Raw genomic sequence first — 282,870 nt, forward strand, 5'->3', positions numbered from 1 at the left:
ATATTGAGGAAGATCTAGCTAAAGACTGAGAAGCAGGTAGAAAAGCAGATGAGTGTGATATCCTGGAAACCAAGAGAAAAAAAAGTGTTTCTAAGAGTTCTCTTCCTTAATCTTCTGGGTTCTCAGACCTTGAACAAAATCAGTGTAATGATTCTATGACAATTCAAAGATTCTATTTTACAAGAATTTCTATTTCTCCCAAGAAAACTCTAAACTAGATCTGAGACTAACTCCTTATAATCTTCCTCTGCCTCTGACATGGCCCAAACATCAGTGGAATTAGGAGTCAGAAGACCTGAATTCTCATGACACCTCCACCTATTGCCAGTGGTGTGACCCAGGACAATTGCTTAACCTCCCTGTCAAGGGTTGAAGCCGTAGGTCCCTTCCCCAGCTGGAAGCTAATGAAGGATCCAAGGAGCTAAGGAATGGAGCAAGTACTCTGTAGGCTGCTGAAGCAGTATACCAAGGAAGCCATCCATCACTGTGATGAAGGGTGGGAAGAATCAAGCTTGTCTGCTCTGAAGGCTCAGGGGAGCCAAGCCTCTTTGCAGAGGCTGAGAGAATCATAAGACACCATTCTGGCTGATGAATCTTTTCAAATGCTACTTCCCAATAGGATATCTATTCTTTTTAGAAATACTCTTTTAAAATACTCTTTAAAATATTATTTAAAAAAATACTAACCCCAGGCTGGGCATGGTGGCTCATGCCTGTAATCCCAGCACTTTGGGAGGCCGAGGCGGGAGGATCACAAGGTCATGAGTTTGAGACCAGTCTGGCCAACATGGTGAAACCCTGTCTCTACTAAAAATACAAAAATTAGCCGGGCATGGTGGCACGTGCCTGTAGTCCTAGCTACCCGGGAGGCTGAGGCAAGAGAATCGCTTGAACCCGGGAGGCAGAGGTTGTGGTGAGCCGAGATCGTGCCGCTGCATTCCAGCCTGGGCAATAGAGTGAGACTCCATCTCAAAATAAATAAATAAATAAGTAAATAAATAAATAAATAAATCCTAACTCCTAGGATTTTTAAATGCCAATACCTAGAATTTTATAACTAATGTGGCTCCTTCTAGTTCAAGAAATTCTTCACTATGCTGGCTATAAAACGTGATACATTTATAGAATGTTTTCCCAAATTAACACCATTGAGTCATTATATCTACACACATTATATCCCTGTCACTGTTTTTAAACCCTTTAATGTATTGTGGGGAAAAAATTGCAAGAATGAGGCTGCATTGTCAGTGAAGATTTTGAATGCATGATGTTCAATGCATTTTTATTTATTTCAATTTTTTTCAATTTCCAAGAAAAATAAATAAAAATTAATAATATATTGTAAATTATCTATTTTCTCCTTCAATATCTTAAGGTACACAATTATCAAAGCTGATATTGAACACAAACAAATTGATACAATTCAGTACTCCGATAACATTCATAGTCAAATAAGCTACTTTAAATTGCATGCAATACAACTTTATGTTCCATAGCATCTTTAATAAAAACCGTTTACCAAAATGGCTCTTCAAACTTAAAAAGTGCAATTACAGAGTGCAAAATAAAAAGAAAATACATTATATTACATTTAACATCATCAAATTTGAATAACAGATATTTAAATGAAATTACTCTTTTTAAAAACATTAAAATATACACCAGAAATACTGTTTGTACAAGTCGTTACTCCCCCTTCTCCCATATGAACAAGAATTTTTTAACAGTCAGAATGTATTGGGCATCAAATTAAAAACTTTTTTTTCAAAAGTCTACAGAATGGATATTGGAGCAAAAATTACAAAGTGGGTCAGATACAGGTTTTTAAAAACTGCATTACTGAATTTAACAAAAATCAGACACTAGAATTATATTTTGCTGCATAAAAGTTGATTTGATACCTGGTGGTGATTGAATTTAGTCTCAAAGACTCATAAATAAAAATCTGACTTAAGACGTAGTCATACCAGTATACCAATTCTCCCATCACTTTGACTTTCGGCAGAGAGATTAGAGCAAAAAATATTCAGGAGAACAGTGGAGTTACATTGTATTATGTATGTTTAATATAATATCAATTTTAAGGTTAAGGTTAAGGAAATCTCAATTTTAAGGTTAAACCTTGAGTACCAGTTATAGAACTTAATATTCCTGGTTAAAGAGTAAGTTAACTGGGTTATTATGTGGCCTTGGTTGAAGACCATAAATTATGCATTTATGCATTTGTGGTTGCTTTGGTTCTCAATACATTGAATATGCATAGCCCCTTCTAGAAATATATATAATGAGAAATCTGTAAAATGGGGAAGTTAGACTAAGTGTGAACTAAAATCTTTCCACTGTGTACAGGACACATCAGCTGAGAGCAAATCAGTTTTTATGTTTACTCAGCACCATCCTCACTAAAACTATTATTTTTGTCTTATTTTCACCCATAAAAAGGAATGTGGGTCATACTTTATTATTTAATATGCATTTACAAAGATCTAACTATTTTAGGGATTAGCTTTTTTAAGCATTCTTAAAGATGAAAAATACAAAAATGACTTGTTTTTATGAATTGACATGCTTAAGATAAACTGACAAACCAAGATTGAGATGCTTACAATTAATCTTTTGTAAATGAAATAAATGGATTGCAGCTGATTTATTGAAGAGTCAATAGATTTTCTTTGAAACAGCCAAGATCACTGAAAATATTCAGACTCTCTTCACATCTAGTAAGCATTAATAAATACAGTTGTACCTTGGTATCCACAGGGGACTGATTCCCAGATCGCCCCCCTGCACATACTAAAATCGGGCACAGATGTTCAAGTCACTTACATAAAAGGGCATAGTGCTTGCATATAACCTATTCACATCCTCCTGTATACTTAAATCATCTTTACATTACTTATAATACCTAATGTAAATGCTACGTGCGGTGGCTCATGCCTGTAATCCCAGCAGTTTGGGAGGCTGTGGAGGGTGGATCTCAAGGTTAGGAGATTGAGACCATCCTGGCCAACATGGTGAAACCCCACCTCTACTAAAAATACAAAAATTAGCCGGGCATGGTGGCATGCGCCTGTAGTCCCAGCTGCTCAGGAGGCTGAGGCAGGAGGATCTCTTGAACCCGGGAGGTGAGGTTGCAGTGAGCCGAGATCATGCCACTGCACTCCAACATGGGCAACAGAGCGAGACTCCGTCTCAAAAAAAAAAAAAAAAAGTAAATAGTTGTTATAATGTATTTTGTTGTTGTTGTTGTATTATTTTTTAAGTATTTTCCATCCTTGGTTGGTTGAATCCACAGATGTGGAACTAACCACAGAGGGCCAACTGTAAGTAGAGTATTTAAAATGTGTTCTTACATATTTTGACTTCAGCTATATTAAATAGGAAACAGAAATAACTCTTTAGATCTAATTGATTTTTCTTTTCTCTTGTTTTTACATTTTATATAAATGGTTAGTAGAGCACCAAATGACTGCAATTCTATGATCCATTAAGGTCATGTATACATACATGTTTGTATATGAATATATATATACAATATGTATATGACTACATATACAATATGTATATGACTACATATACAATATGTATATGACTACATATACAATATGTATATGAACATATATATTTACTTGTTTTTGTCTGTTTAGTTTCCTAATAGTAAGGGCCAGGGCCAGGACTTTAGATGACAGTCGTGTGATTGCACCAGGGTATATAATGCATGGATACACATGGAGACAAGTCCTGGCACCTGGTGCTCCAGAGGTCAGCCATGGCTTATTATGTCTTCGTTGTCCTAGCACATGCCAGAATAAACGTAGAGGAAGAACAGATCCTCCCTGACCTGGTATGTGATCCAGGGAGACTCTGCTCAAAGGTTTAGCATTCGATGAAGCAGCCTCCCATAAAATCCAAAGGTGGTGGCAGCAGTGGCTCCTTATGCAATAGCCCAAAAATACTCCCATTAACTCTCTGAGACCTATGGGCTCAGAGTGCAGAAGAAATCTTTGTCTCTTCCAAAAAATAAACAAATGTCAGAAAAATGAGCCCTAGTTTTCATCTCAGCCTCCACAGGAAGGTGTGTTTAAGTTTCTACATTTTAAAAGCTTTCAATTGAGATTTTTCATTTGGAAAAATACACCATATTAATTTTTAAGTTTTTTCCCATTTCCTGTGTCAAGATACAACTTTAAATACATAACTTTACATTCTAGAAGAAGCCATTTACTGAGCTGTGTTAAAGTTAAAACTTCCTTGAATAAAAGATGAAGTAACTGTATTTCCATCTTAAGACAACATGTAGAATTATTGTCTTCATATATTTTAAAATAATAATTAGTCCATCAAATTACGGGCTGTGATTTAATGTTAGAATTCAGCAAAGCCCCCATAAAAAGAAATAGTCTAAAAATATTCTTAAAAAGCACAAATTTAGGCTTCAAGTGTGGACTTTTTTCTAATTGTCTGTTGAGCAGTAATTACCTCACATAAATGTTGTAATATACAAAAAAGGAACATTGTGAAGCTATGAAATGCCCACTACTTAAATAAAAGATTACAGAAAATTGTTTTTCCATTCATTTTACATAGGCAGAATCTGGCAGATGAGTGACTAGTACCTGTAGGAGTCGTGAGTTGGCATAGGGAACTGTCCACTGCCCCTCATATAACAGAATTATAGCTGAGACCTGAGTGAAGAGACCATAGACTCCCCAGGGTTAGCTTGTTTCAAATGTGTAGTGTTTAACACAGGACCTATATTTGCTTCTCCCAAATTCTAATTGCATTATTGTTTTAATATATGATACCATGGTGCCAACTACATATCAAACCATGGTACAGTCAAACCAATTATCACCGATTTGAGGAACAGAAAAAAAATACTTACTAAATCGATTTGACTATATATATAGGCTTACAGAAATCTGTCATTTGCTAACAATTCTTGAGCTATGACCTGGGAATTGCTTACTTCTAAGCACTGTGCACCAGACATATAAACTTTGAAGCTTTCAATGAAGCATTTAGCTCAGGAAATTACTTGTATAAAAATATCAATTTTCTTTTGATATTAAATATTTTCTGCACATTATACATTAGCAAATAGTCTGTCAAAAATAAAACAAAAATAAAAACATTTTTCAAGTATATTAAAATACAGTGTTATTGACCTAACACTTGACCCAACATAAATATTATTAATAAAATGGGAATATTAATATTAACCAGGCACACTGTTATCCCTGCCCATAAGTTTGATGGCGCCATTCAGACTTGCGGCAACTCTGGATCCCCTGAGGTAACTCTCTCATATTCCTTCTTTGGTTCTTTACTTTTTTGATTTCTGTACCTGGAAATATTCACAAACGAAACTGTTAGCACTGCAGTTAATAGCAAAGGAACAAGTGTGTTATATATGGACTCCAAAGGCACATTAGCATAGTGTTTCCAAAATGACAAAGTTGAACAGATTTAGGTTGGACAATGTTAAAAAAAAAAAGAGGGATGAAGAGGTGGTGTGCTGTAGTCAAACAATTTTGGAATGAAATGATAAAATACACTTAACGAGTTTCTCAAAGTCTTTAACGTGATCATGAATATTGTGAAATTCCAAGAGGCGTGTGGCCACATTTAAGTCTGAGTTTTAGGTTTTCTTTTCCTGTCTCTCTTTCTTTTTCCTTCCTCCCTTCTAAGGAATGAATATTTACAAATCATGCTACATTAATACACTCTTCCCATCACACAGATATAATGCTATCACTAATTAAAATAAAAATAATATTTATCAGGCACTAATTTGGTGACCTACAATTTTCTAAGTGCTATACATGCATTATTTATTTTACCCTCACATTTGCTGTTACCATCCTCATCTTACAGATGAAGAAAGTGAAATACAAATGGGTTGTATATAATGTGCCCAAGGTCCAAGGTCTCATAGCTAGGATTCATAGATTTATCATAATTTAGAATCTTCTTTCATTTATTCATTAAGCTATTTTCCTAATATTTTTGAGTTTATTTTGTCCCTATTTTGGAAATAAGACATGTAGCTTTGAGGAAACCACATCATGTCTATGTTTACTGGAAGAATATGAATTAGAAAGAATTTGTTCTTCACTCTGGCATTTGTCAACTATATGAGCTGGGATATTTGAATGAACCTCTCTAAACCTCAGTGCCCCATCTATAAAGGAAAGGATTGTGGTCAAAGATTTGCAGGCATATTTCAGTTTTAATAATATTTAGTTCTGTCATGGCAACTTATTAGGAAGGCATTATTATTTGATGGATACTTAGAGTCAAATGTGGACAAAATAAATTTAATATTATGAAAGTAGCACACTTTCAGACCTTCAAAATTGGAAGTGCACTACTTTCACAGAAAAATAAAAACGTAAATTCACCTTAAGTAATTTGTACCTGTTTCAAAATATGTTTCATGGAGACATTTTAAAGGGAACTGTTATTAATTAATTCACACTGTTCCCATCCTTTGCTCCTAACCCTTAAAAAAAATGCCAAACTATACTTTCAATGTTCACTTTCTATTTTTCTGTTTTCCAGCTTGTGACAATAATGCACATGAGGATGAGGTACGACTGTTTTGGGGGACTGACACAAACTATTTTTTAACAACCATTTTTTATAATTGTCTAGAAATAGTTCCACCAGTCTGCCTTAAACTGTAAGATAACCCAAGCTTCTAAGCTTATTAATTTACAAGGTTGTTTTTTATAAAATAAAAAATGTGACTTGAGGAATTAAATTCAGGTGGTTAACTATAACAGTAGCACCTTTCCTATGATTTACTTTCACATGAAATATCATATTACATACTAAAAGCAACCACCCTATAACTAATGTAAGATAAGAATTTCTGTCCATATTTTATAAAGAAGGGAATTGATACTCTCAATTTGACTTATGTAAGGTCACATAGGTAATAAGTATCAGAGCTGATAATAAAGTTCAATCCAGATGTTCTGCAGCAAAAACATATTTTTAAAAAATAATTTCAAGTTATTTCAGATTCGGGGGTACATATGCAGGTTTCTTAACAGGATATATTGTATGATGCTGAGATTTGGGGTACAACTGATCCCATCACTCAGGTATTGGGCATAATACTTAATAGTTTCTCAACTCTCGTAAATATCATTTGTACAGGTTTGATCTTATCTCTCTAATACTTTATCCATATTTTTACCCAGTTTATAGGTCTGCATTATGTAAAAGTAATTTATAAAAGCAGAGTATAAAACCACACTGACTTACCATCTGCAGAAATAATATGTGGAACCGACGACTGTGATAAGAAACAAAATAATAAGAATCACGGTCAAAGCCACATATTCTTTGCTTAAAGGTTGGTGGACGGTTAAAAAGAAGTGTTCACATCGGACACCAGTATAACCCACTTCACACCTGAAGGAAAATACGGAAGAAAGAAAGATCAGTTATTTAAAAAGGAAATCATGGTTATGAATTAGTTTTATAAGGACTAACATCACACTGTAATGCAAGAAATCAACAAAATTTGCTAAAGATTGTAAAGAGGATTTCAAAGATTGAGTTAGACCAGTAATGATAAAAGGGCTCCACGTAGCTCTTGGACTAAATTGTAGTATTAAAATGACGGTTGTGTTCAGCTGTCATGGTGGCTGACAGTCCACAGTGGTGGGCGAGTAATGACAAAAGGGCTCCACATAGCTCTTGGGCTAAATTGTGGTATTAAATGATGGATGTGTTCAGCTGTCATGGTGGCTGACAGTCTACAGTGGTGTTTTGTAAGTTGTACAGGTTTGAGATTCCTTTTGTCTAAATCAGTGGAATCAATTCTTTTTTTGTTTGTTTGTCTGTTTGGTTTTTTTGAGATGGAGTCTCGCTCTGTCGCCCAGGCTGGATAGCAGTGGCGTGATCTCTCGGCTCACTGCAACCTCCGCCTCCCAGGTTCAAGCAATTCTCCTATCTCAGCCTCCTGAGTAGGCTACAGTCGTGCGCCACCACGCCTGGCTAATTTTTGTATTTTTAGTAGAGGCGGGGTTTCACCATGTTGGCCAGGCTGCTGGTCAGGAACCCCTGACCTCAAGTGGTCTGCCCGCCTCAGCCTCCCAAAGTGCTGGGGTTACAGGGTTGAGCCACTGCGCCTGGCCTGGAATCAATTCTTTTTTTTTTTTTTTTTGAGACGGAGTCTCGCTGTGTTGCCCAGGCTGGAGTACAGTGGCATGATCTCCGCTCACTGCAAGCTCCACCCCCCGGGTTCATGCCATTCTCCTGCCTCAGCCTCCCGAGTAGCTGGGACTACAGGCGCCCGCCACTACCCCTGGCTAATTTTTTTTTTTTTTTTTTTTTTTTTTTTTTTTGTATTTTTAGTAGAGACGGGGTTTCACCGTGTTCGCCAGGATGGTCTTGATCTCCTGACCCCGTGATCCGCCCGCCTCGGCCTCCCAAAGTGCTGGGATCACAGGCATGAGCCAACGCGCCCGGCCTGGAATCAATTCTTAAAACAATACCTGATATAGAAATTGAAGGAAAAGATCCAAAGCAGAGAGACACCATCTTGGCAAGTGTGAGAAGCATCAGAAGCCCTCCCTGCTCTGCACCTCTGACATATGTGTGCAATTTAAAAGCTACTATTTACTACCTAATTTTTAAAAACTCAGAAAAGTTTCTAATAATATATATACTGCATTTAACAGCCCATGGAAATATAGGGTAATTTCAAAATATAAAAATAGAAATACAAAGAGTAAAACTGCATTTGTTTATCACATGTTCTCACAAGTGGGAGCTAAATAATGTGTACACATGGTCATAGAGAGTGGAGTAATAGACTCTGGAGACTTCAAAAGGTAGAAGAGTTTTGGGGGGGTTAAGGGATGAAAAATTACCTAATGGGTTCCATGCACACTATTTGAGGGGTAGGTACTCTAAAAGCTCAGACTTCACCACTACTGAATTTATCCACTAGCAAATCTGCACTTGTACCCCTAAATCTATAAAACAAAATTTTACAAACTGTGTTTGTTTATTTCTGACATATTACCTGCAGTAGTTTTGACTCATGTCCACCAGGTAGATGCACTGTCCATGCAAACAGTAGCCATTCATGTCAGAGCTACACTTTGTTATTGACACTTGAGCCACACGTGGATTGTCTTCTGTCTGAACTGTAAAAGAAGTGGAAAGTTGAATATATTCTGCAGCCTTCATGGAAGAATTTCTCACTCTTTCATAACAGTAACCACTGAGCTACTTCTACAAAACAGGTCAGATGCCAATCAGTCGAGGAGAATTTTGAGAAGTAGGAAGTCACTCTAGTTGTCACACCCCCTAGACCGATCAATAAACACTTGAATCCAAAGGAAAATATCCAACATACTAAACCAAAGAAGATAACATGAAAGGATTTCAGTCTCAAAAGACAACCTGTAAGGGTAGAGAAGGCAAATTTAACACACACATGTCATTATCCTCCAAGTGGGTGTTACTCACTTCTTCAAGAAAAATTTGTCTAATTTTTCTCAAGTCCCAAAACATTTCTGAAATCTATTACTCCCCAAAGCAGTTGCAAGCTCATACCATTAATTAATTCAAAGGAGCTTAATTCTACAGTGGATTTTTAATCAGTAAGGCTGGCTTTGGTGTATGTTCTCAAGTTGTTGAGGTTACCATTAATGAAATTAACCAGTCTCCCAATATCTCTAATAATGAGGCCTGAATCCAAACTAGACAAACCCTGAGTGAGAAAGGCCTCTGGTAGACAAATAACAGCAATGAAAATAGGAGCCTCTGTGTAAAATTCACTTTAGAAAACTTTAGATACCAAAATGTGAAAGATGCTTATAAAATTACTTTTAAAATAGCAATTTGATTGTAATACTCTTGCCCAAATAACCAAAGAAGGAAAAAAAAAAAGGTGATGCGGAGGAGGCTGACCAAACCTCCAGAGAACCTGATGGTGAGGGACAAAAGATAAAGTTGTTATGGAAAATATCCTGCTTCCTCAAAATAACTCAGTTATCTTGATTCAATAACTCAGAATGAAGATAAAGCTGATCCCCCTTGGACCATATCTGGAGTCCACAGTCCTCGAGGGGAAAAAAACTGTATTACTTATCTTTGTATCTGTATGCCTTAGCACAGTGTTTGGTGCATACTACATACTCGATAAATGTTTTCTGAATGAACACTGTGCCTAGAAAGAAAGGACTATCATTTGTTCTTCTTACAAAGGGAGAGAGAGGGGTAGAAAGAGAGAGACAGAGAACCTACTCTGTACAAAGTTTTCCTGTTTTGCTGTTTTGCCTGGAATCCAGTCAGTGTGGTCTCTGAGGATGTGTCGCAGTAAAGTGCCAGGAGACGGCCAAAGGGAATGCAATTTTTTGTTGTTGTTGTTCCCTATCTCTTCACAATCAAATCTGTGTATATAATTTATCCGGTCCCTCTCCTACCAGTTATTCCTTTATATAATTTTTTCAGAACATTAGTTTATATGGTGGTTTAAAAAGTAATATAGCAGCTATTCTTACCCTTTTTTAAAATTATCACATACTTATAGTCTGAGTTTATATTTCTGTTTAAAAATATGTAGTCTCTTGATGCCACATTGACAAAGTTGGGCTTACCTAAAGCTGTACAGTTATCACTGGACTCTCCTGGGATACATGATGGAATCACAGTTGTACTGAGGACTGCCTGTAGAAGATGGAAACCTATTTATGAAGAAAAATCGAATATATAATTAATGTGTTAAGGAAAGAAATCTTGATCAAATTTCTACATAACTGCAGTACTTATAGAGTTGTTTTGTTTCACAGATTTGGTCCATCAAAACCATAAAACAAAATAATTCACCGAAACAGGCATGTAACAGAAAATACAAACTCCCCCAGCTATTCTATGGAAGGATAAAAGCCTTGGCATTACATTCACGGTTACAGATTTGACCTGCTCTAAATATTTCACAGTAACATTGTCAAAGATTTGATTTTGAAGTTTGATTTGTTAAGACTCACATCGGTTGGAGAATTTCCACTGTTTTATTCCATCATGTGTTCAGAGAAATTCTCCTAATTAGACCCCATCACAAAAAAAGGCTCTAAATAAAAAATCGGTTTCCACTTACGGTAACAACAAGAAACTCAACCTAAGAAACATTCATTATTGATTTATGTACCTAAGTTACTCTTTGCATTGCATTACACGTGAGTCTAGATTTTAATTAATACAGTGAAAGCTAGGTAAAATCAGAATATATCTTGTCTAATATGAGGAGGAACAGGCATCCCAAATGAACCATACTGAGCCCTAGAATCCAGTTTCTATTAGCATAGGAAGAGTCTGAATCAGCTGTTTCATCATGTGTATTCAGTGAAAAGATAAAATTTTGGAACATAGATATCAAGAATGACTCAAGTACTTTCTGAATTGTGTAGGAATCATCATAAGAAGAACCCTTGTAATTTCACAGATGTTTACTTAAGAGCTTTAGCTGCTTCTGTTTAAGCTTTAGGTATTTGCACTTCAAACACTCTTTCCAATTTGTTTGAGTAACTGTTATATAGTAAATACTAATGGTGGTGGTAGTAGTAGTAGTAGTAGCAGCAATTAAGCTCCACTAAATTAATTAATGGCTTCAGCTTGCAATTGCTTTGGGGAATAACGAATTTCAGAACTGAGATTTGAAAAAAATTAGACATATTTTGTTTGAAGAAATGAATAATACCTACTGTGGGGGATAATGACATGTGTGTTAAGCTTGCTTTTTCTACACCCTAAAGGTTGTCTTTTGAGAATAAATACCTCCTATGTTATTTTGTTTAGTCGGTTGGACATTTTCGTTTGGATTCCGGTGCTTATTGGCCTAGGGTGCGTGATAACTAGAATGACTTCCTACTCCTGAAAATTCTCCTTGACTGATTGGCAGCTAGGTAAATGTAATCTAGGTAAAATCAGAATATATCCTATCTAATATGAGAAGGAATAGGCATGCCAGATGAACCACACTGAGAATCCAGTTTCTGTAAGCACAGGAAGAGTTTGAATCAACCTGTTTCGTTGAAGTAGCTAAGTAAGTGGTAACTGTTATGAAAGGATGATTAATGCCTCCATAAAGGCAACAAAATATATTCAACTTTCCATTTCTTTCACAGTTCAGACAGAGGACGATCCATCTCTCGAACATGTACTATGTACCAGTGATACAGTTTGGCTCTGTGTCCCCACCCACATCTCATCTGGAATTGCAATCCCCATGTGTTGAGAGAGGGACCTGTAATCCCCATGTGTCGAAGGAGGGAGGTGATTGAATCAATGGGGGTGGTTTCCTGCATGCTGTTCTCAGGATAGTGAGTGAGTTCTCATGAGATCTGATGGTTTTATAAGTGTTTGGAAGTTCCTACTTCCCGCCTCTCTCTCCTGCCACCTTGTGAAAAAGGGGCTTGCTTCCCCTTCGCCTTCGGCCATGATAAGTTTCCTGAGACTTCCCCAGCCATACAGAACTGTGAGTCAATTAAAGTTCTTTCCTTTATAAATTACCCAGTCTCAGGGAAGTCCTTTATAGTAGTGTGAAAACAAACTAATACAACCAGGTATGGTCCTATTCACCTTATCTGTACTATATTATTTAGTCCTCTCAGTGCCAATTTGAGGAAGATACTATTATTATCCCCATTAGAGAAAACTAAGGCATAAAGAGTTTAAATAACTTTTCCCAAGGATACATATTGTTAAATGGGCCACTTTATAGAATTTGGAAATAGGCAATAATACTAGAGTATAATGGACATCACAGAGAACAAATTATGGTAGCTGTAATTGAAGTAGAGTACTTAACCCAACATAGAGGCCACAAAGTATGGTGGAAAGGCAGTCTTGTGAGGAAAACTTGAGCTACGTGATCTTGAAAAAAAATTAATTTACTTTTCTGGGTGTTAATTTTTCCTATCTTATAGATTTTGGGGGAGAATACAGTGAAATAAACTAATTTTTTTTTTTTTTTTTTTTCCTGAAATGGCTGACACATCCCATAAATGTTCCTTGACTCTCAGCTTCTAGCCTCTGGTTTTCGCAGTGTATGTGGACAGTGCCCTCTACTGGTTTATAACAAGTTTGTATATCTCTGTAATTTGGTACTGTAAAGAAAGATTTAATTCGTGTAATACAAGAATTTTATTTTTTCTCAGTTAGCGAAGGCTTGTATCTGTTAAGCCGATTGTATATTTTTGGGTTCTGAAAAGTAAATTACACATCGGCATCAGCATCATAATGTATAACTTCATATATCAAATTTCACACTTAATTCTGTGAAGTAGTTATTAGTCTCAAATACCCTCAGTGTATTTAAATTAAATGTCTTGTCTAAGATCACTTGTGACCACAGAAGAGAAGAGTTACAAATTTATCTTTTGACATCAAGTCTCCTATTCTTCAACGATTTGAAAATTCTGTTGTCTTTAAAGTTCAGAATTATCCCCTCCCCACTCCATGCTTTTTCTACAATATAAATGCTGCTTCAATTGCTCTTGTGGAACCACAAAAAAGTATATTTTTGTTGAATGGCAAAGAAATAGCTAAAGCCTAGATTTCATTGTCAGTTGAACAGAGTTGAAAACTATTTCACTAAGCTTTTTATGGAGGATAAGCTAGATTCTCATTCAAGTCAATTTTATTTTATATCCCAATAATAATTTCACCATACTTTTACTACTGAAGAATTAAATCCTTTAACTAATACAGTTTCCTCAATACAAATTGGAGTTTTAGTTGCACGTGCTTACATCCTTGACATTCCTATTCCTACATATTTCTTCAACTGAGGAAAGCTTTGGAGGAGACATTACCAATTCTCCCTCCAGGAAAATGCTAGCCAGGGGAAAAAAATGCACATTTGAAGCTAGTTTCTCTGTCCTTTGCATAAACTAAAGCCTAACCTTTCCTGTTTGGAATTGCCTCCAATTGCAACCTGCAACTCTTATAGAATCCAACTGACTTTGGAGTGTTGCTGTTAGTCTTCTTTTTTAAAGGTTTTTAGTAGTTGTTAGTTTTTCCACCGTTGGAAACTTTGTTCCAGTTGTTCAGGCCACAGGTGAAATATTTGTCTTTGTTAATTAAAGAATGTTCAGCCCAGGGTGTGCCTCCACAAAAACTGGGCTTTCCTTACTTGTGACGCTCCCTTGGACACAGTCCATCGCTCAGGATAGTTTCTGTGAGACTTGCTGCATTAATCCTACAGCAGGATATTTTACAGGTGGAATCGTATATAATTTTAAATGTTCCTTTCAAATTAAAGTGTATAACTGCAATTCCATCATGGATGGATGTGGCCAAGAAAACAGCAAAATTAATTCTAAGTCATGTCCATCTGCACAGCACTATTGCTTTAAAATAGTGGTTCTCAAATGTTCCTGCAATATGCGTCTGCTCCCAAACACTTGCAAACTAGGGTAGAAGAGTGAATGCGATCCAATGAATAAAAAATCTATCTCCAGAGAAATATTACATCCACTATCCTGTTAACCTTAAGAATCGCTGGTCATGCCGGGCGCGGTGGCTCACGCCTGTAATCCCAGCACCTTGGGAGGCCGAGGCGTGCGGATCACGAGGTCAGAATATCGAGACCATCCTGGCTAACACGGTAAAACCCCGTCTCTACTAAAAATACAAAAAAAAAAAAAAAAAAAAAAAAAATTAGCCAGGTATGGTGGCGGGCGCCTGTAGCCCCAGCTACTCAGGCGGCTGAGGCAGGAGAATGGCTTGAACCCAGGAGGCGGAGCTTGCAGTGAGCGGAGATCGATCGCGCCACTGCACTCCAGCCTGGGCGACAGAGGAAGACTCCCTCTCAAAAAAAAAAAAAAAAAAAAAAAAAGAATCGCTAGTCATTACTTTAATGAGTCATACAGGGAGGGAATAAATGCTAAAGCATGCATATATTTCCTTAATGTCAGGCTTTTCATGACCTTAGTGTTGTTTGAACATAATTTCTGTATGATTGGACCTCAAATACTATATTTGGCTTTTTCATTCTTGACAGTAGATTCTTCCTAAGCAAATAATTCACTACGATACTAAATATTTTAGATAGTATCTGTGTCAAAAAAAACAGATCTGGTGGCATTTCTTGTCTGGTGGCATTGGTAACTAAGATACAGAGGAATTTCTTGCCAGGTGATATAACACAGATGATCTGTAAACTCAAAATTGGCAGTTGGCGCTTCTTTTACAATACAGCTACAAAAATGGAAATGCATTCAGAGGTCATTGTTTCTATCAAATTTCCAAATGGGTTTTAGGAATGTGAACCTCACCTATATATCTCTCTGCCTTCATTTTTCAGATTATGTTTCAGTGAAATCTCAGATGTGCCAGCAGGAAGTGGTGCCAGTGACTCAGAGGATACAAATCGCCTCTTCCCTGTGAGTCAGGACCGAGCCCACACCCTTACACAATATTGGGGACCGCGCGTGGGAGAGGTTGAGTGCCATCACAGGAATGGCAATAGCAGTAAATGTCGTGGGCCCTGGAGCACTAAGAAGTGGTTGCCCAACAGTCAGACAAAATGCCAGATGTAGAAAATGTACTTCCTATTGCATACGGTTGCTTTTGACCTTGCTTCATTTTTATTTATATTTATTTTGTTTTTGGGGGCTCTTACTCATTTGCCCAGACTGGAGTGCAGTGGTGCAATCACAGCTCACTGCAGCCTCGAATTCCTGGGCTCAACGATCCTCCCATGTTGGCCTCCAAAAATGCTAGGATTACAGGCTTGAGCCATTGTGCCTGGATTGACCTTGCTTCCTAAGGATCACACTGAGGGCTCATCCAGAAGGAGGCCAGTACAGAGGAGGCTAGGATTTGGTGACTGGATGACCAAGCCAAGTCAGCAAAATAATTGCAAATCTTACGGTAAAATGACTGTTCTGGAAAACAATCAAGAAAATAAAAATGATCCAAATTAAAATCAGATAGATTACAGAATAAAAGAAATGCATCTCATTTTCCCAGTTTAACCTTTTAGGCTATTTAGACCAGAAAAGCAAACTTGTGCAGAATCATAGCATTTGTCCAGCCCAAACACATAGCAAAATCCTCTTTGTTCACACTTTTGCTGTGGTCACACGCCAACCTACTCAGACTGTTCATTTTCTACCATCTTCCATGGCAGTCTGTGATTTTAGAATTTGTCTATAACATAATAGGCTTGTTGGATCTTGTGTGCTTTTAAGGAGTGAATATGCCTTCACTGTTTTTGGATGTCTTTTTTTTTAAATTAAATTCCACTATTTGATAAGCTCTTGCTACACCTTGGTCAAAATAACTCTAAAACTCATTATCACATCAGATATTGAAAAGACTGTCAGCACCTTCTAGTAGCAACCTACTTTTCAGAGAGTATATATATATGTATGTGTGTGTGTGTATAGATATATATATGCACACGTATATACTTATATATACACACATATACTTATAAATATTACTTATATATAAATATATATGAACACATATATACACACATATATACATATATTACTTATAAATATATATATACACTCACATATATACACACATATATATATAAATCTATAGAAAACTAACCTTGCCTTCTGCCAGTAATAATTCTATTCCTATATATTTTTAATGTTAGCTTTATAACTGCACTTCATTAAGACCTAAGTGTAAAAACGGTCTATAGCAATTTGAGATAAAACATATGAAACCCAAGGTTAATATAACAGGTTAAAAATAAGTAATTATTTTAATTTTGAGTTTTGAAAAATAGCCATAGAATCTTCCTTGTCAAGTAGCAAAAATATTAATATGCCATGTGTTTCTAGTCATAAGCAGTAAGTTATACTCTCCAATTTAGGTAGTCATTTCTAAATCATACTTCAAATGCTAATATATTTCGCTTACATATTATCATACAATGCTATACTTAAAGCTAGTCAAATAAAGAATCAGTGAGTCAAAATATAAGGGAATTATCTATTTTGCACTAAATATGAATTTAAAGATGTATATCTTGTTCATAACGGAAGTATTTCCAGAATGCAGGAGAATACATACCAACTCTTGTGTAAAGAGTACAACCCAGCACTTTGGGAGGCCGAGGCTGGTGGATCATGAGGTCAAGAGATCGAGACCGTCCTGGCCAACATGGTGAAACCAAAATACCAAAAAAAAAAAAAAAAAAATTAGCCAGATGTGGTGGTGGGCACCTGTGGTCCCAGCTACTCGGTAGGCTGAGGCAGGAGAATGGCGTGAACCTGGGAAGCAGAGGTTGCAGTGAGCCGAGATCACCCCACTGCACTCCAGCCTGGTGACAGAGCAAGACTCTGTTTCAAAAAAAAAAAAAAAAAAAGTACAATTTAAATTAATCTGAGTGTTTGGAACTCTGTGACTAAAATCTCTAAAGGTGGGACTTGCCTCCCCTAAAAGCCAAAGCTTCATTTATAGAGTATTGTTTCAAATTTTCTGTTGGAAACATATTTTTTTCTCAAGACAATCTTACATAAGAAGAGCTTTTTTATAACCTTTTCTACCTTGACTCCCTTCCATTGGGCTTCTCACTTCTATAAATCCAACTTAAATTATTCTTACATTATTATTCCAAAAGAAAAATCTCCTGAAGGAGCAACAGTTTGGAATATAAGTGTCTGCAATTTGCCTTCTTTTCATTATGGCCACATTGTGGCACGAAGCCTGGATATTTAATGGCATTTTGAGAAGCATATTGACTATATTGTATTCTCTGTAGATGCCTATGGCCAAACATGAATCTGCAAGGATAAAAGTTTTAATCAGTGAGCGCACACAAAACAAGAGAAAGGGAATACATTAAAGATGATTTCAAAAGACTCGAAGTTAATTACTTTTTATTCAGAGAACCCACATAATACAACTCACACACTGCAGGCTGCTAAGGAATTCTACTTTCAGATAATATAGTTTATGAAAATATAGTTTGAGTTGACATTGGCGACCTTGACTTCAGTGAGAGCCACATATGCCTCCATAGCATGATAGCTGGTGGGATGGGCTTAGTTACAATCCAATCATCAAAAAGGAGGGCAGCTTACCCCATCCTTGCTTTTAGTAACTACATTTGTCAAATAATATTTACTCAATAAATATCTATTGAGAGTTGTCTACATGCAAGATATTGAACAAAACACTGGAAAGAAAACTGGTACAAAAGACATTGTTCCTGCCCTAAATAGACTTAAAGAAGTTGGACCCCTAAGGGTGGTAAGGAAAGGAGAGAATTTATAGATGATGACAAGTTTCTAGTCAGAAAAAAAAAACAGAGAATGCTGCCATTAAAAAAAGAGGAGACATAGGCAGGACAGCAGGCTTCTGGTGGCATTTGGGCATGAAGGCATGAAGGGAGTGAACATATTTGAGTTTAATGTTTATCTATAGGTATTACCTATTTATATTTTTGAGGCTGTTGGGAATACAGCAAAGGAATAAGAATTTATTTGGAGATTAGGAGAAGTCTATTTGAAAGTCATATGAGGAGATACTACCTTTAAAGGAATGGAAGTCATTTATATGTTCCAAGGAAAATAGTATGAAATGGAAAATAACAGAACTTTGAGAAACAAGTGGTAGAGAGCAGACAGAAGTGGCAAAGAAAAGAGAAAAAGAAATTAGAGAAAAAAGAAAATTAAGTTTGCTGAGAGCTAAGAGAGTAGAGTTGTAAAAGGAAGTAGAGGGTGGTTATCAAAGGAATAATCAGAGACAGTATTCATGATTCCATCGTAAATAAGACTCATCATTATTAGATGTGAATGGTGCTAAAATCAGCAATAAATATTGCCAAGCTGATTTTTTAAACATGAGAATGGGCTTTATATTTGTATCCAGATTACCATTAAAATTAATTTTGTCTTGGTAACTCAAGCACTAATTTTCCAAACTGTGAAGTATGAGTGGCAATGTGTAACAGCAATTTTAAAAAAGTATATTTTATGTTATTGGATTTAAACCGGGAGCAAAATTGCCAACCAAGGTTGGCAAAATTGTATCCCTCGTTGGCAAAATTGCTCCTGGGGACCATTGCTACCACATGGTAATGTCTGGAGACTATGTTGGTGGTCACAACTGGGGATGCTACTGACATCTAGTGGGTAGAGACCAGGGTTGCTGCTAAACACCCTGCAATGCATAGGACAGCCCCCCTGCAACAAAGAATTATTTAGTCCCTAATGTCAACTGAGACAAGGTTGAAAAACCCTGCATTAGACTCATGAGAAATGGAATCCAGTTCTAGCTCACATACTTATTTTGTTTCCCTGCAACTGAGTTGCCTTGTCTCTGAAAACAGAGAACAAGGAGTGAGGTGGGGTAGAGGGTGAAATGAAGTTTGGATTAGATTTCTCTAAGGTTTCTTTAATTTCTAAAACAATGCTTCTCTTTCTGCCACTGGCAGTCATATCACTGCCACTTTATTCAGTCATATCATAGCTCAGTAACCCCTCTCTCTTCCTCTCTTCCTCTCTTTCTGTCTCTCTCTCTCTCTCTATCTCTCTCTCTCTCTCTCACACACACACACACAAATATCTTCAGTTAATACTGAATAATATAATAATATAATAAGATATAAAAATGTGAAAGAGAGGGAAGAAAACTTATTAGACTTCATCAGAAACAACAACAGAATTGAATTTTCCAAAACTGTTACTTAACCTCAAGGCATTTTGCTTCTTAAAATATCTTTTCTAATATTTTTAAATACATTTTTAAAGTGCAGCTAATTGAGTCTATAACATAGTGGTGATAACTCCAAATAAAGTATCAATGAGATCATCCATCTAGCAAACATTAATTGTGTTTAATATAAGCCTATCACAATAGAAATGATAAAAGATGACTATAGCACCAGCAAGGAGGGATAGAGTTATACACACACTTACAGTGTAGTGTGTGGTATGACAGGGGCCATAGGACAAAAGGAATGGGAAAGGTGCAATGGAGGAGGGTCAGGGCTTATCAGAGAAGTGCCTAAGGAAGTGGCTCCTTTTTCAGTCTTAAAGGATGAGTACTTTCACCAAAAGTAAACAGTGACTTGAGGGCATTGACAGTAAAGGATACAAGCGTATTCAAACCCAAAGCCTTACATGCTGTGTACTCCTGTTTCCTCATTTGTAAAACGGGAACAATAATAACTTTCTGGGCTAAAAAGGCATCCTGAGGACTAAATGAGGCTTTTTTTTTTTTTGTAAGAAACCATTTTGATGATGACAGCTCTAATTTTAAAAGTGCTTTCTATGAATTCATGTATCATCTTATCCATTAAATCTACATACAATTACCTGACAAGGTTATTGTGGACAACCTTTTTTTTTTCGGATGAGAAAACTGAGGCTCAGAGATAAATCACTCTCTCTGAAAGTATGAAAGAAAAAACTGGTGCATGAAATCTGTGTTTTATACACTATACACTATGCCTCTTAGTTCAAGACTATAAAACTTACATATATAAAGATGTGTGTGTGTGCACGTATCAATCACTTACATGCCTCAAATTTAAAATTGAGAATATTTAACATAAGAGATTAATGTTTAATACTTTTCTGTCTGAATATTACATATATCTCCATGGAATACATCCATATATCCATGGAATACTACTCAGCCATTAAAAGGAATGAAATAATGTCTTTTGCAGCAAATTGGATGGAGCTGGAGGCCATTATTCCAAGTGAAGTAACACAGGAGTGGAAAACCAAAAACCATATGTTCTCACTTATACATGTACTATGTGTACTATGAGTACTGTGTACTATAAGTACTATGTACTATGTACTATGAGTACACAAAGGCATACAGAGTGATATAATGGACTTTAGAGACTCAGAAGGGGAAGGGTGGAAGGTGGGCTAGGGATTGAAAAAAAACTACACATTAGGTACAATATACACTACTCAGGTGATAGGCGCACTAAAATCTCACAATTCACCACTATAGAATTCACCCACATAACAAAAAACCAATTGTACCCCAAATGCTACTGAAATTTTTAAAAAAGGAGATGGAGGATAAACCTATATATTAAGAGTCTTATGAGATATATTAAAATATCCATTTTTTTTCTGGACAATTATCAAATCATCCTGAGTATTATAAATAGTATCCTAGTAAGTTAAATCATTACTTTAACCTAGAAGGCCACTCAACCTTTATGTGCCCTATAACTAAACACCCAGTCTTACGTAAACTGCATCTCCAGAAGACGCTGAGTATGTGGCATTACTTCATTTTTTCAAAGGTTCCAGAATTGCCATGTCAAGGCAATGGCTGTCAGACTACTCCTCCCTAAGGATCTCTTCTATTACACCATTGGGAAGCGTTCTCATTGTCTCCCGATGGAATGTTCGCAGCAGCAGTTACAGCCATATTAATTAGACGATTTGTACAGGCCTACACTCAAAGTAAAAATTGACAGATGAGGGAACCCCACCTTAATTTACATTCTCTTTGAAGAGGATTTCTTACTTGACATTTGCATCTTTCACGTGAACATTAACCAGGAAATGGGAGATTCTTTTGCAAAAATAGACAGAAAACATTCAAATTCAGTTTCTCCAAAGTGATTATATGAGTGTTGTTATTTTTTTAAAACCAAGGAAATACATTTACGTTCTCACAGTTAACAGGAATGGGCTATAGATCCCAAGTTGATCCCTTATCGATGCTATATCCAATTCTCAATAATATACAAAGAATACAAGGAATAGAACAGACATAAGTTACCCTCTTTATTGCTTTACTTAATGTAAACCTTGGAAAATATAAAAATAAGGGCCCCAGTCAACTGACTTCAATGACTGCTTCATAATAAAAATCATATCTTAGGGGAACTCTGTTGATTAGAAATTATGAACATTAAGTAAAAATTCAACATATTTTAGCACAGCTTAAGAGAATAGTCACGTTTTATTTGCCTGATTTTGCACAGAGTCAGAAAGTCCATTTGTACATGTGCTGTGCCTATGAGAGGGTCTGAACCCTGGAGCAGCCCCAGGCTACTCTGGAACTTCTCTATTAGAATCTGCTATGTTTATTATGCTCCTGCTAACCCTGAATCTCATTGGCTCTTTCCTCATTATCACAGAGTGACCTGGCCTTTTACTATCTCTGAGTCTTTGTAAGGTACTTGACTTCACTGGGCTAATCAAATCTACCTCACACAGTTATTTTAAGAAGTAGAGGTGATGATGTATTTAAAGCACCTAATACACAACATGGCTGCCACACAGTAGGCATTTAGTAACTGTTAGTTTTCTTCTCAACTCCTGGATTTGGGTCTTAGTGCTGAATCAGACACCCCAATTACCCAAGCTGCTCACATGGCAAGACTGTGCAGAAGGTGGTGAGGGTACCTGGTCAAAATCCAGACAGGAAAGGCCTGTCATCATGTTTTCTGACAAGATTTGTCATCTCAGGTTGTGCCAAGACTCAGGTAACTCATAAACTCTCAGGGTCAACAGAAATGATCAAAGACAAGCCTATTGTCTCATTGAGATTTATGCTTCTTATATTTTCAAAAAAGAATATTTTTTCTGCTTAATTCTCTCTCATTGATGAAGTACGACTAAATTGTCTTGGAGATGTCATTCAGGAACATATTCAAAAACCCATGTAGGCATGAATAAAAATGTTTGATGTTAAATAGAAAGCCCCTGAACATAACTGCAGAATTCAAGATAAAAATTTATCCTCCTCTCTTTAGAAAAATCACAAGATTAAAAAAGACAAAATTCTGCTCTAAAATTATAGATTATTTTAAAAAATGTTATCCAGTATTTCAACTCTTCTACTTAATGTTCAGTAGGCCAAATATGCTAGTAGCCCAAGTGTGGACTCTCTCACTTTGTCACTACTTTTCTATGTGAACTTGGGCCACAGTTCCCCAATTTATAAAACAAGAACCTCAATATTAAACACGTGTAAAATTTAAAAGTAACCAAATGATTGTGCATAGCAATTTAAATCTGTATGTGTTAAGGGTGGAGGCTGGAACTTTATTCCCTAGTCATAACTACATAAAGCAGTTATAATATGTATGCTAAAATTTAAAATAAATGTCTCGCTCTTTTTTGCAGGGGGAAGGACAAGATTTGGGAAAAGTATTTTTAGGAAATATTTTGTTTGGGGGAAAGAAGGCAATTTCAGAAATAACAGGTGGTCTTGCCAAAATAAGGCTATGAGCTCTGCATAACTGAATAGAGTTTAGAGATATAATACAGAACTTGAAACAGGAACTTTCCTAGTGGCAGAGAAATATCCAAACAAACTGGGAAAACAGAAACTGACCTAACTCATTTGGAAATGGGCTTGGCAGCTGACGAAATAGATGAACTATAATTAAGTAATGCAATGAAGGAGGTAAGCACTTTCATGACAACAAAAACACACACAACACACACACTAGTGGGTAGTAACCAGTTTATTCACAGGCTCTTGCTGTCTCAAATTAGAATATTCGATGAAACACCCAGAACAGACATGTGCATTGTTCAGATGCAACCTTACATGTGGGGAAAATAATAAGTGCTAAGTTATTCTGACCTCGAGGTTAATTTCTAACTCTAGGAAGACTGTCACCTTTCTAATTTAATTCTTTTCAAAACAAAGACAGCAAAGCCACATTGTTTACTGAGAATCTTCTAGCAAGTCTTTCTTAGCTCAGTTTTGGCAGAAACCACATATCTAGTTTCCACTTGTGTTCCTGGACTTAGACTTGTAAGTTTCAATTATGCATAGTATGCATTTCATTAGGTCTCTCAACCCCTGAGATAAGGTGTGTCAAAATAACAATTTAACAGTCACATCCTTCACAGGTAGAGTTAGAATGTCTGGGGAATCAGCCTCATTCCAAATCCAGGGAGAATATGAGACTGGTGGTAACTTTTATGTTTTTATTAAGATATTCATATACGACTTCAAACTCTTTCAAATTCCTTAAACTGAAGTTTAAGGAATTGGAAAGAAGTAATTTTTTTTTTAACAGAAAGGCTATTTAGGAAATTTCTCCCCTTGAACTAAATCATCTCAAATAGGAAGACTGGCATTAAAATACCCTCAGCGATCACAGGCTATGGAGTGCAATTAGCAGCAAGTGCAGAACGCTTGCTCCAGAGGCTGCTTGGGAGGCTGCAGGGGAAAACGGAAGCAGCAGGTGTAGGGGCGAAGGGCGGTGGGGAGCGCCAGGACCTGCCCAGGGCCCTTCTGCTCCAGATACCCTCGACCAGTGTTTTATTTCTCTTGTGTCTGGAGCTCAGCCAACTGGCACTGGCGCATACCAGCTCCTCCGGGAAAGCTAAACCAGGCTAGGTTTTAGAAAACTGAGCGCCAAGACAGAGGAGGAAAGCTTCCCCCCCGACCCCCCCCAAAAAATTTCTTACGCTAGCTTCTATTCCCCACTTTCCAACAAAAAGGAACAAGACATGAAATGTTAACAGTGCGTTCCAGGCCTTTAGATTTCTAGGACTGGCAACTTTTCAAAAAAAAAAAGCTTTTTCAACAACTTTTTATTTTGTTTAACAAGGAGATATTTCAATCCATGCATAACATATATGCCAATAATTAATTCACCAATAAAAGGCATTTTAACATCGATCCCCAGTCCCCACCCCCAGTCCCACCATAGCGGAAGACAGACTCACAAAACAAGACGTAATTTTAAATAGAGCACACTTGAACCTGGAGACATCTCCGTACTTGTCGAATGACAAATGCACAGGAGCCTTCCTTATTTGTCTCCTCTTTGGGGCGGCCGGAAGCCAGAGGGGGAGAACTTACCCAGGCAGAGCAGCAGCGCAGGGACCCTGCCGGCACAGAGCATCTCCATCCTCCTCCCCGCGGTCATCGGCGATGGGAGCGGGCGCTGGGGCTCGGCGGAGGGCGGCTGCGGAGAGTGCACGGGCAGGGCGGGAGCAGACGGGCTCCCGGCAGTGGCTGGAGAGCGGCTGTCAGCCTAGAAGGGACCCCACGTTGGCCGTGTCCCTCTGACACTGGAAATATCAGGCAAGTGAGCTCAACTGTCTGGTGCTGCGAACTTTATACTAGGGAGCCCCTCCCGGGCCCTAACGGGGTGAGGTCAAGAGTGCCCAGAGTTTCATAATTGGCCCGAGGGAGGAGCGGCAGGAGGACCGTCAGGAAGTCATCCTCCCTCCCTGGAGCACCTGAGAGTAGTGGTTGAGGAATGAAAAAATGTCTTTCCGATTGGCCGGGGACTACTCCCGAAACTTTTCCATCTCCCTCCCGGAGGTGGGGAGCGTGGACCAGATGGCTTGGTTTGCTTTGTGGGGTCACCTGCCCTGCAGTGGGTGGTTTTGGTTGCTCAGGGTGACGGACATAACTTGAATCAGTCTTTTAGCCAAGGCTGGCGTTCCCCATACATGCCTTTGGAGAGCTGTGCGTGTGACTTACTAACCTCAGCCACGAAAACTCCCTTAACTTGAAGTCTGTCAGTGATTCAAGCGCCCTCCTTGCATTGAAACGCCACCGCCCAGAAAAGCCTTTCCCATCTGCGCCTTCCTTCTGAGACCCCTGCTTCCAATGTGGCTCAGGCATTTATTACCTCAAAGTCGAGTCACTGTGAAGAAAATTCCTTTTATTTTTTTTTCCTTCTGTCGTATTTGCCATTTATCAGGTTGCTGCTTTTGATATGACTTCCTACTAAGTAGTGCCTTAATCCTGTCGCTCCCCTGCACAAAACCTTTCAACGACTTCCTATTGCTTTTTGGACAAGGCCTGCCACAAACGTGAAGCCAATCGGTCTTTTCAACCTCAGCTCCCACTATTTCCCCAGGCAAATTGTCTGACCCCAGCCAGGCTGGAAAACTCTTTAAGCCTTTCCTCACTCCCACTGTCCTGCCTATGCTGATGGAGTCGTACTTTGAGGCAATGGCTACTTTTTAAAGGAATTAGTGAAATCCTGCTCAAATTCATGGTTCTCCTCAAGGGCCTGGGCTTCTTAGGCTTGTGGATCTCTTTTCATTCTGATCTCTTATAGCTTTTGTCGTTTATCTTCTCCCTAGCCTCATAGAATTCTAGACCCGGTACTTTACACCTAGGGAAGCTACTTTGTATTCCTTGACGGTTTTTTTGTTTGTAAGTCCTATGTTCAGCTCTGTACTGTGTAAATTGTCTTCCTTTTCACTGCACTCCTCTATAGGACCTAAGAACTGTGAGTCAATTCAGCAGTACTGTATGTAAATATACATATTTGAATAGAAAATGGAATCTAATGGATGTTAACTCCTTACCTTTTTATTTCTACTTTTTAAAAAATTATTATTACTATTCCTTTTTTTTTTCTGGCTTTTTTCTCTCATACTCTAAGGCCCTTTAATGTCCAGAATGCTCTTGTTAGAAACAAATACTTCATCATGTTATCAAGGGTTAAGATTTAAACTGTCTGTATGTGAATTCCTGGACAAGTTATTTAATCTGTTTCAATTTCCTCATACGTAAAACAGGGATAATAATAGTATCCAGCGCATAGGAAAATAATGAAAGTGCTTAGTAGAGTGCCTAGTACCAAGTTAGTGCTCACTAAAATTGCCTACCATTATATGCAAACGTTGATGCTTAAGATGGTGGTACTTGGTACTTGGTCAATATTTGTAAGTTAAATGAATCAATGAACAGTAGGATACAGGTAGTCTGGGTTCCTAAGTCTAGCTTCCAAATCTATCAAGAAAGAAGGCAGTGAGTGACTTCTCACTTAATAGCTTATTTTGGAAAAGAAGAAATGGAACCAAGGAAGATGATATTAGAAATGGGTTATAGTTTTATGGAGCATTGGTAGGGATCACAAGTTTCATAAATTAGAAAGAGGAAAAGTGACTTTTATGGTTATATAATGGTTTTTGTCCTACAAAGTGGATCTGAAAAAAAAATAGTCCCAGTGTTTTTGAGGAATGAAAGCAGAATTCAAATGAATGGAATGTCAACTGGGAGCATTTTCTATCAGGTACTTGCAAAGAGTGAGAGGAAGAGTTTTTAATCCTGATTAATGGCTTGTTTCTTTAAATATAGTGTGTTTTATGCTGAAAAGAAAGATGGTGGGGATGTGATGGGGAGAATGGGGTCATGCTGACAATAATTGACAACAGTCACTTCTATGGTATTGATATGTGAAGAGGAATTTTTTAACTTTGTAACTAATGCCTGCAAGCATGAGATATCATCACTGTGAAAAAAATCCTTGTGCTTGTCTCAAAATCTTCCACAGCAAGGTGCTCTTTTGTAGGCTGATTTTATATGATGTGAAGAAATCTTTTCTTTATTAGTTCTATGTTTACTCAATTTTCTAGCCATTAGATTTTGAGAATGACTCCACCATGACACATCAGAGGATTTGCACGCACTGCCTCCGCAAAATAGTATTCTTCTTCTTCTTTTTTTTTAAATAATTGGGAACAATTTTCATTAATTGTTCATTTAAATATATATACATAGTATGCGGTATAATCATAATTCCTCTTAAAGGCACAAAGCTTATTTAAAGATAGAATGGTTTGGGAAGAAAATAAGCGGGTCATATAGAATTTTCCAATTAAGAAGTCACTTTAATACATCAGCAATGTCAGCAATTCCCAGTTTGAGATGTACTGGGATTCCTTTCCAAGGGGTTGGTAAATCGAATTATCTATAGACTAAAGCACACACACACACACACACACACACACACACATATATATACTATTTTAAACATACATTAAGTCTCTATTGTAATTAGTAACATGTATTCATTTTAAATTGATACTGAATTCATAAATGCTTTGTGGCATGTGTTTTTTCATTGATATATAACAAACATATAAGCACCGTTAAATGGGGAAGAAGAGTCTTGCGAAAAATAATCCTTTTAAATTAAAAGGGAGTCCTCTCATGAGAAGAATTAGGAAATCCTAGACTGGGAACATACACACACAGGCCCCAAACTGATATCAGTATTAAACCTATTGTAGACTGCACTCAGATGAAGCCCTGGGCCCTACCCATAGAACCAGCATTTAGCAACAGACAAGGACATAGAACACGTTATAATTCTTCCATCTCTTCCTTTTTCCCTCAGGTTATTGTTTCTTCTGACTATAACTGGCACTTATTTATTATGAAATTACTGCTTTTCTAACTAAAAAAAATGAGCATAGCTACTTGAGTGAATTAGTTTTTACATAACACAAAATGTTTTAAGTTGTTTTTCAGTCCTTAGCAAAAACCACTGAGATAAAATGGTATTGGGTTGCCATTTTACAATTAAGAACTTGAAAAATTTAGGAACGTGTTCAAGATCAAATTGTTACATTTAATATAAAAAAGACCTTAAATATGAATTCTGTTCTAGCAGATGCTAATTTTTAATTAACATTATAAATTTAATTGCATGTTAATCATACAGGATATTTTTAGCAAGCTCCATGTAAATGAAAAATTTATGCCTTTTATGATATATCTATATTTTTTCGAGATGGAGTTTCATTCTTGTTGCCCAGGTTGGAGTGCAATGGCACGATCTTGGCTCACTGCAACCTCCACCTCCTGGGTTCAAGTGATTCTCCTGCCTGGGCCTCTAGGGTAGCTGGGATTACAGGTATGCACCCCGATACCCAGCTAATTTTGTATTTTTAGTAGAGGCAGGATTTCACCATGTAAGTCAGGCTGGTCTCAAACTCCTGACCTCAGGTGATCCACCTGCCTCAGCCTCCCAAAGTGCTGGGATCACAGGTGTGAGCCACCATGCCCGGCCTGTAATAGCATTTCTATAGAGATATACGTAGATATAGAGAAAGTTGCAATTCTGAACCCCAAAAACAATCCAGTTAGAGACAAAATAGAGAAAAGGAAGAAACATATATTGAATGTAGTAATACTCTATTTTACTTAAATAGCTTTTATCATAGATTTTTAAAAAAATATTTTTCCTGTGGACTAATCCATTCTTGAATTGGTTTAAGAACTCATAAAGTAAATTCTCTTGTTTTTCTTTCAATAGAAAATTAGATGTAGAAGAAAACAAGAACTAAGAAAGTTTTAAAGTTTACTGAAATCTAAATTACATTTTCTTATTAACTTGATAATTTGAGAGTTTTTCTGAAATGAAAAATGACTCCAACGCATTTAAAAATTTACATACCATTTGAGTATTGAGTGACTGATATGGATGGCTGATTAGCCAATAGCTGATTAGATGAGAGGATTCATTAAAATACAATTTATTCTATTTATTCAAAACTATAGGTGGAAAGGAACATGAAAGTAATGGATACTTGTTCTTAAATCTAAATGAGATATAACAAATAATAAGAATAATAGCAGCAAATATTTCTACATGATACTTATAACTCACTAAGTGGTTCAAAATATATTTGGTGGCCAGCCACTGTGGCTCGTGACTGTAATCTCAGCAATTTGGGAGGCTGAGGCAGGAGGATTACTTGAGCTCAGGAGTTTGATACTAGCCTGGGAAACAGTGAGACTTTGTCTCTACAAAAAATGAAAATAAAAAAAATTAGCCAGGCAAAGTAGCACATGCCTGTAGTCCCAGCTACTCCGAGGCTGAGGTGGGAAGATCACTTGAGCCCAGGAGGTCAAGGCTACAGTGAGCCATGATTACACTACTACACTCTAGCCTGGACAACAGAGTAAGACCCTGTCTCAAAAAAGTAAAATAAAATAAAATATAAATATATCTGCTTATTTATTCCTCAAAATAGCCCTATGAAGTCAGTACTCTTTTATTTCATTTTTTAGATTAAAGCAAAAAGGATTAAGAAATTCACCCAAGGTTCTTTAGCTCATAAATCGCAGAGATGGGATTCAAACCAGGCAGCCTGACTACAGCATCTATACTCTTTGCTATCATATTATATTGCTTTAGCGTGTAGCATTAAGTGCACCTAAAGTTCAGAGTTTGTTACACATATGATCCTCTCATTTTTTAAGTTAAAATCTGTGTTTCTGGAGTTTTTTAGTCTCAGATTACTTGCAAAGAACATTCATATTCCTTTGCAGATAGTTTTTACTTTTTTCTGAAAAAGAAATTTATATGTTGTCTTTTTATCAAGAAGAAAATCATGTTTGCCAATCTTTCAGTTTCCATCGCTAAAGCATTTGTTAATTACACTTTTTTATTGCTCATTGTTTATGAAAACCATTTTATTCTAAAAATGTCACAGCAAAAATGACATCCCTGAATTTCATCAACATAATTCTCTGGAAAATTACCCAGTAATCACAAAATATTAAAAGGCCAGATAGTATTTGATTTTAGGAACCTAGATGATTCTGAAGCTGCTGCTTGTTATACTTGCCATGAGTTGCACCCTAATAATAGAAGAACCTCCCCTTCAGCCAGTTATGCAAACCCACACAGCAGTAATTTATACACATAGTGATGATGAATTAGGAATGCAGCTATACCTACTTAAAGGACTGCTTTTTCATGTTTTATGTTTAGCTAACACCTAGTTGCATATAATTGTATGTTTCCTACTCCTTAAGCAACATTTAACAGTTAAAATGCTAACTTTCAAAAAGCCATTCATTCAACATTTTATGTCTCATGCAACCACAAGACAGCCATTTAAATGCATATATTCAATTCGAGGAACTTTGCATTTTACTTGTCAATCATTTACATGATTATTTCATAATCATATGTGGATTTATGTGGTTTTTACAAATATTAATGTTAATGTTCTTCTCAGATGTAGAAAAAGGATAAAACATACATAGTAGATATTTAAACTTGAAATCTTCTTGTCTTTCAATCTCCTTAAAGATATCTGAATTACTTCCTATATCTAAGATTCAATAAGCAGTACCTAATTTATGCAGACTCTGGAGGTAAAATACGCAGACGACTGAGTGCAATGCCAAAAAAGCTCCAAGAATTTTTTCATGATTAGTATGTTTTTCTCTGTTTATCACTACCACCAACAGACAGTAAAACATTGCTAGTGAATGCAATAAAACAATAGCCATTAAAGTCTTTATTACTTGTAATATATATTTGAACTTAAATAGCCCCCAATAAAATTACACTTAAATAAGATTATATCTTCTAGGGCATCTTACTCTGTAAGGGATTATTTGTGTAAATTATTAAAATTTTATTGTAAGATTTATTGGACTCTGGTTCTCACCTGTGGATACATTTTTAAATCATTTGGTCAGCTTCAAAAATATATAATTATATCTGGGCCTTACCTTTCCAGGATTCTAATTCATTTGGTCCAGAAAGAATCCCAAATCAATGCAGCTTTACAAGCAAACAGCTTTAGTCTTAACTAAAACACGGAAAGAGAAAGAATATTGAACTATACATTCTAGATTCAAGCTCTCGTCCTGACTCTGAAAATAAATTGTTACCTGATCTTGTGTGGGTTATTTAACCTCTCTGAATCAGACATTTCTCATCCTTAAAATGTAGGCTTGAACTACATGATCTCTAATCACATAGCTTACTTGGTACCACATTAAGAATATAGAACCACAACTTCATTATCTCTTGACCTGTATGTGCCTTTAAACATTAGGCAACCTTAGGCAAGTGTGCAAAGGTATTGGCTAAAATATTCTAGAGTGATAGCACAGATAATGTCCTCAGGATATGGAAAAATTATACATCTTATAAACAGGTTTCTCCAGTTTTCTAAAATCTTGACTTCATCTCTCCTAAGATTTTTGCTTAGGCTTTTTTTTTTTCCTTTTTTTATGTTCCTCCCTTTGCTTAAAACATATGAATCATGAACTCCACAGAACACAATATGAGGATTTAGGAGCTAGAAAATCCAGATCCTGCTGAGGATTAAGAAGTCAATCTTGTTGTATGACCCAAACCACATTCATAAAGAAAGTTTCAATTTTTCTGATGGGAGAAAAGTATATAAATTGAATATTCTAAATACCAGAAAAGAAAATAATCAGTCAAGCCAAAAAGACACCAAATTAATAGTCAGAAGTCCTAGGTTTGAATACTGTTTCTCACCATTTCTGAGTCCCTTGGCCTTATGACATTGAAACTATATTAGCCTTATCTCTACACCTTGCAGATAGTTACTTCTGTCATTCATGGCACTCAAAAAAGATTCTGTTTAATGAAAGAGTGAGACAAAACTATAAGATATAATCATTGACAATAATACACATCAGATATTTGTTTAGGGCCAGGAGATACAAAAGAGTTAAAAATGGTAAGAGTAGTCATGATAGCGCTGGATTCTCAAAGGAGAAGGAGGTGGGTGTTCCCAAGAGGAAGCATAGGCACCAATAGCAGGTGGAACAATGACGTCAAAACAATAGGAATGGAGGAAAAGATGTGGCAGTAATGAGATCACCGGTAACCTTTCAGGAGAAAGTTCAGAAGCATAGAGAGGATATAAGTCAAATTACAGACGTATAAAATCATGTATTTCTTCTAATTCCAAATAATCCATAAGTGAGGATGGATATGAGTGAGCTTCAGAATGAGGACATTTACGGCCTGGGCCTCTTGTAAGTTGTCAAAGTGTAAGTGTAAAACTCAGGTAGTAGAGATAAATCATTCTTCCATGTGGGCCTTTGTCTAACCTACGATATATTCAAATGAATGGGATAGAAAAGCTACTTATGGTAAATCTTACTATGACATGCATACTTATATTTTTCTATTTAATTTGAAAGAAACATCAAAAATAATTTTCTCTAATACTACATAGCAATTGTAAACATTATTCCTACTTAAGAAAAGTATTCTTGCACATTGCAATAATGAGATTAGGAACAAAGTGATTCTCTGATATTCTATACTTAATATTACATTCAATCCTTATTTAAATTTATTGGTCTCTCTTCTTATTCCTTTCCAATCTACCTCAATTTTGGGGGAAAAACTTTTATCTTCAGTGAGGGCTAAAAGCTGAGACTGAGAAACAAATATGAGTCAACGTGCTCAGTGTTAACATGGTGCTATGGAACTTGAACTGATTTGAACCTCAGAATGGCATATCAGAAAAATGATGAAATGAAAGAAAATCATTCTTAAGGCTTCTAGACTCTACTTTCAAGTGACTATGTCTCTCTCAGACTATAAATCCAGCCTCAGAATCCCTCAAAATGCTTGTCATCTCACCAGTCAACCCCACAAACTTCCTGGAACACCATTAATTTTCCTTCCTCTAAAGATATCTTCCAAAACACACTTACATATAACATCCAGTTAACTTTCCACCTTTGTACCAGAAGAAATAATACTGTAGATCTGTTCTTTCTGACTCAGTGCAACTGTGTTCTTAAGAGTATATGAAAAAAATGAAGTTAAACGAAACTCCAAATCTCACCAACAGAATATCTAAGTTTTATGTAAAGTTTGAGCCAATACCCTAGAGGCCATCAGTGTCCTACCTAGATGACAAGGTGTGTCTTTGGACTTGGAAAACATATATCCCATGTACCATGGGTCTCCAAAACAAATGGTTGTTCATTTATAGCTACCCTTCTCTTTATAGCTACCTGTAATGCCAGTCTCGTGAACATTAGAGCACTCAAAGATGAAACTTTCTGCTCTTTATTAACACATCTGCTGTACCTAGGTCTCTGGAAGCTCTGAGAAACCCTGACCCTCCAAAATCACAGGTCAATAAAATATATTTAGAAGGAAAAAACTAAATCAAACTCAATAGTACAACAACAAGGTAGGAATTTTTTTTATGTTAGAGGGTAAATTTGAGGGTTGAAGCCTTGGGGTTATATAACATTTCCACTTTTGTGACTTTTGAATTAAAAATATTTTATATGACACTTGAGATCAAGTTAATTGGTACTTTTGCTTATTTCTTGTCCTGGTCAACTCTCAAATTAGTCTCTACTTAAACACCACTTCCTTCAGAAGTCTTCCCTGATCTTCCTGGACCATGTTAGGTTACTTGAGTGATAACCTTGCATTACATTTTGGACTTATTCTATCATAAAACTTATCACTTCTTCATATATGTGTTTCTTTGCTTCTCCCATTAAAAGGAAAGCTCTAGAAGAAAGAGATAATTCTCTTTTTTATTTATTTTATATTCTTGGTACTTAACATGGTTTCTGACACACAATACATGCTCAGTAAATATTTGGTAAATAAATTAATTGGTAAATGTCTATTGACCTCACTGATCATTTTGCGCCATAAAATAAATATATAAATAAAAAACAGGCCAGGCACGGTGGCTCACGCCGTGATCCCAGCACTTTGGGAGGCTGAGGCAGGCAGATCACCTGAGGTTGGGAGTTTGAGACTAGCCTGACCAACATGAAGAAACCCCCATCTCCATTTAAAAAAATACAGAATTAGCTAGGCATGGTGACACATGCCTGTAATCCCAGCTACTCGAGAGGCTGAGGCAGAAGAATCGCTTGAACCTGGGAGGCGGAGGTTGTGGTGAGCCAAGATCGCACCATTGCACTCCAGCCTGGGCAACAAGAGTGAAACTCCATCTCAAAAAAATAAATAAATAAACGTAATTTTGGAGGCATTAAAGTACCATGTAAAGAAAGTAAGCTGAGAAATATCTTTTATGAGTACTTTTTGTTCTTAAATCAGAACTTAAGATGTTGTTAAATATAGTAGCTTTTTTCTACATCCTCTGACTTTTTATATTAACTCATTTACCACATTGTTCTTCATTGCCATTTCTTAAAAAGAAGACTCCTTCTTCCTGGCCCCTCTTCATGTATTCTTTATTGACTTGCTTCTTACCTCCTTCTGAGTCTTGTCTGGTTATTATTCTCCCTTAAATCTTTACCAGTCTCTTATCCTACTACTTTCTTTTCTTTCTCACCATACTTAAGTCCCATCTTCCCCGAGCCTTCACAAAGTCCTCCACTTTATCACAACCTTTAACAGTTTCACCTTTTCTTCATTGTTAAATATGTCAAAAGACAGGTTATAACTGACTTTCTAAAAATCATAGCAAAAACATTTTCTCCACTCTAACTGTTGACTTCCAGATTTTGTTCCCCTTCTCATTCTAAACTGGTTACCATCATCCCTGTGTTTAGATGTTAAAATCTCAATTATAGTTCAACTTTTATTTGCAAAACCATCCCATTTAAGAAGTCATGATTTTGCAGTTGGGTGTGTATTTTTACATCTTTAAAAATCCCCATAATGTTTTACATATATCGTTTGTTTTGTATCAGAAAGGCTGCATGGCACACTAGAAGTGGGTGACGGTTCTTAGATGTCCGCCTTTGAATACAGGCTCCACTGCTAAGTAATTGTGTGATATTGAGCAAGTTTCTCATATATAAAATTAGATGATAAGACAGTTGTGAAAATGAAAGTACTAAAGTAAAAAATTTTAGAACATTGCCTGGCACATATAAGTTACTCAATAAGTACTAGCTATTGCTCTTCTTAGTGCTGATTTAAAAGTTGTGTCCTCTTCAATGCCAGGTTTGATTATTCTTGAAGCCACAGTGACGCCTTCCTTGTGTTTGGATACCCTGCTGTCTCTAGTGTATTTTTTTTGCATGTAGTAGACAGTAAATATATGGTTGTTGAATGAATTTTTTGATTACCAAAGCTGAATTCCATTTGATAGATTTGTAAAAGGAAAATAAATCTCCAGACCCCAAATTCACTATGCCAAAAGAGAAAAGTTAAGTGTGGAAGCTGAATCACACACACACACACACACACACGCACACAAAACTGCCTTTCCTTTTGTTGCTTAACTGATAGATATACATGTAGAATGCCACATGTCTTTGCGGTGGCCTCCCTCACCCTGACTATGTATTCATATATAAACTACTTATCTTCAGGGTACAGGACAAGAAAAACCAGAAATTGTCCCCTGCACCCTGCCCATCCTGAGCCAAATGTATACTTGACTTCTTCCTCTACTCGATGTTGATTTATGTAAATTGCAGGTGTACTGAGCACGAGATAAATATATAATTGTTTCCTCCACCCCTTCTTTTTACGTGCAACATGTGGATTCAGTAAGGCTAATCAAACTGTCATAACAATGTGATCATACCCTCCATCTTTTTTTTCTCTCCCCTTTCCCCTCCTGCCCACTTTTTCCCCTTTAAATATCAAAGCCCTCAAAATCCTCTTTGAAGAAAGTGCAGGCTACAGATTCTGCTCTGGCTTGTGTTTCTTTATCCGGGGCATATCCTCAACCTTGGCAAAAAGGAAAAAGAAAACTTTCTAAATTGATTGGAATGCACCTCAGTCATTTTATTTGGTTTTACAGGTTATAGGAAGAGATGAAAATTAGATTGGAACTAGGTCATTCTATATCTGATAGTAATCAAACACTACAATATTAATTATTATTGCAACTGTGATTCCTGTTACATTAATGACGTGTATGTTATCTCAACTAGCTCCCAGACCAGTTTTGTTAGAGACCTACGATTCAAATTTAGGGCCAATGGTAAGGAACGGTTGCCCATTAACCAGTCCACATAAGATTACTTCTCAACATTGATCAGTATCACTCACAAGTCACAATGTCATATAATGGGTTTGGTGGAGCCTGTTGAGCAGAAGAAATACTTTAAGAAATCTTCAGAATATGCTGCTTTTTGAAGACTTTATGACATCTCGAATCATGTTAAGAAAAGCTGGTCAGAAATTAGATGCATCATTTTGAAAAAAATACTGTGTAGCTTAAGGAGCCAAGGGACTGCTATTGGCAACTCAGCAATTGGAGTCTAACCAACACAATATCTTTGTGCTCCACATAAAAAGAAACTGATCTCTTTTGGATGTTTATTTGAAAATTAATACAGGAATGATGCTGGAACCTAAAAGACAAATACATCTGCAGTGCTATGAGGAGAAGACACATCACCCAATTCCACGGATTTACTAAGTTATTTGCTATGCCCACTTTTTGCACTTAAAGCATTTGAAATATTTTCACATATGTTTCTCTATAAAGGACTTAGAGTGTAAGAGACAGGCCAAGTTATTCAATAATCTTAGGTTTGAAACCAAAGCACTTTTTAGATAGATACAAAAATAGCATGGAACTTATAATGTTATAAATAAATAAACTGCTAAAAATATCCAGCTACTTTTTTTATTGCTAACAAAATTCTTGCTTCCAACTTCTTCATTGATTGGTCTATACATGTGTTTAGTTATAACTTTTCTTCTAAATATGCTTTCATTATATTTTATTAGAGTTGGAAGTTTGTCATTTAAAAATCACCTTACCAAAATGTTACCATTTTTATGAGGTTTTCTCAACCTCATGAAGTAGTATGTGGTCTTCTAGACCTAAAATCCTTTTTAAATTATGATGCAACATACCCAGGAATATATATTCATTTATATCTGAAATAAATATTTAAAAAGAAATTATTGAGAAGCCACTTTAATCTTTTTAAATTTCATTTGAAAGCTAAAATATAGCTGAGATTTATTAAAATTTATTTAATGACACATTAATTGGTTACAATAAGCAATTTAGAAAAAAAAGTGGTTTGATGGTGCTTTAGAACAGTGACTATCTTGTGGATCCTGAAGCCTTAGGAGCTTTCTGAGGGAGCTGGGGGCTAAGAGTCTCTGTAGCGGTCAGACATTGGAGAGAGAATATGTGTTTCTGAAGAAGATAAATTCCAGGTTCTCACTCTCACTATTGCTATTTTTTATTATGTATATAGGTCTTCCACATAACATTTCATTTAAAGAAACATATTATTGGTTTAAAAAGTTTGACAGTTACCTCTGTACATTATAATTTCCCTAACTTATAGGTTAAATCCTGTATGACAAAAACTACTACATCTAAAATTACTGTAAAAAAAGATTTCTCATATGATTTTTTCATTTCAGGGAATACTCTAGGTACAAGTACAGTAAAACTTGTCTGGGCCCTTAGAGTTTCTAATAATGCAATTTCCCTTACATTTTTTAAATATAGCATCATTAATTTTGGAATTAATATTACAGGCTTGTGTGAATTTGTTTAAATAATTTGCTTGTATTTTAATCATGAATTCAATGTTAAGTTTTGCTCAGAATTTGCTCAGAATTTAATGCTAAGTTTTGAGTGCTCATTGTTTTGTTTCTGGTAAGGGAATAAATTTTACCTTCTTAAGGCCAAGATACTTTATTTATTGCTTTACTCTTCATGGCTTTTTGGATAAAGAACATTTCACTTTAGTCGAAAGGAAAACTAGACTTTATCAGTTCGTCAGAATGGGCCAGATTGTTCCTAGAGAAATGTGTGATATTTCAAGCACAAAGGTAGCATTCCACAGTTTTAAACTAATTAGAAAGAATTGAAAACGGTTATCAGAACTTCCTAAAATCACTCAGTTTAAGACAGGTAAACAAAACCAGTTTATAAAGATGAATCAAGATTATGGTGCAGTTAGGGGAGGGGTAGAAGACTAGGAAGCAAAGAAAGAGAAAATTTGTATTTATTGAATGTTCAGATTGTGTGAAAAATTAAGCTAGGTACATTAGACATGTTCCTTCTTTTAATCTTCAAAACGATTCATGGACTTGGTATAATAATCGCCAATTTATTAATGAAAACCTGAAAGTTAAATAACACATTCAATATCAGGCAGTGATGAAGCTGGGATTTGAAACTAGGATTATTAGATTTCAAATCCCTGGCCTTTCTGGTGTTCCATTTACATCGCAAGACTGGTCTACTTCTGCCATAGAGTTGACCTCCTAACTACTGCCCAAGCACCAGGTTTTCTCACTGATCATGGTCTGAATATTACACACTGTTCTCCATCAATTCAGTCCTCTAGTCACCAATCCCCTTGTGGCTCTTCCTCCTCCTTTGGAGACTGTCTCACCCTTCAGACTGTCAGCACTCTTCAACTCACTTTTAGCTTAGTTTCTGCTTGATCCCAGTTTGGCTTTAACTTTTGACTACACAGCATCAAACTACGTTGGGTTAATAAGCCTCTTAGTTTAAAGCCATATCACAAGCCAACTTTATAAAACCCCTCCTCCAAGAAAGTCACATCTCCTTAGCTTAAACGGGACTCCAAAAGTAGAGAACACGTGCAGACACTTCATCTCACAGTAACCCATGCTCTGGTGAGGAAGCATTAGGTCCAGGATTTGAGGATCATTTGCATGAGAATTACAGGAGCTGGCTGAGAAGTCCAAACAAGTAGACTATTTGAGGCTGACAATTGGCCTCCACTCTCAGAGGCCTGCAGAGCCAAAAATAACATCTTTTCCTAACCTAAATCGTCTATCAGATAGAGAGGAGGGTCACCCAAATGGGAGGATGGTTGGGCAGTATTAGCTTGAAGTGAGCATCACCAGTTGGGGCTGAGTCGATACTGGGCTGAGTGGATACATGAAAGGCAAACAACTCAGAATGTTTCCTAGCCAGAGGATGAACAGAAAAGGCCAGAATGTTGAGTAAACCAATTGACAACCTGTAGTGTCTGGTTCTATAGAAAACTGAGGATGTAGGGGCACAGTTTCTTTGTGATATGACAACAGAATATAATGCTGTTGAGTAAAAAGGGATTTCTCCTTGTTTTTAAAACCATATGAAAGAAAACAATCAAGAATTTTTTTTTCAAGGGAAATATAGATCAAAGGCACAAGAAAGCAAGCCCATCTATGGAGGTCTGTTGTACCTGGGATCCTACTGATAACCTGGAGAATTCTGGTGTGTGGAGTTTCCCAAAAGACTCTTCTCTCTTCTAGATTAAATAAAGACTTGGGGAGGGAAGATGGATTTCTCTAGGCCATGCTAGAATGGCCTGAGGAACACTTTTTAAATTCTTTCCTTTTCTGGATGGCAAACCATGCCCTATGTCTTGCACTTTTTTGCATATTCTCCAGTGCCTGGCTCTGTACATGGAACATTATTGTGCTCTATTAATATTCTTTAAATAAATGAGCGAAGTGATGTTAAATGGAATGATATATGGGAAAGCATTGAAGGGGGTGGGAACTAAAGACATGAACTTGGTGCCAGCTGGGTTCAAATCCTGACTACCCCATTTACTAGTTGTGTGACTTTGGGCAAGTCATTTAATATTTCTGTGCCTAATTTTCTTCCCTTGTATAGCAGAAATAATAGGATCACTATCTCCTAAAATGTTGTGGGTCTTAAATAGGCACAAAATATTTAAAACTGTGCCTGGCCCATGGTAAGAGTTCAGTAAAGTTTAGCCATTTTGAACTTTGAAACTGTAAACTAACTTGGAAACTATAAATCATACAAGGTTTTTACTGTTTTTAAAATGACCAAGATTGGATTAAAGACTAATGCAATACAGTAAACTCATGACATTCAAGAGTTTAATACTAAAATTTGACTTTTTATTGTCATTTCTAAAGATTTTATTTTATTTTTTTTCTATTTATTTTTTTTATTATTATACTTTAAGTTTTAGGGTACATGTGCACATTGTGCAGGTTAGTTACATACGTATACATGTGCCATGCTGGTGTGCTGCACCCACTAACTCGTCATCTAGCATTAGGTATGTCTCCCAATGCTATCCCTCCCCCCTCCCCCACCCCACAACAGTCCCCAGAGTGTGATGTTCCCCTTCCCGTGTCCATGTGATCTCATTGTTCAATTCCCACCTATGAGTGAGAATATGCAGTGTTTGGTTTTTTGTTCTTGCGATAGTTTACTGAGAATGATGGTTTCCAATTTCATCTATGTCCCTACAAAGGACATGAACTCATCATTTTTTAATTTGGAATATTTGTAATTTTACTTAGGCTTGAACTTGAATTGCCAGTACTTTTAGGCTTGTATGCAAGATCAGTCTTCATTCTGGAGAAAGTTCCCAAATATTGCCCACAACACCTGGCATTTCTTATCTTTACATATGCAACATCTGTTTTACTAATAAGCACTACGAGGACAAGAAGTATGCGTGTTTTATTTCCAGAGGCTAATAAAGTAATAGAAATGGCTAAAAATGGTGGTGCTTTTACTATGTGCCAACTACTATGCTGAATTTACATAAATACATAACTTAATATCTTAATTCAATACTTACAATAACCATTTGAAGTTGGCAATATTATTGTAATAGATTATTATTCTGAGATATTCACTCTTTTAGCCCCACTTCCATCCATGTGTGGAAGGTACTTCCCTACTTCTTGATTCTGGTTTTGGCCATATGATTTGCTTGAGCCAATGAGTTGTAGGCAGATATGATGCAAGCAAGAGGCTTGAGAAGTACTTGCATGGATGGGCTTGCTTTCTCGCACCTTTGACAGCACTGGCAAAACTAATGCCTGGGATAGTCACAGGTCTCAGGGGAAGGAGAGAGTCCTGTAGAGCAGAGCTAAGCCCCCAGATAAAACCAGTCTAGATTAGCCTACCTCCAGCCAAATCCCAGACTCATGGGGAAACCCACCTAAAACCAGCAGAACTTCCCAGCTCTGCATTGACACTGCTTTGTCCGTATCCTGCAAATTTTGGTAAGTTGTATTTTTATTTTCATTTAGTCTAAAATATGTTTAAATTTCACTTGTGACTTCCTTAACTCATGTAGTATTTAGAAGTGTGTTGTTTCATTACAAAATATTTGGGAATTTTCCAGCTATCTTTCTGTTGTTGACTTCAAGTTTAATTCCAATATTGATTTTGAGTGCTTTAAAATCTTATTGTATAATTGTTATTCTTTTAAACTTGAGGTTGTGTTGAGATGTGTTATAAGGGCCAGAATGTACACTATCTTGATGAATGTTCCATGTGAGCTTCAAAAGAACGTGTTTTTTGCTGTTGTTGGACATATTCTATAAATGTCAATTAGATCATATTGATTGATAGTGCTCTTCAGGTCATTTATATCCTTACTGATTTTCTGCCTGCTTGATATATTAACTACTTAATAAGGGGTGTTAAAGTCTCCAAATATTATGGCAGTTTGTCGGTTTCTCCTTTCACATCTACCAATTTTGCCTCACATTGCTTGTCTCTATGTTACTAGGTGTATACAAACTTAGGATTGCTCTATCTTCTTAGAATTAACCCCTTTATCATTATGTATCAGTTATCTTCCAGATCAAAAATGAAAGGTTTTATTTACCTTCACACATTCTTTCTTTGATGTTCTTCCTTCTTTATGTAGATTCAAGTTTTATTTTTATTCTCCCTGAAGAGCTATCTTTAACATTTCTCACAGTGCAAGTCTGCTGGTAATGACTTCCACCAGTTTTTGTCTCAGAAAGTCTTTATTTCTCCTTCACATGTGAAGGGTGATGCCGCTGCATATTGGATTCTAGGTGGTTGTTTTCTGTCTTTCTTTCTTTCTTTTAATTATGTCACTTCACTTTGTTATTGTTTGCATGGTTTCTGATTGGAAGTTTATTACAGTTCTTATTCTTAGCTCTCTATGGGAATGTTCTGCTCTAGTTTATTTCAATATTCTTCTTTTGTCTTTGGTTATCTGCAGTTTGAATATGATATGCCTAGTCCTAGTTTGTTTTGTTATTTACCTTGCTTTGTATTCTCTGAGCTTCCTGAATCTGAATTTTGTTGTCTGTCATAAATTTGGGAAAATTCTTAACCACTATTACTTTACATACTCCTTCTGCCCTGTTTTCTCTTTCCTTTCCTTATAATATTCCCATTATGTAAATGCTACACTTTTGAAATTTTTCCATATGCTTGGATGCTTTGTTCTGTTTTTGTGTATTCTATTTTTTTAATTGAATTTCAGTTTTTAGCAGTTTCTATTGATTTATCTTCAAGTCCACTGATTTGCTTATCACTTGTCCTGACTTATGTCCTGTCTACTCTTGGAGCCCATCAAAAGTAATCTTCAAGTCTGCTATAGTATTATGGTTTCTAGTGTTTCCTTTTAGATATTTCTTAGAGTTTCCATCTGTATGTTTATGTTTACCATCAAGTCTTTCATATTGTCTGCTTTTCCTATTAGAATCTTTAACATAATAATCAGTTATTTTTAATTCCTTATCTCATAATTCCAATATCTTTGTCATATCTGAGTTCTTATGCTTGTTTTATCTCTTCATATAGTGCTCTTTCTTGCCTGTAGGCATGCCTTGTAATTTTTTTGTTGAAAGTAGGAAGGCATGATATATCAGGTAACAGAAAGTTGGGTATATAGGCTTTTAAATTCCTCTAGAGTTTTTTTTGGGGGGGTTGTTTGTTTGTTTTGCATTTTTGTTTCTCATCATTACTTTGGACTTTCCTAAGTACTCCTCCGTGGAGACAGTCTGTCCACTTTTCAGCTGCTCTTTTAGCTGTATTCCACTGTTACCATACTGGAGAACCACTGGTGTACCAGTGAGGGATATAAAAAGGGAAATGTCCTATATTCTGTAAAACAAAAAATAAAATTTTAAGCCACCCCAACCCACTAAAGAGATCCTCTGTGGGCCTAGGGGATCCCAGAGAAAACTGAAAAACTAAATTCCTGGCCATGTTGGGAAGGGAGGTCAGATGTGCCTCATTAAACCCCATCCCTTTGGGAATTTAGGCACAACTGACCAGCATTAACATTAAAACAGAGATCATGAGATTGACAGACTCTATGTGGCAATAAGATATCAAATTCTAATCTGACTCAGGTATAGCATCACATGAAAGATAGCAGACCCTGAAGGAAATAAAAATATTTTATCCTAAAATATATTTTTTACATATTTTGAAGTAGCCCTGCAAAGCAATCTTTTATGGGGAAAATTTGCATCAGTAGAGAATCTCAATTAATGCAGCCAGTTCTTTCTCTGATCTAGGAGAGATAAATTGAGTCTCATATATTTTAATGTCCAAAAGGAGATATTTGCTATCTATTATCTCTGAAGACTGCTACCTATTAGGTTTCATCTCACAGCAAGAACCTCGGTCTCCACAAGCCCCCTTATCTTACTCAAGCATTTTTTTCTACTCCAAGTCCTTAGACAAAATTTAACTCTTTCAACCAATTGCCAATCAGAAAATATTTGAATCCACTTATGACCTTGATATAGTTTAAATAAATGTTCCTGACAAATCTCATGCTGAGTTGTCATCCCCAGGGTTGGAGATGGGACCTGGTAAGAATTGTTTGGGTCATAGGGGCAGATCCCTCATGGCTTAGTGCTGTGCACACAATAGAGAATGAGTTCTCAGGAGATACGTTTTTTAAAAAAAAATGTGTGACACCTCCTACCCCACTCTCTCATTCCCATTCCTGCCATGTAATGTGACTGCTGCTGGTTTGCCTTCCACTATGAGTCAAACCTCCCTGAGGCCTTCTCAGAAGCTAAGCAGATGTTGGCACCATGCTTTCTGTACAGCCTGCAGAGTTGTGAGCCAGTTAAAATTATTTTCTTCATTAATTACCCAGTCTCAGATATTCCTTTATAGCAGGGCAAGAATGACCTAACACAGAAAACTGGTACCAAGGATTGGGGATATTGCTATAAAGATATCTGAAAATGTGGAAGCAGCTGTGAAACTGGGTAACAGATAGAGATTGGAAGAGTTTGGAGGGCTCAGAAGAAGAGAAGAAGATGAGGGAAAGTTTGGAACTTCTCAGAGACTGGTTAAATTGTTGTGACCAAAATGCTAATAGTGATATGGACAATGAAGTCCATGCTGATGAGGTATGAGATGGAAATTAAGAATTTATTAGAAACTGAAGCAAAGTTCAACCTTGTTATGCCCTAGCAAATAACTTGGCTACATTCTGTTCATGTCCTATGGATCTGTGAAAGTCTGAACTTGAGAGACATGACCTAGGGTATTTGGAGGAAGACCTTTCTTTTTTTTTTTTTTTGAGATGGAGTCTTGCTGTTGTTGCCAAGGCTGGAGTGCAATGGTGTGATCTTGGCTCACTGCAACCTCCATCTCCTGGGTTTAAGTAATTCTCCTGCCTCAGCCTCCCAAGTGGCTGGGAATACAGGCACCCGCCACCACGCCCAGCTAATTTTTTGTATTTTTGATAAAGACAGGGTTTCACATGTTGGCCAGGCTGGTCTTGAACTCCTGACTTTGTAATCCGCCAGCCTCAGCCTCCCAAAGTGCTGGGATTACAGGCATGAGCTACTGTGCCCAGCCTGGAGGAAGAACTTTCTAAGCAGTAACATATTTAAGATGTAACCTGGCTGCTTCTAACAACCTATGCTAAGATGCAAGAGCAAAGAAATGAGTTGAAGTTGGAAGTTGTATTTAAAAGGAACGTAGAGCATAAACGTTTGAAAAATGTGTGGCCTGATCATGTGGCAGAGAAAGAAAAAGTTCTTTTGGTAGAGGAATTCAAGGAGGCTTTGGAGCAACCACTTGCTAAAAAGATTTGCATAACTAAAAGAGAATCGAATGATAATGTCCAAGACAATGAGTAAAAGCCCTTGAAGGCATTTTAAAGATCTCTGAGGTAGCTAGCCCCTTGCAACAGAAACCCAGGAGGACTGAATGTTTTCAGGGCTAATCCAGGGGCACCACTGCCTTGCAACACCTTAGGAAGCTGCTCCTCACATCATGGCCACTCCACCTCTGGTTCCAGTCTCTGTTCAAAGGGGTCCAGCTAAATCAGGCTACTGTTCTAGAGGGAACAAGCTGTAAGCCTTACTGGCATCCATGTGGGTTAAGCCTGTAAGTTCACAGAGTGCATGAGTAAAGGAGGCGTGGCATCCTCCACCTAGATTTCAGAGGATACATAAGAAGGCCTGGGCATCCAGGCAGAAGACTGCTGCCAGGGTGAAGCCCTCACAGAGAACCTCTACTAGGACAATGCAGAAGAGAAATGTAGAGTTGGAGGCCCCAAACAGAGTCCCTACTGGGGCGCTGCCTAGTGGAGCTATAAGAAGAGAGCTACCATCCTCCATATCCCAGAATGGTAGACCCACCAGCAGCTTGCACCCTGTGCCTGGAAAAGTCACAGGCACTCAACTCCAAGCTGGGAGAGAAGCCATGAGAATTGAACCATGCAAAGCCACAGGGGGTGGAGCTGCCCAAGGCCTTGGGAGCCCACCCCTTGCAACAGTGTGCCCTGAATGTGGGACATGGAGTCAAAAAAGATTATTTTGGAGCTGCACTGATGGGTTTTGAACTTGCATGGGGCCTGTAGCCCCTTTCTTTTGGCTGATTTCTCCCTTTTAGAACAGGAATGTTTACCCAATGCCTACACCCCCATTGTATCTTGGAAGTACATAACTTGTTTTTGATTTCATAGGCTCAGAAGTGGAAGGGAATTGCCTTGTCTCAGATGAGACTTTGGACTTTTGAGTTAACACTGGATTGAGTTAAGAATAAATTTCAGGGACTATTGGGAAAGCATGATTGTTTTTGCAATGTGAGAAGGACATGAGATTTGGAGGGCCAGGGGAAGAATAATATAGTTTGAATATACATCCCTGCCAAACCACATGTTGAATTGTAATCCCCAGTGTTGGAAGTGGGGCCTGGTGGGAGGTGTTTGGGTCACTGGGGGGTGGATCCCTCATGGCTTGGTGCTGTCCTTGCAATAGTGGGTGAGTTCTCAGGATATCTGTTTTTCAAAATGTATGTGGCACCTCTCCTGACACTCTTTCTTGTTCTCATTCTCACCATGTGATATGCCTGCTCCCACTTTATCTTCTATCATGAGTAAAAGCTCCTTCAGGCCTCCCCAGAATTTGAGCAGATGGTGGAACCATGCTTCCTGTATAGCCTGCAGAGTTGTGAGCCAATTAAACCTCTTTTCTTTATAAATTACCCTGTCTCAGATCTTTCTTTACAGCTATGCAAGAATGACCTAACATCGACCTGTAAGTGCTCCTCCCAATCCCCCTCCTCACTTCAAGATACCCCTCCTCTTTAGGCTGAACAAATGTATACCTTCCATATGCTGATTTGTGGTTTTATCTATGATTCCTGTCTCCCTAAAATATATAAACTCAAACTGTAACTGAATTGCCTTGGACACAGTTTCTCATAAGACCATTCCCTGGGCCATGGTCACTAATACTGGCTCAGAATAAACTTCTTTAAATATTTCACAGAATTCTTTTTGTCAAAAATCTTATGCATAATGTCTTTTAGTAAGTCTGTGTTCCTAGGCTGCAAACTTCACAGGTATTTCTTAGCTTTTTTTCTCCTTCTAATGAGTAAAGAGGACTAGAGGGAGCTGGAGTAGGATAACATCCTTCCATCAGGTGGGATAAGGCTCTGGTAAAGTATTTCTTGTGGAGAGGAGGCCTTTGTTTTGGAGAATGCTCTGTGCATGTTTCAAAGGCTATGCTTTCCCTCCTCCTGCCAGGGCCAGGAGGGGCTGCTTCTCACATCTTCATCATGAGAACCTGATGGATTTTCTAGAGATCAATCCCATTAAAGTGTGTTCTTCAAGACTTCTGTCAACAGTTGTCTGTTTCTTATTCTTATACTACTGCATGCTCAGCCTCCCAATTTACCAATTTACCATTTTTTTCTACCAGTTTTTGACTTCAGCTGCTACTGCTTCAGATAAACATATTTCAGCAGTGACTCTCAAGATTCACTCATCTGCTGGATTTTGGGGTGGTAGTTCGCCCTGTGGCCTCAGTTTTCTGAGAGATCTAAGAAAATTTGTTTATTTTTAGCTTGTTCAGTTTTTTCTTATTGTAAGGATAAGAGTAATAACTTCTAAGATCTTTACATATTGGAGCTGAAACCAAATATTTATCAAATCATACATGTGCAGAACATGCAGGTTTGTTACATAGGTATACGCGTGCCATGGTGGTTTACTGCACCCATCAACCTGTCATCTACATTAGGTATTTCTCCTAATGCTATCCCTCCCCTAGCCCCCAACCCCCTGACAGGCCCTGGTGTGTGATATTCCCCTCCCTGTGTAGTGAACTCCCATTCATAATTGCTACAAAGAGAATAAAATACCTAGGGATACAACTTACAAGGGATGTGAAGGACTTCTTCAAGGAGAACTACAAACAACTGCTCAAGGAAATAAGAGAGGACACAAACAAGTGGAAGAATATTCCATCCTCAGGAATAGGAAGAATAAATATCATGAAAATTGACATATTGCCCAAAGGAATTTATAGGTTTAATGCTATCCCCATCAAGCTACCATTGACTTCACAGTATTAGAATTCACAGAATTAGAAAAAAACTACTTTAAATTTCATATGGAACCAAAAAAAATCCTGTATAACCAAGACAATCCTAAGCAAAAAGAGCAAAGCTGGAGGCATGACGCTACCTGACTTCAAACTATACTACAAGGCTATAGTAACCAAAACAGCATGGTACTGATACCAAAACAGATATATAGACCAATGGAACAGAACAGAGGCCTCAGAAATAATGCCACACATCTACAACCATCTGATCTTTGACAAACCTGACAAAAACAAGCAATGAGGAAAGGATTCCCTATTTAATAAATGGTGTTGGGAAAACTGGCTAGCCATAGGCAGAAAACTGAAACTGTACCCCTTCCTTACAACTTGTACAAAAATTAACTCAAGATGGATTAAAGACTTAAACATAAGACCTAAAATCATAAAAACCCTAGAAGAAAACCTAGGCAATACCATTCAGGACGTAGGCATGGGCAAAGACTTCATGACTAAAAAAACACCAAAAGCAAGGGCAACAAAATCCAAAATAGACAAATGAGATGTAATTAAACCAAAGAGCTTCTGCACAGCAAAAGCAACTATTATCAGAGTGAACAGGCAACCTACAGAATGGGAGAAAATTTTTGTAATCTGTCCATCTGACAAAGGGCTGATCTCCAGAATCTACAAGGAACTTAAACAAATTTACAAGAAAAAAATAAAACAACCCCATCAAAAAGTGGGTGAAGGATATGAACAGACACTTCTCAAAAGAAGACATTTGTGCAGACAACAAACATATGGAAAAAAGCTCATCATCCCTGGTCATTAGAGAAATGCAAATCAAAACCACAAAGAGATACCATTTCACACCAGCTAGAATGGCGATCATTAAAAAGTCAGGAAAAAACAGATGCTGGAGAGGATGTGGAGAAATAGGAAAAATTTTATACTGTTAGTAGGAGTGTAAATTAGTCTAACCATTGTGGAAGACAGTGTGGTGATTCCTCAAGGATCTAGAACAAGAAATACCATTTGACCCAGCAATCCCATTACTGGGTATATACCCAAAGTATTATAAATTACTCTACTACAAAGACACATGCACACATATGTTTATTGCAGCACTATTCACAATAGCAAACACTTGAAACCAACCCAAATGCTCATCAATGATAGACTGGATAAAGAACATGTGATACATATACACCATGGAATACTATGGAGCCATAAAAAAGGATGAGTTCATGTCCTTTCCAGAGACATGGATGAAGCTAGAAACCATCATTCTCAGCCAACTGACACAGGAACAGAAAACCAAACACTGCATGTTCAATCTCATTCTTAACAGCATTCCCCAAATGATCTTGACTCATGTATTTTCCAATTTGCAAAAAAATCCATCAAAAATCATTGTAATATTTAACAACTTCATCATTGACAATCAGAAGTTTGCATTTATTCAACCTCTGTCTGTGAACTCACCTTCTCTTTGGAGCCTCTCCCATACTTAAAATAGACATGTAAGAATGTGACTGGCTGATAGATTTATACAGTAAAACCAGAGATCTGAAAAAGAAAATACCCAGTGACTAAGTGTCTTGGATCTAATGTCTGTAACTAGAAACAAAGACAATATTAGATATGCAAAGAAGCTATATAATAACTATTATTATAATCACCTAAGCACTTAAGAACGAACACTAATTATGTCATAGATATAGTCATAGGAATGTAGTGGTAAAAATATAGTTGTTGGATGTTTTAGTATAAATGTGCTGGTAAAATAAATACAAACCTCATAGATTTCTTTCACTTATCTATTTTGAAAAATTTTGAGATATTTAAACTTACCCCATTGTTCCTCTTTACCTCCTTGTTGAATTCTCAGTTATGCTGATATGTAAGATAGCTTGGGTAAGCATGAAGAGATCTAGTCCAACTCAGAGTCATTCCTATTTGAAATACAAACATGGAAGTATTTGATTAATGTTGACAGATCTGCTGTTCCAGGAGTTTACTTTATGTTCTGATTTGGTGGCAGGATTGTCCTGGGAACCCCTGGAGAAACCTGAGATGAGAACAGGTTCAGATCAGTGTCCCTGCCAGAATCTCTGGGCTGAGCAGACAACTAAGAACAGAAAAAGGAATAGGTGCTTTCAGTACAAAGAGAATTTTCAATTATGAGTGGTGGTGAAAAGACTCTCTCTTTCAGCTAAGACAGGACAAAACAGGGTGTTCTTAAGGGGTTAAGGGCTTCCAGGATGTACTCTGGCAGTTAAGAATGGATACTGAAATAGATCACAAATAATTGGTATAGTGTCATTCTTGAATATTTTGGAGGGTGGAGGGAGGATAGACTGATATCTATGTTTCGGTGACATTTTATGTAAAGACTAGGTAACTTCTTGGGGTCTTGACTCTGCTAATGCACATACATAACTCTGCCAATGTGCATACGTAACAGTGCTTCTCACTGTTTTTAAACTTCATTTGTGAAGTTTAAAGATCCCACACTTATTAAGTTGGAGTTGTTTAACAGGCTTGAGTGATAGTTTTATCTATAGAATGGAGCTAACAGAACATATACCATGAAATACTTCTGAGATTGAAATAATTTCACATATTCAAAGTGCTGAAGATAATGCCTGGTGAATAGAAGGTACTCAGGACATAATACGTCATTTCTCCCTAAACACAGACACAGGCACATACACACACACATACTCACACTGACTAAGAAACAATCCTTGTCCATGACAAAGATTTCAGATAAACAGCATATCACTAAATGTTAGAAAGGGTCCTTTATATTATTGCAAAATAAATAAAAGTTTACTGGATATGAATTTCCTCATTTGTAAAGAGTGTTGCAATGTCATGACGGCTAAGCAATGTTTTCACGTATGCACAGTTGTTGGGTAATCACGAAGATACTTAATTATAAACACCAACTCTTCAAAATTTAATGTGGGGAAGATCTTTGTTTTTACAAAAGAGAATTGAGCAATAAGACATAGTATTTTTTAAATGTCTAAACTTCTTTGTCTGGGGGATAGGTAATAAATAAAAAAAGAAGATATTTATTTGTGTTAAAAGCCATCAGGTATAATATGGGAATTAATTTCACTTTTAACTGTTTATAGTTTACTACGTATCCAAGCTGGAAAACAGAAATAAATAATTTGATTATTTCTTTATCTGGTTTTTGTTTATTGATAAGCATAACATCTTTTTTCATTTTGGTTCTTGAGTTGATATCAATTGTATATTGTAAATGCTGTAAAATAAACTTTATAAGCCTGAGCTTAAGTTTTTCTTTAGAATTTTTTTCAGAAACTATAAATATTACAACATTTTTGGAATGGCTGCATATCTGAAGTCTTATTTTTTCAAGGACACAGCTAAGTTATTAAATGGATTAAATAAAGTCCCAAGAAGACCCTTGAAAGCACACATAATAATAATCTGAGAAAACGTCTGAAAGATTCAGTAATTTGGTAGTTACCTATAAAACTACAAGTCAACTAGTATTTGCTTTAAATACTCATAAAATTATTTATTCACTTAAACCTTAGTCACAGAGTGTATGATATTATTAGTGGCATTGAAATATAACAAATTTCACAAACAAATCCTTCCATTCACAGAGCCGTTATTTTTTTCATTATTTTAGCATTCCTACTAGCTAAACTAATTCCATTGATTCCACTGATTTGAGTGAGGGTAATTTTGCAGTAGCAGGATAAAAACATTATTGTTTGAAACAGAATGGACAGTGATCTCTTATTAGCTAAATGGTGTTTCTCCAAAATTCATACGTTAAAGTCCTAGTGCTTAGTAGCTCAGAATGTGATTGTATTTTGAGATAAAGCCTTCAAAAAAGTGATTAAGTTTAAAGGAGGTGGTTAGGGTAGGCCAGAATCCAATCTGAATGGTGTCATAAGAAAAAGAAATTTGGGCCTACAAAGAGATACCAGAAACATTAGAACACTCAGAGGAAAGAACAGAGCTAGAAGGCGGCTGTCCACAAGCCAGAAAGAAAAGCCTCAGGAGAAACCAAACTGTCTGACACCTTGATCTTAGCCCTCTAGTCTGCAAAGCTGAGAAAATAACCTTTTGTTTTTCAAGCCACCTAATCTGTAGTATTTTGTTATGGCAGCTCAAACAACCTAATATAGATTTGATCTTTACAACCCCTTAGGAGGAAAGTAAGACTATTATTCCTTTCTTTTTTTTGAAACAGTCTTGCTCTGTTGCCCAGGCTGTGAGTGCAGTGGCAAAATCTTGGCTCGGTGCAACCTCCACCTCCTGGACTCAAGAGATTCTCCTGCCTCAGCCACCTGAGTAGCTGGGATTAGAGGCATGCACCACCACACCTGGGTAATTTTTTGTATTTTTAGTAGAGATGGAGTTTCACCATGTTGGCCAAGCTGTTCTCAAACTCTTGGGGTCAAGTGATCCTCTTGCCTTGGACTCCCAAAGTGCTGGGATTATAGGCATGAGCCACCATGTCCAGCCGACTATGTGTATCATGTTGAAGATATGAAAGCATATTTTATAAGGATAAGTTCCTAGAACCAAGGTTGCTGGCTCAAAGATGTATTGCTTCTTATATTTAAAATGTGATAATGTTTCCATTTCTTTATCAACCCGAGGGCTACACCATTAAACAGAAATAAAACATCATTTATATAAAGAAAATTGGTCCTTTGCTTTAGGGATGTCTTGCCAGTATTTTGTTTGGACTTTGATTTTCTTATGATACTTTTTTGACACCTCTAACGTGTTGTGTGGTTGAATTTATATGTCTTTTATTTTACAATTTCTGTTTCCTTGTCCACACTCAAGAAGGCTTTCACTTAAATATTATTTAAAAAATTCCCTTGCCTTCTTTAGTACTTTCATAGCTTCATTTTTATGTTTAAATACTTGATTCATCTAAAATTTGTTTTAGTGCAAAGAGTAAGTAAACAGCTTATTTTTTATATGTCTATCTCAATTTCTCAACATCATTTATGGAATAATCTATGTTCTTATGCACTGATCTGTAATGTTATCTTAGTGTTAAGACTCTACTCTATTGCTTCCTATCTTTTGATTCTGTTTTGCTTTATTGATGCAGCCAGTCTGTTTCACAAATTGACCAGTTGTTGTTTTGTTATTGTTGTATAAAATCTCAAGGCCTTCCTTAGAGAGAATTTACATTATCATGATGCTGACTGTTTTTATGCAAGAGTGGGTATATTTTCCAATAGATTCAGATGCTCTTTTATCTCCCATAATAGCATTTTAATATTTTGTTCATAGGGCTTTTACACATTTCTTATTAAATTTATTGAAAGATATTAAAAATCATTCTGTGATTACTGTTTTCCATTTTATATTCTAATTGGTTATTGATTCTATATAGGAATGCCATTAAATTGTATATATAAATTTTTTTCAGCCATCTTACTGAAATATCTTCTGATTGTAATAGTAAGAATAGTAGGAATTGTCTTATTTGTTCTGACAGGAGACTTGAGGCAATGTTAATATCCATGAACTAAATACTGGTTAATCAACGTGGTGCATCAAACAAGGCAGTACTCTACAACTCTGGAATAAATGACACAGCCTTGAATACACTGGCACTGAAAAATCTACAAATACATAATATTAGGTTAAAAAAGCCCAAAACTAATGTTTCCAGTATGGTATGACAGCCCCTTGTTCAAAGCAGCTGTCACCTAGGGGGTCTCAAAGGCACTAGGCATGCAATATCATTTTCATTGTGCTTGGAGACCACAATCCTCAGGAATCGTAGAAAAGACAAATGATATTATCAAAAGGCACCTCAGAAAACTGCCTAAAGAGATTCATCTCCCCTGGATTACTCTTCTTTCCATGGCACTAGTATGTGTGAGAAACAACTTTCGAAGCTGGGTTTAAGTTCCTTCAAAACGATGTATAGATGGCCTTTTCTCACCAGTGGTTTCTTGCTAAACCAACAAACCCCTGATGTGATTAGACATGTAACTTCTTTGGCCCATTTCCAATAGGAACTGAAACAACTGTCGGAGGACCAATCCTGTGAAGTAGAACCACCTCTATTCAACCCAGGGGACCTAGTACTGGTAAAGGCTCTTCCTTCCTTTTCTCTCTCTGTGGCCTAGATTGGGAGGGGCCTTCCACCGTAATTCTTTCTACTCCTACGTCAGTAAAGTTCACTGGAATAGATTCTTGGATTAATTATACTCGAGTAAAGTCTGGGAAACTGATGGAATTACCTCTGTTGACCCAGAAGAGCACCCGAAGCAACAGTGTGAAGAAACAAAACTTAAGTGTCAATAATTAACCTTCAATGGATATCCTCTTTATAATCTCACCTATGCTTGCTGTACTCACCTTTGTTCTGTTCCTCACCATAAGGCATCTTTGCCAAGGACTCCTTATTACTGAATGTCCCTGGGATTATCTACTCTCCTAAACAGCTATCTCTCTTCTAAAGTTTAATTGCCTTCCCCCATACAAGATTTAATTTCCTTCACTGGGGTGAAATATCTGTGGCCACAACATTGTTTTCAGAATGATTAGTCTATTTTACTTCTTATTTCTGTTATCGTTGGCAATAGAGATTTTCCTTTTAGCTCCTCTTTGTATACTACACATATTTGGTCCACGGATATTTAACCTCCTTGTAAAATTTGTTTATTCTCACCTAGAGACCATCAAACTCCAAATGGTCATGCAAATGGAGCCACGGGCAATGGGTCCCATTACCTGGTCCCATTACCCGGGAAACACTTCGATAGGCCTCTGAGAGATCTGACTGCCGTTTTCCCAAAACAGTGCACCCTGTCAGCATGAAGCAGTTAAGAGCGGTTACTGTCTGTATCCTAACAGCAGTTAGATGTACCTCTTCAGAGGAGGGATTGATAGCAAAAGGAGGCAGACAGATTCCTAGGCAGATAGGGACAGGTCCCCGGTGAAAGCCGACCTTCAAGCCAAAGACAGCCTGAAGCCTGAAAACCCAGCAGACAGTTCTGGATAGCGTCCAAGACCAGAGTGAGAATACCCTCAACGCATTTTAGCCAGTCAAATGGTGCTTTTTCCACGCCTCCCCATGGACCAGTCAGAATGCACTCTCCTCTTCTGAGCCAATGAAAACCCTGAACTGAGCCATACATTGGATTACTCACTTTCTGGGCCCCCTCTCACGCAGATGACTTCCCTCCCTTGGGTCCATTCTCCACTGACAGCTTTCCTTCTGTTGCTCAATAAAATTCTTCTCCACGCTGCTTACTCTCCACTGTCTGCGTACCTAATTCCTCTTGGTTGCAGGACAAAAACCCAGAACTCGCCCTGTGGGCAGCGGGAACAAACGACATATAACACAAATGAACTGTAAAACGAATGATCTGTAACACACCCCCGTTTGCCATGTTGCAGGCGGCAGGAACGCGAGGGAGCTATAACATCTCTTGGTGGCTCAGACCTCAGGACTCCTTGGGTGAGAGCCATAACACCACTTGGAGCTCCGCAGTTGCTTGCCACTCCGAGTTTTTGGGCACCACTACATCCCCCTCATCCAGACACCAGTGCCCAAGGTGGAAGCCAGTTGCGACATGCCTGGACCAATAGCAAGCTGAGTGCAGAGCTGCAGTGGGAGCAGGTTCTGGGCTGGTAGCGCGAGCTGAGTGTAGCCCACTGGGTTGATTGGGCAGAGCAAACCCTGTGGTCATGAGCGAAGCTGGGGCAGAGACGCCACTGGCTATGAGATTTCCGGCTGGCTAAGTACCCCCAAAAAACTCCTGTAACACAGTAACCGCTCCCTCCTGCTGGTGGAGCCACAGGGAAGAAAAGAAGCTGCTTGGGTGCCATTCCCTCTGCATGCTGAACAACAGAATCCTGTGTCACTAGTTTATGCTTAGAAAATATGTGAAGTGATACAAAATAATTTTTATCTCTGAAAAGTATAACTAGTGGTTAGGAAACAATAATGGAAGGAAGTACTACCATTATCTGAATACCCTTTTTATTATCCTTTATATCATGTTCATATACGATCTACTACAAGGGAACTGTTTTTTCCTTTTTGAGACAGTCTCACTCTGTCACCCAGGTTGGAGTGCAGTGACAAGATCTCAGCCCACTGCAACCTCCAACTTCCGGATTCAAGTGATTGTTGTGCCTCAGCCTCTCAAGTAGCCAGGATTGCAGATATGCACCACCACACCTGGCTAATTTTCATATTTTTAGTAGAGATGAGCTCTTGCCGTGTTGACCAGGCTCGTCTCAAACTCCTAGGCTCAAGTGATCTACCTGCCTCAGCCTCCAAAGTGCTGGGATTACAGATGTAAGCCACTGTGCCTGGCTCTGTTTTCTCAGAAGCTTAACAGGCATACAATTTTGAAAATTAAGCTTGATAATAATATTCAACTTTACCTGAACTCCAAGCATTTTATATAGATGTACTTATTAAATATATGTATTGGACTGGTTCTAAAAGAGGAAGAGTGAGCAATAAAATAGAATTTAATCTTGGAAATATGAATACAAAGTAAATATATATAGTATACATTTTTTGCCTTACTATATATAATAAATAGATACGTGACAAACGAGTCATGATAAATTTAAAAAGAACTAAAATTTTCATCTTGCTATACATAGAATCTTTAAAAAATAAAATAAGTCAACTTTTTGTGTGTGAATGGAAAACCTTCTAAAGCAAAAATAACTTGTGGTAAAGATCTTTCTATGTGAAAATATCACTTTTAAAATTATGTATTTCAAAGAGAAATATAGACTAAATAAAAATGGGGAAATGACTTGGAATAAGCATTTGCAACACAAATGTTAAAGGGTTAATATTTGAAGTGTTTTAAATTTTTTATATCTAAATTAAAAAATCGTTCAACCTAATAGATAAATAAGCTATGAAGATGAACCAACATTTTACTAAACTAGAATGACAAATGTCCAATAAACAAAGGAAAATATTCAATCTTACTTGAAACAGAAGATGCAGCTAATTTTCTTCCATTCTGAGATGAGTTTTACCTGTCTTTGTTCATTATGTAACCTTGCAGCACAGATATAAGAAATAATTTTCATAAATGTTTCAATTTTATGATCAATATTTTTCATGAGTTTTAAGAGACAGGCAGCTATACTTGGGTATTTCTAGGTAAGTGTCCTCCATTTTTCAACATTCTCCTTAAAATCATTACAGTACTTGGTTATGTTAATATGTTTCTGTTTAATCCAAGTGTAATCTGCATTTTATAGGCCTTAACAACTTTTGGGTCACAATAACAGAAATATCTCCTGTCTTTTGCTCTTTACTGAGTAGTCACCTGAAGTTTTTCTTCCCCTTTTTCCTCCCAGCTTTCTCTCTCCCTCCCTTTCTTTCTTTACTCCTGCCTTTTTTTTTTTGGATAAATTTTAAAAATGTAGTCCAAAGATTTATCTACTCAATATTTATATACCCACCTTGTAAATTGTAAATTTTTAATATTTGCTTCCAGTTCTTTTTAACATATGAAATTAGATAATATAGATAAAATACCTAAATTTATATAGTATTTTTTTCTTGCTATACTCTGTTCAATGTGCTTTCCATATATTTAAGTCATAACTGCATATGTAACTAGTATATTAAATCACCTATTAGCTAATCCTTATAACAATTTTATGAGTTAGCTTCTACTATTATCCCCATTTTATGAATGAAGAAACTGAGGTGAAGAGAGCTTACATAGCTTTCCCAAGGTTTATGTATTGTAAATGGTAGCACCAAGAAACACAAGCTTTGTAGCACTGGAGTCCCTGCTTTTAGTTTCTCTCCTATTTTAAAAGTGATACATAGTACTTCTCCTTAAGACATAAATATTTAATGATATTAATAGTTAACTATATCTTTTACAGTCATTCTTAGCTTTTATAATTTTGTAACATGGTCTCTTTTTAGTCAATATCTTTGTTCTTTATTTGAACAAGACAAGAATTTAGCACACCGGAACTCCTTTCTAAATTCTCCCTCCAATCTTCCTTTATTATTGTTGTCTGGTGTTTAAGTTTCACATTGTTAATTTGTAAATGTTGTCACAAATTAATTTTAATTTCTACTCAATATTTATTTTGGGTAATTGACAAACACATATCTCTGACTTCCTTGCTCATCACTGATACTTGCATGGTATTTTTTTCTCCTGGGTTCTTGTTTCATCTTGTTGAAATACATTCATTGGCAGTCTTTTCAGTATTGTTTAGAGGTGATATGGTTTGTCTCTGTCTCCCTACCCAAATCTCATGTTGAATTGCAGTTCTCAATGTTGGGGGAAGGACATGGTGGCAGGTAATTGGATCATGGGGGTGCACGTTCCCCTTGCTGTTCTCATGATAGTGAGTGAATTCTCGTGGGATCTGGTGGTTTAAAAGTGTGTGGCACTCCCACTTCTCTCTCTCTCTCATGCCACCATGTAAAGACATGCTTGCTTCCCCTTCACCCTTCCACCATGATTGTAACTTTCCTGAGGCCTCCCCAGGCATGCCTCTTGTACAGCCTGTGGAACTGTGAGTTGATTAAATCTCTTTTTATAAGTTACCCAGTTTCAGGTAATTCTTTACACCAGTGTGAGAATGAACCAATACAAGAGATATTAAACTCTTAGTCTTTTGTAGATACAGAATATTATAAGCTCTACGTTCTTCAACGTAGACTTTGCTGGGAAGGACAATAGGAGTTTATAAGCCCTAAGGATGAGCTTAATGGGGAAACTTGAAAAAAATTAGAAGACAACTACCATTAGTCTTTGGAAAGGTAAACCTCTGATTATAACATAGATTATATAGAAAAAAGAAAGTAAGCAAACATTAACTGGTGAATTACTACAAAATTACATTAAATTTATTGTTTGTTTTCTTAGGATCTCATTGTGTCACTGCAGTGGGATAATTTAGGAATCAGAGAGACTGAGGGGCCAGAGAGGATATATATTATTTATTATTTAGGTGCACTGGCCTAGTCAGATTAGCATCCAAAAAGACTGAGCCCCAAACAAAGAGTGAGGTTACCTTTTAAGCATTTCATGGGGCAGGGGGAGATCTTTGCAGGGGGAAGCATATTACAGAAGTGAGAAACAAAGACTGTTATTCAATTGAGACACTCATTACATTATTTCTAACTTTTCAAGGAAAAACATAGTTTACGACTTGAGTTTATCTGCCTAGTAACCTTGCAACTGCACAGCTAGAGAAACAGGATCTTTGCAATGCCTGGGAAAGAGAGAGATAAGACTCACTAGCCACAGAGAGAAAAACAGGCGTTAATTTTTAAAGGACTCCACCTCTTTTTCTTTCTCAGGGGGAATTGGATTTTTTTACATACAACTGAGTTTTCGCTTACACGTTATTTAATTTCTTTTAATTCCTGTTTCATCACCAGGCTGGAATGTAGTGGTGCAATAACAGCTCACTGTAGCCTCGACCTCCTGGGCTCAAGCCATCCCTGACCTCACCCTCCCGAGTAGCTGGGACCACAGGCGTGTGCCACCACACTCAGCTAATTTATTTAAAACAATTTTTTTTTAGAGATGAGTTCTCCCTTTGTTGCCCAGCTGGTCTGAAATTCCTGGTTTCAAGTGACCCTCACACGTCAGCCTCCTAAAGAGCTGAAGTTATAAGCATGAACCATTGTGGTAAGTCTTTGTTTGTTTTTTATATTATCATCATAAAGTTGAGTTTCTCTTTCCATATGTTTGCTAAGAAGAATAAAATAATTTATAAATTTGGTTGATTTATAATCCTGAGTCACAAAATGTTTGTTTAAAAAACTATATCTGTTAAAATATTTGTCCTAGAAAACTTTTCATTTAAACTTTGTCTGTCCTTGAAAAAAATGTGAAATTAACTTGTTGTATAGGCCATGGTTGAATTTTTGTAGCTTCAATTATACATAAGTGGTTTGAGTTTACTTGTTAGAAATACCAAGATCCTTTGTGGCTGTGGGTGAATGTCTATTTTTTTGTTCTTACTATCAAAGGTGGTAGAATTCTATGTTAACAGAGATTTCCCCTGAGTATTTTGAATACTTTATTCCATTGTATTATGGCATCTACTTTCACTGATGAGAAATCTACTGCCATTATAATTAACTAGTTTTCTTTTTTAGTAATATTTCTTTTTGTGTGTATGGCTTTGAAGTTTTTAAACTATGTTTTTTAAACTAAGTTTTAAGACTATGAATACAACTTCAATTTAAAGATTTATATCCTGCTTTCATTCTGAAGGTTCTCAGCCATTAACTCTTAGATATTTCCTCTAACCTAGCCTTTCCTTCTGGAACTCATGTTGGGCTTTTTTTTTCCTGAAATTTTCATGCTTTACATGTCTTTACTTTGTGATGCATTCTAGCTGATTTCTTCAGATCGTCTTCCATATTTCTAATCTTCTCTTCAGCTGTGCCTACTGTAGTACTTATTCTACTTACAAGATATGTTTTTAAATACTGAAGACTGTGTTTTTAACTGTAGGATTTTTACTTGTCTATTTTATCCATATAATGCTCTTATCTTACGGGGGCGATTCCTTTCTTGTCTCTGAACATTTTAAGCTCCACTTTTCAAAAGGCCAGTTAGATCATAATTTCTCTAATTACGTTGGTATGAATTCCACGCTAGCTGGGTCTATGGACACCCTCTCCTCTGAAATTATCTGTGTGTTTTATAATTTTTATTCATGAGGTCATCTTAAGTTGGAATTTGTTCTCTGGAAGGTCATCACATACCATTTGCTATAGAACTTCTCCATAAGACTGTCTATGTATAACTCTGCTTAGGTGCAGTGAGGGCCACTAGTTCTGAATCTTTTATTTTACACTGCCATACACACTTCTTTTACACTGTATTTTACACTGCCATACACACTTCTTTTATTTTACTATGCCATATGAGTAATGTGATTTCAGGCCCCTGCTTCTTCTTGATATATATTCAAGTTCTGATTTTTTGGAGTTGACTCTGTTTCTACCCACAGCCTGTGCAATTTTTTCACATTTATTGAAATCTTGACTGTCTGGTGCAGATTTTATGGTCTTTGATCATAAATAGAATAGAAATTTCCTAGCTCAGGGCTCCATCTTCTCATGAGATCATAACCATCCTAAGGCATCTTAAGGCTAACCATGCCCTGAGGCATCTATCTAATACAATCCCAACCACAATTCCTTTCTCCACATGATGCTTCAACTTCAGCTCTATGACCCCAGAAATCATTCTCTTTTTGACACTTAGAGATTTCTGTCTTTTGAGTTCAGTCACGTAGTAGCAACTTCTGACACTCAAATAGTTTTCCAGGTTAAAATGTATGCAGGAAAATGTTATAACTATGATGATATCAAAAGCCATAGAAAAAGAACTTTACACAATTATGTTATGAATCCCAATGATGGCATCAGCTACTATTGCTCTGCTAACTAAACAAAAAAATACAGGAAATCTGTAATACATCGTTTTGTTGTAACAGAGTTGTGTTAGTGTTAAATGAACATTCCTGCTGAAGTGATATGGTTGAGGTTCAAGCTGTCTCATTTTGTACTCCAAGGTTTTCAATAGAGCTGATATTTGAATAGCCATCTGTAATTTTGAAAAGATGCTGTTAGAATCACATAATAGGCAGTGAACAGCAAATTATCAAAATGAGTATGCTGAAGAGAAAGAAAGGATAGCACTTTACTAGTGCCAGCACAGAAAGAGGAGTTGGCATTAATTGACATTTCAGAACATTTTCAGACATATCCTCACAGGGAACTTTTTCTTTCTCATACATTTTGGTAAGAATGACTCTCATTTTTGTGTGGCAGTCTCTCATTAATAAAAACTCGCATATAAAGAACTTTACATGGATGACACACAGGAAAAGCCATGACACATAACTTTAGCTGGAATAATTTTTTGTGCTTCCTGTTTTATTCACGCTGCTCTTCAACAAGCTATAACAAATTTCCTACGTAAGTTTGAAGCCAAAAAATTTTTATGGCTAAATTTTACATCAACAGTCTATCCACATACTTTGAATAGGATATTTTGAAAGCAATCTGTTAGAAAATCTCTGGTGCTCAATATTTCAGATTTTTCGCCATCTTTTGAAAGCATAAAGTTTTAAAATGGCAGAGTTAGGAGTAATAGTCTCTTTGCGAAGAAAATGGTTATTTTGTTTGCTTTTCATTTCTACCTTCAAAGATCTTCAACAGGGCGTGCCTATGACTAATTGGGATAGGAAAGATATATATTATTTTTGAAAATATAGACTCCTAGGCACTGCTTACTGGAATTCTGATTTTCTTTATTTCTGTTAAAGCCTGGAAATTTTTATTTTATTAAACACCAACTTTACATGATTACTTTTCACATTAAATATTTAGAGCCATTGATATGAGGCGGCATGAAAGAGCATGGCAGTCAACGCACCAAGAAAGGTATCCAGAGTATGGAGATTTCTGCGTAGGCTCGTCATTCCTTTATTTCAAGGCCACACTCATTTGTAGAACAACTGATACTTAGAATTCAGTGAACAGTTTTATTCTTGCTACACATAGTGAAGGCAAGTGGAATTTAACATATGTCATGTGGCTGGGGGTGGTAGCTCACACCTCTAATCCCAGCATTTTATGAGGCCAAGGTGGGAGAATCACATGAGCCCAGAAGTTCAAGACCAGTGTGGGCAACATAGGGAGACCCCATGCCTACAGAAAATTTAAAAAGTTACCAGGCTTGGTGACACAAGCCTGTGCTCCCAGCTACATGGGAGGTTGAGGCAGGAAAATTGCTTGAACCCAAGAGGTCAAGGCTGCAGTGAATGATGATCATGCCACTGCACTCCAGACTGGGTAACAGAGCGAGATCCTGTCTCTTAAAAAATAAAAAAGTGTGTAAGTGTGTGTATACACATTTTATGAGAGAGATATATATACACACACACAGACACGTATCTTTATATATATATATCATGGAATTTGAAATTTATAAACTGGATCTATAGAATTTAATTAAGAAAAGTCCAGGAATGCAGGCAGTTTTTCAAGGAGAGATGGCAACATAGAGGTGATTTAAATATAAATTAATTTAAAGAGTTTAGGACTAATGAGGGGTTTCATTATAAAGTAACCCTAAAATATCTGATGAGAATTGCTTACAATTTTCTCATGAATTGGCTAAGAAGTACAAAAATTACTAGAATTTATAATTTAAGTAATGTGATTACTAGTATATCATTGGTAGAAGTAATCCTAAAATGAATGGCCAAAAGTACACACAGTTAAATTCATCATTTACAAAAGTATTCACATTAGTTCACTGAGCATTGTCTTAAACATATTGCTTGTTTTAGCCAACTTTTAAGCACAATTTTAAAATAAGCCATGGATTTACTGTCATTTTGTAGTTTTATTGTTTAAATTTTTTGTTGTGATGCTGCTACTTTTTAATTATTGTTGTTCATATAGAAAATAATTATTCAATTTTTGATTTGAAGACTGATGAGTACCTCCTATGCTCTTCTATACCAGCATATAAGTACAAATTTTCAAAATCTGATTTTATTACATCTTAATTTATTCTTATTTTATTACAGATTTCTCTAAAATAGAACATTCGAACTACTGTAATTTTTGATTTGCTTATTTTAATTTTAACATTTATGCCAATCCATTAGACACGTTGAGAAAATTATCAAGCAAAATCTTTGAAGTGGGGCTTAGAGTCCAATTACAACACACAATAGCTTTGATGTGGGCTATCCCATCAGAAACCTTTGTGCCATAAATTTTACCTATACGTCTAAACACTGTATCATTTCTTCAATCAGTTCCAAGTATGCCAAAAACTCACTTGTCTGCTTTAAAATGTCTTCAGTTGTTTTACATAAAATGGTTAACAAATCTAGGTCATCACAGAAACCATCCTTATAAAAAAGGCAAATTTAAAAACTACATAAAAGGCAATAACTAAATTATTGGCTCCCATTCAATTTTAAGGTTAAACAAATTTAGATTAAACTCAATCTTCCAATTATTCATTTAATATTCAAATGAGAGTTTTATAAAGTCACCTTTTTCAGCTTGGTTTCAGCTTGTGGTCGTATGATAAAGGTGGGGTCTCATAAAATATTCTCCAGTTAGATCCACTTTGCTATCCAAGGTGATTCTGACATTGACATTGAAGGAGGCTTTAAGCCATTTTCAGTTTGGTCCTCTAATTGGATTCTCCATTCTACCTAGTTATTTCTCTTTTTGAAGTTGCAAAATGGACATGATTTTCTTTCCAATGTGGCTGGTAGTTTTTAAATGCACAGTGAGACTGATGATTTTTATGAATTTATTTCTTGGGATATTCTCACTAAAGAAACATCAAGATTTTGGGTCATTTGCTTCAAAGCAATAAACTGATCTTTAATTAATTATCTCACTATTTTTTTAAAATTTATAAATCTGCTGTTGCTTGCCACTACTGGTTCACCAACTGTGGTTAAAAGCCCGCCTTAACTGCTTCATTTTCAAGTTCAGTGCAGTAATGGGCAATTACTTTTTTTCAACATGCCTCATGATTTCAAGTTTTTCTGAATTTTTCTCATCGTAAATACTCTGTATAAGATTATAAACCAAATTTCTTGTTTTAAGTAAGTTAAGAAGGATGTTCTAGAAAAACAGAATTTTCAGTTTATTTGTTATCTGGAGACTTATTGCAGAACGCTGGAACTCTTTTTGCCATGTATTTAATACACAAAGTAGGAAAATATTTGTTATTTACACAAGTCTGGAATATGGTAAAACTGATTTATAGGAGCCAGTGGTTTTATGTAATCAAAAATTAAAAATTGCTACTGATTTAGAAGGTTACAAACTAATGTTCAAAAAAGCCTTTCTGTAAAGGACTCATGGATGCATCTAGAAAGCATACTTTATAAACAGCATAACCATGTGGGTTACTAACAGCAATGTTAATATCCAGATCCTCTAACGTGAAAAAAAAGTGCCATATTTTTGTTTTTCACTGTATGTGCAAATTTTTTAGTCTTTGAGCTTTTCATTTAAAAAATGAGTTGGGCTTATATGAAAATGTGAGACTGTATATATGTATTAAAGAAGCTCTAAGGAGCACAAATTTCAGAACTTTCTACTTTAATCTTTGAGTAAACATGATCGCCTAGGAAGATGGTTAATGTTTAAGATAATGATGAACCCTAATGGCTAATTTATCTAAAGAAATCCGAAGGCAAACCTGGAAATTCAAAACATGGCTCAAATCAGGGGCTCAAACAATGTTGTTAGGAACCTGATTATCTTCCCTGCTTCTCTCTGTGGTAGTTTCATTCTCAGGTAGCCTATTGTTCTCTAGTAGCACTGATCAGCTTTAGAAAATCTAAGATGTGATTCTGCTGATTTAACAATGCAATCTGAAAGAGAGAACTCCCCATCACCTCCCAGAGAGGGTATCAATAAAAATCCCAGCAGTGATTTTCACTGAACTAGCTTAGGTGGAATGCATGCCACTCAGTCAATGCTAGTAATACCTGCGGGCTGGGGGAAGTTCCCAAATGTTGGTGGGAACTGGAACCCAGCCGGTGCCCAGGTTCTTGACACCTTCACAAGAAAATGTTCAAGGATGAGTCAGAAAATAGGGGAAGTGTGGAGATTTATTTCAAAATGAAAAGTACACACTCAAGAAAGGAGAGTGTGGGTGTACTCAGAGTTGTATAGTGGAGTTTGAGACTTCTACCTTTATGGGTTTCTTTAACCAAGGAACAGAATATTCATGAGTGTTCCTTGAAAAAGGTGAAGATTTCTCTAACTTCGGTGCCACCCATTTTTACACCAAATAGGTGTGTTCCTGGAACTGTCGTGGCACCTGTGGGTGTGTGATTTAGTGTGTTAATGAGCATATAATGAGGTCCTAGGTAACAGCAAGGTCAAATCCACCATGTTGTGTCCAGTTTTTCTTAGGCAGCTTGGTCCACACCCTGTTTTTCAGGGTCTTATCAGCCCCTAGCCTCTGCAGCTATTTCAACAGTTTCTTTTTGCTAGTTATGTAAAACTGCTGCCTGGAATTTTCTATTCTCTTGCGACCACTCTGTATTGTTCCTGTCTCTATAGCAGTAATACTGGGGGTAATGGAATGCTTTGATTACTTCTGGAATGAGAATTGAGGGATGCACAACTAAACCAGGCGCAATGAAGGTGAAGGAGAATGGTACTCCACAGCAAAATTGGTGTGGTTTTTGGAAGGGGCATGGATGCTGGGAAGGCACAAAAACAAACAAAAAACTTAATTTTTACAACATGCAAATACAAACCACTGGAAGATAAATCAATTCTAATCAGGTTTAAGGAGCAGCTGAAGGTATGTTCACCTATCGGAAGCTCTCTAGTTCCTCAAGCAAATGGACTTCAGTCTACCCAAAGCACCAGTATGCAGATGCACCTGTTTGCTTAGCCTACCTAGGCAGACCTAAACCCTGACAGTAACATGTGTTAGACTCAAAAGGGGGACCCTAATACCTGTATATACCAAGTTTGACTCTCTTATTTCTTATAGATTCCTTTAATTGTTCCTTTTTTTAATCAAATGTTTCATCAATTCTTAAGCAATTTCTTACTGTAAGATCTGCAGTTTGGGCTAATATACTGCCTAATATAGACTGCTGAAGGAAGCAAAACCGTTTTTCTTCCATGCCATTTAAAGACTTTTGAATAAAAGTAACAGTTTGCTCAGAGGGTAAAACAGAGGGGAATAAGTCTCAAGGAAAAGAAGAAGAATTGGAGCTATTCCTATTAATACAGTAAGTTGATAATGTTAGGATGAAAACCATCTTTGAATGTTAGTTGATTTAAGAAGGAAAATATAGTCATAAAGGTTTCTAATCATTTATAACTTGAAAAAAAGTACAAATAATATGATGATAACTTGAATCCACAGTAATATGGGGCTTTGGAATTTTGTCCTTGACACTTGTAAATTTAGGTGGAGAAATGAGGGTTATGATAACCCCCAGGTCCCAAGGTCCTGAGTGCCTAATATCAGAATATTTCAAATGTTTAATAATTATCATGAAGGTTGAGACTGAGATACAAGGGTTGTGATAATTTCAAGGTACAGTCAGTTCTGTTTTAATGCTTGTTTTGAAAGCGTGAGTTTATTCCAACATAAAGAATAATCTGTACATAATAGGAACTTTGTGTTTGCTTAGGTATAATTTCACCTGAGAGAAATGCTAGATGAGGAGAAAACTGTTGAGCAGAGCAGCATAGGAGAGAGCATACATGTGTGCGATTCTCAAATATCTACCAGCGATCTTGGCTCATGTTTGAGTTATAAACCACACTCAACCACATCTGCTGTTATAACTTTCCACCCAATTTTAAAAACCCCTCTTCCATCACTTGATAATAATTCACAAGCTAAACCCTGCCAATACCCACTTCCACAAGCAAACTGCAGGTCTTTTTAAAGACAACGTACCATGTTTATTGTACTGTTTATGTATATTTTAACCACCTAAAATGTATAAAATTGTGTTACCATTTTTAGAGTTTTTTTGGTGTTTTTAATGTGTTACTGACAAAGTTTTTTGAATATTGTTTCTCAAACCCCCATTTTTGAATGAGTCCTGTAGGATATCCTGCTCAATGTTTTAGTGTAATGATTTTTAGGAATACATGTCACCTTGTAACAAAACTTACTGTGTTGAGTGTCATTAAGAGTTTCAATGGGAGTTTTAGATGATTTATAAGTATAATAAGTAATATTTATTGAATGAGTGCTATGTTCTATGAATTTTACCTGTATTAGCTATCTGATTTAACTTAACCCTAAAATGATCCTGTGGGTGTGATTATTTTCCCCATTTTATAATGGAGGCAACTATGATTTAGAGGGATAAAATAATTTATTCTCAACCACAAAGCTGATAAACAGCTGGAGTTCAAAACCCAGCTCTCTGAGAATGCAGATCCCACTTCAAAAAACACTGGGAAAACTCAACCATGGCCAAACTGTGCTAAGTGCAGCAGGACTTGTATTCAGAGAGACCAGCAGCCATGTGCTCACCTGCCTGTCACTAATTAAGACCACAAAGCCTGGGGACTGGACAGCCTTGCAGCCAAATCCAGGTTCCACCACTTACTGGGTGCATATCATTGAACGAGTTGCTTAAACTTTCTGAATTTCATTGTCCTAATGTGAAAAATGGAATTCAATTGTAATAAAATAGCTAACATTCATTGAGCACTGATTATTAACCTCAAAACAATCTATGATATAAATGTTGTCCCATTTCTACAAATGACAAAACTTGGGCTTAGAAAAGTAAAAAAAAAAAAAAACTTGATTAAGGTAGCACAGCTAGTAGGAGTGAAGCCGGATTTCAACCTGTCTGTTAAACTCCAGACAATTGTCTTCTTAACCACTGTTGAACACAACCCCTAATAAAACCTTTCACCTGGATGTCTCTGAGGATTGAGGGAGATACTATCTGTAAATTATTTTGCACTGTGCCCAGTCTATGATGTGAATTTAATAAATGAAGTTCATTGTTATTATTACCATTGGAACTTAGCTAAGAACATAAGTAATTATAATACAAGGCAGAATGTAAGTGTTTGAAAAGTACAAAAAAAGAGAAAGATGTCAAGGAAATTCAAAAGAAGGAGAAATGACATTTGTAAATAACACCATTCTTTAAGGAGGGGGCAGCATTTGAAAAAAATTATGTGATCTTGGCAGAGGTGAGGGAGGGTAATACATGTAGCAGGAACAGTAGAGACGGTAAAACACAGAAATGGATTGTGTGGCCCATTTGCAGAGCATAGAGCAGTGGTTGGCCACAGCTGATGATATGCATAGGGCGAGGGGGGATGAGAAAGACAGACCACCTGAGCCTCCCTGGAGAGGGCTTCACAATGCAGGCTGAACAGTCCTTGCTAAACATGGTGCACAATGGGGAGTCAGTGTCAGTTTTCAAGCTGGGAGGCAACATAAGCAAGCATGTGCACTGAAAAGACAGATCTGGCAAGGATTATAGCAGAGAGTGACTGAAGGCGTGGGCAGGGCAGTGCCTGAGTCACCAGATGCCACCCCTGCCGGTTTTCAGGTGAGTGTGGGTTCTCCTAATAAGCACATTCTTGGGCGACTCTTTGATCTGAGACTCCTTTATAATTTATGAGGTTTGCAGTACAATGGGGCCCTCTACAGGCATCTTGATGATTAGACTCAGGAGAATTTAGATGAGGAAAGATTAAAATGAAACCAAAGAAGCGAGTTTGCAGACTTAAAGGCCCATAGGACCCTGTACTGGCAGCCTAAGCAGCAGCAGCAGTTGGGTATTGAGGCATGCTCCTTCTAACCAAAGTTACAAAAGATATAGAGCGCTGGCACAAACAAAATAGGACCAGAGCTCTATATTTTTTATTTTTCAAAAGAGGCTAGATTTTTAAAAATAGTAAAAGAGCTTAGTTTTTAAATGTGGGCTTGATTTAAAACAAACACCACGAAAGCTAAAGGGAATATGTCCGTGGACTAGATCTGCTTATCGGCATCACATTTCCAATGTACAACTTCCAACCAGGAAGGGAATGTGGAGGTCATCTTCAGAGTCTAACTTCTCCACTTCACAGGCAAGGATATCATATCCAAAGAGTCCCAGTAAAGTTCAGATCACACAGCTGAACTAGAAGACCGGTCATTTTAGTGCCAAACTATTGCACAGATTTTTTAAAATGTTATTTTCCAATTTTTTTCCTAAGCTGGACCACCGCTACTTACTGCTTTTCTGCAAGGTGCATGTGGGGCTGGGGTAGGATTGAGGATAATGTGGAGAGAAGGGGGTTGATGAGATTTTACTGTAGACATGACAACCACTTGGATTCCTCACCCCTCATCTCAAAAACAACCTGAGTCAGGTATGTCTCAATAAAGCTAAAAAAATGTTGGGAAATAGTTGTAGCCAAGGGTTACAGGCTAGATTAGAATATTTCCAGTATTCTCTAGGAATACTGGCTACAGGTTAGAGTAGAATATTCCCAATATTCCAAGAGAGTGCTCTAAGAGAATACTCCTCATTCCTTGAGTCATGAGGATAAGCCAGAATTCCTTTACAGTATACAGTCTCTCCCCAGACTGTGCACTCAACTGTCAGCAGGCACTTGACGTTGATCTGACCTCACCCTGAGGGTGTTATACATATCTTAATAATTTGCAGACGACAGCAGGGGAATTTTGTGGTTGATCCATGACAAATATTATCATTTTGTGGCCAGGTGTGGTGGCTCACGCCAGTAATCCAGCACTTTGGGAGGCTGAGACGGGTGGATCACAAGGTCAAGAGATTGAGACCATCCTGGCCAACATGGTGAAACCCCATCTCTACTAAAAATACAAAAATTAGCTGGGTGTGGTGGCGGGCGCCTGTAGTCCCAGCTGCTTGGGAGGCTGAGGCAGAAGAATCGCTTGAACCTGGGAGGTGGAGGTTGCAGTGAGCTGAGATCACACCACTGCACTCCAGCCTGGCGACAGAGCGAGACTCCATCTCAAAAAAAAAAATTATTATTTTCTATATTTTAAGAAAATAACTTTTTTCAATTGCATACTAATTACTTGGGCATAGTTTTAAGTTCACTAAGAAATTATCCCTCAACAGTAATATTTTTCATAAAATATTGGGAAGCATTATTATATAGAGCTTAGATGTTAGATGAAGAACTCTGACATCAGATGCATCTGGTTCAGGCTGAGGCCCTGTGACCTTGAACAAGTGATTCCCTTCTCTAAGCCTCAATTACACACAAGCATGGATTAATTAAAATAATGCAATTGATGCTTTCAAACATTGCAAGTGCTTATAAATGGTTACTGTATTACATTATTGCTTTAACTTGATTTGTTAAGGAACTTAATATTGAATGAATTTTTAGTGTGATTTTAAAGATCTAGAGATGCCACTTTTTTTCTTTTCAGAAAGATGTGAATCCTAATTAATACCATCTTAGGAGATCCAGACTATCCTGGCCAACGTGGTGAAACCTCGTCTCTACTAAAAATACAAAAATTAGCTGGGTGTGGTGGCACACACCTGTAGTCCCAGCTACTCAGGAGGCTGAGGCAGAAGAATCACTTGAACCAGGGAGGCGGGGGTTGCAGTGAGCTGAGATTGTGCTACTGCACTTCAGCCTGGTGACAGAGTGAGACTACGTCTCAAAAAAAAAACAAAAAAAAGAAGAATACCCTCTTAAAGATCAGTAATACTGCTAGTTTGACAGCTGGTTGACTGTAGACTTAACCAAATTTTAATCTAGATGACGTATGCCCCAATAATATCTGAGACATAAAAAATGACAAAGAAAGGCCATGAGGTGGTTAGATAAGACCTGACTGAACAATTCAGTTCTTCTTGTTAACACATAATCACATTTCTAATCTTTATGAGATGTTTCTTTGGAAGCTGTGGGTATTGTCGACAATCTGGAACATCCATCATGTTTAGTTTTGGAAGAGAAGTAAAATATAATGCTATTTTACTTGTATTCACATGGATATTCTCAAGGGGCCTAGACTTAAAATTCTTAGAAAACTAACTGCTTAAGCTCTTATACTCTAAGCTGGGCACTGATTGATTAAATAATTAATAAAAACTGAATACTTAATAAAAATGCAGAATTTAGAAAAGACATTTCTGAATGTGCTACTGAATAGGTCTGAGCCAAAGATTTGGACAAAAATGTGGGCTCACCCAGATTAGCAGTGCTAGACACTGGCAAATTAAGTTTCAACATTTATAGTTCATCTTGGCAGCTACTCATGTCCTGATGTCATGCAGCCATGATGTAAGCGAGAAAGAGTGATGTTTTGCAATAGACAGATTTTGGTAACCCTTCCCATGAGTGTAGGTAGTAGGATACCAATATTTATATCACTTCACAGAAAGCATGTTACATTTTGTAATGCAGAGACATTAAATGGCTTCCTCATGGTCCTCTGCATAGATGAATTGTCCTCATGTTTAACATCAAAAGCTTAAATTGCTGATGTTTGTTATTTTCTTATGACTTTTTTCTCAATTAGATATAATGAATGGAAATCTTGACATCACCAAAACGAACATGTTAAAATTAAAGGATTAGATTTGTATTGTGCCAGGAAAGACTAAAAGATAAACTATGTTATAATTTCATCCTTTTCAAACTTTATGAAAACACAACTATACAAAAAGCTACCTTGGGGAAAGAGAATATAATGACAAGCATTTTTAATTACTTTTTTTGCAAATTTACTGGCTCCAGGATGGCTGACATTATATTCTGTGCCCCATCCTCATTATACTCTGAAATGCTAAATAATAAAGCACTCATGAATACTGATGACTTAAGGATGTGTTCTCAAATAATTGGAGGATAGACGAAGGGAAGTGACAAAATGGGGAATGAAAGAAATTGATGAACCTCTTGGCTGGTGTAATGTAGTCAAAGATGCCAGAAACATGTTGGCATTTGTTTCCTAAATAATCCACCCTCAATTAATGACACAACTGATTGATAGCTGAAAGTGTAGTTCTGAAGCACAAACTTTACTGAAAGGCTCTTTTTAGGGTCTTCTTACATATAGAAAAAAATGAAACAATTTCCAAATATATTTATGCATTTTCCTCTTAAGTTCTGCTTAGGTACTTAAACATTGACAGATGTGGTTCTAGCTCCATAGGAATGTCAGAGATTCCTTCCTACAAAATTAATGGTAGGAACTACAAGGATCACAAGATTGTTTTATATGAAATATCATAAACAGATGGTTATCATAAGCCACACTGTGAGTTTCCATACAATCTCACAGGGTAGACTTTATGTTGTTAATAAGTACTATTCTATAGGTGAACAAAGTTGAATCTCATGAGTATTTGTTTTGGTTAACATTTTGGTTTTGCAACCTGAGGATTTTAATTCTTTTCCTGATGTTCTAATTTTAATTATATTGTGTTTATAATTTATAAGTATTTATAGACAACAAATATTTATAATCTTTAAGGTTATCACCCCTCCATACTCCAGCATTAATTTCTTTTTCCTTTTATCAGGAGGCAATTCTTAATTAATTAAAGGCAATCCTGTATTGTTTCTTCCCATACTCTCCCCAGCTCTTTTACATCTTTTTGAAATACTCAGGAAGAGAAACGCTTTCTAGGTGTGGTCTGTCGCTGGAGTCACTGGGAGGAAACTTCAACTCTCCACTCCTTGGTATGATGTAAGCTTTGCATACTGTGTGAAAACATTCAGAAAGTGCTGACTGCAATCCGTTTGCATTAAATTCCTTCTGAAGGAAAAACAAAACAAGTTAAATACCTTCTACTCAAAGGAAAGCAGAATTTTAAGTTTGGTTTAGGAATGAATGAAAAGTTATAATTTAATGTAAATGAAAGGCTTGTTGCTGGACTGCCATTGCAAGAATAGTCAAGTTTGATCCTCTTTTCACCACTCATGATCAAAATTGTCTTGCTTATCTACATCACAAATGGAAAAAAATAGAGTCCATTGTTTTAGACTGAATCTTAAAAAATGATAGCTATTATTACTCTCTAATATTTTATATTTCCTTCAAAAATAAATTATTATTTTACAAACTAAACCCTAAAACATACCTAAGATAATATCGAGTAGTGTTTCAGGGTTAGAGGTGGGGTTGAGGTCCATCTCAACATGCTGATGTTGAGGATCTCACCGGCAATGCAGATTTGGAAAAACATTTCCTTATTCCACTGTCAAGTTTTAGAGCTAAGAGGGCCTTGTAGAAGATGAAACAAAAGCACAAATAAATTAAGCGACCTGCATATGACTGTTTGAATTAAGTGGCAGAAATATAACTAAGAGGAAGGATACTGATTTTTTTTTTTTTTTTTTTTTTTTTTGAGATGGAGTTTCGCTCTTGTCACCCAGGTTGGAGTGCAGGGTTGCCATCTCGGCTCACTACAACCTCTGCCTCCTGGGTTCAAGTGATTGTCCTGTGTCAGCCTCTGGAGTAGCTGGGATTACAGGCATGCACCACCACGCCCAGCTAATTTTTGTATTTTTAGTAGAGACAGGGTTTCACCATGTTGGCCAGGCTGGTCTCAAACTCCTGACCTCAGGTGCTCCATCCGCCTCGGCCTCCCAAAGTGCTAGGATTACAGGCGTGAACCACCGCGCCTGGCCTGGATACTGATTATTATTATTTTGACTGTTACTCCATTTTTTTCTCTCCCTCTATGTGCAAATCTGTTAACAAGTGTTCAAAAATGATAAAGTTTCCACATGCTGTCGTCTGGTGAAAAAATTCTATGTCCTGTTTTTCAGTTTCTATTTTAGGGCCAATTGTAGACTTTTATTCAGTAGGAGACTTCCAGGATTTCGGTCCAAATGAATGGTCACCAGGTAATTCCACTGATAACTGGAAGAAGTGATGAACAAAAGCATTAGGGACCAATGAGTCCAACACAAAGTTTTATAATCCATGTAGAAATGGAAATGCTTTGCCTACTCCAGACTTGATATCCAGATAGCTTCAGTCTTCAGAAACTCTTTAGTTTATTCCATTATTTCACATAGAAAGGCTGTATGTTGTTACAAGCTGTGTATGATTTGTATTTGCCTTGGACATTCCCTTCTGTTTTCAGTGGCTTAGATTTAAGACACATGTTTGGTTCACTGGAGGTACCTTAACATTGATTTCATTCTAAAAGCTGACATCACATTCTTTTAGACACCATGAAAACAACAAGTTTGGGATAAGGTTCATTGAGCAAATAGACTTAGAGAGGCCCATCTAGGTGGTAAAAAACGCTGGGTAGTAAGAACATGAAGAACCCAAGCGAGGCATTGCTTTGGCTTGCTGCAAGGTTGATTATTATTCCCATGAAAATTCACATCTGACACAGCCAGGAGCATGAAACTCAGTCCTTCTGTGGTGAGAATAATAACCACACAACAACAAAAAACCCAGAGTGAAACTATGAATTTGACTTGTGTCACTGCAGCTTGTTCACTTGGCTTCCATCACTCCTTAAGGATGGCAAAGTCTAAAGGCCAATGCTGAATTTTATCTTCTCATTTCATTGTGATCCCAACTTTCATTATTTTCGAGTCTAGTCAGGTTGACAAGTTTTGTTGTTTCATCTGAAAACTTTAATTTTGGGCTCACTGATCTCTACAGATGCCTTGATGAAAATTCTTCACAAAGGCCTCACAGTGGTCGTCTTTCTCCAGAACAGACATTGTAAGGTGATTTCAATTTTAGACACCTGAAACAGAGCATTGGTTTCCATATGAATTCGACTGTGGTTCATATAGGTCATTGAAGCTTACATAAATGCACCCTGCAGCAGTTGCTCTTGGTGTCCCATCCAGATCCCCTTTACCCATTGGTCAACCCATCCCTCAGCAGCTGTGGGCATTAACAGGCTCACGGCAGCAGTCTTCTCCCAAGGTCTGCCCATGGCCAACTGAGTGCCCTGCCAGGAAATTGCTGGGAGATTACAAGCCCCTGTTCTTTACCCCACATGAATCCATGATTGAATAATTTGGGATATTGAAATCCAGATGCCTCATCTCCTTGGGAGAGGTCTACACTGCTATTCACATTCTAGATCTCCCTGTGGAATCAGGTTGGGGCTACACTTCAGTTAAAGCCACATCTTTGCTTAGCTTCTTCTTGTGCTCCATCTGCTTTCCTTACTTTATTACAGGTTTCACCTAAAATAAAGGTAGAGTACTCCCTCAACCAATCACATGCACAGCAATCTCTATCTGAAGGCTCCGCTTCTAGGAAATCTGACCTCAGAGAGCCACCTTAGTAATGTGGAAAAGTCTTACCCTCTCCTCCTCCCCCTTATTATTATTATATTTCTTGGTCTCTTAGGCAAATCTACAACTGATATAATATAGATTTGATTCTCTCTAAAATGCATTTGTTAAGCAAAACAAACTTTTCTAATTTTGAACAGGCAATTTTGGTCATTTAGAAATGACAACTTATTAGAGTACAGCAAGGGAAATAATGTATTTATATTTTTTGTTAGGGTATCTCACTTTACTTCTTGACTTTATCCTAGTTACATGGATTTAAGGAAAAATTACTCATGTGAAAAAAACAAGAAATAAGAATGAATATGTAAATAATTACAATTATTTGTGATTATCTTCTTAGGTTTTTAGCAGAAGACAGTATCTTCTGAAGATACCCCCAGTTGACGCCTGGGAAGAAATGGCCAATGTTTGTCACACATTTTTATTCAGTTTTTACTTGTTTCTTGATTTTATTTCACTCAACAAATATTTACTCAGTGTGTGTTGTGTGCTAGGCATAGTGTAAGGCACTGAATATACAATTTTGAACAAGACATACTTAGTCCCTACTTTCTTGGGGCCTGCTGTCCTCCTCATTTATAATTTTGATATGGGCAGACAGAGATAGGATGAAGGGAGACTGTATGTTTAAACTCTCCTATTACAACTGAAGGCAAATTTTTACCACTCGTCTGGGTTTATGAGAAAAGGCATGAAAAATATTACATAGAAACGTTTTGCCAGATTACAGCTCTTTTTTAATTAAAAAAATTTTACATGTCAGTGCCTGACACATTATAGGGCCTGAATAAATATTTGTCAAACGATTGCATATGAAGTGACTTCATATTTTGTCTTTTTCATACCTCTTTCTTATATAGCAGTAAAAAATAACAAGAAAACCACTTAATAGTAATCCAACACCAATCCCAATTGCAATGTATTTTTCATAAGAATCCACAGCATATGAAGTTAAAGTCAAGTGCTCACACCTTTCTCCAGTATAACCAGTAAAACACCTTTAAAAAAAGAAAAAAAGTTTAATTTTAAACCTACGGTGGTAGAAATACAAATAACCTGTTTCAATAAATTTAAAAAAATAAATGGAAATAAGGAATTTAAATTAAAGAGGCAAATACCAAATGAAAGCCAATCTGTTACGGGCAATGAAGCAGCTATGAATTTTCCAATAATCATTAAGGCCCCATATTTTCCCTTCATTAGTAGAGGGAAAAGGTAGTATGCTTGCATAATTTACTCTAGAAAAATCATTAGCCTATTCTTCCATAGGCAAATACTGAGCAAATCATGATCATAAAAATAGTATCTTAGTTGCTCTAGAACTTCATATTCCTGTAATGTTTTTGCCTTAGTTTGCTTCATTTCATCCTGAAAACAACCCCAAAACTTAAAATCACCTTTGCATGTTGTTAAAAATGCAGGTTCTGATTCAATAGTTCTGGGGTAGAGCATAGATCCTGCATTTCTAACAAGCACCCAGGTTCAAGAGATGCTGCTAATCTGGGAACCATGTTTTTAATTAATGAGAATTAAATAGTTTAGACAAAAGATTCCTTAGATATTCAAATATGTAGAGGCCTGTCAAGTCATGTTCAGATTATGCACCCTTTTAAACTAAAGAGAGAAAAGTGTGGAAATGTACTATATGAAACAACAGAGACATAAACTCATCTCCTGTCTCTAGGACTTGGATATTTCTTTGCATTTACCTGCAGATGGCTTTCTCTAGCTCATGGTGGAATGCACAAGCACCGTTGATGCAGTAACTGTTATGATCTTCCAGGCAAAGGTGTGAGAACTTCAAGGCTATGGGTCCTTCTATGTTGTCAGCTAGGAAAAGGAGATACAATGTTAGCAAATGAAATGTGTCTTACTTTTATGGTAAATTTTTAATACATATGTAAATAAATTTTTAATTTTAAGGATATTTGGGGGTGGTGCTGTGTCCTTTAAACTATTGATTCTCTTAGCAGGTTGTATTCACAAGGGCTGGGTTAATATCATCTAGACATATGACACATTATTAATTAATTAGGGGATGGAGGTGGATTGATGATTGTTTCACTTTTTAGAAGCAATGCAGTAAGACAGAAAAGGCAACAAATTCACCAAAAGGTGGCAGCATTGGTTCTAGTCTTAGCAGGTTATTTTGAGCGATGCTTCCCAGACTTGTGTCTGAATACTAATTAACATAGAAGATCTCACATAATATTTCGATTTTCTTCCTTTACACCTGAGAAGTCAGCACTTGCGAAGATTTGAATTTACACTTGTGAGATAATAAACAAGATTCTTATTCCTGATTCTCTGATGTACAAAAGACAGACCTATGCCATTCTTGGTGTTTATGCAGTGGGAGTGACCCTTAGGTAAAATTGCCTAATTGAGTCCTTTGGGGCATACTTTATTGATTCTTAAATTTTTCTCAAACAGAATTAATGGCATTTTACTTGTCATTTTTATAAATAAACATATTTCCTCATCATTATGATAAAGGTATACCATATTTGCCTTGCTAAGATTAAGAGAATCTTACTTGTTTGTAGGGAAAAAACAGTTTTAAAAGGCATTCTTTTTTATATTAAAAATGCTAAATCTTTAGATGTTAAGATTACAAACAAAATACTATGTTGTATTACTTTATTTTGGTGAGAACACACATTATCTTCTAATTCACGTTCATTTTGTTGAATAGGATGAATATAATTTATCATTTTAATAATTAATTCTCAGGCAGTGAGAATTTTCCATTATAAACTGTGCTGGGTGCTTTCTATTTCAAGACTAAACAAGTTCGATTAAGCCTGAAACTAGATTTGGTAGAAAAATGTGAGAATTAAGCCATTTCTAAAGAAAAGTTATACCAGAGAGACTCATCTTTCCCCTAAGAATGAGAATGATCATAACTTTATAAAAATTTTTCTAAGATACTAGATTGATATTTTTAAGTTAGATAAAAAACAAAAGGAAAAATTAAAGTTCTCCATCAAGAAAGCAAAGGAAAAATACAGAAATGATATACAGTTGTACCTCCGTATTCGTAGGTTCCACATCTGTGGATTCAACCAACCTCATAGGGAAAATATTTGAAAAAAAAGCATCTGTACATAACATGTACTGACTTCTTTTCTTGTCATTATTCCCTAAACAATGCAGTATAACAACTATTTGCATAGCGTTTACAATGTTTTAGGCATAACTAATCAAGGGATGATTTAAAGTACATGGGTGTGTGTCTATAGGTTATATGCAAATATTTCACTATTTTATATAAGGGATTTGAGCATCTGTGGATTTTGGTACCCTCTGGGCAGGAGGAGGAGGTCTTGGAACCAATGTTCAACCAATAACGGAGGATGACTGTATTGGATTCCTTTTTACCATTATTATTACTTGTAACTCAAAATATTTTATTTGCTGTTCACCATTAAGGAAGAAAAAAAATTTAGTACTGAGCATGCTATTACGAAGTCAGTCATTGAGAGAAAACTATGCTTCTTTAATTTTCTGCAGTATATTATCTTCTTTTTTTTTTTTTTTTTTTTTTTTTTGAGACGGACTCTCACTCTGTCACCCTGGCCGGAGTGCAATGGCCCCATCTCAGCTCACTGCAGCCTCCACCTCCTGGGTTCAAGCAATTCTCCTTCATCAGCCTCCTGAGTAGCTGGGATTACAGGCATGCGCCACCATGTCCAGCTAATTTTTGTATTTTTAGTAGAGACAGGGTTTCACCATGTTGCCCAGGCTGGTCTCAAACTCCTGACCTCAGGTGATCTGCCCGCCTTGGCCTCCTAAAGTGCTGGGATTACAGGCATTAGCCACTGTGCCAGGCCAGTATAATATAGTACTGAATATAATAATTCTAATAAGGTGTTTCCTCTTTGTTTGAAGGCTTAGAAGACAAATAGTTGGCTAAAAGTTATTCTATAACCCACATTGATTTCGTTTTGCAAATCAACAGATATTCAAAAAATCAAATGGGTAAAATATTTCGAGACAATCATTTAAAATTTTAAATTATTGGTGACATGAAGAACACTGAGATATGACAATCTTCCTTTATTTGCCTGACTCTGAGTGTAAGACATTGTTTCCTCTGTCCTAAATCAAATTGCCAGCCTTCACATAGCAATCAGGATGTGATTTGCAGAAGAATCATAACCACTCAGTCACAGGTCTTGGTAAGCAACAAGCTTTCCAAGTTTCACCTCTAAGAGTTTAAACAGATTAGAGAAAGAACGCTGATCCTCAAGAGCATCCAGAAGCCACTGTGATAATAATTAAGTGCAAAAGAAAATATATCATTACCATCAACAACAAAAATTGGGTACAAGTGGTTAGGAAATACAGCATATACTAAAATAACAACAAAAACTCCAAAGCAAACAAGAAAAAAAGGTCATTCCAAAGATGAGGGAAAGTGCTGTTCATCTTGTAGCCATAATGTCTTTGGCATCAAAGCTTATAATCACAGATCAAAATATAATGCCGCTCATCAAGAATGCCAAAATGGGGACAAACTGTCTCTGTACACACAGGGGTTATTGGGAACCAAGCAGAAATGAAGCAGAAAATGTGGCCTGTTTCACATTCAAGACAGTAACTGAAGACAGCTTTTGTCTCATTTGCTTAACTTCCTCCTTTTAAAAAGGCAATTATTTCCTGGCACATTTATCTGTCACTTCAATTTAACAGCATCCTGCTAAAAGAGCTGATTATCTAATAATAAAATATATATTAAAAATGGCCAATATTGCTTTTATCACAATCCAAATTTCTCTCCCAAGTTTTAGAAAAGTCTTGTGAAATATGAAAATGGGAAGAAAATACCTTCTGTTTTGTTAACTGTCCAGTTACCTTGCTGGGCTGTGATTGGAGGTGTTACAGTCACGGCTGCCTCTTCAGTCAGTGCTGTCATTGCTGTATTAAAGGGGCAAAAGCATCTTTAACAGAGAGCCTCCTTCTATGTACAAGCAACAGATGGAAAGTATTCTTATTCTGTTTATTCCAATTTCTATTTTTTTAATTTATTACAGTTGAAATCCATAACGTGACTAGGGCAACATACTTACAGTTTCTCATCCATTCCATTGACTATATTAGGATTAAAGCAAATAAAAACCCAATATTTAAGACCATTGATACATTTACATATTAATTAAAAAATAAGAACACTATAGTATAGTAGCTAAATGTATCAATTACTCTTCAATTGTATAAAGCAAACATTCTGGAGGTCTCAAAAAAGGTGTCAAAATATATTAGGAAAGGAACATACAGGACATAAGAAACTAAATTAATCCACAGATTCATTACTCTGATCTTTGTCATAAAGAACAACTGTTAGAAGCCAACTTCTCTCTAATGCAGAGAAAATAAATTCTATTCACATTTTACACTGATATAAAGTTAACAAAACAAAAGGAAATTACCTACCGTTGAATAAAAGATAGACTGATATTGGAACTCCCAAAGCCATTTCCTGTAGTTGCTTAACTTTCTTTCTCTTATCCTTCTAGACTGACGGGTGGAAGGTTTTTATTGAGCTCTCTGAGTCTTTGTTGCATTTATATTTCATGAAGCGTCATCTGGCAGTTCTTACCAATCAAAAAAATATGTACTTCTGGCAGCAGCAGAAAGCCTCTGGGCGCTCACGCACTTGGTTAGAATACCTGTATTATCTAGCAATGTGATCAAGTTTTCTTTTGAAACACTGGTTTCCTGTTACCTGTGGGCATAATCATGTATGTAAAAGTACTTAAAACAACAAGAACAAAATGTAATTTCAGGAAAGGCTACCATTGGTGTGAAGAGAACTATACCAGCTCAAACTATGCTAGAAACCTATACGGGAGTTCAACAAACATAACTGCAAATTAGGAAGCAGCATAACCTGTTTCTAAAAGAAATATACCTGAAACTATAGTTGGTTATACCACCTTTTATTACAGACTATAAGTTCCATTTCAAATCAAGATAATTTGTTAATTTAGTTGCAGAGAACAGTTAAATTTGTGAAAACACAGAGGTTTCATATTCCATTTTAGTGTTTGTTTCTTAGTTTTACTATGACAAGTGCTGTAAATAAAATTATTTTTAATAGTATAATATTCACCTTTCTGTCATCCTGCTATTTAACATTTTTCTGAGTAAATGAAATGGGCTGCCATATTCCAGGAAAAACAATGCTTAAATCTGCATCCCAATGATTAAGCTACAGAGAACCAGTAAAGTACCAACATAATGATAATAGCAATAATAATAATATTAAAATTCTCCATTAAGAGAAAATTAAGATGACATTTAGTTTGGATACATCCAATGAATAGAAAGTTTCTAAGTTAATACAACATTCAAATTATTTCTCAAGTTCATCTAGTTGTAATTATTAAAGTGGCACTTTAAAGGCCAAAATATTTTACAACTATATTTTACAACTACAGAAATTTTCACTTGCCCCAAATTAATATAAATGGTTTATAAATATATCTTCCTGAGGCATTGAGTCTTTCTGTCTGGAATTTCAATTCCTTGTATTTTCTTGAAACTTGAAACCTCAAAACCCTAAAAACATATTCAAGTCAAGATAGGTTATCTTTTGCATCATGTCCACTCAGCAAATTAGATTTACCAGAAAGGAGCCCTTTCACTATTCAAATATAAATGTGGTGTTAGAAATCACACAAGAACAAGCTTGTTGAACTCATTATAACTTGGGCAATCACTTGCCACAGGAGTCATCATTTTAAAGTTAAAATAATATAATAGTACTTGGCTCACTTTAAATGTGTCTACATTTTGCATTTCTACTTTTGTAGGTTTTTAAAAAACTGTTGATTACTAAGTCAATTTCTAGATAATATATTTCCCAGGCAAATAACATTTGAATTATAAATTGAACAATCGTCTTTGCACCATTGCTGAGAATTTAAAAAGAAATCATTTACAAAAGATTAAATAAACCATCACAATTCTTTTTGTAGTTTCTGGAGGGAGATGTTAGGACTCATATTAAATACTTTTTTTTTTTTTTTGAGATGTTTTCTCGCTCTGTCACTCAGGCTGGAGTGCAGTGGTGCGATCTCAGCTCACTGCAAACTCCTCCTCCTGAGTTCATGCCATTCTCCTGCCTCAGCCTCCCGAGTAGCTGGGACTGCAGGTGTCTGCCACTAGGCGCTGCTAAGTTTTTGTATTTTTAGTAGAGACGGGGTTTCACTGTGTTAGCCAGGATGGTCTCGATCTCCTGACCTCGTGATCCACCCACCTTGGCCTCCCAAAGTGCTGGGATTAAATAGTTTATTTCTAAGACTGAGACATCAAAGTACAAAGATTATCTTTGTAAAAACTCTTAACTGTAGCTAGTGCAGTCCTTTGCACTTTACAGGTTTCCCTACACATCTCAATTCTTTCTCCAGTAACCCTGGCCCAAACAAATCCAGTGCCTAACATCTAGTAAATACTCAATGAATCTGTCTTCAGAGAATAAGGAAATAAATAGGCATTATTTCTATTCTCACATGACAAATGACAAATTGAGGCCCAAAAGAATTAAGTGACTTGCCAAAGGACATGCCTAGAGTCAGCACTTCAATCCTGGCCAGGTGCAGTGGCTCATACCTGTAATCTCAGCACTTTCAGAGGCTGAGGGAGGAGGATTGCTCGAACCCAGGAGTTTGAGACCAGCCTGGGCAACAGAGCAAGACCCCGACTCTACAAAAAATAAATTAGCTGGGCATGAGTTACTTGAGAGGCAGAGGTAGGAGGATCACTTGAGCCTGGCAGGTCAAGGCTGCAATGAGCCATGATTACACCATTGCACCCCAGCCTGGGCTACAGACCCTGTCTCAAACATCAAAACAAAACAAAACGAACAAAAAAAAGGACTTCAATTCTATATTTACAGATTCTAAATCGTATGCTCTTTCCATTTACCTAGCTGTGTTCTCTTGTAGTAGTTGTTGTACTGATCTCAAAAGAATTCCCTCAATTATCTCCTAAAATCAAGCTTTAAATAAATTACCTTTATTAGAAAAAAAACTAAATATTTAATTAACTGTGATTTTCACTCACATCTGTGCTGAGAGATGGAACTGAAGCCTCTCTGGTAAACTGGGCCACTTAATATAGAAACCCATCTTCTGCTTTAGCTTATGGAGTATACCAGAAAGTAACTTTAAGTCATCAAACATGTTGCCTTTCCTCTGGGGCCCATACTCATGGCTCCCACTTAACAATCTTTACAGGAAAGTCCACTCCCTTCACATCTTCAATCCTCTCACCCAAAAGTCCTTTCTCCAAATCCTAAAGAATGGGGGGCAGATGGATACTGTAAGGTGGTTTTTCTGATATCTTTATTCATTCTTAATATGCATTAAAGCAGGTTAGGGTGAGAAAGGAGAAGGAAATGAGAGGCTAAGAGCTCCACTACTACTTTTCTCTCATGCCATGTTTCCAGTCTTTTCAATTTACTTATCTCTCTTCTTCTAGAAGTTTATGCTAGAAGAGAGAATCTCTGAAAGTTTATTCTTCCCTCCTCTTTCTATCTTTTTTTCCTGGCTGTTTCACTAACTTAACCAAAATTTATTACTGGTCATTGGCAGAGAATGGTGATCAGTTCATTGATTCTCTCTCTAAGTTTATTCTATCACTTTCATGGATTCAGTTGCATTCATTCATAAAATATTGAATGACTACTATATCCATGGCACTAGGCTGTGTGAGATGATATTTGTAAGACAAATAGAGAAATCATGCATGGATTCTGACTTCAAGGAACTAAAGGGTTCTAGGCAAAGTACATACATAACTGCAGTACTGGGTAGGGAGTGACAACTGCCATGAATGTGTGCATAAAAGCTCTGAGAGCTGAGGACTGACATTTTTCATGGACAAGTTTCATTTGAAGTGAATCTTAAATAGCAAGTAGGATTTAGACACCTAGTAATAAGAGAAAGGACTTCGGGGTGAGGGCAGGACTTGAGGGAAGGCAGAGTGTAGTAGTAAAAGGAGTGGCTTCTGACTCACATCATCCCTACAGACTTTGTTGTGAATTCAGATTCCACCTTTTCTATCTATTTGGCCTTGGCTGAGGCTTTTTAATAACCAGGAGGGTCAATAATTTTCTCATCTATCAAATGGAGATTGTCAATAATGAGCAAAGACAAAAAAAAAAGGCATTTTGGGAGGCCAAGTCAGAAGAATTGCTTGATCCCAGGAGTTTGAGACCAGTTTAAGCAATATAGTGAGACCCTTCTCTACAAAAAATTAAAAACTTAGCTGGGCATGGTGGCACTCGCCTGCAGTCCCAGCTACTCCAGAGGCTGAGGTGGGAGGATTGCTTGAGCCTTGGAGGTAGAGGCTGCAGTGAGCAGTGATCACACCACTGTACTCCAGACTGGGAAACAGTGAGACCCTGTCTCAAAAAAAAAAAAAGAAAGAAAGAAAGAAAAGAACAAAAGAGGAAAGTATTTAGCACATGCTAGGTGCTCAGTTAAGGATAGTTGTTACTATTGAACAAGTGTAGAAAGACACAGAGTGTGTATAATGGTTACCAAGGCCAGGAATTTAGTGTGTCAGTATATGCTGACGAGTCCTAAATTCTTATCAGTAACTATGAATTCTTATCCTCTTCCTAGACTGATATTACTTCAGAATTCTTATCTATGTATTATGTCATCACCTCAAACTTAACATATTTTAATCTGAACATATTATCTCTACTCCAAAGTCAGCTCCCTTTTACAATTTCCTCATGTTAGTCAATGATAACATCTTCTGACCTCTAACTACAATTCTGGTAACTTGCTAAATACTGCCAAATTCTGATTTATCCACTCCTCTAATTTATTTTTGCATACTTATCCAGCTGTACCACTTTCCAAAACAAACCTTTCATTTTCGTCTAATTGCAACTCTTGCTTTCATACATATATGGTAAGCTCATAATCATTTCTGTAACTTTATTATGTTCTTTAGGGCGCTCTTTACAGATACTTTACAGATACAGATATGATAGGAGAAGAAAACCATCTCTATGCTCCTCCACAAGACCAACATGTCTATCTTTTAAGGACTTCAAATACTTGTAAAGTTATGGTTCCAATAAATTGACTTTACCTCTGTACTATGTTGACTCTTTCACCGAATCTTAGTCAGGCTCCTCTGAGCTCTCTCCCTGATCAGGTCTTGATCTAGACCCATGGAGCCCAGTTTTAGCAAAGAATCCTGTTAAGTCAGTTTATGGAGGGTCCCTCACCATTGCTATTTTATCTAGTTTCTAATCCTCTTCCCTTGATATCTAAGTCTTTGGCCTGCTGTTATCAAGCATCCTGACAAGCCAGTTTAGCAAGAATCCCCCTACCCTGAATATCTAAAGTTCCTCTTAGTAATTTTCCATCCACCAACCCCCTAGCTCTGCTCATTGGCTATAAATCTCTTGCTGTCTATGTTGTATTCATAGTTAGTTCAATCTCCTTCGTCCACTGCAATAGTGTTAACATCTTCTTGACTGTTTTAAACAAGTGTCAGAGTAATTTTTCTTCTACAGCATTTTAATTAGTTTATGGGAAGTCTAAATTCTGAATGATATTCCAAAGGTACCCTTCCTGTACCTCTATTGAGGTAGAGCTCAAAATTACACTCTTCACATTTTCCACATACATGTATTTTAGTCACTTTGTTTTGGGAGTCAGGAACCCTTAAAAATTAAAGAGGCCCTTTCTGAATGTTTGCTTGGAAACTTTAAATTTAAACTTCCATCAGGTTTATCAGACAACAATTGATCTGAACTGACTGTGGAATATGCTATATAAACTTTTCTTTCACATTTTAGAAACTTGTACATTTCTCCAGGATGTAGTAAGGAAATGGGTAAGAAATTTGTATCTACAGAAAAAAAGAATACAGCTTTGCTTCAAATTGCTTTTATTATACAGTTGCAATGGTATTAATTATAAACATCAAGTCTATTTTCACACAAATCGTCACGAGTACACACTGATAAAGACATGCGCTGGGTAAGAGTCATTACTGGTACATAAACATACTGGGATTTGGGCATAAAAACACAGTATCAATTAATAGCTTTAGCAGTCTCAAAGCAGACTTCAATGACATTCATATATATTTCCTAATTTAAATTGTGTTAGAAACGTTGCATCTACTTTGAGGAACAAATTCTATAACAGCAGAGGGAAGACGGGTAGGCAAGAAGGCAGGAGATTTTTAGCTGTATACTAAGGTTTAGTTTTGGCACATTGAAAGTATCATGTTTTCCTATTAGATTTCTGAATTTGTGAACAAACATTAACAGTTGCTGTTCTTTAATATGACCTCATTCATACTATATTTGTGGGAAAATACAACTTTAGTTTTTTCTGTTTACTTATTTTTTGATTTTTCCACTATTGCTCAGTGAAGGTACTATCCAAATATTTTTTAGAAGAAAGAAACGAAGTTTAAACCTAACACATTCTTCATGTATTTTTACTGTGGCAAGTAGTCATTCACAATGTGATATAATCATTACTCTTAGTAGTCATTCACAATGTGATAAAATCATTACACTTCCAAACAGCATTGCATTTTCTGCCTTCCCGGAATATTTTCCTTTCCTTAAATAGAACATCATTTCTCATTAGGATGGACTTATAGGATGCATTTGGGGGATAGTTGAAATCAAGATTTTATTTTCAATAATAATATTTTCAATATTTTCAATATTTCAATATTTTTCTTGTAGTAAGCAAGCTCTTTTTTAGCATATGACATAGATCATAAAATATATTAAAAATGTTAGCATGCAAGTAGCAAAACCTAAGTTACATTTTATACGGGTAACCATTTGGCTGACAGGATATTTGTTGTAAACATACTCTATGTAATATTTAATTGTGTCAAAAATATATTTATTTATTATGAGCCCTTTATTGTTTTAATGTTATGAACAAATACCCTCAAAATAAACAATCGTTACTAAAATTTTCATTGGAATTGTTTTGGTTGTTTTCTTAAAACTCAAAATAAATTAGCAGGAAATGCATAAAATTATGTGAATCATTTGATTCACAATGATTTCACCCATGAAAAAATAAATACCATGTAGAAATAAATAACTTTGTAGTAAAATATAAAGGTTTTACCCTTTGTCAAATAAACAAATAGCATGACTTCAGTTTGCTTTATCCTTTCATGTGATCTAGTAAATGATTTTTTTAGCTGCCAGAAGGGTGTTCTTCAGAAGCATTGCCACTGTCATGGGTCCCACACCTCCTGGAACTGGAGTGATAAAGCCAGCTTTCTTTTTAACAGCTGATGAGGAAAAAAAACAAACAGATATTCTTTATTTGAAAATATCTGAGATTTTAATATTTTTAAACATGCTGAATATAGTGATTCTTTCTTCATTATATATACAAATCATTTTTAGAATCAAGTAGGCTGTAATAAACAGACACACACACACACACACACGCTCACACTCACTTAGACGAATACTTCTGTGGATGATATCTAAGGTGGACAGAAAGACCAAAATGGACCAACACCTAGGTTCAAGCTCCATGCAGCTCAGTTTGTTTTACATAATGAAACCCATGATTGACCCAGTTACCTGTAATTCTAGTTAACTAATTCTAAAATACATGATACTGGTCACAAAAGGGACACAGGGACATAGAATATAGAAAGTTGAGCACATACCATTTATTAAATAGAATTATTCCTGTTATAACAATATCACAATGTATGTGTGGATAATACATTTCAATTCAAGTCTAATAAGTATCACTAAATATACTTGAATTATGAACACATACATAGTCCTGTTCAGAGGTATGGAAACTTATTCAGTGAATACAGATGGTCCCCAGCTTGCAATGGTTTCACTTATAATTTTTTGATTTTTCAACTGTGTAAAAGCCATACAGATTCAGTGGGAACTATACTTCAAATCTTGAATTTTGACCTTTCTCCCAGCTAGTGATATGTGATACGATACTTCTCAAGATGCTGAGTAGTGGTAATAAGCCAAAGCTCCCAGTCAGCCATGAGATCACAAAGGTGAACAACCATGATCAACCAATACTCTACAATGTACTGCATTATGAGATTATTTGTCCAAATATAGGCTAATGTAAGTGTTCTGAGCATGTTTATGGTAGCCTAGACTAAGGTATGATCTTTGGTGTATTAAATGCATTTCTGACCTAATGATATTTTCAACTTAGGATTACCGGGATGTAACCCCATCATAAGTCATGGAGAATCTGTATACTTAAAGAAAATGGCAGATAACTCTCAGCAAGTTTTATTTAAGAATGTTTTCACACCCACAGTATGAAAGGTGAATGACTTACTGCATTCATTTACTTGATGGTATGGTGGTTTACTGTGTGAATAAGAGCAATGAAGTTTTTCCAAACAACATTTAGTAAAAAGTTAGCATAGACAATATTTCTTTAATGCATAATCTGACATTATTAACCACATGCTATTTAGATGTATTGCCTTTTACAATTAGCTCATATAGACTTCTGCATGAATCAAAATCAATAGATGTTGTCTATATCTTTAGTATTATTTTTGCACAACTTACGTTGCCCTTTTGAAGGATGATTTGTGGAATTTACCTTTACTTTATTTGAAGTGAATAGTACATTGGAATAATTTTTTAAATCTGAGGAAAAGCAAAGGAATAACATTGTTTTACTTGAAGAAAGGTCCAGTAAGCTTAAATCACATCACAAAATATATATAGTTAACATGTGTTATGAATTTTCTGATGGGATGCTATAAAGAAAATATAAGAATACTATGATTTGGAAGGTAATATTTCAGTTTTCCAAACAGCATCTCTATACAGAAAGCACAACCTTTCCATTGCCACATTTCCATCTAATGCATTCTATTCTATAGAAACATTAGAATGGGTCAATAGCCATTCAATAAACAGCTATGAATTTTTAGTCCTTTCTTCCTTTGCTCTAACTGTTCCTTCTACCTGGATCATTATTCCATCTTATCCAAACAAGAAACCCATTATTTCCTGAAAGCCAATGAAATGTCACCTGTCTACAATTTTCCTGAAAAACTCATTCCTCCAGTGTTGAATTGAAAGCCCCACCATCTATATTTCCAATAATTTTATACCCACCTCCATTATGGAACTTAAGACACTGTGCACTGTCTGTTCCCTTAACCAGACACCAGCATCTAGAAGGCAGAAGCCAAGTCATTGTGGTGGTTGTTTTTAATCTTAGAATATCTCCATACACAGGTTAGGCACTCAGATTTTGAGAAAGTGAACTTAAATTGCCCTTACTTAAAATCTAAAATCAATTTGCAGAAATGTGTCAGTGCTTTTCACTGGATGTAAACAATATCAATTTAGTTTAAGCTAATTTACTGAAAAACTTGAGCTACTCATTTTGCTTTAGGGTGATAAACTGCATTTTCCACTTTTCAATAAGCTGACTTAATGGCCTGAGAAATGCCTTCCAGGACCTTTTCTCAAGCACTGGAGAAGCAATGCGTTTAAAACTTGGCAGGTCTTTAGAAGTAACATTTATGCTACTGCTACTGCTACTGCTGCTGCTGCTGCTGCTGCTGCTACTACTACTTACAGTACTACTACTATTTACACTACTACTACCATTTATACTAATAGAACACAAAGTCATATATTTGTAAAGCACTGACTTTGAAATATTAATATATAAAAATAAAATTCTGCTAAATAATATGGGAAAGTAAAAATCAAGTGCAAATTGAATCTTCAATGGAAAACAAAATGATTTATTTCAAAATTTAAAAGTGGCATACAATTTGTTATATCAGAAAACCTATTGTGGGTATAAAATTATTTTTATATAGTTTGGTTTCTAACTTTGAAAGATAAAGCAGCTTTGATATTATTTGTCTATGAAAAAATAGTAAAAACCATAGCTACTATCAATTGAGTACTTATTAATTACTTGCCAAGAATTATACTGTTTTAATAATTAATATTTAATTATTTCATTTTAATAGATGAGGAAACTGTGGCTCAGTGAAGTTACAATGACTTATCACTCTCCTATATGTACAGACATTATTCACAGCCAGGTTTGAAATGCTCTATAATCCCATAATTTCACCCCATTCCAATGCAACTGTATTATCATGACCTGAACGAGTAGAAAAGTCCAAAGAATGGCTCAAGTGCCAAAAATTAACTCAGTTTTCTCAAAGTGTTAGCAGGATATTCTGGAAAAAAGAAATGAAGAGGAAAAGATTCTAATATATTAATTTTCCAACATTTTGACTATAAGTTCTCATAGTTCATCATCTCTGAACTACATATTACACTTCAAATTACACAGCTGGCTTAGCAGTCTGAGTTGCTTTATTTCTGGTGTCAGATCAGATAAACCACTGGTCTGCTCAGGTATCATTATCTTCCTCTTCCAAATTATGTTTTTCAGACAACATGCTTACTATTGCATTCTTTTGCTCAAAAAGTGAGGTTTGGGTGGAGGAGGAGGGAATGGGAATGAGATACTACATGAAATAATATCCGCCTGAAATTTTCTAGCTCAGTGTCTGCATTTTTGCATACTTCGCTGGTGGAAACCAACACATAGTCACCCTGTCCTGCCTATCAGTTTTCATAGAATCAGACTATGTAAGGGGTAATAGGTCTTCACCTGATCTGGGCTAGGGCTTCTCTGAACATTAATAAACATTTAGTAGCAGCAATAGAGACCTGAAAATTATTCACGAGGCAGAAGATTATAATATCATTGTAAACACACCTGGTTATTAAAATACTTGCTTAAATCTTTTTTGTTTTTGAAATAAAGTATATGGATATGAAGATAAACCCTGTACATGGTCATGAGAGACAGAGTGATTAATTTGACTTTGGAAAACACATATTAGGTTTCTATTCCTTTTGATTTGATTTTCATGAGTATCTGTGTCTGAGAAAGAAATAATAAGCTTATCTGCTGCTGGCTAGTGTTAATATATTCTTTGCCTATTTACGTAAGGATCAGGATACAGAAGTAAGTGATCTCTCAAGAAAGGTGGGGAGTTATTGGCAAGTGCCAGTGGATACAGATGTCAATGCTTAACAAAAATTCTCTACTCTAATGATTTTGCATAACTATTTCAGGGCGATCTTAAGCAACACATTTATGAAATACTGCAGGTGGCTTATGTGCTAAAATTAGTCACGTGAGAAAGAGTTAAATTCTATTCATGTTTGATGTTCTGAAAAGCATCTTCCCCAATCATGCCTGAAAGAGAGCAAGGTAACAAGCATTACATCACCAGAATAACCTCTCATTGGCTAGTCTTTCCCTGAGGGCAGACAAAGGTTTGCACTTGGCTGAAGATGATGCTTTTAAATATTAATCCTATTATGTGTAGGGAAAAGGTGTTCTACATGCTCCATTAAAGAGAAATACAGAAGCATTATATGATAGTAATTTCCTTCAGCGACTTAATTTTCTGTGGGTGTAGGTGTGAGGGCATATTTGTGTCTGTTTAAGGGAATACCAGAAGTTTGGTATATATGGGAATGAGGTACGAGATCTTGATTGATATCAGCCCTTTCATATGAGATTAATGAAGACGTAGGGCAAAACCAGGGTTAGATTCAATTTCACAAAGTCAATTTCACAAAGTCAACATGATTTTAGACCTACTGAAACTATTTGACAATTGAGACAAATAAACAATCACCAAATCTTATTGTCCGCATTAAACTTGCTCTGGAGAATGAGACTTAGATGAAAATGACATGGAAATGTTTAAAGTAAGTTCCTGAAAATAAGAATGTTTTGAGGAAAGTTAATAATTATCATAATAATTTATTTGGATGACCTCTCTGCAAACTTTAGACTCTGCAAAGTAATTCCATATATTTCCTTGAAAGTGCTATAGCTTTGTCAGCATAATTAAGAATGTTAGGGTGTGTGTTCAGTTGTACAAAAATAAAAGATTTAAAAACAGTCATTTTGGATGTAAGATTTGCCTTTGTACATACTATTCTCTTTGTCTAATGTGCCCTTCTCTCACTTCTCCAGCTGATGAATATTTATTCTTCCTTCTCAGGTCCAGCATAAATGTCACTTTCTTTGTGGAGCCTGTTAACTCCCCAGGCTAAGTTAACTGTTCATTCATTTATCAGTGAGACTTAGTAGAGTGACTTTCAATTAGCATTCATAGAGCATAGTGGAATCTCTCATGAGATTAAGTCATACTGCATATGCCTCCTCCTATCCCAATATTGCACATTGTCAGTACGCACCACTGAGAATTAATGTTTGAAGTGAGAGATATTTCTAATGGTGGGAAAGGAATGTTATACATATAAACGGAATGGAGAAAATTTAAAATCTGGTTGGAATTCACTGCTGTAGTATGGCTACTTTACATGATGGCCTCAGGTTCCCAGGCAAGTACCAGGCAAACCCCAATGTACAAACGGTTTTCACACTTCTGCTTACATAAGAGTTGCTAATGTGCCATTGACCAAAGGAAGGCACATGATCAAGTTGAAATTCAAAGACTTGGAGTAAGAGGAGTGGCCAAGTCACCTTGCAAAGGGGATGTACACATGGGGACAAAATAAATGTGTGGCCATTTTTTATAATCTACTATGGTAGCCTCTTGGCTCCCAGTCCACCATGTCAGCCATATAATTTGCTGCCAGAGTTATTCTTTAAAACACAGATTTGATTATCTCAGCTTATAAACATTTGATGGATCTTCATTGTCTCTAGGATAAAATATAAATTCTTTGTTATGGCAATCAAGGTCTTTTATCTTCTGGCCCAACATCTTTATTTTGCATCATGTTCTAGCCCTATATTCAATTAGTCACTGTTCCCACACATGCCATAAACTGGACCAGATAGATTCGTAACAATTATTCCTTGAGCAAGACAGACATAGTTACTGCCTCGTGGAGCTTTTAGTCTAGTTGGGAAGATGGACATTAAAAAGACAATTGCCTAAATAATAATTGAGCCACAGCAGTGATATGTGCTACACATGAAATGTGTGCTGTACTGTGAAGGTGTCAAGAGGATCTGGGCCTGAACAGCACTGTGTATTAATGTGGCATATCCATGCCAAGTTTTTCCATGTGGAATAGAGAGGTGTAGAATAGACAGTGTAGGGGAGACAATGTGATAAAGGTGGCAAGAAGCTTCCCTCAGGTAGAAAGAAGCCTGAACTCTTGGAAACACAGGAAGAAGGCCAGTATGGCTGAGATGTAGGAGGAAAGACAGAGTTGAAGCAGATGACATGGAAGAGGTAGGCAGTGTCTAGTTATGTAGAGACTCATAGAAAATATCAAGTATTTTGTATATTAATTTAAAAGAAATGATTAAAGTATTTTTAACATTTGGGAAAACATTTCAGGCAGCATAAAATCAAATGAAGAAACTGTTCTGTGTTTGCACATTTCTCTAATGAAGTGAGTTTAATATATGGGGTGAAAGGAAAGGAAATAAACACAAAAATTACAAAGTAAATTGAGATTCACTAAGGTGGGAATGAATTCAGGCTCTTATGGGAGTACCTCAAGAGAAAACATAAATCCGATATGGGGATCAGAGAAAGATTTGTAAAGCTGCAGAAAAGCTGCAAGATTGATGGACACCTGAGCAGGGAAGAAAGGGAGAGAGAAAGCAATGCAGACACAGGGAAGAGTAAAAGCAAAGGTGGGTTGGATCTGACATTAAATCTAATATAATGGAGGAGGTGAAATGACTTCATTATGACCAAAGCACATGATGAAAACAGCGAGAAGAAAGAGAGGAGGCCGGGGAGGTGATCATGGGCTATATGGGGTCAAGAAACTTAGGTTGGGTGATGGTAGCTGTAGTTACTGTGTTCAGGGTGAATAAGCTTTTAAAAGAGTCTTTCATGAATAAACTTGGCTATTTACATATTTAGGAGTGATCATTTTTGTCATATGAAAAACTTGTGAGAAAAATGTATACTACTAAATAATTTTAGAAGAAAGTAGTGAAGGATAAATTCATCTTGCATTTTCATAAAGTTTCAGGCTATTGCATCCCAGTAAATCATTACTCAAGAAATTCTTTTTCAGCCTGCCATGCATGTCTAATCTTCCGTGTTCTCTCTTCTCCCCTATGTGGCTGATGACTTTCCCCCCTATGTTATTGGCTTCAGATTTCTAAAAGGAAGAACTAAAACTTGGCTTGGCATCATTTACTTGATTCTAACTTGAACACAACCATCTTTCAATGTCAGTATAAGAACAATAGGTACAGTGCAGAGGTTCTTTCATATTTAAAATTTGAGGTGATGATAGAGATGATGGAAGAAACTAATCATCCAGTTTATATGGACGCCTCCAAAAAAATCCAAGGGTGGCATAGATGACAGGATGCATAAAATGTACTCATGAAGGATACTAATAGCAACATAAAGGACACTAAAATGCCCTTTAAAAACTTAAGAATAAAATAGAAAGTACGTGGTCATGAATCTTTTGGCACCATCAATCCATCCTTCATGACAGGGTGTCTCCAGCTGGTGTGTTCTGTCATTGCTTCATTTGGAAACTTTATGTTCCCAGGTTCCCAGGGCCAAGAATTGAACAATTCAGATTCTTATTTAAGATACTTTGTTGGAATACTCTCTAATTCCTTGGCAAATAGTAAATTTCTACTTCAGTACATTATATATACTCCAAAGGTCCCAAATAATGGCATTTCCAGATGTATCTAAGCAGAATTTTGCTAGTATATTTTGGAAATTGTATATTCTGGCAAAGTTAAAGAATATATTTGTTCTCTATAAATTTATTTTTGGAGTGGAGAAAGAACTGATGTTTCACGTTCCTATAGTATTGTTTTGTCTTTCTATTTTGTCTGTTTCACTGTCTCTTTTAAAGAAGTACTCTATGGCCCATGTCAGTTCTCCACAATGCTATAATTATTTTTTAAAGTCAACTCCCTCCCCCAAAAAGAAGAAGGATGATTCCTTATCTGTGGCAAGGCAGCAGAACAAAAATTTCTTGCTTCTCTCATGTGAATTTCATCCTCCTGGTATACATATGTAATTGTCTAAATTAAATGCTTGAAGAATTTTCCCATGCTTCTAAATGCAAGCCACTTAAGCGTGGCCTCTCAAACATCCACTCTAATGAAGGGGAGACAAGCTTCAGGAAAATGAAGTACAGGAATAACAACCAGAAAAACCTGAATGACATAGGACTGTAGAAATAGTATGACTCAGGAGATAATACAGAAAACACTCCACTTTCTCATATGGTTGATAGAAAAATGACACTTAAGAGCATGGTGAACCAGAGAGCAGAGGGCTCCTCAACAAGTCAGTAGCTTGCCATTGAACTTGGAAGGCAACCAGGAATCAAGTGCTCCAGAGGGAATTTACTATATTTCTTCTTACATTCATCTGGTTGCTGAATCTTGAGGTTTCCACAAGTTTTCTAAATATATTGAGATGTTCATTATCGTGGCATCCTGTGGTCAGTAATGAAATAGAGAGGATTATTGTCCTAATGTGGTAGAAATGTATTTACTTTGCAATTTGTATTTGTAGGGTGGCTAAGTTTTATTTTCCTTTACATTAAATTAAATCTGTATATATCTGGTCATCTGTATTATAGATGTAAACCATCATTCTCAGCAAACTAACACAAGAACAGAAAACCAAACACCGCATGCTCTCACTCATAAGTGGGAGTTGAACAATGAGAACACATGGACACAGGGAGGGGAACATCACACACTGGGGCCTGTCGGGGGTAGAGGGCAAGGGGAGGAATAGCATTAGGAGAAATACTTAATGTAGACAATGGGTTGATGGGTGCAGCCAACCACCATGACACTTGTATACCTATGTAACAAACCTGGACGTTCTGCACATGTACCCTAGAGCTTAAAGTATAATAATTTAAAAACCTATTCAAAAAACCATAAAAAACAAAATAAATACCACTCATACCACTTAGAAAAAAATACCACTCATACCACTTAGAAGACAATTAGTGGGACCAAATAGCACGTCAGTCACCTGGAGAAAGTTTGAGATTGCTTTCTGAAACCTGCACATTGTGCACATGTACCCTAAAACTTAAAGTATAATAATAATAAAATAAAATAAAAAAAGATATTTCTACTAAAAAAAAATTGCTTTCTGTGAACTCTAGCTATAACCTATCAGTGAAACCTTCTTTCTGACCATGGATGCTGTCAGCTGTCATTGCCAGATTCCATTTTAGTAGGCAGGAGTAACAATACTGCTATGATATTTCTGGTAGTTCTATTAAGAGCTGGGAAAATTACTAAAAATATCTCCCTTTCATGATGTCTTTAAAAATACAAGATCATCATACACTCTTGTCATTGTCTCCAATCCTTTCCCTCCTCACCCCCAATCCCTTTTGCCTGAAGTCACTGAATATTTGTATCAGAGTGGCAAATCTGTAAACTAGATAAAGCTTTCTGGAGTATCCTCCAAATCTCTTGGCAGGGCCTTAATCTCTGTAGTCTGAGATAGGAGCAGATAAAATCTCCCTTCCATAGGTATTTGTGTTTTAATATGGATCACTGAGAAACAACTATAAAAAAAAATTCATCACAGTTCAAGCAAAGAAGAAAAACTTGCAGAGGCATTAGTCACTTCTCTTGTTCCTGTGAATGTATTTTTTGTTTCAACTTTAACTCTTCTCTATAAAGGTAGATGATCCAATGTCAAAGACATCTACTAAATAGAAGTCTCTAGAAGTTGATTTGATTTCAAAGGCCTAGACTTCACAGTAACCATTCTGTCCATGTTGTAAGCCACAATGGAGGCAGTTGCTTACTAATGATAGGAATCTCATAGTGACCATCAGTGGTTCTACCTGTTTCGTGAAATGCTCAGTGTGGGTTCTGTGATCACAGTGTTAATAACAGTCTCACAGAGGGGCTTTTACAATGTTCATCAACTTTTCTAAAGGATTGGAACAAGTTACCTCTGGGTTAAAGTATAAGATCTTCTCTTATAGTAAAAGCTGGAGCTTTGAACTACTTTATAATTATCTAATGCAAAATGTAGATATTTTGAGTCAGACTGATTAGCCATATCATCAAATTAAATGATTGACACTGAAGTGGTTGGGAGTCACTTTAATTTGATTCTTTGTAATCACAGATTAATAGTTTTGTAAAAATGATACAGTTAAAAACCATCCCTGTTTACTTAGAAACTGATTATATACACTTACTTTCCCATGTTGTAGAACACACACTTGGGAGTAAGCAGTGCGAAACTACTTTCCATATAAGCTTACTTTGCATAATCTGGAAAACATAAATTCCAGGCACTTTATTTATCATGTGCACAGATATACCCAGGACCTCAAATAGTGCCTAGTATGAAGCAGCACTCACAAAATATGTGCTGAGTAAATAAACGAAGAATCAATGAATGTATCATTAATGAATATGTGTTGTTGAATTAATGACATAGTTGCTATTACTCTGCATGAAAGCTTTTGTTCCCATTAAGTTAACTTGAGGGGAGTATTTCTGTAATGTAAGAATGATACCACCGGTTTTTAAATACAGAGAATGTTCATACAAATAACCAGTGGTCTGAATAAGAAGACTGAAATTTGGTGTGGGACAGAGATATAAAAGAAATGGGCCAGGCACGAAGGCTCATGCCTGTAATCCCAGCACTTTGGGAGGCCGAGCTGGGCAAATCACGAGGTCAGGAGATCAAGACCATCCTGGTCAACATGGTGAAACCCTGTCTCTACTAAAATGCAAAAATTACCTGGGTGTGGCACGTGTGTCTGTAGTCCCAGCTACTCAGGAGGCTGAGGCAGGAGAATTGCTTGAACCCAGGAGGTGGAGGCTGCAGTGAGCCAAGATCGCACCACTGCACTCCAGCCTGGGCGACAGAGCAAGACTCCATCTCAAAAAAAAAAAAAGGAAAAGGAAAAATAAATGTAAGACAGGAAGCTAACCTTACAGAGGCATCCAATCTAGTTAGGAACAACTAAGTAAAAGTGCAACGCAGTATAGCATTAAGAGCAAAATGAGTAAGGCAAATTAAACATGTAAGGAGAGTCAGGAGAAGATGGGAATAAGCATGAGTGCTTTAAAGTTGATTCATATGAGAGTTGGGCAAAGAGAACAGACTACACTGGAAGAGAGTTTAGGCCAGAAAAGTAATGAGGAGGATGGTGGTAACTGAAGTGTGAAGTTGTATACTTCTGGGTTAATACTTTCGTAGGAATGGAGAGAAAACGTGAGCAATGTACCCTCGCGCATACACACACACACACACACACACACACACACACACACACACACTGTCTTTCACCAGGCATTATGCTTGGCAATTCACCTACATTAACTAGCTTATGTAAGGTGATTATTTCATTTAATCTTCACAACAACTTTATAAGATGGAAATTATTATCACAATCTTTCAGATGATATAATTGAGTCTCAGAGTGGTGAAATGATTTACCTAAGATCATAATTGTTTTAAGCAGTAGAGTTGGGATTCAAACCCAAGTTAGCTTGACTCCAAAGCATAGTCTTTTATGAAAGGTTGGACATAATACAAAAAGAGCAGGGAGTGAAAGATGAATCCAAACTTTCAAATACAAAGCGTTAAAAGAAAACATAGATAGAAAGCTGCTTACAAAGCACTCCAGGGGTTTTCACCTCATCTCTAGTAGTTTCTTAGGATAATGATACTGAGCTTCTATGTAATTCCAAACCCTTTCCTGACCTTATGCTTGACTATTCGGTTGGAATTTTGAGGAATGGTTTGGCCAGATGGAGTCTCAAATTAAAAGGTCCCTTTATAGGGGAGATTTCCTGCCCGGTGGAGATTCTTTTGAAAAATTCAAAATAAGGCAACAGATATTTGGGGAAAATTCACAATTGTATACAATATCATACTTCCTTCTTTCAACAGCCCATGTTGGGTCTGCTATTGAGTGCATAAAGCCTTTTGTAATGTTTCCTCCTTTCCTTTGATTCTCTGTTCCCTCTACCAGGAAAGAGCCCCGTCCTCTCTTTTGCCCATTATCTACCCTAAATACACATACTTGAGTAAAATTCATTGAACCTTTAAGATTCATCTCAAGAGGATTCCAGAACTGGCACCTCCACTCTTGCTTATTCCAAAATCCTTTGAGTCACACTTGATTGATTCTTCTCTTTCCCTCATATCTAATTGTTTAACCAATCATTCCAACTCTCCTTTAAAATTATATCTACCGTCTAACCACCTCTTAACATCTTCACCCATTACAACCTGGTCCACGCCCCATCATTTCTTACTTGGATAATTACAATAGCCTCTTAACAGGTATCCCTATTTACACCTTTACCTCTATACGGCCTATGTGTCATTCAGTAGCCAGAGTGACACTGTTAAAATACAAGTCAAATGTGATTTCTTTGCCCCACATCCTCCAATGGATTTCCACTGCCTTAGAGTATAATCCAAATATCCTTCCTTGGTCTATAAGATGGGATTGCTGCTACCTCTTTGACTTTATTCTCTATCACTCACTTCCTTACTTACTGTTTCAGTTACAATGGCCCCCTTGCCGCTCACAAAAACCGCCAACCAGGCCCCCCTCAAGGTCTTGCATTTGCTGCTCCACTTGCCTGGAATGCTGCTCCCTCATCTGTCCACGACTCCCTTCTTCATTTATTCAGGTTAGTATGAGCCTTCCCTGACCACCTTTTCTAAGAAACTCCACACCACCATTCTCTAGCCCTCTTATCTTGTTTTATTTTTGTATCACTAAGACACTGCCTTGTTATATAGATATGTATGTATTTGTTTATTATCTGTCTCCTATAACCAAAACGGAAGCTACTGGTGAGTAAGTACTTTGTCTCTTTAGGTCACTGTTGTATCCCAAGTGACTATAAAAATGCCTGACACATAGCAGATGCTCAATAGCATTGAACAACTAAATGAATGAACCTAATTTGAAGAATCTGAAGGGCTATACTAAAAACAGTAATAATCAAGAGACTGAAAATAAGCCAGTGAAGATAGAGATATAAAAAATGAAAGTCACAAAAGGGACCTGACACAATTTTCAAAATTGTATAACATGGTCAAAACGTATCAAATCTATATCAATGACTGAATAATAAACAGTTTAGTTAGAATTAAAGACATTTAGGTGAGGTTGTATTACCTGCACAAATGTTATTGCAAATCTGTGTATCTAAGATCCATGGAAAGCTCAGGGTAAGATCTGAGCCAAGATATGTCTTCAGTGACACTAGGATTTCACTAAAACCTCAGAAAAAAGTTAGTAAGTGGAGCATGCTTTGAAACCAATTAGAAAGCAATCAGACAATGACGAGATTGTCCCCTGAGGTTTTTCAGAACCAAATGAATTCTGGATAGGTAAGCTGAATGATATGTGGATGTTAGATAAATAAATATCTTTCTTTTCTACCCTAAGTAAGAGATTAGTCTTCAAGCTCTTATGTAAAGGGTAGATTATTATTTACCAAAGTGTAGCCTCCCATTCAGAGACTATGGATTCCACATCCCTTGTACTCCACACATGACTATATTCAGGTCAGTAGAAAGCTAGCAGATGTGATGCATGCACCTTCTAGTTCAATTTTATTAAAGATGGATTTTATTGTTCTGGGCTCTCTCTTTCACTTTTCCTTAGAAGAGAACATAAATGAGGAGGCAATTCAACTTCAACCATGTGGATAAGGACAACACTCAGGTGGAACGGTGTTATGGGATGAATTGTGTCCCCTCTAAATTCAGATGTTGAAGTCTTAACCCCAGTACCTCAGAATGACTGTTTCAGGAGACATAGTCTTTAAAAATAAAATTAAGTTAAAATGAGGTTATTAGCATAGGGTCTAATCCAACCTTCTAAGAAGAGGAAATTTGGACATGGACACATACAGAGGTAAGACAATGAGAAGACACAGGGAGAAAATGGCCATCTACCTGACAAGGTTGACTCAGCAGAAACATCCTTATCAATCCCCTGATCCTGGACTTCCAGCCTCCAGAATTGTAAGAAGTAAATTTCTGTTTAAACCATTCTGTCTGTGGTACTTTGTTATGGCATTTCTGGAAAACTAATATAAACAGTGGGATAGGAGAAAACAGTATCCCTGAATGAAGCATAGCTGCCTAACTCCATTGACTGCCTCCCTAATTCCAGACTTTTATGGGAAAGAGCCAAATTATCTTTTTTTTTGAGACAGAGTCTCACTGTGTTGCCTAGGCTGGAGTGCAGTGGCACGATCTCGGCTCACTGCAACCTCTGCCTCCCAGGTTCAAGCAATTCTCCTTCATCAGCCTCCTGAGTAGCTGGGATTACAGGAATGCATCACCACACCTAGCGAATTTTTGTATTTTTAGTAGAGACGGGGTTTCACCACATTGGCCAGACTGGTCCTGAACTCCTGACCTCAAGTGATCCACACTCCTCGGTCTCCCAACGTGCTGAGATTACAGGTGTGAGCCACCACGCCTGGCTAGCCAAATTATCTTGAGTCAATGCATTTTGGTTCCCCTTTGTTACAGCCCTTCACCTATACTCAAGTATAATACTTAAAAGGAAAAAATGGAAACAACCTAAGAGTTTAACAATAGAAAAAGGATGAACCAAATAATGATATATGCACTGAACATAACCACAAACCAGAACTTCAGCATGGCAAATCAGTAAAACAAGTTTAAGTGCATAAGTCACATATATTCCTCAAACTATATAGTTGATGCATACATAAAATATCTGGAAGCAACTCTAGTACAAAATACAATGATAATGTCAGTTGCGCTAGAGGAGTAGACATTCTTTTCCATAAAGTGTGACTTCTTTATTTTTGTAATTTAAACCAGTTTCATCAACAATATAATGTACCTTTACATTAGACTTATCACCTTTACAAAGACTTACCAGTTTAAATTTTACTATCCAATTATGTTAAGACAGTAGAGAAAGTCACTCTTAAACATTAACCTCATTTATTTTTATTTTAACAAAAATGCCTACACATCATTTCTCTTTCCTGTCTCTTTGATTTCTTTACAACACCAATTCTTTCCTGTCTGTTTCATTCCTTGTTTTAGTATAAACCAATAAGTGGAAAGGCATTGTCAGAGTTGGAATACAGGGAGGAGAGATGGCAGGCAACAGGGAATAGACACTCCAGTTCTTATTCCACCTCAATCCCTGCAGGAAGCATCATAAAATTGAAGCAAAGCTACTAAAGCTTCAAAAGGGTAGAGAAATGTCTTTGCGTTAGCTATGAGAAGTAAATGAGGCCCAATAATTCACCCATAAGAGCATGGTTAATTGAATTAACAGCATGGAAGTCATTAATTAGACTGTTTAGCTGATCAAATCCATTTGATGAATTAAGAACAGTATAATTAAGAGTTTTTGAGTCTAGGACTACATACGGTTTTCCGATGTGTTATTCATAAGAAGCTATTTACTACTCATGGCACATAATCTCATTTCTATCTTTTGAGAATAAAGCCTTCTTTGTCAGAAATGTATGAAGTTTATTTCTAAGCTACAATAGAAAATGGTTTAAAAAAATTGCCTGTGAAAGTAGGTATACCTAAGTGTAAAAAAGTAATAATCTATATAGCAAACATAAACTTATAAATGAATAATTATTCGCTGCATGATTATTAGTAATGAAAAATAATTCTTAGACATGCAAAATAATGTTATCACAGATGCTTTTAAATACTCTTTCTTCTTTTAATGACATAAGTTAGGAGGGAGGAAGTATGTTCAAGTAATAGAAGAGGAATGTTAAGCATTTGTCAGAAGCTGGACATATTGATGAACTGTCAAGTTCTGTAACTGGAAATCAATACAAAACAAAATAGCACTTCAATTTAGTAACAACTTTAAGGTCCTATTTATTTCCCAAAACATCCAGAGAGGCATGGCATTGCAGGAAAGGCCTAACTTGGATGTATGTTGAGGAAAAGAACATAATGGTTGGCAAGGTGCTTAGCAAACATTACCTTCCACAGTGAACAACCTACCTAGACAGTAATAGTAACAGTAAGAAACTGTAACCAAACAACTGAATCATCATGTAGAAGTGATTATGGCATTGGATATGAATTTGAACTATATGATCACTAATTTCGTGAGATTTAATTAGACACAGAGAAAAATACAAGCAGTGCTCAGTTTTCACAGTAGTGTAAGACCACAAAGATGACTGCTGAAACAGTGCAAAGCAATTTTAATAGTCAATGGGAGAAATTATATTTGTTTAGTGACCTTTAAAGATTTTTTGTCAAAACATTAAAAGTTCTCTTACTGTGGTCTATAAATGTATAGGGGATTAAAAATAGTAGTAAAATTAATATTACTGATAATAGTAAAACAAATATTACTATTTACTAGTAGTAAAACTACTACTACTAGCAAAATTAAACTAATATTTAAAAAAACGAATGCAATTTAAAATGTTGGAAACATTGAGAACTGAAGTGTTTTATTTCTCTGTAAACATTTTGCAAAGCATAGTTTGAATGGTGCTTGCCTTCTTTTGGTCATACAACTGATGATTAGGAGCAAACATCTTTTTTTAAGTCTTTTTTTTAATTACACTTTAAGTTTTAGGGTACATGTGCACAATGTGCAGGTTTGTTACATATGTATACATGTGCCATGTGGGTGTGCTGCACCCATTAACTCGTCATTTACAGTAGGTATATCTCGTAATGCTATCCCTCCCCCATCCCCCCACCCCACAACAGGCCCCAGTGTGTGATGTTTCCCTTCCTGTCTCCAAGTGTTCTCATTGTTCAGTTCCCACCTATGAATGAGAACATGCGGTGTTTGGTTTTTTGTCCTTGCGATAGTTTGCTGAGAATGATGGTTTCCAGATTCATCCATGTCTCTACAAAGGACATGAAGTCATCCTTTTTTATGGCTGCATAGTATTCAATGGTGTATATGTGCCACATTTTCTTAATCCAGTCTAATACTGATGGACATTTGGGTTGGTTCCAAGTCTTTGCTATTGTGAATAGTACTGAAATAAACATACGTGTGCATGTGTCTTTATAGCAGCATGATTTATAATCCTTTGGGTATATACCCAGCAATGGCATGGCTGGGTCAATTGGTATTTCTAGTTCTAGATCCCTGAGGAATCGCCACACTGACTTCCACAATGGTTGAACTAGTTTACAGTCCCACTGTGTAAAAGTGTTCCTATTTCTCCATATCCTCTCCAGCACCTGTTGTTTCCTGATTTTTAGAGCTTCTGCACAGCAAAAGAAACTCCCATCAGAGTGAACAGGCAACGTACAGAACAGGAGAAAATTTTTGCAATCTACTTATATGATAAAGGGCTAATATCCAGAATCTACAAATAACTCAAACAAATTTACAAGAAAAAAAACAAACAACCCCATCAACAAGTGGGCGAAGGATATGAACGGACACTTCTCAAAAGAAGACATTTATGCAGCCAAAAGACACATGAATAAATGCTCATCATCACTGGCCATCAGAGAAATGCAAATCAAAACCACAATGAGATACCATCTCACACCAGTTAGAAGGAGCAAGCATCTTTTCTATGCCTTGGTGAACTGGCAGATTCCTTTCTAAGTATGAATCAGCTTCCAACATTTTATCCTTTGCCCTTTGAATGGCATGAAATATCACTGCAGATTCCTTTAATGTGAAGTTTTTTACATCCTCTGGGACATTGTCATCCTTTCTGTCACAGCCATTTTGTTTATTTATGTGGATAATTCATTCCCATCAATGTTACCTACTTTTAACTGGGTCACCCAGTTTTCTTTACTAATGAAACAAAGATTTCTGCAAGGACGATTTACTTCAACGATTGATTTTATCTACATCTGTTTTGTTTATCTTGGCTATAGTTATAGTGAAACTTTTCACCGATACTCACAAAGCAGCCACCACACTTTCCCTGTGGCAATTTGAAGCCAAATGTTACTTACGAGTTTTGTGGCATAACCGATCTTAAAGTTCCTCCCTCTCAGTTGGGGGATCATCCCTCACCTCAGGTTAAGTCCTGATGAACAACTTGAAGAGCAACATGTCAAAACCTATCACTTGCCTGCTCCTATGGGTGGCTGAGTCATGGCCTCACTGGCAAGGCCTTCTTTACCAAGTCCAGGTCCTCATTAGTACTCTTGCTCCATGAACCAGCAGGCTGGCAAGCTAGATACAACTAATCATATGGGTGTCTTTTATGAGAGGATTAGAAAAGCTCGACCTTCCAGGTGAAAGTTTCTGTGCTTTTACACGATCGTTTGGTAATGCTCTGTTGGATGTCCAAGATACGCCAAACAGTACAGCTGAATGGAGCCACTAATATAATTGCTATCGTTTAACTGATAACACTGACAGCTAGTGAGGTGGCAAAGCTATAGGGCAACAGGCTAGGTCTCCCAGCCCTGTTCATCTCATATCTTTGTCTCTTTTCCATCTCCTTTTAAAATTTTTATATATACTTAGATACACAGAACTACAATTTGATTTAATAGTCATTAACAAGTTAGACTTCATGTGACATGAAGTGAGTATATGTGCTCCTAAGCATATACACCCACCAAAAATGCTCATGTAAAAATTGCTTTCAGAATACTTTTTACTTTCAGTAAAAAACATTCTTACTTAAAAAAGAAGAAAGCATGGAAGTGACATGAGACCAAAAAAATACTCTATGAGAGAAGAGTCTTGTAAAATGCACTGGACTGAACTGCTGGGTAAGCTTGCCTTACCGGCAGTCAAGGCTGTGAACTGCAAACATCCCTGCTTTTCTTGCCTCAAGCTGGTTATCTCATGTTGTCAATGCCATCTGGGTGCATCACAAATGTGGTAATTTTGCAATGAATGCATAACTATAATGTTATCAAGAAACAGAATGACAGTAAAGAAAATAAGTAAGGCCAGGTTTTAAAATAAAATGCACTTTACTCTTTCAAGTTGAGAAATTCAAATAAGTTACTCATATCTGGCCTAAGTGATTGAACATGGAAGATTAAATAAATAAATGAGGTCATTCCCTAGTGATTTCAGCATGTACACAACACACACACAGACATATGTATATACATACAGATAGACATGTTCATGTCAAGAGCCATCCTTGCTAGAATAGAGTTCCAACCATGTCAGAGACCCTATGTATTAGAGTCAATGAGGGCAGCAGTGTTTTCTTTGGTAAGGTACATCTGTACTTTGCTCTTATTTACACCATTTTGTCTCTAGAACGCATTGTTGCACATATGTGTCCTTATGGTTTTCTTTTTCTTTTAGGCTCAAATGGCTTACTTGGATCTGGTCCCTGATGTATCTTAAAATCTCACATATATAGGGCCAGTACCCTAGGACACTTCTAACTATCTGCATTTTCTATTTTATTCAACAATATGCTAGAACTTGGGTAAACCATCACCTGATGACCAGGTTCTAAGTGAAAAATCAAAATCTAAATTATTTTTAAAATGGCATCACCTATTCTTTTCAGTTTCTCTGTAAGAAGGACACACCTATAACTAACAAAGTTCTTGATGTGGCACTGTATTTTTTGGCCAGAATAATCACTCTTATACAAAAAATATTTCTAACATAAAAATGTCACCACTTAACTTTACTATATTCATGCCTTCATAGACATCTAAGACTCCTAGGCACACTGAAAATCTGAATGCAGGTAAATATATGACAAAGATGACGGAAGTAAATTCAGATTAGAAGGTCAGGCATCTAGAAGTACTGGGGCCCAGTTTCCCCTTTTGTAAAGAGAAGACTGGGTTAGAATTTTTTTTTTTACTACTACATATTTGTTGCCTTGTATCTTTCATTGACCACAAAAACTTTAGCTTAGTTCCTTTTCTTTATTCTCTCTAAAACACAAGTGAAAAACACTGACTTCAACTATCTAGATAACTACCTAGATCTGAAATGTAGTTAGGGTTGGCAGACACACCCTAAGGTGCCTTCTGGCTCTAAGAGTGAATGGCTGAGCATAGAGCATATTTGACTAAGCGTAGAGTAAGATGTCAACTCCCAGAATTCAAAACTATGCCCAGGTCTATAAAAGGCCAGCTGTATTCTATCAATAAAAACTGTACTACAAGAAATTTGATCCCTAAACCAAATATTAATGAAACAATTAGAAGAGAGGGAGAAAAGGAAGAAAGGAAGGATGAAAGGGAGGGAAAGAGAGAGGGAGGGAGAAAGTAAATATTTAAGTCTGATTAAAATCTTTTCCCTCAGAAGAAAGAGGTGATGATTAATAAGTTAATAATTCCTCCATAAATGAAACTTCTCTATTTTTAAAATATGTAAGGTGGAATTTTTTAATCTTCTTCACCTATTAAAAGATATTGGTTTATTACCTTCAAAGTCCACATCTCCAACTAATTTTGTCTTTCCTGTCACTGGATCGTGGACATAGTTGATACCCACATCAATTACAGCAGCACCTTCTTTAACCATATCAGACGTAATCAACTTTGGAATACCTGAAAACAAAAAGAGTTGTTTGTCCTTCAGCATAACAAAGGTGTACATATCTGTTTTGGTAGGCTTTAAAAATACACACACACACACACACACATATGTATGTGTAATACATTGTTCCTTAAAAAACACGCCATTGATGATTTCTGATCCGAGAGAAGAACAAAGATGATTAAGGCAGCACATAAGGACTTCTGAGGATGAAATCCTGCAGGAGCTAGCCTCTCACTTCAGAGATGGCTCACCTGACATCACAGGGATACCTGCTTGAGCAGCATCCTTTTGTATGTCACATACTATGAATGGCATGGGGAGATTGCGGACATGAGACAGGCTCCTGCTGAGGTGTGGTGGAGTGGAGCACAGTGAAAGCAACTTGGAAATCGGAAGGAGGGAAAGAAAAAAGGGAGGAAGGGAGGGAGGAAGGGAGAGAGATAGAAAGGAAGGGAGGGGGAAAGAAAGAATGAAGATAATAATAATTCATATTCCCCAGGGTTGTCATAAACAGTAAAGTGCCATACTCATAATGGCATCTCATCAACTCCAAATGTGCAGTGCTAAGTGCTACCTTGAGCTTTCTTTTTATTTTTTCTTGGTTTCTTTGAATCACGATGTCCGTATATGATTCTGAAAGGTGTCATGTATAGTAAGCTCTCCTCACTATTGGTCTTATGCAACATTATACAGAGATCTTATGCAACCATCTATTTCCTGCAATTATTTTCAAATTTTGTTTCAAATACAACAGTACCAGCTAACAATGGTTAATGTTCCAGTTTTTTTAAAAAAAAACATTGAACAATCCAATCACAAATTTAATAGATTAAAGCAACAATTTATTATTATGTCTTATGGTTCTGTGGGTTGACTGAGTTCATCTGGATGCATCTGGCTTAGGATCTTTCATGTAATTGGAGTCAGATAGTGTCTGAAGCTAGAGTCATCTAAAGACATGACCAGGCTAAAAGGACTCACTCACATGGTTGCAGTGGATGCTTGTGATTGGCTGGGAGCATAGCTAAGGCTGTCAACTGGAACACATATGCATGAACTCTTCATGGGGCTTGGTTTCTCACAGCTTGGCAGCTGGCTTCCAAGAGTGAGTGTTCCAGGAGACAAGAAGTATTAGTTACCAGCCTCTTAATGCTTGGACTGGGAAACCAGCATAATGTCACTTCTGTCATATACTATTGGTCAAGAAGTAACACAGTCCACTCAGATCAGGAGGAGGAACAGAGACTCCACTTCTCAATGGGAGGAGAATCAAAGACTCTGTGATCATCTTTATTATTCTATCACAATGCTTCTAGTGGACATGGTGTCAGTAGGTGATGTTCTCACATTCGTATTCTAGATCTCCTGCAGGAAAAGCCTACCCACTGCATTGTTAGAGACATTCTAGCACCTGTACTATCCATTTAAGCATTACGGGTGGCTTAAATGTCACCTTGTAACATGATTTTTACTGCTAGCAAGAGTTTAAAGGCTATAAACAAATGGTCAGTGTCAACATAGATATAGCTGTAGGATAGCTTCCTTAGTCTCATAATGATGTAACGGAAGAGTCACCAGTGTTTGAGATATATTTTTCCCTTGCTTTCCTATCCTGTGATATAGAACTTATCTTTTTTATTGGTTCTGACATAGGTACTATGCATTGCTCCAGATAGTCATAAAATCCTGTTTCTTCTTGGCATCCAATAGAAAAAGAAGACATATGTTGAGTATAGCTGCAGAAAAAAGTTCAAGATAAAAATATTCATAAAATAGTTATTACAGTCCAGCTACTATGCTAATGGCAAAGATCCCAATCTCCCTCTGATTATTATAACATCTCAGAGAATATTAAATGGCAATGAACAAATGGCAAAATTTTCAAAATAGAGGAAAGTGTGAGCTTGATTTTAATTCCCAGGAAAATTACAAAATGGAAAAAAACTTTAAATATTTGTCTGTTTTGGATAATGATGCTTTATATATCCACTGTAGAAAATTTGGAAAATATATAAAAATTTAACATGAAAATAAAAATCACTGTTATCTTACTATCCAAAGAAAATAAGTATTAGTATTTTTAGTGTATTCCTTTCTAGGATTTCAAAATATTTATATATTAAATATAAAATATGAAACCTGTATTTCCTTAATGTTGTGTCTCACTATGTATCTTACCACTCTGTCATTAAATTAAAATGTGAGCATTTTCCCATTTCATTTGAAAATTAGGAGCCATATGAACTAATTAATTGTATGGATTACCATAAAAATGTATTCATTCCTGCAGTGTTTCTAATATTTTGCTATTATAAATAATACAGTGATGGTCATTTGTGTTCAGAAAACGATAGGTAATTTCTTAATTACAGCATCAAATTTTAGAAAACTTTTCACTGAACTCTTATGAATGGAAAAATGTAGGTTAGATGAAAGCATCTATTGGTAGAGTCATAGGTAGCTAAATAACATATTACAAAACTGTTGATCAATGCATTTGTAAGGTCTATTGAGGTCTTCTGTGAAAAGCATTTGTCAATACCATGTTCAAATTATAATAAATAATTTGGAAGAACACATTGGCATTGTGATGGTTTTATCTTTGTTCTCCTCCAGATGCATTTTCACCTTTTTTCTGCTTTACTCTAGGCCAGCGGTGGGACTGATCCTTACAAAGGTCTTGTGTGCTTCTTATCTCTCTTGGAACCACGTCATGGCCATGAAAACAAGCCCAAGCTAGCCTACTGAAGGATACAAGAACCATAGAGGAAAGCTGAGTCACTTTAGCTGAGGCCATAATAGACTGATCAGCCCCCTGCCAACAACCAGTGATGGCAGATGCTTGATCGGGCCCCAGAAAGATCATCAGAAATGAGTGAGTCAAGGTCACAATAACTGATCAGCTGAACCATGGACTCAGGAAAAATTTTTTTTAAAGGTAGTTGTTTGTTTTGTTTTTTAACATACCAGTAGCTACATAGCCCATATTTGCAAATGACATCAAATTGGACAGAATGGTTACTGGGTTGTAATTTTGGAATGACGGATTGTAAGTATCAAGAAGAATCTGAATGGGAACAAATGTATAATTCTCATGAAGTGCTCTACTTGATTAAAAACTCAATACAAAACTAAGATGGTCTCCAGATACAAGGATGTAATATTTTCCAATATATTTTTAGCAAACTCTCTGGAATAGTTGGTTGTACTTCGGAGGCTGGTCTAGGGAAGAATGGTTAGAATCAGTCTAGAAATCATGTCAAATTCTTATCACTTGCTATCAAACTAGCTGGTTCAATTCCTTATTAGTGATCTGCAATAAGATAAAATCTTGTGCTACAACATAAAGCAACTATCTCAATAAACACAGTTTAATTCAGCTAACTTTATTTTTTTTTTGTAGCAAGAATTTTTCAGTGAAATAAGTGGTGTGTTGATTTATAGTTTGGTGCAAGCTCCCTATCTTCTTGCAGACCTATAACATATGTGCAGAGGGTAAGAAATAGTCACAGACCATCAACAGTGCACTGACCACACAGTGAAACCCTCTGCACTAGAGGAATGGTTAAATGAACTTAGGCTACCTATCTCAGAAACAAACAAACAAACAAACAAATGCATACACCTAAAAACAAAACGAGAAAACCCCAATAACTATAGTAGTTTCTTCAATATGTTAAACTGCAAATCAGGAAGATTTTACTCTATATGGTTTTGGAGAGAAGAAAGGAAAAAACACAAAGGGAGGGAGTATCTTTTAGCTCAGTATAAAGAATATTCTAAGGATAATATAATATACCACAAAGAGAAACTGTATATTGTCCTTATTCCTTATTAGCAATATTCAAAATAAAGAAGGGATTGAACTGGGAAGGTTAGTTGGAGGAGGACAAATCCCCAGATGACCTTGGCTGCCCCAGCTCTTTCCCCTGCCACTTAAAAGTGACTTTCTGTTTATCCCATTCTAGTTCTAGAATGGGGCATCCTAGTAACTACAATGGGGCATCTTGAGATAAAGAGAAAGTGTTGGGTACAACCTAGGCTATGTCCTCCTCCCTCTTAGAACGGGATGTTCCTCAGTGCTTCAGCTCAGCAATTCAAGTGGTATCTAGGGTGTATTGAGTTCCCTCAGCTGTGTCACAATGGGGCAAGCACAGATAAGACCCCATTCGCCCTCGGCAGTTTCCTGAGCCTTGGGAAGCTGGCTCACCAAGGATTCTAGGCTTCTGTTTATTCTTGCTGCATATCTGTGAAAAAAAAAATCTGCTTTGGCTGATTTGTGTGAGTGTTCTGTCTCACCATTCTTATGCAAGCGATAGAGGTACTGGGACCCATTTTGCTCCTCCATGCTGTCCTCATGGTGTTTGGACTGCAGAAGCATCTAGGTCTTCTCTAAGCTTCTGCCAGACTTACAAACTTCTGTATTCGTTATGCCTTTCAATTCTATGATTTAAACATTCTCCTTTGTCCTTTCGAACTAAAAAAAAACTCCTCTTTCTTTTCCCAAGTAATTCATTTCTGAAGTTGTGTTGACCTTTGACTCTATCATTCATTCTACTTAAGAAGATAATTATATAAATTATATTTAATGGTTGGAATTATGACAGACATACAAAATCTCTATTTTAGTTATGTTAAATACACTAAGTAGTCTACTTACATTGCTGTCTCGTAGAGGCAAATGATCGGAAGCATATAGTTGCTCAATCAGTGTATTTTTATAGATATTGGAAAGAAAGTTCTTAGACTTGATGTGTTTAATTCCCCAAGTATACAAATGCAATATAAATTCTTGTCATTGGATAAAACAGAATCAAAATCGATTTAAATATTAGATAAATAAAAGACATATACCATTAGGATGCACAATCCGGATATTTTTCTTTTTGTTAGAGTTGAAAATGAATGATTTCAAGTGAATTATTCCTATGAGCTTTACTTTTTCTGTTGTTGCTATCATAATTCCATAGAACCAATCCTTAATTTTTATACATAATTTGAGGGCTCAAGCGTTATATGTGAGAACCAAAACCATCTATGCTCACATAGCTTATATATTAAAAGCTGTAATATTAACATTATTTTATTATTCAGCTGTCCTCATCTACATAACTTTCTTACTCAAGGAAACTCTTGCTCAGAAAGATGAAAGATGAAAGTGATTTTGTCGCAGGAACTTAAGAAAAACTCATTTAATGAATATCAAATCTTTTGATGTTTCAGTAGGTAGCATCAAACAGATGATTCTGTAGAATGTTTTGAAACCCTTGCTTCAAAACCCTCTCTTTGTATCCACCAATCCTAAACTTTCATATTATAATCATCCAATTCTAAGCAAGCTTCCATAAGGCATGTTAAAAGACTTGCTTTGCAATACCACTCAGGACATAGGCATGGACAAAGACTTATAATGAAATCACCAAAAGCAATTGCAACAAAAGCTAAAATCGACAAATGGGATGTAAATAAACTAAAGTGCTTCTGCACAGCAAAAGAAGCTATCATCAGAGTGAACAGGCAACATACAGAATAGGAGAAAAATTTTGCAATCTACCATATGACAAAGGTCTAATATCCAGAATTTACAAGGAATTTTAAAAAATTTACAAGAAAAGAACAAACAACCCCATCAAAAAGTGGGCAAAGGATATGAACAGGTGCTCCTCAAAAGAAGACATTTATGTGGCCAACATACACATAAAAAAAAAGCTCAACATCACTGATCATTAGAGAAACGCAAATCAAAAGCAGAATGAGATACCATCTCACACCAGTCAGAAAGGCAATTACTAAAAAGCCAAGAAGTAACATGCTGGTGAGGCAGTGGAGAAATAGGAACCCTTTTATATTATTAGTGGGAATATAAATTAGTTCAACCATTGTGGAAGACAGTGTGGTGATTCCTCAAGGATCTAAAATCAGAAATACCATTTGACCCAGCAATCCCATTACTGGGTATATATCCAAGGGATTATAAATCATTCTATCATAAAGACACATGCACACATATATTTATCGCAGCACTATTTACAATAACAAAGACTTGGAACCAACTCAAATGCCCATCAATGATGGACTGGATAAAGAAAATGTGGTAAATATACACTGTGGAATACTATGCAGCCACAAAAGGGAACGAGATCATGTCCTTTGCAGGGACATGGATGAAGCTGGAAGCCATCATCCTCAGCAAACTAGCACAGGAACAGAAAACCAAACACCGCATGTTCTCATTCATAAGTGGGAGTTGAACAATGAGAACACATGGACACAGGAAAGGCAACAACAGACATTGGGGCCTGTTGGGGGTGGGGTGAGCATCAGGACAAATAGCTAACCTATGCAGGGCTTAAAACCTAGGTGATGCGTTGATAGGTGCAGCAAACCACCATGGCATACGGATACCTATGTAATAAACCTGCACATTCTGCACATGTATCCTGGAACTTAAAGTAGAAAAATTAAAAAATAAAGACTTGCTTTGAAACAAACTCTAACATCTTATAAATATTTCAACTTTGCCCCCACACCCTAACATGTTACTAAGTTTAACTGGCTCTCCAGGAGAAAAACTATCTCTGATGTGTAGAATTTGATGATTTCTACAACATAAATAGTCCTACCATGGCTGACTTCAAGCTACGAATGTGACCTCACTGAACATGGATTGCGGAAGAGATGCTCAGAATCAATCTCACAGGCTGGTGGAGCAAGCTTCAGCATACCACTGCTACTAAGGCTCTGTCAATGCAGTTCTCACCCATGCTACAGTAACCATAAACTAAGATTTGTCATATCATTGAATTGTTTCGGTGATTTTTTTGGGGAACCAGCATTCAATAATCTTAAAGATCCACAAAGATCTAGTCAAGAACTTCTGTTGTAAATGATCCAAGACTTGAGTCAAAAAGCAGGAGTGCCTTGTGGCATTTTGAACTTCCTGCTAGGATAAGGAGTTGTTGGTCTCTCCTACTGTTATGATGAGGTATGGCTCACATTGAGTCTGACCTCTTATACATTTTGTTATTTAAAGTTCCCCATGAACTGCATTTATTTTGTCTTCTATGAATAAGAAGCCCTTTTTAAGGAATCCTCTGATTGACCAGATTTGAATAACTTTTATCCTTGGTAGAAATCAGTTTTATTATTAACTACACTATATATCTCTATCCCTATCATTTTTTTGTATCTCTATGAAAGCAAAGTTCACAGAAAGGGAATGGGTGTAAACCAGATAAATCCATCCTCAAACTGATTTTGACAGGCTGGGTATAGTGGCTTATGCCTGTAATCCCAGCACTTTGGGAGGCTGAAGGAGGTGTATCACTTGAGGTCAGGAGTTTGAGACCAGCCTGGCCAACATGGTGAAACCCCATCTCTACTTGAAAAAAGAAAAAAAAAATCAAACTGTTCTTGAGGACTGAGAAATTCAGAAAGTTCCTCTGAACTATGGAAAACTCTGGAAAAATTTTGCCTGAGGCCACTTACCAAAATCTTATGAGTGCTTTTCCCAGTCTGTCTCGTGAAATCTCTCCAAACCTTACTATCTGTGAAAACTGCACGTGTGAGGTTTGCACCTGGAGAAGGCCCAGCCATCAGGCCATGGGGGGCTGAGGCAGGAGGTACACAGCAGTACTTTCACCTGATGGTTCCTAGACTCTGCTGGACTTGGCTCAGTTTAAACCGAAGACCATTCCCCCTCTGACAGACTCTTTCTTTGTACATGTATTTGTACCATAACACAAATTCTTATATTTATTATCTTTCTAAATGGCTTAGTTTCACTAAAGATAATTTAGAATTATAATAGACATTTTCAAGGCGTTTTGATATGAACAAAAGTGTACATTTGAGAGGTGCCTTAGAACATAAAGGAATAAAACTTCAAACATCCAATGATCTGCATTGTTAATGTGTTTGAGGAAGTATTCAAAATTATTCAGACTTCAAAATGATTCCCTTAAAAGATTCCTTTGTTGAGGCAAAAAAATAAAAGTGAAATACTTAATCTCTTTTAGATTCCTTCAAACTTCAACACAAACTTAATGGCCTTTATCCTATTATTCTTCTTCTCCCAGAGTGTTTCTCCATCTCCTTCTGACTTGTTCCCCCTTTCTTCTGGCTGTCCAGAAACTCCTAAAGTGCATTATTTTATAAAGTTAAGCCCCTGTCAGAACAGAAAAAAACTCTTATTGTTAATTTTAAGACTTCATCTCATTCTGAGCTAAAAGCCATTATTAAAATGTACCCAAAGCCTCACCACGATAAAATTTGCAGAGACATCAGGAATAGTTTTAGGAATGTAAAACCCATACTCCTCAAATCGATATCTATTACTTCATATGCCCAGATACAAAAGAACTGGATAAAAAGGCATAATACAAAGATTCCTAATTGCATAAGAAATCAGAGGGATTTTGCAAGCTGTAGATTTTGAATGTCTTTTGGAAGCTATCCCCCAAATCATTCCTGTGAACATAGATTGGACTCTGATTCAGTCCTATAAGCAAAGAAAGAATCAGTTCATTAGGGAGTTCAAGGATAGGTTATTTGACACCTTTTGACAGAATTCAGAAGTAAACACTGATTCAGATGAAGCCTCACTTTCTGCTCATTTTCTTGTGAATGACCTTAAGCCAGAAATAAAAGAGTTAAAACACAAGAAAAAGCAGAAACGGGAAACAGTCTATTGCCAGACCTCTAGCACCCTGTTGAACATTTTGAAAGGGACTTGGCACAAAAATCAAATAAGTCTTAAATCAAATTCAGGCCCCTACAGATAAAACAATCCGGTATTACCAATCATTAAACACTCCCTGAACAGGGAGTTACTCGGTAAAGCCAGTTGCAGATACTGTAAACAGAAAGAACACTGACAAAAAAGTTAATATATTAAAAATAAAGGGAAAAAATGAAGGATGTAAAAATGGAAGTGCTTTAAAGGAAATCAAATGCCCAGTTTCTCATTTTACCCTTAAATTCACAAGGAGAAATTTCTTATAATGTTAAAAGAACAACCTTTTGATTGATATAGGTATGACCATATTAGCCTTAAACTCTTCTATTCTTATTCAACAGTCCCCTTGGAATAAACATACTATGCAGGTGGTGGGCATTTCCAATAACTCCTAAACATTCCTTATGTCCAGGCTTAGAACAGAAATACAGTCTTTCCTCCTCCGTGATCCCACACCTGTTAATTTGATACTCTGAAAGGGGAGTTGCCAGATTAAATGATGTCCTGATTTATCTCTTTCTTAAAATCCCTTAGGATGCCCTATTCATAGCTAGTTTCGATAGCGACGTAGACTTACCAATACCTTTGTATCCAAATCAAGCCCAAATTGAAGATATCAAAGCGATGCCAGAATTTTTGTGGGTAAAACTTTGGTATTATCATCAACATTATTGGGGCTACATCTATCCAGCTTCAGACTGACCTCTATCTGAACTTACATAATACCCTCTTAAAACTACTAGCTATACTTCAAAGAGAATAAAATACCTAGAAATCCAACTTACAAGGGATGTGAAAGACCTCTTCAAGGAGAACTACAAACCACTGCTCAATGAAATAAAAGAGGATACAAACAAATGAAAGAACATTCCATGCTCATGGATAGGAAGAATCAATATTGTGAAAATGGCCATACTGCCCAAGGTAATTTATAGATTCAATGCCATCCCCATCAAGCTACCAATGACTTTCTTCACAGAATTGGAAAAAACTACTTTAAAGTTCATATGGAACCAAAAAAGAGCCCGCACTGCCAAGACAATCCTAAGCCAAAAGAACAAGCTGGAGGCATCATGCTACCTGACTTCAAACTATACTACAAGGCTACAGTAACCAAAACAGCATGGTACTGGTACCAAAATAGAGATATAGACCAATGGAACAGAACAGAGCCCTCAGAAATAATACCACACATCTACAACCATCAGATCTTTGACAAACCTGACAAAAACAAGAAATGGGGAAAGGATTCCCTATTTAATAAATGGTGCTGGGAAAACTGGCTAGCCATATGTAGAAAGCTGAAACTGGATCCCTTCCTTACACCTTATACAAAAATTAATTCAAGATGGATTAAAGACTTAAATATTAGACCTAAAACCATAAAAACTCTAGAAGAAAACCTAGGTAATACCATTCAAGGCATAGGCATGGGCAAGGACTTCATGTCTAAAACACCAAAAGCAATGGCAATAAAAGCCAAACTGACAAATGGAATCTAATTAAACTAAAGAGCTTCTGCACAGCAAAAGAAACTACCATCAGAGTGAACAGGCAACCTACAGAATGGGAGAATATTTTTGCAGTCTACTCATCTGACAAAGGGCTAATATCCAGAATCTACAAATAACTCAAACAAATTTACAAGAAAAAAACAAACAACCCCATCAACAAGTGGGTGAAGGATATGAACAGACACTTCTCAAAAGAAGACATTTATGCAGCCAACAGACACATGAAAAAATGCTCATCATCACTGGTCTTCAGAGAAATGCAAATCAAAACCACAATGAGATACCATCTCATGCCAGTTAGAATGGCAATCATTAAAAAGTCAGGAAACAACAGGTGCTGGAGAGGATGTGGAGAAATAGGAACACTTTTACACTGTTGGTGGGACTGTAAACTAGTTCAACCATTGTGGAAGACAGTGTGGCTATTCCTCAGGGATCTAGAACTAGAAATACCATTTGACCCAGCCATCCCATTCCTGGGTATATACCCAAAGGATTATAAATCATGCTGCTATAAAGACACATGCAGATGTATGTTTATTGCGGCACTACTCACAATAGCAAAGACTTGGTACCAACCCAAATGTCCATTAATGATAGACTGGATTAAGAAAATGTGGCACATATACACCATGGAATACTATGCAGCCATAAAAATGATGAATTCATGTCCTTTGTAGGGACATGGATGAAGCTGGAAACCATCATTCTCAGCAAACTGTTGCAAGAACAAAAAACCAAACACTGCATGTTCTCACTCATAGGTGGGAATTGAACAATGAGAACACTTGGACACAGGAAGGGGAACATCGCACACCGGGGCCTGTTGTGGGGTGAGGGAAGGGGGGAGGGAAAACATTATGAGATATACCTAATGTTAAATGACGAGTTAATGGGTGCAGCACACCAACATTCCACATGTATACATATGTAACAAACCTGCACGTTGTGCACATGTACTCTAGAAGTTAAAGTATAATAATAATAATAATAATAAAAAGAAAAAAATAAAATGAATTTTGGACAAAAAGGAAACCACTAGCTAATGACTAAAACTAACATTTATCTTTCTATTTAAAAAAAGAATACCTAAAAACCCCATTGTGTAGGGATACAGATTCATTCAGGACCTTAGGTCCGTAAGTAGAATATTCATTCTCCATGGTAGCAAATTTGAATTCTATTTTATCTTTGTGCATCCTAAGGCTACATGTTTTACAGTTTTAGATCTGTATTTTGTTTTCTTTAGTGTCTCCTTGGATCAAAATAATCTATACTTATCTGCCTTCTTCTGGAAATATCAAACAATACACCTCTGCTATTATGCCTTAGAGTTTACTAAGGCACTATCACACTTTTCACAAGTCTTCTGCCTGGACCTAAATAATTTCAAATTTCTGTGTAATTCTTCTCATATCATACTGGTGAGGATTTAAGGCAGAAAATATATTTCAGAAGATACAAAATCAGACTCTGAATTTGAAGTTTCAAACAGTTCAAAGTGCTTTTATGTTATGCTGGTCCATCAGCAGACATATCCCTGAAGTACATAGGTAATAAAAGTAGACATAATTTATTCATACATTATTTATACATTATTTATTATTATATATAATGTATTTATTATGCATTACAAGTATAAAAAACAAGCTACTAGATTTTATAGAAACATTTCCTGCTGTAAACTCCCATTATGATATTTAGTAGTTTTCAAAACTCCCATATTAGTTATCTGAGTTTCCAATAAACTATATTAACTCCAAATTCTGAGTAATTCAGTAGCATACGAAATTGAATTGTTACATACCTATAATATTATCATTTAGAAAATTCTATCTAACAAAGATAATTATACACTAACGCACAAAGAAGGCTTATGGAGAAAAACTTGTGTTTTTTCCCCCCAAGCTAATTAATCCTTTTATCAACTTATTTCTGGCAAAAGAAAGGGTTTCTTACTAATGCAGAATTTCAAAAGTAATTGAGATGATAATATTAGAGTAAAACAGTCTCCTTGGGAAACTTAGTAAGAAGATTTCTGATTTATCTAAGATTTTTCTGTTTCAGGTGAAAATCTCTTTGATAAGTAAATGAACCAATGGATCATCTATATAGATTCACACTACTTTAAAGTTTATGTCTTTCTCATCAAGGGATTGTAAATATGCTATTTTGTGACTCATTATATGACAAATATAAAATAAATCACCAATGTTGCCTAGGCAAAAATATACCGAATAAAGGTAACATAGAAAAAAAATGATAGCAATACCTAAAGCAAACAGAGCACTAGTCTACACCCTAGGAGCTAAGCTTTCCCTAATGTGAAGGTGTGACCATTAGCTCTTCAGCTAGTGGGAGGCTATATCCTTATTCTCACTAATTACAGCCGCAACTGGATATTTTCATATGTGTATTTGATAATCTCAGAATTGAGTTTACATGAATTAAAAAAAATTAATCACTTCCCTATGGATACTCCTATCATAGTCATCTGTAACTCTTCATGAAATGGCTCAGTCAAGCCATCCTGATAAAAGGAAGCACCATATTTACACATCACTTTAATTAGTAGAGTTCAAAGGACTGTGTAAACATTATCTAATTAAACTTCACAACAATTCAGTGAAGCAAGAAAAGGTTTACCCATTATCCTCATTCACAGAAGAAAGATTTTGAGGTGCTGAGAGGCTAAATGATTTCTTGGTTTCACAATGATGAGTCAGAGGTAAGGCTGGGAACAAAACCAGAACTCTAACTCAGATATAAAAGGAACACCATGGAAATGCTTACTCAGGTGGATCACTTCTTCAGCTGGAAATTGTCCTACTACATAAATAAAGATAATAATTAGAGTGGAATTTGTGTGAATGTATGCTTCTTTCTAGATTAGAAAAACTCTTCAGCATTATTTGCTTTGCAGACAGTAATATAATGGCTAAATGCATCCTAGATAAATAGAGCCTATATTAGTAATACAAAAACCTCAGTGTCTTCTCCCAGGTATCCTCCTGTTATTTCTAGAAATCCTCAAAAAGTGTTTACAACCCAGTGAGTCAGTGGCAGTGACCACAGAACATTTCCTGTTCTTTTTCTTTTCTCTGGCTTCTTTGGTTCCTATCTGAACAGATATGCCTATGATGCCTGTCATGAGAATAATATTCATGCCAAGGACAATATCTGAATGCCCCCAAATCTTCTATTCCTTGTGGTACCAGGATGGTGCTAGGTTCCTTACAGAGCTCAGGGCCAGTAGGGCTCTGCTCTGTGCCATATTGGATCGTCTAGGGCTTTGGAATCCTCTTATATTCAGAAATTCATAGGATCATTCAAGTAGTTCCATCACCTTCTGCCTTGGACCATATTTCTGCAAAGTCAATGGACCTGTGGGGTCCAAATGTGTGCTTCTCTTTTCTTCCTCCCATCAATCAAACCTTATTCTCTGAGGGCACCTGTAATCCCAGCACTTTAAGAGGCCAAGGTGGGAGGATCGCCAGAGCCCAGGAGTTCAAAACCAGCCTGGGCAACATAGGGAAACCTTGTCACTACAAACAACAACAAACAAACAAGCAAACAAACAAAGCTGGACATGGTGGTGCATGGCTGTGGTCCCAGCTACTTGGGAGGGTGAGGTGGGAAGATTGCTTAAGCCAGGGTGGGCAGGGGTGGGCAGTGGATTGAGGCTACAGTGAGCCATGATGGCGCCACCAGCCTAGGCAACAAAGTGATACGCTGTCAAAGAAAGAAGAAAGAAAGAAAAGAAAGAAAGAAAAGAAAGAAAAGAAAGAAAGAAAGAAAGAGAAAGAAAGAAAGAGGAGAAAGAAAAAGAAAGAAAGAGGAGAAAGGAAGAAAGAAAGGAGAAAGAAAGGAAGAAAGAAAGAGAAAGAAAGAAAGAAAGAAAAAGAAAGAAAGAAAAGAAAAGAATAGAATAGAATAGAAAAAAGAAATGTATTTCCTGCAAACAGACACCCGTGCACTTGGGGAATGAGGAGAGACTGCAGGCCAGTAGGGACAATAGGCAAGGGTCTATATTACCAACTGCCATGTTATTCACAGAGTATTAAAGTCGAATGGAATGGGTTTCAAACATTTTAGAAACATTTATTTAAAGGAAAATTGTTTACCAAGGTCAGTATGTAAAAGGATCAAAGCAAGGAGAGGTATATTAGTTGAAAAGAGGTAGAGGGGAGCTCTGCTACCAGCCAAATCCCTTTAGGTTCCCCAGAGCTCAACTTGAAAAACCAATTAGTCCAATTTCTTTCTTTCAACGATGTACCTCCTGAAGGCCAGATAGTCTAGATAATACAAAGAAATGAGGCCTGATATTTAGAAAACAAATTACTTTTTTACAATCCCTAGTATTCCCCTCTTATGCAGTCTTAGATTTTCCCTTCTCCTACAACCTTTAAGCATTCTAGCAGCAGCTAAGGCATTCAGTGCTGATTGACTCAGAAAAGTGATAGACAGGAGAGAAGTGGAGACCTTACTTCTTAGCTTCAAGATTTCAAAAGTCTAGCGCTTTAGAAGAACAGAGACTCAAACAAGAAAATGGAAGGGTTGAGTTCGAAAAGTCAGGAGAGTTGGAGAAGTGGTGAGAGCTTAGACTTCAGAGGTTCCCAGGGAGATGTTGCTAGTCAATGCTCCCTGGGCTGTGTCTTGGAGAACTGGCAAAATCCCTAGTTTTGGTTTTGGAAATCCAAAAACAAAAATATATTTTTCCTATAGCCTGTGTAGTGGTTGGAAAGGTGGTATGGTCCCAAATAATTAAATAGATGGAAGGATGGCTAAAGCAGATGCCTTAGACACTGTCTTAGCATTTCCTGTGTACCTAAGGATGACAGGGTAATAGAGAGATTAAAGCAATTGGGCAAAAAGGGGCACTTCTGCAAGTGCATGTGTAGGCAGTTGGACAAGGACCAAATCAGATGATGACTAGCTCATTTGATGGGAGTTTAGAAACATAATAGTGAAAACTAAATGCCCCTACCATGTCTTGATACTTATATGAAACCTCTGGAACAACATAAGAGTCCACATAGATGAAGCTTGAGTTTCTGCTATGTTCCAGTAACTTTCAAAGGTTGTGATGAAAAAGTCAATAAAGTTTGAGAAAGGAGTGTTTAATGGATGTGTACAGATACAATGGTCTGAATCATTGATTACCAAATTACTGAACTGTTCTAAAAATTAAATCAGATATACAAATATCAGAATCTAACACATAAATAATTGACTTCAACATATTTAAAGCACTTTGAAAGAAAAATTAAATGGTGCTTTGTTTGTTAAAAGAAAAAAAGTAATGACGTCTCCACATCTGCAAATTAGGCAAACTGCATTTCTTCTTCACCCATCATACAAAGTATTGCTCTCGAAATCTTGCTGGACAAATGTTGATATAGAGAATATTAAGCTTAGCAAATCATATGATATACCAAAGTACTATTATACAATGTATTTTAATATTATTCATGACAAAAATAGTATCCATGACAAAAATATTAGCCATGGCAATTTTAAGTGCTTGTCTAGGTACCTTTGTTCCTTGGCTAAAATCTAAGGCTCAAGTTCAGATTTCAGGTTTTCCAGCTTAATAACTCAATAACCTTGGACAAGTGTCCATGTAATCCTGTTTCCTTCCCTGTATAATTGCGATAATAGCAGTCCTTTATAAGACTGGATAGAGAAGTAAATGAATAATGTATATAAAGTGTGTAGCACATTGCCTGGCACATCAAAAATATCACAGCCAATCCACACTGAGAGTATGCCACAGTTATTCACACATTATTAAGAGGTCTTGCACGTTTCCACTTACCCTCTGCCATTTCTGCCATGGCCATGAGAAGGTCATATCTGGGCCTGTATGCTGGTCTCTGGATAAGGATGAGACACGTGTGGAACAGCTACAGTGCATCACACAAACCCACATTAGAGCAGAGCCCTGGCAGACTTGCAGACACATAAATAAGCCAGTTGAATTACAAACAAATGAATGAATCAATCTGAGATTAGCTGAGCTCAGCCTAGTGTGTCAATCCCCCACCAAACCATAGACGTGTGGGTTAGAATAATGATGACTATTGTTTTAAGCCACTGAGTTTTGACATGATTTCTTCCACAGCAATAGCATGAAGTAAAAAAAAAAGTTCTTACTCTCAGTTATAACTAAAATACTTGAAATACGGGTTATAAATTGATATATACTCATCAATTAAAATGTGTTACACATGTACAGTGAATTTATTTTCCAATAGATCTTAATATCTCCACATGTGATAATATGGAAGGTTTCTTATTACTCCTTCAAATCACTGTACACAAGAACTTCTCATTCATAATCCCAAATAAATCAATTTACTTTTTGTTTCTAGAAAATTAAATAACATATTAAGGTATAGAAACAAATAACAAAGTAGTAAAAAAAAAAAGAAATCCATTAATATTAACGCTGCTGAAACTCAACCAATAATAAGCACTTTGGAATATTTACCTCAAGTCTTTTTTTTTAAGTTTGTACTTAAAAATATTAAAACAATTGAACTATAAATTCATTGCCCTTAAAAATATTAGAATAACAGATATAGATAAAGCATCTCTCAAACTTAATCCTCATTCTTATCTCTTACTAAGTGGATATATATTCTAACACTCTAATTTTTTCTCATTCCTTTATCTATATTATGCATCCATGAAATATAATATATATATGAAATACTGAAATGTTTTTAAAGCATGGTAATCGAATAAGGGAGAAGCACACACTAGACGTAAGTTACTTGGAATAGTCTAGTTCTTGGGTTGGAGGGGTTGAGTACATAGGTATTCATAATTATGTCATTATGTTGACCATATATTCTGTAAGCTTGCTAATTTATAATTTTAGTAGGTTTTTCATAGATTACATTAGATTTTCTACATAGATAATCATGTCTGAAAACAAAGACAGTTTTGCTTCCTCCTTCCTAGTCTGTATACATTATATTACTTTTCTTTACCTGATGGTATAGAATAGGACTGCCAATACAATGCTGATAGATGTGGTGGGAAGGAAAATCTTTGTTTTATTCCTGATCTTAGGGGGAAGCATTCATTCTTTCACCATTAAGTATGAAAACTGTAAGGTTTTCACAGATGTTCTTCATCAGGTTGGGAAGTCCCCTTCTATTCCCAGTTTGCTGATAATTTTTTTTTTTATCAGGAATGGATGATAGATCTTGTCAAATGTGATTTCTGAGATTATTAAGGTATTTTTATTTTTGTTTGTTTTAGTTTGCTAATATGGTAAATTACATGGACAGATTTTCAAAGTTAGACTAATCTGAGATTTCTGGGATAAACCTTATTTGGTCATGATGCATTGCCCTTTTAATATACTGAATTATGCAGGCAAGAGAAAGAAATAAAGGCATCTAAATAGGAAGTCAAACTATCCCTGTTTGCAGATGACATGATCCTATATTTAGAAAACCCCACAGTCTCAGCCAGAAAGCTTATTAAGCTGAAAAACAACTTCCTCAAAGTCTCAAAATACAAAATTAATATGCAAAAATCACTAGCATTCCTATATAACAACACCAGTCAAGAGCCAAATCAGGAATGAACTCCCATTCACAATTACCACAAAAAGAGTAAAATATAATACCTCAGAATACAGCTAATTAGGGAGGTGAAAGATCTCTATAAGGAGAACTACTCACCATTGCTCAAAGAAATCAGAGATGACACAAAAAAATGGAAAAACATTCCATGTTCATGGATAGAAAGAATCAATATCATTAAAATGGCCATACTGCCCAAAGCAATTTATAGATTCAATTTATAGATTTGAGAATGTTGACATTCTTCACAGAACTAGAGAGAACAATTGTAAAATTCATATGGAACCAAAAAAGAGCTCAAATAGCCAAGGCAATCCTAAGCAAAAAGAACAAAACCGGAGGCATCATGCTACCCGACTTCAAATTATATTTACAGGGTTACATTAACCAAAACAACATGGTACTGGTACAAAAACAGACACACAGACCAATGGAACAGAATAGAGAACGTAGAAATAAGACAGCACACACACACACATAAATATACATATATATGTATACATATATATACACATATATATAGGATTACATTTGGATTAAAATTTTGAAACTACTAAGGTGTAACTGACATACAGAAAGCTGTCCATATTTAATGTAAACAACTTGGTGAGTTGAGAGATAAGTACACACTCTATTCCTCTATTGGTGAACGTTTTAGCTGCTTTCAATTATTTACTATTACCAACGAGCTGTAATACACATTTCTGAATATACAGGTCAGGTATTTTTAGATATCTGGAAAAATAATGGAATCTCTAGGTCATATGAAGTGCACATTTTCAGATTTCATAACATTGTCAAATTACCTTCTAGAGGGACTATAATAAACCATAACTTCATCAGCAGCATATGCAAGTATGTGCTTCCCTGGATCCTTGCCAACATTTGATATCATCAAGCTTTTCATTTTTTGCCAATCTGATGTGTGCAAACAGTGTCTTGTTTTGCTTTAATTTGCAATTGTCTGATTATCAGTGACATTGAGCAATTTTTATATGTGTATTAGCCATTTAAATATCCTTTCCTATAAATTGTTCTTTTAAAAGTTAGGGTTTTGTATTTTCAACCATATTTTTAAAAACATATTTATATATGCTGCATACTAATTCTTTGTTATGTATAATGCAAATATTTTCTCCCAATAAAATGCTAAAATTTTAACTCTAAGAGACACTTGTTCCATAGATTTTAGGAATTATATATATATATGTCCAGCTTTTCTGTTTATTTTTACTCGCATATTTGTCTGTATATTTGTGTGTATCTTTTCTAAGAAAATCCTACCTGCTCTAAATTTATGACCAAGTTCTATTAAGTTCTCCAATAATTTTTATTTTTGTTGTTTTTAATTTATGTTCTTTATCTTGTCTGAAATAGATTTGTATGTATGGGGTGAGTAGGAGTTTAACTAGATTTTTTTCCTAAATGGGAAGTCAAATGTTTTAATACTATTGATTGAAGTATTTAGTTTTTCCCCAGCGTTTAATGACACTACCCTATTTACATAGATTCACACATACGAATGTGTGTTTCTGTTTTTTTCATCCTTCCCCATTAATATATTTGTCTTTTCTTATGCCTATGCTTTAATTTTAATTACCAGTTCTTTATAATATGATTTGAGACAGAATAAAATACTACTCTGTTCATAATAATTAACATTTGTTGAGTCAGTCAGCATTCTAAGTGCTTTACACGTATTATCTCTATTTGACCTTAGAACAATATATGATGTAGATGTTATTATCCCTACTTCGGAGGTAAGGAAACTGAGGAACAGAGAGCTTGAGTAACTTATAACTTAGGTAGCAAGCTCACACAACTTGCAAGTGGGAAAGCTAAGAAGCAGAAGGAAAAAGTCTTCTTACGCTTTTTCTTCCAATTAATCTTTATTCTTATAAATATGTGGATGCTAATAATAATTACAAGTTGCTAGGCATAATTTTGAACTATTTCAAATAAATCATGACATATGGTCACATTATTTATAAGAGAATGCTTTTGTGGAATAAATCTTTCCACTCCTGTGCAAAATCATGAGCCTTTGGATGGTATGGAATTTATTGCTTTATTTGGCAATAATAGCATTCTTACGTGAATAAATTCTCCCATGCAAAAACATGGGTTAGAGCTCTACTTGCTCAGACTTTTCCCTTTGATTATATATTTGAAAAGTTCTTTCTATATTCTTGTTTCTGTTTAGTTTTATTCCAATGAATTTTATAGTTTTATTACTACTGTGAGTGGAATATATTTTCTATTACATTTTCTAATTATATGTTATTGATATCTGTAGATACTACCTATATTTACGTTGTTATTGTATTCAGCAACCTTGCTGAACTTTCTCATTAGTTCTAATATTTTATCAGTTGATTATCTTGAGCTTTATGGATAAACTATCATACCTTCAAAGAACACCACCTCGTCTCCTCTTAGAAGTCTTTGTCTCCTAACTCATGTCTGTCAACTTGTTGCATTAGCCAGGAACACCAACAATACAATGCTGGAAAATATAAGTAATAGTTGTTATCTTTGTCCCACCTTTATATAAATGGGAATAATTCTAGTGTTTTACAACAGAGTATATATATATTTTTTTCTATTTATTTTCAGTTGATACCCTTCATTAGATTTTTTTAAAGCACCAAATATTGATAGCTTGAAATGAGATTTTTAATTTTTTTTGTTGTTTTTTTTTAAAAAAAACACAAATGGGTATACACTTTTAATAACTGCTTTTTTCTGCATTTATAGAAGGTTATGAGTAATATTTTTAAAATTTTGAATTCTTGTTTTGTATTCTTTTCATACACTATGGTTTAAATTTGCTAATATTTGTAATAAGACTAGAACAAAGGTTTTTAAATTCTCCTGATGTCCTTGTCTTGTTTTGATATGACTATCGTAGTTTTATAAATTGAATGAAATAATGTTTCTGCCCCTCCTCCTCCTTCTTCACTTCTCATGAATCACACTTCACAAGACACAAATGATTTATTGTTTGAAGACTCAATAGAAATGATCTTGAAACTATCTAGTATTTATGTCGTTAACATAAAGTATTCTGCTTACTATTTTAATTCATTCTATAGTGAGTGCCTTAATAGCTTTTGTACTGTTTGGGCCAAATTTGGTAATATTTTCTAGGCTTTAATATTTAACCTAGAGATCAGAGAGCCCAGGCGGCTGACTAGACAGACAGGAAGAGCTTCTTGCACCAAGAGAGACAAGACCATCAAGTAGGTCAGCATACTCCAAACAGATCTTCAGAAAGAAGGCATTGAGAGTGGATACAGGGAGGATTCACAGCCGAGGGCTGACAGTGTAGAAAACTGGGAACTCCCAATCAAGTTGCCTAACACCAAGACTCATTCCTGGCCCCAACTGGCTCCAAGAGAATTGGTGAGTAAAACAGACATAGAGTGGCCCACTCTTGCCACAGACCTTTGGGATCCTAGCTATAGGAGGCCCCACAATCTCCACAGGCAATTGAGTTGCCACAGAGAACTTCCAGGAGAGTTGGCAGAGCCAGAACTACAGTCTGCCTAGAGCCCAGAGGGTTTGGCATGGGAATGGCTGTAGTGGAGCATGATCATAAGTGCCCATTCCCCAAGGCTCATCATACTCCTCTAGGTGGCTTTATCTTTTCCCTGTCTCTCTGTAAGATGCTACTCTACCTCTATTGGTATCACACCTAATTTTAGGCTCCATTGTCAATTGATTGCTCTACTGTTTCAACAATACCTTAGGGGATTAATGACTCCAATGTCTAATCAATTATATTCAAGCCTCCTTGTAGCGCAATCTTTGAGGCCAGTATTTTGTTCTAACCCAAAGAGAGTTTTTCTAGGCTTTTTCATTCCCTACTTATCTCTGTTAAACATATAGCTGATCTATGGTTTAGCTTGTTGTGTTCATGGACTACCAGTCTCCTGCAAATTATCTTATATCAAAATTGTCATTGTTTTTGACAGGGTCCTCAGGTTTGAATGTACCTATGGTCTGTTTCAAATAAACTTCTCTTAGGAAGAACTATGGGGCTCTCTGTTTTTGCAGACTACCTGTTTTTCAAAGCAAAACTCTTAGACATTTCTCCAGATCTGTGCCTCAGGGGCAGGTGCAGTGGCCCAGTGCTGCTAGAATGATAATCCTGTTACTAGTTCATGCTGGTGGTGGGGAGGAGTGGAGTGAGGATGAATGGTGGTATCCCCTGGTCTTCCCAGCTTCTGTCTTCTGGAACAAAACCTTTACCCTGTGCTGAGATGAGGATGAATTAGACCCAACATTATTGACTTGCAACATGTAATGTATAACTTCTACCCTATGAGTGGGTGCTGGGTGGGAAAATGGAGCGCTACATTTAGCTGCTTTGTTTAAATAGGAACTTCTGCAATATAGGCTTGGGGAGATAAAAAGTTCTGGCAGCCTGCTCCTTCTGGAGAGATGCCAGACTGGGATCTGAGAGAGAGCCTTGTGTTCTTAGCTGCAACTGCCTGGAATAAAGTTTTTGTCATACTGTGCTGGTAGAGGATAGGTGGAAAAAAGTAGTGGGTCATGGCTCAAATGCCACAGACTTGCATTTCTCTTACAGAGATTTAGTAGATTTTCTTGAGTAAATGTTTATGCATTTGCTATATGACCATGATGAATTTCTAAAGTTTTAAAATGATTTTAAAATATTTTTCACAAGTTATTTATTTATTTTTTTTACTGGGGACTGGGTTCACAGACTGGTTACACCACCATTCTGGAAGTATCTCCCTGTCCATAGTTTTCCTGACTTAATAAAAAATATTGTTCTGCACTGATACTTATGTTCATATTGTCACCATAGAACTAATTATTTCATTTTTAATGATGAATGTTTAAATCGAATTTGCTATAATCTATATGATGTTAGATGTTTCATACTTTATAAATAAAATTCTAAAAACTTTGTATCGATTCCATAAATTTTATGTGTGTGTATATACAGTCATCCCTTGAAATACATCTGATATTTGTTCTAGAACTCCCTACATATACCAAAATCCTCATATACTCAAGTCCTGCAGTTAGTCCTGAAAAACTCATATATATATAAAGTCAGCCCTTGTTGGTTTCACATCCAAGAATACCGTATTTTCAATCTTCATTTGGTTAAAAAAAATCTGTGTATAAATGGACCTGTGCAGTTCAAAACCATGTTGTTTAAGGATCAACTGTGTGTTTGTGTGTGTCTGTGTGTGTGTTATGTGTCTATCTTCTAGCTATCTCATATTTTCTTTATACATTCATCCATCAATGAATGCCTAAGTTGATTCCATATCTTGGCTATTGTGAATCATGCTGCAAGTTATCAGGACTGCAGTTATCTCTTCAAGATACTGATTTCAATTCCATAGGCTACATACTTAGAAGGGTGATTACTAGTTAATATGGTAGTTCTATTTTTAATTTTTTTAGGAACCTCCATACTGTTTTCCATGATGGCTTAACCAATTTACATTTAAACTAACAGAACAAGGACTTCTTTTCTCCACATCCTTGCTAACATTTGTAACCTTTGTTTTTTTCCAGCATAGCCAACCTAACAGTTGTGAGGTAATATCTCATTACAGTTTTGATCTGCATTTCCTTGATTACTAATGTCGAGCTTTTTCATATACCCAATGGCCATTTGTATGCCTTTTTTAGAGAAATGTCTAGTCAAGTCTTTCGCTCACTAAGAAAATCACATCATGTATGTGTGTGTGTATGTGGACTTTTTGCTAATGAGTTGTATGACTTACTTATATATTTTGGATATTAACCTCTTATCAGATATGTGATTTGAAAATCTCTCATTCTGAGTGTCTTCTTTGCTGTGAAGAAGCTTTTCAAGTTGATAAAATCCCATTTGTCTATTTTTACTTTTGTTGCCTGTGCTTTGGCAGTCATATCCCAAAAACTAATGCCCAAACCAAAGTCCAGAAGCTTTTTCCCAAAGTATATTTCTCCATTCAGTTCTGTTAATATTTGCTTTATATTACATATTTAGGTTTGCTAAAGTTTGATACACACATAGTTATAACTGTTATATCCTCTAATTAATGGAATCCTAATTCTTGATATAATTAACTTAAGTTTTTGACTTAAAGTCTATTTTGTCTGTTCTTTTCCCTTTTGGGTACAATTTTCATGAAATATCTTTCTTCGTCACTTCATTTTCAGCCTCTGTGTGTCCTTAAAGATAAAGTGAGTCACCTGTAGACAGAATATAGTTGAACTTTTTTTTTATTTTTTCATCCGCCTTATGTCTTTTGATTGGATTAAGTCATTTATATTTAAAGTAATTTTTATAGGTAAAAACTTACTATTACATTCAAGCTGAGAACCAAGTCAAGAATGCAATCCCATTTACAATAGCCAAGCACATACAAAATACCTAGAAATACATATAAACAAGAGGTGAAAGAGGTCTACAAAGAGAATTACAAAATACTGCTGAAAGAAATCAGAGGTGACACAAACAAATGGGAAAAAGTTCTGTGCTCATGGATTGGAAATATCATTATCATTAAAAGGGCCATACTGCCTAAAACAATCTACAGATTCATTGCTATTCCTATGAAACTACCAATGTCATCTTTTCACATAATTAGAAAAAAAAAAAATTCTAAAATCCATGTGGAACCAATAAAGAGCCCAAATAGCCAAATAAATCCTAAGCAAAAAGAACAAAGCTGGAAGCATCACATTATCTGATTTCAAACTCTACATTACCCAACTTCAACCTATACAGCCATAGTAACCCAAACAGCATGATGCTGGTACAAAAACAGAGACCAATGGAACAGAATAGAGAACCCAGAAATAAAACTGCACACATATAACTATTTGATTATAGCAAATAGTTATACGTTTCCCCACTGACAATCATTTGATTACGACAAATGGTTATAGGTGTCCCCATTGACAAAAATAGCAATGGGGAAAGGACTTTCTATTCCATAAATGGTGCCGAGATAGCTGGCTAGCCATATGCAGAAGGATGAAATTGGCTACCTTTTGCCATATTCAAAATTAACTCAAGATGGATTGAAGATTTAAATATAAGGCCTCAAACTATAAAAATCGTAGAAGAAAATCTAGGAAACACCATTCTGAACATCAGCCTTGGGAAGGAATTTATGACTAAGTCCTCAAAAGCAATTGCAACAAAAATAAACATTGAGGCTGGGCATGGTGGCTCACACCTGTAATCCCAGCACTTTGGGAGGTACCGAGACAGGCAGATCACTTGAGGTCAGGAGTTCAAGACCAGCCTGGCCAACATGATGAAACCCCATCTCTATTAAAAATATATAAAAATAGCTGGGTGTGGTGGCATGCGCCTGTAGTCCCAGCTACTCAGGAGGCTAAGAGAGGAAAGAGATACCATCTTATACCAGACAGAATGGCTATTATGAAAAAATCAAGACAACAGATGCTGGTGAGGCTGGGGGAAAAAAGAATACTTATATACTGTTGGTGGGAATGTAAATTAGTTTAGCCACTGTGGAAAGCAGCTTGGAGATTTCTCAAATAACTTAAAACAGAAACAGAACTACAATTTGACCCAGCAGTCCCATTACTGGGTATTATCCAAAAGGAAACAAATCATTCTAGTAAAAAGACATATACTCATATGTCCACTGCAGCACTCTTTATAGTAGCAGACATAGAATCAACCTAGATGTCCATAAAGAATGGACTGGATAAAGAAAACATACTACATATACACCATGGAATGGTACACAGCCACAAAAAAAGGATGAAACTATGTCCTTTGCAGCAACATGGATAGAGCTTTAGGCCATTATCTTAAGCGAATTAACTCAAGAACAGGAAAGCAAATACCACATGTTCTTATTTATTAATAAAAGGGGGAGCTAAACATTAGGTAATCATGAACATAAAGATGGCAACAGTAGACACTGGAGACTACTAGAAGTGGAAGAGAAGGGGGAAACAAGGCCTGAAAAAATAACTATTGGTACTATGCTCACTAGCTGACCAATGGAATCATTTCATACCCCAAACCTCAGCAGCATACAATATACCCTTGTAAAAAACCTGGACATGTATCACCTGAATCTAAAAGTTAAAATTATTGATAAAAGAACTTACTATTTAAAAAAATATTTTCTTACTGTTTTCTAGTTCCTTTCTTCTTTCTCCATTTTCCTCTGTGACTAATGATATTTGTAGTATTATGCTTTGATTCCTTTAACTTTTATATATCTACTTACTACATGTTTTTTTCTTTGTGGTTACCATGAAGCTCACATAAAATATCTTAGAGTTAACAACTGTATTCAAGCTGATAACAGCTTAACTTTAGCTGTATACAAAACCTCTACACTTTAACTTCTCCTTCCCCCACAAATTATGTTACTGATGTCACAATTTACATTTTTTTATACTGTATACCCATTAACTAATTCTTTTTTTTTTTTTTTTTGGAGATGGAGTCTCGCTCTTTTTGCCTAGGGTAGAGTGCAATGACATGATCTCAGCTCACTGCAACCTCCGCCTCCCTGGTTCAAGCGATTCTCCTGCCTCAGCCTCCCGAGTAGCTGGGATTACAGGCACCTGCCACCATGCTTGGCTAATTTTTGTATTCTTAATAGAGATGGGGTTTTACCACATTGGCCAGGCTGGTCTCGAACTCCTGCCCTCAGGTGATCCACCCGCCTCGGCCTCCCAAAGTGCTAGGATTACAGGCAGGAGCCACTGCACCCAGCCAAATAACTAATTCTTGTAGGTATAATTAGTTTTACTTTTTTTATACCGTTCTCTTTTAATCTTCATACTAAAGTTAAAAGTGATTTACACACCACTGTTAGAGTATTAGAGTATGTTGAACTTGACTATATTCTTACCTTTACAATGAGTTTTATACCTGTTTTTATGTTCTTAGTATACTTTCATTTCAACTTGAAGAACTCAATTTAGCATTTCTTTTAAGGCATGTCCAGTGGTGATAAACTCCCTCAGCATTTTTTTTTTTGGAGGTGGGGGAGTTTTTTCTTTCTTTTATTGTTTAAGGACAGTTTTGATGATATATTATACTTAGTTGATAGTTCTGTTTGTTTGTTTTTATTTAGCACTTTGAATATAGCATGACACTCTCTTGGCCTTCAAGGTTTGCTGAGAAATCCACTGCTGAGAAATCTTATGCGGGTTCTCTTGTTTAAGATGATTCACTTTTCTTTTGTGGCTTTCAAGATTTTCTTTTTTGCATTTGACATTTGAAATTTTTATTTTAATGCGTTTTGGTATATAACTCTTTTGGTTCAATCTATTTGGAGTTTTTTAGGGCTTCATGAAGCTGAATGCCCATTTCCCTCTGCAGATTTGAAAATTTTTCAGCCAATATTTATGTTTAATTTATTTGGGGCTCTTTGGGATTCATGGATCTTGATATTCATTTCCCTCTGCAGATTTTAGAAGTTGTCTGTTAATATTTCTTTAAATAAGCTTTCTGCCCACATTTTGTTCTCTGTTTCTTCTAGACGTCCCCAAATGCATTTATTGGTTTTCCGTAAGGCAGTCCTGGTGCCTGGATCTGAAGGCATGGACCTCATCCTGAGTCCATGGACCCTGTCCTGGTACTGGGGTCCACTGAGGAAGTCTTGGCATTTGGGTTCACAAGGCAGATCTGGTGCCTGTCACTATGGGGACAGGCCTAGAGTCTGGATATATAGAGGTAAGCAAGGGGCTTGGGTCCATGGAGCCAGCCTGGTGGTGAGGTAGACCTGGGGCCTAAGTCTGCATGGGCAGGCCTGGGTCCTGGTCTTCTGGTGCTGGCCTCCAGCCCAGAGCCATGCGGTAGTTTGAAGCCTAGGTCGACAGGAGCTAGCCTGGTTCTGCGGTGGGCATGAAACCTGTATCAGCATGAACAAGCCTGGGTTATGGTCCTCTGGTGCTTGCCTGGAGCCTGGGGCCATGGTGGTGGCCTGAAGCCTGATGCTTGTGGGAGGTGGCCTAGCTTTGGGATTCACTGGGGTGAGGTTGGTGCTGCGATTTGCAGCGAAGTTGAGGGTTCACTTCACTCTCCTTCTTCCATAGAGCAGGAGGCTTGAGGAAGGTGTGATGTGGGAAATGTAAAAATGTCCTTCCTATACTCTCTAATTTGTCTTTTCTTATTTGTATGTTCCACTGATGTGCTATAACATCTTACCCACATTCCTTAGCTCTTATAAAGATATTTTCTTGCAATGGATGTTTGTTCAAATTCATGTTTCTGTGAGGAAGCAAGTGCTAGAAACTCCTATCTTGCAATCTTGCAGATGTCACCCCAAATATAATTATTAATGTTATTTTACAAGTCAGCACTCAGATGAACATATATATTTTGGTGGGGGAGTGGCTCACTTTTGCATCTTCTCTTCTACTACTGCTTACTAGAATCATTGTAAAGGAAATCAGATTTCTGGTTCCTTATATAGCTGGAAATTTCTTCATTGCACCATTCTACTGAGTGACAGTTTAGCTGGGTGTAAAATTCTAAATTAATTTTTTTTCCTCAAAAATTTGAAACTATTACTCTATCATCTTCTAACATCTAAAACCATCAATAAGTAAGTAATTAGGTATCACTTAGATCTTAGTTTATTTGTAGGTATTCTCCTTACCCCTTATAAATTCTAGGATTGTTAATGTTCTGAAATTTTAAGATATGTATCTAAAAATAATTATTTTAATATTTCTCAGAAATAGGTAAATTTTTTAAACTCAAGACTCACATCTTTTAGCTTTGTGAAGTTATCAGTGATTTCCCTTAAAATGTTATGTCTATAATCATCTTAATAATCTCTAGTATCACCTTCTGAAACTCTTAAGTCAGAATTTCTTATGTTCCATATCACAAGCCATGTTTTCTAGATACTTATTTCTCTGTGCTGAATTCTGGGATGAGTTCAGTTTATTACTCCAGAAGATTTATTTTCTGTTGTGTTCATATTGCTATTTAGTGTTAAAGTTTTATTTTTTAACTTCAATAACTATATTTTTCATTTTAAATATTTATAATTAATTCATTTTCATAATTATCAATTTTATATAACCCCATATTCTTGTTTTATAAACTGTTATTCTCTCATTGCTATAATCCCTTTTTTATCTTCATAATGCCATAAAAATACTTAAAATCCATTTTGTTTGCACTTGTATGCCTATTTTCCTCACCCTCAGGTTTTCTGTTTGTCAAGTCTGTTGTTTGTCCTTGTCTTTGTTAAGTGCCTATGTTGTTATGACCCCCGAGATATCTCATCCTACAGGATCCTGGTCTCTTGCCGTAAGTTTGCAGTGGCCTTAGCCAAGGCTCCAATAATAGTCTGGTACAGAACAGGCCTTGCAGTCACGGCTGCCAGTCTTCAAAGATTCATTTCTAGACTTGTTCTTGCTTAGCTTTAGACTCCCATAACTGTACAAAATTTGCTGCAGGAGCTGCAAGCTATATGGCAGAAGGTGCTGCTATTCCAAGTAGCCAAGAGTAGAGAAAGAGGTGGCATCTTTCCCAGCACCCAGCACCATACAAGTTGTGCAGACAGGGCTCTCAGCTATATGCCCAACTTGTGTGGGCATAAAGAATGCTTTTTCCAAGCATTCACCTGGGTCCCATCACCCACCTTGCCTGTGGACTAGCTTCACAGCTTCAGGGTGTTCTGAACTCATTTGTTCCCCACTGCTTTTTATTAAGGTGACATCCTTATTCTAGTCTACAGAGACCTCTCTTTCTTGTTTTCTAGAACAAGTATGCTGATTAATTTTAAAAATAGTTTTGTTTGCTACTGGAAATTCAGAAATTGAGAAAATTACATGGTCTGTTTAGGAGCGCATTGTCACAAAAGAGAGTCAGATAGCTATAATAGAATATGGCACTATGATATAGGAATGCCCAGGGTGTGAAGGAAATCAAGCACAATGGGGTTTAGGGAGGGGGATACCTAGCCTGGCTTGTGGCAGTGAGGGCATGTTTTTCAGGCATATTTGTGGAAGTGAGGGCATGAGCTGATTGTTGAGAGCTATAAGTACATCAGGTGAATGAGGTGAAAAAACTACTCTGAACAGAAGAATCTGACTACACAAAAAAGCAGGGATTTCCAATAAACTTGGAAAGATTTAGGAAGCTAAAAAGAGTTTGGGATAATTAGAGTATAGGATGTATGTTGAAGACAATGGTTGGTGATGAAGCTGGAGTACAATCACAACCACCAAATGATAGAAAACATTTCATTCTCATCATGTACTTAGGAGAAGAGAAAGGCTGATTCATGTGCAAATGACCACATTACAGTTCAGGTACATCCTCTATTTACAAGAGACTTGGTTTATCCATTGAAAATGTCAAGAACCGCAAGTTTTGCATTACACTGAATTCTTGTAAAAAACCATGACTGAATGTATCTAATGATTTTGGAGAAATGAACATGACAGAAATCCACATGATAGGCTTAACCCAGCATACTATTTATTGTTAGAGGAGAGATGAGTCTGAGTTCATCTTAGATCTTAGAGTTCATCACTCAGATTGGACTCTATTCCGGGCTCCTAGGGAGTCAATCTGAAGTTGTGGAGAAGGAGAAGCCATAAATAAAAAATACAAGGGATATTTCCCTAAAATTCTGTAATATGCTGGTGCAACTCTGAGAGGGAATAACATAAGGGAGAGGCATTTTTCCCATTTTGCCACAGAACTCCAGGCAGCTCCACTTAAAGGGCTTCAGCATATCTAAAATGGAGTGCGCAGTTGGGAGACTGCGTCTGCTGGGCAGCTGTTCTTGGCAAGAATAATAGAACCTCATCTTAACACACACATACAGATGTGTGTTGTAGGGAAATAGTTATGAAGGGGTTGAAGCAAGAGAAGAGAACACCATGTAATAACTGACTGGATTTGCTAGGGAGTATAACAACCTATTAGAAGCTCTCAAAAATATCATTAGCAAAGATGCAAGGCATAATTAAGAGGAACTGCACACAGAACCTTTAAAGTTTTAGCACTATCCAGGAAATAGTAGAACAATATCCAGATAGAAAAATATTTCCAATATTTCAATAGAAATTTGCTGAATAGCTACTATGTGCTAGGTGGTATAGTAGGTGTGAGGGATAAAACCATGAACAAGGCAGCCAAAAATTCCTTCCCTAATGGAGTCTACATTTTCATAGGGAAGATGGCCAGTAATCATACAAATAAATAGATACATAATAAAATGTTGGGTAATGATAAGTGTTAGAAAAAAAAGACTGCTATTTTTAAATAGGCCTCTCTACACATATACCATTTAAACAGAGACATGAATTAAATTAGAGAGTGTGATTATGCAAGTTAGTGATTTTCAAACTTTTTTGTTTCAGAACTCCTTTATGTTCTTAAAAATTATTGAAAATCCGAAGCGAGAAGGGAAGTTTAGAGAAAAAAGAATATAAAGAAATGAACAAAGCCTCCAAGAAATATGGGACTATGTGAAAAGACCAAATCTGCGTCTGATTGGTGTACCTGAAAGTGACGGGGAGAATGGAACCAAGTTGGAAAACACTCTGCAGGATATTATCCAGGAGAACTTCCCCAATCTAGCAAGGCAGGCCAACATTCAGATTCAGGAAATACACAGAACGCTGCAAAGATACTCCTCAAGAAGAGCAACTCCAAGACACATAATTGTCAGATTCACCAAAGTTGAAATGAAGGAAAAATGTTAAGGGCAGCCAGAGAGAAAGGTCGGGTTACCCACAAAGGGAAGCCCATCAGACTAACAGTGGATCTCTCAGCAGAAACTCTACAAGCCAGAAGAGAGTGGGGGCCAATATTCAACATTCTTAAAGAAAAGAATTTTCAACCCAGAATTTCATATCCAGTCAAACTAAGCTTCATAAGTGAAGGAGAAATAAAATACTTTATAGACAAGCAAGTGCTGAGAGATTTTGTCACCACCAGGCCTGCCCTAAAAGAGCTCCTGAAGGAAGCACTAAACATGGAAAGGCACAACAGGTACCAACTGCTGCAAAATCATGCCAAAATGTAAAGACCATCGAGATTAGGAAGAAACTGCATCAACTAACGAGCAAAATAACCAGCTAACATCATAATGACAGGATCAAATTCACACATAACAATATTAACTTTAAATGTAAATGGACTAAATGCTCCAACTAAAAGACACAGACTGGTAATTGGATAAAGAGTCAAGACCCATCAGTGTGCTGTATTCAGGAAACCCATTTCATGTGCAGAGACACACATAGGCTCAAAATAAAAGGATGGAGAAAGATCTACCAAGCAAATGGAAAACTAAAAAAGTCAGGGGTTGCAATCCTAGTCTCTGATAAAACAGACTTTAAACCAACAAAGATCAAAAGAGACAAAGAAGGCCATTACATAATGGGAAAGGGATCAATTCAACAAGAAGAGCTAACTATCTTAAATATATATGCACCCAATACAGGAGCACCCAGATTCATAAAGCAAGTCCTGAGTGACCTACAAAGAGACTTAGACTCCCACACAATAATAATGGGAGACTTTAACACCCCACTGTCTACATTAGACAGATCAACGAGACAGAAAGTCAACAAGGATACCCAGGAATTGAACTCAGCTCTGCACCAAGCAGACCTAATATACATCTACAGAACTCTCCACCCCAAATCAACAGAACATACATTTTTTTCAGCACCACACCACACCTATTCCAAAATTGACCACATACTTGGAAGTAAAGCTCTCCTCAGCAAATGTAAAAGAAGAGAAATTATAACAAACTGTCTCTCAGACCACAGTGCAATCAAACTAGAACTCAGGATTAAGAAACTCACTCAAAACCACTCAACTACATGGAAACTGAACAACCTGCTCCTGAATGACTACTGGGTACATAACGAAATGAAGGCAGAAATAAAGATGTTCTTTGAAACCAATGAGAACAAAGACACAACATACCAGAATCCTGGGACACACTCAAAGCAGTGTGTAGAGGGAAATTTATAGCACTAAATGCCCACAAGAGAAAGCAGGAAAGATCCAAAATTGACACCCTAACATCACAATTAAAAGAACTAGAAAAGCAAGAGCAAACACATTCAAAAGCTAGCAGAAGGCAAGAAATAACTAAAATCAGAGCAGAACTGAAGGAAATAGAGACACAAAAAACCCTTCAAAAAATTAATGAATCTGGGAGCTGGTTTTTTGAAAGGATCAACAAAATTGACAGACTGCTAGCAAGACTAATAAAGAATAAAAGAGAGAAGAATCAAATAGATGCAATAAAAAATGATAAAGGGGATATCACCACTGATCGCACAGAAATACAAACTACGATCAGAGAATACTACAAACACCTCTATGCAAATAAACTAGAAAATCTAGAAGAAATGCATAAATTCCTCGACACATACACTCTCCCAAGACTAAACCAGGAAGAAGTTGAATCTCTGAATAGACCAGTAACAGGATCTGAAATTGTGGCAATAATCAATAGCTTACCAACCAAAAAGAGTCCAGGACCAGATGGATTCACAGCCAAATTCTACCAGAGGTACAAGGAGGAAGTGGTACCATTCCTTCTGAAACTATTCCAATCAATAGAAAAAGAGGGAATCCTCCCTAACTCATTTTATGAGGCCAGCATCATCCTGACACCAAAGCTGGGCAGAGACACAACCAAAAAAGAGAATTTTAGACCAATATCCTTGATGAACATTGATGCAAAAATCCTCAATAAAATACTGGCAAACCGAATCCAGCAGCACATCAAAAAGCTTATCCACCATGATCAAGTGGGCTTCATCCCTGGGATGCAAGGCTGGTTCAATATACGCAAATCAATAAATGTAATCCAGCATATAAACAGAACCAAAGACAAAAACCACATGATTATCTCAATAGATGAAGAAAAGACCTTTGACAAAATTCAACATCCCTTCATGCTAAAAACTCTCAATAAATTAGGTATTGATGGGACGTATCTCAAAATAATAAGAGCTATCTATGACAAACCCACAGCCAATATCATACTGAATGGGCAAAACCTGGAAGCATTCCCTTTGAAAACTGGCACAAGACAGGGATACCCTCTCTCACCACTCCTATTCAACATAGTGTTGGAAGTTCTGGCCAGGGCAATTAGGCAGGAGAAGGAAATAAAGGGCATTCAATTAGGAAAAGAGGAAGTCAAATTGTCCCTGTTTGCAGATGACATGATTGTATGTCTAGAAAACCCCATTGTCTCAGCCCAAAATCTCCTTCAGCTGATAAGCAACTTCAGCAAAGTCTCAGGATACAAAATCAATGTACAAAAATCACAAGCATTCTTATAAACCAATAACAGACAAACAGAGAGCCAAATCATGAGTGAACTCCCAGTCACAATTGCTTCAAAGAGAATAAAATACCTAGGAATCCAACTTACAAGGGACATGAAGGACCCCTTCAAGGAGAACTACAAACCACTGCTCAATGAAATGAAAGAGGATACAAACAAATGGAAGAACATTCCATGCTCATGGGTAGGAAGAATCAATATCGTGAAAATGGCCATACTGCCCAAGGTAATTTATAGATTCAATGCCATCCCCATCAAGCTACCAATGACTTTCTTCACAGAATTGGAAAAAACTACTTTAAAGTTCATATGGAACCAAAAAAGAGCCCGCATTGCCAAGTCAATCCTAAGCCAAAACAACAAAGCTGGAGACATCATGCTACCTGACTTCAAACTATACTACAAGGCTACAGTAACCAAAACAGCATCGTACTGGTACCAATACAGAGATATAGATCAATGGAACAGAGCAGAGCCCTCAGAAATAATGCCGCATATCTACACCTATCTGATCTTTGACAAACCTGAGAAAAACAAGCAATGGGGAAAGGATTCCCTATTTAATAAATGGTGCTGGGAAAACTGGCTAGCCATATGTAGAAAGCTGAAACTGGATCCCTTCCTTACACCTTATACAAAAATCAATTCAAGATGGATTAAAGATTTAAACGTTAGACCTAAAACCATAAAAACCCTAGAAGAAAACCTAGGCATTACCATTCAGGACATAGGCGTGGGCAAGGACTTCATATCCAAAACACCAAAAGCATTGGCAACAAAAGCTAAAATTGACAAATTGGATCTAATTAAACTAAAGAGCTTCTGCACAGCAAAAGAAACTACCATCAGAGTGAACAGGCAACCTACAGAATGGGAGAAAATTTTCGCAACCTACTCATCTGACAAAGTGCCAATATCCAGAATCTACAATGAACTCAAACAAATTTACAAGAAAAAAACAAACAACCCCATCAAAAAATGGGCAAAGGACATGAACAGACACTTCTCAAAAGAAGACATTTATGCAGCCAAAAGACACATGAAAAAATGCTCATCATCACTGGCCATCAGAGAAATGCAAATCAAAACCACAATGAGATATCATCTCACACCAGTTAGAATGGCAATCATTAAAAAGTCAGGAAACAACAGGTGCTGGAGAGGATGTGGAGAAATAGGAACACTTTTACACTGTTGGTGGGACTGTAAACTAGTTCAACCATTGTGGAAGTCAGTGTGGCGATTCCTCAGGGATCTAGAACTAGAAATACCATTTGACCCAGCCATCCCATTACTGGGTATATACCCAAAGGACTAGAAATCATGCTGCTATAAAGACACATGCACACGTATGTTTATTGCGGCATTATTCACAATAGCAAAGACTTGGAACCAACCCAAATGTCCAACAATGATAGACTGGATTAAGAAAATGTGGCACATATACACACCATGGAATACTATGTAGCCATAAAAAATGATGAGTTCATGTCCTTTGTACGGACATGGATGAAACTGGAAATCATCATTCTCGGTAAACTATCACAAGGACAAAAAACCAAACACTGCGTGTTCTCACTCATAGATGGGAACTGAACAATGAGAACACATGGACACAGGAAGGGGAATATCACACTCTGGGGACTGTTGTGGGGTAGGGGGAGGAGGGAGGGATAGCATTAGGAGATATACCTAATGCTAAATGAGGAGTTAATGGGTGCAGCACACCAGCATGGCACATGTATACATATGTAGCTAACCTGCACATTGTGAATATGTACCCTAAAACTTAAAGTATAATAAAAAAAATTATTGAAAATCCAATAATTATATCTAATGATATTAACATATACTTAATGACTTATATTTAATGATATTATATAAGCAATTAAAATTGATGAGTTAAATATTTATTTTGAAAAACAATATGTCTATTACATGTTAAAATAAATATTTCAACTAACTATATATTCCAAAATTTTTAAAAAATAAGAAGAAAAGGCACTTTCTCACAATTTTGAAAATCTTTAAGGTCCAACCTAACAGAAACACAGCTGGATTCTTTTTTTTTTTTTTTTTTTGAGACTGAGTCTCGCTCAGTTGCCCGGGCTAAAGTGCAGTGGTGCGATCTCAGCTCACTGCAAGCTCTGCCTCCCGGGTTCATGCCATTCTCCTGCCTCAGCCTCCAGAGTAGCTGGGACTACAGGCGCCCGCCACGACGCCTGGCTAATTTTTTTGTATTTTTAGTAGAGACGGGGTTTCACTGTGTTAGGCAGGATGGTCTCGAGCTCTTGACCTTGTGATCAGCCCGCCTCGGCCTCCCAAAGTGCTGGGATTATAGGCGCGAGCCACTGCACCCGGCCAACAGCTAGATTCTTAAATCTTCTTCTGTATTCAGCTTCATATGTATATGTAGTTGGAAAAGGCAGGAGTGTTTTACTAGCCTTTTATGATAATTGTGGATATCTTTCTTTGATTCTATACCAAAACTTGACAAGTGATAGTTTCTTAAACGTTAATTGCAATGTAGAATTTGAAGCCACTTCAATGAACTCTGTAATATTCATACTCCATAATCTGTAATGCTAAAATCCACTGGTCTGTCTTGCATTTTGAATGGATTCCATGACATTATGTATTGCTTATTTGGAAAATAGCATTTCATTGAGTTTTGTGGATATTCCACATTGCCACATATCATTATACAATATAAAAATTACATTCATTAGTAGCACTATTGATCTCATGAGAAAAAAACATTAAGTATTAGAAAGCTGTCAAGCTCACAGTGGGGATACTGCTTTTGCTTGAAATCAAACTATGGCTTAGTACAGAGGGCTAGTATAAATTCACTAAAACTCACCTGGGTGCCTTTGGAACCTATTACTAGACTTTGCTTTTATATCTTCCTTCCCATTGACAAAAGCAGATGATTCAGCACTCTGACCCATTTCCTGCAAAGCCAATAGATGGTTCTATCTCTACCCCCAAGTGAAGACTACCCACTCATCTATCTTTCTGATCTGAGGATTATACCACTTCCCAGAAGACTGGAAAGATTGTGGTGATGAATGTAACAAATAAATAGATGGTTCTATCTCTACCACCAAGCAAAGACTACCCACTCATCTATCTTTCTGATCGGAAGACTGGAAAGATCGTGGTCATGAATGTAACAAATGACTTCACTCGTCATTTGAGAACCCACCCCCAACAAACAGGGAGTGGCATTTTCTCCCACAGGCCCAACCTTAAACATATGATAATCACATAACAACAGTAGGAACAAATAGTAACAAGAGATTGTTCTGTCACACCTACCAACAGATTGAGCAGTGTTATTTATAATTTTGATCCTCCACAAAGCATAAAAACAACAGTGTTTTGGGCCAAATTTCACAGAGCCCACTATAATAGGTGAGGTCTGTGTACAAGCCAAAGTCAAGAAAGAACGGGTGCTTTGAGAGAATAAAAATGCTCTCTTTACTCCTAGGGATTTAATGCGTGGCTCTGTTACCTTGCCTACAAGCTTTGTTTTGGGAGAATTTATAGGTGCTTATGATATACTTGTGATGTAAGGACCAAACAAAAAATAAAACAACATATTCATATTCATTTAGCAACATGAAAAACATGCAGAGAAAGAAACTCTGAACAGGTCTGAGGTGGAATCTTGTAAATCAAAGGAATAATTTTTTAAATTAAAAAAAGTTTATTAAAATCAAACAAGTAAAACAACAAAATATCAAAATAAACCAAATATTTGTTTTTAAAAATCAGCAAAGTCCAGAAATGTGGATTTAAGAAAGCTTCAAGACTTTGCCTCAAATAGGTCAAAGGTCTTCATGGCAGAGTTTTTATGCTACCATAACAATCCCATCCCATTTAGCCAAATAGGAATGTGATGAGACAGTATCCTCACATTTGGGAGTACAAAGATAACCTGCAGAGTTCCTGTACTCAGGGAGCTTGAAACATACTATTTGGAAGATGACTGGCATAACTGAAATGCGCTGTGATAAAAATATATCCGATTTATGCATAGTTAAAACAGGTAAAAGAAAACTACAAAAGTCTTTCTTGGCTACTAATCATAAACCCTTAAAAAGCATATGGCAGCTGAGAGGCCACATCCTTTGGGAGGCCTTCTGTGCCACAGCAATCCTAACACTTGACCAAGTCCCCTTCTATAGGTACCTATAGCATCCTGCACCTCTCTCTCTCATCAGTTTTCAAATTTTGCTGTTACATTTGTATGTTGTCATTTGATTAGTGTCTATTAGAGTAGACTATAAGCTCCATTTAAAAATATGAATGTGAAATGTTATACATTAGGAGAGAGTTATAGAATTGTAGTTAGAACTTTGCAAACTTTTTGTAAATTTAAACACATGTTGGTTTTTTGTTTTCTTTAAATATGCCCTTTCAGTTCTATCAAAAAGTACTGCCAAGGAAAAGAGACATGTGACCAACATAACTATAAATTCCTGAGCAACAGCTATCTAAGACTGATGCCCACTCTTTCAAATATGTTAACACTTACACTTGATATAAAGCAAATAAACAAGAAAAATTAAAAGCACATCCCACTGTCCAAAATCGTGGCAGCCATAGCCAAAAACAGAATAAAGAATCAATATCAGGAGCTTTAGAGTAAGACAGACTTGGTTTCCAATCCTAATTCAGCTAGTTTATTGTATGATCATAAGCAAATCAATTCACTTTAAGCCTCAACTTTTTGCATCTATAATATAGAAATAATAACCTTACTGACCTCATAAGAATGTTGGAAGATTTAAATAAGATGATGTTTCAGAAATGCTCAAAAAATATTAGTTATTATAATAAACATTGTAAACACTGATATTTAAATAAAGAAATGATAAGCCTATACTAAAACTCTATACTGAAAGATTACATTAAGATCTGTTTGCTACCAACCACTAAGTTTTTAAAAATAATGTACCATGATACTCAGAAATATGAGAATATTTTAATTATTTAATCATACAGAAAAGATTAAATGTCCCTATACATGCTTTTTTGACCATTTTTGTAGTCTGTTTTTATTTTATTATTTTACTTATTTACTATATGCTTTAATTAAATTGTCATTTTTTGATAATTATAGATTCACATCCATTGTAAGAAATAATACAAGATACTATACAATGATAATATCTTGCCAAACTACAGGACAATATTATACCCAGGATATTGACATTGATACAGTTAAGATATAGAACATTTCCATTATCAAAAGGGTCCCTCATGTTGCCTTATTACAGCCACACCCAGTTCCCTCCCACATCATCCTGTCCTTAACTCCCAGAAACCGCTAATTTTGTCACTTTCAAGAATGCTATATAAATGGAATCATATATTCTGTGATTGAACAAAGAACATGTGAGATTGCCTTTTTTACTTCATAATTTGCTGGAAATTCATTCAGGTTGCTGTATCAATAGTTCATCCCTTTTCACTGCTGAGGAATATTGCATGAATGGATATACATGCTTCTTTTTTTAGCAATGTCAAGAAAATTAAGACAAATTTAAAACTAGATAGGTTTTTCTAAGGTCTAAAATACTTATATAGTGCCGGGTGTGGTGGCTCATGCCTGTAATCTCAGCACTTTGGGAAGCTGAGGCAGGTGGATCACTTGAGTTCAGGAGTTGGAGAGGTCCTGGGCAAAATGGTGAAATCTCTCTACAAAAAATACAAAAATTAGCTAGGCATGGTGGTGTGCACCTTGTAGTCCCAGCTACTTAGGAGGCTGAGGTGGGAGGATCACTTGGGCCCAGGAGGTCAAGGCTACAGTGAGCCATGATTGCGCCACTGAACTCCAGCATGGGAAATAGAGAGAGACCCTATAAATAAAACAAAAAATTAAAAATTAAATAATGATATTGGGGAAAAATGGATCTGCACCTATTTATTACAAAACATGCTTCAGTTAAAATATAGATTTATCTTTGGCAGACCATAATATTATAGAACAAGTTATTAATGTCATCTGGATAATTCTATGGGCTTGAGGAAAGAGCTCAGCAATAAGGAATGTTCAAGACAGAATAGAAAAAATCATTTGATAATGGTAAAATAAGGAACTCAATTGAGAGCAGGTAGAGGGGTTTCTTTTCTATCTCTTTCCCTCATATTCTTGCCCCACTCCTTCCTCTTGGCGCTAATTAAGAACTAGATGACTTCTTTCTACTACATATATGGAAATGAATTTGAAAGCCGAAATTATCCTCTATTTTAGTATCCCTAGGGCTTCCAGTCTCCCCTGTCTTTTTTAAAAAGCTTTATTGAGGAATAATTCACATACTACATGATTTATCCATTTAATTCACATTACTTTGTCACAAGAAAAGCCAAATAATTAAAGGTGTTTGGTAGTTTGCAGGAGACAAGCAATTTCAGTTTACTACATTGTTTCCATGCTCCTCTATATTAAAAAGTAACAGCTGCAGAAAACAACATGACAGCAGGCAGGATCTTGCCAGTGATTGGAAATGGGTCATCTAAATATTCTTTATTTTGCTTTATAATATGAAATCAATACATTTTAGAAAATTCATTTAGAGAATTCAGAAAATGATAAAAAGGAATATATATTTATCTACCAGAGATAACGTCTCAAGTTGTATTTTTTAATTCTATCTTTGTTTTCTGTTTGTGAGTGTGTATGCATGACTGTGTGTGGTCATATCTCTTTCTGTAATGAATATAATCGAATACAAATGTTTTTTAAAATATAATTTCATTGCATCTATAGAATTCCTATAGATATACACCATCATCCATTAAATGTTCCAACATTGTTGAATGTTTAGAGTGTTTCCACTTTTTGCTATCATAAATAAATTTATAACAGATACCTTTGTATGTTATCTCTGTACGCCTCAATATGATTCTTTAGGATAAATTTCTAAAGGTAGTATTTTGGGAACCGAGATAATGTTAGTTAACAAGCTTGTCTCCCAAAAAAGTTTTAAAAAATATTTATTTGTATTTGCAGAAATGTACTTATGTTTACTATCTAATTCTGTAGCTAGGCTGCAGTAAAACTAACGCCATTTCCCGAGTTCTTTCCAAACTGCCCAAAACCCTTTGCAGAGCTTCCACTATAACGTCATAAAACTTATCATTAAGTAGAGGAGGGGGAACCCCTTCAAATGTTTTTTTATTCAAGAGAAGTAAATTTGGGGGTGGTATCTTAGTGACCTACAAGAATGTATGTTACTCTTAGTACACATGGAGGGATTCTCACTCCTTTTGATATGGTGCACCACATTATTTTTAAGTATATCCTGACCAACTACCCTGGGAAGGATGTATATGGTAATGTGGATTTGGGAGTGTATGTGTCTGTGTATTTTACAGAGACAAGGAATCTTTCTGATTTTTGTTAAAATAAATATAAGCAGGAATTATGAAACACATAATATAAACTCAACAAAAACATTACTGCAATGCACTTGCCCCTTTTTACAATGTAATATCTGATTCTTATATTGATTATTATCTTCATCTGAAAGGCACATATTAATAAAATTCTAAGTGAATTGCCTGCAATCTGCACACTCAGAGAAAAACTATGAGTTATTTGAATTTGTTCCAACCACAATCATAAAGCCCACACTTCTGCACAGTACTCGTTAATTCTCACATTTTGTAACAGAGGTAAGTCATTTTTAAAATGAGCAATTATGAATTAAACAAAAATAAATGTGGGGGAAATGTGCTTCAGTAAAAGATCCAGAAGGCTTTTTTTTTTTTTAATTATAGTTTAACTTCTAGGGTACATGTGCACAATATGCAGGTTTGTTACAAAGGTATACATGGGCCATGTTGGTTTGCTGCACCCATTAACTCGTCATTTATATTAGGTATATCTCCTAATGCTATCTCTCCCTCTGCCCCCCCAAACCACGACAGGCCTGGGGGTGTGATGTTCCCCACCCTGTGTCCAAGTGTTCTCATTGTTCAGTTCCCACCTATGAGTGAGAACATGCAGTGTTTGGTTTTCTGTCCTTGTGATAGTTTGCTCAGAATGACGGTTTCCAGCTGCATCCATGTCCTTGCAAAGGACATGAACTCATCCTTTTCTATGGCTGCATAGTATTCCATGGTGTATATGTGCCACATTTTCTTAATCCAGTCTATCACTGATGGACATTGGGGTTGGTTCCAAGTTTTTGCTATTGTGAATACTGCCACAATGAACATACATGTGCGTGTGTCTTTATAGTAGCATGATTTATAAGCCTTTGGGTATATACCCAGTAATGGGATCGCTGGGTCAAATGGTATTTCTAGTTCTAGATCCTTGAGGAACCACCATACTGTCTTCCACAATGGTTGAACTAGTTTACACTCCCACCAACAATGTAAACGTGTTCCTATTTCTCCACATCCTCTCCAGCATCTGTTGTTTCCTGACTTTTTAACGATCGCCATTCTAACTGGCGTGAGATGGTATCTCATTGTGGTTTTGATTTGCACTTCTCTGATGACCAGTGACGATGAGCATTTTTTCTTGTGTTTGTTGGCTGCATAAATGTCTTCTTTTGAGAAGTGTCTGTTCATATCCTTTGCCCACTTTTTGATGGGGTTGTTTTTTTCTTGTAACTTTGTTTAAGTTTCTTGTAGATTCTGGATATTAGCCCTTTGTCAGATGGGTAGATTGCAAAAATTTTCTCCCATTCTGTAGGTTGCCTGTTCATTCTGATGACAGTGTCTTTCGCTGTGCAGAAGCTCTTTAATTAGATCCCATTTGTCTCTTTTGGCTTTTGTTGCCATTGCTTTTGATGTTTTAGTCATGAAGTCCTTGCCCATGCCTATGTCCTGAATGGTATTGCCTAGGTTTTCTTCTAGGGTTTTTATGGTTTCAGTCTAACATTTATGTCTTTAACTACATAAATGAGTAAAAAGAAAGGACTTTCATAGAAAGTTGCCTTAGAACGCACCACAGATATATACCAATACACATTCCTTCCTTCTCAGAACTGCTCTACTTCAGAACCAAAGCCACACCTAAAGCAGGTAGCCAGGTGCTCCGTCAGAGTCTCCATAGTACATTTCAAACACCACCTCTGTATGGATTATTACATAAGCACTGACATGTAACATTTTGATCACTACATTTTTTAAATATCAATTTTCCTAGGTATTAATTAGATATGCTGATGCTATTAAAATGACACAATTAATAATGACTATAGATCTAATAAAATTGTTTCACTTTCTGATAGTCAACACATTGTCTGCAACAGACATTCAGTAACACCATGCTCTGAATACACCATTGGAATGATGACTTCACCTACAGAAAGGCTTATATTCCTACCCACAGTAGAAAGTAAAGCAATGGTATTTTCTAGTTTTTTCACTGAAGACAGTAATTTCTCAGTTAATTCTTTGCCTCTCCCCTACCTTTTATTGAACTCTGCAGGTGCAAGCTCTGAGTCAGTGGTGCTGATGCAATGCCATATTAAGCTTTCATGAAGTGGAACAGTCCCAAACAAGGTATGAAAGAGAATCTAAGGCTGAATGAGTCCTGAAAGGATCATCTTCCCCTATGAAGAGCTTCCTTACCTTCTAGGAAAAAAGTTTAAACCAAGACCAAGATAAGCACTTGACTTCTTCTTTTTTTTCAGACAGAGTCTGTCTCTGTCACCCAGGCAGGAGTGCAGTGACGCGATCTCAGCTCACTGCCACAGCCTCTAAAGTAGCTGAGATTACAGGTGTGCACCACCACGCCCAGCTAATTTTTGTATTTTTAGTGAAGACTGGGTTTTACCATGTTGGTCAGGCTGGTCTTGAACTCCTGACCTCAAATGATCTGCCCACCTTGGCCTCCCAAAGTGTTGGGATTATAGGCTTGAGCCACCGTGCCTAACCGGTTAAGCACTTGACTTCTAAAGAAAGGAATTCATTCATTGAACAGGGAGTTTTCTAGTCCTAAAAGCAAGGTTCTTCACCAGGTACAAGAAACACAAATATAAATAAGACATGGTCCTGGCTGCTGGAGGTCACAGAACAGTGGATTTCACTCCAGTGCTGTCCCACTATAATTCTTACTATTCCCTACTCATCACATGTCATGTAGATCCTTTCTTTGTATTTCCTTTCTCCTTCTCCTCTTTATTGTTTTGTTATACTTCACAATATGATTGAGAGAGGACTTTTATCCTTTATACGAAAGCACCCTTGTCAACCCATGTTACCACAACATATTTAAATTTTACAAAATGTAAAGGCATATTTTATGCCTGATATGGGTGTTATTAAACGACTTTTTTACAACTATAAAGTACAACTTCATATAATCCCATAAAAGTAAGGTTTATTAAAAAAAAAACCTAAAAAGAGATAAATCCACTGAAAGTATAGTGGGGAAAAATGCCTTATACCTCCTCCTCAGTGTAAGTTCAGATAGCATTTATTGGAGTCTCTTGATGAAGTGAGTGATAATATTCATGGGTCATATCCAAAAAGGCACATAAAAGTTAAAGTATGATTTTTAATCATCTACTGACACATTAGGAAAAATATATGTGCGTTACGCACCACTCTCTATTAGATATGTGAAGCCTATCCTGTTTTTCATGCAGAGATAATCATTTACTGGCATGACTGAGCTAGAGACAGAAAGCTTTCAATCCATACTAGCAATGTAGACCCTGGCGTGTCATAAGTTGCCTTGACCTGAGCCCCAGGGAAGTTGAATGGATACCACAAGTGTGAAGGAATAAAGGACAAGGTGAGACCATAGAGAATACACTGGATGGCTAGAAAAAACTAGCAAGCGCATCCATTGCATGTAGAACTTTCGTTTCAGGTCCTAGTTTTTAAGCAATAACAGTGAATAAGTCAATAGATGTTTCAAGCAAAATTTAGGCAACCTGGTTTAGAAATCAAATAATCAAGCCATAAGGAACTGAGAAAACAATTTATTTGTGTTTTAGAAAGCATTAACATAATCAAATAATGGACATGGGAAATCCAGAGTTACTAAAACCAGGCTGTTGGTCACAGAAAAAAGTGCTGTGAAGATATAATAGGCTGTGAGCAATAAAACTGTAAAAATCAGGTCAAGTTGGTAACCTGGACAAGTCAGATAATAGAAATTAACTGAGCATTAGATGGTCACAATAAATCCAGTATGCAAAGACTACAAATGCAAGCAAAAACAAAAAATTCTGCCTGCTGGAAACATTTATTAAAGAAGTTTACATTACATTAAAGAAGTTTAAATTTAATCTTTTACATGTAAAAAATTAAACATTTATGAAGTAAAGTCCATCATTTTATTTTTAGGACACAATTTTGTCTCCACTATATGGCACATTTTGGTTTATCAAATACATTCTCTCATGTTACTCAAACAATGCTTTCAAGCTGATAAAGGTCGGGGTTACAAAAGAACAACAGGTATGAAACAACAAAGCTTCATAAAAATACCAGTTTTTTTCTTATACAATCAATTGAAGTAGATGCTGGAATAAGAATAGGCTATCTTTCATTGGCACTAGGTATACAGAAGCAAGAAGGCAATGTTATAGAAGTAACCATATCAACCAACACACCTCAAATATGTGTGAAATAGAAATTCAGTCCATGCACTATAAACAGACTTATTCTAGATGGTTTTATCCATGCCTTCGTGTCCAATATCCCTGATATTAATGACTTCCAAAATTATCACTCCAGAACAGAGCTCTCTCCCAAACCCCACACCCACATATCTCAACCCTCTCCTGGACTTTTCCACCTGAATATAACACCTAGTGTCATCAACTCAACACATTCACATTGAATTAATTATCTCCTCCCACTCACTCATCTTTACTTCTCCCAAACTTTGCTTCCTTTCTATATACCTTCCTTGTTAATGGCAACACCATATACTTAGTCTCTAAAGCCAGTAAGCCTTTCTAGTCTACTTCCTGTTTTTCCTTCTCACTTTCATCTACTTCTGTATTAGTGTAGAACTACATCAATGCTACTTCCAGTTTTATCCCTGCACAGGGGTATCCAAGTGATCTTTCTAAAATTCAAATATGATGTTATTTCAGTGCTTCTAATTATTTAAAGGTTGCCTATGACCTACAGGATAAAATTAAAATTTCTTAATTTATTATGATATCTGGTTTTTCCTAAATGTTATGCTTCATCTTTCACAACTCACAGACAGGCACCTGTCATTTTGAAAGAGTAAATATTTTCTTTGCTATATGCATAGCATTTTATAGCTCTAAGCTGCCAGAAGTCTCATTGCCTTTTATTCTGCCTAGTGAATTTCTGTTCATTCTGTGGGATGAAACCCGACTCATTCATTTACTTTTCAGAGTCAGAGGAAAAGAGCTATTACTTCCTCTCCAATGATGCTCTCTCTCTCTGTTTTTATTTTTCAATCTATCTGTGTCTCTTACACACATAAACACACACGCACACACACTGTCTCCTTTTCTAAACAGATAGACATGTACATATACATACACACATGTATCTAATATTGCACTAGCAAGCTGTATTACACTAATTTGTTTGCACATCTTTCTCCTCCACTAGTGTCTGGACTTCTCAAGAGCTGAACCAAGTTTATATATATATATTTTTCTATTGCCTGCTATATGGCTTAATATGTACCAGTGGCAAAATTAGTATTTGCTGGATGGATGAATGAATGAGTCTCCAAGAAAATATGTATAAACTTAAACATTACAGAACTGTTCATAATAGCAATAAATTGGAAATAGCATACATATTCATCAGCAGAAAATGGATACTCAGCAATTGAGTATTATAGAAATAGTGCTACATCTATTAGCATGGGCAAACTTGAAAGTCATAGCATTAGTCAAAACAAAGCAAGTTATAGAAATATAAAACAGGTAGATTGAAAATATACATAATATTCACATCTGTCAAATTTAGGTATTGATAACATAAGTATTAATGTTTTAATTAACATTATTCTTATACACTTTTGGGTATATTTAAGTATTTCCTAACATAAACCTTTTAAAGACCTGGACATAGAAATATAACAAAGTGATAATATCAAAGGCTACAGACATAACTTGAAAGGAAGAACCTCACTTCTTCCCAAGCCCATGATATACATTGCATGGACCCAAATAGAATTAAGTTTAAATGATGTATCATTTGACCATCTAAAGTATATTTCCAAGGAAGTCTGTGATTCTCCACAGTGAAGAAAGATCTTTGATATAAATTGTTCTTTACTGAAGTTTTTTTGGATATTGCTATCAATGCTTGTTTTACTCATGAAAAATCAGAAGTAGTACATATATATGTGTTGAGAGAAGAGCCTCAAAAGAAAAAAAATCAACCTCAGCTAACCATGTACGAATACCATAGATTGAAAACACCTAGACATGAAAAGATTCCCCCTTTTCAAAAGTCCCTGTAATTAGAACAAGTTGAGGAGAAAAACACAAGGGTCTCAGTCAAATGAAGAAAAAATAAAATAAAACTTTGTGATGGTTCTGAGGTGATCAATCTTGGAAAAATGTTTTTGCTTATTTGAGGCTAACGAGCAAGGAAACATATAAAAGTTTGTACATGTTTTTGTACAGTCTATATTACCAAAGTATCAGAAAGTTAAAGTCTTTTCATAATAGATAATAAATTTTCATATATTTTCATTTAAAACATGTTGTAATTTTAGTGATAGGCTCACCACACAATAGGAGAATGAAGGGAAGGGAAACTACCTTCACTTAGTAGCCATTATGTGCTAAGCATGTAATTCTCATGACAGTTTATAAACACTAGTATTACTACCTCCATTTTGCGATAGCTGAAAATAAAGCCCAGAGAGTTAGATGTGATTTTTAAAGTTAAAATTGAATTTAAAACCAAACCCTCCTTACTTTAAAGACCACGTTTCTTTTGATACTACACCCTACTTCATATTTGAGTCCCTTTCCCCACACACTAGGCTTCTATCTTCTCTTGTGGAAAGATAAGGATCTAAAGCTTCATAGTATACTGATTGGTAATGATAACAGGCCTGGAGAATGGGTTACAAATGAGACACAGCTATCTCCTCTCTCTGTTAAAACTTTACATAAATGCACAGGTAAGGTATGAAATATGCTTTAATATTAAACACATGTGTAAGCCTTTATTATACACCAAGCTTAAATGTTCATTTGTTTTTAGAATATAAGTAATAATTACTAAGAAAATAAACTTAAGACCAATATGATAAATATTATAGGTTACTTGTGCAAATAATCTAAGATGTTTACAGCTGTTTGCTGCATTATTCATAACAGTAAAACTCAGGGAACAATCTAAATGTCCAATAGTCAAGAACTGAATAAATAAAATTTAGTATATCCATAGCACTCAATACTATAGAGTCATTAGAAGTCTGTTTTGGAAGAAAGCATTTTATAAAGAAACACGTACATGGTGTAGAGCTGCTAAATACAAATAGTAGATACAAGGCAAAAGAACTGTTTAAATATTTAGATCTATGTATAAATATAAAACAGTACAAGGTCAAACATCAAATTGTTTACCTTATTTCACTTTGGTTGGGATTAAGGTTCTTTCCCTCCCTCTCTATTGTCCAAGTTTTCTAAGTTTTTGCAGTAAGGATGTATTACTGACACCAAGAAAAATATCAGTAGTCAGGCTGCCCTCTCAGGTATTGACAAAGCTCACTGCAGGCCAGGGAAGCTTTGCTTACTTAGTAACTTAGGCTTTGGGCATGGGTTGTGAGGGCCAGAATAGCCTGAGGTGGGAAGATGAGGTAGAAACAGAGAGAGAGAGGGAGACTGGGATGGTGGATAAAGGCCTGAGAGAAAAAAATCCCTTTCATCTAAGTGCCTCGGCCTTCCCTATCTCCCCTCTCAAAGTCAGGTTGTTCCAAAGGAGGGAGAGGCAATAAGGAATTCATCCAGGGAACAACATAATACACAACTATGAACAAGTGCTGATGTCATCCTGAGAAGGCATACATCTTAAGTATAAAAATAAAGTTTCCATAAAGTTGGTCCCTCATGTGTAAGTCACTTCTTAATTTATTTATGCTTATAAGAACTACTCTACTCTGATACTGTATTAGTATCAAAAGCAACCAAGAAGTATATTCTTTTAGTTATGCTAAGTTGTAGCTTAATAATCAACTGATTTATCATTTCTAAATTGTTTAAATATTCACACGCAATGCCTAACATAGAACACAACACATAACACTTATTGAATATTTGCAATATACTGGGCACTGTGCTATGCTCTTTACATGGATTGGCTACCTTGATTACACTATGCAAAAGGTTTTTTTTTTGAGAAGTGTTAAATATTCTTTATTTGGTATGACACATAAACCACACTAAAATGCCTTTCAATAAGTAAAAGGCATCATTTTAGATATGGGAAATTCTACTTAGATCCGCATAGTTAAGATCAAAAATATAAAGTAGACATCGCTATGAAAGGTTACTTTTATTATTATCATTTAAATCACATCAATGAACAGATTGAGATTCAGAAACGAGACCAAGCTCACAATCAGCAAGTCTCAGAGCTGGAATTTAAATCCTGGAATTCTTACTTTAGAAAGGCCTGTGCATTTTCACTACTCTGTACCATGAAAATAATGACAACTTTTAGGAAGGAGGGAAGGAACCCTTAAGTGGAGTAGCAGAGGCTAGCAAAAGAGGACAAGCTGGACAATAACAAATAAGAAATGAGATATGGAAAGGACTATAGTATGAGTGAAGCCATGAAATGTGCTGGCATCACTCAGGAAGCACTCAGGGCTGTAAGTGAGCAAGTTGTACTCCCGGGTTGCATGAGCTGTGGGGATGGTGGAGCTATTTCCTTGCCCCACCCCTTGGAACTTCTCCATGTCCTGGTTTCCTGAAAATTACGAACCCTGTTTCAAGGAGGAGGAAATACACCTGGGGGAAAACCCTATTGAGCCCTAGGATAATGTTTGATGGGAGTGTTTCTAAGACTTGATAATATGATTGGAGAAGTGGTGAAAGGAAATTCGTTGGTCACTTTGTACTTTATGACAAGTAAGTACGAATATTCTGAGTTACTAAATTGCCCATTTATCCTGTTTTATATCATGGTATCTGTCATTAAAAGTGTTGCAATAGACACTCTAAAGTTACAACTGTGAAGGTTCATTCGTCACGCTGGAAGGGATGGCTTAGTGGCCAAAAATGCCAGCTTTCACCACCGTGACACTGCATCCAGAGCTTGACATGCAAGTGGCATTGACTCAGCAGCTCATTTCCTGAATATAGTTTCAGAGTTTACTCGGATGGGTGGAGGGTAATGTGGACAATGTCTAAAAAAACTTGCCTATCCTGCTGAATAATGAAGATTCCTAGAATTTTACAGACTTAGGATAGCCTACAGTTTCCTTAAAGCAGATACGAGAAAGCCCAATGATCTCCAACATGATCTTAGAATTGATACTGGCTAGCTTTCCCTTCTTTATCAGTAGCTTGTGCAAAGCTGATTTAGCCTTTCCCTAAACTGCTCCTCCCCTTTCAACCATCCAATACTCTTACTGTTCTTTAGATGTAATAGTCTCCTTACTCTTTCTTCACCTTTCCCATAATTTCTTTTTTTCTTTTTTCTTTTTTTTTTTTCTGAGACAGAGTCTTGCTCTGTTGCCCAGGCTGGAGTGCAGTGGTGTGATCTCGGCTCACTGCAACCTCCGCCTCCCGGGTTCAAGTGATTCTCCTGCCTCAGCCTCTTGAGTAGCTGGGATTACAGGCACCCACCACCACACCTGGCTAATTTTTGTATTTTTAGTAGAGACAGGGTTTCACCATGTTGGACAGGCTGGTCTCAAACTCCTGACCACAGGTGATCCACCCACCTGAGCCTCCCAAAGTGCTAGGATTACAGATGTAAGCCACTGCACCCGGCCACCTTTCCCATCATTTCTTAATCTTAACATTTACACCTAAATCACTCCATTCATACACTTAATGACATGAACTACTCTTTCATGAATAAATATTTCACTTTTTATTGCTTTAGCAACTACTTTATGATGACAAACTGGAATAATTTGGTAGTTCCCAAAAATAATGCTACACTGTGTAAATCCAACAACTAGAATAATTCCATCTTAAAAAATTAGATTATATCGGCTAAATATGTATCAATTTGAAAAAGTTCTTATTGTAGTTATAATCTCAAAATCAACACAGCTCACATTTACTGGGCAACCACTATGTGTTAGATATTGTTCTAAGCACTTACCTAGCAAGCTTAAAAAAAAATACCACGCCTTTACCTGCTGTAGTCTAATGAAGATAACAACTATAAACAGGTACTATGTGCTATAACCATGGTACATTAAAGTACTCTAGAAACTTGTTAACTCTTTCTGTGAACTCAGAGATTTGGCTTTGAGTAGGGACTTGAAGCTACTTACTTCTAATTGCATAGTGTGACAGGGTCTGATTCTGCAGATCTAAGCTTCTAACTGAGTCTAAATCTCAATTTTGGGGGCAATTTTAAAAAGGTGAGTGATATATAAGCCAGTAGGAGTAGTACTATGAGAAACTGGAGGGATGACATTAATATTAAATAAGCTAATATTCATGTCTCAGGATCTTCACACAGGATTTCCTCTTTTACTTTCTTCAAGCTTGTGTCAAGATTTCATCACCACATTCTTCACTCTCATCTCTCAGACATTATCATTCTTTCTGATATATATCACGCAATCCTCCTCCTTCTACCCTGAGTTCTCCTAGATGAGGTTGTTTCCATATATGCTGACATTCTCATTATGACAGTGATCTAGCCCTCCCCGTTCTGGCTACCTCTGCCATTAGATCACTATTTCCTTTTTAAATACCCACTGCTATTTGTATTTGTTTATTTCCCACACACAATGCATGATATGGTCATTCTGGCAATACTTTATTCCTATTGTCTGGTTATATGGGATTTATTTTTTATATTCACTCACATTTTTTCTATAATTTATAAATGCCTACATGTTTTATCCCTAACTTCTCCAGGTGATTATTAATTAACTGGAAATGTAGCAATCTTTAGTTATTTCTTATAAATTCTCAGTTTTCTTCCCCTAAATTTCCCATTGGCTAAATATTTATTTCTTCAAGAAGACTGCAGAACTACATACAAATCTGTCTTCTACGTTCAACATACTTTTGTATTTAGTAAGAGGCATTAAAGGTGAAATAAAAAAGCAAGGAACAGGACTTCTTCCCACTGTCTTTGTTTAAAATGTCTTCTAACTAGTATTAGCATGGTGTATGGCCAACTTGGCTACATCTGAAGTAGCTGCTCACCTGACTGGCGCCCTCTGGTGGTAAGAAAATACCCTCAGCGGGATGCTTGTGGGACAGCCTCAACACCCACCACACCTAAAGCTTGAGTACCTCCTGGCTCCTGTCTTGTTTATTTTATATAGGCTTGAGTTTTCCTTGTCCTTCTCTTCCTTTATTTTCCTTTTCTTTTTCTTTTCCTGTCTTCTTTTTAAATATCTGTACTCAAGGCTGATTTAGGCCTTTACAAAGAAAGCTAGAGAGGATAAACTCAAGGAGGACAACAGTGTTGGCATTATGGCATAAGCTTTGACTTAGTTACAAGAGAATATCAGTGTTTCTTGCAAGTGGATTGTGATCACCCATGTGCCATTTGTCATAATAATAAAACAAACCACGAGTAGGAAGGCATGATGAGAGATTTTCCTCCACTAGAATAAAATACTCATTCAATATAATATTTGATAAATGTTATCTAAGGACAATAGTCAAATATTCTGTACAAGCTGTTAACATTAGTCAAATAATACCTTTTAAGGATAATGTAAACTTCATTCTGCCTAAGGTTAGAAATGGACAAAGATGAGCATTCAAATTCCTCTTTACTCAACAAATTCTGTGTCTTGTGTGTGAACAGAAGTGTCTCTAAAAAGAAGTCAGTATAATACTTATCTGCCATGAAGGTATCAGTGGCTGAAGCAGTATTTCACTTAATGCTGATCTGTGGTATGAAAAAGTTTACTAACTCTCTAAACATGCCTGACTTCTGTCAATGCAGTTCAAAAATTTGCATTTGATATCACCCAAATGTAATTTTTTGGAAAAACAGGCAATGTGGTATGGTTATCTGTACCAGCTTACTGATTTTTTTTCTGGGAAAAAGAACATTTCTATTTTTACTCTATGAGGAGCCAACTACTGTTCCTGCAGTCATGTATATATTCTAGGTTCCAGAAAAAGGCCTATAGAAGAATCAGATATTTTATTAAATTTGATTGAAACTATGTGTTCAAATACAAAACAAATTAGAGCAAAATCTAGACCCATTAAATGAAATTGCAATACCTCTCCTCTCTGTTTCTACTTTTACACCTCTAAAGTCAGTTCTTGACACAACTGCAGACATGAGGTCTGATATGTTTTTAAAGGTGTGATCAGTCCTTTAAAACCTAAGTCAGACCATGTTGATCTGCTGTCAGCCATTCTTGGCTTATATCAAAATCCTAACCATGGCCGACAATGTCCTTCATGAGTTAACCCTGGCTACCTTCCCAACAACATTTCTTACTAGTATCCTCATAATTTATTAATATTTTATTAAAATCAGAGTAATATAATAAGCCGTCAAAGACCTGTGTTCTGGAATACATCAAGCATGCTCCTGCCTAAGGACTTTGGTATCTGCTGTTTCCTCTGCTCGGGATGCTCTTCCCCCAGGAATGGTTTGTGCCTTTACTTCATACATATCTGCTTCTGTCGGTATCTCCATGGGAAGCAGAATCCACCCCATATAGTAATGAAATAATTTTTACAGTGATATATTCAGGCTAAGATAAAAACAAAAGCTGTTGCAGCTCTTAGAGATTAGAAACTGGAGGAAGCTTGTACCATTCCTAGGTCTGTAGGGGTGAGGAAATGGTGTTACTGCAGCCCAGTGAGAGCCTTAGCTGTCGGGGAAAGGATGCTGAGCAAAAGCTATCGATGCAGGAGGAAGAGAAAGACAGTAGAAGTGGAAAAGAGTAGAGAAGAAACACCATGACTTGACATTTCTCTTCTTCTCCTTCAGATATCCTACTAGTGCCAAACCTTGCTGGGAGCCAGTGTTAGAGGAACACAGGTGAGGCCATCTTCATTAGTCAGCCTCTCAGGGCCAGACCAGGGCAGGGAAGGGCAGACACTGGGGCTGGTGGACAAATGGAGAATGGCCAGGACAAGAACTCTACTCAAAAGGTCACCTCCCAAGAAAGATCTTCACCAATCAATCAATCTAAAACAGTATCCCCAAAACACTATTCCTTCATCCAGTTTCATTATAGCACTTATCATTATCTGGCATTATATTTTACTGTTTATTTGCTCTCTCTCCCACTAAGATGTAAGTTCTACGAGGGCTGGCATTTCATCATTTGTATCCATTGCTGTATTCCTAAAATTTAAAACAGATACTGCTGCATAGGAAGGGTCCAATATTTATTGAATAAATAATATTCAATTGAATGAATTTAGTATTCAATTGAATGAATTTAGTACTATCTTTGCTATTCAAAAGTACACGTTTAATTAAAATCAGAGTAAATGATAAACTCTCAAATATCTGTAAGTGAATTATCCATACACAAGCCCCATATTCCAGCCTTTTCTATGTTCTAAAATGTCTTTCTTGTTAACTTACCCTGTAGGAAAACACAAACAAATTTAAATAAATTTAATCTTATGAAATATAATAAGTATACATATACATATATTCCATAAAACTTTCTTTTATATATTAAAATAGAGAATTAAAGAGTCTCATCATTGAAGGAAGCATTAAAACACAATGAACCCAACCTAGTACTCAGTAGACAGACATTCTCTGCAATGGTCCTTTAAATGGTAGGGAGTAAAGAAAGAATGTAATTCCTTCCCCAAAGAACATATGCTCAAAATAATTACAACTGTTTACATGCATTTTTAGCTATGTTGTTTAATTTATTGAAATATTTTGATAATGTTGAAAGGGGATTTTTTTTTGTCAACCAAAATGGGGCAAAATCCAATAAACGTTGACAAATAATGCTCTATGAAATGCCACTTATGTTTTTATCTATTTTGCTAATCACTGTAGTGATAAGGAACTTACTATCTCAAGAACTGGTGACTTTGAGGCAGCTTTTATTATTATAAAAGTTTGGGCTTGGGTTTTTTTCTTTATGTTAAAAAAAAAGTTGTTGTATCTCTTTAGGTCATACTTTCTTCCAGACCAAACATCCTCAGTTCATCAGACCAAATTTCATATGTCATCTTTTTTGGAAAGATTCTTATCCTAGATACTCTCCTTTGGACATGGTCTCATCCATCAACTTTTCCCCTAAAGTCTAGACTTCAGAACATAATTCTTCAGCCTGGCTGTGTTTAGGGCAGCATAGTAACTATCTTTTCCCCTCACCTGAACATTCTATGTTCCTTGATACAACTTGAAAGTACAAGTTTTATTGTTCTCCATAGCTACAATGTATTATTTACCTGCACCAACCTTTTTCCGTAAATGCTGTTAAACCATGTTTGTCAAAGCAATTAGCAAAGTGCACATTGTTCTTGTGCTTAATCTGTCATCCCAAAAGCTGTTTGGGTTTTCCATAATGAAGTAACAAATGCTAACATAGGCACAATGGACTGATATAATGATTGCCAAGAGACAGAATCCAATCAACAGAAGTTAGTCATACATACAGCTAACTCTCTCAAAAAGCTTTCAAACATGTCAGCATTTAGGGCAGGAATTATTCTGCTGATGACATTCCAAAAAATAACAGTCACTAAGGACTTACCTGCAGCAACTATGATAATATCTGCCAGCTGCGTATGAATCTTCAGTTGCTCTTTGGGGGTGTATCTGTGAGCTATTGTCACAGTTGCATCACCTGGAATACAGAAGAATTTCTATCAGTGATTACTGAACTTTTAAAAATTTTATAAATGCTCTAAATCTAGAAGAGTTTCACTTATTTCCTAAGAATAGAAAGGCTACTTTGACATGACTAAATCACTTTGAGCACAAAAGCTAGACAAGAAAACCAAGAGGAACCAAAATATTGTACCTTCAATTAAATGAAAGGAAAATCAATGAGACCAAATTAGGGTAAGTGCCGATCATCACAGGAGAGCTATAAGTAGAGTCCCTGAAATACAGAATTTGAAAATTCTGTGTTGACTGCTTAATACATTAGTATACAGGATACTCATTGTCTTCATAATGACAAGCAAACAAATACTAAAAGCAATAAGATAAGTGAACAAAAAATGGGACAATATATTGTGGGAGCATAACTGAGAGATTAATTCTGTCTTGAGAAGGTGTCTAGGAGGGATTCCTAAAGGAGGAAATACATTTTTTAAGTCTTAATGCATGAGCAGAAGTATTCTAATCAGGTAAGGAAGAAAAAGGCATTCCAAGCTAAAAGAATAGCAGGAAAAAACTAACCAACTTTGAAAGTGGGTATTTGGAAAATAGCAAAATTTTTTTGTCACAGGTTATGGTACATCACAGGAAGATTTTATATGAAAACCTTAAGGGAGGGTTGAAAGAACAAGAGAGGCAAGAGATTCCAATATTTAAAGTGTGAGCCATGAAAGGAGAGTGAGGGAAAGTTGGTGATAAAGTGCAGTCAAGAGGATTTCTGGTAAGAATATGGCTAAGACTGCATCTTGTCTTCTCCTGGAAGATGTGCAAATGCTACACAGTTAACCAAAACAACAAAAGTTACATGATCACCATTTTTAGAAAAACTGGAAGACCTAATTTCTACAGACTCCAAAAACATGTTAAGAGTTACCAAAAGCAGCAATTAGTAGATACCATACAGGGAGAAAGGCAGCAAAGAAATGCGGAGAATGACAACATGGCCGGCAGCGGCAGATCTCTGAAATTGACTGCAAAAATACACTTCTGTGAAAAGTTTATCCCAAAGTGCAAAAAAATATAGCTTTCCTAATTGGGGCAGTGAGAATAGAAATAAAGGCAGAAGAGCCTTCCGGGACCCAGTATAGTTTAGAGTGGGTGGGAACACACTTACATAGAGGGGCTATTTTAGAAGAAAGCAATCTGACTCTGTGAAAGTAATAAAGGAGTCAGAAGGCTGCACAGGACCTCCTCTAACCCCCAGCAGAAGTGTCCTGTAAACAGTAGATCTAAAAAATCCAACTCATTCAATGATGAGTAATAAAAATGGATGTGACACAGCATCAATAAAAGGATATTATGCAAGAGCAAACCCAGGGGAATTTGGGGAGTGATGAAGCTGTTCTGATTCTAATGGTGTTAGACTAATTAACTTAATAGATGACTACATGCATTTGTCTAAATTAATGAAACTGCACACCAAAAAGAGTAAATTTTACCATATGCAAATTTTTAAAAATTCAATAGAAAGATACATTTAAAAAGTGTCAGAACCAAAACAAAAGGCAAAACAAAGGCAAAAAAAATTTAAGAACTTAGCAATGTACCAATAAACTCAACAAAAAATGTCATGGAAAAGTTGAACATTATGACCAAATATTATACAAAAATATTTATTTATGTATTTTTATTTGTTTTTAAGTTTTATTTTAAGTTCAATGGTACGTGTGCAGGTTTGCTATATAGGTAAGCTCATGTCACGAGGGTTTATTGTACAGATTATTTCATCACTTAAGTATGAAGCCTAGTACCCATTAATTAGTTTTCCTAATTCCCTCCCTCCTCCCAACCTCCACCCACCGGTAAGCCTCAGTGTCTGTTGTTCCCCTCCCTGTGTCCATTTGCCCTCATCATTTAGCTCCTACTTAAAAGTGAGAGCATGCAGTATTTGGATTTCTGTTCCTGTATTAATTTGCTAAAGATAATGGCCTCCAGCTCCATGTTCCTGTAAAGGATGTGATCTCATTCTTTTTTATGGCTGCATAGTATTCCATGGTGTGTGTATGTGTGTGTGTGTATGTAGTGTGTGTGTATATATACACACACACACCACATTTTCTTTATCTAGTCTACCATTAATGGGCATTTAGGTTGATTTCATATCTTTGTGACTGTGAATAGTGCTGCAATGAACGTTTGCATGTGTCTATGATAAAACAATTTATATTCCTTTGGGTGTATACCCAGTAATGGGATTGCTGGGTCGAATGGCAGCTCTGTTTTTAGGTCTCTGAGGAATTACCCTGCTGCTTTCCACAATGGTTGAACTAATTTACACTCCCACCAATGATGTATAAACATTCTTTTTCCTCTGAAACCTCACCAGAATCTGTTATTTTTTGACTTTTTAATAATAGTCATTCTGACTGTGGTGTGAGATGATGGTATCTCATTGTGTATCTACAAATGATTCATGTAAAAAAATGAGAGTAAAGGATTTTATAGCCAGTCAAATCTGCCTCCAAGATTAAAAGTTGCAAACAATTTTGAAAATGCAAGAATTCAGGAAATATTGTTCCCATAAGTCTTTCCTAAGGAACATTCTAAAAGACACAGTTTACTTAATCAAAGTATGTCTGAGGAAACTAGCAAAAGGACTGCTAAAAGTTTTGATTATGATTATAGGATCAAGACTTTAAAAAAGTGTGAGGATTGGGGTAACAAACTGCTATGGTTTGAATGTTTGTCCTCTCCCAAACTTATGTTGAAATGGAATTGCAATTGTAACAATATTAAGAGGTGGAACCTTTAACAGGTGATTAGGACACCAGTCCTCTGCCCTCATGAATGGATTCATGCTGTTATTGCAGGAGTGGGTTCCTTCTAAATGAACAAGTTCAGCCCACTTCTGTCTTGCTCTTGCCCTCTCTTTCCACTCTGCCTTCCATCATGAGATGATGCAGTAAGAAGGCCCTCACCAGATGCTGGCACCTTGATCTTGGACTTTCAACCTCTGTAACTATTCAGAAATAAATTTCTATTCTTTATAAATTACCCAGTCTGTGATATTCTGCTATAGCAGAACAAAACAGACTAAAACACAGACAAATGTAAATGGTCTTTGCTTTTACTATGCAGAAATAACGCAACTACCAAAATTAGAATGAGAAAGGGCAAAGATGAGAAAGTTTGTTGACCGCCTAATATGTAATAACAGGAATCAACAAATGTTTAAAAGCTGACCAACCAGATAATCAAAGTATAAGAACATTTAAAAGTATAAAGTAAAAAATAAAAAAATATATATTTTTCAAATAATTTTTACTGGCAAATAGCAGGTCGGAGACAAAAGGAATGAGGGGAGAAAATAAAACATTTTATCATTTATTTATTGTACTAGAGTATCAGTAGCCACCCTATAAATAAATAGAGAATTAAGAGTACTATATAATGTTGTAATTATTAAGGTAATAAAAACCTTCTTAAATTTTTTTTAATGCACAAAGAAAAAACTGTAAAAAATAAAAACAATAAACAGAACAGAAAATAATATGATAGTTTTACCATATATATTTATCATAAAAACAAATATAAATTTCCTTGTCATTTATTTAAATGAACAATATTTTCAAATTGACTTACAAAGCAAAATCTAATTATATGTTTTGCTAATTCTATACAGCATACATTATACACATAAAACAAAGTTATTCGGAATTTAGAAATGTTGAAAGCAAACATGTAGCAGGAAAATGCCAAAAAATAATGCTTTCTGTCAAGCAAAAATTCAGCACTAAATAAAACAAAGAGGCACACATTATAAAGTAAAAGAGTGATTCAAATAAAGATAGAAAAATAATAAATACATAAGAAAAAGAAATAGAATTCCTTTAAGCTGAAATTACAGGAGATATATATAGAAACAAAATATATTGTATTTGTTTAATTTATTTTTGAATAACTTTCTCAGTTCATGACAGATCAAGGATGCAGAAAATGTCAATAACTTAACTAATGTTATATATATGTCTATATCAAACTCAGAAAATAAATAATACCTTTTCTTCTCATGTGCAAATGGTATAAACTTGGTTACAAAGAAAATTTTAATTAATACCAAAAAGTAAATAATTAGATAGACTATAATTTTATTTGATTACAACTCAGTAAAATTATAGTTATTGACAAAATCGGAAAAAAAAAGATCCTTCATAAGGAGACCCTTCTATTGGAAGTTTTAAAAAATTCTTTTAAATAATTCTTGGGTCAAAATAAAACAAAACAACATTGCAAAATTTTTAGAAAGATTTATAATGAAAACACTTCATATTAAATCCTATAAAATAAATATAAAGCAATGTTAAAAAAATTGTGGACAAATTATTATATCAATAAAACAGAAATAAGAAAATGAATCATTTAACTGTAGAAATTAAAGAACAATAAACAAATGAAACTAGAAAAAAAACCGTAAAAGTTAAAATGTACTTGATAAATCTGAAAAACCAGACTACAATAAGAAACATTGAGATAATTCAATAAATTAATCAAGTAAAAATCAAATATACAGATGTAAATAGCTTTCATATATAACATCTTAGAAAATACATCGTAAGAAGAGGCCCCATTATAATAGCAGTACAAAAGATAAAATACTTAAAATAAGCGTAACAAAAAATGTGCAAAATCTATGTAGTAAAAGAAAATCTCCAGAATAACACCAAAAGATATAAATAAGACCAAGAAACTAGAAAGATAAACTATGCCCTTGGATAGGAGTGTTTAATATCATAAAGATTAGAATTCCACCTATATTCATTACAAATATAATCAAAGTCCAATAAAAATGAACTTTTTGGAAGTATGTAATTTGATACTAAGGTTAATATAGAAAAATCAAAGATAATTAGGAAAACTTTGAAAAGGAAGAACAATGAGAGGCAATTAGCAGCCTTTTTTATATTAGTTGGTACCACATTCTGCCCAGTTATTTACAGTAAAAGTCTAAAAGTCTCCCTTGGTTATTCTCTTTCTTTCACTCACTATAAACCCTCAAGAATGTTGAGTATATATTTATAACCATCCCAAGGTTATCAAAATTCTAAAGCACCCACCCATCTCTGTTTTAGTCCTGGCCTCCTACATTTGAAAATGTTCCTTAATACCTTAACAACCTACTCAAGTGTTCTCTGATTCCAAATGAGAGCCTCCCAAATCCCTACCAAAAAAAAAAAAAAAAAAATCAAAACCAAAATGAAACTGAAACTTCCCATTTCCATCAGTACTGATTATTTCATCAAGAATTTGACAGAGACATGAAATCCAGTGATTTGTACACACATATAAGTAACAATCTGTAAAGTTTCAGGCAAAAGAAAAGTATATCAGGATAAATTTCAATCTGCATGGAAAACCCTTGTAGGTAATTTCACTCCTTTTTCAATACTATCAGGTTAACTTGATATTCCTCAGTCAGTTTGGCTGTTGATGTCCGTAGAAACTATCCAAGTCATATTTGAACTTGATTGATCAGAGTTTATGACTATACCAATATTAACCATGGAAAGGCATTCAGCCTGTTATTCGGAAGACCTGATGATGAAGAGAGGTGAACCAAACAGCTAAAAGCAAATGTGTTCAAATAATGCCTCAGACTCTTCTGACCTTTGCTGGTGAGCACCTGGATGCCTGTTCCTGGTCCTGACACCTAGCTTTCCTCTTAAACCTATTCTTATTTAACTCATCTTCCTTGGGATGTGAAAATTCTTGTCATTCCTATATTCAATTCTTATCGTCCATTAATTGTCTTCAACTAATCCTCTGGCTTGCTGCACCTAATTTTTTTCTGTCTTCTCAGCTTTTTCCAAAGGGCAGCTAGTACTAGCAAGTCGCAGCAGGTACTCAAGAGTGATGCATATCTCTGACCTTCAGATGACTTTTTCCCACACTCACAGTTGTATCCTTCTAGAGTGCATATGAGAACACTGTGGGCTAGGGCCTCATTTTCTATCACACAGAACTAGATAAGCAGAGTCTATAAGTAACTATTTTGTGCCTAGTGTTTTATAATATGTTTCTAAGACATAGGAAGAATAAAATAGAGTTGTCCCTCAGTATCTGTCAGTATCTGGGAGGGACTGGTTCCAGGGCCCCTGCCGCACTGGCAGATACTAAAATCCACAAATGCTCGAGTTTCTGATATAAAATAATATAGTATTTGCATATAACCTATGCATATACTCCTACATACTTTAAATCATCTTTAGATTACTTATTACTTAGGTATTATAAGTAATACCTAATACAATGTAAATGCTATGTAAATAGTTTTATACTATTTTTATATTATTTTTGTTGTTATTTATATTTTTTCTAATATTTTTAATCATAGATAGTTGAATCCACAGATGTGGAACCCACAGATACAGAGGGCTTCTGTACTTAGACTCTATCTTCTAGAATCTTAGAGTTTTCTTAGAAATCAGTAATTAATAGGTAGACAAGATATGTTTTTTATTGTGTAAAAATCTAGATTCAACCAAGAATTATCAACTAGGACCCACCTGAGCAGTTTTCTAACTAGCAAACAGTTGTTAGTCATGAGCACAGAATGCCAATTTGAAGCAAATAATATTTGCTATTTATAAAAAAACAAAGCTAGAACAAACAGCACAATGTGCTTCATTTGTTGGTATCATTTTTTTGGTGGGGGGGGGGGCTTGAAATTACCTTAATGAGGAATTCACTGTTCTTGGACATTTCCGGGCCATTCCCTACCTTCATTTATTCAATAATCAATAAATGATCCTATAAATCCCTTAAACAGGATTCTCTGGTTGTGTCTTGGCCGCGCCCTTGCAAAACTTGCATATACTTTTTCAGTGGCTCTCTAGCCTCACTCTGAGCAGAATGAAATAGTTATTTGCTGAGTAAGCTAAAAAACCAGACCCTATGGAATGTTCCCGGTAAGACTGGCAATGAGTAGCACTGTCCATGTGCCAGCTTTCAACTCTGGATTCTGTGTCTTTTACTCCTATAGTAAGATGTTTTCCTATGCAACTCTACAGCCATCACTGAAAACATGATTCTTCTGTTTTACTTATAGAAAGATTTCACAAGCATTCTAACTATTGTCTCTGGAAAATAATTCATTTTATTGAAGAATAAAGAACTAAAAATCATGACTAAAAAAAAAATTTATAGAAAACATACCAGAATCATGCTAGGCAATGAGAATACACAATTCTCTATTCTCATACGGAAAGCAGGTACACAAATAAGAATCACAATACAGTGTGCTAGGTTCCATGTTAGAAGGAGGTAGAAGTTACAGTGTTGTCAAGAGCATCATTATTTACTCCATCTGAGAAGGGCATGGGGCAGGTGAAGGTGTCAGGGAAGACAGATTGTTAATGTGAGTACAAATTTCTTTCGCTTCTGCTTCAATTCCCCTTTAAATATGCTTTTTGTATCCTTTCCCATTGATAAACCACTTTCCAAAAAAATATGAGGAGAGCATATTACTTAGTCTTGACCGTAAGAAATTTCATGATAAGAGCTAAAGTCTACCCTTTTGCTGCTTCTACCATGATTCTAGATCTGTCTTCAACAGAAACACAAAATAAGTCTCAACTTCCTTTCCCATGAGGCAAATCTTCAAACACCTGCCTGATCCTGAATCAGCAGGTAAAGCAAAATGGCAAACCAATCTGAGCTAGAACCTCACATGTAGAGTTTTGCTTTGTCACTTTCTCGGGATACGGAAAATCTGAGTCATTCCCAATATATTAGTTCATGTCACGGTGTGGTTTAAAGGAGAAATCACTGAGAGAAAATCACAGGAAGGAAAACTCAGTAATCATGCACAGAACAGCAATGGAAAAAAAGAAGCCTGAGATCTCTTTTAGACAAATGAAGCCAAAAGATTCTAGATTTGAATATTTCTTTATCTCTGCAAGCTACTATTGCATCTTTAAGCAATGAATACATAAATTATAAAAACAAACTAAAAATAACCTTTCTACAGAGAAACTCTATAGACACTAAATGCAATTTTGGTAAGGTGGTCAGGGGCAACCCTAGGTGACATTTGGACAAAAACCTGAAGGAAGTGAGGAAATACATTATGTAAGTAACTTGGGGAAAAAAAGCATTTCAGGAAGAAAGGAAACCAGGTGAAAAGACACTGAGAAATAAGCACACAAGACATATTCCAGGAAAGCAGATATGGCTAGGGCAGGGGTCAGTGATGGGGCATGAGAATGGCAGGAAGTGAGTTAGGAGATACAGCCCAGGGACAGATCATATAAGGTCTTGCATATCGTGGTAAGGAACCTGGATGTTATTCTGGTGTCATGTTGTCATGGGTGTTACAGGAAGACATGGGTGATCAAGACCTACGATGTGGAAAACAGACTGTGAATGAAAGATGGGACAAGGGTGGATGCAGGGAAACTAGTTCATAAATATTTCAGTGTTCCAAGTGAGAAATAGAAGTTGTCTTAACTAGGATCTTATTAGTCCAGGTGGTGATATCATAGGCATATTTTACACAGATTGCTAATGTTAGACAAAGGATGTAAGAGAAAGAGAGAAGTCAAGGATTGACTGATCAATCAGAAAAACTGATGGTACCACTCAACTAAGATGGGGAAAACTAAGGGGAGTAAAATTAGGAGTGAAGGTTTGCATATAAGATTGAGATGGGTATTAGACATGCAACTGGAGTTCTCAAGTGCATAGTGGTTATATGGTCTAAAGTATACAGGAGATAGAAATGATATTTAAAGCTATAGGGCTGCAAAGGCCCACTGAGGGACTGGCTATGAATAAAAAAGTCCTGGTGTCATTCCAATGTTTCCTTGAGAAATCATTCTCAACACTGACCACACTGGGATTTTTCCATGGAGCCTTCTAAAATATACTTGCTGACACTCAGGTTCTACTTCTAATTATTCTGATTTAATTTTTATCTGTGTTGGGCATAGGTAGCTCTATTTTTAAAGCCTCCTGATGATTCTAGTGGGCAGCTAAAGTTGAGAACTGCTGGTTTAAAAGTTGGGAGGAAAAGAATGTCCCAGAAACAGAGAATGAGAAGAAATGTTTAGGGAGGTAAGAGTAATGTTGCCAATGGTAGCTTTAATCTGTGCTTAAATGATAAAGGAAATTGCCCTATAAAATGTGGCCCTTTTGTTAACAAGCATTTTATGAATATTATTCAATTTATTTTATAGTTTTCTGTTTATAAAATCCCTTAGGAGAAATACTTTAGTTTTAATATTAGAAAAATGTTTTATTTTTATTGAGCACATGTTTCTTTTTAATCTTAAAGACAATTCATTGGATAACTGTCATTTTTTTTCCTGCTAACAAGCTCTCAGGATAAAATTAGTGACCCAATCATAGCACATCTAGTTCAAACTCAATTAAATAAATTCACCAAACGTACATTCAGCACCATTATATAAAATGCAGTATGCTTGACAGTAGGAATATATCTATGCAGACCTAATAATATGCCTATCTTTAGTAAAAGTCTTTGGCTCTATTTTTAGTTCCAGCCCTCTCCTCCCCTTTTTCTTCACTATTCTCATTTGCATTGTGTTTTATACATTGCTATCTGCTCATGAGGGTGGAATTTTTAGTTTTAAGTTAAGAATAGTAACAAGAAGGTGACTGACAAGATGGCCAAATAGGAGCAGCTCCAGTCTGCAGCTCCCAGCGAGATCAATGCAGAAGGTGGGTGATTTCTGCATTTCCAACTAAGGTACTTGGCTCATCTCATTGGGACTGGTTAGACAGTGGGTACAGCCTACAGAGGGCGAACTGAAGCAGGGTGGGGCATCACCTCACCCAGGAAGCACAAGGGGTAGAGGAATTCCCTCCCCTAGCCAAGGAAAGCTGTGAGAAACTGTGATGTGAGGGACGATGCATTCCAGCCCAGATACTACGCTTTTCCCACAGTCTTCGCAACCTGCAGACCAGGAGATTCCCTCGGGTGCCTGCGCCACTAGGGCCCTGGGTTTCAAGCACAAAATTGGGTGGCTGTTTGGACAGACACCAAGCTAGCTGCAGGAGTTTTTTTCTCATATCCCAGTGTCGCTTGGAACATCAGTGAGACAGAACCGTTCACTCTGGGGGGCTGAAGCCAGGGAGCCAAGTGGTCTAGTTCAGCGGATCCCACCCTACAGAGCCCAGCAAGCTAAGACCCACTAGCTTGAAATTCTCACTGCCAGCATAGCAGTCTGAAGTCGACCTGGGATGCTTGAGCTTGTTCAGGGTGGCAGGGGGGCAGTCCACCATTTACTGAGGCTTGAGTAGGCAGTTTTCCCCTCACAGTGTAAACAAAGCCACCAGGAAGTTTGAAGGAGGCGGAGCCAACAAAGCTGCTGTAGCCAGACTGTCTCACTAGATTCCTCCTCACTGGGCAGGGCACCTCTGAAAGAAAGGCAGCAGCCCCTGTCAGGGGCTTATAGATAAAACTCTGTCCTCATTCCCCAGGACAGAGCACCTGGGGGAAGGAGCGGCTGTGGGCGCAGCTTCAGCAGACAAACATTCCTGCCTGCCAGCTCTTAAGAGAGCAGTGGATCTCCCAGCACAGCATTCGAGCTCTGCTAAGGGACAGACTGCCTCCTCAAGTGGATCCTTGACCCCTGTGCCTCCTGACTGGGAGACACCTTGCAGCAGGGGTCAATAGACACCTCATACAGGAGAGCTGTGGCTGGCATCTGGCAGGGGCCCCTCTGGGATGAAGCTTCCAGAGGAAAGAACAGGCAGAAATCTTTGCTGTTCTGCAGCCTCCACTGGTGATACCTAGGCAAAGAAGGATTGGAGTGGACCTCCAGCAAACTCCAGCAGACCTGCAGCAGAGAGGCCTGTTAGAAGGAAAACTACCAAACAGAAAGGAGTAGCATCAACACCAACAAACAGGACGTCCACACAAAAACCCCATCCGAAGGACACCAACATCAAAGACCAAAGGTAAATAAATCCACGAAGAGGAGGAAAAACCAGCACAAAAAGGCTGAAAATTCCAAAAACCAGAACGCCTCTTCTACTCCAAAGGATCACAATTCCTCACCACCAAGGGAACAAAACTAGATGAAGGATGAGTTTGATGAATTGACAGAAGTAGGCTTCAGAAGGTGGGTAATAACAAACTCTTCTGAGCTAAAGGAGCATGTTCTGACCCAATGCAAGGAAGATAAGAACCTTGAAAAGAGGTTACAGGAATTGCTAACTAGAATAACCAGTTTAGAGACAAACATAAATGACCTGATGGAGCTGAAAAACACAGCACGAGAACTTTGTGAACCATACACAAGAATCAATAGCAGAATTGATCAAGTGGAAGAAAGGATATCAGACATTGAAGATCAACTTAATTAAATAAAGAAAGAAGACAAGATTAGAGAAAAAAGAATGAAAAGGAAGGAACAAAGCCTCCAAGAAATATGGGACTATGTGAAAAGACCAAAACCTATGTTTGACTGGTGTACCTAAAAGTGACAGGGAGAATGAAACGAAGTTGGAAAACACTCTTCAGGATATTATCCAGGAGAACTTCCCCAACCTAGCAAGACAGGCCAACATTCAAATTCAGGAAACACAGAGAACACCACAAAGATACTCCACGAGAAGAGCAACACCAAGACACATAACCGTCACATTCACCAAGGTTAAAATGAAGGAAAAAATGTTAAGGGCAGCCAGAGAGAAAGGTCAGGTTACCCACAAAGGCACAAAGGGAAGCCCATCAGACTAACAACAGATCTCTCTGCAGAAACACTACAGGCCAGAAGAGAGTAGGGGCAAATATTCCACGTTCTTAGAGAAAAAAATTTTCAATCCAGAATTTCATATCCAGCCAAACTAAGCTTCATAAGAGAAGGAAAAATAAAATCCTTTACAGATAAGCAAATGCTGAGAGATTTTGTCACCACCAGGCCCGCCTTACAAGAGCTCCTGAAGAAAGCACTAAATATGGAAAGTAAAAACTGATATCACCCACTGCAAAAACATACCAAATTGTAAAGACCATGGAAACTATGAAGAAACTGAATCAACTAATGGGGCAAAATAACCAGCTAGCATCATAATGACAGGATCAAATTCACACATAACAATATTAAACTTAAATGTAAACAGGCTAAATGCCCCAATTAAAAGGCACAGACTGGCAAACTGGATAAAGAGTCAAGACCCATCAGTGTGCTGTATTCAGGAGACCCATCTCACGTGCAAAGACACACATAGACTCAAAATAAAAGGATGGAGGAATATTTACCAAGCAAATGGAAAGCAACAAAAAAAAGCAGGGGTTGCAATCCTAGTCTCTGATAAAACAGACTTTAAACCAACAAAGATCACAAAAGACAAAGAAGGGCATTACATAATGGCAAAGGGATCAATGAAATAGGAAGAGCTAACTATCCTAAATATATATGCACCCAATACAGGAGCACCCAGATTCATAAGCAAGTTTTTAGAGACCTACAGAGAGAGTTAGACTCCCACACAATAATAGTGGGAGACTTTAACACCACACTGTCAATATTAGACAGATCAATGAGACAAAAAATTAACAAGGATGTTCAGGACTTGAACTCAGCTCTGGAGCAAGTGGACCTAATAGACATCTACAAAACTTTCCACCCCAGATCAACAGAATATACATTCTTCTCGACACCACATCACACTTATTCTAAAATTGAGCACATAATTGGAAGTAAAACACTCCTCAGCAAATATAAAAGAATGGAAATCATAAAAAACTGTATCTCAGACCCCAGTGCAATCAAATTGGAACTCAGGATTAAGAAACTCACTCAAAAACACATAACTACATGAAAACTGAACAATCTGCTCCTGAATGACTACTGGGTAAATAACGAAATAAAGGCAGAAATAAATAAGTTATTTGAAACCAATGAGAACAAAGACACAATGTAACAGAATCTCTGGGACACAGCTAATGTGGTCTTTAGAGGAAAATTTATAGCACTAAATACCCACAGGAGAAAGTGGAACAGATCTAAAATCGACACCCTAACATCACAATTAAAATAACTAGAGAAGCAACAATAAACAAATTCAAAAGCTAGCAGAAGACAAGAAATAACTAAGATCAGGGCAGAACTGAAGGAAATAGAGACAAAAAACCCTTCAAAAAATCAAGGAATGCAGGAGTATTAAAAAATGTTATTTTTTTTAAGATTAACAAAATAAATTGACCACTAGCCAGACTAATAAAGAAGCAAAGAGAGAAGAATCAAATAGATACAACAAAAAATGATAAAGGGGATATTGCCACTGATCCCACAGAAATACAAACTACCAGAAGAATATACTATAAACACCTCTACACAAATAAACTAGAAAATCTAGAAGAAATGGATACATTCCTGGACACATACACCCTCCCAACACTAAACCAGGAAGAAGCCAAATCCCTCAATAGACCAATAACAAGTTCTGAAATTAAGGCAGTGATTAATAGCCTACCAACCCCCAAAAAAAACAGGACCAGATGGATTCACAGCCCAATTCTACCATAAGTACAAAGAGCAGCTGGTATCATTCCTTCTGAAACTATTCCACACAACAGAAAAAGAGGGACTCCTCCTTAACTCATTTTATGAGGCCAGCATCATCCTGATACCAAAACCTGGCAGAGACACAACAAAAAAAGAAAATTTCAGGCCAACATCCCTGATTAACATCAATGTGAAAGTCCTCAGTAAAATACTGGCAAACAAAATCCAGCAGCACATGAAAAAGCTTAACCAGCACAATCAAGTTGGCTTCCTCCCTGGGATGCAAGGCTGGTTCAATACATGCAAATCAACAAACGGAATCCATCACATAAACAGAACCAAAGACAAAAACCACATGATTATCTCAATAGATGCAGAAAAGGCCTTCAATAAAATTCAACACCCCTTCATACTAAACACTCTCAATAAACTAGATATTGATGGAACGTATCTCAAAATAATAAGAGCTATTTATGACAAACCCATAGCCAATATCATAGTGATTGGGCAAAAGCTGGAAACCTTCCCTTTGAAAACCAGCACAAGACAAGGATCCCCTCCTCTCACCATTCCTATTCAATATAATATTGCAAGTTCTGACCAGGGCAATCAGGCAAGAGAAAAAAATAAAGGGTATTCAAATAGGGAGAGAGGAAGTCATATTGTCTCTGTTTGCAGATGACATGATTGTATATTTAGAAAACCCTGTCACCACAGCCCAAAATCTCCTTAAGCTGATAAGCAACTTCAGCAAAGTCTCAGGACACAAAATCAATGTGTAAAAATAACAAGCATTCCTATACACCAATAACAGAAAAACAGCCAAATCATGAGTGAACTCCCATTGACAATTGCTTCAAAGAGAATAAAATACCTAGGAATACAACTTAAAGGGATATGAAGGACCTCTTCAAGGAGAACTACAAACCACTGCTCAAGGAAATAAGAGAGGACACAAACAAATGGAAAAATATTCCATGCTCATGGACAGGAAGAATCAATATCATGAAAATGGCCATACTGCCCAAAGTAATTTAAAGAGTCAATGCTATCCCCATCAAGCTACCACTGACTTTTTTCACAAAATTAGAAAAAAATATATTTCATATGGAACCAACAAAAAGCCCGTATAGCCAAGACAATCCTAAACAAAAAGAACAAAGCTAGAGGCATCATGCTACCTGTCTTCAAACTATACTACAAGGCCGCAGTAATAAAAACAGCATGGTACTGGTACCAAAACAGATATATAGACCAATGGAATAGAACAGAGGCCTCAGAAATACCACCACACATCTACAACCATCTGATCTATGACAAACCTGACACAAAAAAAAGTAATGGGGAAAGGATTCCCTATTTAATCAATGGTGTTAGGAAAACTGGCTAGCCATATGCAGAAAACTGAAACTGGAACCTTTCCTTACATCTCATACAAAAATTAACTCAAGATGGATTAAAGACTTAAACAAAAGGCCTAAAACCATAAAAGCCATAGAAGAAAACCTAGGCAATACCATTCGGGACATAGGCATGGGCAATATCTTCGTGACTGAAACATCAAAAGCAATGGCAACAAAAGCCAAAATTGATAAATGGGATGTAATTAAACTAAAGAGCTTCTGCACAGCAAAAGAAAATATCATCAAAATGAACAGCAACCTACAGAATGGGAGAAAAAATTTGCAATCTATCCATCTGGCAAAGGGCTAATATCTGGAATCTACAAGAAACTTAAACAAATTTACAAGAAAGAAAAAACAAGCCCATCAAAAAGTGGGTGAAGGATATGAACAGACACTTTTTAAAAGAAGACATTTATGTGGCCAACAAACATATTTTAAAAAGCTCATCATCACTGGTCATTAGAAAAATGCAAATCAAAACCACAATGAGATACCAATCTCATGCCAGTTAGAATGGAGATCATTAAAAAGTCAGGAAACAACAGATGCTGGAGAGGATGTGGAGAAATAGGAATGCTTTTACACTGTTGGTGGGAGTGTAAATTAGTTCAACCATTGTGGAAGACAGCATGGCAATTCCTCAAGGATCTAGGACCAGAAATATCATTTGACCCAGCAATCCCATTACTGGGTATATACCCAAAGAATTATAAATCATTCTATTATAAAGACACATGCACACATATGTTTACTGCAGCACTATTCACAACAGCAAAGACTTGGAACCAACCCAAATGCCCATCAATAATATACTGGATTAAGAAAATGTAGCACATATACACCATGGAATACTATGCCCCCATAAAAAAGAATGAGTTCATGCTCTTTGCAGGGACATGGATGAAGTTAGAAACCATCATTGTCAGCAAACTAACACAGGAACGGAAAACCAAACACCACATGTTCCCATTCATAAGTGGGAGTTGAACAATGAGAACACATGGACACAGGGAGGGGAACATCACACACACCTGGGCCTGTTGGGTGGTGGGGAGCAAGGGGAGGGATAACATTAGGAGAAATACCTACAGTAGATGACAGGTTGATGGGTGCAGCAAACCACCATGGCACATGTATACCTATGTAACAAACCTGCACGTTCTGCACATGTATCCCAGAACTTAAACGTTTTTCTTGTTTTGTTTTGTTTTTTGTTTTTTAACCAGTCAGGCTTTTGGCCTCACTCTCCCTGTGCAAACTGGTAAAAGGTCTAGGATTTTTGAGCTGTCCTTGCCCCAACTTGTTTTGTTTTGATACATGTTTTCTAATAATCCAGTTTGTCTCTTCTCACCTGCAGGCCATCATACTCCAAATGGTCAAGCAACTGGAGCCTCAGACAATGACCCCTTCTGCTGGGGACCCTTAGATAGGCTTCTGAGGGAGACTGGACTGACATTTCCCCAAAACAGCACCCCCTGTCAGCAGCAAGCAGTTAAGATTGGCCTTTGTCCTTATCACAATCCTTATTCTAATGGCAGTTAGATGTACTTCTTTAGAGGGCGAAATGAGACAGCCAAGCAAAAAGGGCTCCTTAGAGAACTTCTGACTGGGTGGCGCTCTGAGAGAATGGGTTGGAGCCATGGAAATTCATGCCATTTGCCATTGGTAGGAGCCTGGCCTTTCCTGTTCCTGGGTGGTAATCTGGGATTCAGTTGGTGAGATTTGGGCCTGTTAACCGGAATCCTTCTCACTTTACTGAGTTTTTCCTTTTCACCCAATAAATTCCATTTTTTCTCACCCTTTTATGTGTCCACAAACCTAATTTTTCCTGGTTGTATGACAAGAACTCGGCTTTTAGCTGAACTTAGAAAAATGTCCTACAATACTATGAGGTCATGGAGAAAGAGAGGAATTGAAAGAAAAAGATTCGGACTTCACTCTCCATTTAAAATAAGCTTTACTGTTCTTTTCAACAGTGTGATAGTCCCAGTTGTCTGATAATAATATATAATTTCCAAGTGCAGTGCTGTGCAGATACTAAATGGCTGAATTTAGAAGACACTGAAAATGAAATTTAGAATTTAGAAGACACTGAAATTTAGAAGACACTGAATTTAGAAGACACTGAAAATGAAACAGTGCTCCTATTATTCAATTTAGAAAATGAGAATAGAACTATCATTTGCTCTTTTCTACAGTCTTCCACTACCCAAATTCAAATATGTAATTCAGTAAAGTCTAATCAATGTAGAGACATCACAAAACATAATATCCCCAACATCTTTTCCTTCTAAGCTGGGGGTAGTGGGATGAGAGTGGCAGAGACTAAATACCTGCCATCCCCTGCCCCAGTTAGACAATGGTTCCTTCCCCAGAGGCAGCAAACATCCCAAGCCACTCCACTGCCAATAAGACTAAGAGTGTCAGTCTCAGTGGTGTGATCACTTTGCATGACTCCTGCATTCCTAGGCGTTCCTATTTGGCTCCTCTCTTTGAAACCTAAAAGAGTTTGGCTCAACCTGCCACCAGGCTGAGCTTAATCACACATACCACTCACATCACGTTGCACTGCCTCAAGCATCCACTACTGTGTTATTATGTCCTGTAGGTGGGAGATAAAACTTCCAGGCTGGCAAAAAAAAAAAAAAAAAGTTCTTTTTCACAACTGGGGTTAATTCTCACAAAGGGAAGGCATTCAACTGGCAAAAATTATTGTCATTTTCCATTTAGATAGGGTGCCTCTTGAAGAAAAACTACCTGAGATACAGTAAGTTGCTGCAGCAGCACAGCTTGAGTGTGAAAACTGAATGCCAATGCAGAGGCAGTGCCTTCGGAAAACACCCACTGCAAAGATGAATCCTGATGATTCAGACTGTCAACTTTTGGAGAGACAGGACTAAGTCTTTTTCTGTGGGATGCAGTAGTATCCCACAGTGTTTCCCAGATAATAAGTACTAGATGAGTATTGGCTGAATGAAATCAAGAAAAACACCAGACCCACTGGACTCTAAGCAAAACCAGCTGGTTGCTGGCCCTGTCAAAATACTCTTTAAAAATCAGCCAGCATCAATATTACTCCAATGATGCCAGAACCTTTTAGTCAAAGGAGCGGCATACAACTCCATGTTGTGGCTGATTAGGGAAATCTCACCTAATTAGAAGAGATGTCCTACTTAGAAATAAAAGTATGCCAAGAGAAACTTACTCTAAGAATATGAGGCTGGGTGCAGTGGCTCACGTCTGTAATCTCAACATTTTGAGAGGTGGAGGCAGGCAGATTGCTTGAGCTCAGGAGTTCGAGACCAGCCTGGGCAACATAAGGAGACCCCCATCTCTACGAAAAATACAAAAAATTATCTGGGTGTGGTGGTGTGTGCCTGTGGTCCCAACAACCGTGCTCCCAACAGAAGGATCACCTGTGTCCAGGAAGTTGAGGCTGCGGTGAGCCGTGATCATGCCACTAAACTCCAGTCTGGGTGACAGCGTGAGGCCCTGTCTCAAAAGTAAAAATTCAAAATTAAAATAAAAGAATATGAAATAAAATCTGATTCTATATCCTCTTATGACAGTTAGTAACCATAATGCCTTAGTCATTATGACAATTTGTAATCTTGAAGGAAAAATAAATGTTTTAGAGAAATTGGAAACTTTACTTCCTCATTGTAAATCTAAAAATAAAGACACTATGCTAAAACCAATGGTATTCAGTTTTCATTCTGAAAGAAAGTGAAACTGGTAGATGACTACATACAAATAAGTAAAAAAAAAAATGTAACTGGGCAGCTTAACTTCAAAATGCATTTTCAACTTTTTTTTTCTTTCTCTTGGGTTTCAAGATACAACCTTGAGGCAAATTACAGAAGACTTTCTTTAGCCTTAAAAAAGACTCCACATCTCTCCCTTTCTCACAGTATATACTCCCTTCATATCTATCTAACCGTATGCTAGTATCTAATTATGTGCCTTCTTAGAAGTTCCAGGAGCTAATCTTGAGACAGACAGACTAACTCTGGAGACCCAGCCACAAAATTCCAGAGATTACTTCAAGGCCCCTGGTTAACAACCCAGCCGTTGTTGAGATGACATCAGCCCACACTCCAGCTGGACTGCGACCCAAGTTAGCCACCAGAACAAGACACACAGACATTTACTCCACCCAATTCTTACATGCCTTCTTTATCAAGTTTTCCCTTTTTAAACCTCTGCCTTCCACCACCACCCTGCCCCAAATCAAAGGAGTTACTTTGGATAGAAATCTGGCTGTTTCCCTTTTTTTTTTTTTTTTTTACTAGTTTTGGTTAATAAAGTTACTGTCTTTCTACCAGGCCTTGCTCTTGTTGGACTACACAAGCAGAGAGCATCTGAACTCGTGTTTGGTTACAAATATACAATGATCTACAGGTGGTCACAATGGTACTCAAACATTCTAATAATTAGTGGAGCTCATTCTCTTCATGTCACCTCAATTAGCCATGAGTTTTGAGAAGCACATAGAATGTTTATTTAGGGATGCCAAATTTTATTTTGTGCCACTGACTATTTAAAATTTAAATTACCCATACTTGTATATCATATCCCCTTGTTCCCCCATCACCACCACCAAGACTATAGCTCTGGGAGGACAGGAACCATCTCTCACCTACTCTTTATAAACTACATAGCAGCTAAAGTGCTACATCCTCTGCAAAGCCTTCTGTGATGGTCTGTTCTCACCAGAAGGTAACTCCTTCCTTGCTTCCTTGTTGTATTGAGTGTCAGCACTATCCCTTTACTTTAAGATTTTAGCACATTCTCATTCCTCTAAATATTTCAAGCCCTTGGGGAATTAAAAAAAATACTCAAGAAACAGCTAGGATCCATGTCCTTAATAACAAAACTAAAAGCTAGCCATAGGTAGACACATATCAATCAAGCTAAATTACAGTATGGTCATTTTTCTTCTAGTACAATTATCTTTGGCTTTAAGACAAAAATGAATCACTAGGGTTCTGCATGTCTTCTGGAAAAGAAATAAATACACGGCATGAGCTGAATGCTCAACATTGAGTGTCATTAGAACAAGTTCTATAGATATGCATTTGCTGAGTTAGTCCTCCTTCATTATCTTCATTAGCTAACAATACACATGGAGTCACTGCCCATAATTATTGCCCTAACAGACACGCATGTTTGAAATATTAACTTTCCCACAGACTCCAAACCTTCAGTAAGCAGCTCTCAATGATTCATTATATTAATAATACATGTCATCATACTCCTCTTAAATATGCATGAGACTAAAAACCACCCATGTTGCAAATCTTCCAATATCATTTTTAGTATAATTTGTTACCTTTTAGTTACTGTAATTCTAACGGCACCCAGGTACCACTATAATAAAGGTAAGTTTAATTATCTGGTTTCTAAGTAACCAGTATTATAACTTATTCTACTTTTATTCCATTTTAACATGCATTCAAATGAGAATATTTCATAACACGAAGTATAATACTTTTTAAAGTATATATGTTTTTGTTTTTATCCTATAATTCTTTCCCCAGAGGTCACTGCCACCATCAATTTGTGTTTATCTTTCTCATGCTTCCTTTACTGCTTTTACTGCATATGTATGCATCTATAAATAAATCATACATGATAAAAAATAAATTAAAATGTTTAATTCACAGGATAACCTAGTTTAAAATTGCATATAAAAGAGGTAAATAAATTTTGATAGGCATTTTATACACAAATATATAATTCAAGATTGAAATTTATCAAGAAATTAGCATGCAATATATTGATACCTATTAAAAATATATTGTAAAGTACTATTTGGAGAATTATGATGTCCTATTTCTAATCAAATACTTTATAAACTTTTATAAATTCTGAGTTTATTCAAATTTTTACAGAAAAGATCAGATATGATCCAAAAAATGCAAAAACAAAATCCACCAGAAGAAAATAAAATCCAAATAAAGGTAAAAATCACATCATTAATCTCAGATCATGTTACTTCACACATGATAGTTAGAATGGCTACAGATTATTATTGACTTAAGTGTAATAATGCCACAGCTACATGCACCAATAGCTTACTTAACTTACTATATGTTAGGCACAGTAATTAGTGATTTACATTAATATTTCATTTACTTTTCACAATAACCAAGTTGAGGAGATATTAATATTATTGACATTTTAGAGATGAGGAAAGCGGAGGCCTACACAGATTGACTTGCCCGAGATCACAGGGCTTGGTAATGGAGGGGGCCTGACTCCATGTCTATCCTCTTAACCACAAAGTCAGAACCCAGCTCCCCAGAATGCCTGTTTCCTTGCATGGCCTTAGATGAGTCCTCTGAAGTCTCTAAAGCTCATTTCCTTTAGCTGTAAAATGGGAATAACATTAATATATGCTAGGATTACTGAGAATTAATGAGGATGGTTTAAGAGAAAGTACTGAGCAAATCACGGAGCAATACACTGTTGCTCGTTATGTTACAGATAAAAACAACATTGCAAATGAAAAAAAAAAACTGCAAATTGGCTCTTGGTCAAAATTTTCCAAGAAGAAATAGTATACTTAGGTAAACATTACTGATTGTTTTATCTTGTGATATGGCTGGAACAGGAATCTCACCTAAATCTCACTTTCAATTGTAATCCCCAGTGTTGGAGGTGGGGCCTGGTGGGAGGTAACTGGATCATGGGAGCACTTTCTCATGATTTAACACCATCTCCCTTGGTGCTATTGTTGCAACAGTGAGTTCTCATGATATCTGGTTGTTTAAAAGTGTATGGCACCTCCCCCCTCTCTTCTTCCTGCTCCAGCCATGAGAAATGCTGGCTCCCCCTTTGCCTTCTGCCACAATTATACATTTCCTGAGGCCTTCGTAAAGGCCTAGGAGATGCCTCCATGCTTCTAGTACAGCCCGCAGAACTGTGAGCAAATTAAGCCTCTTTTCTTTAGAAATTACCCAGTCTTAGGTATTTCTTTACAGCAATGCAAGAACAGACTAATACACCTTGCTTAGGTAAGACACAGAAATTATTACATAAAGGCAAATAAGAATCACTATCTTTATTTACAGAGAGAGAGAGAGAGATAAGCAGCAATAGACTAAGCTAGAAGTGAACAGTGAAACTAGGAATGCAACTTTGGAGATGGGTACCATGAAAACTGTCATACCACTGGATTTGGGCTAAGAGCTCTTCAAAACTAAGGCTTTTTAAAGTTATCTGGAGTCATTATCAAGTCTTAATTTACTGTGATTCACATATATATGTATTGATTTCTGGCAATATTTAATTCTTTAGGCATAGAAAGGGAAAATATTCAAAAGTGTCATCATTCATCATTTTAGATAAGTTAATACTGGGATTATTTTTCCACAGAGCTTTGTGTTTTAAAAATTATGTCATAAGTATCATGTCAATCAAGATCCTAAAACAAGTATTATTGAAAGTTTGAGATCAGGAAACTCGAATTCAACAAGGTTAATAATAAGAAATCTATATATATATGCTGTGTGTGTGCATGCATGTGTGCATGTGTGCGTGTGCTGTACATGATGAGCACATAGGTGTCTATCATTCTGGTTAAATATTAGAAAGCAAGCAGAAAAGTAGCCCATCCTCTTCTTTGGAATTAGAGAAACCAATGAAGTACTGTATCAAAAATTAGGGGGAGAAAGATTAGAAGTAATAAATGGTAAAGAAAGTACAAAACGTCTCTAACACATAGATAAACCAATAACTACTTCTATTAAGAACATGAAAACTTGGTGTTTTACCTAGATTAGAACAAGATGCAGAATTTAGCAGACAGTGATAAGCTGAATAACCCTTGTGCCCTCCTCCCACAGCACTGGCTCAGACAACCACGAACAATGCCCCATCACCCCTTTGCTGTATTTCCTTTTCATTCCATCTCCATTTCCATTTCTGTGGTGGTTCAGTCAGGCTGGTGGAAAAAATTTTAGTTTTAATAGCCACAAACCTTGTTGGAAGGTCTGAGGGTTTGCATAACTTCAGTAATAAATCAGTCTGAAGGCAGCCTAGTCCCCTTATCTTTAGTTAAATAAACTAGAGTAGAAACAAAGGAATGTGGAGAGTTTACCTAACTAGCTTGTTTACTCGTGTGGTCCTAAGACTAACCTTTGATCTACCATGGGCGCTTAATTGCTTTCTACTTGGGAAGTCCACAATGTCAATTACACTCTAGTGGTGTTGACCCAAGCCTTTGTCAATTAATCTTTGCTGAATAAATGTAAGTCTTGCTGACTGATTGAGACCATAGTCGCAACTGTTTACAGCACTGTGCGTGGAGTCTGTAAGCGGCCCAGATGCTCAGCTGGACTGGTAAAGCAGAATATCTGTGTGTCAGTGTACTTTATTCATCCATCGTTGGGTCAGGGTCTGTGGGACAGACCCCTGCAAATTTCTGGGGAGCTATTCTGTATCTAGCTATTAGACTGCTGAAGAAACCAAGGTCTTGGGATGATCTTCAGATGACCAACACCTGGAATGGCTGCATGTTCTCTAAGGCTAACACATCTTCCTGGGCTTTGTCAGTGACTTGGAGTGTCACTACTACTCATAGGACAATGACTATTTGTTTAACCTATATAATCAGATAACAACTCTAAGCCTCAGCTTTCTTGTCTGTAAAATAAACTAACTAGCTGATTTCTAAAGTGCTAAGACCTTGCCACTATAGGAATTCTACATCCAAGAGATGTCTTGTTTTCTATTTCCTGAGGGCATGTGAATCTTTTGTATCTAGTAGCTTTGCACCTTTCTTAATGTCTGATCGTTAATTATTTAAACAAAGTGCATATAGCCCAAAAAAAAAAAAATAGAGAAAATGGCCACATATTTTCAGTAATTCCTACAGTCACTTTCAAGACTCTCACATCACTAAATGAGGAATAAAGGAGACTTTGAACTGCATAAACCCACAAATATAATAAGCTGCATTATCAAAAGTGTTTATTTGATGATGTAAGAAGTAAGAACACTGCGAGAGAGTGTAGAATCTGCAAGGTTCTACCTACCTCCTGGCCGTTCATGCTCTCCATCAGTGTGTAAAAGCATGGCAATAGGCATCCCTACGTTCTTGGATCTTCCAGCCACAACCACATTTTTTCCAAATGTTTGAATTCCTTAAAATACAGAGTTCGGTTTAAATGCAGAATTGACAACAAGAAGTAAATTAAACATTTGTACAGCCAACTGAAACATTCTTTTAAAAATTTCTAATTAAATCTGAATTATTATATGGCTTATCTATAATATGAGCACATTCATTATTTATAAATAATTCATTTTATGCTTCTTTGATTTGTCACTTCTTCTCTGATTATGTACTCATTAAAAACCATAGACATTCTTAAGTTGACATTAAGTTGCTTTTAAACATTGAGAGTCACATTAAGAGTTAGAAGAGTAGAGTTTTAACATATATTAACTGCTAATTATAAAATAAGCAAAGTACAACAATGTCGAACTTAATTGGCAATCAAATTTTGAGCAACGCTGGAACAAAACAAGTAAGAAAAGAGGCATTTTTCACAAAGCTCATGCATTTTACTCCATAGGAAAGAAGCACTAAACTTACAGACTTAGAAAGATGTAAAAAAATAAAGCCTGTAGAACCTTCTACTTCTTTTGGACTCAGTTTCTTCATAAGTAAAGCAAAGAAGTTAGAACTAAGGATTTTCCAGTACTCACAGTGTAGGAGTATGATTCTAGGATCTGTTTTCCCTTGGAAGTTTTTCTTTCTCAGAAAGACAACTTTCTCAGAAAGAAAACTTCTTTTATAAGAGTCTGTGAGAGCATTACCGTATCCAGTACAGTACAAGGGTAAATGTTTAAAATTAAAACCCAAGCCAATAGAAATGATAACTATGTGATCAGAACATATTTTTAAAGGTACAGAAAAATATATTTTAGAAAAGTTTTCATCAAAATGCATGAAGTTTACATTTTAAAGGCAGACATATACCACTACTGTGTGGAAAATTCACTTCCTATAAGTTGCAACTGCAGTTATCTATAATCTGGCTAATGCTCTTCGTTTCATTTTATTTTGGATTTTTTTTTCTGTTTGTTTTGTTTGTTTTGTTTTGTTTTTGAGACAGAGTCTTGCTCTGTCCCCCAGGCTGAAGTGCAGTGGCATGATCTCGGCTCACTGCAAGCTCCGCCTCCCAGGTTCATGCCATTCTCCTTCCTCAGCCTCCCAGGTAGCTGGGACTACAGGTGCCCAACACCACACCTGGCTAATTTTTTGTATTTTTAGTAGAGACAGGGTTTTACTGTGTTAGCCAGGATTGTATTATGTTTTGACTTCTACAATTTTATATCTCTCTGTACACTGATGTTTTATGGATTATGATTTTCTGTCACTCTATAGGACTGAGGTGGTCCCATCAAGTCTCAGTGCACAAAGGCTCAGCTCAGCACCTAGCATCCATGTTCTGCAGACCACAAATTACCAACCTGTTCTTTTTATTATTTCCCAAACAGCACTGGCAGTGGCAGGTATGAGAGAATGCTGATCAAGGCACAATCTTCCAATATTGATAATATGAAATCCATCTACATCTTTTTCTGGGGCAATTCCATTGCATATTGTTCGCTCATCAACGTGGTCTGAAAAATAAATAAAATTTGTCTAATTTTAAAATTGTTATTTATTTGGTAGCCTGAAAAATGAAATCTGAGAATCTAAAGCCACATCACTTATAATTCGGCTCTAAAAAAGGTGTAAAGTCATTATTATTATTATTATTTGCCACCAAAATAGTAAGCCAAAGTGCTCTTGACTGATGGCTGTAATGAACTGCAGTTGGAGTATATGCTATTCCAGAGCTAAAAGTGGCTGGACCGGTGAAAGAAAAAAAAATGTGAATTAAACAATACCAATGAGATCTGGTAATATCCAGGTGTCATGTCTTTGTTTCAGTAAGTCTGTATATTTACAGGGTTTGAATCCACATTTCTATGACACAAGACAGTTCTCCTAATAGGCTTCTATTAAATACTTCGAATATTGGAGATTAAAAGGGGTTTGTTAGTGTTAAGAATAGTCATAACATCATGAGTTCTTAGCTTCCTCTTAAATGACATAACAAAAAATCTAATATAAAACACACATGCACACACACACATCTTTTCTCTAAAGCATTGTCACAGTGAAATAAAAAATATTACTATGATTTGCTATATGGAAGAAAAAGAACACAACCTGAGTAATAAAGTAATCAAATGAAATATGGGATGCCAATCATCTCATTTTTTAAAAGTAAGTATAGAAATATAAAATAGGCTCCTATTACTCTATGCAGAGTAGTTTAAATTATCACTAACCTAACAATTAACCCATGTGCCTAATATACTAAAAGTATATTTTCTATGTAAAAGTTTATTCGGCCATTATATAATGCGATTTAGACATAATTCTTTAAAACATTATAAAAGTCCAAGTTCAAACTTTTCAGAAAGCTATGCCTTGGGTTTTATATCTTTTGTATTCTAAAAGTGTGCTACTGCTACCTTACTTTAAGTCAAGCTAATTAACCATGATTAGATTACAAAAGTCCTTGAAATATATAAAAGTATTCATTTGAATCATATTCACATAGAAACTGAGTCTTTGGAAAGTCTCTCCATTCAATAGTTTTTCACTTTTAATAACTGCATTCAGTCTAGAATGTTTTAGCAGGGCCTCCATCTATTTTCTCTATAGCTTGGAGATCATCATATAGATTCTAGTCAAACTTTTAAAAGAATACATATTTAACTTATTACATGAGGGTAAAAATACTGATTCTTTTTTTAAAAAAATCTAGGTGATGATGATGATAAGTCATTTTTAAATCACCTACCACTCACGCGGAAGCTTCATGACATGGATATTTTTTACAATGAAATGAAAAGCTTTATAGATGAAAAGAAAAACAACTATATTTGGAGTATCTATTTTTAGCTAGGACTCAAATTAGTTTATTTCTAAGTTCAAAACTGGCTAATATATGCATGGGCTGGGCTACTGATTAAAAAGAACTCAACAAGGACTCTTTGTAGATTTTAAGAACCATTCTCCAAACAATAAGCCTCAATTACACTGTATTTTGCCATCTACCATTTTTTGTGCTCCCATTCACTGAAAATAACATTAAAGCTGTAACAAATATTTCAGTTCACACACCAGCTGAAATACTTGAGAAGAAATGTAAGCATCTGAAAATCTGGAAGCCAGAACTAGAGACTGGTGGTTACAGATCTGTCCTCTTGCATATGCCAACTTCAACTCAGATCATAATTCAGATCACCATTTTGGTTTGTCTTAAATATTTAAGTATTAGTAGTTTAAAAGACAGATGAATGGACATACAAAATGTATAGCAGATTCATAAAACCTGAATCTAAAAGGAAAAGAGCTCCATATGAGTAGATGAAAAAAGTGAAGATCATAAAAATCCAGAAAACCAATTCATTTATCATTTTTATGTAACTCTGCTATCTCAGCAGTGTATTAAATCTAACATATATCTTTTTCCAGGAGAGATCTACCTATTACTATGTCGTATACAGTATATAGCAATAATCTGAACTACTCTATCTACATTTAAAAAGTGCTTTACAATGATTATATTACCTTTACATCAATTTCCTTTTAATCTTCATAGTTACTGGGGATAAAAGTAGAAAAGGTATGATCATGCCCATTTTAAAGACAAGTTCAAGGAGTTAGAGTCAATCTCAAATCACTACTAAGAATCCAGAATTTAAATCCATATCTTTTTGTTCTAAGATCAGTTTTTCCTTTTGTATCATACAGAAGTCATAATAAATATTAATCATTTTAAATACCATTAAAAATTAAAATCACAGAGGCCTCCCTCCCAACTCCTAATAAGACATTTGATAACTCTAAAATATCCCAAGAAATGTATTGTTTCTCCTAGGGCTCCAAATATAACACTATTCCTAGATTAAGTAATACTTGTCTAAGCACATGCAAAAAAGCATCAAACATTTTACATTTAGGATTACAGGTAATCCTACTTCCTTTTGTTATATGAGTAAGAGAAATAAATACATTTCCTGTTTGTGACTGACTGCTACTAAAAGTCTCCCAAAATCTCACCCTTGGGGCACATAACTTGAACAGAAAAAACATCGTGAGACTTAATAGCATCAATTTTCTCACAACAGTTATACAACATGTTTGATTCACAGGATACATTGGTAAACAACAAACCATTTAATATCTTACCCAAATGAATGATAAAACTGGTTTTATTCACTTTGTGTTTTCCCCCCTTCTATTTAAAGTTATGAGAAGTCATTAAATCATGCTAGGAAAAACAGAAGTCATCAAATCAAAATCTGAACCACTGTAATAAAACAGCTCAGATAATGCCTTTAGGACACTGTAGATTTACTATATTGAATGAATATATGTTTTGTATGGGTTTTTTTTTTTTTTTTTTGAGACAGAGTCTCACTCTGTTCCCCAGGCTGGAGTGCAGTGGTATGATCTCAGGTCACTGCAACCTCCGCCTCCTGGGTTCAGTAGATTCTTCTGCCTCAGCCTCCCGAGTAGCTGGGACTACAGGCATGTGCCACCATGCCTGGTTAATTTTTGTATTTTTAGTACAGATGGGGTTTCACCATATTGGCCAGGCTGGTCTCAAACTCCTGACCTCGTGATCCACCACCTTGACCTCCCAAAGTGCTGGGATTACAGGCATGAGCCACTGAGCCTGGCCACTGAATATATATTTTTGCGATGTATTTATAATATGCTTAATTGCCTTTGGACAATGAACAGAAAAAAAAAGGAACAAACAAATTACTGGCTTATTTTCCACCTATAGATTTTTACAACATTACTGTTTAAAAATACCACCTTCCACTTCCCCCACATCTGTTGGATAAGTGCAAGCTCATCCGTATAGTAAACATTGTGTCCTTTAGCTTATTTTTCCTATAGTCTCTTTTCTGTGTGTTCCATACCTTTAACAACCATCATCATCACATGCCCTCCACTCTAGTCACACCAAACCATGTCCTTTCCCCAAGCCCTTAGCATTAACTTCTGCATTGCTATTGCTCATGATGATTTTTTTCACTACTAATCCTTTCTTCTCAGTTTTTTTCACATCCTATTCATTCTTCAATGCATTGATCAATTGCCCCCTGTTGAAATGATCACAAATTGAAACAATATTTTTTTCCTCTGCTTTCCCATGGAACTGCTATAAAAAATACTTAGCACACTAGTTCAGTTAATGATATTAGTTGTTTAATTATCTCTATCATTTATGAATGTGAGCCTTTTAGGACACAGTCTGTCTTAAACTGATTCACTTATAACTACTCCATCTCAGTTGATGGTGTGAAAAAAAAAAATCTTGGGTCCCCAAAATCACTAAGCTAAAGGGAAAATTCAAGCTGGGAACTGCTCAGAGCAAATCTGCCTCCCATTCTATTCAAAGTCATCCTTCTGCTCACTGAGATAGAGGAATGTTCTGATTGCCTCTTTTGGAAAGGCTTATCAGAAACTCAAAAGAATACAACCATTTGTCTCTCACCTACCTGTGACCTGGAAGACTCCTCCCCTGCTTCAAGTTGGCCCTGCCTTTCTGGATGGAACCAGTGTACTTCTTACATATGTTGATTGATGTCTCATGACTCCCTAAAATGTATAAAACCAAGCTGTGGCCCAACTACCTTGGGCACATGTTTTCAGGACTCTGAGACTGTCTAATGGGTGCATGTCTTCAACCTTGGCAAAATAAACTGACATTTGTCTCAAATTTTCAGGGTTCATAATGGGAAACCCATCCTTCTGTGCTACTTGCCAAGAAAACCTGGAGTCATCTTAAATATCCCTCTTTCTCTCACACCTAACATCCAAACCATTGGAAAATCTGTTGACTTTCTTCATAATAATATATCTAGCACTTTATCAGTCTCACCATGTTCATGATACTACTCTACTTTGAGTGAACATTATTCTTCCTGTCAATTCTTGAAACAGCCTCCTAATTAGTTTCCTTCTTCTATATGTGCAACCATACAATTTATTCACAAAACAGCAATAGAGTTATACCTTTGAAGTACATATTTGATCACATTGCTTTTCTCCAAACCCTGCAATGTTATTACCTTAAAAATTGCAAACAAGGCTCTACATGATTTTTACTGCACCAAAACCATAGCTATGTGTCTAATCCCATCACTGGTTACTCTCGTCCTCTCTCAATCTGTGAGCATCAAGCTGGTCCCCTTGATGTTCCTTGAAAACATGAGGCATTTTGCCACCTTAGCTATAGCTTTCTATCTGCCTGGAAGGCTTTCCTAAAAAAGAACTGTCACCTAGGCTAAATCCCTCCCTTCTTTCAAATGTTTTCTTAAATACCACATTCTCACTGTTAAAAGAAAAACTTCAGCCAAATTAAATTTAAAGATGTTTAATTGAGCAATGAACAATTAACGAATTGGGCAGCCCCCCAGAATCACAGCAGATTCAGAGAGACTCCAGAACAGCCACGTGGTAGAAGAAGATTTGTAGACAAAAAAAGGGACACAACACACAGAAATCAGAAGTGAGGTACAGAAACAACTGGATTGGTTACAGCTCAGTGTTTGCCTTATTTGAACATGGTTGGAGCAGCTGGCTACACTTGATTGGCCAAAACTCAGTGATTGGCACAGGTGTGGGCCACGATTGGTTTACACCTCTACTTGTTATAGTTCACAATATACAGAAAAACTTTTAGGCTAATCTTAAATACGTAAGGAGGCAGCTTTAGGCTAAACTTGATTAACATCAGTGAGGACAATTCTGACCACACTATTTAAAAATGTAGGTTCAGTTTCTAGTGATTGTGAAGTAGCTTATATTGGACTAAACTTCTTACAGAAAACAACTGCAAATTTCAGTAAAATCATTTGAAAAAATACAAAAACAACTATCTGAAAAAAATGGAAAGTCACTAAAAACAAACAGATGTAGAGGAAAGTAGATAGCTTAAAGAAAAAAAAATCACTGAAAGAGTTCTCCACTTTAAAAGCTTTTCTAGCCACAGGACAGCTAGGATTTGGATAGAAATATTCAGTCCTACTTGCTTAAGAGATCAAAAGATGAAGTTTGGGGCTAACACTGTAGTTGAAAATTGAAGCGATATATCCAGGAAAGGAGAAAGCCACAGAAAGGAGTCCCATACATTGTATACAAATTCTGTATCTATGAATGACCCCTGAACAAACACACAGGAAACAAACCCCAAGAAGCTCATCTAAGGATAACTTACCAGAGATTGTACCTGTGGTTCACCAGAGGAGAAGCAAATCTTTAAGTCCTCAATCTGATACAGGCATTTATAAAAAACTTTACAATTAACATCCTACTTAATAGTGAAATACTGAACCTTTTCCCTCAAGATCTGAATAAGGTCCACTCCCACAATTTCTAGTTAATGCTTTGTTGGAAGGCCTAGTGGGTGTAATAAGATAACAAAAAAATAAAGAGGCATAGAGATCAGAATAGAATAAGTAAAATTCTCTGATCACAGATGGCATAGTTGTTTATGCAGAGCATGCTTAAAAATTTATAAAACAATTAATAGAACTAATAAAGTGAATTAAGCAAGATTACAAAGTCAATATAAGAAAACAATTGAATTCCTGATACAAGTAGTAACTATCAGAAAAATGAAATTTTATAAATACTCTTTACAATAGCTGACAAATCATAAAATGCTTAGGAGTAAATTGTTTAAAATTTGAGAATAACAGCTATAATAAGAACTACAAAAGACTGCTGACAAATGACGTAAATAAATAAAAGGCATACCATGTTCATAGATTGGAAGACTCAATGATGGTAAGATGTCAATTCCCAAACTGATTTATAGAGTCATTGCAATCATCTCAATCATAATCCTATGTCGTTTTTTGTTAGATTCTTAAATGTATATGAAGATTTAAAGGACTTAGAATATCCAAAGCAATCTTGAAAACAGAGTTAGAAGATTTACAATATCTGACTTCAAGACTTGCTACAAAGCTACAGTAATCTAGACAGTGTGATACAGGCATAAGAACAGACAAATAGATCAATGGAACAAGAAAAGAGAGCCCAGCTTTAGAGTCACACTTATAGAATGTGAATGCCACAAAAATGCCATAGTAATTCAATGCGAAAGCAAAGTGTTTTCAACAAATAGTACTTGAACAGCTAGGCAGCTATATTGTAGGGGGTGGGGTGGCAAAACTCACTATGATGACTATTTCATACTACACAGAAAAATTAACTAGAAATCAATTAGAAATCTAAACATAAAAGTTAAAATTATATAGTTTCTAGGTGAAAATTTAGAAGAATATCATTGTATGCTGGGTGTAAGAAAAGGTTTCTTAAAAATAACACAAAACACATAAAGCATAAAATAAAAATACCACCAATTAAACTTAAGAAAAATTAAAATCTTATGCTCATCAAAAGGCACCATTAAGAAAATGTACAGGTAAGCCAAAGACTGGGAGAAAATATTTGCAAAACACCTATCAGTTAAAGAACTTGTAACCAGATATATAAAAAAAAGCACTCAAAGTTAAATCATTAAAAGATAAATAATATTTTAAATAAATAACATTTTAAAATAACATTTTAAACATTTTAAACAGCCACTTTACAAAGTAAGATATTGAAATGGAATATGTATACAAAAAAAATCAGAACAGTGGTTACCTGAGTGTGAGGATGAAAGAGATAGCAACTGTCTGGGAAGGGGCATGAAGAAACTCAGTTGACAAAAATGTTCCATAATATGATAGGGGTTTAGATTACATGAGAGTTCGCATTTTTCAAAACTTATGGAATAATACATATAAGATGTGTACATTTCAATGCATGTAAATTTCACATAACATAAATAATGAACCTTAATGATGTATACACTAAAGTTTTAGGGGTATATTAAGTGTTCTTACCTTTAAATGCTTCAAAAATAAAATGGACGGGTGAAGGAACAAATGGATAGGTATGTGACAAAACAAATATAGCATAATGTTAACAACTACAGAATCTAGTTTAAAGGCATATGAGTGTTCATTGTACCAGTCTTTTAGTTTTCCTGTATGTTTGAATTTTTTATAACAATATGTTGGGAGGCGGTCAGATAAAAATACAACCTGTCCTCCAACATCCTATCCCTCCTACCATGATCTACTTCTTCCTTTTTCTGATAGCATATCAACATCTAGTAAATATATTTGTTTATTTATTATATTTATTTTTTTTTACCGCCTCCTCTGCTACTCAAAAGGACAGAAATTTCTGTCTTTTTCTTTTTCACTGATCCACAGTACAAATAATAGTGCCTGGACCATACAGGCACTCAATAAATATTTATTGAATAAATGGCTACTATTAACCCTAATTTATAGATGAAGAAACTGAGACAAAATTAGTGGGCAGCTGGACACAGTAAGAAGAACAGGCTGCCATAAGGAAAATATGTCTGATCCTTCTATATCCTCTAACATCCTCCTTTTAAAAATACAAAGAGGTCAGGCACGGTGGCTCATGCCTGTAATCCCAGCACTTTGGGAGGCTGAGGCAGGTGAATCATGAGGTCAGGAGTTTGAGACCAGCCTGGCCAACATGGTGAAACCCTAAAAATACAAAACCCTAAAAATACAAAAAATTACCTGGGCGTGGTGGCAGGTGCCTGTAATCCCAGCTACTCGGGAGGCTGAGGCAGGAGAACTGCTTGAACCCGGGAAGCAAAGGTTGCAGTGAGCTGAGATCAAGCCAATGCACTCCAGCCCAGGCAACAGTGCGAGACTCCATCTCAAAATAAATAAATAAATAAATAAAAATAAAAATATAAAGAAAAACCAAAGGTGGCTTACGTTAAAAATCATAATTTTTTATATTGTTGCATCTACCTTATTGACTATCTGGTACTATTACATCCTCCAACATAAATTTAAGGTGAAAGATTCATGTTTCTTGTTTTTCATTTACTTCTTCCTTTCTGGACATGAAAAAAAAAAAAAACCAGGTAAAGCTTTATGCTAATAGATCAAAGTCCACATCCTGAGTGTGTATACAATGCCCTTGAAAATTCAATCATTTATTTACTCAACAAATATTTACTGAATGTCTACCATATTCCCAGTAGGGGTTTAGAATATATAAGTGAGGGCCAGGCACAGTGGCTCACGTCAACACTTCAGGAAGCTGTAATCCCAACACTTCAGGAGGCTGAGGTTGAAGGATCACCTGGGGTTAGAAGTTTGAGACCAGTCTGGCCAACATGGTGAAACCCCATCTCTAGTAAAAATACTAAAATTAGATGGGCATGGTGGCCAGCACCTGTACTCCCAGCTACTCAGGAAGCTGAGTCAGGAGAATCACTTGAACCCAGGAGGCAGAGGTTACAGTGAGCCAAGATCACATCACTGCACTCCAGCCTGGGCAATACAGCGAGACTCTGTCTCAAAAAAACAAAAAACAAAAATGAATATATAAGTGAGGCAAACAGACAAAATTCTTGCCTCTGGAATTTATATTTTAATGGAATAAATGTCTGCCTACTCAAACTACCTATAGTCTCTCAATGATTTATTTTCTAAGAGTAAATAAGAGATACTTTTGGAAACTGTGTTCACTGTTCTCAAGCCAATAAATATTTAAGTTACACCCTCTGGGATCTACATCAAGATTTCAAGACAGCAAATACTTATCAGATGCCTACCACTTTCCCACTATTATTTAAGAGTTGTTTCAACATCAAGGGACAAGGGGACAGAAAAGGAATGGGAACACACTCTAACCTCGCTGAGCTACTCCACCCCAAATTCTGAGAACATAGTGGAGCTTGGAGGTAGACTGGAAGGAGTTCTCTAGGCCGGAAAAAGGTGGGTCTGGCTCTCCACCCTTCTGAGCCTCTCCTACAGCCACAAAAACTGCCCCAGGATGTCCCCAGGCAGGCTTACTTCATAGGATGTAAAAAAATAAAAAATAAAAATTAATGAAGTTGGAACCTACACATCACGCAAAGGTTGCTAACCTTTACCCTATATAATTATCTTAAGTGACCTGAAGAGTATATGGAGATCCTAAAATTACCTTGTTCTTGTAAGCAATGTTAAGGACACCTTGGTTTATTGAGCCCTTGGTAACTTCTGTCAAATATACAGTACTGTCCTTGAAATAGTGTATTCTATAGAAGAAAACACTTAGATTAGTGAACATGCCAATTCTAATAAGCTTCTTTTAAACACACAAGGAGAAAGAAAAGATGTTTTTTTGGGAATCTTGCTTGCAAACTTTTCAAGGACAATGATTTATTCTCAAATTGCTTTCTGACTATTTCGTCAGTACCCTGACTAAAAGGTATCTTTTCCCCGGGTACCTAGTACAGAGTTACATAAATTCTAGGTAAATATTCGTTGACCTGGTAAATGAATGATGAGGGTCAGAAAACTATCATATAACTAGATATTTTAAAATACTTTCCACAGAGAAATATCCATCTTCCATAGGGCCTTTTGATTTTGGTAAATGCTTTGTCATCATTTCAAGCTGAATACACTCAAAAACAGATGAGGATATAAAGGTAAAGAAAAAAATTAAAAAGTAACTTGTTCAAAAAATTCATGATTTTGAAGATATTGTGAAAAGCAAATCATCTCAAGTTAGATGATATAACAAATTTTTGATAATAACTGTTCAAAAAGATGTAATTCTATAGATTTGAGCCACTAAAAATCTCTGGGCATGGTTTCCACATGAATATGAATGAGAGAGAGAGACATAAGTGGCTATAGACACCAACCAATCCCACTGCTATGTAAATTATATCTCAGTGATTTACTCACCTTCCAGTGTAAACCATTAATCTTTTTTTTTTTTAAAAAAAAAAAGGGAAGAAAAACACTGCTTGCTCAATGCTGCCATCATGTGGTTAACATACTTTACATGCAAGAGAGTGGTCTTCACTTTTCTTCCCCTTGCTCATAAGCTCTTTGATATAAACCTCCCTCTGAGAAAGTTTTTTTTTTAAGTTGGATAAATAATATTGTGAGGATGACTTTGCTTCTATGTGACTAAACAAATAATGTCAAAAAGAATTTGAAACAAAATATTGGGTATTTTTTCTTTGAATGAACTTCAAGTGCAGAAATTGGATTAATCATAATTCACGGGCTTGTGACACAACCTCAATATTGGTCCAAACACAATGCAATTTAAATTAGTTTTTCATAATAAATTAGGCATGTGCAAATCTACTACCCCAAACAAAAGTTATCACCTTGATCTATATTTAACCTTAATCTATATTTAACCTTATAGTCTACCCAATTAGTCCATTCTCCGTCCTGCTCCAAACAGATGTAAATTTCATCCTGAGTCCTGTGCCTGTCATTCTTTTGAGTCCTTTACTATATAGTTTTATTGTATTTTTTCTATTTCTAGTAGATTTGCATTTTTGATAAACAGCTTTATTGAAGAATATTTGAATATAATAGACTGCATACATTTAGAGTGTACAATTTGATAGGTTTTGATATATATACACACATATATATACATATGTATACACATATATATACCCATATATATACATATATATACACATATATATATATATACCTATAAAACCAGAATCCTAGTCAACATAATGAACATATTTACCATTCTGAAAACTTTCCTCCTACTCTCTTCATAATCCTTTCCTCTCTTTCCTATCCCCTCAGCCCCAACTATCTACAAACATTTGTTATGGACTGAATTATGTCCCCCCGAAATTCAAATATTAAAGCTGTAACACTTAATGTGATGGTATTTAGAGATAGGACTTCTGAGGCCAATTAGATTTAGATGAGTTCATGAGGGTAGGGCCCTTGTGATATGATTTAGTGTCCTTATAAGAAGAGAAACTAGAGAACTTGCTTTCTTCATGATGTGAGGACACAATGAGAAGGCTCTGTCTGCAAGCTAGGAAGAAACTTCTCACTAGAACCCAACCATGCTGGCACCGTGATTGCACACTTTCAGCCTCCAGACTGTGAGAAAATACATTTCTGCTGTTTAAGCCTGTCATTCCATGGTATTTTCTTATGATAGATGAAGCAGACTAATATACCACGGATATGCTGTCAATTCATTAGTTTTCATTTCATATAATTTTATTTAAATGGAATCACAGAGTATATACTCTTATTTGTCTAGATACTTTCACTCAGCATAATTACTTTGAGATTAATCTATATTGTAATATGCATCAATATTTTGTTCCTTAATATTGCTGAGTAGTATTCTATTGTATGGAATATCACAGTTTATTTATCCATTGACCTGCTAATGAACATTTGGGTTGTTTCTAGTTTTTAGTTATCACAAATAAAGGTTCTATGAACATTCATATACAAATACTTGTATGGACATATGTTTCATTTTCTTTTGGGGAAATACACAGGCACGGAACGGCTGGACCAGTGTGTGTGTGTGTGTGTGTGTGTGTGTGTGTGTGTTTAACGTTTTAAGATACTGCCAAACTATTTTCCAGTTTTCCAAAATGTACCATTTTGCATCTCCACTACAGGAGAACATGATGGTTACTATCCCTCCACATCATCACCAACACACAGTATAGTCAGTTGATATTTTAATTTCAGCCATTCTAATGGGTTTGCAGTAGTATCTTGTTAATACTTTTCATTTGAATTTCCCTAATGACTAATGATGTTGAACATCTATTCATATGCTTATTTACCATTTGTATTTCTTCTTTGAAGTGTCTGTTCAAAAACTTTTACCATTTTTGCTCTTGCTATTCTCTCCGTCATTATTTTTAGAAAGTTTCAGCGATGATTATTTCAAAAGTTTTTTCTGTCCTGTTTTCTCTTCTCCTGCTATTCCAAATGCATGTACCTTTTGAAAATATCCCACAGTTCTTTGACATTCTATTCTGGAGCGGTTTGGGGTTTTTTTTTGCTCTTTGTGTTTTATTTTGAGAAATTTCTACTGGCATAACTTCAAGCTTACTGATTCTTTTCCTGGCCATTTCCAGTCTACAGTTGAGCCCATCAAAGCATTCTTCATTTCTGTTAGAGTGTTTTTAATTTCTAGCATTTCTTTTCTAGATATTCTTTTGCATTTGAATATCTGATTGTTCCAGCCAGTACTATTTGTTGAAAATCGCATTCTTTTCTGTACTTATTTGCCTTTCCACTTTTGTCAGAAATCAGTTATCAATATAAGTGTGAATCTCTTTCTGGACTTTCTATTTTGTTTCATTGATCTGTTTTTCTATCTTGATTCCAATACTACATTGCTTTGCTTACTGTAGCTTTATAACTCATTTTGACATCAGGCAATGTTAATCCTCCATGTTACTCATTTTCAAAATTGTTTGGCCCATTTTAGGTCATTTGCAGTTCCATATGAATTTTACTCAGTTTCTCCCAAGTTTTTACCAAAGGTCACCTTGAACCTACAAATCAGTTGGAGGAAAATTGGTATTTTAACAATATTTAGTCTTCTGATCCATAAACATGGTTTATTAATCCATTTATTTAGGCCTCCTTTAGTTTGTCTCAGAAATGTTCTGTAGTTTTTAATATATAGGTTTTTCCCATCTTTTGTCAAATTTATGCCTAAGGATTTCATATTTTTGATGCTATTATAAATGTATATTTAAAATTTCAATATCTGGTTGAAAGTATACAGAATAAAAATCGATTCCTCTATATTAAGCTTGTATCCTTCAATCTTGCTAAACTCACTTATTAGTACTAGTAGCTGTTTTTTTTTTTTTTTTTCATGGATTCCCTTGAATTTTCCACGGGACAATCATGTCATCTGCTTTTCTTGTCTTATTGTGCTAGTTAGAATTTCCAGTGCAATGTTAAATAGACATGGTAATAGTGGACATCCTTGACTTTCTTGATTGTAAGAGGAAAACACTCAGTGTTTCATAATCAATTATGATGTTGCCTACAGATTTTTCATACATTCCCTTTATCAGCTTGAAAGAGTTCTCTTCTATTATTAGTTACTTGAAAGTTTCTCATCAGGAATTGATGATGAAATTTATCCAATACTTTATCTGTATCTATGGAAATGATTATATGATTTTCATTTTTAGCTTGTTAATATGGTAAAATACATTGTTTACTGTTCTAATGTTAAATTGTATTGGATTCCTGAAAGAAAACACATTTGGTCATGATGAATTGTTTTCTAAATTGTTGGATTTGATTTGTTAATGTTTTGTTAATACCTTTTGAATCTATCTTCATGAAGGATACCGACTCGTAATTCTCCTTTCTTGTAATGTCTTTGCAAGGTTTTTAGTAACAGAGTAATGCTGGCTTCAAATGTGTTAGAAAGCATTCCCTCTACTTTATCACTATTCTTCCTTAAATATTTGGTAAAATTCACCAGGGATGCCATCTGGACATAGAGCTTTCATTGTGGAATGGATTTGAACTACAAAGTCAATTGCTTAACAGAGCTATTAAGACATTTCTTTTTGAGTGAGCTTTGGTAATGTATATCTTTCAAGGAAGTTGTCCATTTCATCTAACTTGTCAAATTAATTGGGATAATGTTACTCAGAATATTCCCTTATTGCCCTTTTAATATCTGTAGAATCTGTAGTGATATTACCACCCTAAGTCCTGGTATTGGTCAGTTGTATCTATTCTTTTCCTTGATAGGTCTAGCTTTGGTTTTACTGATTTTTATTAATTTTCTATTTTACATTTCATTAATTTCTACTCTGTTCTTTATTATTTCTTTTTTTGTTTTTATGTTGTGTTTAATTTGCTCTGATGTTCCTACCATCTTAAAGTATAAGATGAGATTACTGATTTCTGACCTTTTTTTCTTTTCTAAGATATGTGTTTAGTGCTGTGTATTTCCCTTAAGTACTGCTTTAATAGAATCCCACAAACTTTGATGTGTTACATTTTCAAAAAAAGTTCAAAACAATTTCAAATTTCTCTTTCATTTTCTTATTTGACACAGGGGTTATTTAGAGGTATGCTATTTACTTTTCAAATATTTAGGGATTTTTCAGATTTTTTTTTTTTTTTTTTTTTTTTTTTTTTGAGATGGAGTCTCGCTCTGTCGCCCAGGCTAGAGTGCAGTGGCTTAATCTCGGCTCACTGCAAGCTCCGCCTCCCAGGTTCAGGACATTCTCCTGCCTCAGCCTCCCGAGTAGCTGGGCCTACAGGCATCTGCTACCACGCCCAGCTAAATTTTTTTTGTATTTTTAGTAGAGACGGGGTTTCACCGTGTTAGCCAGGATGGTCTCGATCTACTAATCTCCTGATCTGCCCATCTTGGCCTCCCAAAGTTCTGGGATTATAGGCATGAGCCACTGTGCACAGCCTTCCAGAAGGTTTTGTTACTCATTTTTAATTTAATTCCATTGTGGTCAGAGAACATGTTTTGTGTGACATGAATTCTCTTAAAATTGAGATTAGTTTTATGGCCTAGAATGTGGTATATACTGGTAAATATTCTACATTAACTTGAAGAAAGGGTATTATCTGCCATTTGGGGGAGAGTATTCTATAAATTTTAATTATGTCAAATTGGTTGATATCATACTACAAGTATTCTATATTCTTTACTGATTTTCTGTCTACTTGTTTTCTCCATTATTAAGAAGTTTTGAAACATGGCTATAATTTTTTATTTGATTATTTTTCCTTGCAATTATATTAGCTTTTGGTTCATGTAATTTGAAGTTTTCTTATTAGGTATATAAGATATTAAGGTTGTTATTTACTTTTGATAAACCAACTCTTTAATTATTATGAAATGACCTCTTTATCCCAAGTAATATTTTCTGCTCTGAAATATACTTTCATATTAAATAGCTCTTCCAGCTTTCATTTGATTCATGTTAGAATGGCATATATTTCCCAATCTTTTGCTTTAACCTCCCTGTGTCCTTATAGTTAAGGTGTAGTTTCATGTAAGCAACATACAGTTGGGACTTGATTTTTAACCAATTTGACAACCTCTGATGTTTAATTGGATTATTTACATTACATTTTCTAGGAATAAATTTAACATCTTTGTCGTCTTTTCTCCATTGTTCTGTATTCCTTTAGATTAACTGAATATCTGCGATCATTCTACTTTTTCTTATCTGTTGGCTTATTAGCTATAACTCTTTGTTGTGTTATTTTCATGGTTGCTTTCGGTTTCATATTATACATGTTTAACTTATCACAGGCTACCTTTAAGTAATATTATGTCATTTCACATATATTACAGGAATCAAACAATAATATTCCACCATTTCTTCCATACAAACTTTTGTGCTATTGTTGCCATACGTTTTAATTGTATGTTACAACCCACAAACTACATTGTTTTTGGCTTTGGTTAAACATTAATTATCTTCTAAAATAATCTGAGTAATAAGAACAATATATTATAACATATATATACATGAATAATATATATTTATTCAAGTAGTTACCACTTCCAGAGCTCTTAATTCCTTGGACAGATCCATATTTCCATGTAGTATCATTTCCATCTAGGTGAAGGACTTCCTTTAATATCTCTTTTTTGTTGTTGTTGTTGAGATGGAGTCTTGCTCTGTTGCCCAGGCTGGAGTACAGTGGCATGATCTTGGCTCACTGCAACCTCCACTTCCCAGGTCCAAGCAATCCTCCTGTCTCAACCTCCTGAGTAGCTGTGATTACAGGTGTGCACCACAATGCCCAGCTGATTTTTGTATTTTCAGTAGAGATGGGGTTTCCCGATGTTGGCCAGGCTGGTCTTGAACTCCTGACCTCAAGTGATCCACCCACAAGGGCAGGGATTACAGGCATGAGCCACCACACCCGGGCCTTTTAGTATTTCTTAGATCATAGGTCTGCTAGTAAATAATTGTTTTTAGTTTTGAGCTCTCTTCCTCACATGTCTCATAAAAGACTTTTTGCCTTTGTTTTTGAAGGTATTTTCACTAGGTATAGAATTTTGGGTTTACAGGTGTTTTTTTTCCTCTTAATACTTAAAGATATTGTTCTCTTGTCTTCTTGCTTGCATTGTTTCTATCAATAAATATTCTGTCACTGTCCTCTTTGTTCCTTTGTATGTAATGCCCTCCCCCAACCCCCTTATTGCTTTTAAGATTTTTTTCTATCAGTGGTTTTGAATAATTTGATTATGGTGTTCTTTGGCATAGTTTTCTTCATGTTTCACGAGCTTGAGAGTTTGGTGAGCTTCTTTGATCTGTGAGTTTATAGATTTAAAAAAATCTGAAATCCCAGTCATTTATAAAAGGGTATTTATTTCTTATTCATCTCAAGTCCAATAAGAATTCTACTGCCCTACTTTTTGTAATTTACAACCATCTATAATACCTAGTTTCCAAGAACAATGCAACAGAAACAGAAGTGAAGGAGGAGGGCACAACAGCTTTTAACCGTCTCAGTCTGGAAGTGGTTCCAAAAATGTCTCTTCCTTTTACAATCTATTGTCCAGTAGTCACATGGCCTCAATCTAATTGCAAAGAGAAGCCCCAAAATATAAGAGGACATGTGGATATTTGGAGAACTTAAACTGTCTCTGTCACAGAAAAAAAGGAGGTTCCAAATAGAGAACAACAGAATGAAAACAACTTAGGGGGCATGGGCTGGAAAAGCTTCCCCAAAGCAATGACATTTACGCTAAGATCTAAAGGGAGAAAGAACTCAGCCCTTGTATATTTGAAAGATAACCAATATAGTGAAGAGGTAAGAGGCTAACACATTATTCAAGTTATAAAATATGCATTCCTAACATGGCCTGTATACAATAGATACTATATAGCTATAGAAAACTTTCATGGGTGCGGGCACAAGATCTTCACCAATCTTGATCAGTTAAATTGTTTATGCGCTAATCTCTTACATGTAGAAACATATGCAGAAGGATGAGACTTAACACACAAAAAAGTGGTGCTGAAAAACTACAGGATTCACTCATTTCTTCAACAGCACTCACTAATTGTCTAACAGATACAAGGCAGATTACAGGGTTATAATGTTTACTGCAATTCTCCCTATGTGGAATTATTCTATACACTCAAACACAGAACTGGGGTTTCTCCCATGGAGAAAGGAAATATAAATTCTAAAACAAAGTAAAATTAAAATTTAGAAACCATCTTGAATTAAACAGAATAAAATAGGAAAGAGTTCAGAATGATAAAAAAAAATTCCCACTCTGGTCAAACATTTTAATAATAATCAGTGTTCTGGATACATAAATTTGATAATTTCTCATGAAAAGTAATTATAGCAATACTTTTTTTCCCCAAATGAAGAAATGAGTTTTAGACAAATACACATATCTCCATGCTTACTAGTTAGGTCGATATCCACCTTTATATGCCTACTAATTATTCGATTATTTTATGTTAAATCTGCGCCATGAACTCAAACTCGTCTAACTCACCTTCTTTAGTTTTATCCTTTAATCCTATAGTTCATTCTCATTTCTTTGTCCAATTCCCTTGAATAAATTGGAAGGTGCTAATCCTCAAAGGCTTCAAACTAGACAACTGAAGAGAACATTTGAAAAACTATTTCAGAAAAAGATAGATAAGATAGAGTTTACCTAATTGTGTTACAGAAATAAATGAGAAGTAGACTTCTCAGAGAGCAAGTAAATACAAAGCGGGTAAGCAAGCATCTCTCTTGATGCTCTCTTAAATTTCTGCTGTAGGACTGTGACTATGGTACGAAGGATGCTACACTTGGTTCTCTTGACAACGCTCTGGTACTTACTCACTGAGTGAACTCACACCAGTTACTCAGTTCACTCTTTTTCCTTAACCACAAACCTCAGATAGAAATAGCATCTACTGGTAAGGATTGCTGTGAGTAATAAATGATTTATTGTATATAAAGCACTTCTGTACGGTGTTGGCATTAGTAAATAGTACGTTTACCATTCTTGACACTTGTAACAGCTGTCATGAAGTCACAGTTGTGAAATACCATATTAAAATTTCATTGAGTTGATAATTGTTTTCAGCCTTAGATCTAAATGTTTTCACACAGTTCATATAATTTAAACCCTCTTAAATCAAATTCACCCTGCACCAAATTCTATTCTATAACAAATATTTATAGCAGAATTCCAGTGTGCTTCAAGTTTGTTGAATATTATAATTTCCCTTTTATTATTCTAGTTTGAAAAGGATGCCACTGGTTCCCAGTTTTAAAAGACTATTTTTCTAATTACTTTACTCTATACAAAGATACATACTCCAAAAATTTAACTTTTAATATGATATCAGTTTAATACATATAACTCAATAAAAGCTAAAAAAATAAAATAAAATGCCTACTTAGAAGAAAAAAAGAATATAACATAAATAACAGACCCCTTTCTTACCTCGACAAAGTGACCACTTATTGATAAGAATCTCTGCACGGTCAGGACAGGAGTAGGAAAGCATCTGCATTCGGTCATTTTTATTTCTCCTTAGCTTTAGGGTCAGCTACTGGACAAACAGCAAGGCTGTGTACTCTTATATCCCGAGTATTTCAAATCCTGAACAAAGTTGCACAGCTTCTGAACATAAACAAGGCTTAGCTTGTGACAACCCCAGTACCATTAAACAGTACAGAATTCTATCTCATTTCTTTGCTTGTTGCTCAAATGAGATGCATGGAAACTCCCTGCACATTCTGTTTAATTCTTATGCAAACCTGTCTTCAAACATTAGAATTATAATTCTAACTTGGAATTTATTTTACTCAAGACATTGCCCTAATTGTGAGAAATCTCAGATTTCTAATGATAAAATAATTTGAAATACACATTTACTAACCAAATTATAGAAAATAATTTTATATTATTAAGCTTGAAGGTGTAATCAACTAGACTCATTCATTTTTTCATTTGCTTATTGTTTAATTTGTTCATTATAACAGTCTTATGAGATATACATAGGAGAGGCTGTATTCATCTACTTCTATACAGCCAATCTATCAAAATAACCAATGAGCTCCATTTATTCTGTAAAACATGAAGGCTGATGCCCAGCCCTTGCTGGACATATCAGAGAATAGTTAATAAACTATTCCTAACCCTATCAGTTGAGTTTCATAACCAAGAGACAATTTTTGTATTTCCCAGCCTGTCTTTGCCAGTTTTTTCATAGTAAATTCTATAACATAGGTAAAAATGATATAAATAAATGACAATGGAGTGCAAAAGGGAACAGTTCTTATTTGTAAGAAAACTAAGCTGAATGATCTGGAAAGACTCTCAAGAACTAAAAAGAATTAGTATGACTTAGGTAACAGCAAGGCGACTTTGAAGACTGGGAGACATTTTGAAAATCTAGATGAATTTTCACTGTTACACCGCAACCTGAAAATTACAGGCAATGAATTATAAGTATTATTAATGCCAGAAGATGATGCAGAAGTCCAATCAGTGGGCTCCAGAAAGCTTTTAATCTATGTTAAAGATTGATGAATGAATATTTAAATTATTTATTATATAACACAATGTTTAAGGTACATATGCATTGTTTTACAATTTTCTACTTTAACCAACTTTTTCTATTAACTAACAAACTATATGTTCCCAATATGTAGTATAAAAGGTCGATTTTCAATTCTCTTTTTATGAGAAAAGTAAGACTCATCAAAGTTAAGTAACAGTCAGTAAATCACAAAGCCACATTATAAATTCAGACTGTATATACCCATATTTGAATAGTATCTTCTGCTAGCAAAAATGTACCAAAGCGCAATTACTAAAATAGAGGCTACTTTGAAAGGAATAGTATATTTAATATGTCTTTAATCCCATTGCTATCATTTTTAAACCTTACCAAAAAGAAATTATGAATAAAAATAGGAATACCATTATTGAGCAAGGTAAAAACCGTAAAAAATATAGGTTATAAGTATGGAAACAGGGAAACCGAATGATCAGCAACTTGGTGGTTACATGTGCTAGGAACTTGTATGTGAATGTTTGAAATATATGTGCTTACGTTATGCCTTACTATGTTCTGAGAGACAGTAAAATGTAACAAGAAGTTTAAAAGGCAGGCTCTGAAATCAGTTGATCTGGGTTTGGGTCTTGGCTCTACCATTTACTAACAGGTAATACTGGTCAATTCACTTAACCTCCCTGTGTCTCAGTCTCTTTAACTATAAAATGAAGAAGTTAATTCTTATCATATAAGGGTGTTTGTAGGATTCAATAAAATAATCCAGGTAAGGGAGTGCCTGCCACATAGTAAGCACACATGACTCACTAGATAACACTGATGTGCCAGTGAGGGTGCTAATAAAATCGGTAAGAGTATTCTTGGCATGGGGGCCAGTCTGCCCGGATTCAAATCCCAACTCAGTTACTTAGCAACTCCATGAACTTGGAAGAAGTTACTTAACCTCTTCATGCCTCAAATTTCTCATCAGTAAAAAATATATAATAGCTCCAGCTTCACAGGATTATTGTGAGGATCCAATGGGTTAATAAATACAAAGTGCCATTTGTAATATAAATGGCATACAAAAGTGTCATAATGTAATAAATGTTAGCCACAATTTTGGCATTATTGGCTTTTTGGCTACATAGAAAACTGCCCTTTCTCAGAACATCCAGATTTTTTTTTTTAATCACTGCGGTCACTTTAGCTCTATGCTTCTCACACTCTCTGTTTGAGACACTCAAACAATTTAGTCTCTAGCACAGGACTCAGGCAATTTAGTATTTAATACAGACAAATCACCAGTGCCATCTAGCAGCGAGCTGCTAATAAATTCACCAAATAAGGAATGTTGCTCAAAAGGGGTAAAATTTCTACAGATATAAATTTATTAAGACAAACAATCCAACGTAGTTAGAAATCTGTGACAAACTAAATGTAATGTACTTTGAAAACTATGACTATTTTAATACTTTTAAATTAACAAAGAAAAATTTGTAGATATGTGTGGTGTACAATGTTTTGACATATGTATACATTATGAAACAGCTAAGTCAAGATATGTATTTTTGTGGTGAGAACATTTAAAATCTACTTTCTCAGCAATTTGCAAGTATATAGTATGTTGTCATTAGCTAAGTCACCATGTTGTACAATAGACCTCCACAACTTATTCCTGTCTAACTAAAATTTTGTATCCTTTAACCAACATCTCCACAATCCCCTCTCCAGTCCTCAGTCCCTGGTAACCACCATTAACTCTATGTTTCCATGAGTTTACTTTTAAAAATTCTACAGGTAAGATCATGCAGGTTTTTCTTTTTGTGCCTAGCTCATTCTACTTAGTATAATATACTTCAGGTTCCATGTTATAGCAAATGACAGGATTTCATTCTTTTAAAAAGTTGATTCTTATTTCATAGTGTATATATACAACAACATTTACTTTATCCATTCAGCCACTGATAGACACTAAAGTTGATTATGTATCTTAAAGTAATGCTGCAATGTGCAGCATTACTTTAGGAGTGCAGATATCTCTTTGACATACTGATATCATGACATTTGGATATATATACAGAAATTGAATTTTTTGATCATACGGTATTCTATTTTTAATTTTTTGAGGAACTGTCATGCTGTTTTCTAAAATGACTGTACCAATTTACATTCTAAACAGCAGTGAGCAAGGGTTCCTTTTCTCTACATCCTTGACACTTACCTCATTTTCTTGATAACAGCCATCCTAACAGGTGTGAGGTGATATCTCATTGTGGTTTTAAATTGCCTTTCCCTGATAATTAGTGAAGTTTATCATTTTCATATACCTGTTGGCCATTTGTATGTCTTCTCTTAAGAAATGTCTTTTCAGGTCATTTTGTGTAGAATGGACATTTTAAGAATTAATGTTGTGACACGTTTATACAGTTATTGAAATGTCATAGAAATGCCAAGTAGAGAAAATTTCAAAAACTGCAAACTATAAGAAGATTGCTTGATAAATACAGTACCAACAGGAGATTCATTGTGAGTGAATCAAACAATTAAGAAACACTGTTAAAATTTTTTGGACAGATTTGTGATGTTAATAAACTCCTGATCTTCTCTAGATCTCATTTTCCTATGATATAAGAGTGCTGCACGTGTTGAATTTTTTTTCTAGTTTTAAAGGTAAGTGATACTATCACTATACTAACTTTAACATCATTAATGTAAGCATTATCTGCCAGAGCATTTTTCTCAGGGGGAAACTGATAGCTTCTGAGATTCTTATTAACTTGATGATTTTTGTCAGTGCAGCTATATTGGAGGAAAAGAATTAGAAGTAAGAATTTTTGATATAATGTAAACAGCACAAAAGCTATAACATATGCTAAGTAAGATATTACATTATATTGCTGGATAAAGAAAAATATTAATACCACATAAAGATCCCATATAATAGCATTATATAGCTTTACTTTTTGCACATCACGATTGTTAATCAAAGCTTACAGAACTCAAAACTACAAAGCTACTGTAACCTATACTATACCTGCAGTCCTCATTTTGTGCAGTTTAAATATGCACAAATTTCAGAACAACAATTTAGTTAAATAATACTAGTCCTCCAATAACACATTTCAAATTTCATAGTAATTATACAAGAGCTGCTAGCTCTTTAGTCCACAAATCACTACAGAAATAACAGATGAGATGATGATCAGTGACCAGTCATAGCACTTCGTTCAAATGATTGGTCACTGCACATTTACAATCATCAAACATAGATGGCAAAGTGTTGTTTTCTCCATGTTTCCCAGAGATAAACCCACATGATATTTTACAAAAGTGGATAACAGACAGAGGGGATTAGCCTATAAAAGTGAAAGTATAGCAAAGAAACAAAATGTGATAATGCTGGGATGGAAACTGGATGTAAGTAGAAGATCTGAACAACAGCAAACAAAGACAAGAGAAACCTAGGCCCGCATGAAGCGAAGGTAAGTCTTATGTTGAAAAAGCCTGATAAACATAAAAAACAAAGTCATTTCAATAGGAATCTAATTTAATGTAAATGGAGTTGTAGGAGAAATAGCTGACCATAGAATGCTGACACTGAATCCTTTGGAGAGACGTAGTTACGCAGCCAGAGGAACTTAATGAGGGTGAATCCATCACACAAACGAGGAAAGTGATCGTAATAAAAAAGACAACAACATCTCAGATGAAGTGATGCCAATGTGAAACTTCATACTGAAATTCCTTTAAATGTTAAGGAACTCTCAGAGAAATTTCACAACATTGAAAGTAGAATAGACAAAATACTGGGAGCTAATATAAACTTTGAAAGGAATATAACAGTTCAATTCACCAAGACATAGAAAAGATGCCCATTCCATATGATGTTATAGAATTAGATAGAAGACAAACACTGCTCCAACTACTTTTGACGAGCTTTTGCAAAGATATCATACACTTTCTCAATGTTTCTAATGTTTTAAATTAGAGTGTACTAAAAAACATTAGTTTAGTTTTACTAATTATTCATTTCCCTATACATTTATGAACCACAGTAGGAGAGTTTTCAATGCTTGGATAAGAAGTTTTAAAGGCCACAGAAAAATTGTTATTTTTACCTTTGATTATTAAGATCACATTACCTGGTTTCATCTTACATCGTCATTTTTAGGGTCCCATACTACTGTGCAAAGCAAGGAGTGTATGTATTGCCAATGCTTATATTTCACTTTCAAGGATTTTGTCCATGTAAGCACAAATCATTCAGAAATCACTATTACACCTATTACTAGTAAAATAGCTAGTCTCCTTCTGAATGTATTTTATAAATTACTTGCAGTATCATAATATGATGTTGAAAGATGCCCTTTGTTTCACTTTTAACAAAATCAGATAAATAAGAGGAGCATTATGTACCTGGTAGTGGTAACTGAACTAATATACCACTGACTCTTGGGTCCATATTCAATTGATCAGTTATGTCCAAAAGTTCTTCCTGAGAAACATCCTTAGGTTTTAGAATGAGCTCACTACAAATACCTAGAAGAAAAACAGGTAGAGAAGGTCACTTGACTAACTGAATATGGTTTTTCATCAATAGTGTCTGACACAGTGTGGGACTGTTCCTACTGCCGTGAAAGGTTCTGATGTTCCATGCATCATCAGGAAGGATTTCTCCAATAGTACAGGTGTTTCCTCTTGATCCACATATATTCTTTGGCCTGGAATGCCGGGTGACAATTTGTACTTGTTTGAGATAAGCTACTGTTAGTAGATTTGAAGAGAATAAAAATATCACTACCACACAACTATTAGGCCAAGTTTAACAGAGTGAACAAGCCAGGTTTATTATTTGATTAAAGCAAATATAATGAAAGCAGGCCTTTTAGATGTAAACTATCCTTTGCATATCTTGCCATAGAATATAAAACACACTGAATTAACCCTATAAGAAATTTGAAGAAAAATCATATGAAATTAACATAAGCTTTGGTAACTGAATAATCTTTAATAATAATACATGCAATTCAAATGGCACTTATTTGATAATTATCATTCATAATTATCACGATTTGAAGTAAAAACAGAAAACATATTTAGTAGTAATTACAACTAAAACACACACCCACCTACAGCAGAGGCAGCTCTTATCTTATTCCTGACATATGTATGGCTTGCTGGGTTATCTCCCACTAAAATTATACTGAGGTGAGGTCTTCTGTTTCCAAGGGAAACCCATGATTCCACATCTCGCTGTATTTCTTTCTGGATATGCTTGGCGATTTCGGTTCCTGATATAATAATGGCTTCATGTCTGTGGAAAGCAAAACAATAAATACTAAAAAGAAAATAAGAAACATTCAACTGCACAAATTTAAGGTACAAAACTCAATAAAACCACCATGATTCTCCAAGCACCCAAAATTTGATTTTTTTTTTCAATTATAGTGACACCTACTCTTCAGGTTCATAAATATTTTATAATTTTGTGAAGGATTCCAACTCTGTTATTTAGTTCTACAGTAAAATCTATCTGCTATAAAATGAATGTGTATGTCTCTTCAAAATTCATATGTTGAAATCCTAACCCCAAATGTTACGGTATTAGGAGGTAGGTCCTTTGGGTGGTGATTATACCATGAGGATAGAGCCCTCATAAGTGGTATTAGTGTCCTTTTAAGAAATTCCAGAGATCTCCCTTGTGCCTTCTGCCATGTGAGGACATAGCACGAAGACAGCTATCTATTAACCAAAAAGCAGGCCCACACCAGACACTGAACCTTCTGGTGTATTGACCTTGGACTTCCCAGTCTACAGAACTATAAGAAATAAATTTGTTTTTGTATAAGCCAACCAGTGTACAGTATTCTGTTATAGCAGCTCAAATAGACTAAGATGCTAACGACAGTGTACATTTCTTCACAACTTTCACATACATATATAAAACATATATATTATATACACATATGCATACATATGTATATACATATACACACATTTATGTATTCATATAAATTATCAAACCACATACTCAAGATCTGGACTATAATATTGCCTAAATTTAAAGTTCTGCTATTTTTTCTAAAGAGGCAGATCAATCAGCACAGCCTAGTTAAAACTGGCAACCATCTTGAAGACTGGACTCCACTATGTATACACGTAGCCCCACAATCTTGTGACCCTAAGGCGAAATCAGTTCGTTTTTGGTTAGCATATCCAGCACAAGACTCTGAAGTCATGAGCTTCATACTACACAACTCTTTTAACTTACTCAAAGAAAAATGTTATTCCATGGCCCCAGGCATGGCCCCGGACAACGGCTGTGAGTCTTGCCATGCTTGTCACTGATTATGGTGGGGATCAGGTCAGTAAACTGATAGTTTAGTTCCTTCCCAATGCAATGGCATCATTTCTAATGGAGTAAGTTTCCACAGAAGATTACTTCCTGGCAGTTTATAAGTATTTCAGAAGGTAAGAAGTGCCATAATTTGATAGATGATATAAACTATCTCTGGAAAGGCACAAAGAAATACTTTCTAGAAAGGCTTTTCTGCTCTCCATGACCTCAAACTTTAAAGTGGTGAATTACATTGCTCTTACTGTGTGTTTATTTTTTTAAAGGTATCTGATAAAGTAGAAGGTGGTCCCTTCTTCCTTCTGCCCCTGTCCTTTCATTATTGAATGGCCCGGTAAAAACATGATTACTACAAAAAACATCAAATGTAGGTCAATAAATATTATGAAAAGGAGGAAAAGGGAAAGAGTAAGAAGCAGAAGAGAAAGAGGAGGAGGAAAGGAAGCCCTTATAAACCTTAATTCTTTGTGGTATCTGTACACTTTAAAGTTTCTAATGAGGGCGGGTGCTATAAATATCCGACAACACACAAAATGCAAACTTTGTGCTCCTTCCAAATAAGTCAACTGCTCTCTCTAGCAGGTTTGTGGACGTATAGGTAGAACTTGATCAAAAATACACCATTATAGCATGGCACCAGTCTTCCACTGCATTCATCTCAGTTCATGCAATTTTGATGTAAACAATGTTCTGCTAAGAAGCAATTCCAAGCGTGGTCTATGGATACACACATCAAAAACTGCCTGAAATTGCAGATTCCCAGACCCCACAATCCACATCTACAATTCAGAATTCCTGGGGGCAGGGGAAAAACCTGGAAATCTGCATGTCTAATAATTTCCTACATGTGATTCTTGTGTATGACCATGTTTGAAAACCACTTTAGTTTACCATAAAAGTGTATTTTAATAACAATCATAATTTATGAGTAAATAACTGAGCAAATTGGTTAGACAATACAATCACAACTAGACATTCTAAGTAAACTCTACTTTTGATTCTAATTTTGTCTACTCTTCATTAAAATTTTAATAGCTTTCAAGACATGAAATGTCATGATGAATTCGATATAATAATCTTGTTCTGCTGTCTTATTTCTGTAAAAGATTTATTCAGTATAATTGTCATATAATAAACTGGATATATTTAACATGTACAAGTTTAAGTTTTAATATATGTATATACCTGAGAAACCATCACTATAGTCAAGAAAATGAACATGTCTATCATTCCCAAAACTTTCCGGGTGCACCTTTAAAATTTTGCCATTCCACCTGTCTCTGCCAGATTCCACTCCTCAATTCACCATTCCAGGCAACCATTGACCTCTTTTGTTCAGTATATATTAGTTTGTATTATCAATAATTTTATAAAAATTGAATCAAATACTACATACTCTTTTTTGGCCAGCTATTTCCACTCAGCATAATTATTTTTTAATTAATTCACATAGTTGCATGTTTGAATGGTTCATTTCTTTTTTATTGCTGAGTAGTATTACATTGTATGGATATACCAATATTTGTTTATCCATTCAATTGTAATTAATGGATATTTGGGTTCTTTCCAGTTTTTGATCATGACAAATACAGCTGTTACGAACATTTTATAACACATATGCTTTAATATATTTTGTACACATATGCTTTAAAATTTTTTTTGGTGGGGGACAGAGTCTCTATCACCCAGGCTGCAGTTCAGTGGTAACATCTCGGCTCACTACAACCTCTGCCTCCTGGGTTCGAATGATTCTGATGCCTCAGCCTCCAGAGTAGCTGGAATTACAGACATACGCCACCATGCCTGACTAATTTTTGTATATTTAGTAGAGACGGGGTTTTGCTATGTTGGCCAGGCTGGTCTCGAACTCCTGGCTGCAAGTGATCTGCCCCTCTTGGCCTCCCAAAATGCTGGGACTACAGGTGTGAGCCACCACTCCTGGCCGCTTTAATTTCTTTTGAGCAAATATCTCAAAGGGGAATGGCTAGATCACATCGTAAGTGTATGTTTAAATATGTTAAAAACTGTTATGTTACAAAAACACTGTACCACTTTGCAACTTTGCATTCCTTCAAACACTATATGAGTTCTGGTTGCTCCATATACTTGTCATCACTTCAGATGGTCAGGTTTTAAAACTGTTGACATTTTAGTGGACATATGGTGGTATGTCACTGTGCTTTAAATTTGCATTCCCTTAATGAATACTGATGTTGAACATCTTTTCATATGCTTATTTGCCATCTGTGATCTTCTTTAGTGAATTAAATAATTAAGTCTTTTGCCCATTGTTTAGTAGGTTGTTTCCTATTTTGAATTTTTTTTAATTTTATTATTATTATACTTTAAGTTTTAGGGTACATGTGCACAATGTGCAGGTTTATTACATATGTATACATGTGCCATGTTGGTGTGCTGCACCTATTAACTTGTCATTTAGCATTAGGTATATCTCCTAATGCTATCCCTCCCCCCTCCCCCCACCCCACAACAGTCCCCGAAGTGTGATGTTCCCCTTCCTGTGTGCATGTGTTCTTATTGTTCAATTCCCACCTATGAGTGAGAACATGCAGTGTTTGGTTTTTTGTCCTTGCGATAGTTTGCTGAGAATGATGGTTTCCAGTTTCATCCATGTCCCTACAAAGGACATGAACTCATCGTTTTTTATGGCTGCATAGTAGTCCATGGTGTATATATGCCACATTTTCTTAATCCAGTCTATCGTTGTTGGACATTTGGGTTTTTTTAAAGTTCTTTGTGTATCCTAGATTCATGTCCTTTATCAGATATGGGGTTTGAAATATTGTCTCCCAGTCTGTGCTTTGCCTTTTTATTCTCATGTTTTTAGAACAGTTCTTAATTTTAATGTACTCCAATTCATTATTTTTTCCTTTTATGGACCATGCTTTTAGTGTTGTATAAAAGAAATCTTTGCCTAACTCAAGGTCACAAAGGTTTTCTCCAGCGTTTTCTTCTAGATGTTTTATGGGCCTAAGTTATACATTCAGTTTATGATTTATGTCTATTTTTAGTTTGGTGAGAATTTGTATGAGGCTACTGCCAAGTGTTTTTTATGTCTATTGAGATGATTATATGTTTTTCTCGAGTGTTCGTCTGTTAATATGGTAACTGATTAATTTTCAAATGTTAAATCAACTTGCATTCCTGGGATACATCCCAGTTGGTTATTATGTATCTATCCTTTCCAGACTATCATGGATTTCATCTGAAATTTTGTTAAAATTGTTGCATCTACATGCATAAGAGGTGTTTGTAGTTTTCTTTTCTTATAATGTTATCATGTAGCTTTGATACCAGGATGATGCTAGCTTCACAGAATGAGTTAGGAAGAATTCTATCCTCTTCGAATTTCCGGAAGAGTATGTAAAGAATTGGCATTTTTTTCTCGCTTAAATGTTTGGTAGGATTCACCCATGAAGCTATCTGATTCTGGGGTTTTCTTTCTGGGAAGGTTTAAACCTACAAACTTAAATTCCTTAATATAGAGGGCAATCCAGGTTATCTAATATTTCTTGAGTGATTTTTGTAGCTTGTGCTTTGTACCTTCCAATACTTTGTATGTAATTATAAGCAAATCAAGTTAAAATAAAATAAAACTTTTGAGGTTTTTATTTTTCAAAGTAAAGTAACAAACTTTTTTCACTGTTTCCTATGAATTTCTGGTGAGGATATTTTATGAATTCATTTAAGTAGCCTTTTGGCACTAAGATAACAAGGATCTTGTATATTAGCAAATACTAAGAACTGCAGATACAGCAACAAATTCCAGCACAACTCATTTATAAGTAGTAGCAAATAAAACTTTCCATAAATCAATTTGTGTCAGCAATATTTTCTTAGGGTAGAACACTATTATAGAAGCAGATTCATCTGTTAAAAAAACTAGTAATCACCTAACACAGTAAGGAATATACATTCTATTTTAAAATATAAAAACATCTGAACTCTGTCTTGCATTTTATAGCTTGTGAGTAGTGATGCTACTGCTGACACATTATTGATTCACTCACATTAAACAAAATAATTTGTTCACAGGCCACTGTGAAGCTGGCAATCACTGAGTATAATCTAGGCTAATTATGTCCTAGACAGTACAAATCTGCGTGACCTGGAGATTGTCAGAGAAGACCAATAGCATAAACTGATTCCCAGACTCCAAAGAGACAACCTGTATACAGATTAAACTTAACTGTACCGTGCATACTCAAGTCTAAGACTGTTCAGGGTTTACTTTAAATTATAGCACTGAGGTGCTAAGTCAGCTCGCTAACTAATTATAGCAGACATGATACAGCCTGGCTAGCTGGTGTTTATGGGTAAATTAGGAGTTAGGTCTCTGAGCATTTTCAGTAGCAACTGGCCCCTCCAACTGACTCCATCAGTCACCGTAGAGACTCAGCAAGCCTAGCTCTGTAGGAGTCACTATAAGAGGCAAAATGAAGCAACCTCAAATTAATGCAGGTCCAATGAGAGAGTGCCTGTATTGGTCCATGTGCTGGAAGAACTAGTCAACTCACACATTCTCATTACTTTAGTGCATAAACAAATTAGATTTTTCAACATGAAAATTCTTGAAAAGCTAAAAAGGTTAAACATCAGCAACAATTCAAATGTTCAGCCCCTGAATAATACATCTCCTAAAATTTCTCTCCGGCTTGTCTTGATCTCCTCTAATCCATTTTCCATACTGCAGCCAGAGTGATTGTTTTCTAATTTAATTACAGCACCTCCCTGGTTAAAACTCCCCACCACATGCTCATTGTTTATTCACTTAACAAATATATATTGAAAGTCTCCTATGTGCTGAAAACTATTTTGGGCACTGGGAATATAAATAATAGGGCACAAAACAATTACCTACTTTTATGGAAACTATATTCTAGTTGAAGAAGATATAAGCAAACTGGAAAACAACAAGTATTTAATATGTGTAACATGAGGCAGAGAAAGGACTTATCTGAGGGCCAGAGTTATTTTACATAGGTGGGTTAAGATATCACTTCTCTGATAAATCAGGTGACACGTGGGCAGAAATGAATGGAATGAGTCATGTAGATTTCTGGAAGAAAAGCATTCTAGGCCAAGGGAAGGGAAGAACAAGTATGGAGGCCTTTAGCAAGGAGCATACCTGAAATCTTTGAGGAATAGCAAGAGGCCAATGGTTGCAGTGGAAAGAACAAGTGAACTAGGATAAGACATGAAGTCAGAGAAGGAATGGGACATCAGATTATATAAGGCCCTGCAGGCCTTTGAAAGGATGTTGGCTTTTACTGTGAGACACGAAGCCAATTAGAGATTTTGACGTGACTTTCACTTTTAAAATAACTGGTGAAAATATGAAGGATAGACTCTAATGAGATCAAGGGGAGAAGTGGAGACTCCAGCTAAGAAGCTAGTGTAGTGTAACAAACAAGGGATCATGGGGAGTTAGGCAAAGGGGTAGCCATGGAGGTGCTAAGTAGTCTGATTCTGAATCTATTTTGAGAGTGGAACCCTTGGGAGTTAACTGAGATTGGGTGTAGGATATGAAAAAAAGAAAAACAGAAGGCAAACATGACTCTAACATTTCTGACCTGAGAAATTGGGGGAAAAAATTAACTAAAATCCCAATCCCCTATGGGTTACACACTTCTGCATGAGCTACTTTAGCCTCACTGTTAAAGAACACTGTGCTTAGTGAGTCACGCACTACACACCAGTCATATTTTAATTCACGAACTGCACCATGTTCTCTCCAGACCTTCACATATAATATTCCCTCTGCCTGAAACACTCTTCCTTCCCTTTCTCACCTCTCCAACCACTTTGCCAAGTCTGTCCCACACATTGCTCAAGTCTCAGCTTATAAAACACTCTTGTAATGTTTTCCCAACCCTGTACCCTGGGAATCTGCTGTGAGCTCCCACAGTACCTGGTTTTTACCCTTTTGTAGTATTTTAAATCACTGATATTGTCTAGTTGTCTACCTGTGTTCTCTGGATAGGCAGCCTGTAGCTCTCCATTTCTTTATGTCAATTATTGTTAATTTTGTTCTTTTTGTGGTGCCATGTTTCCCTAATGGTTCGTAAGCCTGTGGCCTTTCATTGCTGTCTATCGCTTGAAGAAGTAGGCGCCTATTCCAGTCTTTATAAACTGGCTTCAGTAGGGAAAGCCCTTCACCAGTCAGTGGATCTAGAGATTCTTGATGGGCCATCTGGCATGGTCCATGGGTGGGCTTGCTGCTAAAGCCCTTGGATTAGTTGGCAGGTGATGCCTAGGTCAGCAGGTGGTGGGCCTAATACTTCAACTCACAGGGGGCTAATCTGGTGCATGGGTCCACTGGGGTGGGCTGTCAACTGGGTATATAGGAGTAGTCCTGGAGCCTTGGTCTGCAAATACAGACCTGAAGCCTAGGTATAGGGGCCATCCTGGCACTGGGGTAGGTCTTGAGCCTGAGTCCATGGGGACCAGCCTGGCACTGGAATGGGTCTGGTCCCAAGTCTGTGGGGACTAGGCTTGCCCAGGGTCCTCTGGAATGGCCCTGGTACCTAGATCTGCAGGGGAAGACCTGGTACCTAGAACCATGGGGTTGGGTGCAGAGTTTGGGTCCCTGGGGATAGGCTTGGACCTGAATTAATGGAAGCTGACCTGGTACTGGGGCAGGCTTACAGTGTGGGTCCATGAGTTTCTACCTGATGCCTAAGTCTGCAGAGGCTCAGCTGGAATCTTTGGATGCTGCCCCGGCATTAGTGCAGGCCTAGAGCCTGGGTCTGCAAGGACTGGCCTACAAGCTGTGTCTGTGGGGGCTGGCCTGGCACTGGGATGGGCAACACTTGTTGCATTTTTTTCAAAAGTTGTTGGTCATTATTAATCAACATATTCAACAAACAGACCAAATGGGGGTAGGGACACCTTCAGATTTAAAGTTTTTAGTGAATTGTAATCAGTGAAACCAAAGCTTACAAACAGAAACCTTATCTCTTCAAAAGGAAGGGAAGAAGCAAACTAATTTAAAAAATCATAGCTCAAACAATGCACAAGTAATTTTAATTTCTGTCCTTACAAGAGAAGACACAGAGACACATAAAAAGGGAAGTGAAGACAGAGAGGGAAGACAACCATTTAACAACAGAGGCAAAGACTGGAGTTATGCAGCTGCAAATTCCTTAGGAACACCAAGGACTGCTGGCAATAACCAGAAGCTAGTCGACAGAGTGTGGGCCTACAGATACTTTGATTTCAGACTTCCAGCCTCCTTCCACTGTTTCCAGTGTGAAAACAGATTTCTGCTGTTTCAAGCTAGCTAGTTTGTGGAACTTTGTATACAGCAGAATTAGTAAATAAATACATCTATAATAGTAATTTTAAATAGTTCAATGTCTGAGAAGAATCTTCTGATGGAACTCATATTTTTTGTTGAATAAAATTTCCTGGAATAAATTACCATTTTGTAAAACATTGGAATACAATTGAGAAAAACTTTAATTTTCCCCTATCTAAATATGGTAAACTATTTTTAAAATCATACACAAAAACAACTTATTTCTTTTATCTAAATATTTGTCAAAGAAAAGTACTTTGAAAAGATACATCAAGATAGCACCTGTGAAAATATTTAGGCTAAAATATCTTCCCATTTCAATGTGCAAAATGTAGAATTAAGACTGTTCCATTTAGCAGTTTATGTGGTGTTTCAGCATCTATAGAGACAGTACCTTTAAAACTAAAATAACCATTGTCTAAAGCAAAGATTCTATTTGCAACTGTTAAGAAAATTGCAGAAAATTTAATTTTAAAATTAAGCATAAGGGCCGGGCCTAGTGGCTCACGCCTGTAATTCCAGCACTTTGAGGGGCCGAGGCGGGTGGATCACGAGGTCAGGAGTTCAAGACCAGCCTGACCAATATGGTGAAATCCCGTCTCTACTAAAAATAGAAAAACTAGCTGGGCGTGGTGGCATGTGCCTGTAGTCCCAGCTACTCGGGAGGTTGAGGCAGGAGAATCACTTGAACCCAGGAGGCGGAGGTTGCAGTGAGCCAAGATCACACCATTGCACTCAGCCTGGGTGACAGAGAGAGACTCTGTCTCAAAAAAAAATAAATAAATAAAGCATAAGATCTTATTAACTTTTTTCAGAAAATTATCAGTATCAAGGTGTTAAAAGATACAGCTAAAAAACTGATTCAAGCATGTGAATATGCACCAGGAATAATTGTTCATGCTGAATGTTCAGGTAATATAAATTTTTATTTTAACATATAAGGATATAAATTATCTTTTAAAATGTTAATTTTGAAAATGGTCTGAAACTATTCTATAAGTTCACTAATATATTTGTAAGCCAATAGATATTCCAAATATATAATTTTCATTACATTCGTGCCCCTTTTTACTCTAAAAAATGTGCTAGTTTGGCCAAAAAAATTACATAGTGACCTTGCCATTAATGCATATCAAAAATAAAATCCATTTGACCCCTTAGATATTGTTTACATGATATGCCCTGTCATTACTTGCTCAGGTGGTTTCCCACAAAGGCAGAAATGACCTTCCCCCAAAGGCAAGAAAAGGTGCCCTCCCTTCCAAAAGCCCAGCCTACTGCTGGGCTAGCCACGAAATGTGGCTTCATCAGGAGGCAAAAATTAAAGAAGGGAGGTGGTGGCTAGTGAGTAGCAGGGCAGCACTATGTAGTACAAACTACTCACCTGAAATTAGAAGTCCTGAGCATCAGAGCTCTGGGTTACCATTAGTAGCAATAATAAAGTTAGGCAAGTCACTTAGCTTCTCTCAACGGCATGCAATTTCTTCATCTATATAATGGGAATACTCTCTTGTTGACCTTACATTACATAAGAGGATTTGGCTAAAAGTTCATGGGCTGGTTTGCAAAAGTGGCTCTTTCTCTTAGTTTCTGCTAAATTACAGATGGAGACATATTTCGATAACCAGAAACATTATGAGAGCAGAAAGTCTTCAGCACTTAGTGCTGTTTCCATGGGCTTGTTTACTTGTACTTCCAGAAAATAAACTAACCACCTTATCTATGCTTATTAGAATCAAATGATGTATTTAATAAACTAGAGCAAAATAACAAAGGGGGAGGATTATTTCTATGTATCAAAATACTCTTCCACAAAAAAGTAGCTTACCAACAAATAAAACCTAGTCAAGATCAAGAGTTTATTTAATTCGTATACTTGGCAAATCCATATCTTAGTTTCAATCTCATCTTTATTCACGACTTCAACTAGAGCTGCAATGAACCATTTTATCTCTATAATGTTGAAAAAACCTGGCCAGGCACGGTGGCTCACGCCTGTAATCCCAGCACTTTGGGAGGCTGAGGCGGGCGGATCACGAAGTCAGGAGATCAAGACACATCCTGGCTAACACGGTGAAACCCTGTCCCTACTAAAAATACAAAAAATTAGCCGGGCGTGGTGGCGGGCGCCTGTAGTCCCAGCTACTTGGGAGACTGAGGCAGGAGAATGGCATGAACCCAGGAGGCAGAGTTTGCAGTGAGCCGAGATCGTGCTATTGCACTCCAGCCTGGGTGACAGAGCAAGACTCTGCCTCAAACAAAAAACAAAACAAACAAACAAAAAAAGACGAAAAATCCTAATAGAATGAATAACAATTCCAAGCTCTACCCAGGCCCTAACATACAGTTTAATTGCTTTATATCTTAGGGCATATCTTCGATGTCTTGAGTTTGTACAATAGAAATGAAACCCCCCCAAAACAGGGCAAAATTCCATAGGGAATAAAACCAATCACCAGTATAGGGAGTCTTTTGAAGTGTGTTATTAAAATAAATGAATACCTGCAAGTGTTAAGTTTATGGCCTCTTTAAAAAAATTTGTTTCATACCCCAAGTACCCTATTCACATCTTGAAGTAATTTTACTAGAAATTACATCTGCAAATCAATAAAAAGTAAAATACCTTTTCATTATATATGACTCTTCTTCATATCCAGTTTTTTAACTAGTTAACTTTCTGACTCTGTACTAAACAATATCCATTGTTTTCAAACTAACTTTGTCAGAAAGAACCTTAGATGCTAAGCTTTGTGCCACAAAAGCTCTTGGCCTATCTGCTGAAACCTATGGACTCTTTCTCAGAACAATCCTTTTAAACATTCAATATAAAATACAGATTACAAGGAAAACTAGTTTTACTGAAATATTATCAAATGCTTTTTTTTAAAAGTATTAAATAACAGGATCTAGTGGTAGGTCTAACTACCATAACAAAATAGTGATGTGCAGATGATGTTTTGTGGTATCTGCCTCAACTTTGTGATACTGAAATATTTGTAAATTATATTAGCAAGTCACATGTACTGATGATATTATGTATTTGTTGCCAACACTAACAATGGAAAAAAAATGCTCAATTTATCAGAAGTTAGTAACCTCCAATCCAAGTTTATGGATCCTCTGAATTCTATCCATAAGGTCCCAGGTTAAGAACATCTCAAACTGAGGGAATCTAACAAAACAATTTTAAAATTTACATGCAAAATTAGCTTTCTAGATTCACAAAAGTTGTATGAGATTTAATATTAATAAATGTTTCAAAAAGAAGAAAAAGTGAGATAAGTCAATAATTATAAACTGCTTGTAGAGAAGAACACCGGAAAGATGATGTGGGTTCAAGCCTTGTCTTCACCACGTATTTACTGTGTCAACTTGACAAGTTTAATTTCTTTAAGCCTCAATTTCTCAATCTGTTAACTGGGAATAGTAATAGTGTCTATCTACTTCCTTTAGTTGTTGTGAGGATCGAAGGGCATACTGTATATGCAAAATCTCAGCAAAGTGCTTACCACTGACTAAGAGCTCCTTAGATATTAAGAAAATTGTATTTTTCAACAATACAACTGAATTCCTTAAAAGCATGATGGCATTCATTGCAGTTCCAGTTAATCACAAACAGCAAAAAAAAAAAAAAAAAAAAAAAAGTGGGGAGAGAACATCTGTTGTAAACTATACACACACCCTCACTTTAGAATTATGAATCTTTAGATCTTTAGATAGTCTTTGGATCTAGGAACACTCTAATGAGCCTAATTATAGAAACCTACATAGTGTTCAGATGATGCAGTGAACAAACCTGGTTGGTATGACATTGACAAGGACATGACCTCAATCTGAGAGTAAATTATTACATATTTTCCAAGAACTAGACATTAAAAAGCAGCAAGATGGTTAGGTAAGTTAGAGCCAATTGATTTAATGTAATATGACACAGTCATTGAAATGCTAATAAAAACAATAGCAACACAGAAACCACTTATGATGTAACATTAAGTGGAGCAGCTGGCTAGGCCTTCTTGGATAATATCCTGCCCTGAATTGTTTAACACTACTGTTAATTTAGGTTCAGACTGTGTTCTGTTCTGACCATAAAGTTTTCTACATTGTATGTAAAATGTTGTCTCAGATCCAAAGTGAATTTCTTAATAGCAAATCTCATTTATTACTAATCATTTCTTTAATTTAGCATACTCATTTACAGCTCAAATTTCACCTAAGCTCCTCTCTTAAACCTCCTTCCACAACTTAATTATCTCTAAGCCAAAGTGTAATTTCACTGAGCTCCATGGGATTCCTTGAAAGAGTACATGCCCATGAAAAGATCATCTGGTGCTGCTCCTTTCTGCTGTTTTCATCCTCCCATCAGGGTACTAATAGGAAAGAATAACAACTTCAAGGCATTTGAAATACAAAGATTTGGGTCATTAAAGAACTTGCCAAATTATTAGTAAGACCATGATTAACTAACAAGATCTAAAATTAATACTAGTCCCTCTTTTTCATGTACTGATCCATTTTAGTCAAAAATCTTGATTGTGGAGATATTAGAACACACTATCTCTGAACAGCTGGAACAAAGAAAATAAAACTTAAGATATGAGAGACCAAATGTTGAAATACTTAGTTTTTGAATTTAAAATGACATAAGAACTTCTTAGAAATCAAAATTGTAGCCAGATGGCTATTATATCTCATTTCAGTAGAACAGGTACAGCAGGAAGATAGGAACACCACCCACATTATCACATTTGCCAACTAAATAGAAGATGATTTTGAGAAACTGCCTTTCCTAGTCATTAGAAGAGACAGAAATACAGAGTAAGTAGTAGAGGGAAGAGTCTGAAAAATAAAATGAACATTGTTACTGATAAAATGTGTCTTTTTAAATTATTAAACTTAACTACCCACGGTAAAAGACATGAATACTTAAATAACACAAATAAGTATCTTTTACTAGTTCCAAAAATGTAGATTTTTTTTTAAATGTGGTCTAGCTGCAAAAATTATACAGCCGATGCCAGTGCGACACAAAGAAAGGTGAAACTTCCATAAAGACCTGTAGGCAGTACACAATTTTTTTAAAAGCTAAAAGAAATAATAGTATGAAGACAAAAAAGAGAATCTACCAAATTAACGATTTGAGGATACACTGAGCAACAGGATAAACATGGAATGCTTGGGATATCCATTTAGTTAATTAAAATAAGTAGTTCAGGTAGAATAAGCCAAAGCGGGTTTTCTGAAAGTCCCTGTGTTGCAGGATACCTGCAAATCTGCTTTGAGCATGGCATTAATGTGCAAGGTCTATAACCTTCCCACCCAAATGGGATGGGCTGCTATCAGACTCCTCACACTGAAAAGCAATGGGCACAAACTCATGTGATGCCTTTTAACCCAGGACATTTTGATTTGTAAACTCCTCAAATACCACAACAAAATGGGAAAAATTTAGTTACAAAGACTTTTTTTTTTCATTTTTAACCTTTTGCCTGGATAGTTAATTCATTTCAAGAAACAATAAGCTGCAACAAGGGCTTATTTATTACTTTAACATTAATTTCCCCCAATTAATAAGACCTAAATTCTCATGCATAAACAGGAAAACAAATTCACTGCAAATTTTAAAGGAAAACTCATTGAGAGGAGAATGTTAAACGATACTTCAAAATACAGTAACTTCCAAACTCCATCAAACATTAATTATTGAAATTCTACTTAAAAAAGTTCTCCACTAAAAAGTACTGTAAATATTCCATTATTATAGGCATGTGGCCAAAATGTGAAAAAATTATCAAAGATACTTTTTCAATTAAGGCCCTACACAGCTCAGAAATGGTGATAAATCTGTTAATTTAAAACAGTCAATATCACTGGGATAAGAGTTTGTCAAACTCAAAGGCAATTTTCAGTGAGAATAACACTAAGGTGTAAATTTCATGGCAAAAGAAAAGATGTCAGACTTAAACCACATTAACTATGAAGAACTAGACAACTAATGTGTCATTATATATATAAAAAAGATGACTGTGGATGGGGACAAGTGGGGAGGCAGACAGTGGCAACCTCTGGAAGATGGAATCTCTTCTCTCTGCTGGTCCTAGAAGAGAAAAGAGACACCAATAAGCATCAACACACTGTCCGAATTCCTCCCCACCCGAGACCCACCAGTCCACAGGTGTTTCTCAACCTTGGGGCCAACCTCATCTTCAGAGATGGTATTCAGTACAAAGAGGGCGTCAAAACCCCCGCCTTATCTTAACTTGCCTAGTGCCCTCTTTAAAAAATAAAAACTATCAAAATATATTACTTTTTTTATAACTATAATCTGCATCAAGTGGAACTGAAAGCAGCCAGGCTGAAATTAGTAACTCTTACAGTGCATAGGGATAATAGCTTTCCAAAACCTTTGCACTCAACTATTTTAAATTATAAAGAGGTCATTATGTGTAACTTAAAAGTTTTGAATTCTACATGAGTTGGTGTGTGTGTACAAAGCAAGTGGCTACAACCAAATTTTGGGGTTGTAACTGTTGTTTGTAATGACTTCCATTCAATGTATGCAGGTCATGGAGAAGATGGGGAGATGGAGTTGTTTACAGCAAGCTGACAAAGGGAAATTAATCAAGTTGTACTATTTGAAACAAGTTATCCTCACCCTGAAAAGCACCCCTCAAACAACTGAAATTCAAAAAATAATGATACAAACAAGTAATTTAGAGTGACGGCAAATAATTTCCTCAATTCTTTAAAACAAATAGAATTCTACAGAATCTGCTTTTCCTAGGTAGTAGATCTAGCTGGTAGTTCCAAACTAAGTGGAACATTCCTACCCAACCTACTACAGCTTACACAGCTCTGATTCACTGTTATTTTCTCACATATCCTTGTGGAAGACCTAGTCACGAGAAATTATGTCCAAAGCAAATCCTATAGGAAGTAATTTTTAAATTCAGACACTCGAGACTAAGATCTAAATGTACACAATAGGGAGTTAACTGATTTAAATTAAATAAACAGTATCTATGTTTCCACGTTACCAGTCATTGTTTTTCTAGGGATTGTGCTGGGCACTGGCGGATACAAAAACTCGAGACACAATTTTGGACGTAAAATGGCAATGAAAGCGCATTTCTGGAAGCCCTGAAAGTCTGAAAACAGAGGCTCTTCTGGACTCACAAGCTCTGGGTCAAGAAGATATATTTTCATCTTGTTAAGACGGATTTTGCAACTAAGACTGGTAAAGTATAAGATAGAAGAGTGCGTACCCTGTTGTATTTGCATGGTTCTTGCCAGCAACCAAGACATGTAATGAATCTAAGTCTCATCACCTGACAGAGGTTTAGGGAGAGCCATACATGAAAAGACTGAGAAATCTGGATTGATATTTGGTTTTGTGAAACCATAAATAATTTTAGAGTTGGAAAAGACTTAGACAAAACTATTAACAAAGGAATTCAGAAACGCAAACATTAGTAAGTCATCTGGACAACGCCTACTCCTTTATTTACGAAACACTAAAATAACCAAAGTAAAAACAAATGTTTGACCAAGCCGACCACGTATTTTTATACTACCTTTTCTTAGTGCCTCAAATATCTTCCTAAATCAAGTGCACCTGCTGCAAAGATGGAACATTCTGGTGCGAGAGCCCAGAGCAGAGCACGTTTTCGTTCCCCAAGCTGAGGCAACTGCGACTCGCCCGCGCGACCGGCAAGGCCACCTCACAGACAAGGCTGTCCTCGACCCAGCCCGCCGCCGCGCGGCCGCCCACGAGCCTTGGGCCCCACGCGCGCGAGCGCCGCCCGCGCCCCCGCCGACCTCCCACCGCCAGCGGCTCCGCACCCGGCGCCCGCAGCCCTGGTACCTCACACCGCTGCTCCGAAAGCCCCGGAACGCACTCCCGGGCTCTCCCGGTGCCCTTACGGAGGGTGCTGTGCTTCTGCCCAACGCCGGCGCTCGGCCAAGGCGGCCGCGGAGCAGCGAGAAGCCGCGGACCGGCACCGTCATGGCCGCGGATCCCCGGCTTCCGGACTGGGGCTCCACCTCCCGCGACTCCAGTCCTCGCGGCTGGAGGCCTGGCTCCGCCCTCACCCGGCCTGGCAGGGCAGCAAGTAGCGCTGCCCAGCCAGGTTCCGGCAGACACGCAGAGTGGGGTAAAGAGCGGTTCCCAGGACCGGGGACGGAACTGACAGAGTGCCGGGTCCGCAGGGGGCGGGGCCAGGACCCAAGTCCCGGGCTCTCTGAGGATGTGGAGGCGTGCAGTGTGGCCTGGCGACTGGGCCCCGCACCCAGCCAACATATAGCTGGCATTCCCATAGCGACGGCACAGAGAAGGCCTCCAAACTATCACTTTAGGCAGCACGCCCCACTTTCCACCAAGCCAGAGATCCTGCCCAACAGTCTCCGTGACTACGTGGAATTGGATTTAAAGCAGGAAAGAAGTAATAGGTTCATTGTTTCCCACTTCCTTTGTGAGATTCCTTGGAAGTTGGAGAAAAGAACAAAGGTGTGTGGAGAAGGAGCAAAACCTGGCTGAACAAGGAAGGTCTGGACTTTAGGATTTCTATACTTCTACTTTATCATCTCCACTTTTGGAAGGAAATATTGACCAATATCTGTCTTTTCCTGAGTTATGATCAAGTCGATGCAGGCTAAGAACCCTGCATTGTGTGGTGAGCTTGTGTGGTAAGGAAGCAAAATATCTGCTCCCTCTGAAAAAGTAAAACATTAGACTGTCCATTCATTGTGCAAATTAAGACAGACACACAAAAAACAGTCACAGATAAAACCAGCTGGGAAGTTAACAGGAAACAACTTTTCTCCCAAGGTCAGGCTGCCGCTGTTGAGTCAGAACAACGTCTTTCATAGCTGCACTTTTACTGAGAAAACTTGTTTTTTAAAATCATAGACTGTCAGAAAATATGCTCTTTAAAATCATATCAATAAGAATGGGATACCCTACTCTTTCCTGGCTGATCTAAATCCATTTGACACAAATAAGCAGCCTTGAAGAAAATACAGGAAAAAATCTAGGTGACCTTGGGTTTGGCAATGAGACTTTAGATACAACACTTAAATCACAATTCATAAAAGAAAAAAAACAATTTAAACTTCTGCCATGCAAAAGACACTGTTAAGATAATAAAGAAACAAGTCACTTACTGGGAGAAAATATTCGCAAAACATTTTTACAAGGACTTACACCCAAAATATACGAAGAACTCTTGAAACTCAACAATTAAAGAAAAAAGAAAAGCAACTCAGTTAAAAGTGAGCAAAAGATCTGAAAACACCCACCAAAAAAGGTATACAGAGGTCAAAAAAAATGGAAAAATATTCAATGTCATTTATCATTAACGAAATACAAATTAAAACAACAGTGAGATACCACTACACTCCCATTAGAACCGCTGAAGTCCAAAAAATTGATAATACGAAATGCTAGCAAGGATGTGTGGCAACAGGAACTCTCATTCATTGTTGGTGAATAAAAAAATGATTCAGTCACTTTGGAAGACAGTTTGGCAGATTCTTACAAAGCTAAATATCATTTAACCATGCAATCCAGCAACCATGTTCCTATGTATTTACCCAACTGATTTTAAAATATGTCTGCAATAAACCACCATATGAATGTTTATAGCATCTTTATTCATATTCTCCAGAAACCAAGATGTTCTTAAATAAGCGGTGAAATATCCATACAATGGAATATTATTCATCAATGAAAAGGAGCAAGCTACCAAGCCATAAAAAGACATAGATGAACCTTAAATACATACTAATAAGTGAAGGAAGGTAGTCTGAAAAGGCTACATACTGCATGATTTTTATTATATGGCATTCTATAAAAGGCAAAATTATGGAGTCAGTTAAAAGATCAGTGGTTGCCAAAGGTTAAGAAGATAGGGTGGAGGTTTGAATAGTGTGTAGCACAGAGGGTTTTTAGGACAGTGAAACTATTTTGTATGATACTGTAATGTTAGACACGTGACACTATGCATTTGTCAAAACCTACAGAACTTTACAACACGAAGAGGGAAACAAAGTATACCATATTAAAAAATATTATTCACATTGGAAAATTATGTTTTCTGCAGTGTTACCAGAATCAAGACTCTGTTTATTCTCCACAAGACTTGCATAGAAAAATAAGACATTAAATTTTGTTTGTATGTTCTAAATACATACAAACATTTTACACATTTTATCTAGATGTGTAAAAGTGTTTTTTTAAAAAAAATCACATGGAATGGCTTTTTCAGTACTAAAAAGTGGAGGGACATTTGTTTAAACAAGTATTTCAAAAAGAAATATGTACATCATCCTGAAAATTATTTGTGGTAAGGAAATATTCTTTACTCCTGTTGCATTTCTCAGACAATAAAGGGGTGAATCCATGCTACCTCATATTTTATCAACAAAGATTCTATTTACCCTTTATATTTTTGTATGATAATAGATTTTAAAAATCTAATGTTCTTTATTGCAGACATTCATTTGTTAACAGATTTGTTTCTTTTTTAATGTTTTATCTAAAGTTTGACATGCTTTCAGGACAGATTTGCCTCTTACTTTATTTAACATTGTAGAAATGTAATTAACAAACAATTCTCACTACACAATTTAGAATAGACATTATTTTATATCTTCCAAATTTGATCAGTTAGCAAAACTTAATACACCAATTAAAATATTTCTACACATGATGAGAATGTTTACAGTGTAAAGTTTAGAACTTGTTTTGGATGTGATTATATGCATGAAAATCATGTAACACTGTGCTCATGCTAAGAACCGACATAACAGAATTACTGAAATAAATGTGCTGTGAGGAATGGAAAAAATACATTATTTAGCAGGTTGGTGGTTTCCAGGAAGGAATGAAGGTTGTGACAAGATAATCTAACTGTATTACACTTACATGAAACAATCTCACGGGAAAGACTGCGGAAAAGGTGCTGACCTAAATAACTTTGGAATTGCAAGATTAAAAATCTAACAATAGAAGAAACTGCACATAGGCACTGTGCTCTAGTTAATAAAGTTGTTGATTTACATTACCAATTCTGATATGACTATACATGTATACCAGAATTAAACAGTTATTTAAATGGAAGTGGATGATAGGAGCCAGGTTCCTCATTTTTAGAGTGGCAATTTACAGATAAGCAATGGGAGGAGGCTAGAATAATCCATATGATAATGGATTAGAGTTGGGAACATCAGTTTTAGCTTAATACAAATACAGATGGTTACATATACAAATATTTATAGATGTATGAATATTCAGGAGTTAGTTTACATACATATATTTATTTGCTTTGCCAGCTGAGAATGCCTAAAACAACACCCGAAAGCAATAAGCACACCTTCAGCCCAGATATTGGTTTCTAATGTCATTCTACAATAACAGGAACCAGGACTCCTTGGAAAAATTGCTGATTCTAGGCTCAGGAAATATATTAGATGATCCTAGAGCATCGTGTAATTCTGGAAAGTAAGGAACTCAAATAAATCCCACATTGATGGGGATATGTCAGGGACAGGAGCCAACTGAAAGGGTTCCTCATGCCCAAAGATGGAACAATTTGAGTAGTAAAATAAAGTAGTATTGGATTATAACCCAAAGTATAAAATTAATATCCATGAGCCCATAATCATATAAATAAATATGTGATTGAATAAATAAATAAATGTGGGAGAGAAGAAACATGATGCAGAATTCCTAAAATTTATGTAGATACTCCACTCTGAAGGAGGAGTAGAATTCTTCACTTCTTAAATGGGAACTGATGATAGTGACTTCCTTTCAGAGTTCAGTTTAGAAAATGGGAAAAGAGAGTAACTTACCTATGGAGAAACCTGACAAACACTACCTCAGACAGTGATCAGGATTAACATCAACACCAATATATCATACTGATAGGATGGATACTTGATATAATGTGGCAAGAATTGTACTTTACCTCTGCAATCTTCCTGCAAAACCTGTAACCCCAGTCTGATCGTGAGAAAAACAATTAAATCCCAACAGAAGGACATCCTACAATATACCCGAAGAGTATGTCTCAAAACTGTAAAGATAATCAAAAACAAGGAAAGTCTAAGAAACTGTTACAAGTAAGAAGAACCTAGAAAAACATGACAACTAAATATAATGTGATATCTTGGATTGGATCCTGGAACAGAGAAACGGCATTACAGAAAAACGAAGAAGATCTAAATAAAGTATAAACTTTTGTTAATAGTAATGTATCAATATAGATTCATTTTATCATATAAGGTAAGATGTTAATAATCGGAAAAACTAGATGTGTGACATATGGGAAACTCAGTACTATTTTCTGAATTTTTCTGTAAATTTAAAACTGTTCTATAAAATAAAGTCTATTTTTTAAAATGTCTATTTAGCCAGGGTAGGTATATATTAGAATCAATACCAGGAGAGAATCTTTAAAGGTGGACTTTATCCAACTTTTATTTATTGCTCTATTTGTAGTTATTAATTAATTTATTAATATTTCCTCCTGAACTGAAAAAGGTAAAGCTGATATATTTTCCCTGTTTTAATCCTCAATGTGCTTCTAATACCTACTCAACAAATATTGAATTCCTTTGAGTTAAATCAGGGATGATTAAAAATTACAGAGAAAGAAAGCTAGTTGCTAATGTGGAATAAAAACTTTCTCCCATGATTATTTTAAGTGTTCCAATGAAAATTTTGGAAGTTGCTTTAAAGAGTACAATACATTTTTATGCCACAGAGATATATGCGTCCATGTAATTATTTGTAGTGTCCATGACATTGCTTGGGGCATCTTATTTAATAGGCTCCATTTATATCATCAGTTATCTTTTCACTATATAGCATTCATTGTTGTAACAAAATGTTTCAAAATGATTATCAGAATGTGAACAGTTAGCACTGGCATCAAAAGCCACCAAAGTTGGAGTAGGTTGCTGTGAGGCAACCAGAGTTGGTACTGCATAATGACAGACAGATGCATAGCTTACTCCAGAGAATAGCAAAGAAGCCCATTCATAAGATAAGCTTACTAAGAAACTGAGATGTCAAGGGAAAATCACAGCCAAGGAATAAACAAGGATCCAGAAAACCAGGAGTGGAGCCAAAGCAATAAACAACATGGGTAGCTACTGCCTGAGATGAAGCAGAAGCTAATGAGCTGAAGAAGCTTAGCTTGGCAGCATCAGCTAGAAGAGGCAAGTTCCCTAGGATATTTTAAGATCATTATATTTTCTGTCCCAGAGTGTTTTCTTTTTGTTTTTGTTTTAAATTTAACTAAGAGATTGATGTATCCTGCTTGTCACTAGCTGCTCTTAAAGAAGTTTGTACTTCAGGAACAGAAAACCAAACACTGCATGTTCTCATGCACGAGTTGAACGATCAGAACACATGGATACAGGGAGGGAACATCACACACTGGGGCCTGTCAGGGGGTGGAGACAAGGGAAGGGAGAGCATTAGGATAAATACCTAATGCATGCAGGACTTAAAATCTAGATGATGGGTTGATAGGTGCAGCAAACTACCATGGTGTATGTATACCTATATAACAAACCTGCATGTTCTGCACATGTATCCCAGAACTTAAAGTAAAAAAAAAGTATTGTGCTTGTCTGTCAAAGAAAATTTTCCATGAGCTCTTCCAAATCATATTTTCTGTAAGGGAATTCTCAATAAAAATATAAACAACTTTACAGCATATGTGTTTTAAAAACCTGATATTTATATAAATTATTAAAATTGATTCATGAAGTAGAAAACCAAAACAGACAGAAATGGAAAAGAAGCTACTAATCAAATACAACTATAAAGCTTCCTAAAGCAGAAGTTTTTTATGCCCTCAAAATATGATAATTCATACTAAAAATCTTTCCAAATCATAGAGAAGGAATTTCCCAGGTATTTTTATTATATTCCAACCCGATTTAAAAGAATACAAAAAAAGAAAACTATTGAACAATATAACTGATAAATGTAATTATTAGGATATGAAAGAAAACATTGTTGATATAATTTGATGGCATTATAAAAGGAAAAACTTTACCACAACTAAACGATAATACAAAGATGGGTTAATTAGGATAATATTGGAAGTGTGTCAGTTAATATATCACATAAATATGGAAAATAAGAGAAAGAGTATTTGATAAAATTCAATAACCTTTCCTAATAACATTTAATAAACTAGATATAAAAATATTTCAGATCAACAGCTAATAGCATTCCTAACAATGAGCCTGTAGGGACATTCCAATAAAAATTTGGAAAACCTATGAAGGAAACATTAAGACTGTGATGAGTAATGTATGCAAAGACTTGAATTAATAGAAAGACCAAGATGCTTAATATTGTAAATATGTCAACTTTCACTAAAATAATCTATTAATCCAATACCCAATAAAATATCTCAGTTTTTTAGTCAAATGGGGGAAGATTTAATATAATAATAACAGCATATGTTTCCCAGAATTTGCTATGTGCCAAGGCTGTACTGAACACTTTTCAGAAGTTATTCTTTTAACCCTCACCACAATGAAGCTATGAGGAAACAGGTAAAACAGGCTAGATAACTTGCCAAGACCTACAGCTATCAAGTGATGAAAGTGGAGTTCAAGTCTCAGGTAGTGTGAAACCAGTGCCCACACTTCTAACTGCAGTGCTTTTCTAAATCTAAGGTTCTCCTGGAAAAGTTTGCATGCTACATCGCTAAGGTACAGAGAACTCATCCAAGTGTCTGCATTTTAGTCATTTATACAATCTTCTGTAACTATAAAATTGATTTTTGATTTGAATCTGTGTAATAAGGAGAAAATAATTTTTAATTTTCAAATGAATGGTGGATTCTATTGAAAAATTGATTACCAAGTTTTATTTCATGATAATTAATGTGACTACCAATTTCATATTTTAATAACTTATTGATAGTTTATTTGTGGTCTTATAATACCATTAACTGTATAAAAAGTGCACCTGGTTTAGAATATAATGTTAACTATATATACTGTATATATCTATATACATGTCAATATATAATCAATGTTACAATGATTGTCTTTTTTCTAATTCCTCTGTTCAACTTTTTAAAGACTAAGAATATGTAAAGAACCCAATTTTTCTTTATTTTTTACTACATATTATAGCATTATTTCATCAGTGAATATGGGATAATGATTATTAGAGATTCCATATAGTTTATCTATTATCATTATATAATGGCCTTCTTTATTTTGTTAAGCCTTCTTGTTTTCCATGGTAATTGTTAGACATTACTACTCCTATCCTTGTTTAGTTTTAATATGAAAAGTGTCACATGTATATATTTATATATATATACACACACACATATACATATACACATGTATACCTGTATCTTTTTACATTTAAATTTTGTTTCACTTTGTTTTGATGTGTGTCATTTAAAACAACATATGTTAATTTTTTTAAGTTATGGGATAATGTTTGGAGCAGAACATAATATGCAAATAATATATATGTATTGGCTTTCGATTGCTGCTATAATAAATTGTCACAAATTTAGTGGTTTAAATAATACAAACTTGGCCAGGCACGGTGGCTTACGCCTGTAATCCCAGGACTTTGGGAAGCCGAGGCGGGCGGATCACCCGAGGTCGGGAGTTTGAGACCAGCCTGACCAACATAGAGAAACACCGTCTCTACTAAAAAATACAAAATTAGCTGGGCATGGTGGCGCATGCCTGTAATCCCAGCTACTCAGGAGGCTAAGGCAGGAGAATCGCTTGAACCTGGGAAGTGGAAGTTGCAGTGAGCTGAGATCGCACCATTGCACTCCAGCCTGGGCAAAAAGAGCAAAACTCTGTCTCAAAAACAAACAAACAACAACAACAACAAAAAATCATATGGTGTTACATTTCTTTAAGTTAGAAGTCTGGTGTGAGTCTCACAGGGCTATAGTCAATTAGGGTTGTATTCCTTCTGGAGGCTCTAAGGAGAATCCATCTCCTTCCTTTTTGCATGTTCTGTAGACAACCTACCCACTTTCTTTGGCACCCTTCCCCCGTCTTCAAAGCCAACAATGTCGAAATCCCTCTCTTACTCTTCTTCCATTATTTCTCTCTCTTTCTCTGTCTCTCTCTTTTACTTACTACAGCCAGGGGAGGGTCTCTATTCTAAAGGCCTTATGATTTGATTGAGCCCACTAGGTTAATTCAAGATAATCTCCATATCTCAAAGTTACAAACCATAATCACATCTGTAATAGTACCATTTGCCATGTAAGGTGATATATTCACAAGTTTTGAAACCTAGGATATAAACATTTTTTGGGGGGAGCACTCTTCTACCTACCACAACACATAACACCCTTGCGAATTATGAAGCATAACAACAAGAAGAATATTCCTGAACCTACCACACAATGTAGGAATTAGAACCTTTCTGATATCAATGAATAAATCTAGGTGCTTCTTTCATATCCCCAATTTTTTATTAGAGGTAATCATTGTCTTGAATTTTGTAGTTTAATCGTTTTGATTTAAAAATAATTTAATCACAAATACATCTTTTAATAACATAATGCTCAGTCTTCCTTGGTTTTTGTTTTGTTATTTGAGTTTAACATATGATATTGAGCTGGATGCAGTCTTCAAGCACTTGCTTTTTCCCTTTTACTCCGTGTTTCCAAAACATATTTATTTTGTTGCATGTAGCTATAATTCATTCATTTTTTCTGCTAAATATTATTAAATTGGGGCATTTCGTTTTTCAGCAGCCTATTAACAAATGTCTGAGTTTGTATTAGGCAGAATCTAGGAGGAAACAGAAACCACTGTAGGTATTTCAAATAAAGGAAATTTAATATAGGGATTTAATTAAGTATATAATGGAAGAACTTAGAAGCCAAAAAGGATACAAAATAACCCAACAGCAGGAAACCACTGAAACTGCTAAATCTGGAGAGACAACTGGATGGAGCAAGTGGCACTATCAGAATTGAGAAGATAAAACTATCTAATGAGAGCTGGAATCATGGCAAATTCTGCCTTGCAGGACCTGGAACTATCTAAGCAATGACTGATCAGAGGAAGCTATGTCCACAAGGGAGACAGCAGAAAGATAAGAAGAAAAATACACTGGGTTTCCCCTTCTCTCACACTCCAATATTTGGCTATTGTTTCCCATTGGTCAAACCTACCTGGAAACCAAAAAGCAAAGGGGCCTAAGAAATATAGCCTTTTGGGATACAGAAAAGACTAAGTAAGGGAAAGGCAATGGGATAAATCTAAATGTAAACAAGCCAGACCCAGTGATTTCTCCGTTTATTTATGATAGTAAAAATAAAAATGTGGCTGTGAGCATTCATGTTTATGACTCTTGATGCACTTATGCAAGAGTTTCTCTGTAAGTAGATTTGTAGGGTCATAAGATATGTGCATATTCAATTTTAAAAGTTAGTAGCACTCTCCTAAAATTCATATGGAATATTAAGGGACTATAATGCCAGCACTTTGGGAGGCTGAGGTGGATGAATCGCTTGAGCCCAAGAATTTGAAACCCTATCTCTACAAAAAATACAAAAATTGGCTGGGTGTGGTGGCATGTTCCTGTAGTACCAGCTACTGGGGAGACTGAGACAGGAGAATCACTTGAACCTGGGAGGTAGAGGTTGCAGTAAGCAGAAACCACGCCACTGCACTCCAGCCTGGGCAACAGAGCAAAACCCTGTCTAAATAGATAAATAAATAAATAAATAAATAAATAAATAAATAAATAAATAAATAAAATGTGTGGGAAAAGGCAATAAAAGTGGGGGGGGACCACAAATAGCCAAAACCATCATGAAAAGAACAATGTTGGAGGTCTCACACTTTCTGATTTCAAACTTATCAGAAAGCTACCCTATACAAAAGTAGAAGCTGACTTACAGACCAAAGAGCTTAAAAATAAAGCTTTGCATATATGATTAATTGATTTTTGACATGGTGCCAATATCATTCGATGTGGAAAAGATAGTCTTTTCAATAAATGGTGTTAGGAAAACTGGATATCCATAACCAAAAGAATGAAGTTGGACCCTTATGCCATACAAAAATCAACTTAAAATGGATCAAAGAAATGGATTGTAAGAAACTTCTGTGCAGCAGAGGACATAATCAACAGAGTGAAAAGGCAATCAAGAGAACAGGAAAAAATATTTGCAAGTTATATATTTGATGAAAGGTTAATATTCAGAATATATTAAAAAGAAAACTCCTATAGCTCAACAAAAACCAAACAACTCAATTAAAATTGGGCAAAGGACTTACATCGACATTTTTCCAAATGGCCAATAAAAAAAAGATGCTCAACATTGCTAATTATTAAGGAAATGCAAATCCAAAGCGCAATGTTATACCACCTCATGTCCTTTAGGATGGCTACTATAAAAACAAACAAACAAACAAACAAACAAAATAACAAGTGTTGGGAGGATGTGGAGAAATTGGAAAGATGAGATTGAGGTAGACAACCAGATTTTTCTCCATCTTGGATTCCCTGGCAGGAGACATGTCCCTGACTTAACCTGCAGGAAGCATTATGAATGCCTAAATGGAGAAATATCCCTGAGGACAGCCAAAGACAAAAGGGGAGAAGTAGAAACTCTGCTCTGTAACTCGCCCAAAGGAGATGCCAAATTAGAGTGGCTGTTCAGCACCACCAAGCTGTAGAAGATTCTTCCCACACATCCCCTAGACAAGAACCCCTAGCCAGCCTTCCCACACTGCCAGGATATAACCTTCTGGACTCCTTCTATTAGACAGGAGCAGGGTTCTGAGTTTGTTAGAGCCAAGGGGAACCTGAGCTTAAAGAGCTGACCTAGAACCAAAAAGGAGACAATGACTTACTGGTAAAGAACCTCTACCCAGGTGAGCATGGGAGAAAAAAAAGAAAAGAACTTCCAAGCAAATATATCCAACACAAACCCAAAGAAATCAGACAGAGAAGACTGGAATAACTAACTAATCCTTCAATGCAAATACATAGATGTACATCCACAAGAAACAACAGCAAACAGGGAACCATTTTTAAGGAAACTCAGTATTCTCCAAGATAGCACAGAAAAGCAATTCAGAAATGTATTAGAGAAAATTAACAAAGAGATTGAATTTTAAAAATCCTAAAACTGAGAGATTCACTTGCTGAACTGAAGAATTCATTAGAAGTTCTCAACAGCAGAATAGGTCAAGCAGAAGAAATAATAAATGAGCTCAAAGACAGACTATTGGAAAATACACAGTCAGAGGAGGAAAAAGAAAATAGAATGAAAAGCAACGAAGATTGCCTATAAGATATAAAAAATTACCTCAAAAGACCAAATCTGGAATTACAGCTGTTCAAGCAAAAGTTGTGCAAGAGAAAGGGGTAGAAAGCTTATCAAAAGAAATAACAAAAACTTTTCATATATGAGAAAGATTAAATATCCAGATATAGGAATATCAGAGAACACCAAATGGATTTGACCAAAATAAGACTACCCCAAGGTGTATAAAAAGACAAATATGGTATGATTTAATTTTATAAGGTAGTTAAATTCATAAAGAAAGTAGAATGGTGGTTCCCAGGTTCTTGGGAAGAGGGGCATGGGGACTTATTGTTAATGCGTATATAGAGTTTCAGTTTTGCAAGATGAAAAGAGTTCTGGAGATTGCTTACAAATTAATTTGAATGTGCATAACAGTATTAAACTAAATTCTTAAAATGGTTATGATGGTGAATTTTATTTTATGTATAACTTATCACAATTTAAAAAATTTAAAAATTAGTAATAATTTTTTAATAACTTAGGAGTCATAGACCACCCTGAACACACCAGATCTTGTCTGATAATAACTTAGAAATGTTTACCCCTAGTGGCAAGAAATAAATTATTGAGTCACATCTTTAGCAATATTTCGATTTGTCAATCTTTTTAAATTTTAGCCAATTTAATGAAGAACAAATAGTATTTGCAGAAATCGTAATTTAAATTTTCCTGACTACTAATGTGTGAAGCATCTTTCTCTCTGTTTATTAACCATTTTAGTTTTTTGTTCTATGAAATATGTGTCTTTTTCAATGGGTTTGTGTATTAGTACATTCTCCTACTCTTATAAAGCAATACCTGAGACTGGGTAATTTATGAAGAAAAGAGGTTTACTTGGCTCAAGTTTCTGCAGGCTGTATAGGGAGCATAGCAGCTTCTACTTCTTGGGAGGCCTCAGAGAGCATTTACTTATGGTGGAAGGCAAAGCAGGAGGAGAAGCAGGACCAAGAGAGCAGGGGAAAAGGTGCTGCAAACTTTCAAACAACCAGATCTTGTGAGAACTCACTATACTGTACTAAGGGGGGGATGGTGCTAATCCATTCATGAGAACTCTGCCCCCATGATCCAGTTACCTCCCACCAGGCCTGATCTTCAACATTGGGAGTAACAATTTGACATGAGATTTGGGTGGGGACAGAAACCCAAACCATATCAGTTTGTAACTTTGTTATTGCTGTAGGAATTATATATGTCCAAATGTCAATATATTGTTAGGTGCATGTGTAACATGTATTTTTTTCTTAGTTTATTTTTATTTACCTTTCAGGTCTCTAATAAATAGAGTTTCCTAATTGGAAAGTTTAGCCATCCCTTGGTATTCTAGGAGACTGGCTCCAGGACATCACCTCCCTGCCTCCCCGACAGATACCAAATCTCAAGGATACTAAAGTCTTTTTATATAAAATGGTGAAGTATTTGCATAGAACTTATGCACATCCTCCTGTATATTTTAAATCATCTCTAGATTACTTATAATATCAATACAATGTATATGCTATGTAAATAGTTGTACAGTATTTTTTATTTGTATTATTTTGATTGCCTATTTAAAATATTTTCAACCCCCAGTTGGTTGAATTCGAGGATTCAAACCTGCAAATACAGAATGATTTGGGGTTTTTTTTTTCAAATATGGAATGTTGACTGTAGTCTAGTTTATCAGTCTTTTATGGTTGGAACCTACTGTAATGTTGAAGCAATCTTTATTTCAAGATTATATCGATATATTCTTATTAATTTAGTCTAGAGCTTTTAAAGTTTTGACTTTGTTATTTAAATCTCTAATTAATGATTCCAATGCACAGTGTGAGGTGAGGATCAGATATCTTTACTGTTAGCTATGGATAATCAAAATTATACCACTTACAGCACTTACTATTAATTCATTCATTTCTTCTTATCTACAATTCTACTTCTTTCTTATAGGAAGTCTCTATATAGGTATTGATCTGCTACTGTGCTTGCAGATTCACATGACAGAAATAAAGATTAGTGAACTTGAAGACATAGAAATTATAAAAAATGAAATGTACAGAGAAAAAACAAAGCCAACAGTGAGCCATGGGACATCTCCAAGACACCAAATATCATGTAACTAAAGTTCTTAAAAGTGGGGAGGTGGGAACCAAAAAATTTTTGGAAGAAAAAATAGTAAAATATTTTCCAGATTTGATGAAAAGTACAAACCTACAGATCTAAGAATCTCAATGAATGTCAAGCACAAGAAACATAAAGAGAACTATACCAAAGCATATCGTAATCAAATTACCCAGCACCACTAATAGAGTGAACAATAATTTTTGTTTGTTTGCTTGTTTTTTTTTTTTTGTTTTGTTTTTTGAGACAGTCTCACCTTGTCATTCAGGCTGGAGCGCAGTGGCACAATCTCGGCTCATTGCAACCTCTGCCTCCTGGGTTCAAGCAATTCTCCTGTCTCAGCCTCCCGAGTAGCTGGGACTACAGGCGCCTGCCACCATGCCCAGCTAATTTTTGCATTTTTAGTAGAGACAGGGTTTCACCATATTGGTCAGGCTGGTCTCGAACTCCTGACCTCAGGTTATCCACCTGCCTCAGCCTCCCAAAATGCTGGGATTACAGGCGTGAGCCACTGCACCCAGCCATCTAACAATTCTTAAAAGCAACCAGAGAGAATAAAAAATCTTATGTACTGAGGAATACAGATAAGGACAGCAGATTTATTGATAGTTTAGCATAATGGCAGGATACAGAGCAGTATACACAAATCCATGTACTCATGGCATATGGCCAGCTTATTCTGCCATACCTCTCCAGGAATGATTCTTAGATTTAGTCTTTTCCAATTGCTACCTTCTCATTTCATTTCATACTCAAAAACAAAATTCTAGGCACAGCTTCTAACTTGGCGCTGAAATTACATACTGGAAGTTTAAAAATATATTCATATAAATGTTTCTCCTTATCCTATCTGAACATAATGCTTTTCTCTTTCTTCTCATAAGTTATATATTATTGAGCACAAAACAATCTTAAGATATTCTTCTAGGGCTCAAAATTTTTGACTCTCCTCTTGCTTATCTTATTTTCCACAACCTAAAAAATTTCTTCTCTATCCATTTTCTTACCAATGTTCTAGTATGATAACTTTTAAATGATTTTCTTTTCTAAGCAGCAAAATTCATTTTTCAAACCAAATTTGACATGAAAAATCTTACTTCAAATGTATAAAAGGAAAGTAGGAAAATAGAAAATGGAGCTGCTTTGGCTGACATGGGTTCCAGGGAACCGTGCTTGTTTAGTCTTCTGCACCTTCCATCCATGGCCCCTGAGACAGTTCCACATACCCTCTAGGACCCTTCCAAACTCAGCGTGAAAATTGGAGTAATGAGTTCAAATCCGTGTTTCCATGCTGCACCAGCCTAGACAAAAAGAATAAGGTCACAAATATTTTTCTCAAAGAGTATATTTCTTTGCCTTCACTGTCACCAGCCATATGAAAACTCCATTCTACACTCAAATTCTAGCCAGATCGTTCTGAAGGCTGTGAGGAATCAGTGCACGTATGCTTTCCAGCTCCTCTTGGTCACCATTAAGCTCCTACAATTTTTCCTACATTCTTTCCCAACTTACTGTGATACCCCCTGTTGATGCTTGTTTTTTTTGTTTGTTTGTTTGTTTTTGTTTTGTATTTGAAGAGGTCCTTAATGCTGGTAATATATAGACAGTGTGGACATCTACACCAAAGACATCATCTCCTATCACCACCTTAACCCCTGACACTATACAAAAGCTGTTAGAATCAGTAACCCATGCATCCATCCTCCATGATCATTGGTGATTTCGGACAACACCTTTTTCAGGTATTGATACTTTTTAAATCTGCAAGACCTCTGTCATTGGTTGGAACAGAAAGATTACTTGAGTGGCAGAGTGTACCAAGAATCTACTAAGAATCTTTACTAAGATTCAGGGGATTTTTTTGTCCAAGACTGACCCATTATCCTTGAATAATACCTTGAAGAAGCCTCTTGGCTCTCCCATTCTGCAGGACCATGTCATTGCTTCTAAAACTGGAGTGCACGTAGGGGTTGCAGAAATGTGAAAGGAGGTACTTGGAGCCATGGAATAAGTATGTTGTTATCTTGATACATCAGTTTCCCATAATACATGTCAATTATTTCATAGTAAATATTTTAACATATTAAATGTCTTAGTTTGTGCTGCTAAAACAAATTATGACAGACTGGGTGGCTTAAATAACAAGCATTTATTTCTCACAGTTCTAAAGGCTGAAAATCTGAAGTCAGGTTGCCAGCGTAGTTAGGCTTTGGTGAGAGTCCTCTCCTAGGTTACAGACTTCTGACTTCTTGTTGTATTCTCACATAGTGGAAAGAGGGCAAGCTAGCCCACTGGTCTGTTCTTAGAGGAAAACTAATCGCATTTATGAGAGCTCCACTCTCATAGCCTAATTACCTCCCAAAGGCCCCACTTCAAAATACTGTTACAATAAGGATTAGATTTCAGTGTATGAATTTTGGGGGAACACAAATATTCAGCTCATAACATTAACTAGCATTTTTTAAAATGTGTAAAATTTGGGATATTTTAAAAGGTAAAACATAAGACTTCAAGTAAATTTTGTAGTGCAGCTATGCTCTCCAATCAAACATTCTTAGCCAATGACCTCACTTCCTCACCTAGTTCAGCCTTTTGGGATATTACAGTGAGTTTTTCATAGGAGAATCGTTGGTTCTTTATGCAGAGACTCCATGAATTTTAGACATACCTGAATTCTAATGTGAGCCCAGCTTAGGCTCAAGCTGAGACTCTCCCATTTACATATTTCATTTCACATCTAAGTTGATTTTTTTTCATAATGAAAGCCAACACACATCATTTCATTACATATTTATTTAACTGTGTAATTGCTTTCCTAATTAAGCTATAATGGATGGGATAATCCCATAAAACAACTTTGTTCTTTTTTTTCCACTCTCCTCCAAGTTCTTTTTAGGGGCAGCCTTATTTCCTTCTGCTCCACGAAATCTTGAACTTGTCCTAAAACTTCTTGGTCCCCTTTAGTTACAAGAATAATATTATTTCAAAAATTATCCTATTTTATGGATGAGGAAACTAAAACACTAAAAGGTTAGGTAATTTACTTGAGATCAAGTGAGTGACAAGAGAGTAGAGCCAGAAATTTTGTGTCAAGTCAGTGTTTCTCAATGAATGAATGAGTAAATGGACTAAAGGAAGGAAGACCTTGGAGGGTTAGAAGACTGTTTTAGTAATCAAAGTGAGAAACAATAAGCATCAGAACTAAGGCTATGTCACTGTGAATGGCAAGGAGGAGACAGATTAAACTCATTAAGGAGGTAAGAGCAATAGAATCTAGTGACACACTGAATGTGAGAACTCACATTTGGCAGCAGGCCTGACTTTCTCTAGCATTCGTACCTCAGCCTTTGAATGTGAATTTTGCTTGGACTACCACTTCATCTGTTATCTCATGTTATCCTATGGATAATTATTTAGCTCTAATCCTTTCTACAATAGTAATCAACCCTGCTTAAGCCAATTATCTCGATTCTTGCTGAGCAACTTTGGCCTTCTTGAAAATGCCGTATTTCAGTTATTACTTAGAGCACCAGTAAACTACCCTAATAAGATGAGAAAATTTGTCACATAATGAAGTTTGGTTTTCATCTTTGAAGTTAGGGCAAAAACAAGCTACACTAAGTACATTCATAAAATATTACAAAAACTAGCATAAAAATTTGAGAATATGAGTACTGTCATATTTGGTAAGGTAATCTAACAATATAAATTAAAAAACCCACAAATATCTTCATGCCTGATATGGTTTGGCTGCGTTCCCACTCAAATCTCATTTTGTAATTCCCATAATCCCCATGTTTTGTGGGAGGAACCAGGAAAAGAAAATTGAATCGTGGGGGCAGTTTACCCCATCCTGTTCTCATGATAGTGAGTTAGCTTCATGAGAGCTAATGGTTTTATAAGGGGCTTCCCCCTTCACTGGGCACTCATTCTTCTTCCTGCTGCCATGTGAAGAAGGACACTTTTGCTTCCCCTTCTGCCATGATTGTAAGTTTCCTGAGGCCTCCCCGGCCCTGTGGAACTGTGAGTCAATTAAACCTCTTTCCTTTATAAATTACCCAGTCTCTGGTATGTCCTTATAGCAGTGTGAGAATGGACTAATAAAATGTCCTTGAATTATATTGCCTTTTTTGTAGTATAGCCTAAATGAATAATGCACAACATGAAAAAGGTGTGCACAAAGTGAAAAATATATAATTGAGAAAATTAAAATAATTTAAATACCAAAAAAACAGGAGTATTTGTGTGGATTAAGTTAATTAATTACATAAAATTAAAACTAATAAAATTACCAATAATAATAGCAGTTTCTGTAGGTTTGCTTTATGCCAGACACTCTTCTATGTGCTTTACATAGATTACTTCATTTTTTTATCTTTTATATTTTTCTCTTTTGAGACAGGATCTCACTCTGTTGCCCAGGCTGGAGTGTAGTGGCATAATCATGACTCACTACAGTCTTGACTTGCCTGAGCTCAGGTGACTCTCCCACCTCTGCCTCCTGAGTAGCTAGGACTACAGGCATGTGCCACCATGTCAGCTATTTTTTTTAAAATTTTTTGTAGATGTTGCCCAGGCTGGTCTCAAACTCCTGAGCTCAATCCATCCACCCACCTGGGCCTCCTAAAGTGTTAGAATTATGGGCATGAGCCACCACATCTGGTTGATTACTTCATTTAATCTCCTTAATTGCCCTGGAAGATAGAGTCCCTTATTACTATTTTACCTGTGATAAAACTGAACTTCAAAGACATTAAGGAGCTTGACCCAAGTTACAAATCTAGTAAGTGGTATAGCCAAAATTCTGAGAAAGGCAGTTTAATTTTGTACCTAAAAATGACAACAAACATTTACTAATCTAGGAAATGAAAAAGACATGAAAAGAGAAATTAGAAACTATTTTTGACCCAAAGGAAAATTAAAAGAGAACATGTCAAAATTGGGGGAGTGCAGCAGAAGCAGTGCTTTATCACCAACAATATCCCAGAATTCAAATATGAGAATGAGTTAGTTCCCAGGTCCACAAAGAAGTGAAAAAAACTTTGAGCAGACAGTAAGAGACTCAAGTTTCCATTTCCAAGACTGCTTTCCTCCCAGTCTGCCTGGAACCAAGTTTGTGGAACATTTCCCCCAACTCATGGGAAGAGTGAGATGGAGGTGGACTACCAGCTTTTCCACCATCTGGGGCTCTCTGGCAGGAGATCAGTTCCTGCTTCAACCTACAGGAAGCATCACAAGTGCCTGAAGGGAGAAATACCCCTGAGGACAGCCAGACACAAAAGGAGAAGGCAGCACTACCATCCCTAGCCCTGGATACTCTGCTGTGCAACTTGGCCAAAGGAGATGCCAAATCAGAGTAGCTGTTCATCAGCACCATGCTGTAAGAAGTACCATCCATAGGTTCCCTCCTTATGAATCCCCACTAGCCATCCCCTAGGGTATCACCTTTGGGACCTTCCCAGGTCCTCCTAATCTTTTTCTAGAACTAGGGCAAACCTGGGCTTCAGACACATTCTACTGCCAAATAGGAGAAAGTGACCTAGTGGAAAAGCAAATAAGAAATTCTACAGGTAAATTACAAAGACTGTCTATGCAAACATACCCAATAAACACCAAAACAAGCTGAGAGACAGGACTAGCTGGATTTCCTAGGCCAACTAAGAATTCCTAATCCTGGCTGGGGAAGGTGACTGCACCTACCTTTAAACACTGGGCTTATAACTCAGCTCACACTCAACCAATCAGGTAGTAAAGACGGCTCACTAAAATACAAATTAGGCTAAAGTAGGAGGTAAAGAAATAGTCAAATCTATATCGCCTGAGAGCACAGAGGGAGGGACAATGATTGGGATATAAACCCAGGCATTTGAGCAGGGAGCGACAACCCGCTTTGGGTCCCCTCCCATTGTATGGGAGCTCTGTTTTCACTCCATTAAATCTAGCTACTGCACACTCTTCTGGTCCATGTTTCTTACACTCGAGCTGAGCTTTCGCTCACCATCCACCACTGCTGTTCGCTGCCCTCCCAGACCCTCCATTGACTTCCACTCCTCCGGATCCAGCAGGGTGTCTGTTGCGCTCCTGATCCAGCGAGGTTCCCATTGCCGCTCTGGATCGGGCTAAAGGCTCGCCATTGTTCCTGCATGGTTAAGTGCCCAGGTTTGTCCTAACTGAGCTTAACACTAGTCGCTGGGTTCCACAGTTCTCTACCATGACCCATAACTTCTAATAGAGTTGTAACACTCACCGCATGGCCCAAGGTTCCATTCCTTGGAATCCGTGAGGCCAAGAACCCCAGGTCAGAGGACAAAAGGTTTGCTGCCATATTGGGAGCAGCCCGCCCCCATCTTGGGAGCTGCCTGCCACATCTTGGGAGCTCTAACAACAAAGACCTGCCTGTAACAAAGCCAGACAGAGAAGACTGGAATATTTGATACTTCAATGCAAAGACATAGATGTACATCGAAAAGAAATAATAGCAAAGGAGGAGCCATGACCAACCCAAACAGACAAAGCAAGGAACCATTGTCTAACCCTAACAAGACAGAGATATGTCAACTTTTTTTTGAAAGGTAAAGCCGAATTTACTTATTTATTTATTTTTCTTAAAATAAAAAAGTGTATGTGTGTATATATATATATATAATTTATGTATAAAATTTACCATTGTTAAGTGTAAAGCTCATTGGTAATAAATATATTTATATTATTTTTCCCCCCTCTCTTATTTCCCTCATTCCCACTGCCATTCTTGGTCTCTGGTAACCATCAATCTGTATCTTCATGATATCCACTTTTTTTTAGCTCCCACACAAGAGTAAGAATATGCCATATTTGTTTGCCTGTGCTTGGCTTATTTCTCTTAACATAGTGATCTCAAGTTCCATCCATGTTGCTGAAAATGACAGGCTTTCATACGTCTTATAATTGAATAATATTCCATTGTCTATATGTACCATGTTTTCTTTATCCATTCCTCCATTTATGGGCACTTAAATTGATTCTATATTTTGCCTATTGTGAATAATGCAGCAGTAAACATGGGAATGCAGATATCTTCTTGATATATTGATTTTTTAAATATATATACCCAGTAGTGAAATAGCTAGATCATATGGTAGTTCTATTTTCAGTTTTTTGAAGAACCTCTGTACAATCTTCTGTACTGGCTGTACTAATTCCCACCAACTGTGTATGAGAATTCCCCTTTCTCCACATCCTTGCCGGCATCTGTTATTATCTATCTTTTTGATACAAGCCATTTTAACTGGGATGAGATGATATCTCATTGTGGTTTTAATTTGCATTTCTCTGATATATAGTACTGTTGAGCATTACTTTAATATAGCTGTTAGTCATTTGTATGTCTCCTTTTGAGAGGTGTCTATTCAGACATGTTGTCCATTTTTAAATTAAGGTTTAAATTTTTTTCCTATTGAATTGTTTGAGATTTTTATATACTCTAGTTATTAATCCCTTGTCAGATAAACAGCTTGCAATTGTTTTTTCCCATTCTGGGTTGTTTCTTCACTCTGTTGATTGTTTCCTTTGCTATTCAAAAGTTTTATAGTTTGATGTAATCCCAATTGTCTATTTTTGCTTTGGTTGCCTGTGCTTTAGAGGTTACACAAGAAATCTTTGTCCAGAACATTGTCCTGAAGTATTTCCTCAGAGTTTTATTCTAGTAGTTCATGGTTTTAGGTCTTAGATTCAAGTCTTTAATTCATTTTGATTTAATTTTTGTGTATGGTGAGAGATAGGGGTCTAGTTTCTTTCTTCTGCATATAGTTATCCAATTTTCTCAGCACCAACTATTGAAAAGGCTGACCTTTCCCCATTTTAGGTTCTTAATGCCTTTGCTGAAGATGAATTGGCTGCAAATGCATGGATTTATTTCCAGATTATTATTCTGTTTTATTTATCTGTCTGTTTTTATGCCAGTACCATACTGTTTTGGTTACTATAGCTTTGTAATAGATTTGAAGTCAGGTAGTGTGATGTATACAGCTTTGTTCCTTTTGTTCAGGATTGCTTTGGCTATTTAGGATCTTTTGCAGTTCCATATGAATTTCAGATTTTTAAAACATTTCTGTGAAGAATGTCATTGGAATTTTGATGGGGATTGCAGTGAATCTGGAAATTGTTTGGGGTAGTATTGTCATATTAACAATATTAAGTCTTCCAATCCATGAGCGGAGAATATTTTTCCAATTTTTTGGTGCTTTCTTCTATTTCTTTCACCAGAGTTTTATAGTTTTTCTTGTGTAGGTCTTTCACATCTTTGGTTTCAATTGATTCCCAGGTATTGCATATTCTTTGTAGTTTTAAATGAGATTGCCTTCTTGACTTCATTTTTGGCTAGATCAGTCTTGGTGTGTAGAAACACTACTAATTTTTGTACATTGATTTTGTATCCTACAACTTTACTAAATTCCTGTATGAGTTATAACAGTTTTTTTTGGTAGAGTCTTTAGGTTTTTCTGCATATAAGATGAACAAAGCTAATTTGACTTCTACCTTTCCAATTTGGTTTTCCTTCATTTCTTTTTCTTACCTAATTGCTCTGGCCAGGACTTCCAGTATTATATTGAATAACAGCAAAATAATAGTGAAAGTGGGCATTCTTATCTTGGTCTAGCCTTTAGAGGAAAGGCCTTCAATTTTTCCGTGTTAAGTGTGATGTTAGCTATGGGTTTGTCATAGACGGCTTTTATTATTTTCAGGTATGTTTCTTCTATGCCCAGTTTGTCGAGGATTTTTATCATAAAGGAATGTTGAATTTTATCAAATGCCTTTACCTTTATGGCATCTACTGAAATAATTATATGATTCTCATTCTCGATTCTGTTAATGTCATGTATAACATGTATTGATTTGCATATGTTGAACCATCCTGTATCTCTGGAATGAATTCTACTTGACAATGGTAAATGAGTATTTTGCTGAAGATTTTTACATCTGTGTTCACCGGTGATATTGGCCTCTAGCTTCTTTAAAAAAAAAAAATGTGTCCTTGTCTGGTTTTGGTATCACAGTAACACTGGCCTTGTAGAATGAGTTTGAAAGTATTCCCTGTCTCCTCTTTAATCGTTTTGAAGTATTTGAATAGAATTGGTATTAGTTCTTTAAATGTTTGGTAGAACTTAGCAGTGAAGTTATCAGGCCGTGAGCTTTTCTTTGATGGGAGACTTTTTATTATGGCTTTGATTTCATAACTCATTATTGACTTATTGAGGTTTTCTATTTGTTGATGGTTCAATATTGGTAGGTTGCATGTGTCCAGGAATTTATCCATTTCTTCTATATTTTCCAATTTGTTGGCATGTAATGGTTCCTAATTGTTTCTAATGATTCTTAGTATTTCTGAGGTCTCAGTTGTCATGTGTCCATTTTTGTTCCTACTTTTATTTATTTGGGTCTTCTCTCTTTTTTTCTTATTCCGGCTAAAGATAATTTGGAGCTCCTTTATATGCTGCTTGCTTCTTTTCTCTTGCTGCCATTACAGTTTTATCTTTATGCTTGATCTTTGACAGTTTGATTAGTAAATACCTTCATTAGTCTTATTTGACTAATGTGATGCTCTAAGGCCTTCCTGTACCTGAATATTTTTATCTTTCTCATGTTTTGGAAAGTATTCTCTTATTATTTCTTTGAATAAGCTTTCTACCCTTGCTCCTGCTCTGCTCTCTCTTGAACATCAATAATTTTTAGATTTTGTCTTTGAGGTAATTTTCTATATCTTGTAAGTGGCCTTCTCTCATTTTCATTCTTTTTTTCTTTTCTCTCCTCTGTTTATTTTTTAACAGCCAGTCTTTGAGCTCATTGATTCTCTTCTCTGCTTGACCTATTCTGCGGTTGAGATCCCCTGAAGAGTTTCTTAGTTCAGCAAATGTAGTTCTTAGTTACAAGATTTCTGCTTATCATTATTTCAATTTCCTTGTTAAATTTCTCTGATAAATATCTGAGTTGCTTTTCTGTGTTATCTTAGAGATAACAAAGTTTCCTTAAAACAGCTGTTTTGAATTCTTGGTCAGAGAGTTCACAAATCGCCATCTCAGGAGGGTCAGTCGCTGGAACTTTGCTTTGTCTAGAAGGTTATGGTTCCATGTTTGCTGTTGTTTCTTGTGGGTATACATCTATGTATTTGTATTAATAATTATTTAGTCCAGCTTTATCTGTCTAGTTTGGTTTGGTTTTTATTGAATACAGTTGCTTATGAATCTTAACTGCCAGCTTGCTGCCTTGTTTTCGGCTCTAGGTGGCGCCATAAGCCTATGTTTACCTTGACTTTTGCAAATGGCCTTAGCACTGCCTGTCCCATAAGGAGGAGGTCCAAAGGGATTACCCTCGCACTGTGGGAAGGCTGGCCGCGGGTGTGTTCCCAGGGGACTTGTGGAACATACTTGCTACATGATTTCTACTGATTTGGCATCTCCTTTGGTCAAGTTACAAGGAGTTTTTACGGCTGAGGATGGTAGTCCTGGCTTCCCTATTTGTCTTTGCCAGCCTTCACAGACATTTCTCCCTCCAGGCAGTCACCGTGCTACCTGTGGTTTAAGGCAAAGGCAGGTCTCCTGGCAGGAAACCGAAGAAGATGGGAAAGCTGGTTGACAATCTCAATTTCACGTTTTTCAGTGCAGAAACCATGAGTTGAGGGCAGATTTTTCATACTGCTGATGCCTGGTGTAATGCAGGGAAGAGGCCTCATGGATGTAGAATCTGGTTCTCCTACCATCTGCTCAGAATGTTTCCACTTCTCTGTAGCTACAGGAACTGTCTCATCCTCATACAGGATCTCTGGGTTGCTGCTGGTGAAGATCTTGCTGCTATGTATTTCTTTTTGGTTTCTGGTGGAGGGGAGAGAAGCAAGCTTGCTTCTATGCTGCCATTTTGGGATTAGAAAACCGGTATGTGAACTTTATAACTAAGAATTCAAAATAGCTATTTTAAGGAAACTCAGTGACCTACAAGATAACATAGAAAAACAATTCAGATACTTATCAGAGAAATTTAACAAGAAAATTGAAACAATAATTTAAAAATGAAACAGAAATCTTGGAACGGAGAACCACATTTGCTGAATTGAAACACTCTTTAGAGGATCTCAATAACAGAATGGGTTAGAGAAAAGAATCAGTGAGCTCAAAGACTGGCTATTAAGAAAATACAGTCCAAAGAAAGAAAAGAAAAAAACAATAAAAAGAAATGAAGGCCACCTATAAAATATAGAAAATTACCTCAAAAGACCAAATCTAAAAATTATTGGTGTTTAAGGGGGAGCTGAGCAAGAGCAAGGGGAGAAAAGCTTATCCTAAGAAATAATAACAGAGCACTTTCCAAAACTCATGAAAGACAGAAATATCTAGATATAGAAAGGTCAGGGAACACCAAACAGATTCAACCCAAGTAACACTAACCAAGGCATATAATAATTGAACTTTCAAATATCAAAGACAAAGAGAAGATCCAGAAAGCAGCAAAAGAGTAAAATAACAAAGCAACTCCAGTTCATCTGGCAACAGACTTCACAATGGAAACCATGTAGGCCAGAAGGAAATAGGGCAGCATTAACAAAGAGAAATTGTCTTTCACAGACAAAAGCTAAGAGAATTCACCACTACTAGACCCATCTTGCAAGAAATGCTAAAGGGAATTCTTCAACCTGAAATTAAAAAATGCTAACATATTAGTGTACTAACTAAAAGAAAATATTTCAAGGTATAAAACCCACTGGTAAAATTAAGTATGAACACAACCCCAGAATATGCTAATAATTTAATTGTGGTGTGCAATCCAATCATAACTCTAGTAAGAAGCTTATAAAGACAAATCTATCAAAAACAATAATAGCGACAACAACCTGTTCAAAATAGATATTTTTAAAATATGCGAACTGATATAATAAAAATTCAAAGTGTTTGTGGGAGGTGTGGAGTTAAAGTGGAGAGCATTTTTTTCATTATTATTATACTTTAAGTTCTGAGATACATGTGCAGAATGTGCAGGTTTGTTACATAGGTATACATGTGCTGTGGTGGTTTGCTGCACCCATCAACCCGTCATCTACATTAGGTACTTCTCCTAATGGTGTCCCTCCCTTAGCGCCCCACCCTCTGACAGGCCCTGGTGTGTGATGTTCCCCTCCCTGTGTCCATGTGTTCTCATTGTTCAACTTCCACTTATGAGTGAGAACATGTGGTGTTTGGTTTTCTGTTCTTGTGTTAGTTTGCTGAGAATGATGGTTTCTAGCTTCACCCATGTCTCTGCAAAGGATGCGAACTCATCCTTTTTTATGGCTGCATAGTATTCCATGGTGTATATGTGCCACATTTTCTTTATCCAGTCTATCATTGATGGGTATTTGGGTTGGTTTGACATCTTTGCTATTGCTATAGTGCTGCAAGAAACATACCTGTGCATGTATGATTATAGTAGAATGATTTATAATCCTTTGGGTATATATCCAGTAATGAGATTGCTGGTCAAATGGTATTTCTGGTTCTAGATCCTTGAGGAATCGCTACATTGTCTTCCATAATGGCTGAACTAATTTATTCTCCCACCAACAATATAAAAGCATCCCTATTTCTCCACTTCCTCTTCAGTATCTGTTGTTTCCTGACTTTTTAATGATTGCCATTCTAACTAGTGTGAGATGGTATCTCATTGTGGTTTTGATTTGCATTTCTCTAATGACCAGTGATAATGAGCTTTCTTTTTATATATGTTTTTTTGGCCGCATAAATGTCTTCTTTTAAGAAGTGTCTGTTCACATCCTTCACCCACTTTTTGATGGGCATGTTTGTTTGTTTTTCTTGTAAATTTGTTTAAGTTCTTTGTAGATCCTGGATATTAGCCCTTTGTCAGATGGATAGATTGCAAAATTTTCTCTCATTCTATAGGTTGCCTGTTCACTCTGATGATAGTTTCTTTTGCTGTGCAGAAGCTCCTTAGGTTAATTAGATCCCATTTGTCAATTTTGGCTTTTGCTGCCATTGCTTTTGGTGTTTTAGTCATGAAGACTTTGCCCATGCCTGTGTCCTGAATGGTACTGCCTAGGTTTTCTTCTTGGGCATTTATAGCTTTAGGCCTTATGTTTAAGTATTTAATCCATCTTGAGTTAATTTTTGTTTAAGGTGTGAGGAAGGGGTCCAGTTTCAGTTTTCTGCATATGGCTAGGCAGTTTTCCTAACACCACTTATTAAATAAGGAATCCTTTCCCTATTGCTTATTTTTATCATTTGTCAAAGATCAGATGGTTGTAGATGAGTGGTGTTATTTCTGAGGCCTATGTTCTGTTCCATTGGTCTGTATATCTATTTTGTTACCAGTACCATGCTGTTTTGATTACTGTGGACTTGTAATATAGTTTGAAGTCAGGTAGCATGATGCTTGCAGCATTTTTCTGTTTGTTTAGGATTGTCTGGGCTATATGGGCTCTTTTTTGTTTCCACATGAAATTTAAAGTAGTTTTTTCTAATTCTGTGAAGAAAGTCAATGGTAGCTTGATGGGATAGCATTGAATCTATAAATTACTTTGGGCAGTATGGCCTTTTTCACAATATCGATTCTTCCTATCAATGAGCATAGAATGTTTTTCCATTTGTTTGTGTCCTCTCATTTCCTTGAGCAGTGGTTTGTAGTTCTTCTTGAAGGGTCCTTCACATCCCTTGTAAGTTGTATTCCTAGGTATTTTATTCTTTTTGTAGCAATTGTGAATGGGAGTTCACTCAGGATTTAGTTCTCTGTTTGTCTATTATTGGTGTATAGGAATGCTTGTGATTTTCGCACATTGATTTTGTATCCTGAGACTTTGCTGAAGTTGCTGATAAAGCTTAAGGAGATTTTGGGCTGATATGATGGGGTTTTCTGAATATATAATCATGTCATTTGCAAATAGAGACGATTTGACTTCCTCTATTCCTATTTGAATACCCTTTATTTCTTTCTCTTGCCTGATTGCCCTGGCCAGAACTTCCAATACTATGTTGAATAGGAGTGGTGAGAGAGGGCATCCTTGTCTTGTGCCGGTTTTCAAAGGGAATGCTTCCAGCTTTTGCCCAATCAGTATGATATTGGCTGTGGGTTTGTCATAAATAGCTCTTATTGTTTTTAAATTTGTTCCATCAAGACCTAGTGTATTGAGAGTTTTTAGCAGGAAGGGTGCAGAATTTTATTGAAGGCCTTTTCTGCATCTGTTGAGATAATCGTGTGGTTTTTGTCATTGGTTCTGTTTATGTGATGAATTACATTTATTGTTTTGCATATCTTGAACCAGCCTTGCATCTCAGGAATGAAGCTGACATGATCATGGTGGATAAGCTTTTTCATGTGTTGCTGGATTAGGTTTGCCAGTATTTTATGGAGGATTTTCGCATCAATGTTCATCAGGGATATTGGCCTGAAGTTTTCTTTTTTTTGTTGTGTCTCTGCCTGGTTTTGGTATCAGGGTGATGATGACCTCATAAAATGAGTTAGGGAGGAGTCTCTCTTTTTCTATTGTTTGGAATAGTTTCAGAAGGAATGGTACCATCTCCTCTTTGTACCTCTGGTAGAATTCGGCTGTGAATTTGTCTGGTCCTTGGCTTTTCTTGGTTGGTAGGCTATTAATTACTGCCTCAATTTCAGAACTTGTTATTGGTCTATTCAGGGATTCGACTTCTTCCTGGTTTAGTCTTGGGAGGGTGTATGTGTCCAGGAATTTGTCCATTTCTTCTAGATTTTCTATTTTATTTGTGTAGAGGTGTTTATAGTATTCTCTGATGGTAGTTTGTATTTCTGTGGGATCAGTGGTGATATCCCCTTGGTCATTTTTTATTGTGTCTATCTGATTCTTCTTTCTTTTCTTCTTTATTAGTCAGGCTAGTGGTCTATCTATTTTGTTAATCTTTTCAAAAAAAACAGCTCCAGGATTCATTCATTTTTTTGAAGAGTTTTTCGTGTCTCTGTCTCCTTCAGTTCTATTCTGATCTTAGTTATTTCTTGTCTTCTGCTAGCTTTTGAATTTGTTTGCTGTTGCTTCTCCAGTTCTCTTAATTGTAATGTTAGGATGTCGATTTTAGATCTTTCCCACTTTCTCTTGTGGGCATTTAGTGCTATAAATTTTCCTCTAAACACTTCTTTAGCTGTGTCCCAGAGATTCTGGTATGTTGTGTCTTTCTTCTAATTGGTTTTAAATAACTTATTTATTTATGCATTTGTTTCATTTAGTTATCCAGGAGCAGGTTGTTCAGTTTCCATGTAGTTGTGTGGTTTTGAGTGAGTTTCTTAATCCTGAGTTCTAATTTGATTGCACTGTGGTCCGAGAGTCTGTTTATTATGATTACTGTTCTTTTGCATTTGCTGAAGAGTGTTTTATTCCAATTATGTGGTCAATTTTAGAATAAGGATGATGTGGGGCTGAGAAGAATGTGTATTCTGTTGATTTTGGGTGGAGAGTTCTGTGGATGTCTATTAGGTCTGCTTGATCCAGAGCTGAGTTCAAGTCCTGAATATTCTTGTGAACAGTTTTGTTTTTTAGTTTTCTCTTTTATTTCTATTTCATTTGTGATCTAAGTTGTCATCTCCTTAAAATAACTTGTTATATTTAAAAGATGTTTATTGTAAGCCTCAAGGTAACCACAATGCAAAAACCTATAACATTACAGTAAAAATGAAAAAACAATGAATTAAAAGCTTACTGTCAGAGAAAATCACTTAACCACTAAGGAAGATGGTAATAAAGGAAGAGAAGAGTCTCAGAACAACCAGAAAACAAGAAACAAATTGTCAGTAGTAAGTCCTTACTTGTCAATGATAGCACTGAATACAAATGGTCTCAATTCTCCAACTGAAAGTTATAGAGGTGCTGAATGGATAAAGAAACAAGACCCAAGTACATGCTGCCTTCAAGAATGACAAGCAATTTAGAGATTCAATGCAATCCCTGTCAAAATTCTGACTTTCTTCCCATAAATAGAAAAAAATCCTCAAATTTATATAGAACCACACACTAAAAAATTCCCTGAATAGCCAAAGCAATCCTGAGTAAAAAACACAAAGCTGGAAGCATCACACTATCCAACTTTAAAACATACTACAAAGGTATGGTAACCAAATTAGCATGGTTGGTAGAAAAACAGACATGTACACCAGTGGAATAGAATAGAGAACCCAGATATCAATAAACACATTTATAGCCAAGTCATTTTTTACAAAGACACCAAGAATAGACAATGGGGAAAGGGCAGTCTCTTTAATAAATGGTGCTGGGAAAACTGGATAACCATATGCATAGAGTGAAATTAGACCCCTATGTCTCAGGCTATACAAAAATTTAATCAAAATGAATTAAAGACTTAAATCTAAGACCTGAAACTATGAAGCTACTAGAAGAAAACATTGGGGAAACATTCTAAGACATTGGGCTGGGCAAAGCACAGGCAACAAGAACAAAAATTGACAATTGAGATTACATAAAGCTAAAAAGCTTCTGCACATCAAGGAAAACAATCACCAAAGTAAAGAGACAGAATGGGAGAAAATTTTTATAAACTATCCATTTCACAAGTATTAGTAACAAGAATATATAAGGAGCTCCAACAATTCAATAGCGCAAAACAAAATAATCTGATTTTAAAACGGACAAGAGATCTGAACAGACATTTCTCAAATGAAGGCATACGAATGGCCAACAGTTATATGAAAAAAATACTCAACATCACTAGTCACCAGAAAAATGCAAATCCAAACCACAATGAGATATCATCTAACCCCACTTACAATGGCCTTTATCAAAATGACAGGTAATAACAGATGCTGGCGAGGATGGAGAGAAAGGGAAACCCTCATACATGTTGGTGGGAAAGTAAATTAAAATGACCACTATGAAAAACGGTATGGAGGTTCCTCCAAAAACTGAAAATAGAACTACACATGACCCAGCAATTAACTACTGGGTATATATCCAAAAGAAAGAAAATCGGTATATCAAAGAGGTATCTGCAATCCCATATTTATTGCAGCACTATTCACAATAGCCAAAATATGTAATCAACCTAAGTGTCCATCAATGGATGAGTGTATAAAGAAACTGTGGTATATATACATAATGGAATATTTTTCAGCCACAACAACTAATGCAATCCTGTCATTTGCAGCAACATAGATGGAACTGGAGGTCATTATGTTAAGTGAAATAAGCCAAGCACAGAGAGACAAATATGGCCTATTCTCACTCATATGTGGGAGACACAAAAGTAGATATCATGAAGATAGAGAGTAGATTGATGGTTACCAAGGCCAAGAATTGTTGGAAGTGAGGAGGAAGAACAGAGATTGAATAGTGAGGACAACTATACAGTTAATTGAAAGAAATAAGACATTGTGTTCCATAGTTCAGTAGGGTAAGTCAATCTATTGTACATTTCAAAATAGCTAGAAGAGAATAATTCAAATGTTCCTGGCACAAAGAAAAGTATTTAAGGTGATGTACATCCCAATTACCTTGATTTGATTGTATTAATTCAGTCTCACACTGCTATAAAAAACTGCCCCAAACTGGGCAATTTATAAAGAAAAGAGGCATAATTGACTCACAGTTCGGCAGGGCCGGGGAGGCCTCAGGAAACTTACAATCATGGCAGAATGCACCTCTTCACGGAGCGGCAGGACAGAGAATGAGTGCCAAGTCAAAGGGGAAGCCTCTTGTAAAACCATCAGACCTCATGATAACTCATTCACTATCAGGAGAACGACATGGGGGAAATCGCCCCCATGATTCAATTACCTCCCACCGGGTCCCTTCCTCGACACATGGGGATTATGGGAACTGAAATTCAAGATGAGATTTGGATGGGGAAACAGCCAAACCATATCATGAATGTATCAGATTATCACAAGTATTCCCAAAATATGTACATCTATTATGTATTAATGAAAAAATAAAAAAATATAAAGTATACAATAATCATACAAGTACATGACAATAAAAGATATCGTATGAGCTCAGGGAGGGCACCATATTTGTTATGTTTGTTTTTGAATTATATACTGGTAGGGGGTGCTTCTTACATATTCATTCCCTGACTTAACTTTGTTGTAATAAACTTTAAAGTTGCCCTATCCACCTCTTACGTCTATGGCCACACACACACACACCAGAGAAAAAGTGTGACATTAGAAACAAAACTAGATATTTTAAGAGGTTTGATGATGGACAGCAAGGTGTGGATATTGGAAGACTCATGTTTACTCCTCACTAGGATAAGGAGTAAACATCCCTCCCCACATCACCCACCACTACTATGACCTTTGTCACTCACAGATTCACCAAAAATTGAGTAATTATCTTGTTTTTATTAATCTTTCCGAAATGTATATATAGTTCACATATATTTCAGTGTTTAATATTAGAATTATTTTGATCTTTATTTGGCAGTTTGATGATGTTTTGTGACTAGAAATATGCCTTAGAAACTTAACTATTATTTCTATCAAATAAGTTATAATAAAATCTGTTTTGCTATTCATTTCATTTAAAGTCACAGTTTCCAAGAATTTATTGATGAGGTTAAGTGAGGACTTACAGTACGCTGCTTTAGTGGGTCATTAGTTAAAGACTGCGCCCAAGGCCATTAATTTTCCAATATTTCCAACCTGGGCCTTGCTAGTATAGTGGACACTGGTAACCAGAGAAAGCCCTTGGAAGACAAAACAGTGAGCATTGAAGTGGTGCAGATCAGATGATATGGGTGGGTATCCAATAGCATAGGCTATAGCTCTAACTTTTATTCACTTCGAGTTTTGTTAACATATTTAATAAGAAATTCTTGGAAACCATGGAAGAATGCTCTTTAATTTTTTCTTATTAATTTTTCCTTATTTCTAAATATAAGTAAAATTTTTAAAACCGTAAATTAAAAGAGAATAAACAAATTTTGTTATGCTTTTGTTTTGAGAAATCAATACTCTTTGAGGTTTGCTATATTGCTCTACATTTTCCATTATTAAATAAGCAAATTACTATCGCTAGCATTTTTTCTATCATTGAAAAAAAAGCTTTTAAATAGAAGCAAAAAAATAAATAAAAGTGAGATTCCATCAGGTAAAACTCTTAAACTGACATTTGTGAATCTTTCCTATTAGTTTCATGACAAATGAAATTTGAGAAATTTGAGAAAGTGGGAAAAACTAACTCACCTCCTTCAGACTATCTGCACAACCTTCTTACATTTGCTGTATGTTCAGGCAGAGGTCTCTTCATGAATAAGCTTCACACTAAAGAGAGAGAAAGACTACTTAGGTGAATTACTTATCTGGTTTTAGATATCCCTTTGCAACTGGAAATCATGGTCATTTGGCTCAGTGGTAAATGGAAATGATCGCAACAGGATTTTTTCACAATTTTCTGGGAGCTGCAGCAACCCCGCTTACTCTTCCAAAGGCCACTGATTGCAGCTTTCACAGTGAAAGGAATTCCCAGGATACCTGGAGTCATATTACTTGGGTTAATCAACATGTACCTGGAGTTGCTTCACTCATGCTAATTCCTATTTCAAATGTAATTATCATTTTCGAAACTTTCTTGTGCTTCTCTAATTACTTTAACTCTGCAAAATGTCAGATTATCTACCTCCTCACAATGTGTTTTAGAATTTGCTTATATCAAAAAATGAAAGTATTGCTCTGGAATTCAGAAGCAAGGGAGACACAATAGCTAAAACTAACCAGATGTCAGTACCATGTTATTTGTAAAGATAGAATTTTTTTTTTGCTGTTCTGTTTACCATTGTACTCTCAGCACCTAAACAGTCTACATGTACAGAAGCAAAATAACTAAGAACTTTTGAAAGTACTTACATGATTTCTTAATTTTTATAATATAATCCACTCTGAATAATTCTGAGTTCTTTAATAAATTTGGGATGCAAAGGTATAAAATGTGTCCTCATGCACTGGCATTGTGGTACTGTACTAATACTTGGCACAATGGAAGCAGTGAACATAGCAAGGAAGTAAGGACTGCTTTCATCAAAGGGCACAACTCTGCTAGATACCCTTTAAATTTGAATATGATGATTTTTAGGACCATGAGAAATGTCTTAACGAAACAGGTTGCTACAAATAGAAAGACTAGTTTTAGACCAACCCTTGAAATTAATTTCCTTTCTTTCAAAATGATTCTCACTGACTATTTTGAATGCCAATATAAAAACTAATATATAAATATATATAAATACATAAAACTATAAATTTATTAAAATTAATATTTTATATCCATATGGCCATTCTTCTATTTGATTTTGCAGTATTCTTCATGATGCTATAATGTTATTTATAGGAGGTAAACAATGATCTTATCAACAGATATATCACCTTCAGAAAGAATGAACAGAAACATGACTATTTTACAGAGATGACTTGTATTTTTTTAAAAAAAAACTTTTAATGCTGATAAAACGAAAAAGCAAATACAGAAAACGCATGCTAAAAACACACTATTTGTTATACAGCAGGATCTTAAGATGGTCTAGGGCCCATCAAAACTCTTCAAAGCAGGCAGAAAATGATTACTGTCTAAGCCTTTGTCAGTAGAACACTGAGTAAAAATACGTGGTTACCTAGTTCAATTTTAACAGGCAATATTAACCAACTGTGGCCCCCAATGGAATATAATATAAATTATAAATGAATATAAGTATATATAGTGATATATGTGTTATAGGACAAGTTGAGAATTTTAGCAACTAAATGTCTACATCAATGCAAATATTACACTTTTCTGAGAGGTATGGAGATAGAACCTAAATAATTCCAAATTTAATGCAAATTAGGGGTAACTTATGCATTAGGGCCAGTAGGCATAGTGCCTAGGGCCCACAATAATTTTAGAAGCCCGTGAAATTGTTTTAATTGCCTTTAAAGTCGGAAGAAAAACATGAAGTTTTAGAGCCTAAGAAAGTGTTATTTTTTTCTCACAACAGAAATAAAGAAATTTTTAGGGCCCATAAAAATCCCCTAAATTTTACCTAAAACAGAAAAAATGTTGAAGCATTTTAAGTTACATAAAAAAATTTTAAGTATTCATATTATGATGGCTGAAGAGTCCCACAAAGGTAAAAATGTCTAAGGCCCACAAAAGTTATTTTGTACTCATGACAACATCAAATGAATGCAAATGGGGATTTTTTTTTGTTTTAATAAGCAAATCTCAAAGCATTTTGGATAGCCTTGCTTTCGGAGAATCATATTTAGACAAAAGAAAACTCTATTGATTAGAAAGAGGAGCCTACCTTCACACAGTGCTACAGAAAGCATGCAACTGCCAAGAAAGCAGTAGAGCAACAGCCAGCTTGGAAGTCATATTTACACTGGATTGTTTCTTTCCAGTTTCCCACAGCCCCTAGACACTGGAGTGCTTAGCTGTCCCTGGGGACTTGTGCTGGCTGGAGTGCTCCTGAGGCTTTTTATATTATTGCAACACTAAATGTGTGTGGCTACTCATCCTTGCACTATGTTACTGGAAATTACACAAAATTCAATATGCCACTATGCACTTTGAAACTAACACTGGCAGAAACAAACACTCCCAGGTCTCAGCAAATTTTCAGCATGCTTAAAATTTAACCTGATTTAATATAACTGTTTTGTTAAATGTACACACCTCTCAATTTGATTATTTTTGTTTGAATTCCTAATTTTATAGCATTCATACTTTGAAATAAACTTAAAACTTATATGGAAAAGTTGAAAGAAGAGTCTAAAGAATTCCAGAATTTTTTTTGCCCAGATTATCCAATATTTCCTAAGAACAAGAAAATTCTCTTATAAAAGCAGAATACAGCTATCAAAACTAGGAAATTAATGGTGATGTAATGCTAATACCTAATCTACAGATTTTATTCAAATTATGACAATTATCCCAATAATATCCTTTACTGTTATGGGTGGATAAATGGATGGATAGATAGAGAAAACTGTTTCAGGATCCAATGCAGATTCAAGTATTGCATTTAGTTGTCATGTTGCTTTAGTCTTGTTTATTCTGGAACAATTCCTCAATTTGAATTTATCTGATGTTTCCTTATGATTAGGTCCATTTTTGGCAGCAATATTCCAGGGTGCTGTTGTGTACCTCTCAGTACGTTTTATTATAATATATCCCTGTTATGGTTGGCTCTGTGTCCCCACCCAAATCCCATGTTGAATTGTAATTCCCAGTGTTGGGGGAGGTACCTGGTGCGAGGTGATTAAGTCATGGGGATGGATTTCCCCCTTGCTCTTCTCATGATAGTGAATTATCATGAGATCTGGTGGTGTAAAAGTGTGTGGCACTTCCCCATTCACTCTCTCTCTCTCCTGTCACCATGTGAAGATGTGCTTGTTTCCCCTTCACCTTCTACCATGATTATAAGTTTCCTGTGGCTTTCCAGCCATGCTTCCTGTACAGCCTGCAGAACTGTGAGTCAATTAAACCTCTTTTCCTTATAAATTACCCAGCCTCAGTTAGTTCTTTATGGTAGACTACAATTTGGAATGCAACCCCTATTTCCAAATACACAAAAATAATTAAAAGGATTTCTCCCCAGGAAGTAGGACATTAAAATATGTTTATGTCCTAGAAAAAAAAAAAAGAATTGCTGAATATATTAGTTTGCTAGGGCTGCTGTAACAAAATGCCACAGACTGGGTGGCTTACACAACAGGAATTTATTTTCTCACCGTTCTAGAGACTGGAAGTCCAAGATCAAGGTTTCAACAGGTTTGATATTTTTCTGAGGACTCTCTCTTTGGCTTGAAGATAGTTGCCTTCTCATTGTGTCCTCACATGCAATGGCCCCCAACCTTTTTGGCACCAGGGACCAATTTCATAGAAGACTATTTTTCTGTGGATTGGGATAAGGGGATGCTTTAGGGATAATTCAAGTGCATTTACATTTATTGTATACTTTATTTCTATTATTATTACATTTATAATATATAATTATACAACTCACCATATATATAATTAAATAATTATATATTTTTATATATTATATAATTAAATATATATTTAATTATATATAATTATATATGTATAATTAAATAATTATATATAATTAAATAATTATACAACTCACCATAATGTAGAATCAGTGAGAGCCCTAAGCTTGTTTTCCTGCAACTAGATAGTCCCATGTGCAGGTGATGGGAGGCAGTGACACCTGAAGTATATTGCTTATGTCCAGTCTACTCCATAATCTCATTTTGGTTGCTGTCGCTGCAGAAAACCCTACTTCACAAAGATAGGATATTGGAAATGGAAGCAGGATTTTCAGTACTTTTGTGGCAGTCTCAGGATATTCCACCTTGACTTTAATCCAGAATGTATGGAGATTTGAAGTTGTCTCAAACATACTTTTAAGGACATTGCCATTTGCCATCTCAAGCAGTTGATCCTCTTCTAGGATGGACAAAGTCAGTTCACTTGGCTTATTCACAAATGGGTCACAGATTCATTCCTTCCCAGTTCTATGGTCTTTTGTAGTTAGAAAATAATGCTTAAACTCTTTTGAAAGCTGAGACAGGTGATCATGCACTAGCTGGGAGAAAGAAGGCCATGGCTCAGTCTTTTTCAAAATCTTTGCTAATTTTGGAACATGTCAAAAATCTCACTGTTCACTTGTTGCCCCCATAATTCCACTTTGGCTTTGAATGCAGCCCCTCTATCTGCCAACTTGAACACAGCTGTCATTCTCCTCTGAAGTGAAAGATTGAATTCCCTGAATAGGTTGAATATGTCACACAAGTAAGCAAGTTTTTTAACCCATTCTGTGTCACTGAAATGTGCTGCCAGTGGTGTCTGTTTTTCTAAAAGAAATCTCTGGAGTGGCTCTCATAACTCAAACACTCTGGCCAGTGATCTACCTTTAGAAAGCCATCTCACTTATGTATATAAGAGAAGACTGTGTGCTCTGTGTCCATCTCCTTGCAGAGCTGCGTGAACAGATATGAGTTAAGGGCATGCACTTTAATGTGGTTAATAATTTTAATCACACCTTGCAAAACATTGTTAAATTTAGGTGACATTTTTTGGCTAGCCGACATTTCTCTATGGATGACACAGTGTGAAGAGTTACATTCAGAAGTGACCTCATTGACCCAAGTAGTGAAACCAGAAAGCTGTCCAGTCATGGCAGTCGGTCCGTCCATGCATATACTGACACAAAATGACCAATTGAGTTTTCCTGATATGCAATCATTCAAAGACTTGAATAGTTCTGCAGCTATGGTATTAGTTGGCAACAAAAGTGCACATAACATATCCTCATGCACATCTTCTGAAAAATATATTGCACAAAAGTAAGCATTGTTGCCTTACCAACATTGGTAGACTCATCAACCTGAATCATGTACTGCGGTGGCTCATTAACTCTCTGTAACAATTGTACCTCAACATTCTCTGCTATTTCATCTAATCATTTAGTTATGTGCTAGCCAAATGAGAAACACATGCCACCTTTTGAACTGCAGCCTCTCCTGAAAGTTCATGACATATACCCTTAACAGCAGGCAAAATCAACTCTTCACCAATAGCAAAGGGCTTCTTAACTTTAGCAATGTGGTTAGCCACTACGAATGATATGATGCTGTCAGTACAGACACATTTGATAAAATGGTGGCCTTCAATAATTGCTTCTGTTCTTCTTGTTCATGCTTTTTTTTTTTTTTTTTTTGAAAAACTCCAAAGTCTTGTTTAACACAGGGTGCTTGGTCTCCATGCAGTGAAGCAGTTCTGAAGGTTTCATGGCTTCATTGCATAGCCAACCACCACATATTATACAAAGAGGGCTTGGAGAATGTGAATTATCTGGTGCAATGACCCTGTAATTTAAGTAGGACTCATGGTATTTTCTTTTTTTTTTTTTTTTTTTGAGATGGAGTCTCGCTCTGTCACCCAGGCTGGAGTGCAGTGGCACGATCTCGGCTCACTGGAAGCTCTGCCTCTCAGGTTCACGCCATTCTCCTGCTTCAGCCTCCCGAGTATCTGGGACTACAGACACCTGCCACCATGCCCAGCTAATTTTTTGTATTTTTAGTAGAGACGGGGTTTCACCATGTTAGCCAGGATGGTCTCAATCTCCTGACCTCGTGATCCGCCCGCCTCGGCCTCCCAAAGTGCTGGGATTACAGGCATGAGCCACCGCGCCCGGCCAGTATTTTCTTTTAAATGCAGCTTTCTTTTTGTTGGCAGTCTTAGAGTCTTCTGCTGTCTCATCATTGGTTCTTTCCCCCTTTTCAAAGAAACTCTCCAGTGATGATTGTTTTTATTCATTTTGGCTAGGGTTAGCTTGTGGGCTTACCAAAACTGATTGAGACAAGTGTGCAGTGCAGGAAAGAGGTGCGGATGGAAGTGACAAATAAAATAATGGGCAGGACACACATGGACTAAAATAAGTGTCAGATTCTGACTTAAAGCCTGCCACCAGATGCAGCTGTACAGTTGAAGTACATCAACTCACTTGCCACTATAAAGCCAGCAACCAGATGCAGCTGTACAGTTGAAGTACATCAACTCACTTGCCACTATAAAGCCAGCCCCCAGATGCAGCTGAATTATCAGCTGCCACTCACTGACAGGGTTTTGATATGCATCTGCAGGCAACTGATTTATTATGGTCTCTGGGCAGTCAAATGTCTCTGCTAATGTTAATCTGTGTTTGCAACCACTCCTCAGAGCTAGCATCACCACCTCAGCTCCACCTCAGATCATCAGGCATTAGACTTTATAAGGAGCATGCAATCTAGATCCCTCTCATGCGCAGTTCACAATAGGGTGTGCACTCCTATGAGAATCTAATGCCACCACTGATCCGACAGGAGGCAGAGCTCAGGAGGTAATGTGAGCAATGGGGAGCGGCTAAAAATACAGATGAAGCTTTGCTCCCTTGCCTTTGGCTCACCTCCTGTTGTGTGGCATGGTTCCTAACAAGCCATGGACCACTGTCAGTTCTTGGCTCAGGGTTTGGGGATCCCTGCTCACATGACCTTTTCTCTGTGCAGTTGCATCTCTGGTGTCTTCTCCTCTTCTTATAGTGACACCAGTCATCTTAGATTAAGACCAATCCACATGATCTCATTTAACCTTAACTACCTCTTTAAAGGCCCTATTTCTAAATACAGTCATATTCTGAGGTGTACTGAGAGTTCAGACTTTAACACATGTATTTACAGGGAATGCAATTCAGTCCATAATACTTAATGAAATGCCTTTGCTCTGTTTCTACTGATATTTATTTTGTTTTATAAGAAAAGTTTCAGTTCCTGGTATACTGTGCACTGTTGAAGAGCGTTTGCAGTAATTACAATTAAAAAGTACTTTATTTTTATCTGGCACCAATGAACAGCTGAGGCCTATGTATTTTTTCGTGTGAGTCAGGAGAGGACAAAAGAGGGTTAAAATCTGTATTAATGTGCTCACTAGACAAGAAAAGCAAACTTTTATTCTATAAGTGTTTAGTTTTTGATATCTTTAACTTTTGATATTTTACTAAACTTAATTATTTGTTCATTAACTTAATAATGTTATTTAATAGAATCAGTGTTATTCATAATTTCATAAATACTTTTTCAACATCCTATGTACCAAGCACGGTTGTAGGAGTTGTAAGTACAACAGTAAGTAGGATATATGGGAAAGATATATAAGAAAGATATATAAATAAGATATCTCTTCCCTTATAGGTCTTTCAGTCTAGTGAGGATATGAAGCGGCAAGTAAAATGTAGTCAGCAGAGTATTATATCATCGATAAGTACAGAGTTCATGGAAGCAAATGGACAGGACTTTGCATCTGTTTGGTGGGAATTGATATAGAAACTGAGAATTAGGGTTGAGCATAGAGTTCTTAAGACAAAAGTGATGGGTGAAAAGAAGAGGTGACAGTCCTCAGAACCACAGAGTGTTTACATCTGTGTGCTCTCTCCTTTAGAAACCCTGGGCCTGCTGCAGAAGCAGCTCTCATGAGGGAAGTTGCTGCATGGACTTTCAGGCCACTGAGTGACTCTTCTTGCAAAGAAATGACCCCAAATGTTTGAACCTTTGAACATGTGCTCAGGGAAGCTATTGATCTATATATAGATCCTGCATATAACCTATGCATTCTTTAAAATTCAATCCAAGCAGCAGCCCTACTTGAACGCTTCCTGAAAGATCATTCTTTCACCCTCCACCTCCCTGTACAGATTAAGATCTGAAGGTTTGTTCTCCAGGCCTGGGAACATTTCTGTACCCTGCAGCCTGAAAACCCACTGTACCTTTTCTTAACTGACTTCCTGGTTGATTTCCTCTTAACAATAGTAGCTGAATCTGAATCCCAGGCACCTTACACATAGTAAACACTCAAGAAAAATCTGCTAAACAGTGTTAGTCTTTCACAGTCATTCTGGGTCAGCAGCCAAAAGATTCTGTGTCCGAGGCCAGGTTCCTTCTGTTGGCTCCATTCTAAGCTCAGCATGCCATGACTCACTGTTTCCTAGACAATGTCATTTGTTGTCATGGCTATGAAGCCCCGTCCACTTGTGGACTTTCCCAAGGACTTCAGAATCTCCCTTTAAAATCCCTTTCTCCAAGCATTTCCATCACAGAGGCCTCAAGATCAAAGGAGTTATAGAATATTGTTACCCTGAGGATAAATCAGCTATTGCCAAACATTTCCCACATGAACTTTGCTTTCAGCATCTACAAAAGAGAAAACAATATGTGGTTTACTTTATAAATTGGTGAAATAAAACCTAACAAGCTAATTTTAATGTAGCAGACATGAGTGTGATTTGAGTGGAGAACCAGAAAGATAGAACGGTATCTATATGCCTAGTGCAAACTACCACTTTAGTGTCAGGGAAAGAAAAATCTCTTTGAACCAAAGCCAAGGAAAACTTTTCATAAAATCATGTAGGTCTGTTTCATCATTTTGGCCATACAAGAGCATCTTCTTTCATTTGTTACTGTTACTAGTTACTAGGGTCACAGTTGCTAACCTAAAAATAAGGATGAACACTTTTAGATAATTTAAAAAACAATGTCAATCAGATAAATCAAGACATAACCACAATCATAGGTAAGTGTATCATTAAGCTAATTAGAGCCCCTCCCTAGTTCAGGCTTTTTTCAGGGCCTTGGGAGGGGCTCTAAGAATGTGCTCACGTGGTCATATAGTTTTATGCAATTTGCTGTGAAGTCATATATTTAATCAAGTTGATTAGGACTGCTTTTTTTTCTCTCACTCTGACTTTATTTCTTTACAGTTCTCCTTATATTGGGTGATGTTGGAGTAGCTAGACATGTTTTTGAGATGTGGCTGGGGAAAGTTGAGTTGAGGGTACTCGAATTTAGTTTAGCTTTAGTGATATGTATTTTATTGGTTGACAGTTATGTTATGAATGGTTCTGTTTTTACTAGCCATCCTGGTGTGAGACTGGCTCCCAGGTATACTCCTTTGCTTACTCTGCACACTCACTCAGGGTTCTGATGCAGAAATCAGAATGTGTCCTAATATACACAATACCAAAATGATGCAGGTATGGAAGAGACAAGGTTGAAATGCACAGATCCAGGAGCTAGTGTGGGGAATATTATTCCAATAATCAGAGTGAAAAACCATAAGCAGATAATTCACTTTATATCAATCCTAGACAAAACAAACCCCTCTCCTTCAGGAATATACTCAACAATACAGGGTCTTTGATTACAAATACTTTATATTTTTTTCCCTTATTTGGTTGGAATGATCGTGTTCAATTGGAATTTAATAATGTTTCATAGAATATCAGAATTTCTGTGTTTGTAGAGCATGTACCTGTAGCAGCATGACAAACGGTGAGTTCATCCGTATGTGATGCTGCATACTTTATGCATTCAGCTGTCGATAATAGCTATTTTTATTGATAAATGTAATTTAATTTAATCACTTATATTTACATTGCTAATATACATGAGTATTTCTTTCAAACCACAGGTTAACACACACTAAAGGGCAACGCCATTAAAGGAGAAGAGGAACTTTGGAAACTGCTGCCTGAAAGGAAAGCAAAGCACTCTTCATTGACAGCTAGTGGGCTCCTAATTTCTGCCCATGAAGGCATGTTCATACTGACAGAGCACCCCCTCAAGGGGAAGAACCATCCGTGCTAATTCTTGTTGTCCTCTTCTGAGCTAGTGTGCTCATTGTTCATACAAACTAGTGTGTCAACATTAAAACAAAAAGGGAGTTGAATCAATAAATGACTTGGGAGGCTCTCATACTTGTAACAACTATGGCGACAGAAGAACACTGGCTGTAGTATTTGGTATTAGCATTGGTGTCTGGATCTATAACTAAAAAAGCTTCTTCATTTCTCCAAACTAATAGATATGACTGATATTGCCACACTTAGCTCTACTTAAATAAATATTCTAAACTCAATCTCAAATCCACTGATGGAATTTCTGTCACAGTCTCTCCTGTAGTCAAAAAATAATTAGAGTAACAGAACAGTAGTTTTATACCAGATAGATATTTGAAGAAGAAATAGTCCTCATATATACTTAAATATTCTCAAAATGTCTCCCTTGCCCTCCCCCTAATACCATCATTTCTTTGTTTCAGGGAAATGGCATTTTAATAAAACACTTACTGTGATGTACCATTTACTGGGCAAGGGCAGCTGCCTGGCCAAGGTGAAAGAGCACAGAAGCAAAGACTTAATGCTTTGATCTAGAATCCTGGCTCTACAACTTCTCTGAGTCCCAGTTACCTCGTCTATCAAGGGCTAATCCTTCTTTTTGAGGTTGGTGTGAGAATCAAATGAATTAATCCATAGAAAAAGCCAGCACACTGCCTATCCTGGAGCATGTATTTTAATTCCCATGCTCTTTGCAGCTTTGCCCATGACCTCCACTGAAGCCTCAAGACCCACAAACCTAGACATTAATTTGTATGCTAATAATCTCCTATGTTTGTGAGAGAGTTTGGAGCTTTCATATTCATCTACCATTGGTAAGAGAGAGGTTAGCCAGCTTACCTGAGGTCCCACAGCTGGTCAATTACAGGGCTGAAATGGTGAACTGTAGGTCCAGTAGGCTACCTGCTCTCCACTCTCTCCTACACAGCCTCTCACATAGCTTTGAGGGGTAACAAGCAGCACTTTTCAACAAAGGAAAGTGTGCTGAATCCATGAATTATTACTTTGGCCTAGAACATTTCAAAAGAAGAGCTTAAGGCACAATTTAAAATTATAAGAGAAAATAACTTCTACTTCCCTGAACTGTTTTATTATCCCAGTTATGGTGACTCACCTCCTTTGCTTCAGACATCTTGCTTGAGTGCTATAGTGCATCATAGGATATGCTCATCATGGAAAAACAAACCCAGTACCCAAGGAGAAAAACCAAGCCCCCACTAGAATGTCAGCTCCATAAGGGCAGGGATTTTTCTATTTTGTTTGGTGATGTCTCCCAAGTTCTTATAATACCACCTGGAACATAATAGGTGCTCTGGTGAACGAGTCAGTTCTATTGAATAAGAATGAGAATGTGAATTCTAACATCACAATGGAATCTCAGGCAACTGTGATCCGGCCCTTAGTCTGAATTCCCATAGTGCTTAGGAAAGTTGGCCTGGAATTGCTGTCAGGGATCAGGTGAGGTGTCAGGTGGTCTCCATCTACACTGCAAACTCTCCTAGGGCAAGGGCTGGACCTTGTCTTTCAGCTTAATGCTAATTCCCAGCAGGTGTGTTTTAGACAGACACATACACGTGCATGCATATATATATATATATATATATATACACTCTTTGAGAAACTGATATTTGTACAAATTTGAAAGTAGTTTCATAGGCATATTTCTACATAATAGATTCAATTTGGCATAAACCACAGTAATATGGGTACTTAAAAAAATTTCAAAATGCCAATGATCTGCAATCTAGTCACCTATGTGTTGGTATCTTTTAACCAAAAGGCTAAGTACCTGTATTGGGCCATTTATGAGTCACTATAAAGGACTATAAAGCACTATAAAGGAATAATCATGATTGGGTAACTTATAAAGGAAGGAAGTTTAATTGGCTCATAGTTCTGCAGGCTATGCAAGCATGACTTCAGCAACTGCTTCTGGTGAGGGCCTCAGGAAACTTACAATCATGGCAAAAGAAAAAGGGAGAGCAGTGAATGTCACATGGTGAGAGAGAGATCAAAAGAGAGAAGAGGGAAGGTCCCAGACTCTACCACCAGCTCTCACATGAGCTAACTGAGCAAGAACTCACTTATCACCAAGGGGGATGGTGCTAAGCAATTCATAAGGAATCTGTCCCCAAGATCCATTCCCCTCCCACCAGACCCTACCTCCAACATTGGGAATCACATTTCCACATGAAATTTGGAGGGGACAAACATCCAAACTATATCAGTATCTAAATTAGAAGATTGTACAGAATTAAAGTCAAAGGAGTTGGAGAGTTTTGAGGGTTCTTTCATCAAGGTATGGTGAGGCTTACCAGAGGCCACCTCCTGGTCAACAGTTCAGGGTCCCTCCTTCCCATTCCACCACTTGGCTATTTTTATGTTTGTGGTAACTATATTTCATGTTGTGGATAGTAGTTTAAATAGGATGGCATTCTATAAAAAAAATTTTGAAAAAATGGTGACAAATTTTAAGCAAATAAATAATAAGAATGTTTTTGTAAATTACATAAAAACAAAACTTTTCCATCTAGTTTGGGATAACATTCTTCTATGGCTTCCTGGGTTGTTCCTCCAATGACTCTTTTTTGTGTGTGTGCCTTCTGAGTCACCTACCCTTGCCTTCTCCTATGAATTTGGACACCATACTTTCAAAATAGAGGGCAGGATATCCAGTCCTTGCGATGTATTGGAGAATAAAATTTTTAAAATCAAAATGTCACAGAAAACAGAGAATGAGAATTTACTAAGTTTGTAGACTAACATACTGTTACAGGACTCCTTCGGTGCTGCTTCACCAGCTGGAAATCTCTGTGGCTGCTGTGACCTCTGCCTGTGGTCTTGCCAAGGCCTGCTGGGCTCACTCTTCCCACTCAGCCTGATGGGCTGTACTCAGCTTGTGCTACCTGCTTGGATCCCACATCTGAACAGGGACTCTGTGTTTTGCCTGTGGCTAAACTTGGCATGCCACAGGCAGCTTTTGCATTGGGAGCCGGAGTCTAGATGAGGGGAATGCAGTGGCACCTGAAAACTCAGAGATGCCAGCAACTGTGGAGCCCCAGGTGATGTTACAGCTCTTTCCTGGGGAATCCTGAGGTCTAAGCTCCCAAGAAATGTTGCAGCTTTTGTAGTTCAGCAAGCTGGCCAGGAGGGAATAGTGCCTAACTGCTTCACTTCTTTGAGCCTGCAGCTCGGAGGATGGAGGCATGTTACAGCTCTCCCTGCTGCCTGCAGCTTGGAGGATGGGGGTGTGTTGTGTTACAGCTCATTTGTTCCTGCTAAATAGGGGCATGTGGCACCCAGTGGTTTTTTTTCACTCCTGTAACTCAGTGAGCAGGAGTATGTGTTACACCCTTTTGGCATGTTCCGGGTTCTTGTCCTGTGACCAAGAAGAATGACGTACACAGACACTGGAGAGTGAACAAAGCAGAGAAGAATTTTCCTGAGTGGCAGAAAAGCTCTCAACACAAGAGGGGACTTGAAGTGGATGGTCCTCTGTGTGAGAGGAGGCCCAAAAGCAGGTGACTGTCTGTAAGGCTGAGTTTGGGGTTTTTATGGGTTCAGAATGGGGGAGTGTATGCTGATTGGTCCATGGGTGGGCCTGGAAAAAGTATCATTATATTGGCTAAAAGGCATCGAGGAAATTCTCACTCTGATCATGGGCTCTACCCCGAACTGGCAGCTCAGTTTTCAGGCTTCAGGCTGTCTTTGGCTTGGAGATCAGGTTTTACCAGGGACGCATCCCTGTCTACCTAAGAATTTGTCTATCTCCTGTTGCTATCAATATAGCCAATTTGACCAGCTATTTCCAGGTCAAATTATGTCACTACGTAGTGTGGCATGTGAAGATCCTAACTATACCCAGATAGATTATTATAAGTATCACCTTCCCCATTCTTATGTCCTAGTCTCCAATAGAACATATCAACTGCCAATTCATCAGAAATACTACCACCACCACCAACAAAAAACCCCTTCAATCAGGAAAAGTTAAATTTATTAGAATTACTCAACAGGAAGAACAATGCTCTGACAGCATTTTAGTGTCTCAGAAGGAGGATGTTCAGAGAATTGGACTCAAAATGTTTAAAACTTATCTGACAAGGTAGGGAATGGACTGGAATTGGGCACAGTTGTTGACATAATAGAGTTAGTGGACAAAACAGATGAGGGTCTTGCTAGAAAAAGCAAACTTGTCTGAGGAGTGATCTGCTGGCTCAGATGTGCAAACTGATGTCTTGAATAAACTGACTTAGAAGAATTTCCTTAAGCAAATGGCAAAGTTCTCCATGAGCTTAGTTTTATTTTCTATGTAAGAATTTCCTGGAACAAAGAGTTAAGTCATACTAATACAAATAATGTTAGTTCTCAAAAGAATGCTCTAAAAAGTAGAGAACTTCTTGGTAGTCTCAACTCCTGGAACAGTACCTAGTATAAAATAAGTGCACATAGAAATATATCTGGTAGTCAAAAAATATTTGTTGAGTTGAATGAAGATTATCTTGGTCCTAATTATAATGTTAATTAAGATAGACATTGTTGCAGATTTGAAAATGCCCAGAAGAGGCAGCCAGGGATCTGAATTCTAGTACTGATTCTACCACTAACTGCTAATCTGTCTGAAACTCTGTTTACTCACCAGACTAATGAGCAAATTAGACTAGATTATTTCTAAGATCCCTTGAATTCCAAAATACACTACCACTTCCCACATTCACTTAGGAATATTTAAACCTCCTGCAGATACACATTTAACTGCTAGTGCACACAGGCTTCATTTGTTGCTTAGAAAAGATAATGCATTCTGAGATTAGGGCTGATGGGAAGAGATACCAAATTTTCACTTGGTATCTATTAATAGCAATTTGGGGATCAACAGAATGACTCATGAGCCCCAGAACATGTAGGCATGGGATGCCCAGATTTATGATCCAGAAGAAAAAAATCCTTCATCTTCTAGTATTTCATTCCTAGAGCCTTTGCTTGTTTCAAAATAATAATAATAATAATAAATAAAAATGGTATTGCTATCAGTCTAGTGAGAACAACTCCCAAGAATTTTCTGTGCGTGAGAGTTGCCTAGATGATGAAACCCAGGACAAATCAATGAGTGAAAGAGAAAACCAGCTAAAGGGGAAAAAATATTCAAGAGATCCCAGCAGAGGATAATGAGGGCAGGGGACAGAGGCTATAGTAAGGGGAGGAAAAAGAGGATAAAGTTGATATAGATTATGTTTATGCAGAGCTATAAGCCGTGGTGTGTTGGTAAAACAGCTTTCAAATTTAAAAAAAATCAGATTTGTAGTATTTGCTGATTTCCATAAACACTCCCACTGTGGTCAAATTTATGCTTCCAACAATGAATAACTGGCTATCAAAATTCCTGACTATTTAATAACCTGCTCTTGTAAGCCTGTATGAGCTGGCCAGAGCAATGAGGTAAGTGAGGCTGACTGAGTAGTTCTCACCGACCAAGGGTGAGCTCCTATAGGACCCTCGGGATGGTGACTCTTCAATTACTGAATACTTTTTCTGGGGTTTTCGTTTCTTTTCTTTTACTGAAATTCTCACTATGCTTTGCTTTAGAGAATTGGTATTCTTATCCTGTAAGTCAAGGAGACTTTTTTTGAGTGGGAGCTTGAATAAATTGAAGTGGGTCAACTCTCAAGTGCCAGACACCCCTGTTATGAGGTTTAGATGACAATTACTATTTCTTCCGTGATCCTTGGCCACTCTGAGATGGGAGTGGTCAGGGAGAGAAAGGAATGGAATGTCAGTGAAACCACTTCCTGTTCTCAGCCTGCCCTGGGGCCTCACTCACTCCCAGCCTTGCATATCAGACCTTGGCCTTCCTGTGAAATGAACATTCCTCAGCCTTAGCTTCCAGGAATATTGGATACTAGACTTGAAAATAAACTGATACCATTCACAGGCCAAACCAGAAGAAAACCAGGAAACATATGGCAAAAGAAGTTTTCTTCAAGAAATTATTTTCCATGTCATATTTGCGTAAATTTGTCATGGGCCTGTCACTTCCATGAAGGGGGAAACCAGCATGACTCTAGCATGCTGGCATCCTGGTGCCCTTTGCAGCTAAGGTCAGACTGTTTCTCCTCTTGCTTCTTTTCTGCATTTCTTAGTGGACTCATGACCAGCACATTTGAAGCTACAGATGATTATATTCAACACTGTATGTGCTATGAGTGAACAGCCTGAATTGCACAACAATATTTCATTTGGCTAATATTTCAGTTTGTTGAGTCATAAACCTGAAAAGTAGCTACAGCCTACAAAATAGCATTTTCTGACTCAGTGCATGTGAGAGAGAAGTGGGAGCTAAAGGTTCAGCACAGCAGACACTGTTGGCACAACCATCTGACTTCACAGCCTTGTTCTATAATCTAGATTCTTCTCTACTTGACTCAATGGCATTGCTTTATAAATTCAATGTAAATCTCAGACCTTCAAGAACATATCCCAAAATACATGATGAACAGCATCTGGTGTTCAGCCTTCTTTTCCTCTAACTGTGAAAGTGTCCCACCAGGAAATGACAATAGCTGTCAGCCTATTAACTCATGAGCAATTTGATGCCTTTTGTGTGAAGAATACAAGTTGAGAAATGAATTTCCTGTTGCTGAAATTCTAATACTTAGAAACTCTTCAATGAACAAACACAAGTATATTCTTTGTATTAGAAGCAGGGATAAAAAGGAGTTTTTTTAAACCAAACAATTTAAGTGTTTTGACAAATGTCAGCATAGTGGGATAGGATCTTAGACCATCAAACAGTGGGTTTTCCTTGCGTTGTAGTTTTTCAAGTGTCCATTGAAGAATCAAGAAATGCTGATTCTTCATTTTTCTTAATCACTTTCCATTGTCTATGTTATCATAAAATGACTAATTAAAATGGTAATTTTAACTAAAATTAATGGCTTTCTCAATACTATTCAATACTATAGATAGCATTGAAACATATTATCTATACTTTCTTTCCCAAGAACATCCTATTCAATTCATTAAGCTCTGTCAGGCTCCAAGCACTTATAAAATGAACTCTATGTGTAGATAAAAACAGAAATAATTCTTGTTTCAAAAACATAAAAATTCCTCTGAGGGGGTGTCAAAATTAGTACAAATTAAAATATGTTATAATAACCTAGATTTTTTCCAAAATTCATCTTTTCAGTCATCTGTTCTAGGATAATTTTTCATAATTTTCCTCCATATGCACTCTTCAATGCTTCATGAGGCCATATCTAACAATTGTGGGGTCTTGAGAGAGAGTTCAGAGAGGCCCATGATTCTCTGTCTAAATATTTACGGTTTTCTTAACTAGCTAACAAAATGTTAAATAAAATGAGTCTGAGGATCTTCCTGTCTTCACAGATATACAGTCATGCACTACATAATGACATTTTGGACAACTACAGATGGAACACACAATGGTGAGGCCATAGGATTACAGTACTATTAATATATATATTTACTGTATCCTTTGTGTGTTTAGATACACAAATACTGTTGTGTTACAATTGCCTAAGTATTCAGTACAGCAACACGATGCACAGCCTTGTAGCCTGGGAGAATAGAATAGAGCATATAGCATAGGTGTGGAGTAGGCTACACCATCTGGGTTTGCATAAGTGGACTCTAAGATGTTCACACAAGGAGGAAACAGCCTAATGACAGATTTTGCAGAATGTGTTCTGATCTTCATGTGACACATGACCGTATATTAATAACATTTTAAAAATATATAAAGTTATGGAATTTGTATGATGAGAATCAGCAAAATATCAGAGAAAAATGAATTTGTAATTCCATATCTGGGTATTCTGTTATTGTGTAGGCAATGTCTGGATGCATACAAAATAAAATCATGCATAATTTAAGATTTATTCTATTATTCTATATTTATTATATAAAATTTATTTTTCTTCACTTCAGCAAAATTAGTAACTACATTTTTATAATTGAAATGGTCACATAATTTTTGTTCTATAGACAATAGTGCCATTTTAGATGATGCTTCAATCATTTCTTACATTTATTTATAATTAATTTAAATTTGGAGACATTTTACTCTTCTAATGCAGTGACAATAAGATTCCTAAAGCACTACTTGGATGCAGAAACAAAGCATACATTTGATGCTATATTCACACATTGTAATATGTCATCTGTGGTAAGTTACCTAGACACTGAGCTTTCAGAATAAATTAAAAAGCATTTGGTGGACTGATTCCTTAGGGTTATGCTTATTAACTGATCTCAGAAAAAGATGTGGAAAATGTGGAAATAGTCGGCAGTAAGGATACATGGTCCTCTTGACTTTTTCCAAGCTTCTTCGGCCAAGTTCCCTGTGAAAATTTTGGTTTGTAAATATGCTTCGAGCTCCTCATAGTCATTCCAGAGCCAAAGAGAACAGAAGGGAGCTCAACCACCATGATCATTATTCTTTAGGCTCCCCACTGTGTCCCTCTGTGATTTCAGCCTTGGGCTTGAACTTCGTTAATCAAGAAAGTATCTAGTGTTAAGGAAGTTTAGGAGGTTAAGGGTCATTTGGTGCCCACTCTAGGCTCTGGTTCCTC

At 36.4% G+C, this 282,870-nt stretch overlaps 3 protein-coding genes and 2 long non-coding RNA genes across 16 annotated transcripts; 1 reads left to right on the forward strand and 4 right to left on the reverse strand.

The window, feature by feature from the left end:
• Positions 1–1,247: 1,247 nt before the first annotated feature.
• EREG (epiregulin) lies at positions 1,248–54,890 on the reverse strand. Of its 2 annotated transcripts, none has more exons than XM_001155238.7 (10): positions 54,729–54,890; positions 49,880–49,980; positions 49,511–49,594; positions 31,237–31,316; positions 25,448–25,609; positions 24,814–25,025; positions 10,629–10,715; positions 9,047–9,170; positions 7,276–7,425; positions 1,248–5,347 (listed from the first exon to the last, which is right to left on the reverse strand). In XM_001155238.7, exons 6-10 carry the CDS (start codon positions 24,878–24,880, stop codon positions 5,266–5,268), a joined length of 510 nt encoding a protein of 169 aa, XP_001155238.1. In that variant the 5' UTR covers positions 24,881–25,025; positions 25,448–25,609; positions 31,237–31,316; positions 49,511–49,594; positions 49,880–49,980; positions 54,729–54,890; the 3' UTR covers positions 1,248–5,265. The 2 variants fall into 2 exon arrangements, with proteins under 2 accessions (XP_001155238.1, XP_063665620.1); XM_063809550.1 differs by having other exon boundaries at positions 3,434–5,347; positions 24,814–24,988; positions 54,729–54,857.
• Positions 54,891–59,138: 4,248 nt separating this feature from the next.
• On the forward strand, positions 59,139–111,570 carry LOC107974290 (uncharacterized). 2 transcript variants are annotated; one of them, XR_010156570.1, is made up of 3 exons: positions 59,139–59,712; positions 100,481–100,609; positions 101,596–102,645. It is a non-coding gene; the product is annotated as an uncharacterized LOC107974290 (long non-coding RNA). The 2 variants fall into 2 exon arrangements; XR_008547521.1 differs by lacking the exon at positions 101,596–102,645 and adding an exon at positions 111,085–111,570 and having other exon boundaries at positions 59,140–59,712.
• EPGN (epithelial mitogen) lies at positions 75,249–81,418 on the reverse strand. The gene is made up of 5 exons (NM_001242623.1): positions 81,327–81,418; positions 80,721–80,810; positions 77,600–77,720; positions 76,736–76,888; positions 75,249–75,325 (listed from the first exon to the last, which is right to left on the reverse strand). The coding sequence occupies exons 1-5, from the start codon at positions 81,367–81,369 to the stop codon at positions 75,268–75,270; spliced, it is 465 nt and encodes a 154-aa protein (NP_001229552.1). The 5' UTR covers positions 81,370–81,418; the 3' UTR covers positions 75,249–75,267.
• MTHFD2L (methylenetetrahydrofolate dehydrogenase (NADP+ dependent) 2 like) lies at positions 86,797–241,421 on the reverse strand. Of its 10 annotated transcripts, none has more exons than XR_010156568.1 (9): positions 231,515–241,412; positions 215,104–215,288; positions 214,391–214,513; positions 189,969–190,121; positions 188,525–188,632; positions 164,472–164,564; positions 128,696–128,793; positions 108,318–108,443; positions 86,797–88,199 (listed from the first exon to the last, which is right to left on the reverse strand). XR_010156568.1 is itself a non-coding variant. In XM_016951591.4 (9 exons), the coding sequence occupies exons 1-9, from the start codon at positions 231,964–231,966 to the stop codon at positions 88,143–88,145; spliced, it is 1,371 nt and encodes a 456-aa protein (XP_016807080.1). In that variant the 5' UTR covers positions 231,967–241,418; the 3' UTR covers positions 86,797–88,142. The 10 variants fall into 10 exon arrangements, 8 of the variants coding, with proteins under 8 accessions (XP_016807080.1, XP_009446011.2, XP_016807082.1 ...); XM_016951591.4 differs by lacking the exon at positions 128,696–128,793 and adding an exon at positions 96,324–96,397 and having other exon boundaries at positions 231,515–241,418; XR_010156569.1 differs by lacking the exon at positions 86,797–88,199 and adding an exon at positions 88,207–96,397.
• Positions 241,422–269,857: 28,436 nt separating this feature from the next.
• On the reverse strand, positions 269,858–275,660 carry LOC107974291 (uncharacterized). The gene is made up of 4 exons (XR_010156571.1): positions 275,391–275,660; positions 275,117–275,286; positions 272,739–272,795; positions 269,858–271,908 (listed from the first exon to the last, which is right to left on the reverse strand). It is a non-coding gene; the product is annotated as an uncharacterized LOC107974291 (long non-coding RNA).
• Between the last annotated feature and the right edge of the window lie 7,210 nt (positions 275,661–282,870).

Source organism: Pan troglodytes, chromosome 3, assembly GCF_028858775.2.
Source record: "Pan troglodytes isolate AG18354 chromosome 3, NHGRI_mPanTro3-v2.0_pri, whole genome shotgun sequence".
Lineage (NCBI taxonomy): Eukaryota > Metazoa > Chordata > Mammalia > Primates > Hominidae > Pan > Pan troglodytes.

Coding starts and splice junctions, on each gene's coding strand:
- EREG (XM_001155238.7), bottom strand. CDS start 24,880: ATGACCGCGGGGAGGAGGATGGAGATGCTCTGTGCCGGCAGGGTCCCT. Junction 7,426..9,046: donor ATGAGTCAAAACTACTGCAG/GTAATATGTCAG, acceptor ATTTTCCTTCAG/GTGTGAAGTGGGTTATACTG. Junction 5,348..7,275: donor ACATATTATTTCTGCAGATG/GTAAGTCAGTGT, acceptor GAATATTTCCAG/GTACAGAAATCAAAAAAGTA.
- EPGN (NM_001242623.1), bottom strand. CDS start 81,369: ATGGCTTTGGGAGTTCCAATATCAGTCTATCTTTTATTCAACG. Junction 80,811..81,326: donor AGTCTATCTTTTATTCAACG/GTAGGTAATTTC, acceptor CCTTTAATACAG/CAATGACAGCACTGACTGAA. Junction 75,326..76,735: donor TACTGCTATATAAGAAAGAG/GTATGAAAAAGA, acceptor GCTCTGTTTCAG/GTGTCTAAAATTGAAATCAC.
- MTHFD2L (XM_016951591.4), bottom strand. CDS start 231,966: ATGGGAATGCCAGCTATATGTTGGCTGGGTGCGGGGCCCAGTCGCCAG. Junction 188,633..189,968: donor GGAAATAATAAAAAGAACAG/GTTGGTAATTTG, acceptor CTGTATTTTAAG/GAATTCAAACATTTGGAAAA. Junction 108,444..164,471: donor TATTATCATAGTTGCTGCAG/GTAAGTCCTTAG, acceptor TTTTGTTTTCAG/GTATTCCAAAGTTGATTACG.